Source organism: Myotis nattereri, assembly GCF_964212035.1.
Source record: "Myotis nattereri genome assembly, chromosome: 3".
Classification (NCBI taxonomy): Eukaryota; Metazoa; Chordata; class Mammalia; order Chiroptera; family Vespertilionidae; genus Myotis; species Myotis nattereri.
In genome coordinates, this window is record NC_138077.1 from 70,412,175 (window position 1) to 70,697,774 (window position 285,600).

General features: G+C 40.1%; 3 protein-coding genes across 3 annotated transcripts; 2 read left to right on the plus strand and 1 right to left on the minus strand.

The window, feature by feature from the left end:
- Positions 1 to 14,023: 14,023 nt before the first annotated feature.
- RETNLB (resistin like beta) lies at positions 14,024 to 15,416 on the plus strand (the record flags this gene model as incomplete). The annotated part of the gene is made up of 3 exons (XM_081087596.1): positions 14,024 to 14,150; positions 14,641 to 14,718; positions 15,289 to 15,416. 3 exons carry the CDS (start codon positions 14,024 to 14,026, stop codon positions 15,414 to 15,416), a joined length of 333 nt encoding a protein of 110 aa, XP_080943722.1.
- Positions 15,417 to 50,620: 35,204 nt separating this feature from the next.
- On the minus strand, positions 50,621 to 192,064 carry DZIP3 (DAZ interacting zinc finger protein 3). The gene is made up of 32 exons (XM_081086553.1): positions 191,471 to 192,064; positions 177,792 to 177,895; positions 172,019 to 172,088; positions 164,686 to 164,841; positions 152,370 to 152,486; positions 145,987 to 146,067; positions 143,500 to 143,624; positions 138,283 to 138,397; positions 136,142 to 136,261; positions 134,838 to 134,939; positions 132,975 to 133,067; positions 132,188 to 132,240; positions 119,395 to 119,471; positions 117,142 to 117,759; positions 114,978 to 115,010; positions 114,199 to 114,368; positions 113,348 to 113,392; positions 109,885 to 109,910; positions 106,538 to 106,685; positions 104,257 to 104,352; positions 103,976 to 104,103; positions 95,049 to 95,117; positions 91,996 to 92,092; positions 90,240 to 90,343; positions 85,870 to 85,957; positions 83,785 to 83,886; positions 80,084 to 80,209; positions 77,187 to 77,326; positions 75,861 to 75,981; positions 57,651 to 57,794; positions 57,469 to 57,570; positions 50,621 to 52,332 (listed from the first exon to the last, which is right to left on the minus strand). Exons 2-32 carry the CDS (start codon positions 177,821 to 177,823, stop codon positions 52,222 to 52,224), a joined length of 3,609 nt encoding a protein of 1,202 aa, XP_080942679.1. The 5' UTR covers positions 177,824 to 177,895; positions 191,471 to 192,064; the 3' UTR covers positions 50,621 to 52,221.
- A 158-nt stretch (positions 192,065 to 192,222) lies between these two features.
- On the plus strand, positions 192,223 to 238,412 carry CIP2A (cellular inhibitor of PP2A; the record flags this gene model as incomplete). Its single annotated transcript, XM_081088083.1, has 21 exons — positions 192,223 to 192,324; positions 196,651 to 196,798; positions 199,289 to 199,401; positions 200,229 to 200,323; positions 201,055 to 201,151; positions 201,977 to 202,099; positions 202,253 to 202,398; positions 205,292 to 205,367; positions 213,284 to 213,502; positions 214,551 to 214,710; positions 216,721 to 216,862; positions 217,938 to 218,037; positions 219,573 to 219,691; positions 222,839 to 223,034; positions 223,506 to 223,580; positions 223,675 to 223,785; positions 229,359 to 229,555; positions 234,685 to 234,798; positions 235,019 to 235,101; positions 235,762 to 235,901; positions 236,945 to 238,412. 21 exons carry the CDS (start codon positions 192,223 to 192,225, stop codon positions 237,113 to 237,115), a joined length of 2,727 nt encoding a protein of 908 aa, XP_080944209.1. The 3' UTR covers positions 237,116 to 238,412.
- Positions 238,413 to 285,600: the final 47,188 nt, after the last annotated feature.

Below are 285,600 nucleotides of genomic sequence, written 5' to 3' on the forward strand. Positions count from 1 at the left end.
AGGGAACTAAAGAAGAACTGAGGCTGTGTACACTTGGGGGAAGCTCTGAGAGTTGGGGAGGGAGAAGCTTGGAAGGATTGAGCATGGGCAAAAGAGGACTGAAGAGAGCAGACATGTTTTGAATGAAGAATATGGAGGGGAGAGTGATAATAAAAGATTTTTAAAGGTGCTTGTTTTGCTTTAAAATACACCTTTCTCTCACATGGTCCATTGAGAGACTGACTAAATTATTAACTCTTCTAAATCACTTTTAACTGCCAGAACCAGACAATGTGGGTTCTAGAACTGAATTGATATATACCAGAATGATTTTTAAGTCTCACTTAGGAAGGGATCGCTTCATGCAAATATTGCTCAAGGCTTTTTCACACAAGAATCACAACAAAGAAGAATGGGAAATGACAAAGAACAAACTCTTCCCAAGAATATGATTTGGTGATGGCCTGATTCTTCACCAGTTGGTTTCCCTTTGACTACACCAAACTTCCAAACGCCTTACCACTCCACTCAGTGGTGCCTTCACCTTCTTTTCCTGAAGAGTCTTCCCAGAGAACCTCAGGGAGAGCTAGCTCATCATAAGTAGGCCCTTCATAAACACTTCTTAAAAAATCATTTAATTTAAATTTATATCCATCTGCCTCTTGCTATCACACTCACCCTGTTTATTTTTCTTTTCTTTTATATCAGTTTTTTGGTAAGATTCTTCATGAATATTTTCATCTGTCACCATCGTGATAGAAGCCACACCTGCTAGCTAAATTAGACATGGAGTACCTTAAGCAGAGAAATGTCTGCCCTCCTGCTCATAGTGACAAGCTGTTTCTTAGAAGCCTGTCCAAAACTAATTGTGAAGCAAGGCTTCCTGAGACATTTCCCAAACTTCATTCAAGCTGTACCATTCTCTGGAGCAAGGGCAGGATCTCAGCCTAGCACATGCATAGACAGGTCACTCTGCTCCATTTCCTCAGGGGCAGCTGTGCTAATGGGCCAGCTGGCTCTCAGCCTCATGGGACAGCTCCCAGGAAGTGGGCACGGGAGGATGCACCTCAAACCACACTGGCATATGAAGCAGAGGCTGTCTGTGCCTACGTGCCTGAGTGGCTTGTCTGGATGCCGTGTTATAGTCAGGAGTGGGATAATTTGTGGTTGTGCCTATATTTACCCTCCTCTTGTCATTCTAATCTTGAACCCACTACATTCTCCACTCAGTTGCTTTTAACTTTGCTCTCTGATGCCATTTCCTTCACAGATGGAAAATGATAAAGCACTTCAGGTAATTGTACTATTTTGAGAAGGAAATCATCTCAGTAGAATGGTCCTGCAATGGAGTCAAAGGACTAGCCCCTGAGTGGGCTCTTGCTTTTTCCCAGGTGTACCTCACCTCTGTTAATGAGCCTGGACAGATGAAAGAGAATGGTCTTATTGCTGCCCCTGCCTTAGACTGATAAAGTGGGCTATTCCTTCATTGCCATATTATCTTTTTTAAAAATATATATTTTATTGATTTTTTACAGAGAAGAAGGGAGAGAGATAGAGAATTAGAAACATCGATGAGAGAGAAACATCGATCAGCTGCCTCCTACACACCCCCCACTGGGGATGTGCCTGCAACCAAGGTACATGTCCTTGACTGGAATCGAACCCGGGACCCTTTAGTCCGCAGGCCAACGCTCTATCCACCGAGCCAAACTGGTCAGGACTGCCATATTATGTTTTCTTTCAACAATTATTCTCTGAATACCCACAGCCACCATGTATTTTGCTAAATATTAGGTATACAAAGATGAAAAGGTTACTGTTGCCTTTATAATCTACCAGAAACCAGGCATAAAAATAACCAAATACAATGAAAAAAGCCTAGGAAAAGACATATGTAAGATGTCAGGCTTAATCCTGGTGACAAGAAGACATCACTAAGAAATTGGCATTTAAGAAAGGACTTAAAAATGAATAGATGGAGAAGTCAGGAAACGATTTTCTAAACTAATGAAACTGCATATGTTATAGCAAAGAGGCATCAAAGAGCATGACATCTGAATGCTATAAATATGGCTGCAAATCAATTGGATTAACTACTTTTATTATCATTAGTAAATAATGATAATGTCATTATTTGAATTGTCAGCCTCTGATAGAGGAGTGTCTCCAACTCAAAGTATGGTATTTTTTCTCCCATAAATTATAACATGGAATAGAGGCAGCATCAGAATGTCAGAATTCTATTTCACAAGCACTAGTCCTTGATTTAAACTATAAATCACTCCTTGGGAAAAAAGCTCAGAGGAAAGGGTAGTATGTGTCCCTTGTACTCTATCCAATACTTTGTGAAGCAAATGGGTAATGAAGACCAAAAAATATAAACCTGAAATGACAATTTCCTCTAGGATGTGTTAAGTGGTTGGGTAGAAAGATCCAACCTAGGCTGAAGACCTACAAGGTGCTTTAACAGGAGATGCAAATCTGAATGTGATGGAAACCATCTGAATGTGATATACCCTCTTATTAAATGTGAACATATTTTTTTCCACAAAATACTGTGCCAGCCATTATTTAGCCAAAATTTGCATCCTTTGTATTATTAGGCCTTCTTAGACTTTTCTTTGCTCCCAATCTTGTATTATATGTGTGCTCAACTCCTGGCTTGGGTTCTGACTCCTGCTCTAAATGCCATACATGCCCTTGACCTCAATGAAAAATCTCTCAAAAGCAAGGGTTAGGTTAAGTTAGCAGGTTTTCCAGCTCTTGATCCACATATGGCCCAGATCTCCAATCCAAGCACCAGCCCTCCATGGTCAGACCCCACAAAGAGCAAGTGGACAAAGCTCCATACCTACAAAGACTGATAGCTCCCAAAATATCCTGGGCTCTTGTCAAATGTGCAAAAGCATAACATATCATCTTTCTGGCAAAAGAGTAAGATGAATGAGAGCTCAGAGAACCAACAAAAATTAGGACCTGTCAGGACTAAAGAAAACTTAGACATCATGGAGACTTGTGCCAAAATTGATGCCAATAGGGAATGCTGAGGTCCCACCCCAGATGTCTTAGTTGGCATCAGAAAGCTTCAGAAAGCGCCAGAGATTTAAATTCTTCCAGAATTCTGGGCCGGAAATACTTAATTCTAGGGAGGAAGTACAGCAAGGAGGAGAAGGGGCTCTCACAGCAGGACTAACTCTTAGATTCTGATTTATGGGCACAACTGCCAAGTTTGGGCATGTTGACAGTAGATCATCCTTCTTATATTTGCTAACACAACTTTGAAGCCTCATACCCAGTTCAGGGCTCTTGCCCAGGGCTCAGCATGGAAGACACAAAATAATAATAATGGAGACTGATTGCAGAGGAATCTGTCAGTGAGTGTGACATCTGAGAGGATTATGCTTGGGGCAGATGAACTGTGAAAAATAGAATATTAAAACTAGCAGTTGTCAGAATTCTTTTCCCCAAACTCCACATGCTCCTGTTTAGTTTTATAATAAATATCAATTATCCAGTAGGAGAGGAGAGACTCAACATCCATCACTAGACATCTGGCTTTGGAAAGGCTTTGCTGAGGAGAACACAGCCTGTAAAACTGAATCTGTGCAGCCTCCATTCTCTGGTGGTCTCAGGCAGTCTTGCACCCAGAGAAAAGAATCACTTTGCTATTTTATTTTATGGCTGCATTTACAGTATGGTGTAAAACTTTTTGGCGGCATAACTTTCAGGATTTCCCTCTTCTATAACCAGCAATTCCACTGAAATGTGAAACAAATGTAAAATTAGCGAAGGCCAAGTCTCATCCCATACCTTGGATTTCATTTGGGCTTGGAGAAGTGGGACAACATCGTACAAAGTACAATCCAGAGAAGCAGAGACACCTGGGTGTCCTCCCAGCTCTGTGCCCACAAAGTCGCTCATTTGTGAGCTGAGGTAGGCCATGGCAATTGTCTCAGGCTTAGATTGAATTTTCCTTTCAATGAAGGGGTAGAATTAGATCAAGCGCTAAGGGCCCTGGTAAGCTCTAAGAGTCTGATACTATACTCGGTTGACATCTGAGACACAGTCTCACGGGCCTCATCTTCAAGTTTCTATTCCTATAATGATACATGGATTACTAAAGGGTAGAGTTGTTGGGAAGATAGATACTTCAGAGGAAAAGGTTAGCATAGACCTTTGTGCCATTTCTGTCTAATATTTCTGAGGAATTTCTCATTTCTCTGGACAAGAAATAAATAGTTTAAGGATATCTTCAGCCGAATCCGGTTTGGCTCAGTGGATAGAGCGTCGGCCTGTGGACTGAAAGGTCCCAGGTTCGATTCAGGTCAAGGGCATGTACCTGGGTTGCGGGCATATCCCCAGTAGGAGATGTGCAGGAGGCAGTTGATCGATGTTTCTCTCTCATCGATGTTTCTAACTCTCTATCTCTCTCCCTTCCTCTCTGTAAAAAATCAATAAAATATATTTTTAAAAAAAAAAGGATATCTTCAAAAATACTTTGGAATCCTACCTCTCCTGTAAGGGTAAGCAGCTCTGAAGGGATGAGGGAGTGCAGCCGCACACCCCCTCCCGCTGCACTGGTAGGAAGGAGGATCCAAGAGCTTTGCTGTCACACAGCTGGGGGTACATTCTGAGCCATATGCAGATAGTTTGCATAAATTGTGCTCTTTCAATGAAGAAAGCCACACACACACAAAAACACACTCACTACCTATTTGCTGACCCACTGCAGACCATCCAGTCTCTCCTCACCAGTCATTCTTCCAAAACATAATTAAACCACAACAACCATTATGCTTCCATTTAAACTTCTGAGGTAATATTTTTCGAGCTCCTTTGAAAAATAGATTGACAGCCAGACTATGACTTTCTTTTTTATGTTAATGTTTATGTTGATGTTTTAATTATCTGAGTAACAATTCATTCCCAAACTCAGTGCTTAAAACAACGCTTATTATTTCTCATGATTCTGTGGGTTGATGGAAAGTTTTCTCTGCTGGGCTCCTCCAGGCTCACTCATAATGCTGCATTCAGCTGGAGAGAGCTGGCTGGCCTGGAAGGTCCCTGGTGCCTTTACTGATGTCTGGCAGTGGTCCTGGCTGTTGGCTGGGGGACCTTGGTCCTTCTCTGTGAGGCCTCTTCTCCTCAAGTCGGCTGGACCAGCTTCCTACATGGTAGTTTCAGGGCAACACTTCAAGGAAAAAAGTGAAGGCCACAAGGTTTGTTATGGATGGTCTAACCTCAAAAGTTGTACAACATTACTTTTGCTACATCCATTGGTCAAAGCAAGTCAGATTTAGAAGGTGGGAAAATAGATTCTGTCTCTTGATGGGAAGCACGACAAAGTCAAAGAGGCATGTGTGCAGGAATTGGAGGGCTGGTTGCAAAATTCTTCACCTCTATCTACCACAAAAGCTTTTAAAATAATAAGAAAGTAGAACATCATAATAATAGAAAAAGTAGAATGTATCAATAATTACGAATAAGGAAATAAAAATCCCCCTTCATCCCACTGTCCCAGAAGGACTGTTAATATAATAAGTACATATAATTCCCAGCATTTTTCTGTTCATCTTTATATCAGGTCTAAAAATACATACTGTTTTGTGCCCTCATTTTTATAACTTGAAAGTATGTTCTAAACATATTTTCATGATGTACCTTATAGCTCATGTATTTAATGTGCCATCATTTATTTAAATATTTTTACTACTATAAATAGTAATGTAACAAACTTTTTCATATAAATCTTTGTGCATATCTTTGTGCACGTGATTATTTCTTTACTAGAGGTTCAGTGCATGAAATTTGTGTAGGGGGGGCGTTGTCCCTCAGCTCGGCCTGCACCCTCTCCAATCTGGGACCCCTCAGGGGATGTCCAACTGCGGTTTACGCCCGATCCTGCAGGGGTTGGACATCCCTCTCACAATCTGGGACTGCTGGCTCCTAACCACCTCTGCCTGCCAGCCTGATCGCCCCCAGCTGCCCTCCCCTGCTGGCCTGATCTTCCACAACTACCCTCCCCTGCCGGTCTGATCGCCCCCTAACTTCCCTCCTCTGCTGACCTGATCTTGCCCCTAACTTCTTGCTCCCCTGCTGGCCTGATCAACCCTAACAGCCTCTGCCTCGGTCCCCACCACCGTGACTTTGTCTGGAAGGAATTCAGATGTCTGGAAGATGTCCGGTTGACCTGGTCTAATTAGCATGTTACCCTTTTATTAGTATAGAAGATTATGTTCATAAAGTGAAATTACTGGGTCAAAAAAAAATGTATTCTAAAACTTTGAGATATTTTGCCAAATTATATCCCATAAAAAATTTAAAATAATTTTGCTCCAAGCTAAAGAATATAATAAATCCCTGATTTTCCCTTTTCCTTAACCCTTTTGAATCTGAAAAGTGAAAACTGACATTCTAATCTATCTGAATTTGTATATCATTGTCAATTAATAAAATTGAACATTTTCTCCATTTTCATCAGCCATTTTCATTCTCTCACCAATTCATCAGCCAATTCCATTCTCTCTTACTTCTCCTTCTGGAAATATCAAGGAGAGAAAATAGAGAAGGAGTTGTAATGGAAAGCCCTTGCTTTGTCATTATATTAGTCTCTTTTCCTCTAGACAAGTGGTTAACTATCAATGTGAGTGCATAAAATTGGTAACAAGAATTATAGTTTACTACTTAAAGAGACCAGTTCTGGTAAAGCAGAGGAATAGGAAGGAAGGAAGGAAGGAAGGAAGGAAGGAAGGAAGGAAGGAAGGAAGGAAGGAAGGAAGGAAAGAAGGGAGGGAGGGAGGGAGGGAGGAAGGAAGGAAGGAAGGGAGGGAGGGAGGGAGGGAGGGAGGGAGGGAGGGAGGGAGGAAGGGAGGGAGGGAGGGAGGAAAGAAAGAGAAAAAGAATGAAGATTTTGGTGGAGGGAAAGAGAAAGAAAGGTAAAAAGTTATAGGTTCAAGAAAAGGCAGAGAGGTGGGAAAGAAACGTTAGAATTAATTTAATAAGCAGAGATAGATCAGGGAGGTTTTAAAAATTAATGCTGGCTGGATGTCTATGCTAGATGAGGAAACAGGAGGCCTGAGAAATAGGGAGACTTGTCAACCTGTTACTGCATCTGGAGTATGCCAGGGTTGACCCTGTTCAACCTTTATTTAGTGAATGCCTTTTAAAAAATGACAAAAGCTTTAGAATCCTCATGGTATATTTCAACAGCATGAGAAACTCTATTTTGGCCTTCTAATTGAGGCAGGATAGAACCAGATAAAAAGGTAATATAAATTCTTAGGCCAACATTCATCCATTCATTTATTTACTAATCAACCAAAAACTATTGACACCTGCCATATACCAAACACTTAGTGCTGGAGGTATAGAGAAGAATAAGAAATGATTATTTCCCTAAAGCAACTTAAAGTCTAGTAAGTCATCGGACATTGGGGAAAAGAAATAACTAGGCTAGTGCAGAGACATCTGTTCATGTGTAATTATTCAGGCAATGAATCTATGATGTGTCCACAGTGAGACCCTTGCTTTTGAAGTTATTTGTGGCATTTAGCTTGTCTTACTATTAAGAATAAACAAGTCAGAAAGATGGCTCTCCCCCCCCCCCCCAAAGCATAACTTAAGCTAAGTTCCCCCATCCAGAATCTTCTAGGTGTGTTTGTTCTCAAATCACAACCATTATCAAAGAAGATACCTGGCTCGGCCACCAGCTTTTCCAGAACCAGTCTTAAACTGTGAGCTTCTAATTCCTGGCTCCTTCCTCCTTCATGTGAGTTTTGGATCTTGGTGTCCACAAATGGTAGTAGAATTCAATTAGGATCATCTCAGTCCTCTAACTTTGAGTCTAAAGGATAATCTCAGTCCAAAAAGTCTGATTCTAAACGTAATATTCTAAAGAGTTTAAACTTCAAAGTCAATGTTTTGGAGTCTCTTCCCCTTTCCTCCCAGAAACCTCTTTAACCCCTTTATAAATGTGCCTCCCTTCTCCCAATTATTAGTTCTGCATTTCAGGAAATCTCAAAAGTAGAGGGAATCAAAAAGTAGCCAGATATTCACCAACCATGTTCTATTTCTGGGTACATGAAAATGATTTCAGTTGAATTTAATTCAGTGATTATGATGATAATTAAACATAACCTGGTATCAGGAAATGCTATCAACATGGACCATTATAGGTGACCAAATACATAGAAAGCAAAAATCAAGAACTTGATTAGACTTTGTAGAGCCATACTTATTAATCATGTATGTCAAGCTACTTATAACAATAAAAGCATAATATTAGACTGGGCAGCCAAACAACCTTAAGAATGTTCTTCCGGACAACCTTCCAGACGAATCTGGGACTGCTAAGGCCGAGCCCCTCACATGAAATTCATGCATTGGGCCTCTAGTTTACCATACATACCCAATTACCAGGTAGCACAACAATAGCATTAATATGCATATAAATGAAATTTTTATAGGTTTTATTTGTCTTTCTATATATACAAATAGAGATGATAGAGATATATAGGTATATAGGCCTCCAAGCTTGTCCCTCATCAGTTCAGCTCTCTTTTTACACCTTTAAGAACCAAAGGGTACATGGCTACTAAGCTACTTGAGTTTTTGTGGAGGGATCACCCCGTCCTGATTTAACCACAGACATTCGGAGGTTCTTTCAAAAAAACATTGATTGGAGATTTAAGTGGCTGGTCATTCACTCCTAGGAACACGGCAGAAGCAATATGACCAGAAGGCCTTTCTGTAGCCTACTACCTTTTGTAACCTCTTCTTGGACATGGGACAGTGTCCTCTTTTACAGTTGTTTCTGTCATTCTCCCCTGGGACCCACCCCCTTCCGGAATCAGAACCCTGGAATCCTTAATTGCTTATCTTTAACCAGCACATGGAGACAGAACAACAGGGGAAAAGAGCCCTGAGCTAGGAGAGTTGTCATGGCAGGTGATCCCAGGGTGAATCTGTTGATGTCAGCTTGACCTATGTCACCTTTAAACCACTCCCCTGAAACACTCTACTTTCACAGGCCTGTGGCTCTTCTAACCTCTACCAAGCTCATCCTCATTCTTTACGCTTCCTCTTCTCTATTATCTCCTTCCCTAGCTAGTGGTAGACAAACTCATTAGTCAACAGAGCCAAATATCAACAGCACAACGATTGAAATTTCTTTTGAGAGCCAAATTTTTTAAACTTAAACTATATAGGTAGGTACATTGTTATTAACTTAATTAGGGTACTCCTAAGGCTTAGGAAGAGCCACACTCAAGGGACCAAAGAGCGGCATGTGGCTCACAAGCCGCAGTTTGCCGACCACAGTGGAACCTTTACTTTCATTATCCCCTTCCCAGGGTTCTACCTTGCAATTATTCTTCACCCATAATCGCTGTCTCTTGCTTCTGCTTTTGTCCACACTCAACAGCTTAATCTATTATCCAAGTGTTACCACAACTAACTTTATAATAAATAATACCAAGAACATACTATTGTCTTTATTAGATATTTCCAATATCCAAAGGGACAACATCTTTGGACAAATCAATTTGCTCAGCCATTGGGGGAAACTCCTTCAACTACTGGAGTGCAAATTTTCTTCTTACAGCTAACTTGTGCCTGATTGGAACCTTGATGAGTAAGGAGCCTTAATGGTTTCACAGCTAATTGAAAGCATCAACTTATCAAGTTCTAAATAACCAATTTTTCCCTGCTTAATGATACAGAATTCTGCAGTCTTAATCGGGTACCTATATAACCCTTGAGTGGATTCCAAGATAATTTTTGAGGGACATTTTGCTCTGTCTCCAGGCAAACCCATGATTAATGTCTATACAGGGCAGGTCAGCTTCTCAATTTTTATCTGCATCTCATTTTTTAAATATAGTATCAACCTGACTGATTTCTCATGTACTCTCTAAAGTATATGAATCTGCAAGATAAAATAGCAGTACTTCAGTGGTTCGAGACTTGCCAACTCTAGAGAAAAACAGATCTAGAAACTCGTGTTTGAGACTCTGCCAACTACCTGTGGCTCTTGGTTTTCTTGGTCTTCTATTACTTTTTTCAGATGCACCATGAGTTTTAAAAATTAATTATACATACAAATTCAATTTATAAACTATAAACATGTGCTAACTAATATGTTTATTCTAAAGCATATATAAGACAGAAAATATTAAAGAATAAGAAAAATAAATAAATAAAAATAGAAGCTCTGTTATTTACTTATGACCCAGTGGATCATTTTGTGTACCTTTAGGGTTCTACATTCAACATTGAAGACCCCAACTCCCATATACAAAGAAAGGCAGAGGAAAACAGTGCTGGCCTTAGCTTAACCTGGAACAGACCTTGTCAACCCCAGCCCCATCTTTCAGGCCTTTACTTTCTTTAATTGTCCAGTTACTTTTACCCAGAGGATATTTACGGCCTCTGTCCTATGCTACCAACTCTTCAAACTTTATTTATATAAAATAAAATATGTTAATCAGTGGAGAATTGCTTGGGAGGAGGAGATAAGAAAGATTTAAAATGTACCTTCACATTTGGGTCATTAAGAAAGGAGTGCACTCTTAGGAAGAGAGTAGCTCTAGGGAGAGAGAAATGTTAAGACTTCACTTAGTTTCTCTACACATGTTGGAGGAACAAAAACCTTTCTTCCACCCTCTCTGTATAAGATGATAACCATTTTCCAGGAATGCAGAGGCGATGTCCTCAGAACATAAGCAGTGACCACAAGGGTAAGGGTGCAGGCACAAAGCACTGTGCATTGTCTATAGCAATTTTAAAAGTAATAATAAATTCGTGTAAAACTCAACTCAATTTTTATTATTACCATACACTGGCACTTCTAAATAATGTCGATGGTAAAACACTCTTCCCCCAAAACACTGATCCAAACAATTGCTGTGATTACTGTTGAGTGTTGATAATGATATCTAAACTTCAAATTAGCAAATTTTAATACTTATTTTATTTTATTTTTATATATTTTATTGATTTTTTACAGAGAGGAAGGGAGAGAGATAGAGAGTTAGAAACATCGATGAGAGAGAAACATCGATCAGCTGCCTCCTGCCCACTCCCTACTGGGGATGTGCCCGCAACCCAGGTACATGCCCTTGACCTGAATCGAACCTGGGACCTTTCAGTCCGCAGGCCGACGCTCTATCCAGTGAGCCAAACCGGTTTCGGCAATACTTATTTTAAAGAGTCATATTCTACATGGGAGTTAATTCAGAGAACTCCTCTTATATAGTGAGGCCCCCCATACTCAAGTCTTAGCTATATGCCTTCATTTTTAAGTTAGTTCTTAAAATGTTCAGGTTTACATTTGTGTCACAAAACCCTATGCTACTACATGTTGCTGCAATTAAACAGAAGATTCCAAATAAGCAGTGACAATCAAGTGCTTATAAAGACAAATTAGCAGAACTTGAATTATATCAATTTGGTCATCCAATATTATTATGAGGAGTTTAATTGTGCTTCAAAATATAAATTCAAAGATTGTGCAAACTGAGAGGTATAATATTTTTGTTTGGTGAGTGCAAATTTTAGTTCACACAAAAATATTAGACTAGATGTAAACACTATATTTAAAATTCACATATATTCTTTTAATAGTTATTTTTGTTTTAAAACCAGATAATGAATAGAAAGTAATGATTATTATTGATCATTACATAATAATGACTGGAAATAATTTTGTTATGACAGAGATGTTAGAAGTGGTCCCCTCTGGGTATCCAATGCACTAGGCATGCCACTGACTGCAAGTGTTACCCAGAAGTGCTATTCACTATCCTTGCTGTCCAGGTTCCATTTAATCTAAGAGAACTCTTGTGTAATCCTGTTCTCTTCTCTTTCCCTGCCATTCTCAGCAAACTCACCAGTCAATGCCATTGAATTCATATTTGCAAACCAATGTCCTGGTCATCTACTTCCTAGACTACCACTTTCTTTACCTGAGCCATAGAATTGTTTCTTATCTTCTTTTTTTAGATTATATGTGTTATTATATCAATCTGTGTGTACAGATTAATCTCAGATTTATGTTTTTGACTCTCACCTTTCCCCTGAGCCCCAAACTTGTTTACCAATTGCCTATGTCACAGCTCTGTCTGGATGTCTAACAGGCATATTAAATTTATCATCAGATATGATTCAATATTCTGGTGATATCTACTCTTCTTCCAGGATCCCCCATTTCAGTGAATGGTATCACTTTTCAGCAAGTTGTTCAGAACATAACCTTCATCTTTTGCTGTTCTCTTTCCCCTGTATCCCACATCTAATCCACCAGTGAGCTCTAAAGAGGCTCAGCCTTCTATACCCAACCCAAATACATCCACTTCTCACTCCTTCCCTGACCACCTCTGAGACCTGGAACTCTGCAAACACCTCCTTCCTGGTCTCCTTGTTTACCTGTTTTCCCTCCAGTCTCTTTCCCACAACAGGGGCCTTAGTAAGCTTTACAAAACATACATCATCTTGTGTATTCTCCTCAACAAAACACTCCAGTAATTATCTGTCAAATTTACAGTGAAGTCCAAAGCCCTTGTATTGATTTAACAAGATTTAATGACCTGGCCCCAGTTGTATTTTTTTTTTTTACCTCTTTTCTAACTTTTCTTTCCCATATTCAGTTCACTCACTCTGGCCACAATCTTTGTAGCTTTCCTTCAACTCACCCACCATCTCCCTGCCTTAAGCTCTCTTTTAAAAATATAAAAATATATATTTTTATTGATTTCAGAGAGGAATTACTCAATGATGAAAGAAAATCATCACTCAGCTGCCTCCTGCACAGCCCCCACAGGGGATGAGCCCGCATCCTGGGCTTGTGCCTTGACCGAGAATCCAGCTGTGACCTCCTGGTTCATAGGTCGATGCTCAACCACTGAGCTATGCCCGCTGGGCATCCTGCCTTAAGCTCTTTAGTCCTGTTTGCCTCTTAGCCTGAAGCATTTGCCCCAGCTCTTCCTCTGTCTCACTTTCCAGGTCATTGCTCACAGGTTACCTTTCCTGAGATGTCGTTCCAGAGCACACTGCATTATGAGCACCAGTACAGAAGCACACTCAATTGTCTTGCCTGATTTCTTTTTCTTCAGAGAATGTGTAAATATATGACATATTATATATTCATCTCCCACATTACAATGTAGTCTCAAGAGCACAAGGACTTTGCCTGCTCAGGATCTCTACTGACAATGTGATGATACCTGCCACCTCGTGACCGTGATGAGACAAGACCAAAGAGGAAAAGCCAATAAACTGAGGCTGGTGGAGAAAAGGGAGAAAAGATCAGGTTGGTAATGACCCTGTTGAATCTCCAGAAGAGCCTTGGAATCATGCACCATTCTTCTGGTTAAGTAAACAGTATGCTTCCTTGTTTGTACGGGTCATCAGATTTTCCAACAGCTGGGATTAGCCAGGAACAATAAAATGATGTCTTAACAGGTGATGAGTAGAGCCCTCACTCAGCAGACCATAACATAAGCTTTTCCTGATTTAAAAAAAACAACAAACAAAACAAATGGCCTGTAATCCAGGGCAGTCAACAGAAATTCCATCTGCCAGGTTTATCAGATTGCCAAGAAGAAAAGAGGGAAGAACAGGAAAGCCAGATAATTCCCCTTGGCACTAGAGAAGCAGAACAAAGACAGCCAGTGTTTACCAAGGACAAACTAAAGATCATCACTGTTGTGTGCACTCCCCAATTGGCAGCGTCTCTGAAAATGTACTACAGAATGTGTTTGCATGTGTGTACATGCTTGTGTGTTAAGCGGTACCCAGGCTATAAAACATCCTTGCCTGAAGGATGTTTTGCAGACCTTTGCAGACCTTTTCTGAGCTTTTTGGTGAGTTAATCCTCTCTGCAGCCACCTTCCCTGCTCCTCCAAACTACTTAGAGAGATCCAAACTCCATCCGGACACTGCCATTTCTCCACGTTCTCTTCTCCCTTCCTTCCCAGCACACAGGCTCAGAGATCTCAGCATTTTTCCAATCTTTCCTCCCAGCTCCAGGATACTGCCTTTCCACAAAATGAAGCCTGCCCCTTGCAGCCTTCTCATGCCCATCCTCCTTCTCCTGCTGATGAGCGCAGGGAGGACTCAGCAGTCCTTAGACGCCATTGTGGATGAAAAGATAAAGGATGCTCTCCAAGGTTTGGGTAATTGACTAGAATTGGAGGAAGTGGGACAATAACCCCTGATCATGCCTCCTGCTCCTAAACCCTAGCTTCTCTGCTGTCCCATCCCTGAAACTCAATCTCTAATCACTCCACTCAAGCCCAAGATTCCTGCCCAGGGCTTTCCCACTCCCCCGTCTCCTTTTGGGCTCCTGGCTAAAAGTTCAGGTTGTCCTGATACAATGAGATTGATGGTGATGATGATGAGAGGGAGGAGGAGGAGGAGAGTAATAATTTATGAACACTCATTATGAATGAGGTATGATGAAAAGCTTTACACAGATTACTTCAGTTAATTTTCACTTTCTGAGGTAAGTACAACTATTACTTTCATTTGAAAAATTAGAAAACTAAACATTGAAACTAGTTAGTCGCCTATTCATGGACACAGGGACATATGTGAGGAAGGAGATTAAGGAGGGCATTATGGGAAACAGATCATGGGCAATACCCCTTCTTCTCTCCTACTCAGAGTGCAATCCACCTCCCCCAACAAGGATCTCATGTACCAGTGTCACCAACTCTGGCAAACTGTCCTCCTGCCCTTCAGGTGAGTAATTCCATAAGGAGGGATGGTGGGTAAGATGCCCTGTGCTCTCCCCTGCCCATCCACAGCTGAGTAATGACTCCTGGCTCCCAGAGATCGCTTACCCATTCTCATTTCCCTTAAGGACGCGACTGAAGAATCTTGGGTTTCCGCCTCTTCCCTCCCCACCTTTCTTTCATGACCTGGTATATGAGCCCTTCCTCTTAATTGTCCTGTTATAGTCCTATCACCTACCAATTATTTCCCTTTTTCAATCTATTGCCCTTTTTCAGTGGTTAGAGGCACCAGCACAGAGGTGAATTTATCATGAATGTGAGGGAACAGAAGTGCCTAGGCCCCTCACTTTCACAGATCTCCTCCATGGCCATATACCTAAATGTGTTATTTTATTAAAGAGGACTTTCACAATTGAATTAACTTTAGAACCCACAAAACCTAGATCTATTCCACCCACCCCCGCTTTCCCTCTGAAATTCGTCATATATATTTTTGATGTTACCACTCTGGCTTAGGACTCCTCTAGCCTCTCAAAATCTCAGGGCTCTGACCTCCATGTCTCATGTGCCCATGCAGGGACTTTTGTCACCGGCTGTGCTTGTGGTTATGGCTGTGGTTCCTGGGATATCCGAAGGGAAACCACCTGTCACTGCCAGTGCAGCGTGGTAGACTGGACCACTGCCCGCTGCTGCCAACTGGTCTGAGGAGGAGGATGAAAACCCCATTGTGTGACTGCAATGAAACCAGGACCCCACACAGGAAACATGACTCAAAGTGTCCCTTTCATTTGTTATAACCCTGCTTCTTAGGTAATAAAGGCAATTTTTGCATCTAACTGTGTATGCATATATATTTAAATTTATCTTTATTATTGAAAGTATTGCAGATGTTCCCTTTGTGTTTTTTTCCCCACTGACCCCCTCCACCCTGCACCACCCCTCCCAGGCCTTCAGCACATTATTGTCTGTGTCCATGAGCAATGCATATATGCATATAAATCCCCCAGTTAATCTCTCCCCACCCATCCTCGCCTTCCCTCTGAAATTCATCATATATATTTTGATGTTACCACTTCTGGCTTTGGACTCCTTTAGCCAGAAAATGTTTCTAGCATCCCAATTACTCCATCTTAGCAAGAATTAGGAAAAATATGAGGAAAACGGGGAAAGCTGAGATGGATACTCCAGTTCTTTTATTATTTAACAAAAGGATAATGACTTTGTGCCAGGCATTTGGCTTGGTAGTAGAGGTAAAAAGAAAGAAAGTAATACATGTTCCCTTGTGGCCCTCACCAGCTAACATGGTGGGCTCCAAACTAGGTGCTGGCTGACTTTCCAAGTTGAAGGCTGATAAAGGCAGTTTTACAATAATCAATTTCTACATTTTTTATTTGTATATGTACTGTTTCCTAAATTTTGTGCCAAGATCTCCTTTAATCAAGGTGATAATTTGCCATTGTGTTTCTCCCCCATAACAAAATGAAAACAAGCCCTTACCTGTCACCAAACCTTCCATGATTCATTGCCTTGCGTTATAAAAATCTGTTGAATGTCAAAAAATGATTCAAAATATGGTGCCAATGTTGAGTGATTCAGTGACTGGATGACAAGTCTTTTACAAGTTAGGAAGCTTCCAGGTTTTTACTCAATACTGGAGGAGGACACGATCCAGTTATCAGTGGATAGGCCACCAAAAAATAACTTTTAATAGTAAGTTGCTGTGAGATTTTAAACTAATAATTCAAAAGGAAGTCAAACAAATTGAACAACAATACTATAATAAAATTTCTTCTTCCTACATACTTAATTATGAAGTAGTCTCAAAGCTTATAATTATGAGGGAAGAAAATAAGAATACAAACTTTATTTCTCTCTAGGATTATTTATTCATGGGTATGTAAAATACTTGGGGAAAAGTAGCCTCATCTCTCTCATTTAAGAAATACATTTGCAAAATATGCCATTTATGTTTATCAATTACTTCTCAAATTTTCTTATGTTTTGTTCAACTGTATATTATTAGTCATTGCAATAATTAAAATGTACTCCTATTTATGGCAGCTAGAGTGAGTTTTAATAAATATAAACCAAATTATGTAACTTTCATGTCCAAAGTACACTTCTAATGACTTCTCATTACACAAAGAATAAAATCCCAAGTATTTATCATGACCAAGAAAACCCTACATCTAGCCACTGGTTTTATCTCTGACCTCATTTCTGATCTTTGCTCACTTTGTCCTGTCCACACCTGTGTTCTTTGTGTTTCTGTAAGTTATAACCACCCTCCTACCTCAGGGCCTTTCCACTCTGTGTTCCCCACATAGTTACATGGTTCTCCACATACAAGGTCAAGCCTCAGTATTTTTCAGAGAAACCTTCCCATCATGCTTTATCTCTTGCCCTCCCACCTTTTTAAAATGCTTCTCAGTCCTGATATCATAATATGTATGTACCTGTCAATTCCTCCTTGGGACATGTGATCCATGAAAGATGAGACCTTATTTAATTTGCTTGTCATTGAATATTAAAATAGTGCCTGGCATATGGAGGGGCTGTAATGAATGATGAATGAGTCTACTACTAAGTTCAACTTCAAGTCTGAGTCCACTTTCTCTCTTGCTTCCTATTCTTTTTCCTTTACCTCAACCCTGGTCACTGAAGGACAGACATTGTTTTAACTGGTCCTTAGGCTCCATTCTCGAGGTGCTTATAGGAGAAATAGCTGTACATGAGAGGGCACCTCTTTGAAAGAAATCCAAAGAGAGATGATGGAGCCTAGAGAGGTTGGCAACTGTAGATGCAAAAGTCAGATTTTGTTGCTCTGGCTGAAATAGATCATTGTCCAATCAGTGGCCAATTTTTCCTTTGTCTGTGTTAACAATACCTGATATTAGATTAGGGTGGTCATGTGCCCAGTCCTGAATGCTAAATTACTGTTTAAGCCAATAATCAAGCTCTTGCTCCTCTTGGCCATATATTCTCTGTCCTAGCCACCTTTGTATGGGGTGGAGTTGTGGCATGGGACCAAAATCAGGCCAAGAAGACAGAAAAAACTCTGGACCTCCTGAGAGAGTTTGTTTCTGAATAAAAACCAGAGTTTCAAAGTTATCCATAACCCCTGTTGCTTTGAATGTTGGTTTGAGGATGTGAGTCTGGAGTTGTCACAATGGAGTTAGTTAATCATTTTGTGGCTTTTGAGGAAAAATTATAAAGATTGTGAAGTAGAAAAAGGGGGGAAAGTCTGAAGCTATAATAACATTACTCAGCCACTGAACAAAGTCTGGAGTCATTGAACCTCATTTCTTCAAAAGCCACTAATAAATATTTGTACTCATTCATTTTACAAATATTTATTGAGTTCTGCTGGGTGACAGGCTTTGGGATATAGTAGAAGCTAAAATGTACAAGGATTAGTACATTTAGAAGCCTTTATTGAGCTTCTATTCTAATTTTAATCCTTTAGCAATAGGGATTTTTGTTACTTTCCCTTGGGCAGAATTAGTCAAGGGCAATGTAGTGGTATCTGAGCAGATGACAGCTAGGGCTCTTAGACCACACCTTTTCTACCTCTTCCTGCTGAAGGCATGAACAAAGGGTCTATAATGGGAGATGTGGTGACATCTTGGCAATTCCTGGCAGGGTGGCTGCCAGCTTGTGGGGCTGCCAAGAGAGAGGAGAGGGGAAATGGAGAAAGGTGGAAAGACTTCCCTAAGGCAGAGAACCAGAGCAAAGGGAGCTGGTATCTCTCCAGACACACAACAGAGATTGTTTTAGGCTCTTTCTGAAGGTTTTACCCTCCCCAGATACCTTAGACCTCAAGCACTGCCAGTGTTTGTTGGTGAAGATAAGGGAATGCCCTCGATAGGACACCGGAGCGTAAAACATCCCTGCCCTCCCAATCTCAGAAGCCCTTTCCCAACCCTGGCTGGGTGAGTGTGGTGCATAGCTCTCTTCCCTGGCACCCTGCTTCTTGAGAGTGCTGCAGAGACCCAAGCCGCCTTGGCCCTGCTGCTTCCCTTCCCCTGCTCCCAAGAGCACTTATTTCTACTCCCCCCTTCCCCTCCTCTCCCCTATGGACCAAGGAGTTGTTTTTCATCTTCTGTCCATATTTTCTTTTATCACAGGTTGCTATCTCTCTACAGGATGAAGTCTTCTCATCTTCTCATTGCCCTTCTCAAACTAATGATCTCAGGGGATGCTCAATGCTCCTTAAATTTTGCTATGAATGAAAGCATAAGAACATCTCTCAGTGAACTGGGTGGCTGTATGGGGGGAGGTAGTAGGAAGGGGGGGAAGTGATGCTCAATTCTGCTACTAGACTCCAGTCCATTTGCCACTTCATCTCCAGATGGCAATCTCCAACTGAAAGAGTCATCTCAAAGCCCCTGCCCTCTCCATCCTTCCTGGCGCTTAGAGCTGCTGGTGATGCAGAGGTGAAGACCACATCTAACATTCTTGATCACGTGCTGTATGCTAGGCACTGTTAGGTGTTCTCTTATTATTTTCTTACCTCCTCAGCACAACACTATGAGGTAAGCACTGCTCTTTCCATTTTACAAAAGGGGAAACTGAGGCTTAGGAAAGTTACGTAATTTTGCCAACAGCACATGCTATTAAGTGACTTGATCCTGGACACAGTGACTCCTTCGTATGAGCATAAAAGTGATATGGGATTTGTGAAAAGGGTCTGGACAGTTTAGCCCTCTTTTAGCTTTTTGTCTTGCCCACAGAATGTAAGCCCTCAGGCTCTACAGAACAGCCCTCCTGTATCAGCATCACTAATGAAGTTAATTGGTCATCCTGCCCCTCAGATTAAGTAGTTATATGAGGATAAAGGTGGTTACTCACCCACATCCATTCTCATGCTCCTCGGCTCAAGGTACCATCAGGTTGTCCCCACCTTCAGGACTCTAATGTCATTGGGTTGAGTCACAAATCCAATATCAATAATTTTATTTCCATCCTTTCCTCACAAGTTGCTGCTTAAGAATCTGAGGTTTGTTTCTACTCCCTCCCCACTTCCTAATCTCACCCACCCACCCTTTTCTTTCCTCCAGTTCCTTGCCATGTTATCTACCTCCTACTCCATGTCCTCTGTCTCCCTCTCCCAATCTAATCCCACACTGTTTCTGCCCCATCAGGAGGGAGGAGACAACGGGTAATTAACAGAAGACCTCTCTCAACATATAAGGGCTGTGGTTTTCTGTCCCTACCCCATGTCATGCTGGGATGTTCAGGTGGCTACGCCTTGGCTCCTGGGATGTACAGGCGGAAACCACATGCCATTGCAGTACAGTCGTATAGGATGGACCACTGCCCACTCCTGCCACTGCATTTAAGTAAAGGAGGCCAAGATCTCAGACTGGGGACTCTGGAGGCAATAACACCAGAAAACCTCTACCCGTTCTCATTCAAATCATGACTTCTCAATTCAAGTTCCCTCTGCCTGTGACACCCCTGCTTCCCACATAATAAAGATAATCTTTGCTTATGGCTTTGGTGTTTCTAGCCCCTGGCCCAGGCCTTTTCTCTCTATAGGGTATCTCCCTGCCCCAAGTTCTCCAGTGTGTGCTGAAATGGGGGAGCTATGGAGAGGATCAGAAGAACTGAAATCAACATCCCAGCTCCACCACCCTCATCTCATTCTTCAACAAACATTGAGTCACACTGTTCTAGGCTCTATTCTTGGCATTAGAGATCAAGAAGACATGACCATTGGTTTGACTGGGGAGCTGGACCCAGGCAACTGGAGGCTCCTCACTCCCTCCCCTGTGTTTGGAATATGTTCTGCTAGCCTTTCCTGTGCTGGAAGCTGTTCAAGGATACAACCTTGAGACAGTAATGGGTGATGAAACTAGATACATGACTGAACCCTGTTAGGCTTCCTGTGTACATGACTGTCCCCAGTTAAATCATATATATAAACTTTGAAAATTTGGCATGTGGACACGGAACTCTACTAGTCTTGCAGTCACCTAAGGTAAACCTCATAAGTAAGTTTCCTTGTTTAGTGGCCTGTCAATCTGGAGTGGTCTGCTTTTCTTGGTTTCTCCCTGTCCTCTGAGTTAGGGGGGCTGGGTTCACATTACACCCAGGAAGCTTCTGAGAAGGTTGAAACCCAACCCAACACACACACACACACACACACACACACACACACACACACGGGTGCTCACCATGTAGAAATTTCCTTAGGTATCAATCTCTCTGCTCAGGAGCAACTTTGGTGGTCTAGTGATCACCTTCCTGATTACTACACACTGTTTTAAAATATAGGTTTTATTATTTAGGTAAAGCCAGCAGATCAGGAGATGGCTGCCATTGAAAAGATAGTTTGTTATACTTAGAGATCCAGGAAAAAGGGACATGCCACACTATGGGGTGGGATCGTGGCACACAGGGGAGCCAAGAGGCAGAGTGAGGGGGGGGCAGGCAAGAGTCCCCCTCTATATGGTTTCCATGAGAAGGAATGGGTAAGGCAGGGTAAGAAGGTTTAGGATCAGCTAATTTACACAATTTCAGCAAGCTCTGGGGCATAGGGGCTGTCCTCCTTGTCTGGTATCTGGCCTTGTGGTGATGAGGGCAAGTGGATAGTGGCCCAGAGTGTGAGACCCCAACAAAGGAGGTGAGTAAGGTTATGGGCTCTGGACTAGTTGCTTTGCATCATCACAGTCTAGTTGTTGGATATCCCTAGAAATTAGCTATCCTGGGGAAGGGCAGGCCCTCCGGGGTCAGCAGAGCCCCAAAATGTCAAAGCATCAGAAAGTAAAAGGCATGTTGAATACACTCACTTTTTACAAGTGGTCGGTTGTTGACCCTCCTTCCAGGAAAGGAGCCTGGAACATAATTCCTCATTAGACAACTATGAGGCTCCAGGCTGAGAATTCAGATCCTCAGATCCTTCTAAGTATGCTAGAATCTCTCTGTCACAAGCTCCACAGATCCTGTGAGCAGAACTCAATGCTTAAGTCTGGTTCATTGTCAAGGTTAGACTGTGCTCACTTCACGGTGCAGTTCTCCTTTCATGGTATTCGAGCAATTTGTTCAAGAGTTAGTTACAGACCTGGAACTGGATTCTATGCTGATACCAAAAGATAACCTCTGAGTTGTATTATCTTGTGGTAAAAAACAGAAAAGCCTTTTGTCTTTGGAGAAGCCAAGTCAAAGAGAAAGTAGGAGGTGCCAAAGGCAGGTGGTAATTCTTCCTGTAGCTTTCTGGTGTCTCCAGAGCCAGTCCCTGAGTGCAGGCCCTCTCTCCAGAATTAGAATACAGGAGTCAGACATCAACTGACAATGTTCACAGCTTCCCCAAACCATAGGAAGAAATCTTCATTCTACTGTCTCTGGGATCCAGCACAAACGAACCTGCTTCTGACTCTAACATGAATGACCATTCAGCCCCTACACCTGGATATCTGCAATCATTTGTCCCAGGCTGACCAGTTCCCAATGTCTCCAGTAAGGAAAATAAATCATGTACTGTTATGAAACCATATAGCCTTAGCACCCAGGATTTTTAGACAGTGCTCTTCAATTTTACATCAAGCACTTAATACTAAAGTAAAATACTCTTAGTTTCTGAATATATGAATAAAAAGAAAAAGATAAAAAGTAACCAATGTTCCCATTCTCTTCCTGTGGATCCAATATGGAATACTCTCACAATTCTTAGTATGCTTTCCCTCCAAAGGGGAATGGCTTTCATCATTTACTGTGTAATGTTTCAGATTTTGGTTCCACTGACCAGGCCACCATCTTTTCTGTGCTTTGAAGAACCAAATAAGTATGATTGGTGTTCAGATACTCATTCTAATGGGTGGGTGTTAACACCAATGGAGCCATCTAGTATGGGATCAGGGGTTGGATGTTTATAGTGCTGATCCTTCCTCTGCTCCTTACTTCTACACCCCCTATAACCAGTGCAGCCAAGCTCTTGGTCCTCACAACTTTTTTTTCTCTAAAGTTAGTGTGCCACTCCTTTAGACAAGAGTCAACTTATTCATGCCAAAAACTCCATTAAAAATATACCTTTAATGACAAATATCTGAAATGTTTTAACTACTGGCTTTATCATATAGTTCAACAGAAAACTCTCTTTATTCATGTTTAAGCCAAAACATACATCTTCTTTTCTGAACTTTTGCCTTTGGGAGAGGAAAAAAATGGTAGCAATATTCCACAGAAAAAATTCCCCCAAAGTGGCTGACCACTGCTTTTTTACTACTCAAATTCCTAAGCTACCATGATCACAGAGAGAACAAAACATTTTTCAGAAACTTCTACAATATTCTGTGACCTTTGATAATTTATTATTCATAAAATGAGATTGGGGAGGTGGAACATTCAAGATAGGAAACAGACAAAAGATAATTAGTCAAAACTATGTGATCATGTGTGTATGTACATAGTTCTCCACAATTTTTATTCAAATGCTGACTACCCCCCCACAAAAGCTTCACATGTTGCCCTTTGGATCCAAAGACTAGAATAGCTCATATTCTTTTCATTTAATCAATAAACTCTATTTCTTTATAGAAATTTTGTGTTCATAGCAAAATTAAGCAGAAATTACTGAGCTCTCATATGCCCTTAGTCCCCACATACCCACAGTCCCCATTTACCCTTCTATCAACATCCCTGCATCACAGTTATACATTTGTTATAATCAATTAACCCACACTGACACATTAATATCACTAAAAGTTAATAGTTTACATTAGGGTTCACTCTTGATATTGCACATTCTAAGTTGAAAATGTATAATCAAATGTATTCAGCATTGTAGTATACAGAATAGTTTCATGCTCTAAAAAAAATCTCTGTGCTCTGCCTATTCATTCTTCCTCCACTGATTCTTGGCAACCATTGATCTTTTTACTATTTCCACAGTTTTTCTTTTTCCAGAATATTATATAGTTGGAGTTACACGATATGTAGATTTTTCAGATTGGCTTCTTTCTCTTAGTAATATGTATTTAAGGTTCCTCCATATCTTTTAATGGCTTCATAGCTCATTTATTTTTAGTATTGATTAATATTCCATTGTCTGGATGTACCAGTTTATTTATCCATTTACCTATTGAAGAACATCTTGGTTGCTTCTAAGTTTTGGCAATTTTGAATAAAGTTGCTATAAACATCTGTGAAGCATAATAATCTCTATTTTGTAAAAGTGCTGTTTGAAATTCTTTGCTATTTTTAGATAGCCCCTTATTCTGTGAGTCAACTCTTTTTTTGAGATGGTCCCTTATTCTATAAATTAACTTTGCTTTTTAGCTTGCTTGAATAATGGGGAAGATAAACTTAGCTGTCTGACCTTGTAAGCTAGGGACTGATACTCCCATACTCTCATGCCAAGTGTTTTAGTTATCTGAATAGAACTGTGTCATACTCAAGGTAATAGGCTTCCTGCAAGATATCTACTAAGCATATATAGGGCTCTTTGAAAACTTGCAAAAGGGACCGGAACCCCCATATTTGGCAGACATAAGGCTAGAAAGATATAAAAGGGGGAAAAAAAGCTTCCTCCATGTTTTTGCTCAGAATTTGAGAGACATATTCCTCTGAGCCCCCCAGTGTAATAAAGACTCCTAATTTAAATGGCTCACAAAGGCATCTTCTGTTAAGCTCGCTGATTTACAATATAACATCTGTATGCAGATTTTTGTGTGGATATATGTTTTTCAACTCCTCTAGATAAGTACCAAGGAACACGATTGCTGGATCATATGGTAAAATATATTTAGTTTTATAAGAAACTGCTAAATTGCCTTCCAAAGCAGCTATATCATTTTGCTCCAACAGCAATGAATGGAAGGAAGTTCCTGTTGCTCCACCACCTTGTCAGCATTTGTTACCATGTCTGTTCATGTCTTAGGCTCATTTTTCAATCAGGTTGTTCATCTTCTTATTGTTGAGTTTTAAAAGTTCTTTGTATACTTTGGATAACAGTCCTTTATCAAGGATATCTTTTGTAAATATTTTCTCTCAATCTGTGGCTTGTCTTCTCATTCTCTTGACATTGTCTTGGCAGAGCTGACATTTTTTCCTTAAATGAAAGTTGCTTAACAATTATTTCTTTCATGGATTGTATCTTTGGTGTTGTATCTAAAAAGCCATCATCATATCCAAAATCAACTAATTTTTCTCCTACGTTATCTACTAGAAGTTTATGTCTGTAACCCATTTTGAGTTAATTTTGACAAAGACCATAAGGACTGTATCTAGATTTATTATTTTGCATATAGATGTCCAGTGGTTCCAGCACCATTTATTTGAAAAGTGATTTTTTTCTCCACTTTTTTGCCTTTGTTTCTCTGTCAAAGTTCATTTGACTAAATTTATGTGAGTTTGGGCTCTATATCCTGCTCTATTGTTCTTTTAAAAAATATTTTGTGAAAATAACACTGCCTTGTACTTGTTTACTATAGCTTTAGAGTAAGTCTTGAAGTTGAATAATGGCCATCCTCTGGCTTTGTCTTAACAATTCTGGGTCTTTGGCCTCTCCATAGAAACTTTAGAATTAATGTGATAACATCCACAAAGTAACTTGTTGAAATTTTGATTGTATTGAATCCATAGATCAAGTTAGGACAAACTCTCATCTTGACACTATTGAATCTTCCTATTAGTGAACATGAAATGTCTCTTCATTTATTCAGTTCTACATTGATCTCTTTCATCAGAGTTCTGTAGTTTTCCTGTTATAGATCTTTGTTATAGACTGAATGTGTGTGACCCACCAAAATTCATGTTGAACTCCTACCTCCCAATGTAATGGTATTAGGAAATGAGGCTTTTGAGAAGTAATTAAGATTAGATAAGGTCATGAATGGAATTAGTACTCTTTTAAGAGTCACAGGAAAAGTTGTGTTCTGTCTCTGCTTTTTGTCATGTGAAAATACAAGGAGAATTTGGCAGTCTGCAACCTAAGAGACTGTCCTCACCAGAACCCAATCATGGTGGCGCCCTACCTCAGATTTTCAGCTTAGAGAACTGTGAATACTAAATATCTCTTTTTTGATAAACTGCTTAATCTATGGTAGTTTGTTATAGTAGCCTAAACAGACTGTGAATACCTTATAAATATTTTGTAAGATTTTTACCTAAGTATTTAATTTTTTAGAAGCTAATGTAAATAGTACTGTCTTTTTAAATTTTATTGCTGGTATATGGGAAAGTGATTGACTCTTGTATATTAACCTTGAATTCTGAAACCTTGCTAAAATTACTTTTAAGTTCTAGGAGTATTTTCATCAATTCTGTCAGATTTTCTACATAGAGGATCATGTCTTCTGCAAACAAAAAATCTTGTATTTCTTTTTTCTTAGTCTATATATATATTTCATTTTATTTTATTTTATTTCCCTCTCATTGCATTACCTAGGACTTCCAGTATGATGTTGAAAAGCAGAGGTCATCCAGGTCTTGGTCCTAATCTTTGAAGGAAAGCTTTGAGTTTTTCACCATTAATTGTGATGCTATCTATACATTTTTGGTAGATGCTCCTTATGAAGTCAAAGAAGTTTCCTTCTACTTCTAGTTTTCTAAGAGCTTTTATCATGAAAGGGTGTTGAATTATTTCAAATGCTTTTTTCTGTATCTATTGAGATCATCATGTAATTTTTCTTCTTTAACCTGTTGATATGATAGACTACCTTAGTGAATTTTTTACTGTTAAACCATCTTACCTACCTGAGATAAATGCCAGTTGGTCACAGTATGTAATTTTTTTAATACATTGTTGGATTCAACTTGCTAATATTTTGTTTAATATTTTATTAGTATAATATAATATACTAGAATAGTAGTTCTCAACTAGAGACATTGAAAATGCCTGGAAACCTTTTTGGTTGTTACAGTTGTGGGGATATGATGATAATGGCGTCCAGTGGGTGAGGTCACAGATGCTGGGAAACCTGCTGCAATGCACAGGAGAGACTCCCACAACAGTTATTCTACACAAAATGTCAAGCGCCAAGAGTAAGAAACTATGTGCTAAAATCTGTGCTTCTATTGTCAGTGTATGGCTTTATTTCTCACTCAAAGGGAATGCTGGAGATGGGTCTTAGCAATAGTAAAAATAGTATCCTTCTAGATATCACTATTTTTAAGCTAAAATATATATCTCCATTCCATCATTCCCAAGAGAGCTGCTTGTCACCTAAATCAAGGCATGATAGTAATAGAGAACCCCAGCTTTCCCATTAACTGATGTTAAGAATTCTTCCTCACATACCAGCAATAAGAAGCACATTTCTTACAGGTGTTCAAACTGACCAGGGAATCAGTACCTGGGTGATATTTTGAATGACAGATTTCTAGTCTACAGAAACCATAAAACTAACCTTAAGAGAGGAAGACATTGAAGCTACCAGTGTATCATGTATTATAAATCTATATGCCGGTTACTTTTATTTATGTGTGTGCCTTCTGAATTTCAGAAAACAAAACTTTTTCACATTTGTGCAGCAGAAACATAATGTAGACCATTTGGGAAGACATTGGTTATCTAGTAAGCCATATTTATCTAGCTAAATAAATATTTTCTTACTTAAGTTAGAGGAATTGTTATTTTCCTTTTTGGCAGGTACCATATAGAAGACATGTTACCACATTATCTACAAGGGAAAGAATATGTTAGTGCTCAGACTTGGATCTAAGCCTTTAGTAATGGAATAAAGATAGAAGAGAAGGGCCCTGATTATGAGTAGAAACTCTATTCAGGCCCTACATAGATGAAAAAAACAACAAGATAACAAGTCTATGACTCTACAGTGACAGTGCTTGTCTGAGCAATGAATGACTTATGATATAATGTGAGAGATTCTAAGAAAGCTTCCTTGAAATGTTCTTGTTCTTCCTGCCTCGAATACCATCACCAGATTAATTTGGAGAGTGAAGGTTACCAGAAATCTCTGAGCCTTCTAATTTACACACACACACACACACACACACACACACACACACACACACAAGAGTGGTTCCATTTTGCTTCCCATTATACAATACAGTGTTGTTTGTATAATGGGAAGCAAAATGTAATCTAAGATGGAAAACTAACTAAGCCAAGGTTTGCACTATTTACTCTAAAGTCAGTCATGAAACTCAACCTTGGAGGGGGGAAATAGAAGGAAGAAGAAAAAGAGTTTGTTCTACTAGAAAGATCTACCTGGGAGAGGGCACCATAGCTGGGGAGTAAATGGTAGAAATAGTAGGATATGAGGATATATTTGTGTAGGTGTCAGGAGAGAAAGGCTTAAAAGAAAGGGATGAGAGGTTGATGACTGCCTGAGATGGAAGTGCTTAGATAACAAAGGTTGGTTTCCTCCCACCATAGGCTGAGAGTTGGTTTTCAAGAAAAATTATTGAGTGGGGCTTAGGGGTTTCACTAATTATGTAAAATCTTGAGAGAAGAGATTTATGTAGCCCTAATTGGCATATGGTTGGCAGGATTAGGACAGACAAGCAGCAGAATTCACAAGTGAGAGACACAATGTACCACTTAATAATATGCTTGTCTTCTGTAAGCAACTAGTACCAGAGGTTTATTATAACTAGGATAAGTACAGTTTGTGTAAATCAATCGCCACATCTAGTGGTGAGTAACTCATTAACTGTTATTGCTTGGGTAAAATTTCAGACTTCCAGAGAAAACACATATTAGTAAACAGCCTTGGGTGTGGTTTCCTCTAAATAGACTTATTACCTTTAAGAGTAAGTTCAAGCCCAATAGCTGTTTTAATTATATAAAAAAAAACACACATATAATTTATGAAGACACTTTAAAAATTTACTGATGTAACAGATTTCCTGAGTTATTAAAACTATTTTGCTCTCAGTAATAGCTAGTTCCTAGTTTTCCCATGGTTTCCCCACCCATTGAATAAATGAAGTTGTTTCTTAGATTTGAGTCTGAAAACTGACTTATTTGAATCCTTGGGGAGAACATAAAGTTTAAAATTAAACTTTTGTGAAAGCAAATTTAAACTAAATTCAAAAAATATTTTTTATATAGAAATCCAAAGTTTGGTCCTAGAACTTTACCAAAAGTTGATGTGCCATGTCTCTATTCTGTCACAGAAAAATACACACAGAGATATTATTCTTATAGCGTAGAACATTGTTCTTTAAATGATGTGATTGAGGCATGTGTTGTCTCCTCCTAAACACAGTTTTTATTGCTTAAGTACCTGTCTTTCTTATACTGGGAAGAACTGGAAAGTAGGTTTGGGTCTGAGGGCATCATCCCTGAGGGTTGTCACTGGGGGAAGAGAGTTGTGCGTCATTTCTGGTCTTAGATCTCCCATAGACGTTGTCCCTTCTCCTCTATCTCATCATGTGCCTTCCTGGACATCAGGCCAGTGCCATCTGCCCATAGATCCCTCTCTTCTAGGCTGTTATGTTAGAAGTAAACTTTAACCATCATTGGCTCATTTCCTCCAAAGACTCAAAAGTTTAGGGATATCATTGTTTAAATATTTCATGTCACCCAATAAATCAAAACATTTTTCTGGCTGGGACACAATGACAATACAAAGTCACTTAGAATTCATGATACATGTTTTAGGAGAAACATAATCATGTTTGGAAATTTTAACATTTGCTTCCTTTTTTATGGGGAAAAATTATTAGAACTTTCATCAGAAAGAATTCTCATCAATTATGTGACATCTGACTTACTTTTTCTTCATATTTTGTGTATACATATTAATAATTATAACTGTAAGTTAAAGATGTACGGAGGATTTGAGAAGGCCCCGATAATCTACCAGCCATTGCTGGGTCCTGTCTTCAGTTAACACACATTATTTCTGTTGTAATAAATGTCTTTTGTTATTAAATAATTCTCTTTTATTGAAATGACAGGTAGTTGGAGTTGTTATTTTACCTTTTTCCAAACCCTTAAGAAAAAAATCAAGCCACATGGTCTGTGGGGACAGGATATATATAAATCACTAAAATCAGAACACAATCCCTTAGGATGTAGAGAGGAATTAGAAGTGGGAATTACTGTTTATGATTAGGCTTTTCTCTACTGAGGAAAGACTTCGACAGACACTCCACTTCTCTGAACAAAGATTAGTTCATGACTAGGGGTATAATTTGAGGGATTACGAGAAAATCCTTTCTTTCAATGTTCTTAAGTTTCCTGGCTCAAATTCTTCCACTAGTTTAATTTGGATGGGTCTAGAAATCTCTGAGCTCTCTAATTAAAGGCACACATATACTTCGAGCCTTATCAAGCAGTGTTATATTTATAATGGGAAAGGTAATGGAACTTAAGGTGAAAAAAACATCACAAAGGTAACTTTTATTTGTGTCACTATTTATTCTGTCAACCATGGAGTCAAGCCCTGGAGGGGATATGGGAAAGGAAAGATGTGTACAAGCATGAACTTCCTGAGAGAAGGTACTCCAAGGAGTAGACAATGAAAAATATGAGACAGAAAGGATGTGTTTGGGAGAAAAGGACTGGGTTAGTCAAGGTACAGTTAGTGCTGTGAGATCTGTTTGAGACTGGATGTGCATAATGAAAGTACCTTAGATGAAAAGGGTGGGTTTCCTCAATATACAAGCTGAAGGAAATTATCTGTGGGCAATGCTCTGATGAGTGAGGCTCACATGAGGATATACGAAGAAAAGAAAGTGATCAAAGAAGTCTGTGAAGTCCGTAAGTAGCATTTGGACAGGCGAGAAGTGGCATTCACAGTGAGGAGAGAGACTGATGGAAGCTTAGTCTATGCTCACCTCAAGTAGACATCTACTGACAAAGGTTTAAAGCGATACAAACTGGAAGGTGTGAGAAAATTCAACACTGCAGTAGTCAATATATTACTTAACTAATCATCCAAACAACATTTATGCCTGATAAACTCCCAGTGCAGGTGTAGTGACAATACAGCCTTAGAGCAAAGTGATCATCTCTCAGCTTTGAGTTTCAAAACTGGCCTCTTTGAGTCTGACTGGTTGTACAAAACACTTAGTCACAAAAACCCCCAGGATGGAGGAAGAAATAAACTGCTCTTTAAAATATGAAGTACTTGCCCTAACCGGTTTGACTCAGTAGATAGAGCATCGGCCTGCAGACTAAAGGGTCCCAGGTCGATTCTGGTCAAGGGCATGTATCTTGGTTGCGGGCACATCCCCAGTAGTTGTGCAGGGGGCAGCTGATCAATATTTCTCTCTCATTGATGTTTCTAACTCTCTATCTCTCCCTTCATCTCTGTAAAAAATTAATAAAATATATTTTAAAAAATATAGATAAAAGATGAAGTACTTAACAGGGAAATCATGGGATCCAGCTATAGAATAGCACAATTTTTCACCTATGATGTAGATAATATGAGGGGCATGAAAGTCTGGCCAAAACACCAAGGACATTAGAATCCTCCGAAGGTGAGATGGGATCTTTTTGAAAGAATCTTGCTCTTAACTGCATGGGCACTTTGAGGTGCCTCTTGAACCCTGGACTCAAAGAGGGCTGGTTATTTGGTAGGGTAGATCTTTGAGATCATTTATATTTGGAGGGTACAATTTGAAGATGACTGTGTGATAAGACAGCAGTCTGCTTTAACTTAGTGGATAGAGCATTGGCCTGTGGACTGAAGGGTCACTATTCCATCTTTTTGTATGGCTGAGTAGTATTCCATTGTGTATATATGTACCACATCTCCTTTATGCAGTCCTCTATTGCAGGGCACTTTGGCTGTTTCCATGTCTTGGCCACTGTGAATAATGCTGCAATGAACATAGGGGGCATATATCTTTGTGTATAAATGACTTCGAGTTTTTCGAGCATATACCTAGGAGTGGGGTTGTTGGGTCGTATGGTAGCTCTATTCTTAATTTTTTTGAGGAATCGCCAGACTGCTTTCCATAGTGGTTGTACCAGTCTACAGTCCCACCAGCAGTGAATGAGTGTTCCCTTTTCCCCACGACCTCTCCAACACTTGTTATTATCTGACTTGAGAGCCCAGAATTAACACTGATCATCCACACTGCTGAAGAAGCACCGGCCATTCTCACACAGTCCCAGGTATTTTATCTGGCGACAATCTCTGTGGTGTGATTCAGACAGGAAATTAGAGTGCTACCCACAGGAAATTCTCTGGTCATAGTTTATTATGTTTGCTTTGGGTAGTTTTCAGGGGTGGTATTTTTTCCCCACAGGAAAAGCAATTGTGATTAGCAGGATTGTTTTTAACACCTCATTGGTGGTTTTAGTTTTCTCTTTCCTCCTTCTTAGGGAATGTAACATCCTTTGGAGGTTTAAATGTAGGTCTACAGTGTTAGAAGAAAATTGGATTTGCTTTTTAGTGTTGGTTACAGTAGAAAAAAAATGTTATTTTCCTTTAGATTAAGCTGTCTTGTTAGTGACTAAAAAGGGACAGGGGATTTTAAAAGATCAATTGCCCTCCAAGGAGAAATCTACAGATTTTAAAAAATATATATTTTATTGATTTTCTACAGAGAGGAAGGGAGAGTGATAGAGAGTTAGAAACATCGATGAGCGAGAAACATCGATCAGCTGCCTCCTGCACGCCCCCCACTGGGGATGTGCCTGCAGCCAAGGTGCATGCCCTTGATCACAATCGAACCTGGGACCCTTGAGTCCACAGGCCTACACTCTATCCACTGAGCCAAACAGGTTAGGGCAGAAATCTATAGATTTTAATGTTGAATTTTTTAAATCACCAAATGAAGCTCAGACCAAGTTGAGCACACTCTACATCACCAGTGGCTGTTAAAGAAATGCCTCAGCAGAAGGAAGAAAGCCCATTTCCCTTAAAATTCAAGCTAAACTAATGGCACAAAACAACTTCCTATTGTTCTGATTAAAACAAACGCATAAAAATTCTGAAATACGATAACTGGAAATGTGACTGATTTTTGATATTTTAAAAAGCAACTGGCTAGGAGATGTGTGTGGGGTTTCAGGCTGGAAAGGGTAAGAACTGTGGCAGAGCAGTCAGCATGGACACGCCCTCCTCCAAGCAAGTACTTCCTGAAGGTCGCTGGCCTGGCAATACCACGTTAGGCACCACGGAGTGAAGAACCAACAGAGTATGGCGTGATTCCTTCCTGGAAGTGCTAAACATCTGCCTGCAGAGCTACCACCAACCCAAGCACAGTAATTAAAGTGGAGAATAAAGAGCAAATCGCAAATAAAAGCCATCATTTGGGTTCAGATCTGAGGCGACATAGATTACAGGAGATAATGATAGATTCACAAGAGGGCAAAATACCTGAGTTCTGATCTTGACTCTAATTCGTTTTCACCTTTGAAGAAGTTTCTTGAACTCCCGCGGCTTCTGGTCCCCATAGTAGAGGCATAAAATGTGGAGATAAAACATGAGCACGCCTTAGGAAAGCAAATGTAGTTGTTCTGCCAGCTGTCAGGTGACTCAGCTTCTTTTCAGATATACAGCAAGAGATCCATGGGTGACTCTGTCTGTCTTAGAATCCCAAAGGAAAATGGACTTTCTGAGTCAATGAACAAAGTAAATCTGTTCCTGTCTAAGAGTTTCCTGTCTTATGGAGAAGAATAATTTTGAGTGACTATAGATATTTTTCTTTGTCTGTTTTTGAAATTTTCTACAGTGATCAACTGTGATCAATCATTGACTTCACCACATGAAAGAGTGGTTGTGTTTATGAGAAATAGTTTACATAAGGTGATTGATATGAAGTCTCTCCCATAGCAGGTTCTCAATTAACAGGAGCTCTTATTATTGTCTCATCAACTGGGTAAACTTATGGGCACAGGGGCTCAGGGCTCATGTGATGATTAAAGATAGGGTTTATCCTTCTACTTTCAGTACCTCGATTTCTCTTTTAAAACAGTTTTCAAAGTATTTGTAAAAGATTTTCCAATTATTGATGAAAAGATAAATGGTCCCTGTGACTCTCAAAGGAAATCAGAAATCAGAGCCTTGTGTCTTTCTGACTTTTTTTTTTTCTTTTACTGTGGGGTTATAGGCAAACAAATGAGATGAAGTATCATTTGCCTTAGTGACCTAGAAATAACTATTTTCTTCTCTGTGTTTTTTTTCTTCATGTTTCTTTGCTCAGAATCACTACCAAATACTTCTCTATAGCCAATTAAACAGCAAACCCCTAAGTGTTAGGAAAAAGTGTGGTATTTGAAAGTTATTTTCCCTAGTTAATTTTAGAATTTTAATCAAGAAAGCTAAGAAAACACGTTTCTATGTGATGTGTGAACCACATACTAGAATAAAAAGTTGACGCTAGTGATATTTAACAAGGCCAGTAAGTCATAGGTCACCACCCCTTTGCCTTGAGCTGAACTTATTTAATGATCTAAAGATAAATTAAAAAATCATCACAAGATGGCAGCATAGGTAAACACCTGAAATTGCTGCCTCACACAACCAATTCAAAACTACAACTAAAAGACAAAACGGACATCATCCAGAACCACAGGAAGGCTGGCTGAGTGGAAATTCTACAACTAGAAGGAAAGAGAAAAGCACACTGAGACACAGAGGAGGTGCGGAAATTAAGTGCAGAGGTACGGAGGCGCGCGGAAAGGGCTGGCAACTGAGGACATGATTGTATTTTTCAATGCAGAGGGAGACACAAGCTCCCAACTGCTCTGAACTCCAGTTCCGGGCGAGTCTCTGGGAACCCAGACTCATATAGGCAGAAACTGGACTGTCTGGCATTGGGTGGAACTCCAAGGCAGCTTTCTCTCAGAGGTGCTTGTAGTGATTACCGTGGGACACTGACACCCCGGGCCTCTTAGGGCAGGGCTGAGGATCTGCCATAGCTTTTTGCTCCACCCTGTTGATTCCCTGAGACCCCGCCCGACCCAAGCTGTGTGCAGAGGCTTTGCATATGAATGTCCTGACCCCTTGCAATCTAAAATTACCTACAAACTGTAGCTGGGTCAGAGAGGCCGAGAACATCCAAAAGAAGGCCCAAGGCCCCAAAGCAGCTTGCATTGCTTCACAGCTGGGCCTCATCTGGACACCTCCAAACCCCAAACAAAAAAGAGGAATGTGCAGATCTCTCCGTAGCTCCTGCTGGGTAGCCTCAGGCAGAGGTTAAATTAGCACCTCCTTAGAGATCCAAGAGCCAGTGTACCCAGTGGTCAGAGTGGGACCATCTAGATTACAACTCATCAGAACCATAAGGGACAGACTCAGTGAGCACCAAAGCCCCACTGAAGCAAGTCTTACCCCATAAGGGTGTCTCCAGCACAGATGTTCTTCCACTGTTGACACAGCTAATTCTCACAGCCAATTGGCCTGGAGGTCAATTCCTCCCAGTGATACCTACAACAATCAAGGCTTAACTACAACAAGACTGTGCACAAAGCCCCCAAAGGGGTGTACCAAGAGTGTCCACCTCAGGTAATTGGGGAGGCTGAGCCACTGGGCCCTATAGGATACCTAGCACAGAAAGCCACTCTATCAACACAGGGAAGCAGCCAAAATACGGAGACAAAGAAACATGTCACAAATGACAGAAATAGAGGAAAGCAAACTACAGGGTATAGAGTTCAAAACCACGTTTATAAGGTTTTTCAAGAACTTTCTAGAAAATGCCAATAAATTTGGTGAGACCCTCGATAAATCTAGTGAGACCCTCAAGGATATGAGAAAGGACGAACTAGAAATTAAGCATACACTGACTGAAATAAAGAATAATATACAGAGATCCAACAGCAGACTAGAGAATCGCAAGAATCAAGTCAAAGATTTGAAATACAAAGAAGCAAAAAACACCCAACCTGAAAAGAAAAAAGAATCCAAAAATATAAAGATAGTGTAAGGAGCCTCTGGGACAACTTCAAGTGTACCAACATCCGAATTATGGGGGTGCCAGAAGAAGAGAGAGAGCAAGATATTGAAAACCTATTTGAAGAAATAATGACAGAAAACTTCCCCTACCTGGTGAAAGAAATAGACTTACAAGTCCAGGAAGCGCAGAGAACCCCAAACAAAAGGAATCCAAAGAGGACCACACCAAGACACATCTTAATTAAAATGCCAAGAGCAAAAGACAAAGAGAGAATCTTAAAAGCAGCAAGAGAAAAACAGTTAGTTACCTACAAGGGAGTACCCATACGACTGTCAGCTGATTTCTCAACAGAAACTTTGCAGGCCAGAAGGGAGTGGCAATAAATATCCAAAGTGATGAATACCAAGAACCTACAACCAAGATTACTTTACCCAGCAAAGTTATCATTCAGAATTGAAGGTTAGATAAAGGGCTTCACAGATAAGAAAATGCTAAAGGAGTTCATCACCACCAAACCAGTATTATATGAAATGCTGAAAGATATCCTTTAAGAAGAGGAAGAAGAAGAAAAAGGTAAAGATAAAAATTATGAACAACAAATACACATCTATCAACAAGTAAATCTAAAAATCAAGTGAATAAATAATCTGATGAACAGAATAAACTGGTGTATGTAATAGAATCAGGGGCATAGAAAGTGAGTGGACTGACAATTCTTGGGGAAAAGGGGTGTGGGGGGCGCAGGAAGAGACTGGACAAAAGTCGTACACCTATGGATGAGGACAGTGAGGGGGGCAGAAGGTGGGGTGGTAACCAGGTGGAGGGGAGCTATGGGGGGAAAAAAGAGGAACAACTATAATAATATGAACAATAAAGATTTAATTTAAAAAAATCATCGCTGTATCCATTAAGAATTATTAAGAAGGCTTGACTCTGTCCCTTGATTATTTAAGCTTTCAAATAATTGGATTCTTCCCTACCTCACTGATGCTCTTTCCCTCAATTCATTCTATACCTCCCTTTCTTTCTCCTAACTCCTTTCTATCTTCTCCTAACCTGCCCTATACTTGAGCTTGCTTCTATCTCTGAGATCCACATGAGCAAGGGTCAGATGAGCACTGCTATATGGGTTACTTATTCATCATTCTTCACATTTGGAGCAGACTCAATCCTACTCTGTAGAGTCTAAAAATAGTTTATTACTATTATTATTTTTCTGGGGAAGGTTAATTTTTATTTGTCAACAAAAGAGCTAAATTGTGCTCCAAAATGCCAGGAGCTAAATTATACATCTCCCCTGGGCCCTTTCACACAGAGGTCTGAATCCACCAGTGGCCTTTTAAAAACAAACCACTATTTGCGGGCACTGTTCTAACCTCTGGCCAGGCTTTCACTGATTTACCCACAACCCAAAGGGTAGGAACTATCATTTTTTAAAAATAATTCTTTATTGTTGGAAGTATTACATATGTTCCCTTTCTTCCCCCATTGACCCCCCCTCACCCACCCCCACCCCTTGCCTTCACTACCCTATTGTCTGTGATCATGGGTTATGCATATATGCATACAAGATCTTTGGTTTATTATTCATGTTTTATTTCTATACTAGAGGCCTGGTGCATGAAATTCATGCATGGGGGTGGGGGGTCCCACAGCCCAGCCTGCACCCTCTCGCAATCCGGGACCCCTCAGGGGATGTCTGACTGCCAGACATCCTTCTCACAATCTGGGACTGCTGCCTCCTAACTGCTCACCTGCCTGCCTGCCTAATCTCCCCTAACCACTCACCTACCTGCCTGATCACCCCTAACCACTCGCCTGCCTGCCTGATCATCCCTAGTCACTCACCTGTCTGCCTGATCACCCGTAACTGCCTCTGCCTGCCTGCCTGATCGCCCTTAACCACTCTGCCTGCCTGCCTACCTGATTGCTCCTAACTGCTCGCCTGCCTGCCTAATTGCCCTTAATCACTCGTCTGCCTGCCTGCTTCATCACCTCAACCACTCTGCCTGCCTGATCGCCCTTAACCATTTGCCTGCCTGCCTGATCGCCCTTAACTGTCTAATCTCCCCTAACGGCCTCTGCCTTGCCCCCCTCCCCCCCCCCCAAGGCTTCATCTGGAAGGTCATCCGGAACGACATCTGGAATGACGTCCAGAAAGTCATTTGGCCGTCCAGTCTAATTAGCATATTATGCTTTTATTATTATAGATAAGCAAAACATGTTAAGAAGTACAGTCAAGCAAAAAACAAAGGAAAAAAAATGAAAATCATCTATAAAACTATCAGATTGTTTTTTAATTTATTGCCTTTCACTTAATCATTATACAAATTTTTCCATGTCATTCAAAATTCTATAACATTTTTTCTCATTTCAATTTCACTAACACAACCCCAATGTTACCCACTAGGGACCACAGGTGAACTATACAAAGATAGTTCTGCTTGAAAACACAAAACAAGCACATGTTAGTAAGTGGGCAGACAGCATGTTATAGAAGTAAATACCCAGGAGATTAAACCTTGACCAGAGGTTGGGAAGGGTCTCCTGAGAAGTGACTTTACCTTGTAATAAGAATGCAGGTATTCCAGTGTATAGCTGCACCTGTAGATATTATCAGCTCATATCTGAGGCCTCCTCACCTAGCTAGTACTACCAGGTGTTGATATGTCTTTAAATATTATGCTTTCTATTATCTATCTGTGTATAAATAGGCTTGTTTCTTTGCCTTTGCCAATTAAATGGATATATGCTTATTGACAAGTGACTTCTAGGCCATCAGCCTATGATAAGATAGGTTACACAGGAAAAACAGTAACTGTGTATTTCTCCCTTCTGGCCTTAACTTCCGAGCTGCCTGCTGAATGCATTGCAGGCACCCTGCCTGGGTTCAAACCCCAGCTCTACACAGACATTGGAGAAAGCCTCTTTACTTCTCTCAGCTTCTTTCCTCATCCGTAAAATGGGTAATTATTCCACTTCACAAATATGTCATGGAGATTAAGTTAGAAAATGCATGTAATATCTGGTTTAAGTTTAGTATTATTTCATAATTATTATTATTACCCATCTATTTGGCTGAAAATAGTAGGAATAGAAGACTGGAAGCTTGGGGTCTCATGCAACTTCTCCATATTCCCAAGTGACTGGTGGTTCCAGTCACTGGAATGGTCTCCAGGTTGCTCCTAGCACCCCTGGAATGTGGGTACCACCAACTCCACCTAGAGGTGCCACGCGGTCACTCTCCGGCCAAGCTCCAGACCACCCCACTGCCTGAATCGTTTCCCTCTTCTTGTATGCTCTGGGCCACGGTTGCTTCCGGCTACTGACCCTCTTCTCTTACACAGCCTGAACTCGAAACACTGTCATTTCACTGCACCCAGTGACCTCAGGATAAAACCATCAACATCCATGGCATCAAGGAGACTCCAGAACCCCTTCCCCAAACCAGACCTCTCAGCTCCACATCCTGTTTGCTCCCTACCACTTCTGCCAGAGTGAAGAGGTTTTCTATGATCTTTCTTTTCTATTTCTGACTTGTTTTGTGGAAAATTCTGTTTACATAATGTATTTTATCTGACTAAATTTAGAGGTCAGGTGCTTCTGTTTTTTTTTTCTGTATATGAAATATCCACCTTTATTTAATATTTAGAAAGAAACCATGAAATGAGGAAAACAGAGATTTGAAATATTCAATTCAGAACATTTTGGAAACCAAATTACATAGAAAGTCTCCAAATATTTGTGTCAACAAATCTCTTATCTCTCTAAAAGGGAAAAACTATATTTTCTTACTGTAATTATTGGAGTAACTGTTTTCTTGCTTTGCTAGGGAGATTTGGGGAAGCAGAAGGGTAAGTTGTAAAGGCATTTTCTAAGTTGAAGGGCTTAAAAAGTACAAATTATAAGAATAGTCATGGGGATGTAGAGTACAGCATAGGGAATATAGTCAATTATCTCTGTATATATAAAAGGCTCATATGCTAAGTGTCCGACTGTCCAGTAATGACATCACATAGCAACATCTGGCTTCCTCTCCCTAGCGACTAGCCTCCTTGAAGTTTCTTCAGCCCAGGAACACGACTTACTTTATAGCCAGGTGCAAACATTTCATACTTTAACCAAATGTCTGTGAAGTGTTTTCCCGTGCCTCATCTCATTTGATCCTCACAGGAGTCCTGGATTAGGTAAATAGGAGACTCGATGGAATCCTATTTTCTTTTCATTAGCAGGAAAACAGAGATTTAGAGAGGTTAGAAACTTTTTTTTTTTTTAAATATATTCCATTGACTTTTTACAGAGAGAAGGGAGAGAGATAGAGAGTCAGAAACATCGATGAGAGAGAAACATCAATCAGCTGCCTCCTGCACATCCCCCACTGGGGAAGTGCCCGCAACCCAGGCACATGCCCCTGACCGGAATCGAACCCGGGACCCCTCAGTCCGCAGGCCAACGCTCTATCCACTGAGCCAAACCGGTTCTGGCAGAGAGGTTAGAAACTTGACCCAACTGAAAAAAAGTAAGAAATGGTGGACCTTGAAAATGACTTCAGGTTTTCTCACTGCGCAGAATATAATCAAACACTTCTGCAGTTACTGGTGAATATTTTACTGTTTGTTTTCCCCGTGTGATCTAAAATAATAATCTGCTTCATGTTGATATTTACTGCTGTGTTGCTGACAGATACCTGAAAGAGAAGTTGGGGTGCTTCACTGGGCTGGTAAAAGTTTAGCTACATCAGAAAGCAGGTCTAATTAAGCAAGTTTATTCTATATCTATAAAAGGCTAAGTTAACTTGCACATACGTGCTACATATAAAGCTCTCACTGGTGCCAATCGCACACATGTGTTTTGATTTGTCATTGTCGATGGTGAATTTGGTTGACACTTCTATTATAGATACAGGGAGAATAGCAATATTAAAACATTTCTTCTAATTAATTTCCTTTTAATGTGCATGAATTCGTGCACCGGGCCACTAGTATTGTAATAACTATGTATGGTGTCAGATGGGTACTAGATGTATGAGGGTGATCACTTGGTAAGTTATATGGACGTCTAAACACTATGTTGTATACCTGAAACTAATATAATATCACATGCCAACTATAATTGAAAAATTAAAAATTAAAATAAGAAGGTATTTTCTTGAGCAGTGGGAAGCCTATGAGTTATAGAGTGTGCAAATCTGTCCCCAGGTTACTGGCACTGTGATCATTTCTGAGGGTGGAATCCCAGTTTGTGGATCTCAGAACCTTGATGTCCTCATCTAAAAATGGATCAAATAATAACCTGCCATCATCACAGAAATGTCAGGAGGCTCACATATTTGTGAAAGTGACTTACAAACGTCGAAAGTTTTATAACAGTTATATTTTTAAATAAGGTGAGTCTTTGTTAGGTATAATATCTTAAGAAGTTCATGGAGAAATGTTATAAGTCTCCCACAGATTTCACAAATATTTAGAAAATATATTGCTTTCAATTTTACTTTATTTGTATTTACATAACCAATTATTTCTAGGATGTTTTAAATTTAATTACAATTTTACTTCACACAAGCAGCTAAGAATATTTAACAGATTTGATTTCATCCATCAATGAGAGAGTTTTTGTGAGCTTCATTTTGTTTAACCCTTTGGGCTCTAGCGTTAGCACTGCTGATGTAGCACTCCACAGGTTCAAGGCCGGACACAGAAAGCAGGCGGCGGGTACAACTGCTGAGAGTAGCAGTCTGGTCTCAGCAAAGCTGGCATCACGGTGACATTGTTCACTTCGCTGACCTGCAGGCGCTGCTCCTCTGTGACAACACTGTAGCATAGCAGACGGAACGTGGCCTTCCAGTCACACTACCTGGCTTCAAGTTTTAGATGAGTCTTTTCTCTTTAGCTTTCTATCTTTAAGATGGAGATAATCATTCCTATCCTGCAGCATATTTGAGGACTAAGTAATGTGAAGAATGTTAGGTCACAATATTGAAACTTAGAGATTTTTTTTAAAGCTTCCTTTCTTCCTCCTCCACCTTTAGGCTGATGCTCGGGTGTCTCCAGGTGAGTCCCCAGTCACCTCAAACCCACGCTGGCACCAAGCTCAATTGCTGCATGCCCCCCATTTAGAAGGATCCTGCTGCACAAGACAATTTTCTAGACATGGTGCTAATTGCTTGGCTGTATGCTATGCAGAGAAGTGAATACAAATCAGTGTCTGGATGAATGCCTGCTCATTGAATATGCACCTATTTATCACACAATGGCAATGACAATTTTTCCCGAAAGAAATGTTTCTCATTTACATATATGTGGCTGATGCATGTAGTGGGTTTTATAAATAAATCATTATGACATCACCACCAAAAAATGCCCTCTAGCCATATTAAAAAAGAGCCCATGACAAGGGGCTTATCAAATTGAATAGAAAGGCCATAAAACCATCAGTTCATGTCACATAAAACTGATATATTATGTGATAATGCTTCAAGTAGAACCCAGGACCCCATTCATCACGTAGGCTGCTCCTCTGCTAGATTCTGAGCTGTATGTTAATGAAACCTTCATGCTCCACTCACGATGCAGATTGCAGTCTCCAATCAGCTCTTGGGGACTTACACAGCAGAAAATGTTCCAGTTGAACATATGTTTTGCTCACTAATGAACTTTCCTGGGAAAAGGTTCCATCAGGACAAAGATCACACAGCTTCTTGAGGATACAGTGTCCTCACATGTAAAAAAAGGTCAGACTAAATCCATGGTTCTCAATAAGAAAAGTGCACCAGACTTATTTGATCAATATATAAAAAGCACGGGGTTGGGCCCACATCCCAGAGTAGGACCTGGGAACCCTCAGCTTTAGAAGATCCCTGGGTGATTCAGATACTCACCTGGCTTGAGCCTTTTTACTCAAAGTGTCATCCCAGGACTAACAGCACCAGCATCTGCTAGGAGCTTATTAGAAATGCAGAATCAGGATCTGAATTTTAACAAGATCCCAGGTGATTCAATGCACACTAAGATTTGAGCAGCATTAGGACAGTGTTTCGTAGCCTTGAACCCATATTAACATTTCTTGGGAAGCTTTTAAATATCCCACTGAGCAGTGTGCCACAGACTCAAATCAAAACTTCTTGGAGTACGGTATTATTGACAATATTCCCTATGCTGTACTTTACATCCCCATGAATGTTTTTATAATTGGCAATGTGTGCTTCTTACTGCCTTCAGCTTTTCCACCTGTCCCTGAAATTCCCTCCCTTCTGGCAGTCTCCCTTCTGGCAGCCAACAATCAAACTGTTTTGATTGTTCATTCATTTTGTTCTTTAGATTCCATGTACAAGTGAAATCATATGGTATTTGTCTTCATCTGACTTATTTCACTTAGCATAATACCCTCTAGGTCAGTGATGGCGAACCTTTTGAGCTCGGCGTGTCAGCATTTTGAAAAACCCTAACTTAACTCTGGTGCTGTGTCACATATAGAAATTTTTTGATATTTGCAACCATAGTAAAAAAAAGATTTATATTTTTGATATTTATTTTATATATTTAAATGCTATTTAACAAAGAAAAGTCAACCAAAAAAATGAGTTCGTGTGTAACCTCTGACACGCTTGTCATAGGTTCGCCATCACTGGTGTAGTCCTAGGAGGTAGAAGTCCTCTATTAGTGGAAGTGCTTGAGTAGAGGACAGATAACCTGTGTCAGCTTATCAGATTCTTTACTGCAAGAATTCTATTGTATATTGAGAATCTGGAAATTGGGTGGGCTTGTTAGCAGTAGATGCTTAAGACAGACTAGATAACACCTTGGAAGTGGCAGATATCATTCAAAGACTATACCAGGTAGATCATGTTCCTCAGTTTAAAAGAAATTTTAAGCATGAACAACTACAAATAAAAATATTGCAGTGATTGTTGGATGGACTCTGGGTGATTTATTTTCTTCTTTGTGCCATTCTCATTATGTACTTTTTGCCTTAATTTTTATTAAAATACTAGAGGCCCGGTGCACAAAATTTGTGCATGGGTGGATGGGCGGGGGGGGGGGGGGGGGGTGTCCCTCATCCCAGCCTGCACCCTCTTGCAATTTGGGACTCCTTGGGGGATGTTTGACTGCCAGTTTAGACCTGATCAGTCCTAAACTGGCAGTTGGATATCCCTCTTGCAATCCGGGACTGCTGGCTCCTAACTGCTCGCCTGCCTTTTTGATCACCCCTAACCACTCTGCCTGCCTACCTGATTGCCCCTAACCCAGCCGTGGGCAAACTACGGCCCGTTTGAAATGAATAAAACTAAAAAAAAAAAAAAAAAAAAAGACCATACCCTTTTTTTATGTAATGATGTTTACTTTGAATTTATATTAGTTCACACAAACACTCCATCCATGCTTTTGTTCCGGCCCTCCGGTCCAGTTTAAGAACCCATTGTGGCCCTCGAGTCAAAAAGTTTGCCCACCCCTGCCCTAACCACTCGCCTACCTGCCTAATCACTCCAAACCACTCTGCCTGCCTGATCTCCCCTAAGCCCTCTGCTTGCCTTCCTGATCACCCATAACCACTCACCTGCCTGCCTGATCGCCCCTAATTGCCTCTGCCTCGGCCTTCGCCCACCATGGTGGCCAGCTCTGCTTCGGCCCCCGCTGCTGTGGCTTCATCCAGAAGGTCATCCAGAAGGATGTCCAGAATGACATCTGGAAGGTAATTTGGCTGTCCGGTCTAATTAGCATATTATGCTTGTTTTATTATAGTCTAAAGGCCCGGTGCACGAATTCATGCACCAGTGGGGTTTCTCAGCCTGGCCTGTAGGATCAGGCCGAAACCGGCTTTCTGACATCCTCCAAGGGGTCTCGGATTGCAAAAGGGCGCAGGCCAGGCTGAGGAAACCAACCGGTGCACAATCAGGGCCAGGGAGGGACACAGGAGGTTGGCTAGCCGGGGAGGGACCATAGGAGGGCTCCAGGGCGTGTCTGGCCTGTTTTGCTCAGTACCGATTGGCCAGACCCCAGCAGCAAGCTAACTTACAGTTGGAGAATCTTCCCCCTGGTGGTCACTGCACATCATAGCAACTGGTTGGCTGGTCGACTGTCTGCCTTCTGGTGATCAGTGCATGTCATAGCGAGCAGTTGAGTGGCCTTAGCATATCATTAGCAAATTATGCTTTGAGTGGTTGAAGGGCCGACCGAACGACTGGACACTTAGCATACTAGGCTTTTATTATATAAGATGACATAATCAGTGTAAAATACATACATCTTATGTATACAGTTCTTCAAGATACATATAACATTACATAAATTCCTGACGCCTCAAGCCCATCCTCAAACATGTCCTTTCCATCAGACATTAGTTTACCTTTTTCGAACTTTATTTAAAGGGAATAATATAGTATGTACTCATTTTTTGTATGTATTCCTTCAAAATTACATGATTTATCCATATTGTTGTGGGGAGAAGTAGTCCTTTCTTTTTCATTACTTTGTAGTACTCCATTGTAAGAATCTACAACTATTTACCCATTCTCTTGTTGATAAGGTTATTTCCAGTTCAGAGTTATGAATATTGTTATGAATACTCCTGTGCATGTCTTTGGTATACATGTGTACACAACATATTGTGTCTATTACTAGAATAACGCTGGATTGTAAAGTCAGCCTATTCTTAGCTTTGGTAAGCCTTACAAATCAGTTTTCCGAAGTGATTAGGTCAATTTACATTCTTACAAGCAAACTCAATTTGGTGGTTTTGTAAGATCTTGTCTACTCAGGCCTTGGAAGACACCTGCTTGTCAAGCAGAAGTTGATGAAAAATCTGAGTAAACTGTCAAAACAGTTTTTAAAGAAAGAAGTGTTCATAAACCTTAATAAATTATACCTTGGTTTCATTTTCATTCTTCATCATAATTTTTAGTATTTCTATTTTGGTTCATGGAAACCCTGAAAAATTAAACTAATTTGTTTTGAAAGTCTTATCAACTTTTATCATATGGACTCTAAAACTTTATTTCTAGGGATCCAACCAAGTCCTTTTAGACCAGCAGTTCTCAACCCGTGGGTCGTGACCCCTTTGGTGGTCGAATGACCCTTTCACAGGGGTCGCCTAAGACCATCCTGCATATCAGATATTTACATTATGATTCATAACAGTAGCAACATTACAGTTATGAAGTAGCAACGAAAATAATTTTATGGTTGGGTCACAACATGAGGAACTATATTTAAAGGACCAGAAGGTTGAGAACCACTGTTTTAGACCAATTTTATTATGTGCTCAGGGAAAATTAGCAGACCTAGAAAAAGGCTAACTGGGAATTATTATAATAGTGGCAAGCCCAACCATTTGCACTATCAATGAGATGATTATCCAGGTATTACTGAAATTTCCACATAGAGAATAGAAAGTCATGTACAGACCATGAATAGAAAAACAACTCTTTAAGGCAGGGGTCCTCAAACTTTTTAAACAGGAGGCCAGTTCACTGTCCCTCAGACCGTTGGAGGGTCAGACTATAGTTTAAAAAAGAACTATGAACAAATTCCTATGCACACTGCACATATCTTATTTTGAAGTAAAAAAACAAAACGGGAACAAATACAGTATTTGTATTTGCATGTGGCCCGCGGGCCGTAGTTTGAGGACCCCTGCTCTACGGAGCACATGTTTTTCAAGCCATTGTACTTGCTGAGAATGGCTACTCTGTCCTCTTAAGTTAATTCCATTTGGTTCACAAGGCCCATTTACTCAACAAATACAGGGGTGGGCAAGAGTAAGTACCTACCTACTGTCATTATGTAAAAGATAAATGTAAGTAAGGATACAAAATCTATACTAATAAAAGGGTAATATGCTAATTAGACTGGGTCAACTGGACATCTTCCAGTCGTCCGGTCCTCCTTCCGAACAAAGCCATGGTGGTGGGGGCCGCGACAGAGGTGGTTAGGGGCAATCAGGCCAGCAGGGAAGGGCAATTAGGGGAAATCAGGCAGGCAGGCAGAGGGGTTAGGGGTGATCAGCCAGGCAGCCAGAGTGGTTAGGGGCAATCAGGCAGGCAGGCAGGTGAGTGGTTAGGAGCCAGTGGTACCAGATTGTGAGAGAGATCCCAGATTGGAGAGGATGCAGGCCGGGCTGAGAGACCCCCTCCCCCACACCCATGCATGGATTTCATGCATTGGGCCTCTAGCAATAATAAAAGATAAACAATACAAATGCATAATACAATTAATAAATAATAATACAAGAATAAACTCTGTTTCATGTACTCACAACTGTAAACCTAGTTTTGCCTATATTTATTGAATATCTACTTTGTGCCAGATAGTTTTAGGCAATGGGTAGACAATGGTAAACAGATATACAAGGTGAATTGTAAAAAAAATAATAAATGAATAACAACTGATTTTCTGTTAACAAATGGTATATGTGGTGGGGAAGAGGTCTATTACATTATAGTCAGGAAGAGCTACCCTGAGGTCACATTTAAGCAGAGGACTGAAAAAAGAGAATGAAGCATGTGGTCTAAAAGAATGCTCCAAGGAAAGAGTACCTAAGGTAGGATCTTGATTGTCAGCAAGATCCAGTTCCATTCCTCCAGTTTCAGGCAGAGCAATGATTCCTTAAGCGTGCAATGACCAAATTCTTATAACAGCACTTGCCTGTGTAATTAATTTGGCCCTGAATGTATGTTGCACTATAATGTTAGCTGTCCACTTAAGACTGAGCTCCTTCAGGCTAGGGACCTTTGTCTATGCTACTTGATATACCCAAAGTCCCACGTAGTACTCTCAGGTAACAAGCATTCAGTAAACACAATGATCATTATCTGGTATAATGATTTGTGTTATTGTCATGCCTGCAAGGATCATATCAACTTTATTTTTTCTATCACCATTTATCCCTCTATGCCCTCTTCCACCTTCCCCACCAGACTGTTGTCCATCTCCATGAGTTTTTTTTTTTCTCAATCTCTCCACTTGCTCCAACACCTCTGCCACTAGAGCTGTCTGCCTGCTCTCTCTGAGTCTATTTCTATTTTGCTTGGTAGTTGTTTATTCATTAAATTCCACAAATGAGTGAAACCACATGGTACTTGTCTTTCTCTAACTGGCTTCTTTCACTTACTGTAATGCTCTCCAGGTCCATCCATGCTCTCGCAAAGGGTAAAGATGGGCAGAGGAGTGTGAGAGGTTCTGGCTATTTTAAAAAATAGATCCAATAACTGTATGTATGTTGATTTTGAACTTCTTATTAGGTTTATTTTGTCATGAACTGATTGTTAGAGTCACCAAAGAAGGTATGCACGAGGCCAAAAGTAGTAAAGAATTACATATGTAATAGATCATCTGGAAACCAGATGGGCTGAGCCCACAAGTAGCACCAGCACCCAGGGATAGGGAGTCAGAGATTTTAAAGGACTCTAGGAAGGCCTTTTCAGCAGGGAATTCTCTGAGCTGGTCCAGATTCTGGGCAAGTCCAGAGGGGAAAGTTACTGGTCATAGCAAATGAAATGTGGTCTAAGCAAAAGGGAATGTTGATTAGGAAATGATCTAAAAGTCAGTTTCCCAGCTGATTATTGGATCAGACCTAACACTGAAAAATGCTGTAAATCTGTTCAAAATTTATTAAAATAATTCACTCTTCTTAATTGAAATTACAAATAAAATACTTCACCTTTAATTCTTGAGGAATGACTTTTGCCTCAGGCCTTTAGAATTAAGTCTTACACTAAAAGAATGCAAACTTCATAGCTGCTGTTCGTAATCAGTCTTTCCTTTTGTTGTATAATAGTATTTCAAGAGAGAAGCCAAAGGGCCTTGATACCAGTTTACTACACTGCTGCTATTTTCCCAGAGCTGAGATAGCACACTGAGAGAGGTTTTAAACTGTGGAAGTGTGTTATGTGATACTAATAGTGGTTGTAAAATTTCATAGTTTAAGAAAATGATGTAAACCTGAAGACATGTTCTAAGTGAACACCAATATGATGTTTGTAATTAAAAAGGTGAAACACCTATACTTCGCCTTTTAAAAATATTGATCAAATAACCATCAACCTTAGAATAAGAATACTGTAATTTTGGCTTTGAGTTGAATGATCTCTTCCTGTAATTAGATTACTCTAAACTTCTTTTACTTCCACATTTATCCAAAGAAACAACATGGTGATTTACAAGTAGTCAGTTTTTTCTTTTTTTAAGCAATATGGTGTTATGGAGAGAAAACACTAATTTTGATGTTGGGAATCTCAGAATCATTGCCCTACTACTCAATAGTTGGGTGACCTTGGACAAATTACTTCCTCAGTATTCGTGTCTCTCAAATGGAGATATCATTCCTATACACCTTCAAAACTTTCAGTTTCCTGGATTACTGCCAGTTATTCAACTTTGCTTGGTAGTATTAAGGATTATTAAAGTTCATGTAGTTCAAATAGTTCAATCAAATGTTTTAAGAGTGTGACATTTTATGCAATAAATTTACTACTCAAGATTCTGGGACCATGTGAAACTGGAAGTAGGACGGATGGTTATGATCTCTCCCTTCATCCTACTACAGCAGTTAAAGATAAAAACTTTTAAGAATTTTATCAGAGTAAACTCAAACAGGTCAGATGATTAATGGAAGGCTTGCTATTTTGGAAACAAAGAATAATATATTTGTTTAATAATAATAATTGTGAGGCAAGTAGCTTTTCTCATTTTACAGAAAAGGATTTGGTTGAGAAAAGTTAAGCAATTTGTTTACGACACACCACATATCAGAGATGGATTTCAAAAATTTAAACCTAGGTTTGCGTGAGAAAACCACTTCCTACTGTACCAATGATTTCAAACTTTGGCATACTTCAGAATACATAGGGTGCTAATTCCAAATGCAGATCCCCAGATAGCCTTTGGGAACATGCATATTTATAAATACACCGTGTAAATGTGGCCCAGGATGCCTATTTACAGACAAGAGCCTATTGGCTCTGAAAACTGCCTACTCAAAAAAAATCAGAAATCATTAAAACAAATTAGTATTCATTTGTAACTTGTAAATGATTTGAGAGAAAGAGAGAGAGAGAGAGAGAGAGAGAGAGAGAGAGAGAGGTGAGAGGGAAACATTGATTGTCTGCCTCCCAGGGGACTGTGTATGTGCCCTGACTGGGAATCAAAGCCTCGACCCTTCTGTGCACAGAATGATGCTCCAAACAACTGAGCCACACCAACCAGGGCTCATTTGTTTGCATCTGGCCATAAACCAGAACATTCCTCAGTTACTGCTGTCCTAGAAATCTTACCCAAGGGCTATATGATAAGGCATTTCAGGAGCATTTTATAAATGCTGAGTATTCTTGTTAAATTTGAATCTAATAAAAAATAAGCCTACCTTTCCTGAATTAACCATCTATAATAATATAAGTGTAATATGCTAATTAGACTGGATGTCCTTCTGTATGACCTTCCGGATGAAGCCAGGGCTGTGAGGGAAGCCCAGGTCCTGGCTGCCTAAACTGGCAGTCAGACATCCCTCTCACAATCCAGGACCACTGGCTCCTAACTGCTCACCTGCCTGCCTGCCTGATTGCCCCTAACTGGCCCCCCTGCCAGCCTAATCACCCCCAACTGCCTCTGCTTGTAGACCTGATCGCCCCCAACCGCCCCCCCCCCCCGCTGCCAACCTGGTCAGCCCCAACAGCCCCTCTCTACCAGCCTGGTCGCCCTTCACTGGCCCCCTGCCGGCCTGGTCACCCCCAAATACCGCCCCCCCCACCCCCGCTGGTCTGGTCGCCCCTCACAGCCTTGCTGCCCCCCCCACCCCCCCTGTTGGCCTGGTTGCCGCCAACTGCACCCTCTCTAATCTGGGACCCCTGCCAGTCTGGTCACCCCACACAGCCTGCTGTTTGGTTGCTTGGTCGTCCCTCACTAACCCTGAAAATGAGGATAGACTAGAGGACCATTAAGGACCTACAAGCTCTAACATTCAATATCCAAGACATTCTTGGCATTTTACAAGTCTAGAAGACTTATAAACTGCCTTCTTCTTAGATCTTTTCCTATCTTTTCTCATAACAGAAGAAAAAGTCTAAGCACAATTAAACAGAAATAGACTTTAAAATAGAGCTTTAAAGTAGTTTCAGTATACATTTAAACAGATTCACAAAAATAAAATGTGTTTAAGAAATATTTATTCTTTCTCACGTGAAAATGAAATTGCAATTGTAAACATAAACTAAGAAACATTTGTTTTACAAGATAATTTGCTACATTACCATAACCTTGAAATTTAGACAAGAAAATTATTAAAGGCTCTACAAGTTCTGAATTTTGTAATTCTGATACACTCTTGGCATTTTACATGTCTAGATGACTGCCTTCATTTTTTGGATTTTTCCTTTGCATTTTACAGTCTGTTCTCATTACAGAAGAAAACAGCATATCATTACAGAAAGAAGTTTAAATAGAGATCTGAAGTAACTTCAAGATACACATTTACACTGAAATATTCAAAAGAACACTTGCTGAGTCAGGAACACATGTACAGTCTCTATTTCACTAATTATGGAAAAATATGAATCAAGTGATATTTGTCTTACAAAGTGACTGATTTATTCTAATTTTGTAACTGGAGACATGTAAACATACAGCATTTACACAATATGGTTTTGATTCTAAGAATACAAGCTCTCAGTGACAAGCTTTAGATATGCAACTTAACCCAGTGGGTATCAAGTTTGTCACAAGAAGCAACTATACACAAACAGTGCCCCACACCCCCTGCATCAGAAAGAGAAATTAGATACTTAAGGCAGAAAAACAATATTCCTACAAAGCATAAATGATTAAGGCATAAGACCATATTTACAACAAATGGATATAAGATCTCAATTATTCAACTGAGCAAGTGAGTTAATTCACACATTAACTCCTTTTCTTACTACTTCCTTATTTCTGATTCAGGGCATATTTATGCTGCACCTACTGGGCAAGACACTGGGAACACAAAGGAGGGTCAGACATGGTCCCAATGGCGTACTGTGTTTAACCACCAGCTCTTGAGAGGAGGAGAAGCATGTGATTAGAGCATTTGCCAATTTCTATGGGGTAAACACTCCCACTACAGACAAATTTCAAGTTACCAACAATTTGATGATTGGCTCACAGAATTCCTGAAACTTTAACAATCATCTCTCACAAGCCATTGTAAGACAGTTCCAACACACCACTGTATGGGCCACAAGTAGCTCATAACTTCTTCATGGGTACATATGTTAGAGAATAAAAAAGAATAGGGAAGATAGAGATAAAATTTAAATAATTATATTTTTGTAAGCAGTTTCAAAAATTAAAAGAAACACTAAAATCTGTGCAAATTTCCTACTTCTCCTTTTAATATTCCAGTTTTTCTCTTGCTTAAATTTATTTCAGGAAATTAAAATGAAGTATAATGAGGGAAAGTAAAGTATGAGTGGAATAAGGGAAGAAAAATGACAAGAAAAGACATCCTGAGATATATGCTAAGTAACCATGTTTATGTAGAAGAAAATACCCACTAAGATAAGATCAAATGTAAAATTCCATCGTCTTTAACCGCTTCCATTCAGTTCACAGTCCTGAAGATTTGTCCTGTCCTCTTTGGCTGCAGCTTTGATCAGATTAGTTAGCTTCTTTTGTACAAAACTGAGGAGTGTACTGCTTCACACTGTAAGCTCATAACAAAAGGCAAAACTAAATTGTGGAGTCTAAAAACTCCCTTTGCACAGTCCCTTGTATCAGATCTTAGACAACTGCCGACTGGAGTGACCAGGAAAGTCTTCTCGTAGCAAAACATGGAGCCTGCAGGTTGGGCATGTCCCCTGCTGCATTAACCAAGGTCTAATGCACTACGGAGCAAAAAGATTCATGTTAGTCTCTCAGATTTAGCCTAGCAGAGGCAGCTATCCTATATAATAAAAGCCCAGCAACCCAAATGGCAGAATGACCAGAGACCAGAACAACTGCAGTCCCTTGCCCAGGCTGGCCCCACCCCCCAGCAGGGACTCCCTATCCTGATCGGGGGCATGGCCGGCCTGCAAACCACCTGCGCTCCTTTGCCCTGGCTGGCCCCGCCTCCCAGTGGGGACCCCCACCCCTATTGGAGGGCGTGACCAGCACGCAAACCACCTGCGGCCCTTTGCCCTAGTCAGCCCCGCCCCCCAGCGGGGACCCCCACCCGGATCGGGGCCCTCATCAGGGCAGGCCAGCTGGTCCCCACCTGAGCACCGGGCCTCTGTCCTATATAATAAAGAGTTAATATGCAAATGGTCATCAAGCCCTCATGCCAGGGCCGGGGGACCTGAGGCCGCGCCCCCCCCACCTTGTGGGGCTTGATGGGGGTGGAGCCGGCTGGGGCTGGGTCTTGTGTGATTTCAAGGTGCACACGGGTGGGCAGGGACTTGACTCTGGGTCCCTCAGTGCGCACCAGACTCTGACAGGAGGGAGATTTTCATATACATTTTACTAATTTTCTTTCATCTCTGACACTTCTATTATAGAGAAAGGGCAAATAGCAATATTAAAATATTTCTTCTAAATAATTCCCTTTTAATGTGCATGAATTTCGTGCTCCAGGCCACTAGTAGAAATATAAAACCCTACCCCCGCCACCACTCTAACCCAACCTACCAATGGCTCCTGAAACCACAAAATTAGACCACTGAGTCAGGCTAGCAATTCAAACTGTAAAGCCTCATTCACACGTGAGGAATTCGCACCTTTCTTCTCCCCCTTGGACTCCGAGGCTCAGAGAAGACATGCACGGTATGGAGCTCAAATGAAAGCTCAGAAAAGTCACCCTTTTGGGGTCCCATGGTGCATCCAGGCAGACAAACTAATCACCAAAAGCCAAACACCAGACTCTGTCCCTTCCTCATCCTGCGGCCTTAGCTCCAGACAGGCACTCCCTGTGGCAGGATACAAGGAGAGCACTTTCTCAAATCTTCACAAAGACAGGAATGCTCAGGAGGCCAAGATAATAGAAACCTAAGGACCCAAATGCTGGGGTCTGTGCCGCCAGGGCCTGCTTAGCACAAGGCCAATAGGAGCTCAGACCAAGTTCTGGTTCAATTCCTAACCTGGTCGAGACCTGCCATCCTGGGGAGTGCTGGGGTGTGTAATCACGGGGGGCACTCTGGAGGCAGAGGGCCCACCCCAACCCCTGGGCCCAAGGGGCTCTCCGCCTATGCACCCTTCCCCCAGGCACTCAGCTCAGCTGTGCTAGCAAAGCCCCTTTGCTGGGGGCGGGATCACAGGGGGCAAGTTGGGGGAGGGGTGGCCAGCCCGCGGCCTCCACTGCAGCTATTTGCACATATGTAATTAGCTCTAATTATTCTGGGCTTTCAGTTAGCCAACTATGGGCCTGGGAGCTGTGTCTGGAGTGAACTTGCCCAGGGAGCCACTGCTCCACCGAATGAGCCCTCTCACCAGGCTGGGAAGCTCTATCCCAGCCCACAGCACCCTGTGTCCTGTATCTGTCGCACCCTGTGTCATGTGTCTGTCTCTCCCAGTGCATCACTCTCCCTGTTCCTTGCTCTCTGATCCTGTTTACTCATTCCCCATGTCTGCCTGGGTCCATGTCTGCCTGGGTCTTTTGTCTCTGTCTCTCATCGGATCTCTGCCGTGGAGAACACTCCTGCCACCCCTGTAAAGGAACACACACCAGCAGCATCTGCCTTTTCAATAAAAAACGACAAGCTGGAAACAGAGTGAACTGGAAAGCATTAACTTAAAAACAATCCATGTGTCTGCAAATGCGTTCCAAATGGCAGCACTTTGGCAGAGGTGACAGGGGCGGGGCGGATTTGCCACATGTTCTGGAGTCTCAGACACCTTGCTATGGACCCCTCCCACTAGCCACCTGGGATGGCAGGGTCCGGGGAAGTGACTTAGTCTATACTCACCCTCTCGGACCCCCACCTGACTCCCTAGATCCTTCCCTCTGTTCTGGCATCTGTTGGTCCCTCTAACTCCCCCAGTACCTCCAAACCTTTCTATGCTGACCCCAATTCTCCTTCTGTACCAGCCCTCCCCACCCACACCGATTTCACCCTCTCCCTCCTTCACCCCCAAGTCTGCTACCCCATACTTCTTCCTGCCCTGCCCTCCCCTGCCCCACCACCAATGCCCTCCTGTTCCAGACCACCCAGAAGCCCTGGCTCTAGGAGAAATGGTTAGAACAAAGCTGTCCTTGGCCAGAAGAGACTCTCCAGGGAGCTGCATGCAGAAAGGTGTTCCTAGTCCTGTACCTGCAACTACTCTTTCCTGCCAGATGCCAATCAGAAATTGTGTCTTTGGAGACAGAGGGAAGCAGAAGTAGGTTGCTGCCCTTTGAAGCCCCTCATCAGGAGGAAACTCTCCCCCTCACCCCCAAAAGATCACCCTGCTGCCTCCCTTATCACTTTTAGCAACTCTCCTTTGCCCATTTCCCCGGAAGTGGAAGGACTGAAGCACATCTCTATATATAAAAGAGTAATATACAAATCGACCGAACGGCGGAACAACCAGAATGACTGCTCAACCAGTCACTATGAGGTGCACTGACCACCTCCTGGTCCCTCCCCCAGCCTGGCAGACTCCAGTTCCCCAATGGTGAATGGGGAACTGGTGAAGGGTGGTGGCAGAGGGCAGGGCCAGCTGCCAGCAGCTGGGTATGATGGCCTTGATCACAGGCCAGGCCTAGGGACTGTACCCATACACAAATTTCATGTGCCAGGCCTATAGTCTATAATAATATAAGGGTAATATGCTAATTAGACAAGATGTCATTTCAGATGTCCTTTTGGACTAAGTTGGGGCCGGAGCGAAGCCCGGGTCCTGGGGTCCTGGGTGCCTGCCGGCGTGGCCGGAGGAAAAAAATGCCTACTCTTGCAGGAATTTCGTGCATCGGGCCTCTAGTTAATCTATATATCAGGATTATCAACCAACATGTTTGTCAGTAGGTCTTAAAGCCTTATCTGGTGGATTGCCAAGTCAACTGCTGAAATGATGGCATCTTCTCTATAGTTTGCTGAATAATATAGCTGGTAATAGAACACCTTTCATACAATTTATTCTACTAGGATCCTTCCCCTAACCTCAAATATTCAGGACTAGAGGCCCAGTGCACAAATGTGTGCACGGGTGGGGTCTGGCCCACCCCAATTGGTGTGTGGGGGGCAGATTGGGGGCAGAGCCCACTGGGGGGTGCAGGGGCCTTGGGCGGTTGGCGGGCTGGCTCTGCCCCTGGTCAAACTCTGGTGGAACTCCGGGTTAAGGGGAAAATTTGCATATTACCCTTTAATTATATAGGATGATTAGCAGTTCTTCCTTCCTAACAAAAGAGGGCCCCTGGGAAGGCACATGGGCATTTCTTTAATAAACTGTCAGCTGATACCAAGGTGGTAGGCAGAGTCATGTCCTGGATATGCATTTTGCCAAAAAGGCAGAAGTGTTCTCAGCTTGACCTTCATTTCTGCCCAGGTGCCTGGGAGTGGGTTTTATTATGTAAATCCAGCCAAATACCAGGAATGAATAGGACTCAGGCCCACCCAGAACTGACATTACAAGAATGCAAATAATCTCCTTTGTCTTGACCTTTGGTGAATCTTCCTGGTACTGGGGGTATAAAATAAACACGCTCTTTCAGTGCTGGGTCACTGTCTCTCCATCAGAAGAGGACAGCGGTCCCACCTGGTCTCAGCTTTTTTCTTCCATCTTTGTGTCTGTCTCTTTCTTTCATTTTCTCAATCCCCAGCCGCCCTTACTCAAAGAACTGGACCACTCTCTAGCCGTGCTGGACGTGGAAAAGAGAGACCCCTCCATAGAGGAAAGCTTCTATAGTTTTTCCCTAATTTATTATAGATCGTCCTCATTTATAACCTAGAAAAACGTCATAACTAAACATACAAAAGTCACCAACACCTTGTGTCAAGTGCTTATGGTGTTTTGAAGTTAAAATCCCTAGATGATGGAATACTTTTCAGATTGCTTTTTCTTTGGTGACAATGGTAGTACATTTGGCTTTGAACTATCTGTTAAGTCATTTACTTGAAAATTAATTCTGCAAACATTTTTTTTTACCTGTAATCTGGATGAATTACCTACTTTCTATTCAATGGGTTTTGGCAAAGAATAAAGTATAAAGTAAGAATAAAGAATAAAGAATAAAGAATAAAGTAAGTTTTAAATGAATCTGACTTTTAAAACTTTAGATAGCAAAGTGAGGTGGCTAAGTATCTGTCCTTGAGATCTTTTAGGGTTAGCCATTCTGTGTATATCTCTCCATATCAGAGCAGATGCAAAATATAATTCTATAGCATGTATCACATATCTTTGAAATGATGCTTTACAGATATGGCTTCAATGAGCTGGCTATTGTTCACTTCCCTGAAAAGTCTTTTTATACAAGATTAACTTTTCCATTGTCAAATTACATCTCTGAACCAGAAGACTTGGGTTATAAATTGTCTATCAATAGCATTTGCACAGCAGTAACACCAGAAGTTATCTATATGAATGCCAAGAATCAACAAAAGTTATGCCTGCCTCACATTTTTCTAACATCAAAACTCAAGCTTAAGCATCTTCAAAAACAAATACCGGAGCCTGATCACACTACTAAGGTAAGTCTTATGCATTATAACAGTAGAGGCCATCATTAGTGTGGACAAAGGACACTATGTTATTTATAGCACATCAAGGTGAAGTGGCATGCTGCTAAATTGTCATGGAATTGCCATGCAAATCAACATTCTTTCCAGTTCTATTCAAGTGACTACCTACTCTCTACCATCATGTCACCTTCTCCTGTAAAGTATATGGAGATCTGAGAAAGCACAATGCAATCTGTAGCTGAGGAAACAGGTGTAAGTATTTCTGTGTGGTACCCAAAAGCCCAGCACTATATCCACTCAAGAAATAGCAGTGGATGCATATGATTTCAAATAAGGCAGTATAAATCTCCCTTAGTTGATTAATGGTAAACATCAAAAGGATTAGTTTACCTGAGAGTGAAATTTGTGAGCGCAAGGCAAAACTGAGAGGTTTTCTGGAGAGAGATTCTCATGACAGATCACACAAGGCTCATCTTCCTCTCCCTCATCATCCTAGGGGAAATACACATAAGATATATTCAGCTAAATTCTTTCTCCCAAATTAAATTTATAATCAGCAGTCTCAATCTCACCAAATTATTGGCTCCTTCCCACGTGACAGGACCTTGTGAGCTGAGAGGCCTCCAGGCTGGTTTTGGGGGCTGGGCAGCATTGGACTGTGGTGGAGGATGGCTATGTGAAACACAACTACCACTTGGGACTGATTTTCCTTGACTCTGAAAAGAAAAATATTACACCGATGTTTTTTAGACTTGTTCTAAAACAGGAAGATGAACAGAATAGCACAGAATGTGATATAGTAAGAATTAGCAAAAGGATAAAGGTCAATCAGATTCATGATAAATCTTGAAACAAAATGTTGGCAATATTACTTATATACTGAGAATTAGGTAAAACAAAAATAACTATATGTATTCTTTTAATTTAAATAAATGTTTGCAGAAAATTTTGGGGAAAATGCCTCCATTAGAATCATTCAAATTGACCTAGAGTAAATTTCAAAAAGGTCAGTTTATTCTAGAATGATCTGAAAGTATTTCAAAAAGACTTCCCAGGCCATTTGTCCAGCTGAAATTAAATTTTTTTATTAAGAGAGGATTTAATACAATTACAGATTATTGATTTTTCCAAATATGTTATGGTTTTAATTAAGACAGCTAACTACTAGAGATGAGGGCCTGAGTGGGCTTAAGATGGAAAGTGGATGAGCACAACAAGACACAGTACTGAGAAAAATAGGAGAGATATGGTCCAATTAAGGGGACTGCAGTGTTCTGTGGTCAGGAGGGATCTTAACGGGATAGAACTTTTCTTTGAGGAGTGAGAAATTGAAGTTCCACATCAGGCACCCCAACCCTTAGTACATGAACAGGATAGATGAGCCCCCCAAACAAGCTTTGAAAACCTACAGGGAATATATCTAGGACAACTATAGAATTGCGTAGAAAAGAAATCCTGCTCTTAAAGGCTCATGCACAGACTCACTCAATCTGGAATCCAGGGAAAAACACCAGATGAAAAGGACATTGACCAGTGATTTTCAACTGTTTTCATATCATGGCACACATAAACTAATAGCTGCGGCACAGCTACACAATGGAATACTATGCCGCTATAAAAAAGAAGGAACTTTCACCATTTGCAACAGCATGGATGGAACTGGAGAGCATTATGCTAAGCGAAATAAGCCAGTTGGAGAAAGATAAATATCACATGATCTCACTCATATGCGGGATATAATGATCAACATAATATGATGAACAAGAATAGATCCAGAGAGAAATGGTGGGGGAGGGGGGGTTAGAGAGCCACCATATTAGCATAACCAATGGACACAGACACTGGCGCAGTGGGGGCTTGCCCGGAGTGGGAATGGCTGGCGTGGGGGGGTGGGGGGTCAATTGGGGAAAAAGGAGACATATGTAAAACTTTAGACAATAAAAAAAATTTGAAGCATACCAAAAATATATTTTTCTTAAAAAATCTGAGATAAAAATAGGTATACTTTTGATTCATTCATACCGAATGGCTATTGTTTCCTGATATTTTTTATTTGACAGTCTAAGGGAAAAGAGTTCAGTGCCCTGACTAAATAGGAATGGCAAGTGTTAAAAATTCTTGTGGCACACCAGTTGAAAATTGCTGACATAGACCATAGTTGAAAGGGACGCATTTACTATTATTGAAATGCCTGCCAAAGAAGCAGGAGGCAGCAGGGACTCTCTGAAACACTGGCGGCGGCCATTTCTGCCATCTAATTCTGCTGTGCTGATGCTAGTACTATTAGACACCATTTAAAAATTCTCACTCTAGCCTCGTAACACCAGTGGAACACTCTGATGAAAGCCCACACACCCCTACAGCTCAGTCTTGCTACCTAGCCTGTCCCACCTATACATGCCAGTAGCAATGGTGGCCCATCACAATAGAAGGGTGCACACAACCCAATAGGGGACACCCATGGAGCACCTGGCTCTGGTGGCCAGAGGAGATTACTCTTCTGGGCCCCACGGGACATCACCAACATAAGGTCACTTCATCAATACTGGGAGATATAGATGATCTACCTAATACATAAAAACAAACACAGAGAATTAGGTAAAATGAGAAAACAGAGGAATATGTTCCAAACTAGAGAACAAGATAAAACCTAGTAAAAGAACTAAATGAAATGAATATAAGCAAAGGTCATAAAGATGCTCACAAAACTTGAGAGAAAAATGAATGAATACCATGAGAACTTCAATAAAGAAATAGAAAATGTAAGAAGTGCCAATCAGAGCTAAAGAATACAATAAACTGCAATGAAAAATACACAGGGGAATCAAAAGGGTAGATGACATAAAAGAACAGATCAGCAATCTGGAAAATAAAGTAGTGGAAGTTACCCAAGTTTAATAAGAACAAAAATAAGAAAAAAATTTGTTTTAAATGAGAATAATGTATGGGACCTCAGGGACAACGTCAAGCACACTAACATTTGTATTATAGAGGTCGAAGATGGAGATAAGAGAAAGGGGAAGAAAACTTCTTTGAAGAAATAACAGCTGAAAACTTCCCAAACCTGAGGAAGGAAACAGACATCTAGGTCAAGAAAGCACAAAGTCCCAAACTAGATGAACCCAAAGAGGTCCACAACAAGACATTATAATCACAATGTCAATAATTATAAAGGGAGAATCTGAAAAGCAAGTAGCATTAAATACGGAAATTCCTGTAAGACTATCAGCTAATTTTTAAGCAGAAACTTTGCAAGCCAGAAAGAAAAGACACAATATACTCAAAGTGCTAAACGCAAAAAAACCTACATCCAAGAATACTCTACCTGGCAAGGATAACACTCAAAATTAAAGGAGAGATAAAGAGTTTCCTAAACAAGCAAAAGCTAATATAGTTCATCACCACTAAATCAGCCATACAAGAAATGTTGAAGAGAGACTTCCTTAAGTAGAAAATGAAAAAGCGGTAACTAGACATAAAAAAAATATATGAATGAGAAAGATCCAAGATGGCAGCTAATTAGGGGAAGTTACACTCAGCTTTGACCAGGATCAAACTGGAATTATAATTAAATTATCCTATATAATAGAGTTAATATGCACATTGACCGTCACACCCTCACACAAGATGGCCAACAGGGGAGGGCAGTTGGGGGCGACCAGGCTGGCAGGAGAGGGCAGTTGAGGGTGACCAGGCTGGCAGGGGAGGGCAGTTGGGGGCGATTGGGCTGGCAGGGGAGTGGTTAGGGGCAATGAGGCAGGTGAGTAGTTGGGAGCCAAAGGGTCCCAGATTGGAGAGGGTACAGGCTGGGCTGAGGGACAACCCCCCTAGTGCACTAATTTCATGCACTCGGCCTCTAGTAGAACAATAAATTTGAATAATCAACTGAAGACTAGTTGAACAAAAGTCTTATAACTAAGAACATACAGAAGAAGAGTGGAGATGTGAAAAAAAAATGTACTTAGTGGTTGAGAATCCAAAAAAGCATCTCAGCTGCAAAGGTTCACCTTGAAGAGCAAAGGGTATCAACTCCATGGCAGGCTCCCAGGCTGGAGAACCAGAACAGGAAATAGGAGCCCATATCACATCTGGCTGTGAAAATCAGTGGGGATTCCAACTGCCAGGGACAGACAGGAGTCTGCTAGAAACCCAGGTGCCCTCTTAAAGGGCCAACACACAAAATCACATTTATGGGTACTCACCCTAGATCTAGCAGAGAGATGGCAGCTCTGAGAGAATTTGAGTCATATAAGGAGAGACTGGGTTATGTGACTTCAGGGAGAAGGCTAAAGTTGTAGCTACCATTGTCCCTGTGCTGAAACCCTCTTCCACATTGTCCACAGACACCATTTTCATGGCTAGAGCACTCCCCTCCATATGGCATAGATTGGCCTGGGGAGACCCAATAGTCCCACCCTCCCAATTCCCTGTGGACTCACCCTGCCAAACTGACATACTGTTGAGGAATCAGCCAGCTGCAGGCAGCCTGGGCCTGCTACAGTTTTTCTTGAAAGGCTCTGAAGGAGGTCCAGGAAGTTTCAGGGCATGTCAGAGATGCATGGGAGAGATGAAGTTATATGACTCTGGGGCAAAGTCATTGCCTCCCACCTCCTCCTTCACACACCCCGACTAGCAACAGTGATCCTGTGAAAAGCCTCCTGCCACAAAGCCAAATCCTGTTATTATAGCCTGATGAAATCTGTTGGCCTCACCCTTATGACTCCCTGAGATCATACTGCCCCACAACAAAGATATGCAGGTCCCAGATGGGTGGCAACTGACCTGAACTTGGTGTTCATTGAGAATTTTAGAGTGGCCTAAGACACAGCACTGACATGAAGATTGAATCTGTACCAACCTGGCGAACACCACTTACCCCTACCTAGTGATTCAGACCCTGCCTCATGCAACTCATGTACCGCCAGAGGTGCTTTCAATGGCTGAGCCAAACTGGCAGTGTGCATCCAGGACCAGCAGAGGCAGCTACCAGCTGTGGTTCACCTTACAGCTCCGAACAGGTAGCGCATAAAATCAGTGACTTTTACAAAACATTCAAAGAACTAACACCTGTCCTCTCAAACTATTCCAAACAATTCAGAAGGTGGGAAGACTCCTCAGCTCATTTTATGAGGCCAGCATTATCCTAATTCCAAATGCAAATAAAGACACTATGAAGTAATAAAACTATTAGGCTGATATCCCTGATGAACATCAACGCAAAAATCCTCAAAATATTAGCAAACTGAATTCTGCAATATGTTAAAAAAATCATACACCATAATCAAGTGGGATTTATTCACCTAACAAACTGCAGCTGGATCAGAGAGACCCAGAACATCCAAAAGAAGACCCTAGGCCACAAAGCAGCTTGCACTGGTTCACAGCTGGGCCTCATCTCAACACCTCCAAACCCCAAACAAAGAAGAGGAATCTGAAGATCTCTCTGTAGCTAAATTAGCACCTCCTTAGAGATCCAAAAGCCAGTGTACCCAGTGGTCAGAGTGGGACCATCCAGATTACAACTCCTCAGATCCATAAGTGACACACTCAGAGGGGCAGACTCAGTGAGCACCAAAGCCCCACTGAAGCAAGTCTTGCCCCAGAAGGGTGTCTCCAGCACAGAAGTTCTCCCACTGCAGACACAGCTGATTCTCACAGCCAATTGGCCTGGAGGTCAATTCCTCCCAGTGATACCTACAACAATCAAGGCTTAACTACAACAAGACTGTGCACAAAGCCCCCAAAGGGGTGTACCAAGAGTGTCCACCTCAGGTAATTGGGGAGGCTGAGCCACTAGGCCCTACAGGACACCTAGCTCAGAAAGCCACTCTATCAACTTAGGGAAGCAGCCAAAATGCGGAGACAAAGAAACATGTCACAAATGACAGAAATGGAGAAAAGCAAATTACTGGATATAGAGTTCAAAACCACGGTTATAAGGTTTTTCAAGAATTTTCTAGAAACTGCTGAAAAATTTAGTGAGACCCTTGATAAATCTAGTGAGACCCTCGAGGATATGAAAAAGGACCAACTAGAAATTAAGCATACACTGACTGAAATAAAGAATAATATACAGAGATTCAACAGCAGACAAGAGGATCCCAGGAATCAAGTCAAAGATTTGAAATACGAAGAAGCAAAAAACACCCAACCTGAAAAGAAAAAAGAAAAAAGAATCCAAAAATATAAAGATAGTGTAAGGAACCTCTGGGACAACTTCAAGTGTACCAACATCCAAATTATGGGGGTGCCAGAAGAAGAGAGAGAGCAAGATATTGAAAACCTATTTGAAGAAATAATGACAGAAAACTTCCCCTACCTGGTGAAAGAAATAGACTTACAAGTCCAGGAAGCGCAGAGAACCCCAAACAAAAGGAATCCAAAGAGGACCACACCAAGACACATCATAATTAAAATGCCAAGAGCAAAAGACAAAGAGAGAATCTTAAAAGCAGCAAGAGAAAAACAGTTAGTTACCTACAAGGGAGTACCCATATGATTTTCAGCTGATTTCTCAATAGAAATTATGCAGGCCAGAAGGGAATGGCAAGAAATATTCAAAGTGATGAATAGCAAGAACCTACAACCAAGATTACTTTATCCAGCAAAGCTATCATTCAGAATTGAAGGTCAGATAAAGAACTTCAAAGATAAGAAAAAGCTAAAGGAGTTCATCACCGCCAAACCAGTATTATATGAAATGCTGAAAGATATCCTTTAAGAAGAGTAAGAAGAAAAAGGTAAAGATAAAAATTATGAACAACAAATACATATCTATCAACAAGTGAATCTAAAAATCAAGTGAATAAATAATCTGATAAAGAGAATAAACTAGTGAATATAATAGAATCAGGGGCATAGAAAGTGAGTGGACTAACAACTCTCAAGGGGAAAGGAGTGTGGGGGGTGTGGGAAGAGACTGGAAAAAAAATCGTACACCTATGGATGAGGACTGAGTGGGGGGGAGGTAAGGGAAGAGGGCTGGGGGGAACTATGGGGGGAAAAAAGAGGAACAACTGTAATAATTTGAACAATAAAGATTTAATTTAAAAAATATGTGCAAATGAATTAATGTGATATACCATATTTACAAAATAAAGGATAAAAATATGATTATATAAAATAGATGCAGAAAAAGGATTTGACAAAACCCAGCTCTGGTTTATAATAAAAAATTTGAGCAAACTGGGAATAGAGGGAACATACCTCAACATAAAGGCCATATATCACAAAGCCACAGCTAACATCATACTCAATGGCAAAAACTAAAACCATTTCCCTTAAGATCAAGAACAAGACAGGGATGTTCACTTTGACCACTCTTATTCAACATAGTACTGTAAGTCTTAGTCACAGTAATCAGATAAGAAAAGGAAATAAAATACATCAAAAATAGAAATAGAAGTAAAACTAATTATTGGAAGATAACAGGATACTGTATATAGAGAACTCTAAAGATTCTACCAAAAAACTAGTAGAAATTATAAGTGAATTCAGTATAGTCGTAGGATACAAAATACATTTTCAGAAATTGGTTTCAATTTTATACTCCAATGATGAACTATCAGAAGATGAAATTAAGAAAACAATTCATTTATAATTGCATCAAAAATATAAAGTATCTAAGAATAAATTTAAATATGGAGGTAAAAGACATGTATGTACTTGAAAAATTACAAGACACTGAAGAAAAAAATGAAAAAAGATACAAATAAATGGATGTATATATCATGTTCATAGATAGGAAGAACTAACATCATTAAAATGTTCATTTTACCCAAAGCTATCTATATATTTAACGCAATTCCTATCAAAACACTGATGGCATTTTTTACATAAGTAGAATAAATAATCACAAAATATATGTGGACCCACAAAGACCCTGAATAACCATAGCAATCTTAAGAAAGAAGAACCAGGTTTGAGGTATCACACTGCCTATTATCAAACTATACTATAATACCACAGTAATAAAAACAGCATGGTACTGGCATATAAACACATATAGATCAATGGAACAGAATAGGGAGCCCGGAAATAAACCCACATGTATATGGTCAATTAATATATAACAAAAAAGGCAAGAACATATAATGGAATAAAGATAATTTATTCAATAAAAGGTGTTGGGAAAATTGGACATATGCATACAAAAAAATTTAAACTACACCACTTTTGCATTCCATATATAAGAATAAACTCTAATGTAACACTCAAAACTATAAAACTCCTAGAAGAAAATGTAAATCAACAAACAGGTGTTGGCGAGGATGTGAAGAAAGGGAACCTTCATGTACTGTTGGTGGGAATGCAGACTGGTGTAACTACTATGAAAAACATTATTGAGTTTCTTCAAAAAATTAAAAATGGAATTGCCTTATGACCCAGTGATTCCACTTCTGGGAATTACAATAGTCAAGATATGGAAGAAGCCCAAGTCCCCATAAATAGATGAGTGTATAAAAATAACACGATATATATACACAATAGAATATTACTTGGCCATAAAAAAGAATAAAATCTTACCATTTGTGACAGCATGGGCAAACCTAGAGGGTATTATGCTAAGTGACATAAGTTAGAGAAACACAAATACCATATGATTTCATGTACAAGTGGAATGTAAAGAGCAAAATAAATGAACAAACAAAACAGAAAAAGACTTGTAGATACTGAGATCACACTGATGGTTGCCAGTGGGAAGTGGGTAGGGAAACTGGGTGAAAAAGGTGAAGGGAATAAGAAGTATAAATTGGTAGTCACAAAATAGTCATGGGGATGCAATGTACAGCACAGGGAGTAGTGTCAATAATCTTGTGTGGTGCCAAGTGGATAACTGAAATATAGGGGCACCACTTTGTAAAGTATACGATTATCTATTTGCTATATTGTACACCTGAAACTAATACAAAATAATATTGAATGTAAACTATAATTGAAAAACTTCTAAAAAGAGAAAATATATGAATGAAAAATATATCACTAGTAAAAGCAAATAAACAGTAAAGGTAGTGGATTAATCATGTATAAAGTTAGTATAAAGGCCAAGAGACAAAAGTAGTAAAATAATCTATATCTACAAGAATTACTTAAGAGATAAACGAAATGAAAATACATAAACTATGACAGCAAATGCATATAATGTGGGTGCAGAGGTACAAACATGGTTCTTTTTAAATGCATTCAAACATGAGTTGCCATCAAGTTAAAATACTGCTATATATATGTATATTCTTCTTTATGAACCTCATGGTAACCCAAACCCAAAAGCCTATGATACACAAAAATTAAGAAAAAGGAATCCAAACAGAACATAAAAAAAGTAATCAATCACACAGGAAGAGGCAATAATTACATACTTACCAATAATTATTTTAAATTTAAATGAAAAGTATGCTCCAACTAAAGGCATATGATGATGGATAAAAAGTCAAGACCCATATACATGCCACCTGCAATAGACTTACTTCACATGTAAGTCACACAGACTATAAGTGAAGACATAAAAAAATATATTCCATGCAAATTAAAATAAAAAGAAATCTGGAGCAACAATATTTATATCAGACAAGACATACTTTAAAACAAAGATTGTGACAAGAGACAAAGAACTGAATTTATCTTAAATTATTTTAATAAAACTAAAATTATATAAAGCATCTTTTCTGACTATAAAGGTATGAAACTAGAAATCAATAACAAGAAATATGAAAAACACAAACATGTAGAAGCCAAACAACATACTACTAAACAACCAATGGATCAATGAAGAAGTCAAAGAGAAAATTTTAAAAAACATATTGAAAAAAATAAAAATAAAAACATAATGATCCAAAATGTATGGCTATAGCAAAAACAGTTCAAAGAAGGAGATTTATGGTGTAATATAGGCCTACCATAAGGAACAAGAAAAATCTCAAATAATCTAACTTTACACCTAAAGGGAACCAGAAAAAGAAGAACAATCAAAATGAAATTAGTAGTAAGGAGAAAATAATAAAAATCAGAGTGGAAATAAAATAGAGTCTAAAAAAAACAATAGAAGAGATGATGGAAACTAAGAACTAGTTATTAAACCTTTAATCAGACTCATTCAGAAAAAAGAGGTTCCAAATAAATAAAAGCAGAAATGAAAGAGAAATTACTACTGAAATACAAAGTATCATAAGCTATTACTAAAAACATTATATGCCAACAAATTGAACAACACAGAAGGAATAAATTTCTAAAAACATGCAATCTTCCAAGATTAAATCATGAGGAAATAGAAAATCTAAACAGAATAGTTCCTAATAATCTACAATGATAAAAGCATAATATGCTAATTAGATTGGACATCCTACCAGACAACCTTCTGGACGAAGCAGGGGTTGTGAGGGAAGCCTGGGTCCTAGGTGCCTACTGGTGGCTGAAGGCAAGCCTGGGTCCCGGGTGCCTGCTGGCAGCTAGAGGCAAGCCAGGGTCCTGGGTGCAAGAGGAAAGCTGGTGCTGGCAGCCAAGGGAAGGAAGGCCCACTCTTGCACGAATTTTGTGCACCGGGCCTCTAGTCTATATCATCTACTTATATAAAAACCATGGGTGATGTTCATCACGACCACAACTGCCACGCACAAGCGGAAGGAAGTCAGTCCTGCAGGGGTTGTCTTGGCAATGGCTGCACCCTCCCCCGAGCTATTTCCCAGAGCTGTTTCCTGTAAGGGCGGGTCTGAGGCAGAAACCCACCCTCGAGTGTGGAGGCAGATCTTTCTAAAGTGTGCCCTGAGCTAGCACAGCCAGGGATGAATCTGAGTGGGGGAGGCTGAAAGGCTTAGAAAAGACAGACGAAAGAATGAAAGCTGGGTCTCGCTGGGAAGCTGCTTCTCTGAGAGACAGCAACCACACCCACAGCCATGCCTTTATTTTATAGCAGATGCTACCAGGCAAAGTAAGGGAGTGACCAAGATGTTTACAACATTCTCCTGGGTTTCAATCCTACTCAGCTACATTCACCTGAATTCTATCAAGTCTACATCATTCAGGCACGTGGGTCCATGTGTTCAGACCATAGATCAGGGGTGGGCAAACTTTTTGACTCGAGGGCCACAATGGGTTCTTAAACTGGACCGGAAGGCCGGAACAAAAGCATGGATGGAGTGTTTGTGTGAACTAATATAAATTCAAAGTAAACATCATTACATAAAAGGGTACGGTCTTATTTTTTTTAGCTTTATTCATTTCATTTCAAACAGGCCAGATCTGGCCCACGGTCTGTAGTTTGTCCACGGCTGCCATAGATTCAAGCTTACAACTATAGCTGTTGGCTATAATTGTGCTGGGAGGACCCTGCCCTCCAAGCTGGGACTTGCATGTGGCAATGAGAAGACTGTGCCCTCTCATCAGTCCAAGGCTTGAACCTGTCGAAAACAGTTTTAATTCTGTTTCTTTGTTACTGATGTTGTGGCCCCACCCCATAACAAAGAAACAATTTCTGGAGGATGAGGCCCAGGAATCGGGATTTTAAAAGATTCCCAGGTGATTCTAATGTGCAGCCAAGGTTGAGAACCACTGCAATAGATAATATTAAAAATATATCTAAACGTGCAATTCTTTGTCCAAAAAATGAGCATGTTCAAAAATTAAATGAAGAAAATTTGGATATACTCAAAGATTTCCACACATATTTGAGTGATGATTCCATTGATTCAACAGATGATGCTGAAAAGGAAAATTTTCCCATCGAATTTCTTAATAGTTTAGTATTAATCCTTCGGGAATGCCGTGTCATAAATTAAAATTGAAAGTGGGTGCAATCATCATGCTATTGAGAAATCTCAATAGTAAATGGGGTCTTTGTAATGGTACCAGATTTATTATCAAAAGATTATGACCTATCATTATCGAAGCTGAAGTATTAACAGGACCTGCAGAGGGAGAGGCTGTTCTGATTCCAAGAATTAATTTGTCCCCATCTGACAATGGGCTCCCATTTAAATTGATTCAACGACGGTTTCTCATGATGCCAGCATTTGTGATGACTATTAATAAATCACAAGGACAAACTCTAGACAGGGTAGGCATATTCCTACCTGAACCTGTTTTTGCACATGGTCAGTTATATGTTGCTTTCTCTCGAGTTTGAAGAGCACGTGACATTACAGTTAAAGTTCTAAGTACTTCATCACAAGGGAAATTAGTCAAGCACTCTTAGTGTTTTCACTCTTAATGTGGTGTACAGGAAGATATTATAATATGTTTAATCACTTTATCAGTCATTGTTTGCATCACTGTTGTTTTTATATCATGTTTTTGTTGTTTTCATATCATGTTTTTGTTGTTTTTATATCATGCCTCTGTTGTTATATCCTTTTGTTACTGTTTATTTATTAATAAATTTATATATGATTTTCATATATATTTTACTAATTTCCTTTCATCTCTCACACTTCTATTATAGAGAAAGGGCAAACAGCAATATTAAAATATCTCTGCTAATTAATTCCCTTTTTTCAAAAAAAAATATTTTATTGGTTTTTACAGAGAGGAAGGGAGAGGGATAGAGAGTTAGAAACATCGATGAGAGAGAAACATCGATCAGCTGCCTCCTGCACATTCCCCACTGGGGATGTGCTCTTGACTGAAATCGAACCTGGAACCCTTGAGTCTGCAGGCTGATGCTCTATCCACTGAGCCAAACCAGTTAGGGCAATTAATTCCTTTTTAATGTGCACGAATTTCATGCACCGGGCTACTAATCTATAGAATAAAAGCCTAAGCGACCCTTACAGCAGAACAACTAGAACAACTGGTTGCTATGATGTGCACTGACCACTAGGGGGCAGATGCTCAACGCAGGAGCTGCCCCTGGTGGTCAGTATCCTCCCACAGGGGGAGCGCTGCTCAGCCAAAAACCGGCTCACAGCTGGAGAGCGCAGAGGCAGTGACAGGAATCTCTCCCGCCTCCGTGGCAACACTAAGGAGCAGCAAGCTGAGAGGTAAGGAGCAGCGAGCAGGCAGGCGGTAAGGAGCGAGGGGTCCTGGACTCCAAGAGGGATGTCCACCTGCTGTTTTAGGCCTGCTCCCTGTGGGCCTAAGCTGACAGTCAAGAAGGGGCCTAAGCCAGCAGTTGGACATCACCCGAGGGCTCCTGGACTGTGAGAAGGCTCAGGCTGGGCTGAGGGGTTCCCCCCCTGCGCAGTGCACTAATTTTGTGCACCGGGCTTCTAGTGAATAAATAATGAAAAAAACTCCCAACAAACACAAGTCCAGGATCAAACAACTTCACAGCTGAATTCTAACAAATACGTGAAGAAAAGTTAATAGCTATCCTTCTCAAACTATTCCAAAAATTGGAAGAGAAAGAAACACTTCCAAACTCATTGTTCAAGGCTAGTATTAACAAGACAATGACACTAACAAAAAAATCCATAGACCAATATCCTTGATGAACACAGGTGCAAAAATCCACAATAAAATATTATTAAACCTCATTCAACAATACAACAATTAAAAGGATCATACACCATGAGGATATTCCAGGGATGCAAGGATGGCTCCATATCCACAAATCCATTAATGTGATACACCACATTAACAAAATGATAACTAAATATCACATGATCAACTCAAGAGATGTAGAAAAAGCCTTTGATGAAATTAAACGTTCATTTATGATAAACACTCTTAAAGTGTGTATAGAGTGAATATGCCTCAACATAATAAAGGCCATATATGATAAACATATAGCTAACATCATACTCAACAGTGAAAATATGAAAGTTTTTCCTCTAAAATAAGAAAAGTATGCCCCATCTTCCCACTTTTATTCAGCACAGAACTGGAATTCCTAACCACAGCAATCAGAAAAGAAAAATATATGAAAGGCATCCAATTTGGAAAGAAAAATTAAAATTCACTGTTTGTAGATGATATATTTAGAAAATGGTTCACCACAAACTATTAGAACAGTGGTTTTCAATCTGTGGGTCGTGACCCCTTTGGGGGTCAAACGACCCTTTCACAGGGGTTGCCTAAATACATCCTGCATATCAGATATTTACATTACGATTCATAACAGTAGCAAAATTACAGTTATGAAGTAGCAATGAAAATAATTTTATGGTTGGGGGTCACCACAACATGAGGAACTGTATTAAAGGGTCACGGCATTAGGAAGGTTGAGAACCACTGTATTAGAACTAATAAATTCAGTAACTTTGCAGGACACAAAATTAATATATAGAAATCTGTTGCATTCCTATACACTAAAAACAAACTATCAAAAGAAGAAATTATAAAAACAATTCCACCAAAAAGAATAAAATACCTAGAAATAAATTTAACCAAGGAGTGAAACAACTATATACTCTGAAAACAGTAAGACACTGATAAAAGAAACTGAAGATGACACAAATAAATGGAAAGATATATAATGTTCATGAATTGGAAGATTTAATATTATTACAATGTCCATACTTCCCAAAGCAATCTGCAGTCAATGTAATCCCTATCAAAGTACCAATGGGATTTTTCAAAGAACAAAAACAAATCAGAGAATTCTAGAACAAGTAATCCAAAAATCTGTACAGAGCAGCAAACGACCCCAAATAGTCAAAGCAATCTTGAGAAAGAATAACAAAACTGAAAGTATCACACACCCTGATTTCAAACTATATTCCAAAGCTTCAGTAATCAAAACAGTAGGGTACTGGCAAAAATAGGAACACAGATCAATGGAAGAGAAGAAGAGAGCACCCAGAAATAAACTCATGCTTATATGACAAAGAAGGCAAGAATATACAATGGGAAAAACAGTCTTTTCAATGAATGGTGTTGAAAAAAATGGACAGATACATGCAAAAAAAATGACAGGACCACTTTCTCACACCATATACAAAAATAAACTAAAAATAGATTAAAGGCTAGCATGTAAGAACTGAAGCCATAAAACTCCTAGAGAAAAAAACACAGGTAGTAAACCTTTGACAACGCTCTTAGGAATATTTTTATGGATCTGTCTCTTCAGGTAAGGGCAACAAAAGAATAAACAAATGAGATTACATCAAACTAAAAACTTTTGCAGCACAGTGAACGAAACCATCAACAAAACAAAAAGACAACCTACTGAATGGCAGAGGATATTTGCAAAGAGTGTATTTCACAAGGGGTTAATATCCAAAGTATATAAAGAACCCATATAATACACTATCAAAAAAACAATTCAATTAAAAATAGGGAGAGGGTGCCCTAGCCAGTGTGGCTAAATGTTAGTGTCAGCCCATGGACAAAAGGGTCATAGGTTCAATTCCTGATCAAGAGTATGTGCCTGTATTGTGCGTTTGATCTCTGGCCCCAGTCGTGGTGGGGTGTGTCTAGGAGGCAACCAAGTGATGTGTCTCACATCGATGTTCTTCTCTCTCTCTATCACTATCTTTCTCTCTCCCGTCCACCATCCCTCCTCCTACCCTCTCTCCCTTCCACTCGCTCTTAAAAAAAAAAAAATTAATAGAAAAAAATATCCTTGGGTAACAATAACAGCAGCAATAACAACAACAACAACAAAATAGGCAGGGGACCTAAATAGACATTTTTCAAAAAAAGACATACAAAAGGCCAACAGACATGGAAAGATACTCAATATCACTAATCATCAGGTAAATATAATCAAAACCACAATGAGCTATCACTTCACACCTGTCAAAATGGCTTATAAAAAAGACAACCAATAACAATTGTTGGCAGGGATGCGGAGAAAAGGGAACCCTTGTGAAGTGTTGGTGGAAATGTTAACTGCTGCAACCACTATAGAAAACAATATGGAGGTTTTCTAAAGAATTAAAAATAGAATTACCATCTGATCTCTGATCCAGAAATTCTACTTCTGGGTATTATTGGAAGAAAACAAAAACACTAATTTGAAAAAATTTATGCACCCCTATGTTCACTGCAAAATTATTTACAATAGCCAAGATACAGCAGCAAACTAAATGTCCACTGAATGATAAATGGATAAAGATGTGGTGTATATACATACACACATACATACACATATAATGGGATATTAGTCATGAAGAAGAATGAAATCTTGCCATTTGAGACAACATGGATGTTTTTCTAAGTGAAATAAGTCTGACAGATAAAGACAAATATTTCACTTATATATGGTATCTAAAATGTAATATAAACAAACAAACAAAACAAAACAGATTCATAGATACAAAAGAACAAACTGATGGTTGCTAGAGAAAGTGGGGGAAATGAGCAAATAGGTGAAGGGGATTAGATTTAAGTTATGGTGATATAATATACAGCATATCCTATCTAATAAAAGAGAAACATGGTAATTGGCGTACGACCGCTACCCTTCCCATTGGCTAATCAGGGCGATATGCAAATTAACTGTCAGCCAAGATGGCGGCCGGCAGCCAGGAAGCTTGAAACTAACATGAGGCTTGCTTGCTTCAGTGACGGAGGAAACCAACGTTCCCCTCCTGCCTTGCAGGCCTCTGAGCCTGCATTTGAAACATTTTAACAAATATAGAAGCTAAAAAAAACCCCAGAAACCAGCTTTCAGCGAGCTGGGATCTCAGAACTGGAGTCAGAGCTGGAGTTATACATTGTTTGGAACCGAAACAAACCAGATACCTACTTTCAGCAGCGGAGGCCTAAGAGCTGGAGCCTCAGAGCTAAAGCTGGCCCAGAATTAAAAAGAAAAAAAGAAAAAAAGGAGCGGTTGGGAGCTTCCGTCACCCGCCAGTCTGAAAAAAGCCCTCAGCCCCTCACCCAGACTGGCCAGGCACCCCAGTGGGGACCCCCACCCTGAAGGATGTGTGACCAGCTGCAAACAGCACTCAGCCCCTCACCCAGGCTGGCCAGGCATCCCAGTGGGGACCCCCACCCTGAAGGGTGTGTGACCAGCTGCAAACAGCCATCATCCCCTCACCCAGGCTGGCCAAGCACCCCAGTGGGGACCCCCACCCTGATCCAGGACACCCTTCAGGGCAAACCAGCCAGCCCCACCCATGCACCAGGCCTCTACCCTATATAGTAAAAGGGTAATATGCCTCCCAGCACCGGGATCAGTGGAGCCAAGAGGCCTCCCGGCACCGGGATCAGCGTGACAGGGAGCAGCGCCCAAACCCCCTGATGGCCCTTCAGCTCTGTGTGTGACAGGGGGCGGGGCCACAACCTCCCTATCCGCCCTGCTCTGTTTGTGACAGGGGAAGGCGCCCCAACCTCCTGATCAGCCCTGCTCTGTGCCTGATACGGGGGAGCTCCCCAACCTCTGATCGCCCTGCGGCTCTGTGTGTGACAGGGTGCGGTGCCCCAACCCCTTGATCGGCTCTGCTCTGTGTGTGACAGGGTGCGGCGCCCCAACCCACCCCCCCCCCCTCCACGGGCCCTGCTCTGTGTGTGACAGGGTAGAGCCATAACCTCCCCATCAACAATGCCCTGAGTGTGAGAGTGGCGGCGCCCCAACCCCCTGATCAGCCCTGCTCTGTGGGTGATAGAGGGCAGCACCACAATCCCCGCCCCCCCCCCCGCCCCCCACAGGCCCTGCTCTGTGTGTGATGGGGTAGAGCCATAACCTCCCCATTGGCCCTGCCCTGAGTGTGACAGTGGTGGCGTCCCAATCCCCTGATCCGCCCTGCTCTGTGTGTGACATGGGGCAGCGCCCCAACTCCCCTATCGGCCCTACTCTCTGAGTGACGGGGGGAGCTCCCCAATCCCCTGAACGACCCTGCTCTGTGCATGACAGGGTAAGGAGCCCCAACCCCCCTGATGGGCCCTGCTCTGTGTGCAACAGGGGGTGGCGCCGCAACCTCCCCATCGACCCTGCCTTGAGTGTGACAGGGGGCGGTGCCCCAACCCCCCAATCGGCCCTACCCTGAGCATGACTGGGGGTGGCATTGCAACCTCCTGATCCGCCCTGCTCTGTGCATGACAGGGGGCGGCGCCCCAACACCCCAATCGGCCCTGCTCTGAGCCTGACCAGGGGCTGCACCTAGGGATTGGGCCTGCCCTCTGCCACCCGGGAGCAGGCGTAAGCCAGCAGGGCGTTATCTCCTGAGGGGTCCCAGACTGCGAGAGGGCACAGGCCAGGCTGAGGGAGCCCCCCTTCCCCCCGAGTGCACAAATTTTTGTTTACCGGGCCTCTAGTAAAATATAATCAATAAAATTGCAAATTTTTGTATGGTGACAGATGGTTACTAGACTTAACATGGTGATCATTTTGTAAGATATTTAAATGTACACCTATAACTAATATAATATTGTTAAGTCACCTATTCTTTTAAAACAACAAAAATAAAAAGCCTTTAGTTTAAGATGTAGAGCAGAAGTAAAAACAACTTTGAATTCAAGACTCCCAACCTTCATGTTTTTAACTACATATTAAAGTTACCTTAAACTACATGACAGTAAAGTACCTCCCCCAAAAATGACCTTGATGATATTCAAAGAGACTTATTACATAGAAATGTGCTTTTTCTAATAAACACTGGGAGGGGCAGCAGAGATGCACTATAAAGGGGCATGAGGAAATTATTGTGGATGATAGGTATACTCATTATCTTGATTAAGGAGATGATTTTATGGTAATATGTCAAAATTTATCACACTGTACACTTTAAATATATGCAGTTAGTAAAGTTCCAATTATGCCTCAATAACAATATAAATTTATATATATTTAAAAAACCAGCTAACTACTATAGTAAAGGGCAGAGAGATATGGGGCATTTATATATATATATATATTTTGTTTTTTCCTTTTCTTTCTTTCTTTTTTTTTTTTTTTTTTTTACCTGAGATCTCTTGGGCTCAATAAATTGAGAAATCTTGTAAACAATGTCATCAAATGTCAGACCAGGTAAGGAGTTCCCATGAGCATCTTTCACTTTTCGTAAGAAATCTGTAAGCTCCTTTCTGGAATAAAGGAAAGAGCAATGGTGATTTCCTTACTGCGCTGAGGATGTGCTCCCCAAACAAAATATAAAATCCTAGTGTATGATCTTTGATCTAAAAAGTGATCACAAGTCCATCTACATTTATCTTAAACCATAATGAAAAGCCCTAATGTTTTATTAAGATACTAAATGTGTTAAGACACTAAAAATATATTTTAACTGTTTTTGAAAGGTCACTGTGTGAAATTTGTTATCTACTTATTTATGTACTGAACTCTTTATATCACATCTCTCAAATCTCTCTTGCTGGGACTAAATATTCTTTTTTTAACTATGTAACCATTGGTCTTTCTCTCCTTTATCACTCTGAACAGTTTCACTTTTGTAAAACTCATACACAGTAAATAAATATTAAATGGAATAGGAAAGCAAAGATTAAAACACTAATTTTTTTAATACCCTAGGAATATTTTAACTGATAAGTTCTTTTTCAATTCTTATAGTCTACTGACCCAAAGTCTGCACATACATTTTTGGTACAATAATAACAATTATATTACAATTCTATTATCTATTCATGGTAGTATTTATAAAAACATAATCTACCCTGAAGCATAACAGTATGTACATTAAATAAAAGTAAAAATACTGGTGAAACTAGAATTATTTCCTTGGATATGACAGTAAAGAGAAAAGAAACTTCATTTCTTGAGAGGTGGAATTAATTACCTTTCTACTAAAGTCAGAATTGTGAAAAGAACAGTAAAGTTATGATTTCTTGCATTTAACTCTGTTGCCTAATAAAGAAACTGTAAGGACCCTCAATGAAATTAAGAAAATAGGAAAGCAAAATCTGATCAAGTTTGGGTTTATATGGCATACTATCAACTTAAAATTCACATTGGAAATAGGTTATTAAGATAATTATTGAAGCCGATGGCATTAAAATTGGATAAGTTTACAACTAGTTGCACTTTCAGTAAATGAGCAAAGCTAAATTTAAAAATGCATTCTCTCATGACTTATCACTAATAACTTCAGTGAAGAGGTTTAGCATTTATACCGAACACAATTCCTTCCTGATACATTTCATTTTCCTTACCAAGGCCCTGTAATGTGTGTATGTGTATGTGATATGTTTCTCTGAAATACTTCATTGCTGTAATTATGACTACAGATGGTAAAGTATGATCTGTACTCACTAGGAAATATAAACTAAGGTACCTGCTCTGTTGTGGAAAGGCAGTTTTCAATCTATCTATAATCCTCTCCCAATTCATCATGGGAGGATCACTTCCCAGACCTGCACTAGGAGACACAGCCTCTCCCACAGGCACCGGCACAGTCCAGGTTAGGCCAGACATCTGTAAGGAACACAGAGTTATAAACTATCAGCTTCAATTATTAGGAAGTAATTCCATGCCAACATATTTCTATAGTTCAGAAAATGGATATAATAAAGAAGAGGAATACTGATATGCTTGTACCCTTTTTAGTTTTTTCTTAACAATATTTCTAATTGTTTATATTACCCTTATTTTAAAAATGGGACATAATAGTCTCAGTAATTACAAACATGTACAGAAATACATATAGGGTGTTTATTTCTGTAGGTACAGAAAAAGGTCTGTAAGTTAAAAAACAATTTGTAAATAGTGATTATTTCCTAGGATTCCATTGCAGGGCAATTTTACTTTCTGCTTTGTGTATTTCTTCATCATATACCAGAGGCTCGATGCACAGAATTCGTGCAAGGGGCTCAGCCCTCACAGTCGCGGTGGCTTGCCTTGGCCCTTGCAACCATGGCCGGCAGCTTGCCTCGGCTTCGTCGTCTGGAAAGTCATTTGGCTGTCTGATCTAATTAGCATATTATGCTTTTATTATTATAGATTTTGTATATATTTGTGTATTTCTATATTATTTGCTGTTTTATGATTAGCATTTACTACTTTTATAATTAGAAAAATAATAAAATTGAATTTTCAAACAACTAAGTAAAGATGAGAATACTATTAGAAATGTCTACCCAATGTCTCATGAATGTTACAAAGGTGGTATGAAAATTGTAGTGACATCCCTGAGCCATGAAACCATAGAACAAAATTTTTCCCATATTTTATGGTAGTTCCTTATTAGAACCATTAAGATTCTAATTAATATCAAGTGAATATTTTTGGAGTACTACTCTGATTGCTATGATAATTATAAACATGGCATCTTTTACCTAAAATCCTACAGGTTATTACTCACAAAAACTAACAACTATTAAGAGCCATTTGGCCAAAACCGGTTTGGCTCAGTGGATAGAGCGTCGGCCTGCGGACTGAAAGGTCCCAGGTTCGATTCTGGTCAAGGGCATGTACCTGGGTTGCGGGCATATCCCCAGTGGGAGATGTGCAGGAGGCAGCTGATCGATGTTTCTCTCTCATCGATGTTTCTAACTCTCTATCTCTCTCCCTTCCTCTCTGTAAAAAATCAATAAAATATATTAAAAAAAAAAAAAGAGCCATTAGTATAACTCATACAAAGCCTAGTGAGATGAGAGAAGGAGCAGGATACTGCCCAGAAATTGGAGTTTGCCTCAGTATCAAGCTTTTTCCCAACAATAAGAACGTAATTTTATTAGAAGGTTGAGGTAATTTAATGTTTTTTCAATAAAATTTTATCATAGTTCCTTATAGAATGGTGCAGGAACAAACCACATGAGTAACACTGTGAAATCATGGTGATAAGAAAAATGTGGTACTTAATTAACATATTTGTTTAGAGAGAGGCAGCCTAAACAAAAATAAGCAGAGTCCCTTGGACTATATATTTCAAAGGGAGACTGTTAGCCACATGTAGGTACAAAAAAGCTGACTAGAATATACTTATGGGAAAGTCTAAATTAGAAAATTTTTCATTAATTATATTTAACACTAGAGGCCCGATGCACGAAATTCATGCAAGACTAGGCCTTCCTTCCTCCAGCTGCCAGCACCTACTTCCCTCTGGCACCCGGGACCTGGGCTTCCCTCACAGTCCCGGCTTTGTCCAGAAGGTCATCTGGAAAGACGTCCAGAAGGATGTCCAGTCTAATTAGCATTTTATGCTTTTCTATACTAATAAAAGTCTATGTCATCGTCATGCCCTCATGCCGTCATACCATAACAATCCATCACCAGGAGGCTGCATGTGTAGCGGGTATTGTGCGGTTGAGCGGGGACATGACGTTGCGTGCGCAGCGCTGAGGTGGGTCCCGTGGTGATGCCAGGGGTTCTGCAGCTCATGTGGCAATGCCAGGGGCGGAACCCCCGGCTCTGGCCTACCTCTTTGGGGCAATCCATCGAGCCCCAGATGGGTGGGTGGTGTCTACCACTTTGGGGAGATCAATCGCGGGGCTCTCACACTGTGAGAGGGCACAGGCAAGGCTGGGGAACCTCCCCTGAGTACATGAATTTTGTGCACCGGGCCTCTAGTATTATTATCATCTTCTAGGAAAACATTTTTCTTTTAATAAAAATGTTTACCTTAACCAATATTATAAATAATAACTCTATTCACTTTAAATTTCTCTATTGTGTCTTTACATTAGAATAAGGCTTATCTAGCCATTTATAACTAGAAAAGATTTATAACTTTACAGAATAATACGTTCCAAGGTGATGCTATTTATATTGTCTGTTTGGAGATAAACAGTGTCCTACTGAATATATACATGTGTGTGTTTAAATTTTTTCTTTAGCTTTATAGCATAATTTAGTTTGTTGTGACTTGGCTTCTTTGCTTTTCAACCTACACATCAATCATGCTAAATATAAATTATCTATTAAAATATCAATCTACATGACATTGGTGCCTGCTATTGAAGCAAAGAGTAATTGTAAAGATTCTCTACTATGAAAATATACTTATCTTTGTATCCATAAACAAAGCTAATATCAGTTAATGAAATAAATATGCAATGTCCTTAGCAGTGATCATATTTATTCAATTATCATTCAGTTCTCGCCATCACCACCAGCATCAACATCACCATTTATCACATAAATGAAAAAAGAGAAGATGGACATTCATTCTGGAAGTCCACTGTCATGATAAAGAACTAGTTAATATCTATTCCACCAAGAAGAGCCTTGTACCAGGGGGCGTCTAGGTTGGCCAGGTGCAGAGATGGCTCCATGACAAATGGCAGGCATTTGAGGAACAGTGAATACGGGTCTAAAGAAAGATTCTTTCACAAGGGGTCTTCCCAAGAACTGCTGCATCTAAAATAGAAACAGTAAAAAATAAAAACATCTATTCATATGAGCAATGATCAACATTCAGAGAGCAATGTTTGGGGAAAAGACTGATTTAAAATCTAGTTACAAAGCACAATAGAAATAATGGTATCATAAAATTATTTAAACATATGAATAGGCTATAGCAGAGGGTAGTGAAATATACTAAACAACATTGAGAGAGAGAAGAAAACAGAGTTCTATTCCCACTTCTCTCCATCTAGCTGCATAATTTTGAATGCCAAGTTACTAATTCCTATCTAATAAAGAGGTAACATGCAAATTGACCATCACTCCAACACACAAGATGGGGGCCACCATGTGGTCAAAGATGGCAAGCAGGGGAGGGCAGTTGGGGGCGACCAGGCCTGCAGGGGAGGGTAGTTGGGGGTGACCAGGTCTGCAGGGGAAGGCAGCTGGGGGTGAGGGGGACCCAGGCCAGCAGGGGAGGGCAGTTAGGGGCAATCAGGCTGGCAGGGGAGGGCAGTTGGAGGCAACCAGGCCAGCAGGGGAGGGCAGTTGGGGGCAATCTGGCCAGCAAGGGAGCAGTTAGGCATTGATCAGGCTGGCAGGGGAGTGGTTAGGGGGCGATCAGGCTGACAGGCAGAAGCAGTTAGGGGCAATTAGGCAGGCAGGCAGGCGAGTGGTTGAGAGCCAGCAGGTCCTAGATTGTGAGAGGGACGTCCAACTGCCCATTTAGGCCCAGTAGGATCAGGCCTAAGCGGGCAGTTGGACATCCCTCGAGGGGTCCCAGACTGGAGAGGGTGCAGGCTGGGCGGAGGGACACACCCTCCCGCCGTGCACTAATTTCGTGCATTGGGCCTCTAGTCTATAAAATAAGAGAGTTGGATTAGGTGATCTTTGAGGTCCTCTCCCAAATGGAATATTATAGAACTATTCAAAGGAGCTCCTCCATGAGTACTGTCCTTGTTGATGAGCAATACTGACACTCAAATTCCATGAAAGAATCAAAAGTTGTCTGTAGGTAATATTACTTTTGCTATTCTGTATTGGAGAGACCTTGTAACACCTGATGGAATTCTGACTTTATGTTTAGCTCTATCCAAGAACAGTAGCAAGTTAAACTGGGGTGTGCCTGGAGGATAATGACTTGAAGACATGCTTATGTGTGTCTGCAATGACTTGAAGACATGCTTATGAGTGTTACTGCACTTCCCACAGAGTTGTGGAAAGCAAGCTCTTCTTAGCATCTACCAATAAGATGAATAGATTATTGGCTGGACCACAGAAAAGGACAGATTTACTGAGCATCTATATGTTCCAAGTCTAATACAGGCATAAAGTAGGAGTTCAGCCGAAACCGGTTTGGCTCAGTGGATAGAGCGTCGGCCTGCGGATTGAAAGGTCCCGGGTTCGATTCCGGTCAAGGGCATGTACCTGGGTTGTGGGCATATCCCCAGTCTCTCTCATTGATGTTTCTAACTCTCTATCTCTCTCCCTTCCTCTCTGTAAAAAAATCAATAAAATATATTTAAAAAAAAAAAAGAATTCGTGGAGACACAGATATGTGTTTAAAAAAAAATTTTTTAAAAAAGTAGGAGTTCAACTATTTGTTGAATTAAAAAATTGAGTATCAGTATAGCTCTTAAGTAATTATCCTAAAACCAATAGGTAAAAGGTTAATGAGGAACTTATTGGATTGCTTTTTAAAAATAAGTGTTGTAAAAGTAAGGGTAATTATAACTAAACTGGAAATATTGTCAAGCGAGGTAAGAAAAATAAATTTTGAGACAACTGGGGTAATACAAAATTCAACTGGATATTATCTATAATAATAAAAGCATAATATGCTAATTAGACTGGACATCCTTCCAGACGACCTTCCAGATGAAGCCAGGGCTGTGAGGGAAGCCCGGGTCCTGGGTGCCTGCCGGCGGCCAGAGGCAAGCCCAGGTCCCGGGTGCTTACTGGTGGCTGGAGGGAAGCCCAGATCCCTGGTGCTGGCGGCTGGAAGGAAGCCTGGGTCCAGGGTGCCAGAGGGAAGCCGGTGCCTACAGCTGGGGAAGGATGGCCTACTCTTGCACAAATTTCGTGCATCGGGCCTCTAGTTAAAAATAATTTACAATTCTTAAACAGAAAATGGTGTTATGATAATACCCAATAATATGAGTCCTCAATCTTTTAGGAATACATACTAAATTATATATGGATGATGTTACATGATATTTAAAGGTTTACTTTAAAATATTCCAGTGGGGAGGAAGAAAGAGATGAGATGAAACAAGACTAACAAAATGTTGATAATGTTGAAGTTGGTTCTTGGGTTCACAGAGGCTCATTATATTATTCTATTTTCATACATATTTTATATTTTCATAATATAAAGTTTTTAAATAATGAACGAATGGTGGGTTCTAAGTTAACAGTCCTGCTCTCTTTGAGGACAACTATTACATAACACTACTTTGAGGATTAGATAGCTGAGATACAAACATAAAAATATAATGAAACACATAAAAAAATAATGGGCTAAATTGGAACAGTGCCCAATATGTGTTACTTCCTGTAGAATTACAGTGAATCTTTGGGGTTTCTCTTTAATTTATGTAACACATTCCTTATCAGGGTAGTTGGGTATGATGGTGCTCTAAGCCAAAGATAATAATGTCCATAATATAGTACCCCTATAAAAAGCAGATTGACCAAAATATAAAAGGCAATACTATCATTATAAACAAAATCCAGAGTGTGTGTCATATAATACTTTTAGCTTTGGATTTATTTTTGAAACACAGTGAAAATCCAAATAATTTATGTAATTTTTAAATTCTTTAATTTACTCAACTATTTATTGAAATAACATTTCAAAGCTTTCCTACAAGCACAAGTGCTGACATCAAAAGTGATATGCCCCTAAATTCTCATACCTTTTTTCTTTTCCTATCCCCAGACCTGTTATGATAATAAAAATTATCACCTAATGGTTCTGTTCTAAAAGGTATTTTGGAAAGCTGTACGTGTTTCTTGGGTTATGGCACTATGTTTCCCCAAAGGATAACATATATAGTATAGATATTAGTATATCTGATTAAGACTCACTGATCCTACAACAAGCAGGGAAGGGGCATAAAATGGAAGGTATCCTTCCTATTAAAGGTAGAATAGAAGATAAAATTTAAGGAAAAGAAAGTCCAAAGTAGAAGTGGAGGGGTGAAGTAAGCCTGCTAGGGTATTAGGCTGAAGTGTTTCAGTCATCTAGGGTTAACTTGAAAGCAATGGAAATTCTGAGCATTCATCAGTTTTCTCCCATGATGTAGAGGAGTGACAAGATGAATGAAAATATACTACCTCTTTAGATATCAAATGCACCACCAAAATCCAGTGATACAATATAGGTATGTGACCTCAGGTGAGCCAGGCAACTAGTTTTATCATCTTAAGATGATATAGCAGAAACGGACATAATTACAAATGATATGCACATTATGTGCCTATCCATCTTGAATACACAATAAACAAACTGCATAGTCAGTGTTTTATAGCCCTTACCATTTTATCACGATGAAGATGGGAATTTTTCAAAACATAATATTTCTTACCAGTATCTCAGGACTGGGTGGTGGGGGAGGAAGCTGGATTGGAGGCAAGGTACTCAAGGCAAATCCTTGCTTCACCTGGTTAATTTGTTCATTGTATTGTGTCTAGTAGAAAAAGAGAAACACTATTTTAAAGCAAAGTCAACTTCAAAAAAATAGCATATAAAAATACTTAATGCGTTTTGAATAATACAGCAAAAAAGAGTGATTCTCAATCTATTGTCAAAAATATATAAAAACAATTTCTGACATAAAAACAGTTCTATAGAACATCATCCCTGAATATAAATAGTTGTTTTTAGAAGTTGTTGATTGACAAGATACAAAGACACATAATTCAGAGATTCCTGAGATAATTCTTCCATGTTTCCATAATTTTGAGGCCCAAACTTGGAACCACTTATATAAAATGAATAGAGCCTAAAGATTGGAGAATTATGAATAATACACTGGCTGATAAATATGGGAGGAAAGTATCTGCAACAAAGACTTGGATTACTTGCAAATATTCATTTTAAAACCTAGAGGAAAAATTTAGAGAATATTTATCAAATATTCATATTTGTTTATCTCAAGTTATACTTCTAGCTTTCTCCAGTTCCATAACACCCTTGTTTTATTCTCCTGGATTTGCCAAAAGACTAATCTCTAAAGCTTAACATGCTTTTAACATTTTGTTGGCATTGTCTCTGTTTTGCTTTACATTTTATTTTGTTAACAACCCAAGAGCTGGAAAGAAAGTCTTTTAGAAATCTCCACACAGAAAATACTGGTGTGTGCTTGAAAGAAAACAAGGATACAGAACAAGGAGTACCTCTTTTGAACTAGAACTCTGAATAAACCCAACAGAGATACTGAGCATAGTAAAGACTGAGTACTAAAGAGTCCAGGAAAAAAACAGTCAAGACCACCAACAAAAAAACTAGGTAAATAAGTAATGCTTTGAGGCAGCTTTTCACAATTGAATGTCATTGTTTGTGTTGTGAAGTCACAAAACAATCAACATTATATATAAACTTTTAGAAATACAAAAATACCCAAAACCAAATTAATATTCTGTTGATTATTTCTTTACATTACCTTTATCATAGTCCTAACAGTATTAAATCAATAATTAAGAATTCATTATTTTGCATTTGGAATCCTATATAATAAAAGGCTAACATGCAAATTGACCGAAGGGCAGAATGACTGGTCACTATGACATGCACTGACCACCACGAGGCAGACACTCAACGCAGGAGCTGCCTCCTGGTGGTCAGTGCACTCCTACACAGGAGAGCTCCACTCAGCCATAAACAGGCTTCATGGGTGGTGAGTGCAGCGCCAGTGGTGGGAGCCTCTCCCGCCTCCACAGCAACTCTAAGGATGTCTGACTGACTGACATCTCCAAGGGCTCCTAGACTGTGAGAGGGCACAGGGTGGGCTGGGGGCTCCCACACCCAGTGCATGAATTTCGTGCTCTGGGCCTCTAGTAATTACATAAAAAGTTAACATTGAAAAATAATAGGGGTCTGCTTATCTTCCTTTTTTTAAAAAAGAAAATATTTTTTTATTGGTTTTTATTAGAGGAAGGGAGGGGGAAGGGGAGAGAGATAGAAACATCAATGATAATCATTGATTGGCTGCCTCCTGCACACCCCCCATTGTGGATTGAGCCCGAAACCTGGGCATGTGCCCCCAACCGATATCGAACCGGGACCCTTCAGTCTGCAGGCCAACGCTCTATCCACTGAGCCAAACCAGCCAGTGCATTGATCTTCCTTTTAATTCTGTAAACACACAATTACTAAAATCAAGTTAGGCATTTATTTCTTATTGGAGCAGGGTTAGCTTTGAAATTCTAGAAAAGTTAGGTGTGAGGCAGACTGAGTTTATCATTTACTATACTAAGTTGGTTGCTAGCTACAACCATGTGGAACTAATAGATCTCAAACCTCAAAAAGGCATAAACTTTAGTAACTGAAATGAAATCTATGTTCTTCCTTAACTTTCTCGAGCAATTGTTTTTAATGTTAAATGTTTTCTTTAAGTATATACCACCTACAACATTCAATCAATTTACTCTAAATATATTTTACAACTTACCCTAAGGAATGCAATCTTGTTTCTGACATCTGTCACAATGGCATTCCAACAGTCTACTGCAGCCTTTAACTGAAGTGATTCTGGGTTGCTGTTGTAGAAAGGAGACACAAGAGTAAGTTCTTTCTTTTTATATAAGAATTAGGTTTCCAAAAATTTCCTTTATGTTCTCTAGCATATATGTAAATAATGTAAAACAACAAAGTTATCTCTATCACCAACACTTACCTCAAATGGGCACAAAGTTGTATTAAAAATAAAAACATGGACTAGAGACATAGGTATTTTTTTTTCCCCAAGAGAAAATATAACTTCTTCAGCACAGCCAGGTGTGTTGTTTTTTTGTTTGTCTTCTAGAGTGGCAATATTTTTTAGGACATATTATAAAACTTTTGCACAGGAATTCCTCTGCAAAGTGGGAAGGCAGTAAAAGCCAAAGAAGGAAATTGCCCTAACCATCTGATGTTGAGAATTCTCTCATCTTGAAAGCAGGCTTTGGACTGTCTCCATGTGAACCCTCACATCACAAGGCCATAGTAGGCTTACCAGGCTCTTTTGCAAATTAGAAAAAAATACTCCATATGGGAGGGCAAATGAGAAAGAAGTATCTCTTATGCAAGGATAAATTACATTGTTGCTTCTATGCAGTGCATAATTGCCCAAACACAGCAGCTCTACCAAACATACCCACCATATGACTTAAGTAGGAATAGCATTGTGGTGTTTAGGGTCTGCCATCTACAGAAGAGAGATTTCAAGAGACTGTTAAAATATCCCCAGCCTAGTATCACCCGGTACAACAATTTTAAAAGAACAGAAAAAGGTGCTATTGGGATCATCTCACACACAGAGGCTTGATAATATTATCACTTACAGAGCATTTTTATCCCTCTATCAAGCAGAGACTGATTACTTAAAGCAGTGCTTTCCTGACCTGACTGCACATCAGTATATCCTGGAAATCTTGTTAAGTCTCAGAGATTCTGATTCTTGGAAATAAAGAGTGATGACCATTAAAATATTTCTTTAGGGAGAAACCAAGATGGCAGCATAGGTAAACACTGGAGTTTGCTGCCTCGAACAACCACTTCAAAAATACAACTAAAAGCCGAAACCGGTTTGGCTCAGTGGATAGAGCGTCGGCCTGCGGACTGAAGGGTCCTGGGTTCGATTCCGGTTAAGGGCATGTACCTGGGTTGCGGGCACATCTCCAGTAGGAGATGTGCAGGAGGCAGCTGGTCGATGTTTCTCTCTCATCGATGTTTCTGACTATCTCTCTCCCTTCCTCTCTGTAAAAAATCAATAAAATATATAAAAAAAAAAAAAAATACAACTAAAAGACGGAACGGACATCATCCAGAACCACAGGAAGGCTGGCTGAGTGGAAATTCTACAACTAGAAGGAAAGAGAAAAGCATACCGAGACTCAGAAAAGGCGCAGTATGGAAGTAAAATACAAAGGTGTGGAGGTGCATGCGGAGCGAGCTGGCGGCTGAGGGCGCGGTTGTCGCTTTCAATCGGGAGGGAGTCTCAGGCTCTGAGCTCCAGTTCCGGGCGAGTCTCTAGGGATGCAGACTCATACGAGAGAAGCGGGACTGTCTGGCATCGGTCGGAACTCGAGGGCAGCTTTCTCTCAGAAGGGCTTGCAGCGATTACCGGGACACTGAGAAGCAGAGCCTCTGAGGGCAAGACTGAGAGCAGCCATAGCTGCTAGCCCCGCCCTGTTGATCCCGTGGGACCCTCCCCGCCCAAGCCCTGCAGGGAGGCTTTTGCTGGATACCATCAGGCAAAGACAAGATTAGCACCTCCCTAGAGATCCAGGAGCCAGGAAGCCCAGAGGTCAGAGTGGGACCATCCAGTTTGCAGCTCCGTGGAACCATAAAGGACACACTCAGGGGGCAGACTCAGTGAGCACCAAAGCCCCACTGAAGCAAGTCTTGCCCCAGAGGGGTGTCTCCAGCACAGAAGTTCTCCCACTGCAGACACAGCTGATTCTCACAGCCAATTGGCCTGGAGGTCAACTCCTCCCAGTGATAACTACAACAATCAAGGCTTAACTACAATAAGACTGTGCACAAAGCCCACAAGGGGGTGTACCAAGAGTGTCCTCCTCAGGTAATTGGGGAGGCTGAACCACTGGGACCTAGAAGACACTCAGCACAGAAAACCACTGTATCAACACAGGGAAGCATAAAAAATGTGGAGACAAAGAAAAAGGACACAAATGACAGAAATGGAGGAAAGCAAACTACTGGATATAGAGTTCAAAACCACACTTTTAAGGTCTTTCACTAATTTTCTAGAAACTGCTGATAAACTTAATGAGACCCTCAAGAAATCTAATGAGACCCTCGAGGTTGTGATAAAGGACCAACTAGAAATTAAGCATACACTGACTGAAATAAAGAATATTATACAGACCCCCAACAGCAGACTAGAGGATTGCAAGAATCAAGTCAAAGATTTGAAATACGAAGCAGCAAAAAACACCCAACCAGAAAAGCAAAATGAAAAAAGAATCCAAAAATATGAAGATAGTGTAAGGAGCCTCTGGGACAGCTTCAAGCGTACCAACATCCGAATTACAGGGGTGCCAGAAGATGAGAGAGAGCAAAATATTGAAAACCTATTTGAAGAAATAATGACAGAAAACTTCCCCTACCTGGTGAAAGAAATAGACTTACAAGTCCTGGAAGCGCAGAGAACCCCAAACAAAAGGAATCCAAAGAGGACCACACCAAGACACATTATCATTAAAATGCCAAGAGCAAAAGACAAAGAGAGAATCTTAAAAACAGCAACAGAAAGACTGTCAGTTACCTACAAGGGAGTACCCATAAGACTGTCAGCTGATTTCTCAACAGAAACTTTGCAGGCCAGAAGGGAGTGGCAAGAAATATTCAAAGTGATGAATGCCAAGAACCTACAACCAAGATTACTTTATCCAGCAAAGCTATCATTCAGAATTGAAGGTCAGATAAAGAGCTTCGCAGATTAGGAAAAGCTAAAGGAGTTCATCACCACTAAACCAATATTATATGAAATGCTGAAAGGTATCCTTTAAGAAGAGGAAGAGAAGAAAAGGGTAAAGATACAAATTATCAACAACAAATACACATCTATCAACAAGTGAATCTGAAAATCAAGTGAATAATCAGATGAACAGAATGAACTGGTGATTATAATAGAATCAGGGGCATAGAAAGGGAATGGACTGGCTATTCTTGGGGGGGAATGGGGTGAGGGGGGTGCGGGAAGAGACTGGACAAAAATCGTGCACCTATGGATGAGGACAGTAGATACGTAGTGAGGGCGGAGGGTGGGGTGGGAACTGGGAGGAGGGGAGTTATGGGGGGGAAAAAGGGGAACAAATATAATAATCTGAACAATAAAGATTTAATTAATAATTAAAAAATAATAATAATAATTCTTTAGAAAAATGATGATGTGCCCCGGCTGGATGGTTCAGTTGCTTGGAGCATCATCCCATGTACCAAAAATGTTGTGGGATTGATCCCTGGTCAGGGCACATAAGGCTATCAATCGATGTTTCGATTGATAGCCTTATGCTTCCTCTCTAAAATCAATAAACATTTCCTTGGGTGAGGATTAAAAATAATAATAATGATGCCTTGGTTCCAGAGATTCTAATTCTCTTAAGTTTGAATTTATACCTCATAAAATTATAAATTTAAGGAGAATCTCATACAATCTGCCCAATATTTGAAAATCACTCACATAAAGCACAGCAGGAAATTGCCACGTTAAAGGCAATACCTTTAGGTATTTAAAAATCAAATTGGTATTGAAAAGAAAACAATTAGAAAAATTTTCCACTTAGAATCCACCTTGGTTTGTAAATATCTGATCTTCATGATGTCTGACTGAGATTTTTGATCTATTTGACTGCAGAGGAAGGGAAAAAAATCTGTCAGAAGCTATTATTGCATTTAGTAGACTTCTCAGTACTGTAGCAGAAGCAACAAAGTAAAAACATCCAAGTGACTAGGTGACCTTTGAGGTTTAAAAACCCAAGAGCTTCTTCATTCCAAAGACTCTAATGTCATTTATTTAAAACGAGAGGCCCGGTGCTCTAATTCGTGCACCAGTGGGGTCCCTTGGCCTGGCATGCAGGACTGGGCTGAAACCGACTCTCCGACATCTTCCGAGAGGGCACAGGCCAGGCCGAGGGACACCACAGGTGCATGATCCGGGCCAGAGAGGGACGAGGGAGGTTGGCCAGCTGGGGAGGGACCATGGAGAGCTCCAGGACATGTCCAGCCAGTCTCGCTCAGTCCCGATTGGCTGGACGCTAGCAGCAAGCTAACCTACCAGTTGGAGCGTCTGTGAATTAAGGAAGAGGGAAAAGTTACCTTGCTGCCATCTGAGTCACCCTGGTAAGATGACTGAGGCATTCCTTTTCAGTCTGCTCTAGATGAAGCAAACCAAAATCTCTTCGACACTGTAAGAAATACACCTGCAGATTTTTGAGAGAAAGAAAAAGAAGTTAAAAGTGTCCTTGTAAATGAACACATTCTTTTCTCAATCATTTCATATAAATTTTAAGCTATTTTTCAATCTCTTCCAATAGCACCGAATTTCTTGACCATTGATGCTACATTATAAAAGCTTTTTGATCAATTCTACAATTCTAATTTTTTATTCAATGGTTACTGGGTTTGTAACATTCTAGAAGATTAGTTTCCAAACCTGCACATACACTGGAACCATCTCAAAAGTTTTCAAACCAACTTTAAAAAATGATGGCAGTCCCAGAGATTCTAATTTAATTTATACTAGATGTAGCCTGGGTATTGAGTTAAGAAAACTCAAAATAATCCATGCTGTTTGTTTTCTAACAGATGAAGGGGTAAGAAAATAAACAGACTCTATAGGACCATGCAGTGCAATGGGCCTTGGAGGTAATCTAGTCCAAACCCACAGCAAGAATCCCTTCTGTACCATTATTGAAAATAGCTTATTATTCTCTTGGACAGCATTAAGTGTTTCTAAAATTAATGGAATTAGAAACTTCCTCACTTAAAACAGTGAAAAACAAATGCAAACTTGAGAACTTAAGGTATTCTGAGTTTTTTGTTTTTCATTAAAGCTAGCACTCCAGCACTTTAACTCTTCAGATATCACTCCTCAATTGTTGACCTCTGGATTTCTAAGAACTCTGCTAAAGAATAGAGCTTGAGAGATCTGTAATGATTTTAATGTCAGTGAGCTTTCCAAAACTTGAATCTTATTGTATATCAAGTTTGGTTATCTATAAACAAAAACTATACACATGCAATCTTTTTTTTTTTTTTTTTGAGAGAGAGAACCTAGCTGTGAAGTTTTAAGCCAGTGGTTCTCAACCTTGGCTGCACATTAGAATCACCTGGGAATCTTTTTAAAATCCTGATTTCTAGGCCTCATCCTCCGGAAATTATTTCTTTGTTATGGGGTGAAGCCACAACATTAGTAACAAAGAAACAGACTATCTAAATCAGTGGTTCTCAACCTTGGCTGCACATTAGAATCACCTGGGAATCTTTTTAAATTCACCCCATAATAAAGAAACAGAATTTCCGGAGGATGAGGCCCAGAAATCAGGATTTTAAAAAGATTCCCAGGTGATTCTAATGTGCAGCCAAGGTTGAGAACCACTGTTCTAAGCTAACCTAGAAGAAACTGGGTAACTTTCTCGGTCCAGAATATAAGCTGGTTTTTTACATTGGAGTGTATGATGTGTTATGTGCTTTTGACAAATTTATGTAAGAAGCAAAAAAGGGAGATTATGGCAGCAGTGAAATATTATTCTTCAAAATTTAGCTTGGTGACCTGGCTTCATGAAAATGTTCCCATGATGTCTGCATTTGCTATATATATTGAAGCAAACACATTTCTTGGAGTCATGTGAGAAAAACAACATAAGATCGTAACACTGTAGTAATCACATACAAAATGTCAATGAGTCAAAAAACCCCACAAAGGTTGGAGCTGATTTTTTTCAAGCTGATCCTAAAATGCCTTATTTCTCTTTATTTACGAAACAGTTTTAAAAAAAAGCCACCACATTCTTTACTACATTAGTACACAAGTAAACTTGCTTCCCTGACCCTCCCTCCCTCTCTCTCTCACCTCAGCTGTTAAAGCTCTACTAGTTTCTGCATTCAGTTTGCTTAAATATGTTTTAATTGTGGTTTCCATATTAAGCTTCTCCATTTCCCACTGAGATCTGAAATACGTGATCATTAAAGAGTCAGTAACATTGCAGCAAGAACAGACTTTTCTTATTCAAGAGGAAGAAAGGTAACAAGCTACTCAATGAATAGATAATGATTTCTGAAAAGTATACAGCATATAAAAGCAGGAGAAGACAAAACTTAAGCCTTATTGTTATCCTTTACTAGAAGTCTTAAAGTTGTCAATATAGAGGTAATGATTTAAAACTTGGCTCTCGAGTTAAGCTGTCTGAGGATGAATCTCAGTTCCAGTTTATTAAATGTGAAACCCTGGGCAAGTTACTGACCTTCCTTGTACCTCAGTTTTCTCACATGTAAAAGTGAAGGAAACTGTATTACTTACCTCAAAGAGCTATAGTGAAAGTTAATTCAGATAATATACATAAAGCACTTTGTGTTTGGCACATAGTAAATAATGAATGTCAGGTATTATCATAATTAATAAATTTTACCTAAAGTTTCTTTCTACAAGCCTTTTAATCCAAGTAATAGTAACTGCGGACGTTTTTATTATCCGTGTCATTAAAGCTAGGTCACTGCAACGAAAGTATTTTATTTTTTAAAAAATATATATTTTATTGATTTTTTACAGAAAGGAAGGGAGAGAGATAGAGAGTTAGATACATCGAAACATCGATCAGCTGCCTCCTGCACACTCCCTACTGGGGATGTGCTGCAACCAAGGTACATGCCCTTGACTGGAATCGAACCTGGGACCCTTGAGTCCGCAGGCTGACGCTCTATCCACTGAGCCAAACCGGTTAGGGCACTGAATGAAAGTATTTTAATGTTATTACATTCAACGCCTCAGAATGAAAACAAATCCTACAGCTTAAGAGGAAGGGAGATGATGATAAGACATTATTTATCAAGGACATTATGGAAAATGGCTACCTGTAAGGTTTCTCTTTTTCTTATCTCATTTCACCTTGAGCTCCAGAACTCCAGAGCAATACAAACCACTATCTTAAATGGAAACAATTAATTGGAAATATAACATGGTAAAAGGGAACTTTCACCAAAGCTATCCTCAATGTTTTATTATTATAAACATCTGGATACTTGAGTATCTGACAAACACTGAAGAGAAGCTTGATAAATAAATATATTATTAATACCATTAAGGTGAGAGTGTTTTGCGGGGGGGGTGGTGAGTGGGGGGGGGGGGGGAATCATAAAATGTCCAAGAGAATTATTATACCATTGAATATTATAGAAAATTTGCCTACAAGAATAAGACAAAAAATAGATGAATTGGAATTCATCAAATTAAAAACTTTTGTACTTTAAAGGCCATCATCAAGAAAGTGAAAAGAGCCCTAGCCAATTTGGCTCAGTGGATAGAGCATTGGCCTGCAGACTGAAGGGTCTCGGGTTCAATTCTAATCAAGGGTAGGTACCTTGGTTGCAGGTTCGATCCCCAGGCCCAGTCAGGGTGCATGCAGGAGGCAACAATCAATGTGCCTTTCTCACATGAGGTTTCTCTCTCTCTGTCTTTCTCCCTCCTTTCCACTCTCTAAAAATCAGTGGAAAAATATTCTTGGGTGAGGATTAACAAAAACAAAAACAACAACAAAAGTGAAAAGACAACCAACAGAATGGAGGAAAATATTTGCAAATATCTGATAAGGGTTTTGTATGGAGAACATACAAAGAAAAATTAAAACTCTACAGTAAAAACACAAATAATTGAATTTTAAAAATGGTCAAAGGATATAAATAGACATTTCTCTAATTAGACAAACAAATGGCCAATAAGCACATAAAAAGATGCTCTACAAAATTAACCATTAGGAAAATGCAAATGAAAGGAACAATGGTATACCACTTCACATCCATTGCAATTGGTAAAATAAAGACCGATAATCCAATAAGTATTGGTGAGGATATAGAGAAATCAGAACTATCATCCATTGTTGGTGAGATTGTAAAATGGTGAACTGATCTAGAAAATAGTTTGGCAAGGTCCTCAAAAAGTTAAACAGAGTTAACCACATGTCTTAGCAATTGCATTCTTACATATACTAGTACATCACCAAAAGAGAATTTAAAACATGCCCACATAAAAACTTGTACACAAATGTTCTAACAGAATTATTTATTATAGCCCAAAATGAAAACAAATGAAATTGCCATTACCTGATGAAAAGAAAAACAATTTGGTATATCCATACAATGGCATATTATTTTTCCACAAAAAGAATGAGTACAGATACATGCTCTAACACGAATGAACCTTGAAAAAAATTATGTTAAGTGAAAGAAGTTAATCACAAGAGACCACACATTAAATGGTTCCATTTATATGAAATGTTCAGAATAGGCAAATCCAGGGGCAAAAAATAGACTACTGGTTGCCAGAAGCTTGGGGGAAGAGAGAATGAGGAGTGACTTCTAATGAATCCAGGGTTTCTTTTCAGGGTGATAAAAATGTTCTGGAATTAGATAGTGGTGATGGTTGTACATTTCTGTGAATATATTAAAAACCAATGAATTATATATTTTAACAGTGTAAATTTTATGCAGTATGAATTAGATCTCAAAAAAGCTGTTATAAAAAAATTACCTGCAGGCAAATCTATGAATGAGAAAAAAAGTTAAGTCAGTTTCATAAAGCAGTCACACCCAGTTGCATTGATTAGGGTAAAGAGATAAGAACTCAATAAGCTCTAGTCCCTGACAAAAGCGTGATGTGAGACAATAATTTAGCTGATTTATTCTCTCAGCAGTTTTCTAGGGTCAGAGCTAAAGTGAACATAACCTCCGAATTTGTCTGGGACACTTCTAGTTTATACCTGTTGCCTCAGTTATTATGAATACTGCTCAATTTCAGGCTCATAGTGCCCCAGGTTGGATGATAAATTATATGGGTGTCCTAGCCAGAACATGCTGAGTGAAATACAAAGTTTCAGAGAGGGTGTACTCAACCAAAGCAACGGCTGTTTGTACCTTTTCATGGAAAGTTGCTCTTTAAGGTTCTTGATCTCATTATCTTTAGCATGGTTTTGACGCTGCAATCTAAGCAAAGAAAAAAGTCATAAAATGTTAGAAATTATCTGTCATTATAGATGAGGAAGGATTAAGTATGTCCATTTTGGGCCAAATTGTTGAGTCTGAAAATAACTAAACTCTGATACCAAGACTTTCTGAAATATATCTTATTTCTGATGTCTGATTTACTGACTTCACAAAGCAAGAACTAAGTTTAACTCTTTAGTTTTAACTAAGCTATAAATTAGAAAGCCAGCGACAAGAGTTATTTTATCTTGTATTCCCAGCTCAGTGATTTGGAAAAATGTCTTTAGTTCTTTGTACTTCAGTTTACCCACTAGAAAACAGAGATGGTAACTTCTGATGTCCTAGGCCAGTGGTCGGCAAACTGCGGCTCGCAAGTCACATGCGGCTCTTTGTCCCCTTGAGTGTGGCTCTTCCACAAAATACCAACTTCTGCACATGGGCCACGAAGTTTCAATCGCACTGTACATGCGCGCCCGCACCTGATATTTTGTGGAAGAGCCACACTCAAGGGGCCAAAGAGCCGCATGTGGCTCGCAAGCCGCAGTTTGCCGACCACTGGCCTAGGCCTGTAGTGGGATTGAGAATTTAAAGTTCCTTAAAGAGATTATATCAAGTCATGCAAACTATTAAAGACTTATAGTCTGAAAGAAACCAGACCTTAAATACAGAAGTAATAAAGCTATGTTCAAGTAAGAATTTTAATAAGGACTATGAATTAAAACTAGGAATCACTCATATAAACTAATCATGGGAAATCTGGATAAAAATTTTGTATAAATCAGAAAACATAATCTGTCATAGCTTAAAATTCATATGCAAGAAGCTATTAAGAAAAATGCAAAGTAATACTTTTTGGTTAACATATATTCACATCCTATTTTTTATGTTCCTCCCTTGTGCTGCTGCTGTATTCTCTTCACAACCAAGCTTTTATATTGCCCTGTTAATCTGCTTCAGTATGAAGAGATTTATAGCAAAAACATATTTCTTTTTTAAGTTTCTAATATGCGAGACATTTGAGATACATAGGAGTATTGGTTAATATAAATTATTGTAATAGTAAAACCTTAAAACAATGACTTTAAATGTTGGCTAGAATGCTCACTACTTGATTTCAGAGACTATCCACTCAACTTTACTCAAAGCTTCTTAGAAGGTGTATAGAACTTACAATCAATGTTCTATTGGACTGAAAATGTAATGAAAGAAACCAGATCTCTTTTTATACAAGAGGTCATGTTCTGAAGTAAATAATAAGAAATACAAGTTTTGGCCCTGACCGGTTTGGCTCAGTGGATAGAGCGTCGGCCTGCGAACTGAAGGGTCCCGGGTTCGATTCTGATTAAGGGCATGTACCTTGGTTGCGGGCACATCCCCTGTAGGGGGTGTGCAGGAGGCAGCTGATTGATGTTTCTCTCTCATCAATGTTCCTAACTCTCTATTCCTCTCCCTTTCTCTCTGTAAAAAATCAATAAAATATATATATATATTTTTTTAAAAAAGAAAGGAATATAAGCTTTGTTATTGTAATATATAGGAGAATAGGGAGAGAGTTGGAAAGTAGTAAGATTTCTAAAAGTGGCATCTTCCTTTCCTTTGATACATCCATATTTTACCCAGTTCCAGTTTACAGTGGGTGATAAGGGTTGACAGAGCTGCTAGGGAATACAGAAGACCTGGATTTGTAAGTAATAGAGGGTAAGGTATGCATAGTTCTTATCATAAAGCTTGGATATGAACCAGCTATATATGTTCAGGCAGTCATAACTTTAGTCCTATTTTTCTCATGAATTACATGATAGGGTAGAATTAGATTTTCTTTTCTAAAAGATCTAAAGTTCTCAAGCTTATTCTGGCTGGCTATTAAGTTTATTATATGGACTTTATTGAGAACAGTTTCTTAACATTTATTAAGTGCTTATTGTAATTTGTACAAAATGTCACTTTTCTGTAAAACTGTTAAAATTGCAACCATCATCAATAAATATTTATCAAACATTTACTGTAGTATTGGCATTGATTTAGGACAAAGAAAAAAAGTTTATTTTTTTGCTTCCTACTAAACACCACATCCTAAGATGAAAGAAATCAACACTCTACAATTAAAGATTATTTATATTTTTATCACATACTCTTGAGATATGATCAAAGTTAAAAATAGGCTCAAAAGCTTATACGAGAACACACAGTGCTCATACTTTTTTTTTTTTTTTTGCCTAGATGCACTCTGTCTTTTCTCCCATCTCATCTTACCTAGCCTAGGTTCAATATTATGTCTTCAATGAAGTTCTTTCTTATCGCAACAAAATCCCTATAAAATATTGCTCCATTTGACAGTTATGTGCTTTTTAAAAATTTAAACTCTTTGAGATAATCGTAGATCCACTTTCAGGTGTAAAAAATGATACAGTCAGAACCCAGGTACTCTTTACCCATCTTCCCTGCAATACCCTACAAAATGACAGTACAATAACCAGGATGCTGACCGTGATCCGGTTCAAGATACTGAGTTTTATCACCACACGGATTCCTCATTTTGCCTTTAGAGCCATATCCACTTCCTTTCCACTTCATCTCCTCCTTATAATCTTTAAACCACTTATCTGTTTTCCATTTTTATCATTTTTGAAATTTTGTCACTTAAAAAATGTAATAATAAAAATGGAATCATATAGTATATAAGCTTTGGGGTTTGGGATTTTTCACTCAGCAGAGTTCTCTGATGTCTATAGTGTATGTAGAGATATCACTACTTTGTTCCTGATGGTGGTGTTTGTGTCTTCCCTTTTGGTCAGTTTGTTAGAAGTTTGCCAATTTTACTGATTTTTTCAAAGGAACAGCTTTGTTTCACAGATTTTTCTCTAGATTTTTGTTTGTTTGTTTCTAATCTGTATTATTTCCCACTGCTTATTTTGGTTACTTTTCTTTTTTTTGTGTTCTTGAGGTAGGAGCTTATATTATTCATTTGAGACTTCTTCTCAGAACTGCTTTAGCTGTATCCCAGATTTTGACATATTGTATTTTCATGTTAGATCAGTTCAATGTATTTTATTTCCCTTGGAATAATTAGGTATGTTTAATATAAAGCATAAATAATTATGTAGTTTCTAAGTGTTGGGAAATTTTCCTGTTATCTTAGCATTATTGTTTTCTAGTTTGAGTTCATGTGATCTGAGTGTATGCTTTGCATAATTTCAATTATTTTAAATTTACTGGGGTTTGTTTTATGGTACAGGTTACCATCTATTTTGGTGTACTTCTTGTGGATACTGGAAAGCATAAGGATTCTGCTGTTATCTGGTGAATTGTCCTATAAATACTGATCAGGTCCTTTTGGTTGATGGTATTGTAGAGGTGGTCTATATCCTTGTTGATTCTGTCTAGTAGTTATATATATTGCTGAGTAGGGTGTTGAAGTCACCAACTAAAATTGTACATTTTTCTATTTCTTTCAGTTCTATCAGGCTTTGCTCCATATATTTAAGGCACTGTTTTTGGTACATACAACTTCGTTTTGGTGCCTTCCTGGTGGATTGATCCTTTTATCATCAGTAATGTCCCTCTTTGTCCCCAGGAGTTTACTTTGCTCTGATGCTCATTTTATCATATTAATATATCTTAATACAGACACTTCTGTTTTTTTGATTGTTTACATAATGTATCTTTTACCATCTTTATACTTTCAACCTACCTATGTTGAAACTGAAGTTTCTTGTAAATAGTGATTATTTAATCACATTTTTTGTTATATCTTTGAAATCCACTCTGCCAGTATCTATCTTTAAATTGGTGTATTTAGACCATTTACTGGCATATTTAAGGTAATTATTGATATGTTAGTGATTAGGTCTGCCATTTTGTTATTGGTTTTCTGTTTGTTTCCTCTGTTTCTCTTTTCTTACCTTCTTTTGGGTTATGTGAACATTTTTTAGGATTCCATCTCTGTGTAGCTTTCTTAGTTGTTGTACTAGGTATTATAATATGCACACATGGCTTACTGCTATTGATCTTTTCCTATTTCTAGAAAAGTGTAGAAGGGCCGATTCACACTGCTTTGATAGAGAGAGGCAAGAGCTCTGGCACCAACTAGGGAGACAGGGGTAAAGGAGTGGAGGAGACTAACATGAGTGGTGGAGACTCAGCTTCCCATAGGGAAAGTAGGGATAAAACCTACCATTGACTAGTCCCACCTCAAATCAGTTTGTTAAGTCCACAGATGCTGGGTAGAGGTAGAGGCTTAACTCATAGATGGACCACATTGATGCTATCCTGCGAGAGGAAATGAGCACTACCTGCTCCCTCCTGGTGGAGAATGCAAGATCAACCGCCTTGCTCAGTACTGCTACCCCAGCAGAGGAATCCGATTCCTGCCATCTGCTTTTGTCAAAGCATATTATCTTTTTCCAAGGAGTGGTGTGGGGCTGCTGGTGTTTGGCTGGAGTAGGTGGGTAGTGCCAAGAAGGTTTTTAGTTGTTATATTTTCCTTTACCTGTTCCTTTGGCTAGAGGGAACAGGTTTTCCTTGGAGTTTTCACCCTATGCCTATTGGCAGTTGGCAGTCTCTGCAGCACCTTGTCTAGGATATATGGGAGGCAATAAGGAAAATCACTGCTGTATCATTCCTCAAATCCAAGGTCTCCAGACTGTCTGCTTTCTTCTACCACCTCTCAGAGTCTTCCCCTTTATTTGTTCTTTTAGGACCAGGGTGTTTTAACTGTAAGATGGAGGACTTATAAGTAATGGAGCAACTACATCTTGGTGAAACTGAAAGTCCCTCTGTTATACGTAATTTTAATCCCCTATGTAACCTATACTCTCTACTAGCTAACAGTTAATGTCTAACACGTCTTGGTATCCTCTACATATGTCTTACATAATTCTTCTCACAGTTAGTACTTAAATGTTTGGTGAATGTTTAACACTGAATGCTTATTGAGTGAACATATATATATCCCCTAAAGTGATCTGTCTGTAGTCTCAAGCATACAAGGGTGCCTAGGTCAGCTATCAGAGTTGAGAAGGGATATCCTCAAATTATGAAAGAGAGAGGAAATTCATCTGCATGCATGACATTGCATTACTGATCTCTGGTATTATGTAACACATTTCTGGATTGGTCATTAATGATCTTCCAGGCTAAAAGACAAAGTTTTGAATCCTTCTTAAGTGACTGCAGTGCTTAGTTTGCCCATGCTATCTTAGTTTACTCACCTACTTGTGAACTTGAAGGATCTCTCTAAGTCCAGCAGGGACAGGCCTGAAAGTATTTTCTTTTTTTTTTTTTTTCAGGGCATAAGTTTATTTCTTTTCTTTCTTTTTTTTTTAAATACTTTTTATTTCTTGAAGTATTACAAAGAGTATTACATATGTCTCCGTTTTTCCCCCTCTTGACACTCCCCCGGCCCCCACCACCCAGTGTCTTGTGTCCACCGGTTATTCCTATATGCATGCATATAAGTCCTTCAGTTGATCTCTTAACCCTCCCCCCCCCCCCCCCGCAAACTCTCCCCAGGCTTCCAAATGTAGTTTGACAGTCTGTTCAATGCTGCTCTGCCTCTGCATCTACCCCTGTTAATCAGTCTATACTGGTTCCCATTATCTGTCCCAACCTCACTGGAGCCATTCCAACCTCACCGGGGCCGTCTCGACCTCCCCGGGGCCGTTTCAGCCTCACCGGGGCCGTCCCGACCTCACCGGGGCCATCCCGTCCTCACTGGGGCAGTCTCGACCTCACTGGGGCTGTCTCGACCTTTCTGGGGGCATCCCGACCTCACTGGGGCCGTCCCGGCCTCACTGGGCCATCCCGACCTCACTGGAGCCATCCCAACCTCACGGGGACCGTCTCGACCTCACCGGTGCTGTCTCGACCTCACCGGGGCCATCCCGGCCTCACTGGAGCCGTCCCAACCTCACGGGGACCGTCTCGACCTCACCGGTGCTGTCTCGACCTCACCGGGGCCATTCCGGCCCCAGATGCCGTCTCAACCTCACCGGGGCCATTCCGACCTCACCGGGGCAGTTTTGGCCTCACTGGGGCCGTCTCAACCTCACCGGGGCTGTCCCAACCTCACCTGGGCCGTCCCGACCTCACCAGGCCTTCTCGACCTTTCCGGGGGCATCCCGACCTCACCTGGGCCGTCCCGACCTCACCGGGCCGTCTCGACCTTTCCGGGGGCATCCCGACCTCACTAGGGCCGTCCTGACCTCACTGGGGCTGTATCAGCCTCACTGGGGCTGTCGCAACCTCACCAGGGCCGTCCCAGCCTCACTGGGGAAATATGAAGTTTGGCACTCTGTCCCCTGCTGGGCGGCTCCCCACCAGACAAAAACTCCAGGTGTTCCTGGTGGCTGAACATCCAGCACGCCTGCTCGGACTTCGCCCTCCACCAAGTGCACAGACTGCCCGTCTGCCGTCCCCCAGCGCCCCAAGCGAGACTGGAACCGGTGGGTGTGTTTGTGCGCCTGCTGGTACAGCGGTTCCACATCGCCGGCCTAGCCAGGCCTGGCCCTGGCCTGCCCCAAACCCAACTCCGCCCCCCGAGTGTGTCCCTCCTGGATGCAAGGAGCTGAAATCTGCAGCCTGCTGGGCTGGGCTCTGTACTTGGCGCCTCTGCGCATCCTACTCAGTCTCAATGGTCTTCTTTCTATGTGAGGAGTTGAAATCTGCAGTTTGTTGGGTTGGGCTCTGTACTTGGTGTCTCTGCACATCCTATTCAGTCTTAATGCTCTCCTTTCTTTCCTTCCAGTTGTAGAGCTTACACTGGGCCAGCTTTCCCATGGTTCCGTATGATAGCTGTTTGTCCTATAGTTGGTAGTTTCGATGTTGTTGTGGGAGGCAGCACACACAGGTCTGTACCTTACACTGCCATCTTGGTTCTCCTGGGTCTGCTTCTTGAGTGTGTCTCCCATGGGTGCGAGGAGTTGAAGTCTGCAATTTGTAGGGCTAGGCTGCAAAAGCGCAGGTGGGTCTTTTGTGCACCTGGCACAGCTTGGATGGGGATGTAAATTGATTAGGGCTGGGTCTCAGGGAGTTGCCAGGGCAGAGCAAATAGCAATGGCGTCTCCGAGGCTCCTCGCCTCCCTTGGGCTCTGGGACTTCACGTCCCCCAGTGCCAGCGAGCAGCCGCGCGACAAAGCCTCCCTCGCTTTCTGACGGCTGCAAGGCCCTGCCACCTCTCCCCGTGGGGCCTGGGGCCTCATGATCCCGCCCGAACCAGCTCAGTGGATTCGAGAGTTTGTAAAAGCGCAGGCGTTTTCTCTTGTGCCTCTGGCACAGCTTGATGGGGATGTAAATTGAGTAGGGTGGTGTCTCAGGGAGTCACCATGGCGGAGCAAATAGCAATGGCAGCGTCTCCGCGGCTCCTCGCCTTTTCGGGACACCGGTGCCAGCAAGCAGCTGCGTGCCAGAGCCTCGCTCGCTTTCCGACCACTGTGAGGCTGTGCCGCCTCTCCCAGTGGGGCCTGGGGCCTCAGAGACCCGCCCTGAGCAATCCGATTGAAAAAAAACCATGCATCCAGTTGCAGCCCGCCTGGCGTGCGACTGTGTGCCTCTGTTTTTGGCACCTCTGTAGCTCCTACTCAGTCTCACTGCACTTCCTTCTCTCCTTCCAGTTGTAGAACTTCCACTGGGCCAACTTCCCCATGGTTATGAATGGTGGTTGTTTGTCTTATAGTTGGTAGTTTCAATGATGTTGTGGGAGGCAGCCCGCACAGGTCTACTCCCTACGCCGCCATCTTCGATCTCCTCAAAGTATTTTCAACTGATATTAAGTTGCCAGAGCTATGGCAATCAGTTCTTAAAAACATATTCAGGATGGATGAGATGATATATAGGGAAAAATTTAAGACCTAAATTTCTGCCAAGTATTTCTCTAATTTTAAAATTAGTATTTTGGACTCCTCACTTTAAGATTATTTCCTAGAAATTACCTATTCTCCTTATTAGCAATCTAGGAACTGCGAAAGATTTCAAATTAGATTTCCTAGACTGGCCAGCATGACTCAGTGGTTGAGCAGTGACCTATGAACCAGGAGGTCACAGTTCGATTCCCAGTCAGGGCACATGCCCAGGTTGTGGGCTTGATCCCGGTGTGGGGCATGCAGAAAGCAGCCACTCCATGATTCTCTCTCATCAATGGTATTTCTCTCTCTCTCCCTCTCCCTTCCCCTCTGAAATCAATAAGAATGTATTTAAAAATAAATTAGACTTCCTAGATGACTGGTATCTTGTGGTACTACTGCTCATTAAAATAATTAAATTATATTATTCTTTAAACTAATACTCATCGGAGGCAGTGATTATTAGAATAAAATAAAGACACTTGTTTTTTCCTATTAAGTCAAAATTTTTAGTCTTAGGCATTTAATCCTTAAAGTTATAAGAGAAACGAAATTGGTGCAGTTGTGAAGAGTCTCCAGGTATTTAATCTATTTTAACTCTCTTGGTCTTGGAACACAAACACTCTGAGGGACCAACATAAAAAAACATACAACTGATTCCATGCTGTCTTTGAGGAATATATTTATCATATGTTATAAAGAAAAGGCCAAGCATTGATCACATTTTTATAAACTAAAATCATGATTTGAAAGTTAATTATCTTCCTCATGAAATTCTATTATCTTCACATTTGTTCATCTAATACATGAAAAGCTTGATGTATAGAGTGAGCAGTTGCTTATTTCTCCATTTAGTTGGCAAGGCAAAAATAGAAATGGTTTTTAAGCAAGTGCAGTCTGTGGTTGGCAGTTCCTGATATGCAGTCACATTGCCACCTAGTGGGCACCTATGATTATCTTTTAAAGACTGTTCACTATGGAGCAAACCCAAAATTTTGTATTAAAAGGATTTGTACTTACTTGGAAACCTTATTGATTCCAAAACCCACTTGTTGATTAAGAGATGCGATGATTTTATCTCTCTTTTTAATATGTAGATGGTTTTCTTGCAACCGAAATATCACTTTTTTCAACTGCTTCTCAAAGCCCTGCTCAAAGAAAAATACAATTTCAGTTAATTCTGCTCAAGTCACCAGACATTGAAAGAAAAAAAATTGTGTTCTTTAGAAAAGAAGATATCATTTAGGTGAACATTTGAATTACCTCCGACTTGCCTCAGATCTAATGGCAAAAGTACTTACTTCACACTGAGAGCGCAATTTATAAAGCTGCTGTTGTCGAGCAAGCTTTTCCTTCACAGTTTCTCCATATTCTGCAGATATCTTACTGGCTGAGCCCTATTGAGCAAATGGAATATGCATGCTTTATTTTCCTCTCTTAAAAAAGCATTAATATTTTAGTTATTTAAAGGGGATTTAAAGTTTTCATCTATCACCTATTCATGCTGTATAGGTATCAATGCAAACATCCCTTCTGATCAGTTTAGATAAACACAATCTCTCCCTCATTACAGCATTCACTAAATAATACCAGTTACATATCTACTGATGCTACAATTTGATAAAATTTCCTGGCATGCTTACCACTTTTTAGGCTTTTTTTTGGGGGGGTGGGGGAGGGGGGGTGGGTTGCGGTTAATGCTTTTACTGTCCAAAAAACAAGAACACTTTATGAGGTAGGCAATGGATACTTCCATTTTGTAGATGATAAAATAGAGTAACTTGCCCAAGGTCACACAGACAGGCAGTGGAGGCACCTTAATTACCCAAACACTTAATATTATTACATGACAAACCTTAGTTTAATGTTCAAATTTTCCACTATATTACAAACACTCTAATCATAGGCCCATGTCATAGTATAACTCTTGAGACAAAGCAGATGCTAAGTGATTTTTGAGTAAAAGCATGACTTTATTTTCAAAAGGTGTATGACATTTTATTCTATTTGCAAGTTCTCATAGTTTGCATGGCTATTAAATGAAAACCAAAGGCCCCGCATTTAAATTATAGTGTCACATACAAAGCTGAGAATATTTCATTTCACTGGAAATATACACATCATATAATATTATAATTGGAAAGAAGAAAAAAGGTGTGACAATTATATGAACACTAGAGGCCCCGTGCACAAAATTCTTGCACTCTGGGGGGTGTGGGGCGGGGGGTGTCCCTCAGCCTGACCTGCACCCTCCTGTAGTCCGGGACCCCTTGGAGGATGTCAGCCTGCCAGGGATTGGGCCTAAGCCGGCAGTCAGACAACCCTCTTGCAGCCTGAGGCTCTTGCAGTCCAGGAACCTTCACTCCTTACCACCTGTCTGCAGCAGAGGTGGGAGAGGCTCCCGCCACTGCTGCTGCGCTCATAAGCCGTGAGCCTGGCTTCTGGCTGAGTGGAGCTCCCCCGGTGGGAGCGCAGTGACCACCAGGGGGCAGCTCCTGCGATGAGCGTCTGCCCCCTGGTGGTCAGTGTACATCATAGCAACTGGTCGTTCCACCATTCGGTCAATTTGCATATTAGGGTTTTTATTACCTAGGATTGTACTATCAGCCAGGAAATCATTTGTGCTAACTGTACCCTTAAAGCCGTGGTTGGCAAACTGCGGCTCGCGAGCCACATGTGGCTCTTTGGCCCCTTGAGTGTGGCTCTTCCATAAAATACCACGTGCGGGCGTGCATGTACAGTGCAATTGAAACTTCGTGGCCCATGCACAGTAGTCGGTATTTTGTGGAAGAGCCGGTATTTTGTGGAAGAGCCACACTCAAGGGGCCAAAGAGCCACATGTGGCTCACAAGCCACAGTTTGCCGAGCCGCAGTTTGCCGACCACTGCCTTAGACAATCAATATTGTCAACATATTACATATCATTATATTTAAACCATGGATCAGGTTATCATAAAATTATCTCAGTATAGAATTCTCATGGGCATGTAAATCAAGGCATTTCTTTAAAAAAAACAAACAAAACCTTTCATATGCTTTGTCAGATTAAGTGCTGTGTAAAGTACTTAAATCATATTCATATGCATATTCACATATAGGTATCTCATCCCCAGCAATGAGATTACTATCAGGAAAGGAACCAAAGAAAAGATTGTTATACACTGACATTTCATGGTAACAACAAGGTTTAACTAAAAAAACAATGAAAGTAGCTTTGTTTTGCAAAACTATTTTTCTCATGAAATGTAATCTAATGAGATTATGCCAGTTTCACCCCTTCTTCTGAGGTAGCTGAAACCCCTTTGCAAGAAATACAGTTGTAATCAACTCTGACAATAATTAAAACCAAGAAATGGCCTGAGGGGTAAAATGAAAGTTTCTAGTTCCTAAACTTTTTTCCTTTCTCATCCCTCTGCCCCACCCTTCCTGTTTTGTTTTGTGTTGTGTGTTGTTTTTCTCCTCACAAACACAAGAATAAACCACTAGGCTAACATGCTGTTCAAAGAGTCATGGGGCGAACAAAGTTTACAATTATTTCTGGAAGAAGGAAGGCAGAGCGCTCCTCTCTCCAATCAGGCTTACCTGCTCTATCATGTCCAGAATATGCAATTCATCCAGGCTATAGAACTTTCCTTCAGTTGTGGAATCTTCTTGAATACCACTAATATCTACTGGGTGTAGATTTGCTTGCTCTTTCTTCAAATGCTCTTCCTTTCCTACCATATTTGGTCTACAATAGTGATAAAATCAATGCGATCTTTTAGAATTGTATGGAGTTTTTCATCTAAACCATTGTTTTCTAAATTAATATTGCACTGGTCTCATGAGATGCTCAGCATCAGAAGGGTTTATGGTCTAAATTTTAAACAGTGCTCAGACTGCGTCTTCTTGGAAAATCACAATAAATTTTAGCTTATTTGAAGTAGCACTCATCCCAGTGTTTTCAAGAACTACAAGATCATGAAGTTCGTTTTCTAAATTGTAATTATTAACATCAATTACTTTGGAAAATATTGACAAGCATTTCCACATCTACTATAATATTTTATCACAAAATTTTTGACAGGTAGGTTGGTTTAATCAACTTCAGCACTGAGGTTCAGTATACATTTAAACAGAAGGCTGCAAACAGCAACATAAAGTAGATTTTTAAATGCATGTTTCTTTTATGACAGGACCTTAAAAAACTGTAGTAATACACGGATTTCAGTACTAGGAACCACTGCGAAAAAAATAAAAATATTACATGTACAATGGCAATTAAACCATTATTATACCTACTAGAGGCCCGGTGCATGAATTCGTGCACCAGTGGGGTCCCCTGGCCTGGCCTGTGGGATCGGGCCGAAACTGGCTCTCCGACATCCCCAGAGGGGTCCCGGATTGCGAGAGGGCGCGGGCTAGGCTGAAGGACCCCACCAGTACACAATCTGGGCTGGGGAGGAACGTGGGAGGTTGGCCAGCGAGAGAGGGACCATAGGAGGGCTCCAGGGCATGTCCGACCCATTTCACTCAGTCCTGGACCCCAGCAGCAAGCTAACCTACCAGTCAGAGCATCTGCCCCCTCGTAGTCAGTGCACATCATAGCGAGCGGTTGAGCGGCCTTAGCATATCATTAACATATTACGCTTTGATTGGTTGAACAGAAGACCGGACACTTAGCATATGAGGCTTTTATTATATAGGGTGTCTAAAGGGTCAATGCATATTACTATCCTTTCAGTTGGCTACTATTTAGTAGCTATAAATTTCCTTCCTAATCTCATTGAATGGTAACAAAAAAATAATACTTAAAAAATAGTACTTTTACCATGATATAAATGACTTGATTTTCCCAGTGAATAGGAAAAAGAAAGGTAACTCTGAGATGCATTATTATTTCTTTTAGGCCACTGAGATCTAAGAAAATTGAAACCTAATGCATGTAGAATAACTTGTAAGACACTAGAAAACACTCATTAGGTATCACTTAAGTATTCGAGAATGATTCAAACATTTTGGAAAGTTCAATGAAATCAACTGCTTGTATACCAATGGATCCCAAACAAAACTGATTTTCTAAATTACCTGAAAATTTTTTTTGAATTTACATTGTTCCAGGTACCCCAAAACTGTAAAAATATATACACATTTTATTTTTGAAAAGTCCAGAAGATTATTCCTAAATTTTTAAAGTATGATTAACAGCATTGTGAAAATATAGGAAAATGTTCATAGTACTAAGAGATGCAAACTGAAACACGCAGAGGTAAAATTACATAAACTTAGGGATTGAAAACCCATCAACAAAGAACAAAATGTTAAGGAAAGAATGAAACAAATGTGGAAAATAGTAGTAACTGTTAAATTGAGAAGATAGGTAGATGAACTAATGTAGACATATTAATTTCTTTACTTTTTTGTGTATTTGAACATTTCTATTAAAAAGCTCCCTTGGTGATTTGATGATCATACAGGTTTAGGCCTACACTGTAGGCAAAATAAGCAAAATGACTGATGATATTATTCTATTCTTTAGTAAGTTATTTTCATGACATTTACACACAGCCTGAAAATTAAAGAAAAAAACCCCTATTATTCTATGGCAATAATTTCAGCCTTTTTCATCTCATGGCACACATAAAAATTACTAAAATCTGCAGCACACCAAAAATATATTTTTTGCCAATCTGACAAAAAACTTGGTATAATATTTACTCATTCACACCAATGGTTACTGTTGTGTTGGTTGTTGTTATTTTTTTAATATGACAGTCTAAGGGAAAAGAGGTCAGAGCTCTTGACTAAATAGTCAAATATTGCATATTTTTAAAAATTCTTGCAGCACACTAGTTGAAAATCATTGCTATAAGGGCTTTCTCTATTGTTGATAGAGAAAGTGAAAATCCACCTTGGATGATGAACTATTTAGTTATTAAGTAGATCATATCAATTAACAATGAGAAAATATCAACTACAAGTGATGGCTTGAAAGTTGACAAAATATGTATGTACTTGTTAGCATTTTAAAGATAACATGTTCTCACAATGAGTTCTGCAAAGGTCCCAATTTCAGGGAAGAAACTTTTTGGAGAGTATAATGATCTCTTCATTGGATTGTCTCCCCCACTTCCTTCCTCTGCTACACTGTCATCAGTCTAATGGCTGTACAATATAGCTCACAGTAATATTTAGATACGAAAAGGTTTCTAGTAAAGATTCAAAATTCACTGTTAATAATCAAGATTTAAAAAACACACACCAAACCTAAGGTTAATTAAACAAACTAAATTAAAACAAATAAAAAGAAACTCATGCTAAAATAATCAGTGGGACAAACAATATTCTGTCCTTTAGAGTTAAGTTTTATTTACTAAATAAGTATTATTTAGTAAAGTCTTGGGTTGTGGTTAGCAAATCTAGGCTATATTTTAGAAGATTTTATGCTGGCCCTAACAGGTTTGGCTCAGTGGATAGAGCGTTGGCCTGCAGACTGAAAGGTCCCAGGTTCAATTCCGGTCAAGGGCATGTACCTTGGTTGCGGGCACATCTCCAGTAAGGGGTGTGCAGGAGGCAGCTGGTCGATGTTTCTCTCTCATTGATGTTTCTAACTCTCTATCCCTCTCACTTCCTCTCTGTAAAAAATCAATAAAATATATTTAATAAAAAAAAAAAAAAAGATTTTATGCTGGACCCAAATTAGTTTTCAAGTCAAGCTGTTAGCAATGGATGACTCCTGAGTAGCCTCATAGAAAAATGACAAGAGATTCTATTCTATCAAAGTAAATGATGTTGATTTTTTTCACTTTCTGTAAATGGTGACAACTTATTAAGGAACTGTCCTTTCTTCTCTTACTGAGAACACTTCCCAAGGCAAGCTGTGTCATACTGGCAAAGCACATTTTGAAATTACTAAGAAACATTTAAAAATTAAATAAACTAATACTTACACTTGTTCTTCTTTTGATTCCTTATTCTGAAAAACAGCATCAAGAATTAGTAATTTATATCAACTATTCAATACAGAAGAGTGATCTGGCTACATTTAAGACAGTATTTCTCAAACTTTTTTGACCACAACCATTCTAAGAAATATATTTTACCTAATGATGTAAATGCACTTATTTAAGTGTCTTTACACATAATTAAAAAACAAATATAAGTTCCATGAAGTAAACCTCATCCATATTATGTGTTATGAACTGCATATTTGTATTCCCTCCCCAAATTCATACACTGAAACGCTAACCCCCAATGAGATTGTAACTGGAGGTAGGCCCATTGGGAGGTAATTAGGTTAAAATGATGTTGTGGAGTCCTCATAATGGAATTAGTATACTTATGAAAAGAGATCAGAGAGCTACTCTTTTTTTCTCTCTGCCATGTGTTCACAGAACAAGAAGATAGCTGTCTGCAAACTAAGAAGAGGGCCCTCCCCAGACACCAAATCTGCTGGCACCTTGGTCTTGGACTCCAGCACTGTGAGAAACAAATTTTTAAGCCACCCAGTCTATCAAAGCTTATTATAGCAGTCCAACCTGACTAAAACAACAGATGATGAACTCTGGAAACTTTTTTATTCCTACTTATTCTATTTCCTTTTTAAAAATGGTAGTTGTGACCCACTAAATTGATTTTGTAATCTACTACTAAGTAATGAAACACACATGAAAATCATTGATTCAGATATTGGAAGTTAAGTATTGGGTTTGAGTTTATATCTTGGGAAAGGGTAAACTGAATTCTCATTTAGAAAATTTTATACTAAATACAAGAATTCTTGAAAATCAACATGTAAAAAAAGCAGATTTATATATTAAAAAATCTTGAAAAAAGAAATATTAGGGAAATCACAATTGGGAGGACATGTAAAAAAGCCCTCAATCTTATGTTCATTAAAATAGAACTATGAAAGCAACATACTAAATATGTATTGGTGACACTTAACACATGTTAAATTAAGTATAATTACTCACGTATTACCTTTAAGAGTATTAATTAATCTTACATAAGTTACAGTACTGATTTCTACAACCTCTTGTTTACAAGAAACTTCAGTCTCTTTACCTAGAGATTCCATAATGTACTTACAAATCTGTTTGGTTTTTCTGTCTGTATACCAAGAGGGGTTTTGCATTTCAGTATCTGATCAATGTCCAGTGGCAGTTTGATTCTACAATTAAGAATTATGGGCCCTGGCCGGCATGGCTCAGTGATTAGAACATCAGCCTGCAAACCCAAAGGTCACGGGATCGATTCTGGTCAAGGGCATGTACCTGGATGGCAGGTTCTCTGTCCTCGTTGGGGCACATGTGGGAGGCAATAAATTGATGTGGCTCTTTCACATCAATGTTTCTCTCTCTCCTCTCCCCTCTCTCTAAAATCAATGGAAAAAATATCCTTGGTTGAGGATTAACAAAATAAAACAAAACAACAACAAAAGAATTATGAACACCTTTGGTTCCTGTGTACCTGAATAACTGAGTTGAAAAGACTTTCGGTCATTCATAATGAACATACCTAGTTATAGTGTATTAGCTCTATATAGTATATTAACTTTATTCTAATGCATGTATCAGTGTGTCTTCTTCCCTTCTTTAGATAGGACATTCAATTTGAAAGCCTCAGTTTACTGTATTTCCTGCCATGTTTCTTTTATCTCGAAACTTCATCACAAAGCCTTCTATTCTTCTGCTATCTTCTTTACCTTCCTTTTCTATTCCTAACCCTCAACTCCTCTGGTGGGGGGTGGGAGTAAGAGCAAGAATAAGAGTAATTAATACTCTGCATGGAAGGATAATATATAAGTAAATAACACTCAAATTAAGCCCAAAAAGATATTTACAATTTGAACATATTAAAAACTAAATACTAAATTTCTAACTGAAGAAAAAGAATATAAAAAGTAGCTACAACATCTTTGTACATACTAGTTAGAAGTTATCTATACTGTACCCTCCATTTGCTTCACTTATTTTACTTTGTTATCACATTATTTTTAGGACTTGAACTATCACTAGGTAGAAATGTTGCAAAACAAATAATTAACAAAAGACACTATTTCATGCATAGGGGCTTTGTCATCACTCTGTTAACACAAGCAAATTTCTATATGCTAGAATTTTTCATGAGGAAAACTCATGATTAGAGAATTGGACTGACTTAATTTTTATGAGCGTTTGCTTATACTACAAGTAGACAATTCTTTGCACTTAAAAGTAATTGAGTATATAAATAGGACTTTTATATATCAAATGATGATATGCCAAAATTTCAGCATTTTTAGGTCCTATAAAATTTAGATAAAAGATTTAAGATCTCTCTTCTAATGTCCAAAATGTATCTTAATAAAATTATCTTATGTTCAAAGAATCTCAACTTCTTTTAAAATATATATATATTTATTTTTATCGAGAGAGAAAGGGAGAGGGAGAGAGCAAGAGAAGCATACATCTGAGAGTTCAATATCAATAGGCTGCCTCTTGAATGCCCCCTATTTGAATACAGCCTAAAACCTGGGTATGTGCCCTGACCTGGAATGGAACCAGCAACCTTTTGGTGCCCAGGATTACACCCAACCAATTGAGCCACACCAGCCAGAGCTCAACTTCTTTGGAAAAAAAACTTAGGATGTTAAAAAAAACAACAACAACAAAAAAACCCCACAGGAATTCCTAGATAGATGCTAACATATGTAAAGACATTTAAAATATTACTACAGTATAAATTTTTAAATGGTGTTTACATTTATTTCCAGATGTATTTATTCCCTATTTAATTTTAATTTGAAAATAAAGTATGAATTTTTTTTTAAAAATCCCCCCAAAATGACTCTTGGCTTTCCCTTGTAATTTTACAAGCAATTAAAAAAACTTCTTGCTAAAACTGTGCGATAGTAACCTGTTCTTTTTTCAATTGGCTAAAACAAAGAAAAGGCATGAAAGAAGTTTTATTACATCTGTACCATTTTAGCACATTACTGCATTGTTGGCAGATTACTAAACACAAAAAGAAATCAAGATTTTCTAAGGTTTTAAAAAATGTTTCTGAGCATATCAGTAGAAATATGATGAAAAGCCATTTTTAAAACACTGAGCAGACATTTTAAAAATGAGAGTGGCATGCAGAAATTAAAGGAATTTCTCATTCCTTTAAGTTATATTTAAATGTATATTTAAATGTATAAATTATGATTTAGGGAAGTAAAATAGGCACACTGTAAGTTTAAGTCATTCAGGATCTAACACAGATAAACTTTTTTATAATCATATATTCAATAAGCTACTGACAATTTAAGTCATTTGTACTATATGTCTACTTAGAATAATTATATAAGTTCTAACAGTGAGTTCATATATTACACAAGTTCATAATTTGACATCCCTCTATTATAATGCTAATATAGTCTCTTACCTTTTTACTTTTGGTCTTTTTCTTTTTCATTGGTTTACTCTTAACCTGATAGGTAAGAAATAAATCATTTTTTTAATATGAAATCAAACTGCACAATGAGTTTTTTTGAAAAATAAATTTCCTCTAAATGCTGAAATCTTTTATCTTCTAACATTATAGGTCATGTTTTCTTTCTAGATTCAATGGAAATTTTTCATTTTCACCACAGTTCTCTGCTCTTAAAATAAAAGCACTGATGCATAATCGAACAACAAACAACGTCAGTGAGTAGGCCACTGAATAAAGCTCACAAGTCCTCACTTCCACACATGCATGCATGAGTAATGAAGGAGGAAGGCACTTTTAAGAAGTCAAAAAATTCAGGTCCATAAGATGAAAAATTAAGCGTAAGAAGAATTTAGTGACTATATAAAAACTGTTGCCACTTATCTATAAAGAAATACAGAATTCCAACCTGGATGATTTTAAATCTACCTCTGTGCAAATGGTGTTGAAATATCCCTGTTTTTCCTCCATTCTCTCTCCTTCTATCCCCCATGATGCTTTCCTCTACTCTCTATTAACCTCTCACATCCACTCCCATCAATCAGAATAAAGAAACATGTTCACAAGTCTAGCATAATGCCTGCCACATAATAAATGTCCAATAAATGTTGGTGAAATGAATGGTTAAGGCACGAAATATTATGGAATAAAGTACTAGAGAAAATACCATTACATTTTAAGTTTTGTGCGAACACTATTAAATATAAACTAAGAGTGTCTTGGACTCTTCAAATACAGCACATGCAACAAACTAAAGGCTCTGATTATAAAGTTCTTCTTATTCAAATATTAATAAGAGCTTATACTTCCTGGAGATCTTTAATAGATTCCGTTGAAGATTCACTAGGTATTGATGCACCATCTTTATTCATTTCTGCTAACTGTTTCTCAGGGTTTGATTTCACATTTATATTATACTCCATGAGAAGTGGACTTAGTTCTTCTTCCTCATTTTGTAATTCTTCTATGTCAATATCTAAATATTAAAGACAAAACACTCAATATTTGAATGCATACAATTTTAGCTTCTATCATTATTATAAATATATACCTCCAAAACACCACTCCAGAAGTAGAAATAGAAGACATCTTACTTTGTTGAATTACTAGATGAAAATAAAATGCCTATTTATCAATGACCACATAATAGGTACATATACTAGCCTGAACCCAAATGCAAAGATACTTTATATTAAAAAAAAAAAAGCACGAAAAAATGAAAATTTAAAAATTAGCAACTCACTATTCAGCAAAAAAGATAAAAGCTACATAAGCTGAAAAGTAGCACGTATGAACAAGTAGAGCAAGCAGTTATGCATGTTTGCCTGTTGAAGTGACCTGTGTAACAAAAAGTTAAAATACTATGCTTGGGTAAACCTTGCGGCACTAGCACTAAGACCAAAGCAGAGTAAAAAGGCTCAAACTAGATTCAGCTGACCAGTAGTAATTTGAATACATGATTTTCCAAGGCTATAACAATGACAGTTGGTCATATAGTTTATCTGACCAAGTAAGACCCTTATGATGATCCCTTACTTTCCTAAATTGAAAAATCACTTAAGCATTTTGTTTATAAAACACTTACGTTGACTGCCGGTTATTGACTGTAGAGCAAGTCCTATGATAAAGAAAACATTTAGATGTATAATTGTAAGTGCAACCAAAAAATATATGACTGGGACTAAGAAAAACCAAATTTTTATACTGCACCATGTTATTTTATAACTAACTGTAAAAATAATCAGCTTCACTCATGAATCTATTTTAAAACAAGGCATGACCTTTAGATTATAACATAAAGGTTATAAACCCATGATTAGGAAAAGAAGTAAACAAAATTTTTGACAGTTCTTGATACATAATGCCTAGATTATAAGCACTTTAAACCAAGCAGCAAATTGTTATAATATATAAAGTCTAAGGTCATGAAGTCAAACTTCCATGGAAAGTTTGAGCCTTTTTAGCAATATTAATTATCCTGACCAGCACTCTATTCTCCTTGCACATCCTATATAATAAAACCCTAATATGCAAACCGACCGAAAGGTAGAACAACCAGTCACTATGACATGCACTGAACACCAGGGGCAGACACTCAACACAGGAGCTGTCCCCTAGTGGTCAGTGCGTTCCCACAGGGAGAGCGCCGCTCAGCCATAAGTCAGGCTCAGGGCTGGAGAGTGTAGCAGTGGTGGCAGGAGCCTCTCCGGCCTCCGCTGCAGGCAGGCAGTAAGGAGTGAGAGGTCCCGGACTGCAAGAGGGATCCCGGACTGTGAGAGGGCACAGGCCGGGCTGAGAGACGCCCCCACCCAGCCCCAGTGCACAAAATTTCGTGCACCAGGCCTCTAGTTAATATTATATCAGGCTCTAGATATTGAATAGTACATAAAAAAAAGACACTTTCATAGAAGTTTAGTGTGGGCAAAGGATATTAATCAAATAATCAGATACACAAATGAAAACTGCAACTGTTACTGTAACAACTACTAGGAAAGAGTTATATTAACTAAGATGCTAGGAAAGTCTCTATTAAAGGGACTTGACCAATAAGTTCTTCAGACTACCTGAGAATTCTTGAAATGCCTTGAATTTATTTAGTGCTCAAAGTACTTTCTCAGATATTGCCTTTATTCTCATGAGTTTTTGTTGTTTAAAATCTTAACAGAGTAAATGTATTATTTTAAAAGCCTGTAATTTTTAAGTCAACAGTCCTTGCCTAACTTTCTTAAAAAAAACCTTGGCATTCTCTTCTTTTATGCTCAAAGCAAGCTCTTAAGGTTAAGTAGAAAACACAAGGGTATCCCAGAGCCTTAAAGGAATGGGATTGGGACCTATCAATCTTCTCTGAAACAAATCTGGACCTATTCAACAATTATTAGAAACTTTGGAAGTTGTACATTTAAATAGCATCAGTGTAGTTATCAATTAGTTGCTCACTAGGTAGTATGACTAATAACTTGGGGTCAGGAGAAGTAATGTAGAACAGAACAAGAATTTCAGTGATGCTGACATGCCTTGAACTCCGCTTGTTGAAACTGAGAGGCTATCTTGATGTGTGAGAGAGGTCTGAAGTCTTTTCCATATCAACATAGTGCCTGGGAATGGCCCTACTTACCATCAATACTTGCATAAATGTTATCTTTTTTTAATTACCCATGGCCACTAGGTAGGTGCCAACTACATAAACATCAAGAATTTGCTGAAAAGGAGAAACACACACTCATGACGTCTAAAAGGGTAACTTTGAAACACACAGTACCAGTATTTCATGGTTTTAGGCATCCTTAATTTTGTAGAATAAAACTCTTCTACTTAAAAATCTTCAGCAATTCCTTCTGATAATACAAACCCCTCAACATGGTAAGAGAAATCCTCTTGAATGTATTCTCTCTACGAATGCTCCCCTACTTTAAGACCAAACTTTTAGTTCCCTGCATATGTTTCTATACCTTTGTTCTTGATTCCTTCTGAAACATTCTTCTCCATCTTCTTCACTTGGCTAACATTTACATGTGATGTGGGAATTCCTTAAATATTCTATTCTCCAGAAAGTTCTTTTGAACTCTCTTAAGCAAGATTTTCCAAAGTATTCTGGATCATCTCTAGCACTATAATTTCTATTAGCTTCTTGAAGAGTCTATTCTCTCAAGAGTGTGAGTTCACCGAATCTCCTGCCCTTAGCACTGTGTCTGACACACAGCAGACACTAAATGAAGGTTTACTGGCTGAAGTAAGTAATTATTTTGTACCTTGTTGATAGCAGGATAACATCCTCTGGATGATATCTGGTACTGGTATACCTAGGTAGATGGACAGCTGATGGTAATCAAGGGAGATATTCTCAATGGGATTCTCCTTCACTTTGTCAATATCCTCTTGCTTCATTCCAAGGCGCAGAAGAGTATCAGAAACTTTCTTCCAAATTGAATTGAATTGTGACTCAGTGAGACCATTCATCAAAATCTCACTAAGGAGGAGATCCCTGTATTTGCACAGCCTCAGGATGTCTGCAGACTTAGAGCGATCAGAAGATGGTGGTTCCATATTCCAGCCATTTTTAGGTGCAGGGAATACATGTAAATGTTTTATGAGAGCTAATAGGAGGTATAAGTCAAATTGTTTGGACTGTGGTAGCTTCTTCTTTGGGGGATAAAGCAGATGCCATGCTCCACCCAAAGGGTGATTAGTCCAAAGATGTTTGTAGTAGGGTTCCAGCAGTTTCTTGTGAATAAGGAGCTCTTTTTTCAAAAGAGGGGGTGGCAGAGCCTCATCAAATATTTTCCGGACAATGTCAGTACCAGAAATAATAATTATATGAAGCAGATGATAGAAATAATTATAATCAAGTTTGAAGATAGGCATTTCATCTGAAAATGAATTTTGAGAAGTCAAAACATTCCACATTAATGCTATTTTCCTATGTGGTCTTCTGTATTACATCCTATTAGCTCCTTCCTATAGGACAGAGACTAGCACAAAAGAATGAAGTAAAGTACAGTGCTTTGCCATAGCCAGTACTCAATATGCATGCTGCTATCTGTCTAACTGTCAGAAATTCAAAGAAAAATATTATATCCCCAAGCAAAAGTAATCACAAAAAATGATCACCACAGAAGCCTTTCAACAACTCGGGATTTTGTTCAAGCAAATAAACTTTGGCAACCAAATAGCATAAAAGTATTCTGAAGATTGTCAAGAATGATGACTGCCAGTGTTTAATTATACTTTACTCAGGCAATTATATTTTATCTTAATCAGCACTGCCCAAGAGAACTTATGAAAATGTCTTAGATTTGCACTGTCCACTAGCCACTGAACACTGAAAATGCTGCTTGTCTGACAAAATGATTTTAAAATTTTATCTAATTTTAATTAACTTAAATTCAAATAGCCACATATGGCTACTGGCTCCACAACACAGAACTATATCAAAAGATTTCAAGTGATATAATGCCTTGTTACACGAAGTGTAGACCATGGACCAGCAGCATCAGCATCCATATGGGAGCCTGTTAGTAAAGGAAACTCTTAGGCCGCACACCAGAGCAACTGAACTGGCTACCTAACATTTTAATAAAATCACCAGATGATATAAATAGCTATTAAAGTCTGAGACACTTATGTAATAAATCTCATGTTCTTATGCTCTAAAAAAAGAGTAATGATTAAGTGGGTATTTCATCAATGAAATGGAGTAAGGCATGAGACTGAACTGTTCAGTATTTTTCTGGTTTGGTAGCACTTCCAGTGAAGAAAATTAAACTGAGATGAATTAGAAAGTAGTAAGAATGTTGTAAATGATGGTATATTTGTTGTATTAATGTAAAATTATATTTATCATAAAATGCAGCTTTATTATTTTATCCTGTGTTTCAGAGAATTTTAAATGAATATTCTTGCTTGATATACTTGACATACACTGTGAAGGCAAGCAAGGTTACAAAGCAAATGACCCAGGGAGATTTCTGTGGTTTGCCAAATAAGGCTGGGATCAGGGACAACCATTCCCCCTAGCAAGAAGAAATGCCACCAGACTATTCTTCTATGGGACCAGGACCCTAAGGTTTCCATGTGCTGAGTAGCTGGCATTTCCTAGCACATATTCCTAAACAGGTAGTAACTGAGTTTAGACTACTTGGTCTTGAAGCCAAAATGTTCATTCCTTCCATTTGCTCTGTTAAAAGGGAATGCAACAAGGGAGGATTGGTAGAGAATCTGCTGAAGCCCAATATCATTGTGAAGTCACAGCTATGCAGTAGATTAGCAAAGCTCTCTATAGAATACCAAGGTACTGTGAGACCCATACAACTGCTGACCTTTCTGTCCATAAATTCTAACCTATATCAAGTAATGCTTGCTAGTGTAAATGCTTGCCAATGAATGACAAACACATGGCTGTTAATGGCATGATACACATGGTTGTTAAAGGCATGATACTCTGTACAGAGTAAGTAAAAAATTTTAACACACTTTTCAATAGAAGGCATATAAAAATAAAATACCTTTTGTGCTAAATTTTAAATTGATCTTCGGTCTTATATCAGTATCAGTTCTTTTCAGAGACATCAACTTTTTATAACTGCAAGTGGAAAAATATTGTTACAGTCAGTATCAAAGTAAGACAAGATTTCTGGTACCAGCATGGCTAAGTATCTTCTTCTCTTTCTCCTGGAAATAATTTAAAGGAAAAATGAATGAACAAACAAAACCACCAACAATGAAAACTCAATATTGTCATTTTCATTGGAATTAAGAGGCAAATAGAATTTCTAGATTTCATATCCAAAAAATTAACACAACCAGCTTATTTGCAAAAATGCTGTATAGTAGTGGGAAAAAAGAAATCTTTGCATTGTAAAAAAACAAGCAAAACTAAAACTCCTCCCAGGTCTTCCCAAACCACAGAATCATCTTACCAATAATTATTCTAAGAAAATTCAATTCATTTACTGACAAGTGATTTAAAAAAGAGAGAAAGAAACTGGCATAACAGCAACACAGATAATTAGAAAAAAATTAAGGGAAAAGTAGCAAGATTTGTTAAACAGACTAAACACTAAGCAAATGTTGCCATAACAGAGATAGCAAATCCAGACAAAGATGGTACAAAAAGAAAACTGTGAATCAATTTCTCTTAGGAACATAGAGCAGAAATCCATTAAACATATTAGAAAACTGAATCCAGTGATACGATTCTCTCCTTAACTAAACTCTAGTAAGTCTTCTCTGAGCTCTTTTCCAGGTAGGCCCCATGCTTGTCCATGTCCTCAAGTGCTCAAATTTAACAAGAATCACCTAAGCCAGCAACCTCAACTAATAGCAGAGGACAGTCAACAGCTTACCTGAACACAAAGCTCAGCCTCCAGCCTTGCCAAACTTCAGGGCACAGCTTGCAGTCCTACCTGATCTCAGAGCACAGCCTAAGGATCCATCTGATCATGAAGCCTGGCCTATAGTCCCACCTGAATGTGAAGTCCAGATGGTGGTACCATTCGGTCAGGGAGCACAGCCTCAGGCCCCACCCAACGAGAAGCAATACAGAGCACAGCCTACAGCAGTGATGGCAAACATTTTGAGCTTGGCGTGTCAGCATTTTGAAAAACCCTAAAACTTAACTCTGGTGCATGTCACATATAGAAATTTTTTGATATTTGCAACCATAGTAAAACAAAGACTTATATTTTTGATATTTATTTTACATATTTAAATGTCATTTAACAAAGAAAAATCAACCCAAAATATGAGTTCATGTGTCACCTCTGACACGCGTGTCATAGGTTCGCCATCACTGGCCTACAGCCTGATCCAATCCCACTGGTGGCAATGCTCTGCCAAGGGTCAAAGCCTGTGAACCTGCCTGACCAGAGGTGATTACAGAGCATAGCTAGTGGCCTTACCTAACTGTAGAAAATAGCCACCGGCCCCACCTGACCAGGGAGCCCACCCAGCAGTCCCACTTGAACATGGAGCACAGCTACAAGCCCCACCCAACCATGAAGCCCAGCCAGCAGCACCCCACTCCCAACCTCGAAGCTGCTGTGGCTTCACATAACTAGAGAACACAATAGGAATCTCACTTTCCTTTAGACACTACCAGGTGACTCATTCAGTACCCCACTAAGTTGAGCTGACTCGTGAAGGTCTTTCCCTGCCAAAACAAAGTCTGCAAGAGGAAACCACATACTCAAATGTGAGGATACCTGCACATGGACACAAAGATCATGAAGAATCAGATAATATGACATCGCCAAAAGTAATAAACCTCTAATGAGTGACTGTAAAAAATGGAGATTTGAACTATCTGACAAAGAATTCAGAATAATCCTCTCAAAGAAGTTCAGTGGATTACAAAAGCATACAGAAAACTAAACAAAATTAGGAAAACAATGCACAAACAAAATTAGAAGTTCAGCAGAAAAACAGAAACCATTAAAAAACAACAACAAAACACCCAGAAATCCTAGAGCTGAAGAATCACTGAATGAAATGAAGAACTTAATAGAAAGCTTCAACAACAGACTCAACAAAGAGAAGAACCAGTGAACTCAAAGGCAGATCATTTGAAATTACCTAGTCAGAGAAAAAAGAACAGAGAATGAAAAAGAGTGAAAATAACTTATAGAACTTATGGGACAAAAGATCCAATGTATATGGAAATCCCAAAAGAAGAGAAAGAGACAGGAACAGAACGTCTTTTTTTTCTTTTTAACTAGGTACTTTCGTATATTTTTTAAAAAAAATTATGCATGTATATATTTATTGCTTATGTACAGTTTATTTTTTCAAAATTATCTTTATAGTTGAAAGTATTACAGATGTCCCCTTTTCCCCCCATTGACCCAATCACCCCTCTGCCCCCTCCCCCAGGCTTTCAATGCTATGTCCATGGGTTTTACAAATATGATATAAGTTCTATGGTTAATCTCTCCCTTCACCCTCTTTTCTCCTTCCCCTATTACCTCTGAGATTGTCCCTTTACCAAACTTGGGGTAAGAAATATTCAGATTTATGAGGCTCAAGAGCTTCAAATAGGTTGCAGCCAAAAAGTACTACACTGAGACACATTATAATTAAATTTACAAACATCGAAGATAAAAATAGAACTTTGAAAGAGCAAAAGAAAAGCAACATTGCCTTGACATTGGACTGGCAACAATTTTTTGGATTTGACAACAAAAGCACAAGCAACAAAAGGAAAAACAAACAAGTGGGAACTACATCAAATTTAAAAGCTTCTGTACAGCAAAAGAAACAGTCAACAAAATTAAATGGCAACCTACTTACTGAATGGGAGAAAATATTTGCAAATCATTTATCTGATTAGGGGTTAATATCCAAAATATGTAAAGAACCCATACAGCTCAATAGCAAAAGAACAAATATTGTAATTTTAAAAATCAGTATAGGACTTGAATAAACGTTTTTCCAAATAAGATATAAAATAGCCAGTAAGTCCATGAAAAAGGTGCTTAATATAACCAATCATCAAGAAAATGCAAATAAAACTACAATGATATATTACCTCAAACCTATTAAGAAAAAAGATAATTAGTGCTGGCCAGGATATTGAGAAAAAGGAACTCTGTGCACTGTTGGTGAGAATGAAAAATGGCAGAGCCACTGGATGAAAGAGTATGGAAATTCCTCAAGAAATTAAAACAAAACTGATCCAGCAATGCCACTTCTGGGTATATATTATATAGGCAAAGAAAACAAAATCTCATTTTGAATAACTACATCCCCATGTTCACTGCCATATTATTTACAGTAACCAAAACATGGAAGCAGCCCAAGTATTTATCAATGGACTAATAGATAAAGAAAATGTTGGACACACACGCACCCATGCACACATGCATGCATGCATTTACATATACACTGGAATACTATTCATCCATAAGAAAGAGGGAAATCCTGCTATTTGCAACAACATGGATTAACCCAGAGGGCATTGTGCTAAGTGAAATAAGCTAGATAGATAAATACTGTATGATTTCACTTACATGAGGGTGCTAAAAAAAAAAAAAGTTCACAGAAACATAGAGGAGACTGGTGATTGGTAGAGCAGTGGAGGGCAAAGAGATAAAGGGGTCAAAGGATATAAACTGGGGATCCAATGTACAGCAAGGTGAACATAATTACAATAATGTATTGTATACCTGACAGTGGCTAAGAAAGTAAATATTAAAAGTTCTCACCACAAAAAATGTTAATTTTGTGAGATAATGGAAGTGATAACTAACTTTATTGTGGTAATTGTTTCATAGTAAGTACATATATCAGGTCATTATGTTGTACACCTTAAACTTACACAATGTCATATGTCAGCTATAGCTTAGTAAAGCTAGAAAAAGAAAACAGCAGCAATATGAAGAAAGTAAACAGATCATGACCAACTGTTATGTATCCAGGAATATAAGATTAGTTCAACATTTGAAAATAACATAATTCAGCAAATTAACAAATTAAAGAAGAAAAACATATAATCACAGCAATGCATGCAGAAAAGCATTAATTCAATTCCATTAATAAGAATTTCTTTGGAAAAAACAGGAAGAGAAAAGAATTTCTTCAACTTGAAAAAGGGCATCTATAAAACAATCTACAGCTAACAACATACTAAATGGTGAAAAACTGAAGGGTTCTTCCGAAGATCTGGAAAAGACAAACATGTCTGCTCTTACCACTCATATTTAACACTATACCAGGGGACACAGCTAGAGCAATAAAATATAGTAAGTACATATAGATTGGAAAAAAAAGTTATCTTTATGCACAGATGACATGAACATCTATATAAAACCTAAAACAATCTACATAAGGTTACTGGAACTATTAACTCTCAACTCACAGGATACAAGAAGTTTAATATACACAAATAAATTCCTTATAATACAAAAATAGACATTGAAATTTTAAAAATCATTTGCAAAAGCATAGAAAATCCAATCTACACTAATAAAAAAAAACATGAAAATTGGTGTCACTATGCTACGTCCACCAGCCAATCAGATGAGTATGCAAATTAACCCAACAAAGATGGTGGTTAATTTGCATATACAGGCACAGAGCAAAGACTGAAGGCTCCCGCCAGACTGAAGACTGAAGACTGAAGGTTCCAGCCGGAGTGCAGATTGAAGACTGAAGACTGAAGAGGCTTGGCTTCTCCGCTGCGGCTGCGCTGGGGCCACAGTGGAGAAGCCAAGCCTTGCTGCGGCCAGACCAAATGCTTGGATCCCGGGTGCCGGAGGAAAATTGGTTCCGGCAGCCAGGGGAAGGAAGGCCTATTGCACGAATCTCTTCATGCGACAGGCCTCTAGTATATATATGTAATCTAATAAAATATTACAAGAATATACACAGAAAACTAAATATAATAAGAATATACACACCCATTACTTGGTATTGAGCCCATAACCCAAGTATGTGCCCTGACTAGGAATTGAGCTATGACCTCCTGGTTCATAGCTTAATGCTCAACCACTGAACCATACAGGCCAGGCTAAATGTTTATTATTAAACAGGGAATTTCACTGTATATAAATTATAGCTTGAAAAACCTAATCTATAAAAAACTTCAGTGTTTAAAAATGCATTTATGCCCTAACCAGTTTGGCTCAGTGGATAGAGCGTTGGCCTGAGGGCTGAGGGGTCCCGGGTTCGATTCTGGTCAAGGGCATGTACCTTGGTTGCGGGCACATCCCCAGTGGGAAGTGTGCAAGAAGCAGCTGATTGATCTTTCTCTCTTATTGATGTTTCTAACTCCCTATCGCTCTCTCTTCCTCTCTGTAAAAAATCAATTAAAATATACTTTTTTAAAATGCATTTATAAGGAAATATCCATACTATTCTTTATAAATGTACTAATTATAAATGCATTTTTAAACACTGAAGTTTTTTATAGGTCGGTTTTTTTTTTAAGCTATCCTATACTATATAATAAAAGGCTAATATGCAAATAGACCAAACAGTGGAAAAACTGAATAACCGGGTGCTATGACGTGCACTGACCACCAGGGGGCACGTGCAGAACATGGCGGGTGTCGGCTTCAGGCGGCAGAGCGCGGAACATGGCGGGCATCAGCTGCGGTGGGATGGTGGAGCAGGTGAGCGGGGGCGCGGGACCACAGTGGGGCGCCAGTCGCTGCCATGGGGGTGAGCCTCTGGTGGTTACTGAAAATTCTTTGCTCCTGTGCACTGCAGTCCTACTGATGGTACCCGGCACTGGCCCTGATCGCTCGGCACTGTCAGTGGGTGCGAGTGGCAGCTGCCAGCCCCAATCACCCCTCAGGGCTTCTTCACTTCTCCCTGCACCTGAGGGGCGATCGGGGCCGGTAGCCACCTCTCGCACCTGCTGCCAGTGACGGCCCCACTTGCGCCCGCTGCTGGCACCAGAGCTGCCACTCACACCCACTGCCACCGCCGGCCCCACTTACACCCACAGTTGGTATGTGGCACTGGTCCTGATTGCTTGGCACAGTCAGCAGGTGCAAGCAGCAGCTGCCAGCCCCGATCGCCCCTGAGGGCTTCTCCACCTCCCCCAGGCAATCAGGGCAGCAGCACCACTTGCACCCACTCTCGGCAACAGTAACACTCGCACCCACTGCTGGCACTGGCCCCAATCGCTCCACGCCATCAGAGGGTACAAGCTGGGCTGGCACTGTCAGTGCGTGGGAACGGCAGCCACAGGAGCAGGGCTGCTGGCAGACAGGGGACCAGGGCCCCGGCGGGAGAGACCAGGCGGGGGCGCAGAGGATGGGCCAAGACCTGCCCCTGTGACCACCACAGCCTCGTTGCCCTCAGTTCCTTTTGAAGTGCATGAATTCATGCACTGGGCCCCTAGTAGCTTAAATAAACAAAAGGTGAGGGTAACAGTTACCTAGGAAAAAGAAAAGTTGGGGGAGAATGGTAGGTTGAGTGCTTCTGGAGTGCTGGAAAAATTCTATTTGTTGCCTTGGATGGGGCCATATGCCACAAAAGTGCTTGCTTTATAATTATTTACTAAATTGTGCTTTTATATTTTGTGAGCTTTTCTTTATATTTTAATAACAATAAAGTATTTTAAAGCATAACAAATGACCATTTTGTCATTCATTCATAAAACACTATGTAATAGCTTTTACACTATCTATCTAATAAGGAGGGAATATGCTAATTGACAATCACACCCTCAAAGGTGGTGGCACCCACAGCCACAAAATGACAGCCCCCAATCCCCTCAGCCCCACTGGGGCAGCAGTCGGGCACCTGTCTCTGGAGTTCCTCAGTCCCCTCAGGCCCCCAGCCGCCAGGACCAGCCTGAAGCACAGGCAAGCCTTGAATGGCAGCTGCCCAGCCAATGCCTGAGGCGCAGGTAAGCCTTGAATGGCCGCCCGAGGCTTAGGTAACCAGGGCCAGTCAAGGCTTGCGCTGCTGGCAGTGGCAGAAGCAGAGGTGTGATGGGGGCATCACCTTCCCCTGATCACCAGGTCACCTCCCACCTTGGAGGGCTCCTGTACTATGAGAGGGGGCAGGCTGGGCTGAGGGATCACCCCCTCCAGTGCATGAGTTGTTTTTTTTTAATTAAATCTTTATTGTTCAGATTATTGCAATTGTTCCTCTTTTACCCCCATAGGTCCCCTAGACCTGTTTCCCACCCCACCCTCCGCTCTCACCCCTCCCCCCACTGTCCTCATCCACAGGTGCACGATTTTTGTTCAGTCTCTTCTTGCATCCCCCACACCCCTTTCTCCCCCAAGAATAGTCAGTCTACTCCCTTTCTATGCCCCTTGATTCTATTATAATCACCAGTTTATTCTGTTCATCAGATTATTTATTCACTTGATTTTTAGATTTACTTGTTGATAGGTATGTATTTGTTGTTCAATTTGTATCTTTACCATTTTCTTCATCTTCCTCTTCTTAAAGGATACCTTTCAGCATTTCATATAATACTGGTTTAGTAGTGATGAACTCCTTTAGCTTTTTCTTATCTGTGAAGCTCTCTATCTGACCTTCAATTCTGAGTGATTGCTTTGCTGGATAAAGTACTCTTGATTGTAGGTTCTTGCTATTCATCACTTTGAATATTTCTTGCCACTCCCTTCTGGCCTGCAAAGTTTCTGTTGAGAAATCTGCTGACAGTCGTATGGGTACTCCCTTGTAGATAACTGTCTTTCTGTTGCTGTTTTTAAGATACTCTCTTTGTCTTTTGCTCTTGGCATTTTAATTATGATGTGTCTTGGTGTGGTCCTTTTTGGATTCCTTTTGTTTGGGATTCTCTGTGCTTCCTGGACTTGTAAGTCTATTTCTTTCACCAGGTAGGGGAAGTTTTCTGTCATTATTTCTTCAAATAGGTTTTCAATATCTTGCTCTCTCTCTTCTTCTGGCACCCCTATAATTTGGATGTTGGTACGCTTGAAGCTGTCCCAGAGGCTCCTTACATTATCTTCGTATTTTTGGATTCTTTTTTCATTTTGCTTTTCCAGTTGGGTGTTTTTTACTTCTTCGTATTTCAAATCTTTGACTTGATTCTTGCGATCCTCTAGTCTGCTGTTGGGGGTCTGTATAATATTCTTTATTTCAGTCAGTGTATGCTTAGTTTCTAGTTGGTCCTTTATCACAACCTCAAGGGTCTCATTAGATTTCTTGAAGGTCTCATTAAGTTTATCGGCGGTTTCTAGAAAATTCTTGAAAATCCTTAAAAGTGTGGTTTTGAACTCTATATCCAGTAGTTTGCTTTCCTCCATTTCTGTCATTTGTGTCCTGTTTCTTTGTCTCCGCATATTTTTATGCTTCGCTGTGTCGATAGAGTGGCTTTCTGTACTAGGTGTCTTATAGGGCCCAGTGGTTCAGCCTCCCCAATTAGCTGAGGTAGACGCTCTTGGTGCATACACTTGTGGGCTTTGTGCACAGTCTTGTTTTAGTTAAGCCTTGATTGTTGTAGGTAACACTGGGAGGGATTGACCTCCAGGCCAATTGGCCATGAGAATCAGCTGTGTCTACAGTGGGAGAAATTCTGTGCTGGAGACACCCCTCTGGGGCGTCAATGGGGCTTTGGTGCTCACTGAGTCTGCCCCCTGAGTGTCTCCTTATATATCCGAGGAGCTGCAATCTGGATGGTCCCACTCTGACCACTGGGCACACTGGCTCCTGAAGCTCTAAGGAGGTGCTAATCTAGCCTTTGCCTGAGGCTATCCAGCAGGAGCCAGCTATGACACAATGCAAGTTTACCTGGGGCCTTGGGCCAGCTGCAGTTTGTTAGGTAATTATCAGATTGCAAAGGGCCAGGCCTTTCATATGCAAAAGCCTGTGGCTTGGGCAGGGCAGGGCGGGGTCTCAGGGGATCAACAGGGCGAAGCGAGCAGTCATGGCTGCTCTCAGTCCTGCCCTCAGAGGCCCTGCTTCTCAATGTCCTGGCAATCGCTGCAAGCACCCCCAAGAGAAAGCTGCCCTCGAGTTCCGACCAATGCCAGACAGTCGTTTCTCCCATATGAGTCTGGGTCCCCAGAGACTTGCCCGGAACTGGAGCTCAGAGCCTGAGACTCCCTCCCGATTGATAAGACAACCATGTCCTAAGCCGCCAACCCTCTCCGCATGCACCTCTGTACCTCTGTATTTTACTTCCGCACTGCACCTCCTCTGAGACTCGGTATGCTTTTCTCTTTACTTCTAGTTGTAGAATTTCCACTTAGCCAGCCTTCCTGTGGTTCTGGATGATGTCCGTTCCGTCTTTAGTTGTATTTTTGAAGTGGTTGTACCAGGCAGCAATCTCTGGTGTTTACCTATGCCGCCATCTTGGTTTTCCCCGATTTGCTAGCCAGAGCATGAGTTTTCATGCACTGGGCCTCTAGTTAGTAATACAATCCAGTTATCAGAGGATTCTCCACAGAATACAATTATAAAACCCAGGTAAATTACAAAAAGCTTTTATTGTGGGGCTAAGTAAAACTTTGTGGAAAACAAAGTTCTCCTTGGTCAACGGAACCAGAAAACTTCAGCCACAGAACCATGGCTGCTTAAGAGAGTGGGGAAAAATTTTCCAAAGGGAAAGAGTCAGAGAAGAGATCCCAAATTCTTTCTAGCCACATTTCTGACTGATAATCTCCATCCACATCCTATACTAACAAGAGACAAACATGCAAATTGACTGTACTTTCACTATGCCTCAAGCCATGCCCAAGCCAATCAGAGTGACTATATGCAAATTAACACAACCAAGATGGTTACCAGCAGCCACGGAGTTGGAGCAAGCAGGAGGCTTGCTTGCTCCAGTGATGGAGGAAGCCAAGGTTCCCTGCCTGCCGTGGCCTGGCTCTGAGTTCCACTGAAAACAACAAAGTTTCAATTATAGAAGGTAAATAAACCCCAGATACCTGCTTTCAAGCAGCCACGGCCACGGAGCTAGAGCGAGCAGGAGCCGGCTCTGAGCTCCATTGAAAGCAACAAAGTTTCAATTATAGAAGTTAAACAAACTCTAGATGCCTGCTTTCAGCCAGCCGTGGCCACGGAGCTGGAGTGAGCAGAAGTGGGTTGACCCTGGCGATGGAGGCAGCCAAGCTTTCGCAGGCTTCCGCTAAAGGCAACAAAGTTTCAATTATAGAAGGTAAATAAATCCCAGAATAAAAGAAAAAAAGGAGAGGTTGGGAGCTTACGTCACCAGGGTGCTTGGCCAGCCTGAAAACGGCCCTCAGCCCCTCACCCAGACTGGCCAGGCACCCAAGTGGGGACCCCCCACCCTGAAGGGGGTGTGACCAGCCTATAAACAGCCATCAGCCCCTGACCCAGGCTGGCCAAACCTCCATGGGGTAAGGGTCCCCACTGGGGTGGACATCCTTCGAGAGTTCCCACACTGCAAAAGGGCATAGGCCGGGCTCAGGGACCCCCGAAGGCACAAATTTTTGTGCACCAGGCCTCTAGTGTATAGAATAAACTCAAAGCAGCTCAGCTAAAGTCAAAGATCTGAACTGAGAGTGAATCAGCACCCAAGAAAAAGAGTTCACAATTCATATCCAAACAAGTAAACTGCCTGTTAAAACAAAAATAACATAGCCATTGCAAAATAATGGAATTCAGAATCTCTATATCTGAATATGCTATGTGTACCGGACATTATGCTATGTTTTGGGAATACAGCAGTAAGATAAAGTCCTTGCCTTTGTGGTTACAGTTAAATGAAGAAGACAGGCAAGAAAGTATAATGAAATTAATAAATGTTTTTTTTTAAATATATTTTATTAATTTTTTACAGAGAGGGAGAGAGATAGTCAGAATCATCGATGAGGCCCTAGCCGGCTTTGGCTCAGTGGATAGAGCATCAGCCTGTGGACTGAAGGGTTCAGGTTCGATTCTGGCCAAGGGCACATGCCTGGGTTGCGGGCTCGATCCCCAGTGGAGGGTGTGCAGGAAGCAGCCAATCAATGATTCTCTCTCATCACTGATGTTTCTATCTCTTTCTCCTTATCCCTTCCTCTCTGAAATCAATAATATATATACATACATATATATATATGAAACATGGATGAGAGAGAAACATCGATCAGCTGCCTCCTACACACCTCCCACTGGGGATGTGCCCGCAACCAAGGTACATGCCCTTGACTGGAATCGAACCTGGGACCCTTCAGTTCACAGGCCGATGCTCTATCCACTGAACCAAACCGGTTAGGGCTTAATAAACGTTTTAATAGCAAGACCACATGGAATACAGGACAGGGACACCTCAATCTAATGTACATAAGGCTTTCCAGAAGCTTTCAGCCAAAGGAGTAGAATATTCCAGGCAAGGCTTGGAGATAAAATGGATGGCACAATCAAGAACTAAAAGAAGCCCAGTATAGTTGGTGTATATATGGTAAGAAAAGAATGAAAAGAGATGACACTAATGAGGTCAGCAGGGACCAAAGTGATTGAAGAGACAAGATACAGAGTCTGAACATAATTAAGAGCATTTAGAAACCTCTGAAAGATTTTCAAGCAGGAAAGTGATATATTTCACTTTTCATTTTAGAAAAGTGCTCTTGTGGCTCTGTAAATAGACTGAAGAAAGGAAAGAAATACAAGTTTAGAAGATGTTTTCAGAATTCCAAGTGAGAAATAATACTTCATCTGGTTTAGTGGAAGAACAGAGGCAGAAGTAAGGAGGCATTTACAATATATTTAAAAAGTTGAATTGACTGGAGTTAAAAAATGTTACAGAGCAGTGTTGGGAAGAAAGATTATAAATCCAGTTGTAGTGATGCTGAACTAAAGATCTTTTTGAAACATAAAAGTAGTTATTTTCTTTTTTTATACATTTTATTGATTTTTTACAGAGAGGAAGGGAGAGAGATAGAGAGTTAGAAACATCGATGAGAGAGAAACATCGATCAGCTGCCTCCTGTACATCTCCCACTGGTGATGTGACCGCAACCCAGGTACATGCCCTTGGCCGGAATCGAACCTGGGACCTCTCAGTCCGCAGGCTGACGCTCTATCCACTGAGCCAAACCGGTTTCGGCAAAAGTTGTTATTTCAAGTGTGCAGGTAGATAAACCTACATTTTATGGGTGAGATCTATGCTGGAGATAAAGATTTGGGTTTCATTAGCTCATAAACGATATCAATGCAATGTCCTTGGGAGACTGGAAAATGGAAGACATTAACACTTTACACAGAAAAGAGAAACAATGGGTTAAAAGAATTTTTTATATTGGAATTTCTAATTTCAATGGCAACATTATATAAATTCCCAGTTTACACTAGATAGGCCTCTGTAATATAGTTTTCTCATCTAAGCAACAGGATAATTCTAACTGTCACATCCTCCTGTCTGCCACCCCAGCCCTGATGGGCCCCCATCAGGGGCAGGGCCGGCCGGCCAACCTCCTGCAGCTCATCCCCACCCCCGGCTCCGCCCAGCCCTGCTGGGCTGGCCAGGTTGAGGAACTCCACCTTGCATGAATTCGTGTACCAGGCCTCTAATTGCCACATAAGCTTAGAGGCCTGAATGAGTTTTGAAAGTTAGGAGAAAGTTTTTATAAAACCAAGTAAATAACTGTAAGAAAAATATGTTGGTTTCTGTAAAAGATTATTTTCATATTTAAGGAAAAAGTATTCACATAATGTCTCTTTTCCTGCTTTAAAATTTAAATGTCTACAAAGTAGGGGGAAAAAAGAGGGTCATAAATGTCAGTTAAATATAATTTTTTCACACAATTAATATTACCTTTAAATTTAATGGAGTTCCAACAAGTGACAGAAACACAGAAGAAAGAAGCAACTAAAAAATATATACATGCTCAGAAAAAAACATAAAATATTTTATTTCAAGCTTACCTTGCTCCTAAATTTTCAATGGTTATATATTCATCCTTTCTCACAACTTCAAACTGCAAGTGATGGAAAAAAATAGCCCTAAATAGTTCAATTTTCAAAATCCTTTAATATTACTAGTTAGCCTTAACACTTGAAAAAGGACAATGAGAATGAAGCTATAGCAAATATAAAACAAAACAGAAGTGACAAGATAAGCTATAAACAACTTTAATAAACAATAAACTAGAGTTGATTTTTTAAAAAATTCTACTTTACATCACTACAGGATTTAAATATCAATATGAGATACAAAAAGAGTGTTACTAAAGATAAAGAATAATATCTATTTTTATTTGCAATTTTGGTCTATTTGTAAACTGAAAATTCAAGCATTTCATTTATTTAAAAATAAAATAAGTATCATTTGAGAACATTTTATGTAACACGTACTATATGTGATTTATATAGATATTTTCATAGAAAGATATGAAAGAGGGTCAAAAAGTCTAAAAGTATTTTTAAACTCAGATGGCACAGATCAGATTATCATCACTGGTACATGACAGACTTCTCATTGGTACAGGCATAGCCTGCTTTATATGTGTCTGTTTGTGTGTATCTTTACTTTTTAAATTTTCTTATTTTTAAGGATCACTTAAATACTACTTTGGAGAAATCAAAGCAATAGAAAGGTCAGAAATTAAGTCACCATTAAAGAGAAAATGGCAAAAATACTATTGCTATGAATCCCAAATGTTTTGAAATCCGAATGCCATTCCAATGAAAGAAAAATAAGAAAGATACTTACCAAAATTTTAACAATTCCAGGTTCATCACATTGTAGCATCCTTACCATGTCACCTGTACATCCTTCCTTCAAACATTTTTTCCCACTAAAACTCTAAAGTTATCAATAGAAAAAAACAAATTATCAAAAGAAAAAACATTACAATCAATAAAAAAATTCTGATGTGCAAATCTAATTATTTTTTTAAAAAGTTAGATGTTTCTAGATGATAAAACAAAAGATGTGAAAAAACAGAGTTAGCTGTTCAAAAATAGTCTATCTCATGTATCAGTGGATTTAAAATGCATAATTGAACTTTTCTCTAATAATTTCTACTTCAAAATCTTTAAGTAGCTATATTACAGCCTAAGAAGTAGTACCTAAGCACAGGGAAAGCAACTTGAAGTGACATTTAGGTAAACGTATAAAGAAACACTGAATTTCTATTAGATATATAAGGATTACAGGGAAAAATGAAAGAATTAAAATGTTGAGTATTTCCTCTGATTCTGACCTTAATTTCCTCTTGTTAAGTCACTTGTTTTCTTTTAGTTCTTTTTCTAAAGTTGAGCAATATTGATTGCCCTAACAATCAAAGATTATAAAAAACACATGCTACTTAAACAAATGAATAATGCTAATGCAAGTACATATTTTATCTGTTAATCTTCACAACAACCTTATGAAGATATTACTATCCTCACTATATAGTTTAGAAAAATGAATCTCAGAGCAGTTAAATTAACAGCCTAATGTAAAACAAAACAAACAAACAAACAAAACAAAGAAAACACTATAATGGTTCAATCTGGACTTGAACCCAGATCTCCCAAGTCCATATACAATGCTCTTTCTATGCCATGATTTTTTTAAATTGTTTTATTGCTTAAAGTATTACAAAGGGTATTACATATGTCTCCTTTTTTTTCCTGCCCTGGACAATCCCCTGGCCTCCCCTACCCCCCAGTGTCTTATGTCCATTGGTTATGCTTATATGCATGCATACAAATCCTTCGGTTGATCTCTTACCCCTCCAACCCCCTCCTGCCCCCCAACCCTCCCTGGCCTTCCCGCTGTAGTTTGACAGTCTGTTCGAGGCTGCTCTGCCTCTGTGTCTATTTTTGTTCATAAGTTTATAATGGACTTTATTATCCATAAATGAGTGAGATATCATGTGGTATTTTTCCTTCATTGACTGGCTTATTTCACTTAGCATAATGTACTCCAGTTCCATCCATGCCGTTGCAAATTATGCCACGATTTTTTTATTGGGGTTTTCCGTGTACACAATGTAAACACTCTGACCAAATACCATAAACCCAACTTATGGTAATCAACTCACCAAAGAATAATTAATATAGAATTGGGCTTTATACTTTTACTTTAATTTTAGTGGCAAAGAATTCAATTTAGTTATATGACTTTAGGTAAATATACATAATCTCAAATAGATTTTTGAAGACTATAAAATTTATCATTGTTCTCTATCCTTAAAATAGAAACTATCCTTAAAATTGTATAACTGTCCTTTCTGTTTGTTTATTAAGCAATTCTATTCTTTGATTCTATGACTTTTATGTAAATATATGCGACAATATTTCTATTCTTAAGAGTATAAACTTCCATAGGGAAAGAAATAGATAGGAATCACTAAGCAAAGCAACAAGCAGAGTATCCCCTACGAAGATCTGTTTAATAAATGGTGATAATGAACAAAGAATAGTGAGGAGAAAAGCATCAGAAAAAATAAGGAAAAAAAAACAGAGGTAAAATAGAGGAGGAAGGATATTAACAGGAAGAAATGAAAAAAAAAAAGAGAGAAAAAAAGAGGAAAGGGTAGAGGAAGAAATGTTGTAGTAAAGAGTTTAAGGAAAAATGAAATACCTGATCATTTTCACCTGGATATTTTAAATTCTTGAACTTTTTCCAACAAATTTTATGAAAATAAACACAGCAACTTTTACTGCACATTAATTGAAAAAATCCCTGGAAAAGAATGAAAATAAGTTGTTGATATGGAAATAGAATATCATATATAAATAGAAATATCACTTTAAGTCACTTTTAACTTCACAAGTTTTTTGTCCTTCCCAGTGTGTCCTCCCTGGAACTACAGTTATGCTTCTTTTAAAGAGGCAGATTGCTTGGATGACAAAAATCTAAATTTTGTGGCCAGGACTTCCTGCTGCTACATGCTATGTATGTGATTGGAATGCTATTACCTCCCTGGGAAACCATAACCATATCACCATGTCACCTAACCAAGACTGAACTTGCCCCTCATAAGCACTGTACTTTACCAGGTCTACCTCCCTAATTCCTAACTTACCCTAATGAATAGATCTTGGCTTTCTCCTCCTCCCTACTTACCCCATTTGCTATACACATCATGCCATTCTTTTTTTTCCCCATTATAATAGCCATCTTTATTTTAAAAAAACATAAAATGTATTATTTTGGTCTTTCTGAGTTTTCATTTTTACAAAAACAAAAACACACATTAAAAGCATTCTCAACTGTCATTCTCACAAACAGATGTTTTTTAAGCAGCCCTCCCTGCTACATGCTTCATTCTGGATGCCCATGCCTTTTAACTGAGATTTCCATTATTTTATAGAAGTGGTGTTATATTTGCTCTGATAATCACATCGCATTTTATCCTGTGATTTCCCAGTCTTATTCTGCCATATCTACTGGGAACCAGACTTGAAGTACTTTGATTGTTGAATTTCTTCAAATTAAGGCTGGTTATGATTTTTTCTACCTCAAGGCGCAGAGCAAAAATAATGATCACTTACTTGGTAACATAAATCTTGAGGAGTGACAATCTTTCTCCTTAGTGAAATAAATTTTAGATAAATGAAAATAAAATAACAATTCTAACTATAAAGAATATTTTAGATAATTTCTACTGTATGATAGCAGAAATATTAATTATAACTTCAGAGACATGTGACTATTACAAAACCCTTAGCAAAACCAATTCATTCTTTTATTGACTCACAGGGTATAAATTAATTCCAGGTCATTAAAATTCTAAATTCTTAGAGATACTCAAACAATTTCTCAACTGCATTATCACTGTTATTAAAATAAGTACTCTTTTGAAATACTATTTTGATGCATAATACAATAATTTTTATCTAAGTTTATTTTTTAAATATTCAGTTAACTGATAATTATAGTACCTTATAATTGGTGTTCCTTAAAATGTCAGCTTCACAAGATCGTTCACAATCTAGATAACTGCAAATGGTCTGCTTCATTATATTACTTTCAGTTGTCTTGATAAAATTATTGAGAAGATCCTAGATTTAAAAATAAAAATAATCTCATCAATTAGTAATGACTACATAACATCCAATATTTTACCATACATAATTTTAAGTAATTTAAGTTATATACTTTTTTGAATGTATTTGTATGTATTTTTTTTAAGTAATAGAATATATTTTCCTCATTCAAAGTAAACAATAGATAGGAAGGTGCTAAAATAGAAATACTGAATTTCTTACTGAATATAAACATGGAGAAAGGAAAAAAAGTATGCATAAAATTCACTAAAAATGTTAGGATAATAAAGGAAAATATTTTAAAGGGAAGAGGGAAAAGAAAAATAACCAAGACCAAGTAGGGATTCTTTAGATAAGTACAGAAGTTAATTTTTTTTAATGTATAAAATTATTACTTTATTAGGTCAGATTTAAAAGTCATATAGTTATCCTGACAAATGCAAAAAATTGTCTGCTTATTCTATTGATTACTAAGACAGGTATCTATACTAATAATAGAGGAATATGCAAACTGTCCATGACTACATCACAGTGATGACTGAACAGCAGGCTGCATGTGGCGACCAGGCTGGCAGGGGGGTTATTGAGGGAAAACCAAACAACTGAACAGCAAGCTGCGTGGGGCAACCAGACTGGCAGGGGGGTTACTGAGGGATGACCAAACGACTGAACAGCAGGCTGTGTGGGGTGACCAGGCCAGTGAGGGGGAGGGGGGCAATTAGGGGAGACCAGGCTGGCAGGGGGAGTGGCAGGTGGAGGTGACCAGGCTAGTTGGGGGTAACCAGGCCAGCAGGGGGGGCAATCAGGCAGACAGGCAGGTGAGCAGCTAGGAGCCAGTGGTCCCAGATTGTGAGAGGGATGTCCGACTGATCACTGGGATCGGGCCTAAACCAGCAGTTGGACATCCCCCGAGGGGTCCTGGATTGGAGAGGGTGCAGGCTGGGCTGAGGGGGCCCCAGGCATGAATTTTGTGCACTGGGCCTCTAGTATTAAAATAATCTGTGACTGGGAGTTTTTATTTCTCTTTTCAATTCCATCAGTTTTTGTCCCATCTATTTTGAGGCTATATAGCAATTTTCAGTTGCTATAGCTTCCTGAAAAATTGAATTGTGTGTTTTAATGATACATCTCTTTTTATTTCAAGGAATGCATTTGGACTTTAAGTCAGGTAAAATATAAGGATCCAAAGAGGTTTAAAGTAAAAGTCTGGAAAGAAGTAAGTCATTCAAACACTAACCAAGTGAAACTTGTTGTTAATGTTCTTATTAAACAAATTAAAAAGTGATCAATGTGACTTATCAAATAGGTAAAAATTATCCAAAAAATAAAGACTACCCAGAGGATGTGGAAATATAGAAACTCTCATACTGTGTCTTAAGACTATAACCTGGTATAAACTTTCTGAGAGAAAATATAAAGATATAGCTCAGCAACTTTACAAGTGTGTGGACACTTGCTTCACAATTCCACTTTTAGAAATTTATCCTAAGAAAATGATGTAAAAAATACACAAAGATCACTTTACATATAGTGAAAAAGTAAAATGTTTAGGATAAATTAAATAATAAACAGCAGGATGAGTGTCTGGAAAGATATAAATGAAAATGCTAACAGTGGTTTCTCCATTTAAAGAAATATGAACAATTTTAGTTTTACCTTCAGGCATTTTCACATTTTTCAGTTTCCTGAGGCATTTAGTACTTTCAAAATTAGAATCAACAATAAAATGGTTAAGTACAATTTGAAAAAAAAAGTTAACTATTGCATTTAGTTCTAGCCCTGTGAAGAAATAGATTATTAGAGCTTTTAAAATCTTATTTGAAAATGCTAATAAAGCCTCTTCACTTCTCTCTACTTGTTGAATCATACATTCCGCACTACGTAATGAAATCAAGGTCATTTCTCATATAAAAAACTAATTTCCAATTAAAGAATGTGCTTCTTATAGAATATGACATAGTTAAGATAAACTGCACTTTATCAAAGATGATTCTGATTAGTCAGAAATGAAATGTTATTCTTAAATAATTGCTTACTTTAAAAGTTGTAGGTAAATCTTCATCTTCCGTAGGATCTATGTCAAACCAATGATCATTTGTATCACCTATTTCTTGTAAACTTTTATAAAATTCTAGCAGTCCTCCATTATATCTGCAAGGCATTTTAAATAAGGTTAGTTTGAATGTGACACTGTAACTAAATAGTTTAAAATAAAACGAATAACCCTTTTTTGTGTGTGATAAGTAGGGTAGTGATAACCTCTGGCATGCTATAGAAATACAAATACTAGGACTCTCACCTGTGGTAGATTGGGATGAAAAACAGGTGGAAGGGGAGACAATTGATTATGTAGTAGCTCACTTGAACAGTATAGGGACCATGGTAATTAAAGGGATTGTAGAGTTGATTGGCTTTTGTTTACTGTCTTGGAAGCCTTGAAGAAAGAGAATGACAGGCACAGGTCAGCCAACTATTGACTCAAGACACACTGTGAAAGACAGAGGCCTCTATGGTGGCATTTAAAGAGACCCTAACCTGTAGATATATTGGGTAAATACAATCTATGTTAAAAAAAATCAGTCCCAGATTTAATCACAAGGTGCAGCAAACCATAAAAGAGATGAAATGCATAACCTTGATGGGACTACTATTATCAACTCAGGGTAAAAGGCCTCCATGGTAATACATAAAGAATCCTTACCAACCCTAATTATAAGGACAAACTATGCTGAAAATGAGGCTCAGTATTTAATCACAAGGGTAGAACAACAGCAAAGACCAAAAGCACAGCCTCATGCCCTAACCGGTTTGGCTCAGTGGATAGAGCATCGGCCTGTGGGCTCAAGGGTCCCAGGTTCGATTCTGGCCAAGGGCACCAAAAACAAAGAAACAAACAAAAAAACAAACAAAAAAGCACAGCCTCAACAGTACCATTATGTGAAAATCGGGGCTCTGAGCGGAAACAAGTAGACTCTGAGATCTGGAATGGGGACATTTAGGTGAATATGCTTAGAAACAATGAATTCCTAAATTCTCATGACCCCTCTGACTGGCAAAGACCTACTCCTTGCTAGGAGGGGCAGATTCCCTTTATTTAAGGGCCATACAAAAATATCATTTGGAGTACATGTCTCAAAAGATAATGCCTTCCTTCTCAAGATCCTCCCTCTCCACTCATTGCCTACAGATTAATATATCTAGGATCACATAAAAGCAAAGTCCAAATGGGAACACAGAGTCCCTGCCCAGGAAAAAAAACAACAAACTTAATTCATCATGAGAATTACAGAACTTGACTAGTATGTACTAGAACATGTGTAGCAATGAACCTTAAAAGTGCTGAACTAGTGGACAAATATACAGCTGGATAGGGAAATGTGTATTGACATGGGACAACTTCCATAACTCAAGATTTAATTTCCAAGTAAGGATACCTTAAGCCAGTCCTAACATGCTGCTTAAGAAGGTTATTTGAAGCTTGGACATAACAATGGCCTACAGAAACTGAGGTGGAAATGCTGGAAACTTCGTGGCAGAGTATTAAAAGAAAGTTCAGGGAGGGAAGGATATTAGAAAGGACTTAGTACATAAGACCACAGAGTCCATCCCTAGATAATGTCTCCTGGAATAGTGGTCATCAACCTTTCGGACCTCATGGACCACCAGTGGTCCACGGACCACCGGTTGGCAACCGTTGCCCTGGAAAGACCAAGGTGACACTCCATCCATTAATGCAATAAGAAATATAGAGTCAGAAAGGCAGCTCAGTGGTGGTGGTTCTCTGTAGGTCAGGGATGAAAGTAAATGATATCATATAATGGACTTTCTAGTGTCAACCATCTGGAAAATGGATTCTCTCCAATGCCCATAAGTAAAGAGAATAAAGAGTAGTGTACATATTTGAAAGAAGGACAGCAATATACATTCATTTCTTGTCTCAGAGCTATGTTAATTCTCTCCACAATATAGACTAAAGGGATTTTTATTATTCTAACATTCTGCAAAACATCACACTGTTCATTGGTATTGATGACATCATAATACTAGTGAATACAAAGTGGGGAATCTTCTGGATACCTTAGTAAAAAGCAAGCATGCCAAAGGATAGACGATAAACCAAAGAATCAGGGAACTAACAGGTAGTGATGCTTTTATGGATCACTAGAGGCCTGGTGCAGGAATTCATGCATGGGTGGGATCCCTCGGGGTGGCCTGCAGGGATCAAGCTGACACCCACAGTCCAATGCCTACCTGCTGCTCCCGCTCATCTCAGCCCCACTACGCCTACCCCAGTCTCGCGCCCAATCAGTCCCGATTGGGAGAGGCTCGAGCCACCACAGCGGCTCTTGCCAGCTGTGGGCCCTGCGTCTGGTGCCTTCCTGAGGGGAGTGGCCTGTGGGATCAGGCTGAAACCGGCTCTCCGACACCCCCCGAGGGACCCCACCAGTGCAAGATCGAGGCCGGGAAGGGACAGCAAGAGGGCTCCAGGGCATGTCTGGCCCATCTTGCTCAGTCCCGATCAGCCAGACCCCAGCAGCAAGCTAACCTACCAGTCGAGCGTCTGTCCCCTGGTAGTCAGTGCACATCATAGCAACTGGTCAACCAGCCGACTGTCTGCCTGCTGGTGGTCAGTGCACATCATAGCGAGCAGTTGAGCGGCCTTATCATATCATTAGCATATCATACTTTGATTGGTTGAACAGTCGACAGGTCACCAGAGTACCGGACACTTAGCATATTAGGCTTTTATTATATAGAACTAGATGCCCGGTGCACAAAAATTTGTGCACTCGGGGGGGGGGGGGAGAGGGGGTCCCTCAGCCCGGCCTGTGCCCTCTCGCAGTCTGGGACCCCTCGGGGGATAACGACCTGCTGGCTTAGGCCTGCTCCCAGGTGGCAGAGGGCAGGCCCAATCCCTAGGTGCAGCCCCTGGTCAGGCTCAGAGCAGGGCCGATTGGGGAGTTGGGGCGCTGCCCCCTGTCATGCACAGAGCAGGGCGATTGGGAGGTTGTGATGCCACCCTCAGTCATGCTCAGGGTAGGGCCAATTGGGGGGTTGGGGCACCATCCCGTCACACTCAAGGCAGGGTCGATGGGGAGGTTGCGGCGCCACCCCGTCACGTACAGAGCAGGGCAAATCAGGGGGTTGGGGCACTGCCCCCTGCCACTCACAGAGCAGGGCCCATCAGGGGGGTTGGGGCTCTGTACCCTGTCACGCACAGAGCAGGGCCAATCAGGGGGTTGGGGCGCCGCCACTCTCACATTCAGGGCTGGGCTGATGGGGAGGTTATGGCTCTACCCTGTCACACACAGAGCAGGGCCCGTGGCAGGGGGTGGGGGGTGGGGGGTGTTGGGGCACCGCAACCTGTCACCCACAGAGCAGGGCCGATCGGGGGTTGGGGCGCCGCACCCTGTCACACACAGAGCCGCAGGGCGATCAGGGGGTTGTAGAGCTCCCCACTATCAGGCACAGAGCAGGGCTGATCAGGGGGTTGGGGCGCCTTCCCCTGTCACGAACAGAGCAGGGTGGATAGGGGGGTTGTGGCCCCGCCCCCTGTCACACACAGAGCCGCAGGGCGATCAGGGGGTTTGGGTGCTGCCCCGTCACGCTGATCCCGGTGCTGGGAGGCATATTACCCTTTCACTATATAGGGTAGAGGCCTGGTGCACGGGTGGGGGCTGGCTGGTTTGCCCTGAAGGCTGTCCTGGATCAGGGTGGGGGTCCCCACTGGGGTGCCTGGCCAGCCTGGGTGAGGGGATGATGGCTGTTTGCAGCTGGTCACACACCCTTCAGGGTGGGGGTCCCCACTGGGGTGCCTGGCCAGTCTGGGTGAGGGGCATGAGGACTGTTTTCAGGCTGGGGGTGACTGAAGCTCCCAACCGCTCCTTTTTTTCTTTTTCTTTTTTTTATTCTGGGCCAGCTTTAGCTTTGAGATTGGCTCCAGCTTTTAGGCCTCTGCTGCTAAAAGTAGGTTTCTGGCCTTTGCTTACAATGTTGCGATCCTGCTGGCTGAAGCCAGCGGACTAAAGCAGGTTTCTGGGGTTTTGTTTAGCTTCTATATTTGTTACATAGTTGCTTAGAGTTGCAGCTCAGAGGCCTGCAGTGGCAGGCGGGGAACGCTGGAGTCCTCCGGCACTGAAGCAAGCAAGCCTCACGTTCGCTTTCAGTTGCCTGGCTGCCGGCCGCCATCTTGGCTGGCAGTTAATTTGCATATCACCCTGATTAGCCAATGGGAAGGGTAGCGGTCGTATGCCAATTACCATGTTTCTCTTTTATTAGATAGGATGGCTGGACCAAGCAGTAATCCTTCATATGGATTTGCACAAGTAAACTTTGTGTAATTCATTCTTCAGATCTCAGCTAAACATTATTTCCTCAGAGAGACTTCTGATTCCCAGAACCAGACTGGGGCTCTAGAAGTCTTTTATTGTTCACTTATATTCCTTCATAGCTTTTTTTATAACATTTTATAAAAATTTTGCACAACTTATTATTTGATTAGTATCTATAATAATATCAGTTATATGGAATAGGAACTGTCTATTTTGTAAATAATTGTATCCCCAAATCTAGCACAGTCTCTAGAATATGATAAATGCTTAGCAAATAAAATGAATGATGTTACAAATGGCTAAGGATCTCCAAATAGGAAGTGAACAGACTGCTAGTCCATATAGATTACCCTATACAATTTCACTAAATATATAATACCCAACACTTCCAAAACTCAGCATTTGGACTCTTTCGATGCTTTATTAGTTCTATTATACCTTAAACACCTATTCCAAGTGGTGATAATATTAAAAACTACAACCATCATTTATTTATTAAGATAGCATTTCTGTGTCCTGGGCACTGTGTTAATTACCTGCAACATCTTATGAGGTGGGCACTACTTTTAGTTCCATTTGACAAATAAGAAAAAAGATAAGGCTTAGCCAACATTAAGTTTCCTTAAATCAAAGATTAGGTACGTGGTAGCAAATGTATTTGAACCCAGGTCTGTCAGACTCCAAAGACTATATCCCAATGTTTATGTTATACTGCCTCTTACTGTCACGACCTGTTAAGTTTGACACTTAACATTCTCAAGTACATTAAAGAAATTATTATCTGTAAAAAATAGGTGAAGAAGAAAAAAAATCCACCCATCATGATTATACCTGGTATACTGTGCAAACTTTTATCACCACCCCCATTTCGCAATGCAGAAAGCTGACAGGGAAGATCTACCCATTAGTTAAAATCCTTACCTCTTCTGAGCACATCGAAGTAAACCACGTCCAAAATAAACTAAAGACATAAATTTTTCACAAATTTCATTTTCTTGGATCACCATCTTCATCACTAGAAACTTATTCTCAGCTTCCGTATAATCCTGTAGGAACATAACACTCAGTTTGGCTAATGTAAAAACTTTTTTTTCTTTTACAATAAACAAATATTCCCCAAACTTGAGAAGTTAGGGAAACTTTAATATTGGTCCAGTCTTTTGGTCATTTATTCACATCTCTAATCCTAGCACTGCTGTATGTGGTCACATATGCTTAAAATATGTACAACAACCTAAGGTATTTTTTGACCAACATTTAAAAGTGAACACTAAAATAACAATAGCCCTGGTCTGGTGGTTCAGTTGGTTGGAGCATCATCCCATACTCTAAAAGGTTGTGGGTTCGATTCCCAGTGAGGGCACATACTTAGGCTGTGGGTTTGATCTCTGGTACGAGAGGCAACCAATAAATGTTTCTCTCTCACATTAATGTTTCTCTTTCTCTCTCACTCCCCCTTCTTGTCTCTCTAAAAATCATGCCCTGGCCGGTTTTGCTCAGTGGATAGAGAGTCAGCCTGTGGACTGAAGGGTCCCAGGTTCAATTCTGTTTGGGGCACATGCCCAGGTTGTGGGCTCATGCGGGAGGCAGCCGATCAGTGATTCTCTCTCATTATTGATGTTTCTATCTCTCCCTTTCTCTCTGAAATCAATAAAAATATATTTAAAAAATCAATAAATAAAAATCAATAAAAACAAATCCTCGGGTGAGGATTAAGAAAAACAACAACAAACAACAAGAAAGCCCACTGCGTGGGAAAACATATTTGCCAATGTTATATCTGACAAGGGCCTAATCTCCAAAATCTATAGGGAACTCAAACAACTTAACAAAAGGAAGATAAACAATCCAATCAAAAAATGGGCAAAGGACCTAAATAGGCAAGTTTCAAAAGAGGAAATTCAGAAAGCCAAGAGACATATGAAAACATGCTCAAAGTCACTAATCATCCGAGAGATGCAAATCGAAACAACAATGAGGTACCATCTCACACCTGTCAGACTGGCTCAACAAATCAACAAACGACAAGTGCTGGAGAGGATGTGGAGAAAAAGGAACACTTGTGCACTGCTGGTGGGAATGCAGACTGGTGCAGCCACTATGGAAGACAGTATGGAGCTTCCTCAAAAAACTAAAAATGGAACTTCCATTTGACCCTGTGATCCCACTTCTAGGAATATATCCCAAGAAACCAGAAACACCAATCAGAAAGGATATATGCACCCCTATGTTCATAGCAGCACAATTCACCATAGCTAAGATCTGGAAACAACCTAAGTGCCCATCAGTAGATGAATGGATTAGAAAACTGTGGTACATCTACACGATGGAATGCTATGCTGCTGTAAAAAAGAAGGAACTCTTACCATTTGCAACGGCATGGATGGAACTGGAGAGCATTATGCTTAGTGAAATATGCCAGTCAATGAAGGAAAAATACCACATGATCTCACTCATTCATGGATAATAAAGACCATTATAAACTTATGAACAAAAATAGATACAGAGGCAGAGCTGCCTCAAACAGACTGTCAAACTACAGTGGGAAGGACGGGGAAGGTGCGGGGGGAAGGAGAGGGAGGTGAGAAATCAACCGACGGACTTGTATGCATGCATATAAGCATAACCAATGGACATAAGACACTGGGGGGTAGGGGCGGCCAGGGGATTGTCAAGGGCGGGGGGAAAAAGGAGACATATGTAATACCCTTTGTAAGACTTTAAGCAATAAAACAATTAAAAAAAAAAAGAACAACAACAATTTTTTTTTGTAAAACTGGAAAATATTATTAGCTAATACTTTATAATTCTTACTAATTTTCTTTCTAATTGGAGCACAAATCTCCTTAATTTTTCAAATAACAAGTAAAAAGTATAGATTTCTAGAGACAAAAGTAAAGGAAATATCAAGGTTGCAAAGATAATATGAGAAATCATTAAAAAACATAAAAAGATAATGTTAAATTCGAATAACTCTTAGAAATCACCTAGTTAACTCCCAGATTTTTACTTTTTGCACTTCACCTTATTCAACCAAAAATTTAAAGTATAACTCATATTTTACAAGGGGTAAGATTAGGACCAGCCAGATTAAGCTATACTAGAAAATGGATTAAAATGTATTGTATAAGTGAAAGATGCTAAGCAATTTTGTTTTACACAAATGGTAAGCACTTAAAGGATAAATAAAATAACTAAAGTTGTAAGCTAAAATTATGTTTCCCCTATCAACTTTTATTTCACAAAATAGTCTCTAGAATAACTATACTATATTAAAAATATATAAAAGAAAAGTCACTGCGTGGTTTCAATTTTTAGAGAATTTCAAAAATCAACATTTTAATTTGTTAAAATGAGGTCAGTATATGTAAAAAGATTTATAATAGGCAAATATCAAATGCTACATACCTCTTTCTTTCCTCTTTCAGTGAGTGCTAATCCATACAAGAACAGTAATGTCAAATAATAATCAATATTAATCTGATGTGCCTAAAATGATAAAATATATTTTAATTGATTATTTAGACTAAGCTACTTTAAAATTTAGCAAGATCAATTAAATATCTTAGGTCGGTCTAATAATTATTAAAATAGTGAAATTATCATTATATTATCAATTATCTAATAATAGAGAATTCATTTTAGATGTATTTGATAATTAGACCCAGAATAAGAAGATAGTCAATATCCTGAAATAAAATATGAGAGTTTGATTAAAGAAAATGGAAGCAAATGCCATCAAGATTTGTTATACTAAACCTTTTGCAAAATTCTTTCATTTATATTTCAGGTATCAAAATACTTTAGGTAATAATATAATGAACACTCATGTATCTACCATCCAGCTTAAAAAATACAATGATCTCTTAAATCAAAGTATTTTATTGTCCATGTACGCATTTTGTTCTAACAGTATAAACATAAAGCTTGTCAATTCCTCAGTGAAAAATTAAAACATGAGAATATTTCCTTCATTTAAAATGGTCTATGCCAAATTATAGAGATGGAGAAAAGATTAGTAATTAGGGAGAGCGAGGAGGGCAAGAGGTGCCTGTGACTAACTATAATGGGGTAGAATAAAAGAGATTTCTGTAGTGATGTGAGTTCTTTCATCTTGACTGCAGTAGCGGTTACACTAGCACTGGTAATAAAATGGCAAAGAACTATACACACCACGCATAAAAATCAGCAGAGCTGACTGCTTTCCATAGAAAGGCCTGCTTGCAAGACTGACTCTTTATGGGTGTCTAGGAACCTGGATTTCAGGAGCGTTCCCACTGTTCTCTGGTAAGGGTGACTCACTGTGCCTAAATTGTTTGTGCAAATAAAGTGATTTATGCTGAAAGCCTGGGAGTTTCTTCTGAGAGTCGGGAATTTTTATATAGCCTAGGCAGAGGGTGCCTACATGACCAACCCCTAATAAAAACCTTGGGCACCAAGTATCTACAAGGCTTCCCTGGAGAGAAAAATCAAATTCATACACGTTATTGCATTTTTGTTGCACCTCTTTTAAATTCAACTAGAATTCCTTTAGGGTGGTGTCCACCACCTCCTACAACCCTATTATTCCTGAGGGTCCTAAATAAGAATGATTTTTCTGCGAGTTCATAAGTTATTATGATAATAGAGGCCCAATGCACAAAATTCGTTCAAGGGTCTTGGCCCTCACAGCCACAGCAGCTTGCCTCAGCTCTCGCAGTCCCAGCTTCTTCCAGAAGGTCATCTGGTCTAATTAGCATATTAGGTTTTTATTATTATAGACTAGTGAGCCGGTGCACAAAATTTGTGCACATTGAAAGGGAATTAATTAGAGGATGTGAGCATGAGGCAGTCCGTGTTTCTGAAATTCAATGACATGAATTTTAGCTATTACTTTGCCAAATAAATGGAATTTACAGATATCATTTAAAAGAGTATTCAGCTTAATATTAAAAACTCTGGCTACCAAGTCAGGTCTGTTTTCAACTTTTTGCCAGCGTTGTAAATTGTTTGCAATATCTGTCCATTTGGGGTTGCATGTCACGGTTATGAATAAATCGGGTTTGCCATGCTTCGTTACAATTGCCATAGCATCCTGATATCACTGCTGCATATTTCTGGGACTACCCTCAAAAGATGATGTTAGTATTATCATTTTACCAATCGGCACATTGTCATTTTCAGATCAGATTTGAGATAATCCATCAAACCACAATATTTTTCAACTCTCAACTTAGATTGCTTTGATGAAATTTATCTGATTGGCCTCCATTTTTTAATATGAATCCAGGATAAACTGTTAATTTCCTTGCATTTTTAAACCTGTCATGCACAGTGAGATGAAATCCATAATACTGTATTTGTGTGACTCATGTCCTTACAGTTTGTCTAGTATTATCGTCGATTACACCGTTGTGTCTGAGTCTTAATGCAATATATGTTCCCCAGCCTTTTTCACCATGTGGAAAAAGAATAGGATATGTCATTGCATCTAATGTAGGAAAATGGATATTGATTTGTTTCATTTTAGTGCCATTTGGATTATTGGGATCTGGTTTACAATGAATGAGCAAGTCCCTTTCAAAAGGAGGTTCTCCATCTTCGTTTCTGGATATGACAGCAACCTCAGTTACACGGGGAGAATTATATCTACCTGGGTCACTGTTACGATTGTATTTAATTACCATTGTTACTCCAGTGGGAGCAATACCTTTTGCTGCTGCTTCAGATTGGGCTTCCTTTTCTACCACATGTAGCATCTTGTACGATTTTGTTAATTCATTTATTTTATGCATGAGGTTGATGATGTTGATCATGAGTCTTTCTGAGCAGCCCGGGTTTTCTGGCATTGCTAATTTTTTACTTGTAGCTTCGGCTGTACCCAAAATATAGAGATGAGCAAACTTCTGAGAAACACCATCCAAAGGATGTAAAGTTCCAGCACGGTGATAAACTTGTCCGTGTATTCTAAAGAGTATGGCCCATATCCTGACGGCGATGCAATATTTGCACCCATGGAAGCAAAAGCAAAAGAACTATTTATGGAACGAATATTTTCCATGAAATTTTTACTGTCACAATCTTTGTCTGTCATTAATCTTTTTAAATATGCTGGGTAATCTGGAAAATGTATATCATTTGGACAGACTTTCCCTTTACTACAACATCAAGTAAATTTCTCATCGGGTGGTTTTTCATCAGAGAAATTTAGTGATAGGCAAAATTCATATCGAATAGTAATTCTACCACAACTACGTTCGAGAATTGCATCCTCATGTAGTACATTTTTGCTGAGAAGGCAGTTCCTACCAGAATTGGTAGTACTTGTTGATGACTATTCTCTAGACATATTCTGTCGTTCCCCAACCCCTTCTTTCAACTTCAAAGGCACGTTGGTCTTTAGACATTTTCTGTTGATGACGCTGGTGTTTTTCGGCATCAGAGTGACAGTTTTCCAATAGCTGGTCTTCAGATACATTCTGTCGCAGGCGCCGCCTTCTTTCAAGATCAGATGCATGTTGCTCTTCAGACATTTTCTGTCAATAATGGCGGCATCTTTCAGCTGCAGAGCTACATTGTATAAACAGTTGTTTTTTAGACATAGTCCCACCTCTCTACTGTCACGGTCTGAGATGCAGGTGAATGAGAGTCCTGGCTGTCAGGCCGCTGAGAGCTGTCTGACCAATGGCTGATTCTGGCTGATTCTGTGGGGGTGGGACTTCCTCCTCCCTGTCAGTTTCCACAGCTGTGGTGAGAAAGCTGGGGTGACAGAGGGAGCCACACCCTCCAAGCTGCCCTCTCTCTCGCTCTGCACTATGTCCAGTGGCCTCCTGCTCTGCCAAGTCTTCCAAACCTCCTGCTCTCCTGCTCTGTTCTCTGCTGGTAAAGGTCCTGGGAGCCCGCGGGCGTGCCTGGGCGCTGCCGGCATCACCTCCTGGGGCCAGTGATGGTCCCGGGAGCCCATGGCCACCATTGCCTCCTGGGGCAATTGACACCCGCGTATGCAAAAAACCCTCCATCTTTGTCAGGTTAATTTGCATACTCACTCCTGATTGGCTGGTGGGCATGGCTTTTGGGCATCGCAGTGGGATGGGGAATTTGCATTTCCTCTTTTATTAGTATAGACTAGAGGCCCAGTGCACGAAATCTGTGCAGAGGGGTCCCCTCAGCTCAGCCTGCACCCGCTCCAATCTAGGACCCCAGCAGGGTCTAAACTGGCAGCCGGACATCCCTCTCACAATCCAGGACCACTGGTTCCTAACTGCTCAACAGCCTGCCTACCTGGTCACCCCTAACTGCCCCCCTGCCAGTCTGATCATTCCCTAACCACCTCTGCCTGCTGGCCTGATCGCCCCTAACTTACCTCCCTTCCGACCTGGTCACCCCTAACTGCTCCCCCCTCTGCCAGCCTGGTTGCACCTGCCACCCCTGCCGTCCTGGTCGCCCTTCACTGGCCCTGTGCTAGCCTGGTCACCCCTGACTTCTCCCCCTCTGGTCTTGTTGCCCTTTACTGCCCCCCCGTGCAAGCCTGGTCGCCCACAACTACTCCCCACTCCACCAGCCTGGTTGCCACAACTACCCCGCCTTTTGGCCTGGTCATCCCTAACTACCGCCCCTGCTGGCCTGGTCACCCCCAACTGCCCCCCTCTGCCAGCCTGGTCACCCTTCACTGTCCCCCCTGCCATCCTGGTAACCTCCAACTGCCCCCCCACTTGCCTGGTTGCCCCCAACTGCCCCCCCCCACCAGCTTGGTCGCCCCTCACTGCGCCCGTCGGCTGGTCACCCTATGCAGCCTGCTTGTTCACTCATTTGGTCGTTCCTCACTGCCCCCCCCGCCCATGCCGGCCTCGTCACCCCATGCAGCCTGCTGTTCAGTTGTTTGGTCGTCCCTCATTGCCCCCCCCCCCCCCCACGCTGGCCTGGTTGCCCCACGCAGCCTGCTGTTCGGTCGACCAGTTGTTTTGGTCATCATGGTCACTGTCTTTTATATACATAGATGGAATTTGGTATCTTATACTATCTTGTATGTTTCTGGGTTGTCCTATCTTTAGGATAACTCCAATCCATCATCTGCATGGGTGCAAAACTTAAGTTTACTGATCCAAATTATTCTAAAGAACTGATTTTTCCTTTTACCATCTTGCACTATTGACTCTAATTTTTAATGCAAGTTTATTTTTATATTTTCCTATTTATTTCTAAAGTATCATTTGACCTTGAGCATGTAATTATATCTTATCAATTTTATTTCACATGATTACTCAGTAACTGATAATAGCAGTACCAATTTTTATAAATATAGAAATATCAGAAGAAAAAGGAGCTGATTATTTAGAGAGACAGAAAGTAGTAGATTTTGTAATGACTCTCCATTTCTAATTGGGAGAGCCCATTTTTACTAGTTCAAGTTTCTCTTTATTTAACCCTTTGTACACCTTAAGCATCTATAAATGCAAGCGGTGGACCTTCCCCACACTCCACACACGTCTATAGCTGCAAAACTCGCTTATCAACTCTGGTTGCCCAATTTTAAAATCAGACTTGTTAGTGACATCTCTGGGTTTGTAAAGAAAATTATAGTAACTTAAATTTGTAAATATTCCAGTGCATAATGAAGAAATTCCAGTATTGATATATAGGGCTGCCACTCAGAAGCGTGAGAGATAAACACTGCAACACTTGAGATATTTTTGTTCATTGTGACATGAGATTTGTGTTATCATGAATTTCATGCTTAAAATGGTAAACATGGTGTGCATTCTTTTCTTTTACAAATTTCTTCATTGGAGCATCAACAAAATTTAGTGTTTTCAAGGCTTTTCATGTCGATGGTTTATTTTTATTTCACGCTCGCTTTTGTTGATATTTCCATAGAATTGAAAATTATCATTTTATTATTGAATTTATCGTTGTAATGTATTATATTGTGCAAATAAAATTCAATCCCCATAAATGGCATCAGATGAAAAAATAATCAAACCAAGGAAATCGCAAGAAGAAAATGATGACATCCTTTATTCAATTCCAGAGTGAGATGATTTTTTTAATTAAATTCAAAATATTGTGGTGTGTGGGGATGGTTTCCGTTTTGGACACATGGCAGTTAACTGGTTAAGATGAACAATTTTGTAGCAGGGAAGGGGACTGGAATAAGCTTATTAAAGAGATGCGGTCATAAAGTACAAGACAAAGGAAGGAAATCAATTTACGGTATGTGTACCTTTCTCTAGATTAGTGGTTCCCAATGTGGGGCAACTTGATTTTTAAGTTATTAACAGTGAATTTTTTGCATATCTTATGGTTCTAGGGGCCTCATATACAGTATATAAATACATATTGTGATGTATTTATGCATTTCAGTTCTCTATTATATGTTTTGAAACTTATTTGCTATTTTTCATATTACTTCATATTATTATTATTATTTTAACAATTTCTTAGTGATTTCTTCCTCAGTAATTCAACTATTCTTTCGTTCTTTTTTTTTTTCTCTCTTTCATGGATGCCATGTGCTTTGTAAGCTTGTTTAGACCAAGTTAATGGCCTTTTAAGCTTCCTCCACGTGAATAGGAGTTTACTTTTTTAATAATAAAAATTATATGTCACGGGGCGGGGGGCGAGGGGGCATCAGGATTTTAGAGATGCTTAGGTAGGGCATAGCCAAAAAAAGGTTGGAAACCACTGCTCTAGATAGAGGTAAAAGAGGAAAATAGAAATTGGCCTACACCTTAAAGTTAGCATGCATTAGCCATACTCTCATTGGAAAATGTTGTGAGTCCATTATTTCAAACTTTCAAAAACAAAACACTTACAGTATAATTAGTAGCTTGAATGTTCCTAAGTGATGCTTCCAGTTGTGTTATCAGGAAACGTATAGTCAAAGCAGGAACTATTTCCTCCCCATTCTGGCTGTTAGCTGCAACTTCTCTCTATGCAAAATTATTCAGTTGAAAATGTCCTTAAGTTAGAATAAATATCTACATATTTTTATAAATAATACATTTTCATTGTAAAAAATTTGGAATACAGATATAAAGATTTCTTCTTTAAATCCATACAACCTAGATACAACTGTTTTCATACCTGTTTTTTTTTTTTTTTAAGAACTCTGTCAAATCTTTGTAACTATTTCCTCAAAACACTAAAAAGCATTACTATGTCTGCCAAGGGGTTGGCAACATCCACTCTTACTTCAGAGGAAAGTGGTAATCCCAATTCATTCTCATATCTTCTGTGCCCTAGCATAACTAAAATCTTCCTTCCAACTCTGAGCCTGTGGTAAGCAGGAATGCTGGCTTTAATATCAACACCAAGAAAAGTCATCTGATACTACAATCTGATTGGAACCAAGCTAATATATGATTTATTATGTATGTTAGTTTTATATTTACATGGATGAAATGAATAACTATGTATTATGTTTGTGGTCATTCCCCAATGCCTTATGACCACAACTGCGTGGCTTAAATTACATTATCTGTTTAATGATGCACAGACAGTCCTCGGGTTACAGGTTACGGGTTACGTCGGACTCGACATACGTCATTTCGTGGTAACATCTCCATTTCCCATTTATTTATAAATAAAAAAACTTCCGTCATTTCAACATATGAACATATGTGCTTTATGTTTTTTATTATTTATTTACCACAAGGTCAGGAATTGTTATCTTTCTTTTAAATTTTTTTTACTGTTTCACTTCATTACTGCTATGTGCTCCATGTGAGTGACAAAGGTGGGTTCCGACTTTGGCGAAAATCACATTACGTCGTGCTGTACGAACAGATCTCTGACGTAACCCGTAACCCAAGGACCTATTGTATTATCTGTTTGCAAAGTTTAATCTACATTTTCTTAACTTGGTGTCTAATATACAATACTTTACTGTTTTTCTCCTAGCTAACTAGATGCTTACTTTCAGTCTCCCTAGCACTCAAGTTAATGAACCTCTTCTCCATTGACACACATTCCCTGGATAAATTAATCCACCCATGTTTTTAAACAGTGCATATGCACCAAGATTTTCCAAATTTATATTTCCAGCTCAGAACTATCACCCGAATTCCAGATTCATATATCCAACCAGTTGCTCAACAAATATCTTAATTTTGAAAAGGCATATAAAACATAACACTGAAGTTCCACCTCTGCCAAGCAGTGTAGTTTCAGATCAATCCTCTCAATGACAACTAAAAAACTGAAGAAAATATAAAAACTACTTATTTGAAAGCAATGGAAAACTATCAATGGCCAAAATGCAAGACAGGTGGAAGGACCAGAAATGTGAGACTGTTGGAGTCACTTTTATCTTTAAGGCAACTGTTGTATTTGGTTGTGGCTGAGAGGCTGAAATGCTAGGCACACTTCTTAGCAAACTTGCAAAAGTAGGGGGAAAATTGAGAGTACATCATCTATCAAGAGCAGGCCTAATAAACAACTCATTCTTTTGTTTGGGAACCTGAAGAAATATACCGTAAGAGCATCTGTTTTGATTCCACTTGGAAAAAGACCCTACCATTAGGATTTAAATGTACATAGTTTCTTTGGGATATGCCAAGAACAAAGGTAGGGGAGTGGAGAAAAGATACAGGAAAGCGAAAGCAGGCCTTAAATTAATGGGATGTGTTATTAAACCAGTTACCCACAGTGGATAACTCTAGTTAACATAACAGGGAAACTGAGAAACAGAAAAAATACAAACCTCAGTATTACTCAATACAAAAGGGAACTGAGGTATTTATATAACAACTAGAGGCCCAGTGCACAAAAATTTGTGCACTCGGAGGGGAGAGGGGGTCCCTCAGCCTGGCCTAAGCCGTCTCGCAGTCTGGGACCCCTCGGGAGATAATGCCCTGCTGGCTTAGGCCTACTCCCAGGTGGCAGAGGGCAGGCCCAATCCCTAGGTGCAGCCCCTGGTCAGGCTCAGAGCAGGGCCAATTGGGGAGTTGGGGCGCCGCCCCCTGTCATGCACAGAGCAGGGCAGATCGGGAGGTTGTGATGCTACCCCCAGTCACGCTCAGGGTAGGGCTGATTGGGGGGTTGGGGCGCCGCCCCCTGTCACACTCAAGGCAGGGTCCATAGGGAGGTTGGGGCGCCACCCCCTGTCATGCACAGAGCAGGGTCTATCAGGGGGTTGGGAAGCTCCCCCCTGTCACTCACAGAGTAGGGCTGATAGGGGAGTTGGGGAACCGCCCCCTGTCACAAACAAAGCAGGACGGATCAGGGGGTTGGGGCGCCGCCACTGTCACACTCAAGGCAGGGCCGATGGGGAAGTTGTGGCTCTACCCCATCACACACAGAGCAGGGCCAGTGGGGGGGAGGAGGGGAGGTTGGGGCGCCGCACCTTGTCACACAGAGCAGGGCCGATCAGGGGGGTTTGGTCGCTGCCCCCTGTCACGCTGATCCCGGTGCCGGGAGGCCTCACTGCTCCGCTGATCCCGGTGCTGGGAGGCCTCGCGGCTCTGCTGACCCCAGTGCTGGGAGGCATACTACCCTTTTACTATATAGGATAGAAGCCTGGTGCACGGGTGGGGGACGGCTAGTTTGCCTTGAAGGGTGTCCTGGATCAGGGTGGGGGTCCCCACTGGGGTGCCTGGCCAGCCTGGGTGAGAGGATGATGGCTGTTTGCACCTGGTCACACACCCTTCAGGGTGGGGGTCCCCACTGGGGTGCCTGGCCAGCCTGGGTGAGGGGCTGAGGGCCGTTTTCAGGCTGGCGGGTGACTGAAGCTCCCAACCTGTCCTCTTTTCCTTTTTTTTTCATTCTGGGCCAGCTTTAGCTCTGAGGCTCGGCTCCAGCTATGAGACTTCCGCTGCTGAAAGCAGGTTTCTGGCCTTTGTTTACCCTTCTGTATTTGAAACAATGTTGCGGTCCTGCTGGCTTAGGCCCGGGGTTTTGTTTAGCTTCTATTTTTGTAACATAGTTGCTTAGAGTGCAGCTGAGAGGCCGGCAAGGCAGGAGGGGAAGCTTGGCTTCCTCCGTCACTAAAGCAAGCAAGCCTCATGTTGACTTCCAGCTGCCTGGCTGCAGGCCGCCATCTTGGCTCTCAGTTAATTTGCATATTGCCCTGATTAGCCAATGGGAAGGGTAGCGGTCGTACACTAATTACCATGTTTCTCTTTTATTAGATAGGATCCCAAAGTGTTTTCTAGGGTAAAGGGGAGTATTAACTCCTTGGGACTTCAGAACTGCTGAGGTCAGCCTTATGCAGTTGCAGAAGGAAAAAAAAAAAAGGTCTGAGGCATAGAGATACAGATACTGAAAACTGGAAGTTGTCCAGAGCATTGGTCACCAAGCTTTCAGACCTCACGGACCACCAATGGTCTGTAGACAACCAGTTGGCGACCACTGGTCCAAAGCATACTGAAAAGACAGAAGTCAAGGGATACGGGCAGGGCACTGGCAGTATCTACTGCAAATGGTAAACCATAAATAGACTCTTCCTCAGGGAACAGAAGCTTGAAATGATCTCAGTCCTTAGTTGAATTAAATGACCTGTCAGAAAAGCACAAATAAGCATTACTAAGAAATATTTTGTCCAATTTTTCAAGTTCTTCTGAAAGGAATTGCTCTAAACCAATCTAGGCATCCACTGCAAGTTGCAGAATTCTCTATGATCTTTTAGATCACTATGGAATCTGTATTAATGTCTTCAAATTCACATTAATGATTTGGTTATTTTCTTGTCTTGTTTCTTTTTCTTTGAACATTCTTACTAGGAATTTATCAATATTATTGGTCTTGCCCTGACCGGTTTGTCTCGGTGGATAGAGTGTCGGCCTATGGGTTCGGTTTGGACTTAAGGGTCCCGGGTTCGGTTCCGGTCAAGGGCATGTAACTTGGTTGCGGGCACATCCCCAATGGGGGGTGTGCAGAAGGCAGCTGATCGATGTTTCTCTCTCATTGATATTTCTAACTATCCTTCTCCCTTCCTCTCTATGAAAAATCAATAAAACAGATATTAAAAAAATATTGGTCTTTTGAAAAGAACAAGTTATGGCTTTGCTGACCTTCTTTATTATGTGCTTTATTCTATTTTATTAGATTTAGCTCTTTTTAATACTTCCTTCTTTACAATTAGATTTTAATTGCTGTTCTTCCATTAACCTCTTGAACTTTTTTAGATTATTGGTATTCAACCTTGCTTTTTATTCTAACACTTGAGGCACAGTGCACAAAAATTTGTGCACTGGGGGGAGGGGGAGGGGCGGGGGCCGTCCCTCAGCCCTGCCTGCGCCTAATTGCAGTCCAGGACCCCTTGGGGGATGTCCACCTATAGACTTAGGCCCACTCCCTGGGGGATCAGGCCTAAGCTTGCAGTCAGACATCCTTCTAGCAGCCAGGGAGCCCTCGGGGGATGCCCGACTAAAGGCTTAGACCCCCAAGGGATTGGGCCTAAACTGTTAGTTGGAAATTCTTAGTGCTGCCACGGAGGTGGGAGAGGCTCCGGCCACCACCTCTGCACTGGCCAGCCATGAGCCAGCTTCTGGCTGAGTGGCACTCCCCATATGGAAGTGCACTGACCACCAGGGGGCAGCTCCTGCATTGAGCATCTGCCCCCTGGTGGCCACTGCGCATCATAGGAACCAGCCATTCTGCCAGTCAATTTGGATGTTAGCCTTTTATTACTATTACTAGAGGCCCAGTGCACAAAAATTTGTGCACTCAGAGGGAAAGGGGGGTCCCTCAGCCCCGCCTGTGCCCTCTCGCAGTCTGGGACCCCTCGGGAGATAACGACCTGCTGGCTTAGGCCTATTCCTGGGTGGCAGAGGGCAGGCCTAATACCTAGGTGGAGCCGCTGGTCGGGCTCAGAGCAGGGCCAATTGGGGAGTTGGGGCACTGCCCCCGTCATGCACAGAGCAGGGCAGATCGGGAGGTTGCGATGCCACCCTCAGTCACGCTCAGGGTAGGGCTGATTGGGGGGTTGGGGCACCGCCCCCTGTCACACTCAAGGCAGGGTCGATGGGGAGGTTGCCGCGCCACCCCGTCACACACAGAACAGGGCCCATCTGGGGGGTTGGGGCTCCGTACCCTGTCACGCACAGAGCAGGGTCAATCAGGGAGTTGGGGAGCTCCCCCGTCACAGAGGAGGGCCGATAGGGGAGTTGGCGCACCACCCCGTCACACACAGAGCAGGGCGGAACAGGGGGTTGGGGTGCCACACCCTGTCACACTCAGGGCAGGGCCGATGGGGAGGATATGGCTCTACCCCGTCACACACAGAACAGGGCCTGTGGGGGGCGGTTGGGGCGTCGCCCTCTCTCACCCACAGAGCAGGGCTGATCAGGGGGTTGGGACGCCGACACTGTCACACTCAGGGCAGGGCCGATGGGGATTTTATGGCTCTACCAAGTCACACACAGAGCAGGCCCGTGGGGGGTGGGGGGGGGGTTGGGGTGCCGCACCCTGTCACACACAGAGCAGGGCCAATCAGGGGGTTGGAGCGCTGCACCCTGTCACACACAGAGCAGGGCCGATCAGGGGGTTGTGGCCCGCCCCCTGTCACACACAGAGCCGCAGGGCGATCAAGGGGTTTGGGTGCTGCCGCCTGTCACGCTGATCCTGGTGCCGGGAGGCCTCGCGGCTCCGCTGATCCTGGTGCTGGGAGGCATATTACCCTTTTACAATATAGGATAAAGGCCTGGTGCACGGGTGGGGGCCAGCTGATTTGCCCTGAAGGGTGTCCTGGATCAGGGTAGGCGTCCCCACTAGGGTGCCTGGCCAGCCTGGGTGAGGGGATGATGGCTGTTTGCAGCTGGTCACACAACCTTCAGGGTTGGGGTCCCCACTGGGCTGCCTGGCCAGTCTGGGTGAGGGGCTGAGGGCTTTTTTGAGGCTGGCGGGTGACTGAAGCTCCCAACTACTCCTTTTTTTCTTTTTTTTTGTATTCTGCGTCAGCTTTAGCTTTAAGATCCAACTCTTAGGTCTCCGCTGCAGAAAGCAGGTTTCTGGCCTTTGTTTACCTTCTGTATTTGAAACAATGTTGCGATCCTGCTGGCTGAAGCCCGGCGACTAAAGCAGGTTTCTGGGGTTTTGTTTAGCTTCTATATTTGTAACATAGTTGCTTAGAGTTGCAGCTCAGAGGCTGGCAGCGGCAGGCGGGGAACGTTAGATTCCTCCGTCACTGAATCAAGCAAGCCTCACGTTCGCTTCCAGCTGCCTGGCTGCCGACCGCCACCTTGGCTGGCAGTTATTTGCATATCGCCCTGATTAGCCAATGGGAAAGGTAGCGGTCGTACGCTAATTACCATGTTTCTCTTTTATTAGATAGGACTAGAGGCCCGGTGCACAAAAATTTGTGCACTCGGCGGGGGGCGGGAGGGGGTCCCTCAGCCTGGCATGTGCCCTCTCACAGTCTGGGACCCCTCGGGAGATAACGACTTGCTGGCTTAGGCCTGCTCCCGGATGGCAGAGGGCAGGCCCAATCCCTAGGTGCAGCCCCTGGTCGGGCTCAGAGCAGGGCTGATTGGGGAGTTGGGCCACCACCCCCTGTCATGCACAGAGCAGGACGGATTTGGAGGTTGCGATGCCATCCTCAGTCACGCTCAGGGTAGGGCCGATTGGGGGGTTGGGGCACCGCCCCCTGTCACACTCAAGGCAGGGTCGATGGGGAGGTTGCGGCGCCACCCCGTTACACACAGAGCAGGGCCAATCAGGGGTTGGGGTGCTGCCTCCTGTCACTCACAGAGCAGGGCCCATCTGGGGGATTGGGGGTCCGTACCCTGTCATGCACAGAGCAGGGTCAATCAGGGGGTTGGGGAGCTCCCCCCTGCCAAGCACAGAGCAGGGCCCATCAGGGGGTTGGGGAGTTCCCCCCTATCGGGCACAGAGCAGGGCTGATCAGGGGGTTGGGGCGCCTTCCCATCACGAATAGAGCAGGGTGGATAGGGAGGTTGTGGCCCGCCCCCTGTCACACACAGAGCCGCAGAGTGATCAGGGGGTTTGGGCACTGCCCCGTCACGCTGTTCCTGGAGCCGGGAGGCCTCGCGGCTCCGCTGATCTCGGTGCTGGGAGGCGTATTACCCTCTTACTATATAGGATAGAGGCCTGGTGCACGGGTGGGGGCCGGCTGGTTTGCCCTGAAGGGTGTCCTGGATCAGGGTAGGGGTCCCCACTGGGGTACCTGGCCCGCCTGGGTGAGGGGATGATGGCTGTTTGCAGCTGGTTACACCCCCATCAGTGTGGGGGTCCCCACTGGGGTGCCTGGCCAGTCTAGGTGAGGGGCTGAGGGCTGTTTTCAGGCTGGTCGGTGACTGAAGCTCCCAACCGCTCCTTTTTTCTTTTTCTTTTTTATTCTGGGCCAGGTTTAGCTCTGAGGCATGGCTCCAGCTTGTAGGCCTCGGCTACTGAAAGCAGGTACCTGGTTTGGGTTCTATAATCGAAACACTGTTTCAACTCCAGCTCTGAGATCCCGGCTGGCTGAAAGCAGGTTTCTTGTGTTTGGTTTAGCTTCTATATTTGTAACCATGTTTCAAACTGCAAGCTCAGAGACCGGCAAGGCAGTCGGGGAACGTTGGAGTCGTCCATCACTGAAGCAAGCAAGCCTCATGTTCGCTTCAAGCTGCCTGGCTGCTGGCCGACATCTTGGCTGGCAGTTAATTTGTATATCGCCCTGATTAGCCAATGGGAAGAGTAGCAGAGGTACCTTTTAATCTATACGTGTCTTTATATTTAAAGTGGGTTTTGTTTTTGATTCACTCTCATAATCCATCTTTTAATTGGTATATTTATGCCACTGACTTTCAGAGTGCTTATTGATAGAGTTACTGCCATATCTGGCGGTTCTGGGGCTTCCGGGGCCCGCCAGCAGCCCGGGACCAATGAGGTCCCAGGCAGTAGGCAGGCAGCTCCTGGGGCTTACGGGGCCAGCGTGCCTACAGTCTGGGACCGGATTGGGTCCCAGGCTGCAGGCAGGCAGCTCCTGGGGTTTGCGGGGCCTGTGGCTTCTGGGGTCGCCCATGGGGGCCTGGACGGCGGCTCACTCTGTCCCGCCCTGCCTGCAGTATGCAAATTAGCCACCATCTTTTCTGGCGGTTAATTTGCATATCTCGCTGATTTGCCAATGGGATGCGTAGCAAAGGTACAGTCAATTACCATGTTTGGCTATTATTAGATATATGAATTTCAAGTTATATATATTCCTAGAAGCACACCTTTTACTTAATAACACAGTTTTTATATATATTTTTTATTCAGTTTAAAAATTTATATAATTTTCATTATGATTTCTTCTTTGACCCCTAGGTTACCTAAGTTAGACCTATCTATACATACTTGAGGCCCAATGCATGAAATTCATGCAAGGGGCTTGGCCCTCAGAGTCCCGGCTGCCTTGGCCACCCGGCTTTGTCTGGAAGGTCGTCTGGACAGTTGTTCCACTGTTCAGCTGTTAGGTTGATTTGCATATTATGCTTTTATTATCCTATATAATAAAGAGGTAATATGCAAATTGACCGTCATGCCCTCACACAGGATGGCCGCCCCCATGTAGTCACAAGATAGCCACCACAAGATGGCTGGCAGGGGAGGGCAGTTGTTGGCAATTAGGACAGCAAGGGAGGGCAGTTAGGGGGTACCAGGCCAGCAGGGGAGGGCAATTCGGGGTGGACCAAGCTTGCAGGGGAGGGCAGTTAGGGGGACCAGGCCTGCAGGGGAGGGCAGTTGGCGGCAATCAGGCTGGCAGAGGAGGGCAGTTGGGGGCAATCGGGCTGGCACATGAGCAGTTAGGCATTGGTCAGGCTGGTAGGGGAGTGGTTAGGGGGTGATCAGGCTGGCAGGCAGAAGCGGTTAGGGGCAATCAGGGAGGCGAGTGGTTGGGAGCCAGCAGTCCCAGATTGGGAAAGGGATGTCCGACTGCCCATTTAGGCCCGATCCCTGTGGGCAGTCATACATCCCCCGAGGGGTCCCTGATTGGAAAGGTTGCAGGCTGGGCTGAGGGACACACCCCCTCCCCATGCAGAAATTTCGTGCACCAGGCCTCTAGTTATAGATAAAAACCCAGTGACCAGAATGGCGGAACAACCAGAAGGACCAGTGCTTATGACGCGCACTGCGGCAGCCAACCAGCCTGATCCGGGCACTGATCAGCTCCCCTCCCCGCCACAATTGGGGGTGGGGCCATCTGGCCAACAGCCTGCAGTCTTTTCCCCCAGACAGCCCCACCCCCAATTGGCCCCCAACACTCCAAATCAGGGTTGGGGCTGGCTGGCCAAACACCCATGGACCCTCCCCATGGCTTCCCCCACTTATTGGCCACCAACACCCCGATCAGGGGCAGAGCTGACGGGCCAACCACCTGTGGCCCCTCCCCCCCTGCTGGTCCAGCCTGATAGGCCCCCATCGGGGTGGGCCGGCCGGACCCTACCCATGCACGAATTCATTCACCAGGCCTCAAGTATATTTTAACTTAAGAATATGACTTTCTAGTTTCTCTGTTATTGATTCTAAAATAATTGTACAATAGTTAGAGAACATGCTCTGTATGTTTTAATTCTTTGGATTTGATTAGACTTGCTTTGTGACTTAGCACATGGTCAATTTTTGTAAATGTTCTGTGTGCACTTAAAACGAACATGTATTCTGCCACTGTTAGGTGCAGTGTTTACTACTATATGTAGTGTGTATGTCTGTACATATTATATACACACACACATATATAAACACATACGTCAGTTAGATCAAGTTTGCTTGAGCTCTACTAATTTTGTGTCCATGTTCTATCAGTTATTCAGAGAATTATGTTAAATCACAGTAGGATTGTTGATTTATCTATTTCCCCTTTAGCATTATCAATTTTTGTCACCTTATCATATATAAAAGTTCTATATGTATTTGGGTCTATTTTTGAAATTTATCTTCTATTTTCTAGATTTGTCTGTAGAGTCAAGAGCAAGGAACACAATATTTTAGTTACTAGAGCCCATAATAGGTTTTAACATCTAAGTGGGCAAATTCCAAGCCCTTTTCGACTACACTTTTCTTTCATAATTTTCTTGGCTATTCCTCCTTTTATTTCCCATTGAACTTTAGAATTAGCTTTTAGTAATAACAAAACATCCTTTTATCATTTTTATTGACTTATATGATATTTAAACATTTTAATTTCAGGAAAATTGACAGCTTTATCTATATTATTTTCCGAAATGTACTGCTTTCCATTCAGGTCTTCTTTTTTTTACTTTTAATGGACTTTTAGAGATTTTAATTTATTGTCTTAATGGAGTATTGATTTCTAAACTTAAAGTGAAGAAAATCAGTGTGTGGGGGTACCCTTGCTTGCTAAAATGGACATTTCCAAACTTACCCCCAGAGATTTAGATCCTTTAAGTCTAGTATGGTGTTCAGACAGCCTCACGTAGGTGGCTTAGGAAAATCTTGGAGAAATTCTAATTTATAATCTTATATAGCCCTTAGGTGTTTTCCTAAGTATTTTACCTTTTTTGTTGCCATTATAAATAAGTACTTTCCTTTCATTTTTAACTTTAATTGGCTACTGTTTTCATATATAAAGGCTATTGGGTTCTATTTCTCATTATTATTTTTGGGTGATTTCCAAAAGATAAGAGGAATACAGTGGCATTATTTCATCAATTTCAAACCAGAATGTATACTGTGGAAATTACCTAAGTTAAGGTTATAATTGTAGATAGTCTTTGGATATTTTCAGAGTTTGTTTGATTTTTTAATCATAATAGTATAAATTTGTCTTGTGGAATAATGAATGATACATTTTTTTCACAGAAAAGGCAAGCAAATGTGACCTTTTCAAGACACCTATGGTGTTTTGCTCCTTTCCTGCCAATTAACTGCTACAAAAAGTAGATGATTTTCTTTAACTTTGGAAAACTCCATTAATTTAAAAACTGATACCCATCTTGTGCTGAAAATTTCACATCTTATTATCTAGAAAAATGATTTGCAAGATAGAAATCTACAATATATTCTCTAGAGTATTTATTTTACTCATGTATCTAAAAGTTTTGGACATTACTTTTATTTTAAATTTTTGAAAAAATTGTCAACATTTTAAAAATTAGGAAAACCTAATGCACTCCTCTGTCCCAGAGTGGCATATTATGGTTATTAATAAAATTAGAATAAATACTAGACCTTATAACCAATAGCTTACAAACTACTTAACCAACATTCCTACCATTATTCTTGAAAGGCTACCACCAAACTAACTCTATTTAATTAATAAAAGTCTACAGTCAAGGTTGACATTAAGCCCTTCACAAGCAATAAGATGAACACTTCAAGACTTTACCTATACTGTTGTGATAAAAAAAAAGAGTTATTATTAAAAGATAAGGCGCATATATTGCTCTCTGCCCCAAGTTCCTGCTTATATTTGGTCTTTGAAAGCAGCTAAAATCCTTGGAATTTCTTAAGTGATAGAAGTGTCTTTTGTTTTCTAATGACATGACTTTTGGTAGGCCCCCAGACAGGGGTTACTCACCAGAAAAAAACAAGCCAAGATTAAAAGCTTGGAACTTTCAGCCCCATCGGGAGAGGAACTGAATTTTGAATTAATAATTGATCATGCCTACATAATGAAGCATCCATAAAAATCCTAAAAAGTAAGGCGTTTGGAGAGCTTCCAGTTTGGTGAACATGACCACGTGCCAGGACAAGGGTACACCCAGACTCTACTGGAACAGAAGTTCCTGCACTCAGGACCCTTTCAGACCCTGACCTGGATGTACATTTGTATCCTTTATCATGAACTAAACTGTGTAATAAAACAGTGAACATAAGTATTCCTGTGGACTGTTCTAGCAAGTCATTCCAACCAAGAGGTGTTAGTACCCCAATTTATAGCCAGTTGGTCAGAAGTACTGAGGACAACCTAGGACTGGCGAATGGCATCTGAAGTGGGGGCAACATTGTGGTACTGGGACCTTAACCTGTGGGATCTGATACGAACTCCAGGCAGATGGTATCAGAATTGAAATGACTTGTAAGACACCCAGCTAGCCTTGGAGAATTGATCAGTGTGGGAATAAACCCTCACATCTAGTGTCAGAAGTGCTGTGAGTATGGAGGCATTATGAGAGTAAAGAAACGTGTTTTCCTAGATAGTTACATACAGAGGGCTATACTTCTGCCCCAATGAACAAATTATCTTACCTGCACAGTTTGGAAAGAAAAGTTTTCTTCTACAAACTTCTTAATGTAAGGGACCACACCTTTTGGTAGATTATTAATTGTACACAATAACTTCTTCAACTCTAATAGTAGGTTAACAGGCATAAGATTAGAAGGTATGTCCTTTTCCTGTTTATCCTAGAAGACATTATTAAAAATTTACACAATTATATTTGGCTAATATCAAAAACAGACAATGTATTTTAAAAATGAGCAAATCACTATGACAGACTACAGAAAACCCAAATAAGATTAAGACATTCTTCTGCCCTCAAGGAACTTACAACATTATAGGAAGTTTAAGACCAAAACTCAAGAAGCTTTCATATGAGGAATGTCAATATAAATTCATTTGAAAGTTATAAACAAAATAGAAATTCAAAGAGAAGAATAAATGACACCTTTTTTAAAATAGGGTGATGATATAGGAAACATTAACAATTTTAGACGTAAGTATGAGTTAGTACTTAAAAAATAGTTCTCTTGAGAAATACAAAACATGCACTGAATTGGTAATATCAAGCATAAAAAATGCTGAGTTTAAAGTATTACATAGATTAGTCTACATAATAATATGAAAACTATTTCTAAGAATGGTTTTTACATTAGTTGTGAGGAATGGGTGGGCAATAGAAATGGATAAAGGGCCTGGAACAGATGGATGATGGCCTTCCTTCAAACGTTAACAAGATATAATAGCTTTTATACCCTGCTGAAGCTTTGGGAAAATGAGTATGTTGCTACTGATCTCTGAATATCAGAACAGCTTCTTACTGCAGAGGACATAAATGGCAGAGTCCCTGAAAATGCCCTGGCATGGAGTTACTCTGATTGTAAGTAGGAACCAATAAAGTCCATTCAGAACTATCTGCCTACTCTCCACTTCTGGGTTTGAGTCTTTTTTTTTTTTTTTTTTTAATTGATTTCAGAGAGGAAGGGAAAGGGAGAGATAGAGAGATTCACATCAATGATAAGAGACAATCATTGATTAGCTGCCTCCTGTATGTCCCACACTGGAGATTGAGCACACAATCAGGCATGTGCCCTGACCAGGAATCGAACCGTAACCTCCTGGTTCATAGATTGATGCTCAACCACTGAGTCATGCCAGCTGGGCTGGGGTTGAGTCTTAAATTAAGATTCCTCCATCTCCAACAATGCCCAACAAATACATCTTACCTTTTATAGTACTTCATTACATAAAAATTATATCCAAAAATAGAGGAAAACATCATAAACTTTCTAAAGGGTATATAAGTGTATGTTGTGCTATTCTTACTATTTTTGCAACTTTTCTGTTGGTTTAAAATTTCTCAAAAGGTAAAAAAAAGAACTTCCATAAAATAGATAAGTGATTATAAAGAATGACCACTAGAGGAAACCAAGATGGTGGCATAGGTAAACACCGGAGATTGCTGCCTGGTACAACCACTTCAAAAATACAACTAAAGACGGAACGGACATCATCCAGAACCACAGGAAGGCTGGCTGAGTGGAAAATCTACAACTAGAAGGAAAGAGAAAAGCATACTGCAACTCAGAGGAGGTGCGGAAGTAAAATACAGAGGTACAGAGGCGTATGCGGAGAGGGTTAGCGGCTGAGGAAACGGTTGTCTTTTTCAATCGGGAGGGAGTCTCAAGCTCTGAGCTCCAGTTCCGGGCGAGTCTCTGGGGACCCAGACTCATATTGGAGAAACGACTGTCTGGCATCGGTCGGAACTTGAGGGCAGCTTTCTCTTGAGGGTGCTTGCAGCGATTGCCAGGACATTGAGAAGCAGGGCCTCTGAGGGCAGGACTGAGAGCAGCCATGACTGCTCGCTTCGCCCTGTTGATCCCCTGAGACCCCGCCCTGCCCTGCCCAAGCCACAGGCTTTTGCATATGAAAGGCCTGGCCCTTTGCAATCTGATAATTACCTAACAAACTGCAGCTGGCCCAAGGCCCCAGGTAAACTTGCATTGTGTCATAGCTGGCTCCTGCTGGATAGCCTCAGGCAAAGGCTAGATTAGCACCTCCTTAGAGCTTCAGGAGCCAGTGTGCCCAGTGGTCAGAGTGGGACCATCCAGATTGCAGCTCCTCGGATTCATAAAGGACACTCTCAGGGGGCAGACTCAGTGAGCACCAAAGCCCCATTGAAGCAAGTCTTGCCCCAGAGGGGTGTCTCCAGCACAGAATTTCTCCCACTGCAGACACAGCTGATTCTCACAGCCAATTGGCCTGGAGGTCAATCCCTCCCAGTGTTACCTACAACAATCAAGGCTTAACTAAAACAAGACAGTGCACAAAGCCCACAAAGAGGTGCACCAAGAGCGTCTCCCTCAGCTAATTGGGGAGGCTGAGCCACTGGGCCCTATAGGACACCTAGTATAGAAAGCCACTCTTTCAACACAGCGAAGCATAAAAAAATGTGGAGACAAAGAAACAGGACACAAATAACAGAAATGGAGGAAAGTAAACCACTGGATATAGAGTTCAAAACCACACTTTTAAGGTTTTTCAAGAATTTTCTAGAAACCGCTGATAAACTTAATGAGACCCTCAAGAAATCTAATGAGACCCTTGAGGTTGTGATAAAGGACCAACTAGAAATTAAGCATACACTGACTGAAATAAAGAATATTATACAGACCCCCAACAGCAGACTAGAGGATCGCAAGATTCAAGTCAAAGATTTAAAATATGAAGAAGCAAAAAACACCCAACCGGAAAAGCAAAATGAAAAAAGAATCCAAAAATACGAAGATAGTGTAAGGAGCCTCTGAGACAGTTTCAAGCGTACCCACATCCAAATTATAGGGGTGCCAGAAGAAGAGAGAGCAAGATATTGAAAACCTATTTGAAGAAATAATGACAGAAAACTTCCCCTACCTGGTGAAAGAAATAGACTTACAAGTCCAGGAAGCACAGAGAACCCCAAACAAAAGGAATCCAAAAAGGACCACACCAAGACACATCATAATTAAAATGCCAAGAGCAAAAGTCAAAGAGAGAATCTTAAAAGCAGCAAGAGAAAAAAAGTCAGTTACCTACAAGGGAGTACCCATAGGACTGTTAGCTGATTTCTCAACAGAAACTTTGCAGGCCAGAAGGGAGTGGCAAGAAATATTCTAAGTAATGAATGCCAAGAACCTACAACCAAGATTACTTTATCCAGCCAAGCTATCATTCAGAATTGAAGGTCAGATAAAGAGCTTCACAGATAAGAAAAAGCTAAAGGAGTTCATCACCACTAAACCAGTATTATATGAAATGCTGAAAGGTATCCTTTAAGAAGAGGAAGAAGAAAAAAATGGTAAAGATACAAATTATGAACAACAAATACACATCTATCAACAAGTAAATCTAAAAATCAAGTGAATAAATAATCTGATGAACAGAATGCACTGGTGATTATAATAGAATCAGGGGCATAGAAAGGGAGTGGACTGACTATTCTTGGGGGGGAAAGGGGTGTAGGGGATGCAGGAAGAGACTGAACAAAAATCGTGCACCTATGGATGAGAACAGGGCGGGGGGCGGAGGAGGGTGGGGTGGGAAACAGAGGGGAGCTATGGGGGGAAAAGAGGAACAACTGTAATAATCTGAACAATAAAGATTTAATAAATAAATAAAATAAAAAAAAGAATGACCACTAGTCCTGGCCAGTTTGGCTCGGTGGATTGTACGTCGGCCTGTGGACTGGGGTGGGTCTCAGGTTCGATACCAGTCAAGGGCATGTACCTTGGTTGCGGGTACATCTGGTGTGCAGGAATCAGTTGATCAATTTTCTCTCTCATCAATATTTCTAATTTCAATCCCTCTCCCTTCCTCTCTGTAAAAACTCAATTTAAAAATATATATATTAAAAAAAAAAATGAAACTATCACCCTGGCCAGTGTTGCTCAATGGTTGATGTCTGCCCACATATTGAAGGGTCTTGGATTCGATTCCTGGTCAAGGGCACAACCTGGGTTGCAGGTTCCATCCCTGGCCCCTCGTAGGGACACATACGGGAGGCAGCCAATCACTATGTCTCTCTCACATTAATGTTTCTGTCTCTCTAACTGTTCTATCCTCTCTCTCTTCCTCCATCCCTCCCTTCCACTCTCTCCTAAAATCAATGGGAAAAATATCTGTAAGTGAGGATAAACAACAACAAAAAAATATCACTATCAGTAGTGTATATATTTCAAACTAAAGGTCAATTCTGCCATCAAAAGTCACCACAGAATCATCTAACACTAATTACCAAATTAATACACATAAATTCTTTTTGACAGAAAATAGTATAACCATCACACTTGTTAAATATATCTTATAATAAATACAATTTTAAGTTATTTTTCAAAATATTTGATGTTTAATCCATTTTTGAAAAGTTGATTTGGCATCTAAATCAAATTCAAGTCAGTTTCCACCTCCCTTGCCTCTATATCCCACACCTGGACCTTGAAATGTCTTCTGAATCTAGTTCCCCTGGTTCAAATGTGCATCCCTATGTACATTTGCCTAAGTTGTGTTTACTGTGCAAAATCTGTTATGGTAATAACTTCATACAAGTAAATGCTATAATTATTTTATGTTTATATATACTCTTTCATAGTTACTGAATAACCTTTATAAACGTTTTCTGTTGTTGTCAATCCTTGCCCGAGGATATTTTTCCATTGATTTTTAGAGAGAGAGGCAAAGATAGAGAAAAGTCGATGTGAGAGAAATACATACATTGGTTGCTTTCTGCACAAGCCCCAACCAGTGCTTGGGCCAGGGAGGAACCTGCAACCAAGGTACATGCCCTTGATCGTAATGGAACCCAGGACCCTTTGGTCCACAAGCTGACGCTCTATCTGTGGGGAGCCGATATAGGCTTAAGCCTCGGACTGACCTGTTGGCAAAGTCCCAAACAAGTCCCAGCTTAGAGGGCACAGTCCTCTTAGCATAATTAGGTTTGACCTTATAACACTCCCTAGATCTTATCTGGGAAGCTAATGGGCTCAGGGCAGTGCAGGAAGTGTAACTATGGTCAAACAAGTGAAACTCACAAGAACAGTGTAACTATGGTAACGACTACCTTGTTTACCTCTGACTATAAAATGGTTGGTGTGGCCTGAGCACCAGTGGAAGTCCTTCCCCTTGAGTTGGACTTACCCGCCTGGCCCCCCAATAGTCCCAAATTATCTCTTGTCTTTCTCTTTCATTTGTGTGCAGCTCCTCTTCCAGATCCTGAACCCTGAACCACGCGTGACGTGGAGGGAAACATTTACAACATCTATCCACTAAGCCAAACCAGCTAAGGCAGTGGTGGGTAAACTCATTAGTCAACAGAGCCAAATATCAACAGTATAATGATTGAAATTTCTTTTGAGAGCCAAACTTTATAAACTTAAACTATATAGGTAGGTACAGTGTTATTAACTTAATTAGGGTACTCCTAGGCTGGCCTTTGCTAAAAACGTCCTCAATGTGATTGAGGTACCTTCGCTGAGGTTGACCCCTTCCAACTCTCCCATCCACACTCGTCTTGTATACTTGTTTGAGATAGACGAGTGTGGGTGGGAGATTTGGAAGGGGTGGACCTCAGCGAATGTACCTCAAAACAATGTACCTCCCCCATGCTGCATATCCAGTGGCCCGCCTGCACTGCGTATCCCATTGCCCGACAGACTGACCAACACCCCTCCACTTCTTCTAACGCTACTTCTTCAAAATAGACTCGCCCAGGTCGAAAACTGACTTCTGCGCATGGGCCACGAAGTTTCAATGCACTGTACGTGCATGCCCGCACATGGTATTTTGTGGAAGAGCCATACTCAAGGGGCCAAAGAGCCGCATGTGGTTCGTGAGCCGCTGTTTGCCGACCACTGAGCTAGGGCCTATACAAACTTTTTAAGTGGATACCAACAGTTATATAAAACCTATTCATCCAAACTTCATTGAATATAAACATGTGATATTCATATTTAATCAACCATAAAGTATATTATCATTAACAATAAAAGCCTTATATTAATGTATAATTTATTTTAATTCATTGAGTACTCGACTTTCTAACAGTAAAGATGATAAAAACAGCCCAGCTGGTAATGTTCAATGGTTATGGATCAACCTATGAAACAGGAGGTCACAGTTCCAGGTCAGGGCATATGCCCAGGCTTCAGGCTTGATCCCCAGTAGGGCCCCGTGCAGGAGGCAGCCAATCAATAAGTCTCATCATTGATGTTTCTCTCTCTCTCTCACCCTCTCTCCCTTCTTCTCTGAAATCAATCTATCTATCTATCTACCTATCTATCTATCTATCTATCTATCTATCATCTATCTATCCTATCTAATAAAGAGGTAATATGCAAATTGACCATCATTCCAACACATAAGATGGCCATCCCCATGTGGTCAAAGATGGCCGACCCCATGTGGACACAAGATGGCCAGCAGGGGAGGGCAGTTGTGGGCGATCAGGTCAGCAGGGGAGGGCAGTTGGGAGGGACCAGGACTGAAAGGGAGGGCAGTTGGGGGTGATCAAGCCAGCAGAGAAGAGCAGTTGTGGGGGACCAGCCCTGTAGGGGAGGGCAGTTAGGGGGAACCAGGCCTACAGGAGAGGGCAATTGGGGGCAACCAGGCCAGCAGGGGAGGGCAGTTAGGAGTGACCACGCCGGCAGGGGAGGGCAGTTAGGGGCAATCGGGCCAGCAGGGGAGCAGTTAGTCGTCGATCAGGCTGGCAGAAGAGTGGTTAGGGGGTGATTAGGCTGGCAGGCAGAAGCGGTTAGGGGCAATCAGGCAGGCCAGCAAGTGAGCAGTTGGGAACCAGCAGTCCTGGATTGTGAGAGGGATCCCAGATCGGAGAGGGTGCAGGCTGGGCTGAGGGACACACACACCCGTGCGCGAATTTCGTGCACCGGGCCTCTAGTATGTATATATAAAAACAGGGAAGAGAATTAACTCCAGAAACAACTCAGTGAATTTCTTACTAAATAAAATTTGGTGTGTGTGTGTGATTTCTTTTTATGTATATTGTTTTCATTTTGCTTGAATTTTGTTTTTAAAAGACAAATAAGAGATTTCTTAAAACCAACTATTAGAATGTTTCTGGGGAAGTCAAATCAATTATCTATTAATTTTAAGTTACAGTGAAGATTGGTGCATAGAATAACTTTGAGACACAGGTTATTATCAATTATCAAAACAAGATTTAATTATGTGCATAATCTTACTTATTAAAGTATAAAAGTGAACTTACCCTGAATTTTTAAAATAATTAAATTAATTAGATTTAACGTTACACTACCTACTTTAGTCAATACTAATTAATTAACAGTTAATGAAATTTAAATATTCTCTTACCAGTTGATCAGTTAACTTTTCTACCTTATTCTTAGTTTCTTCCTTAGTCTCCTCCTCCATAGAAAGATCCCTATTTTAAATAAAAAAGAAAGGTGTATTCAGGGTATCTCCTTATAAAGAACATAATTAAATTTAGTAAAAACTCTAAGAAGTGAATTTTTGTCTGAAAGTTTCAGAAGTGTAAAAAATTGTGTTATCAAAGACTGATAAACGGAGGTAGGTGCCCTCTTTAGGGACTCAAAAAAATTATGCCATGTCCTAACTGTATGTGGTAGAGAGAATAGAAAACTGATGTAAAGGAAACTCCATCTTCAAACAGACACATAGTAGACCAAACAAATGAGGGGAAAATTAGCTTATACCACTATTTCAATGTAAATAAAAAAGGTTCTTGAAAAAGTTGATGTTTTGTTTTATGTAAATACATATGTATGTCTTTATGAAGATAATAAAGGTTTAGGAAGGCTCTATTAGATAGATCATTTTATTTTTTATTTCAAGTTCCTAGCCTTACAATTGTCCAGTTTTCCAAAATGATTTTTTAAATTCAGGCAGAATGTAATATTTAGAAAATTGTCAACTATTTTTGTAAAAATTAATAATTTGACAAGTTTTGCTTTTGACATTGGCCTGAAATGTGAACATATGCAGTATTATATACTAAAATGAAAATTTTTTTTATGAAATATCTTTGTCTACAATGATGACACAGGACTCAAAATATAAAAACAATAATACAGGGTCATATATGATTTATATGATCTTAATTTTATATTCTTGCAGAGCTAAAACTGAGGTGAGAAACTTCTATCAACTGATTTACTTAGAATTGTGTTTCATAAATATTACCCCATTTTACTTCACATTTATGTGCTCATTTGACAGAAAATCCTTTATCATCTACATTGTGCAAACTGGTTGGTTTTTTTTAGGGGAATGTGAGACAGATGAAAATACAGCATTATTCACACAATGAAAGTTTCAATAAAATATGATTCTTACACAGAAACAATAATTCTCAGTGCTCTTTAAAATGTCATGAAAAAGAAAAACCTGCCCTAGCTGGTTTGGTTCAGTGGATAGAGCATCAGTCTGTGGACTGAAGGGTCCTGGGTCCGATTCCAGTCAAGGGCACATGCCTGGGTCGTGGGCTCAATCCCCGGTAGGGGACATACAGGAGGCAGCTGATCAATGATTGTCTCTCATCATTAATGTTTCTTTCTCCCTTCCTCTCTGAAATCAATAAAAATATATTTTTAAAAAAAGAAAAACCTATTTACTAATATTTCCAACTATCTACTGTACAGCTTCCATAAGAATATTTTAGCAGCATGTTAAGCTCACTCATTATCTGCCCCATCTTTGCTTCACACACACACACACACACACACACACGTAAAACCTGTCTCTTTTTGAGATCCCCATATTAATTAGTGGTATAATTTCCTCCTGGTCATTAGGGACCTTTGAGCCATCTCTACTTCTTTTACCCCTTTTCTCATATTTAAGCAGTCATAGAATTCTGTTTATTCTAGTTTTATAAATCCCTCCTTTCTTACTATTTCCTATTCCTAGTTTTACAAGCCTCCATCAGCTTCTTCCCAAGCTATTGAAGGTGTTGTATCTTGAAACTCCATTTCTTTCCACTATCAATAGAGGTAGTCTTTCCAAAATATAGCATAAAATTTCATTTATCTTCTTAAAATGTCAATGGCTCTGCACAAAATAAAGCTAAACTCCTTAACAGTAGAGTCAAAATGCTCCCCAAGAATTTGTCTTAAGTACTTTTTCTTAGCCAAATTACGTCCCATCTGCTCTGCTTCTACACCCATCAAAATGCTTCCTAGTCTTTAAAGTTCACTTCAAACAGTACCTTGTGAAAACCCACTCCACCACAGACAGTAATTATTTTTCCATCCTAAATATAGCCTCAGCATCTCTAATATAACATTTATATATGCATTTTGCCTAAGTATAACTTTTTATATACCTTCCGACATTATAATTCTAAGTACACAAATTTTGTTTAGTCTTTATTCTCTAAGAATCAAGAAGGTCAGTAAAATACTTATAAAATAAACATATCACTTTGCTTATTATATAAGACTGGAGGCCCGGTGCAGAAAAATTTGTGCACTTGGGGGGGGGGGGTGTCCCTCAGCCCAGCCTGTGCCCTCTCGCAGTCTGGGACCCCTTGGGGAATGACCACCTGCTGGCTTAGGCCCACTCCCCGGGGGATTGGGCCTAAGCTGGCAATCAGACATCCGTCTGGCAGCCCGGGAGCCCTCAGGGGATGTCCACTTGCCAGCGGGGAGCAGGCCTAAGCTGCAGTTGGACATCCTTAGTGCTGCTGAGGAGGCGGGAGGGGCTCCCATCACGACGACTGTACTGGCAGCCATCAGCCTGGCTTGTGGCTGAGCAGATTTCCACCTGTGGGAGCACAATGACCACCAGGGGGCAGCTCCTGCATTGAGCGTCTGCCCCCGGTGGTCAGTGTGTGTCATAGTGACCAGTCATTCCCAGTTGTTCTGCTGTTAGGGTCAATTTGCATATTACCCTTTTATGATATGGGATAGAGGCCTGGTGCACAGGTGGGGGCCAGTTGGTTTGCCCTGAAGGGTGTCCCGGATCAGGGTGAGGGTCCTGCTGGGGTGCCTGTCCATCCTAGGTGAGGGGCTGATGGCTGTTTGCAGGCTGGTCACACCCCCTTCAGGGTGGGGGTCCCCAATGGGGTGCCTGGCCAGCCTGGGTGAGGGGCTGATGGCTGCTTGCAGGCTGGTCAAGCCCCCGGTAGTGGGGACCCTCACCCCATGGAGGTTTGGCCAGCCTGGCCACACTCCCTTTAGGGTGGGGGTTCCCCACTGGGGTGCCTGGCCAGTCTGGGTGAGGGGCTGAGGGCCATTTTCAGGCTGGCCAAGCTCCCTGGCGATGGAAGCTACCAGCCTCTCCTTTTTTTCTTTTTCTTTTTTTTATTCTGGGATTTATTTACCTTCTATAATTGAAACTTTGTAGCTTTGAGAGGAGCTCAAGACGGCTAAGGCAGGTAGGAGGGAAGTTTGGCTTCCTCCATCATTGGGTCAACCAATCCTCCTGCTTGCTGCAGCTGCATGGCTGCCGGCCGCCATCTTGGCTGGGTTAATTTGCATATAGTCGCTCTGATTGGCAAGTGGGTGTGGCTTAAGGCATAGGAAAGGTATGGTGAATTTGCATGTTTGCCGTTTATTAGTGTAGATAGCCAAAGGTAGGAAGAAGATCTCCTATACTAACCTATTGTTTAGTATTATAAGGGAGAGGTATAGGTAGGCTAACCTAGTCACTGATTGGAGGGACTTTTGGCCTGGCTCCAATTGGCCTGGACTCATATGGATTTATGGCCTGAACCCAATTGAACCATTCAGTAGTCTTCTGTGTTATGCTTAAGTTACCTTCTATAAAATGAGAATAATAACAGCATCCACTTCATAGAGTTGTTATAAGGTTTATATGTTAGCACTAGTAGCCTGGTCTGTGCCCTGTCACAGTGCGGGAGCCCCTCAATCCATTCCCCCAAGAGGTAGGCCCTGCTCACCCATCCAGGGCTCCTCGATGGATTGCCCCAAAGAGGTAGGCCAGAGCCAGAGGAGGCCTACAGACCCCAGGGCTAGGCAGCGGTAGGGCCATAGTAGAGGCCTGCAGACCCCGGCACAGTTGCGTGGAGAGGCCTCCACTGTACCCTGCACCTGTCCCCGACGCGGCAAGTCCCTGTCCACCTGCGCCTGCTGCGCACGCAGCCTGCTGATTGGTCGTTACACATGAGAGTATCCCAACGAATTTGCATATTACCCTATTATTAGTATAGACTAGAAGCCCAACGTGTGATTGTAATCACGTGAGGAGGCACTCCGCCTTCTAACATGTGAGAAGGCACGCTGCAGGCCGCCACAGGAGTCAGGTCTGACCAGCGCCGCAGGCGGCAGGCACTTGCACCTGACTTCTGCCCCAGGCCCCCACTGCCCCCCTACCTGTGTTCATTCTGGGTCTGCCCGAGCCAGCACCGCAGCCCAGCCAGCCCCAGGCCTCCCTGTACCCCGTGCCTGTGTCCCCGCCAGACTGCTGAATCCGCCGCACAGGCTAAGGCAGGCCCCACTGTCTGTCTCCGTCTCTGCACCGTGCCCCACCTGTGCCCGCAACCTCCTCCTGTCTGGTCGTGACCCGTTACGGCATCCTGGACAAATTTTCATATTACCTCTTTTCATGTGTGTGTATATGTGTGTGTATATATATATATACATATATATATATATATATATATATATATATATATATATATTTGCAAAAGCATTTAAAACAATGTCTGTCAAAGAGTAAGTCAATGTAAGTGCTTGTTAAATGATATAATACTAGAGGCCCGGTGCACAAAAATTTGTGCACTTGGGGAGGGGGGTTCCCTCAGCCCGGCCTGTGCCCTCTCGCAGTCTGGGACCCCTCGGGGGATGACCACCTGCTGCCTTAGGCCTGCTCCCCATGGGATTGGGCCTAAGCTAGCAATCAGACATCCCTCTGGCAGCCCGGGAGCCCTCAGGGGATGTCCACTTGCCAGCGGGGAGCAGACCTAAGCTGCAGTTGGACATCCTTAGCGCTGCTGAGGAGGCAGGAGAGGCTCCCACCACCACCACTGTACTGGCAACCATCAGCCTGACTTGTGGCTGAGCAGAGCTCCCCCATGTGGTAGTGCACTGACCACCAGGGGGCAGCTCCTGCATGGAGCGTCTACCCCCTGGTGGTCCGTGTATGTCATAGAGACCAGTCATTCCCAGTCTTTCTGCTGTTCGGGTCAGTTTGCATATTACCCTTTTACTATATAGGATAGAGGCCTGGTGCACGGGTGGGGGCCAGCTGGTTTGCCCTGAAGGGTGTCCTGGATCAGGGTGGGCGTCCCGCTGAGGTGCCTGTCCATCCTGGGTGAGGGGCTGATGGCTGTTTGCAGCTGGTCACACCCCCTTCAGGGTGGGGGTCCCCACTGGGGTGCGTGGCCAGCCTGGATGAGGGGCTGATGGCTGTTTTCAGGCTGGCCTGGGACTGAATCTCTTTTTTCCTTTTTTTTTTTAATTCTAGGATTTATTTACCTTCTATACTTGAAACTCTGTTGCCTTCAATGGCACTCCCAGCTCTGAGGCTGCGGCTGGCTGAAAGCTGGTATTTGGGGTTTGTTTGGTGTCTATTATTGAAACTTTGTTTTCGTCCTGCTCGCTCCAGCTCTGAGGTCTCGGATGGCTGAAAGCAGGTATCTGGGATTTGTTTAGCTTCTATAATTCAAACTTTGTTGCTTTCAGAGCTTAGAGCAGGCCATGGCAGGCAGGGACCCTTGGCTTCCTCCATCACTGGAGCAAGCAAGCCTCCTGCTCGCTTCAGCTGCGTGGCTGCTGGCCGCCATCTTTGTTGGCAGTTAATTTGCATATCTCGCTGATTAGCCAATGGGAAGCGTAGTGGAGGTACGGTTAATTACCCTTTTTGTCTTTTATTAGATAGGATTACTTTATTGAAAATAACCAAATATGACAAGCTATGGTACATTTTTCAATTCTTGGCTCTTCAACCAGGGTGTGGTCCTTAAATAAATTTTCTAAAATTAGATTTTACCCATTTTACTAGTACATCCTCCAAGACTCAAAGTTGCTAAACTCTCCTGAAAAACAAAGGTATCTCATTCATACTAGCTTTCCAAGATTATAGACAAGTGTTGTGTCTTTGGAATATAAAAAATGCACTTGGCTTTTGTCAATCTACACCTTACCTCACAAAAAATTCTTCTGGAAGAGAATCCATGATGCACAATGTTCTTTTGCAAAAGTCCTATTCCAATGCTTGCAGTCTCACTTCTACTACTGCTGTTTAAAGCTGTAAGAAAAGTAGTATTTTTAGTGGAAATGTAGGAGGATTACATTCTTTCTCCCTACTATATAAGTAGTACATAATCATTAAAGAAAATTTTGAAAGTTTTACGAGAACACAAAGGTCACAGTTTCATCATCCAAACGTAAATCACTGTTTACATTTTAAAATACTTAATTGCTTTTCAAACATAGGTATATTTAACCAATTTGTAGTCATATTTAATAGACAATACTCTACACCACCTTGTTCACCACTAAACACAATCTCAAAAGCATTTTTGTTATTTTGTACCTCTGGTAATTATTCTTAATGGTTACACAATTGGTTGACTAGGGTTTCTTTGACCATTTCCTTATAGTTGAACATTTAGATTGCTTCTCATTGTTTTATTATAAGTAGTATTTTGATAAACTCCACTGCCCATAGGCCTTCTCTGTATTTATGGTTATTTCTTTATCGTTTGCAACAGTATGGGTGGACCTGGAAAGCATTCTGCTAAGCAAAATAAGCCAGTTGGAGAAAGTTAAATATCACATGATCTCACTCATTTGTGGAATACAATGAACAATATAAACTGATGAAAAAAATAGATCGAGACATAGAAGCAAGGAAGAGACCATCAAACCTCAGAGAGAAGGCAGGGGAGGGTGGGGAGATGAGGTAAGAGATCAACCAAAGGACTTGTAGCCATGCGTATGAGCATAACCAATGGACACAGACAATAGGGGGGTGGGGGCATGTGCTGAGGGGTGGGAGTGGGTGGAAAGAGGTCAATGGTAGAAAAAGGAGATATATGTAAAACTTTCAACAATAAAGAATTATCAAAAAAATAAAGTGTTAATTCCACTTTCAAAAAAAAATCTCATTAGTAGAATTCTTAGGTGAAAAAAACAAATATTTTAAGCCTCTGTATACTGTTAAATGGCTTCTGAAAAGGTTTATACTTATTTCCCACAAGTATACAAGTTCATGTTTAACACAATCATGATAGCACTAATTGTTTTATTTTTCTTTTAGTCTAAAAACAACAAGTAGCCCCTTTATCCTAAAGTCTTATGATAGTACTGGTGGCCCTATGCATGGTTTCATGCACACTGAAAGGAAAATAATTAGAAGAAATATTGTAATATTGCTATTTGCCCTTTCTCCCTTAGCAGCTGGGAAGCGGGCGGCAGCCCTGCGCCCCACCACCAATGCTGGTTGTGGTCACTGTCTGCGGGGTGATCCGCTTGCACCCACCTTGGCCTGGCACCGCCTGCTCACCTGCTCCACCACTGGGGCTGGCAGTGCCTCCACTGCTGCCCGTGTTGCATCGCTGATGCCTGCCACGTTCCTCCCCACCCCCTGGTGCTCAGCACACGTCATAGTGACCGGTCAAACTCCCAGTCTCCTGGTAGAACTCCCGGTCAACCATCCGCCTGCCCACCCAAGGGGACAATTTGTGTATTAGGCTTTTACTATATAGGATACCTCCATAAGATAAGAAAGGTGATATAAAGAACTCTTGCATACTCTCTGGTTCAAATATCAATGCAAGTTGTAGATGGTTCTTGAAAGAAAGAAAAAAACTCTGAGGCAACACAAATGAAAACAAAAAGTGGGATAATATAGAATAGTATCATTAGCATATATTTTTATTCATATAGCTCTCTATTTAACTATCCCAAGACCAACGCTTCTCTTTTACTGGAAGTTCAAGCCACCAGACTTCATTGTCCTCTGCTAGGCTGACTTGCCTTTCTGACCCCACTGTACATAAGCCCAGGAACTGTTAGAGCAAATATATATAAAACTATTTCTCAGTGCTTTGGGCAAAGTAAAAAATAACGAGGAAAAAAAGAATATGGCAGCAGTAGCACAAAGGAAACAGACCTAGAATGCCTTGGGTTTGCTACCAAGCACAATACTGGGTAAAGTTTCTTATCTGTTACCTCTGGACTGCTTATTTATCTCAGTAATTGGGTGGCTAGTTTCTCTAAAAGTATATTTAATATGCACCCATAAATTAGATCAGTAGAGCTTTTGGAGATCCATTATTAAAAAGCAATTCAGCACAGGTAATTCCCAAATCAAGAAAACATACTCCACAAAATGATTTGTAAGTCACCTATTAAGAATTCAGATTGTATTTACTCAAAGAAATATATTTTATCTGATGTCCAGTCTCTCCAAAAGCCAGAAAAAGACAACACAAAGGCAAGAAGGAACTGTAGGACCTGAACCATCCTAAACCTTGAGATCTGAGTATCCTGTCCCTCATGAGCTTAAAAGGGAGAGGACAACTCAAATTCTTGGTCTAAAGCAGCGGTAGCCAACCTTTTGGACCTCACAGACCACCAGAAGTCTGCAGACCACTGGTTGGAGACCGCTGCTCCACAGGTTTCCTTAAACCAGTGGTCACCAACCTTTCGGACCTCACAGACCACCGGTTGGTGACCAGTGGTCTAAAGGCTAAAAGAAGATCTGAAGGGATCATCTGCAAAGTAAGTATCCCTAATTATAATACTACCTATATTCTGTATTTGACTCACACCAACTCTAAGTTACACAGAAAAGTCTTAAGACAAAGGTAATTTAATGTTAGCTGATACTTCTTAATCAAAACACAAATGCAAAGATTCACACACATGCTGACTTCTATCTAAATGTCCTCACTTAAAACAGCTTTCTAACACCTCTTAGTTTCTTGCCCATCCCTAACAAAACACTTCTTGATGTCAGTATTATAACTTACCTATTCAGAATCTAGTTCTCCTATGTCTTCTTATTTTAAAACCTGAGTAAGCAAGTCACATGCTTATTTAAATTTGCATTATGTTCAAATACCAGTGAAAGATACAACCTAAAGCTAATGATGAAGCAGAGAGAGGTTGGATAAAACTTATTCTTTCACACTAAATCAGATCTGCTTCATCTCTTCAATACAGCTGTATAGAAAAGGACATGACTTTGAGAATTTTAGGACTGTACTCAAACTTGTCTTTCTTTTACGGCTTCTATAACCTCCTTCGATATTCTAATTAAAAGTAACAGGCATTATTTCATACCTGCTATAGAAAACAGCATACAAAATAAGCCTTTTCTAGACAATCCCTTCATTTCCAGAATTTAAATGCTCAGACATGAGCATCTCCCCCCTTTGATAAGCTTCCCTTCAGTCAGTTGCTATTTATACAGACAACAGGAAGACTAAAAAGAAAAGACGCAAATCCTCTGGCAACAAGGTAGAGATGATGGAAGTCTTCTGCTAAACTATTCGGTATTTAGCTTGAAAAATAAAAGGGTGTAAAATTAATCCATCAGAAGACATTTGGATACTGAATTAAGTTTTTAAAAAGGCTAATGGCTTTCTTTCAGCCTGCTTAAAAATACAACCTGAGATGACTATGATGAAAGGTTTTCCAGGAGAGACCGACCATCAGTCTCATCCTTTCCCTGGAGGTGAGGGGAAATGTGTGGCAAACCCTACCAGCAACAGCAGCATTTTATTGCCTCTGTTGGGAAGGAAAGCCTACGTGCCTAGCAACAGAAAGGAAGTAGCCAGCCTAAAACATTACCACTGTTTCTAAAATAATCCAAAGGTTTCTAACAGTCTAGATGCTCAAGGAAACCTTTAACTCAGGGTTAACATGGGTGGAAGGGTAAATCTGTTTTTCCCTGGTATATTAATTTCAATAGACTTTTCCTATCAGCAGGAAACTAAAAACGAAGTCTGCCTTCCTGGAACTGAGGAACTGCTCTTCTGCTGGAACCATTCAGATTTTGGCTGGTGGACCACAGGGCAAGCTAAAGCTCATTGTCAATTTACAGCATATCTTTATCCACCAAACAAAATTATTTTATTTGCAGGCTGTTTGAAAAATAAGGCATTATCATCCATATCTTGATAATAGTAAAATACCTTTTTTACTGCTCTGAGTTTCCAGCTTCCACTTTTCCTCATATCTACTAAAATTATAATAAAGTTGTTTTTTATTGTAAAGGGTTATTTTTTTCTCAACTTTTAAAGCGGTATTATTCATATCAAAGTAGGCATAGGACTTGTTTATAACTTTTAATCATTCATCTAAACATGTACCTTGAGGACTCCTATAACCTCCCTAAATTGTATATAAGCACATTGTTTTTAAATCCCCCGACCAATTTACAGGTTCTGATTGGCCAACAAGTTTATATTTTAATGTGTGGGAAGATGTCCCATGAATTTGTTACCCTTGACTGCTCTGGCACTTACAGATTATACAGTGCCAAGTAAAAGAGTTGATTTTAATGTAAAAAGAAACAAAAATAGGAAAAAACAACAATTTGCTTTTCTCAATGCTATTAGCTTGAAAACAAAATAAGACACTTGCTATTTTGCAGGACAGGAGTTTAGTTATTGAGAACTTTTCTTACGCTCAATAAAATCAGTTTTTCTCTTTCTTGACACTACTGACATTTTGGGCTGGATAAATCTTTGTTATGGGAAGCTGTCCTATACGTATGCATGTTATGTATGTATGTAAAATCCTCACTCAATGGTATTTTTCCACTGATTTTTAGAGAAAGTAGAAAAGAGAGGGAAAGACAGAGAGACATATTGATGTGAGAGAAACACATCGATTGGTTACCTCCTGCATGAGCCCTGACCAGGGCCTGGCCCAGGAAGGAGCCTGCAAAGAAGGTGAAGTGCCCTTAATGCGAATGGAACTTCGGATGCAGGCCGACACTCTATCTGCTGGCTAGGGCGTTTTTATTTATTTTCCAATTGACTTTAGAGAGAGGAAGGGGAAGAGGGGAGAAGGGAGAGAGAGAGAGGAGAGGGAGAGAGAGAGAGAGAGAGAGAGAGAGAGGGGCTATCTCCAGAACTCACCCCAACCGGGATCACTCCCACAACCAGGGCAAGTGCCAGGAATCAAACCCACCACCTTTTGGTGTATGGGACTTACCTCCAACCAGCTGAGCCATGCTGGCAAGGGCTGTCCTACACAGTTTTAGAATGTTGAGCAGCATCCCTGGCCTCTACCCAGTAGATGCCAGTAGCAACTCCCCCACTTCTCAGTCCCATTGTGGCAACCAAAAATGTCTCTAAACATTGCCAAATGTGCCCTGGGGGATAAAACTGCCCCCAGTTGAGAACTACCTAACTAAATAAATGAGTTAAAATGAAAAGGCTAATTAAATGAACATATGTATATATATATATATGTGTGTGTGTATATATATATGTTTATATATAACACATTGTTCTAAGGAAGAAAAATAAGGCCATCCTTATATTACATAGCATATTCAAACAATAAATCACCTGTCTACAAGAAAGATAAATGACATAAAATATCTCATTTACATTCCCATCAATGCCAAAAATAAATTGAGAGGTTGTATAACTTTGGTAGTTACAAGCATAGAAACATTGGAATCAGTCTGAAAGGGTATATAAGCCTGCTTTGACACACAATAGCTGTGCAACCTTCTGTAAATTAACCTCTGTGCCTCAGTTTCCTCATCTGAAACATGGGGATTAACATACTTGTTTCATAGAGTTGTCATGAACAGTAGGTGTTTAAAACATGTAAGAACAGAACCTAGACACAGAACCTAGAGACAGAAGAACTTCGCTGGAGAGAACATGGCAAAAGATCCTGGACAGAAACTGGCCACAGAACCTAGAGACTGAACATGGCAAAAGATCCTGGACAGAAACTGGCAACAGAACCTAGAGACAGAACCTAGCGAGAGAGCCTGGCTGGAGAACCTAGAGACAGAACCTGGCTACAGAACCTGGATAGAACATGGCAAGAGAACCTGACTAGAACCTGGTGACTCAACCTGGCTGAAGAACCTAGAGACAGAACCTGGCTACAGAACCTGGATAGAACATGGCAAGAGAACCTGACTAGAACCTGGTGACAGAACCTGGCTGGAGAACCTAGAGAGGGAACATGGCTACAGAACCTCGCTGGAGAACCTAGTGAGGGAACATGGCTACAGAACCTGGCTGGAGAACCTGGAGAACGTAGCAAGAGAACATAGACACAGAACCTGGCTGGAGAGCCTAACCAGAACTTCGCTGGAGATCCTGACCAGAACTTGGCTAGAGATCCTCGCTAGGCTGCTGATCAACTGAATGCTGTCTCCGTGTCATTCCTTCTTCGCCGACTCCGTCCACACCTTTGGGGACCCCTGGACCTGCTGGGTTTGGACCCCAGCACTAAGAGAAATATATTATGAGGGCTAGTAAATGATAAATAATAATAATAATAATAATAATAATAATAATAAGCTTTTCCTTTATAATATTATTAGAAAATATCCTTTTCCTAGGGAGTCAAATGAGGGTAACTAGAAACACAGTGCCCCACCTTTTGTTAAAAAGTATATCTTTCATCAGGAGTATTTTTCTTTCTTTCAGTGATCAACTTGCTTTACATTTGGGGAAAGAAACAAAGATTTTTTTAAGGATTATATTTCTTTATTTTTTTTTATTTATTACTTTTGGAGAAAGAGGAAGAGAGAAAGAGAAACATCAATTTGTTGTTTCACGTATTTACGCATTCATTGGTTGATTCTTGTATGCGCCCTGACCGGAGATTGAACCCACAACCTTGGCATATCTGAACAATGCTCTTACCAATTGAGCTATCCAGCTAGGGCTTTGAAGGATCATATTTGAGATGACATGACATTCAAGTTCTGTGTATGAGTTAAGTTTTTTTCATTTCCACCCTGCCCAGGTGGCTTAGTTGGTTGGACCCATGTCCAAAAGGTGTGGGTTCGATTCCAGGTCAGGGTACTTAACTAAATTGTGCGTTCAATCCCCAATCAGGGTGTGTATGGGAGGCAGCCATTTGATATTTCTCTCTCACATCAATGTTTCTCTCCCAAAACAATAACCATATCCTCAGGGGAGAATAAAAAAATTATTTCAGTAAAAAACAAACAAACAAACAAAAAAAAAACATGTAAGAGTACAGTTTCTAGCACACAGAAAGCACAACATGTGTTCCTATCCTCACCATCATCATCATTTAACTTTTTAAAGTTTTCAGCAAAATTAGTTCACTTTTCTTCCAATTATCTACATTGGATAAATAGTATTATACAGAAAGGAATGGTAATAATGATACTTAAGAATTAGGACAAAAACAGTTTTTCAAATATATCCCACATGGCACTAATGGCAGCTTAGTTTGCAAGTTTGGCACTTTGTATTTTCCATATCAGCACATATACATAAGCCATATTCTTTAAAATACATGATATGCCATTGTAAAATAAATCATATTTTTTACCATTACTGATAAATACTTAAATTGTCTCCATTTGTGTCTTGTTTTGGTGTGGATTTTGTTTTTGTTTGGCTATTACAAACAATGCAGCAATTAACAACCTTGAACCTACAACTTGCTAAAATTTTGATAGCTATTTTTAAAAGGTGGATTTATTAGGTCAGCATTGAATTAAATATACTCAAGAAGTTCATGGATCTATTAATAAGACAAAATTGGACACCATTAGTGATAGATATTTATGAAAAGAATTCAAAAATCTCCTTAAAGTTGATGTGATGTTTTGATGACATATGAGTAGTAACAACTTCAAGGCTTAAAAAAACACCAAACAAACAAAAAACAAAACAAAACAAATAAGACACTTTCTAGGAATAAGGCAAGGCATTTTGTGATGAGAGTCCCTTAAAACAAATATTTTAACTATTACTGATCAGATTATGTCTGCTAGAAAAGCAGCAACAGCCATTCATTATGGGTAGCTTTTAAAGTGCTAAAGCAGGTGTTCTGTGACTCTAGTACTCTGAAAGTCGTTATTTCTCATATGTTAGATAGGTTCAGATAAACAAAAATGGCTATCATATTAGACTCAAAGAATAACAAGCTGTACCATTATTTTGATATTAGCTGTGTTAAGAATGAACGAAATATATTGATCATTTGATTCTCTAATTTCTAGTTTCTTCCATTTTTGTATTTGTTTAACTTCTTGGCAAGGCTACAAAATGAATGTACCTAGACGAGTGACCAAAACATTATTTTACCCTAAATAAAAAAATATTTAGTTTAATCAAGCAAACTCCAGAATGGGTGAATGATGATCGGAAAATCTTTGCAAAATTATCAGAAACTAAATATATTTTCAAGCCCAAAAGATTAGGATATTCATTGTCCATCTCAGCTCTTGCCATTTAGCAAATATCACTGTTAGCACTACCTGGCAGCTTATTCCAGGAAACAAAAACCTTGCAATGTATACCCACTGCCCCCTCCTTATAAATTTGCCAAAATAGGAAACATCCTTGCCAAAATTAATATCTTGGCAGAAGCAGAGTTTTAATTCTTTTCATATCTATCCAGTCAATTCTTTTTGCAAGTACAAAGGCAAATCCAAAGGGTATATATTAATTTGTTTTGATTATTTGGAATGTACCTACAATTATGATGCATGGGTTAGGATTTACCTGAAAAAAAAATCCAGATATCAAACTGTCCATCAGTTTCAGGTTATGTACAGCTAGCACTGCCAAAACAACACTGTTCAAAAATGTAGCTAGGAACTGTTGAAAGGAGCATCTGTTACCCCAAGCAAATTCTCCAAAAGTGAAATATTTTCAGCAACTTAAAAATATTATGTTGTCATTACAGCTGTTAGACAAAAGGAAATAAGACAGGATGCTGAGACATGATACATGTAGGGATGATAATCAGACAGAGAATGGAGGATACCATATGTACTTAACTCCACCACCACCAATAACAAAGCACACTCTACCCAAATCCAACTTGATCCACCCATGTGAGAAAAGTACTGCCCCTTATTATCAAAGAAAGATGTATATTTGTATGAAGAGTTTAGATGAAAAGGTAGATCAAGTTTTTAGTTATAAAGAGTTTACATTCATATAAAATTAATGGGGAGGGGGGGCAGCCCTAGCCAGTATTGCTAAGTGGTTAGAGCATCAGCCCAGAAACAGAAGAGTTATGGGTTCAAGTCCTGGTCAAGGACATGTACCCAGCCCAGGTCAGGGTGCATGTGGGAGGCAACCAATTGAAGTGTCTCTTTCACATCAATGATTGTTTATTTCTCTCTCTTTTTCTCTCTCTCCCTCCTTCCCTTCCACTTTCTCTTAAAAATTAATGGAAAAAATACCCTCAGCTGATGATTAACCAAAAAATTAACAGGGTTCATTAACTTGATTTCACTGAAAATAAGATTAATTTTCAATAGCTCCTATTTGCTGGGCTCTGGGCTAATTTCTGTGTACATTGAATACACATCTAATCTTCACACAACTCTGAAAGATTAACATTACTGTACTAGAGGACCAATGCATGAAATTCATGCACTCGGGGGTCCCTCAGCCCAGCCTGAACCCTCGCAGTTCAGGATCCCTCAGGGGATGTCCCTCAGCCTGGCCTGCACCCTCTGGCAGCCTCGCCAGCAGGGTAGCCTGGGCCTCCCTTTGCAAGGCGATTGATCATGGTCGGTGATGGGGGGAAGCCTCAACCAATCGCATGGCACCCGCCTTGGCTGGCCTGGCCCCAGTACATGTCATAGCATGGTTGTCCAGACAGTCATTCAGCTGTTCAGCAGTTCAGTCGATTTGCATATTAAGCTTTTATTATTATAGTTTCCATTTTAAAAATTAAGAAACTAAAGCTTAGAAAGTTCAGATAGCTAATAAATCAATAAGACCAAAAATTCATGCCCAAGTTTCACCAACCACAAATTCCATATTCTTTCTACTATGCACCATTAAGTGAAATATTTTACTTTATATACGTTAGTGTACAATTCGGTATTGAACTAGGTAATAATCACTCAGAAATAACATTATTTACATGACTGCACTGGTCAGTAAATGATACTGTAAAGATAATCATGATGCCCAACCAGTATGGATCAGTGGTTGAGCGTTGAGCTATGAACCAGGAGGTCAGGTTTCAATTCCAGGTCAGGGCCTAGGTTGCAGGCTTCATCCCCAGTGTCGGGTGTGCAGGAGGCAGCCTGAGCAAGGATTCTCTCTCATCATTGATGTTTCTATCTCCCTCTCCCTTCCTCTCTAAAATCAATAAAAAAATATATTTTTAAAAAGATAATCATGCATCTTAATATTTCACAGTATACTATTCACATTAGTTTTTGCTAAGAGAATTTGTTCAACAATTCAGAAAATGCCAGATATTATATTTGGTACTGAAATGAATAATACCTGTCTAAATACTCTGTCAAAGCTGGAGATTTGGAAGAAGTCTCCAATTATTTTGATCACATTATCTTTAAAGCAATAAACCTGATAATACACTAAAATATATGGGCAGCAATTCACCTATCAATTATATGCAAGTACAACTATAATAATATAAAGAATGAAATTAAAGTAAGTAAAAATAAAAATTCTAATATTTGTTCCACAGCCCAATACATATTTTCACATATCTCGAGATGTGCACTCTACTTTGGGTACCACAGTCTTAGAAAACAGCTTCACATTTCAATTCAGGAAACAGATATCTACCCATTTCATGAAATTGATAATATCTATTTTCTGAAAGACCCGAAATGTAAAATTGAGACATATAAAGGACCTCTCTCTGCACAAAGTAGACCTTCAATATATATTAGTTATAATTAAAAATGATTACTGTACCTTAACATAAAAGTATGTCACCTTCACATTTACTACTTACAAAATTGGACTCAGAAACAATGGATAGTACTTGTGTTTAAACAAAATGACAACCTTCTGAAATTACATGTAAAAATGGCAGGGAAGCCCTAGCTGGTTTGGCTCAGTGGATAGTGTTGGCCTGTGGACTGAAGAGTCTCAGGCTCCATTCCGGTCAGGGGCACATGCCAGGTTGCAGTTACGGGCTTAATCCCCAGCAGGGGGCATGCAGGAGGCAGCCCATCAATGATTCTCTCTCATTATTGATGTTTCTATCTCTCTTTCCCTCTTCCCTCTTCTCTGAAATTAATAAAAATATATTAAAAAATAATAAAATAAAAATGGTAGGGAAAACATTTACCAAAAATATCCAACTCTTAACCTCGAGTTGATTTCTGTAAAATATATAGGAAAAAAATCAGAAAATTGTTTGAAAGTTAGAAAGATTATTTTATGGTTTGGCAAATCTTTTAGAGATTACCTGACTTTTAATACTTAACAGTTGGGAAAGGAAACAGGAAGAATAATTGTAAAGGAAGAATACGTTTGGTTTATATAGGTTTTCTGGCTTTGTGATGAAGATAAACATTTCTGAAAAATGAGAAGTGGCATTAATTGTACAGATTCTGTTTTCTGGATCAGCATAAAGGATAAAATTAATTTAATATTAGTATTTGATTTGTTTTAGCCATAGTGGGGACATGGTATCCAAATGACCCCACTCTTAGACCTCTTGCCAATTATACCACTGACTTTCTTAGCCTTTAATCTTTAAAACCTGGGCCAATGAGACTTTTGTTCTACCTATTTATGCCTACTGAATAATCTAGTTTTATATTTAGTCTCATGTCCCTGCTAAAATACAAGCCCTACAAAGTCAGGAAAAAACTTTTTTTAATCCCTGTTTTATCCCTAGTGCCTAGAACATCTGGCACAGTTAAACACTCAATATTGATTTAAAGAATGAAGCCTCATATCTTTCTGCACACCGCAAGGCCTCTGAAAGCAGAAGTAAGGGATGAGCTTGTATGTAGATTACTGCTTTCTCTGCCAAGCTCAAGTCCTCCGTTAGAAGTCAAGAGCAGCCTAGATACTACAAGACTGATCCCTGCAGACAACCATTGGGTCAAGATAGGGTCTCTGTTTTTCTCTATGTTATATGAATGGAATTACTAAAAAGTAAAATTTGTGGTTTTGAAAATAAAACAAAACAAGAATAAAGTCAAAGTTGATTATTGAAATACTGAATAAAATAGACGAATGGCTGTAAAGTCCTACTAAGAAAAGAGAGAAATAACATTAGGATGAAAAGGAAATTTAAAACTACAACTAGGTACTGAGAATTATTGGAATACTGATACAAGTTTATATCAATAACTTTTTAATCTAGATAAAGGAGTTGGTATGCTAAAAATTTCCAATTTCCAAAATCAACTCAAGAAAAAATAGAATATTATGAAATCAATAACCCTATTACAAATGCAAATATTTTTCAAAGATCGACCACTAAATAAGCTCTCAAGCTTAATTTTATAGGTCAGTTGTGTACAACTCACAAAGATCAGATGATTCCTATGTGATTCTCATTATTCCACAGCACAGGAAAAAAAATGATCAAAAACTTCCAATTAATTTTTCAAAAATAACATATAACCCAAATTCCAAGAGAGAATAAAGAAAAAATTATTTTTAATTCTCATGAACAGAGACATAAAATCTTGAATAAAATATTTACAGCACAGCAAACAGGTTTATTACTGTGCGATGAAAAATTATGACACCTTTCTCTTAAGTTTCTTCATCTGTTCTATTTTTTCCACTTCAATTTCCTTACTGTGTTTATTATACTATATTGTTTTTCATTTCCCTACCAGATTGTAATGCTTGGATTTTATTTACAGGATTTTTATTTTATTCACCGCATCTACTGCCTGGCATATATGCAGGCTCTATTTATTGAATGAACAGTCTTATGAAACAGGTATTCCTGTTAGCAAGATTTTACCTTATGAAGAGGCTGGAGCCATGAGAATCTGCCTATGGTCACTCAGTACAAGGGAGAGCTAGGATTTGTAAGCAGCGGATGTGACTCTACGCCACGTAACTACCGCAACGGCAAGGTGCCTCTCATTTATGTGGTGAATCACACAGGTACCATTTAGGCCAGCGGTTCTCAACCTGTGGGAAGCGACCCGAGCGACCCTTTCACAGGGGTCGCCTGAGACCATCCTGCACATCAGATATTTACATTACGATTCATCGCAGTAGCAACATGACAGTTATGAAGGAGCAATAAAAATAATTTTATGGTTGGGTCACAACATGAGGAACTGTATTTAAAGGGCCAGAAGGTTGAGAACCACTGATTTAGGCTGTTTCCCACATTGGACAGTTCCTTTCCAGCAGGGGGTACTTCATTACCTTTTCCCCTGACTGGCAATGTCTAGCTCTAGCCCATGTTACACACGCAATAATTATTGGCAAAATAAGTGAACGCATACATACATTGATTACCCAATCATTTTTACACGTATGCCTCAATTGGCTAGATTATTTAAGCTTTCAGAATTTTAAAATTGATTTTTAATATAAAGTTCCTGTCTTTAAACTGTAGTGATGCAAAAAAAAAAAAAATACTTTATTTGAATTGAGAAAAACATGGCTAAGTAGTTTAATTAAAGGATATGTATCCTATGCTACTATTTCCTCCGAAGTGGTTTTTAAAGCTTTATTCAGCGATAGCATCTATTAAGCAAAAAAACTCCAGAAACAGCTATTCGACTCATTTCATGATATACACATGCATAATATTAATGATCTTTGATCACAAACCGCAAACGACTGTGGCATTTCCACAGACACCGGGACTTAGAAAACAATCAATCATGCCAGGTAAAACAGACGGCTGCACTTACAAAAACTGACGCTAAGAACACCCCCGGAGCAACGCCTGGCCCAGGAGCCACTCGCAGGAAGCTTTCCCGAGTAAGTTTGACGACGACCCTAAAGACACGAGTAACTCGCCACAAAATCCCAACGGCCGTAGGTTTACAGTGAGGAACAAACATTCCTGGGCGGAAGGGGTGGGCATGTGAGAGATTTTAAAACGACACCCCTCCCAGGCCGCCTCGAAACCTAGAGCCCGGGTTTCTCGTCCTCAGAACTCCTCACCGTTTCTATTCTAGGGGGACGCGACCATTTCTCGGGCTGAGGCCAGTGCACAAAGGAAAAACGGGTCATCCAGAGCGAAGGCCGAGGAATCGAACGAAACTACGGCGCGCTGACCGACAAGGACCCCTGGCGTCCAACCGCCCCTTCACAGAGAGCCGCAATCGCACTTCTCGCGAGATTTCCAGTCTTAATGGGATCGCGAAGATGAAACCTCGCGGCTTTTCAGATAAAGTGTCCGACGGGACGGCGCCTAACCCACTTCACGGAATCTTCGAGAGCCTTGACCTTGCAGCCCCTATTTCCTGTACCTTCCATCCTCTTCTCTCCCACCCCCTCCCACTTTTCAGTCCTAGGGACTTCCGGAGCTAGACCGGAACCGGAAGTTTCTGGACGCGAGGGGGTGGGGCCGAAAAAAATCAAAAAAAGCGCGGTGAAAACTGGAAACCCAAACTGGCCGGGTGGTGGTGACTCCCTGGCGGTCCCGTGGCGGCTCCTGATGGACTCCACCGCCTGCTTGAAGTCCCTGCTCCTGACCATCAGTCAGTATAAAGCCGTTAAGTCGGAGGCGAACGCGACCCAGCTTTTGCGGCACTTGGAGGTGAGGGGCTCCAGCGGCGAGGGCGAGGTGGGCTTCCGCGTAGTAACATTTAGTGCGCGGTGTAGCCAGGGGGTAGCGGCCCCAGTTTAGGAAGGGAAGGGCTGCCTCTCCCGTCCGCAGCTGTCTGGTGTTGGTAAAGAAGGCGAGGGAGGGTCAGCCTCGAGTCCCACCCTCCGCTGCCCCGCCCCCAGGCCTCCGGGTTCCTTCAGCTGCCTCGGGAGCGAGTAGTGGCTGCGAAAGTCCCAGGACCAAAGGTTGGGGATTTAGGCTGTGTTGGGGGTTGGTGGAGGAGAGAGCTCAAGCCTGTACCTTTTCCCTTTTTAAAAAAACAAATTAAATGTTTGTTGTTGAACGTATTCCATATGTTCCCCTTTTTCTTTTGGTTTTTCCATCGTAACAGTCCTGACAATATCCAGTAATTCTCGGGAGTGACGGTGATGGGGCGTGATGAATAAAACTTGTTTTATCCCTTGTCCCTTAAGCGGTTTACAATCTAAACCTGTTCCTTACTGCTTTTATTTTAACTCATGTTGAACTCGAGCTTGAAAAATATTACTTCAACTTTCCTCTGGATTAAGAAGCAATTTCACTTACTAATAATCTTAATCTTTTTTTCTTTCCCAAAACAGATAGCTCACAATTTTTCAATCCTAAAATACTGAATTGCTTTCATTTTTGTCTATTAGTTCCCACTGATTTGTGTCTAGAGTACTTATTCTATAACTTTCTTTTGCTCTTAATCTGCTGTCATTTATTATGCATTAATGGGATTCCAACTAACATTGACCTCAGTTTTAGTAAAAAATAGTTAAGCTCAATCAAATCTTATTTTAATTCTCTCTGTCACTGCTTCTGTTAACATAAAATTGAACATCATTTTAAAATAGATTCTATTTGTTATATTAACCCTGTGATAAAAGCTTAAATTACCAAAGATTAGCAAACTGACAAAGAGAAGACTATTGTTAATGGTACAGTAACGTCAGGTTTTGGTGCAACGGGAGTGCATTAAATGTGTCTTCATTCCCAAGTTTCATTGGTGCTCTCCTTACTACTTCAGGTGCCCATCTCCTAAGTACATTATTTTTTTCATTCAGTACATCAACAAATTTCTGCAAACCTAATAATGATGAAGGTGTTAGCTGTTAAATGCTAATACGTTACTTCTCAATTAGGATAGAACAGTGTGCTAAGTAGATCCACAAAGCCACAAAATAAGCAGGGTTGTTAGTTTAATTTTAAGATAAAGGAATTAACTATTTTAAATATCCATTGGAAACATTACCTGTCTTTGAGAATAAACAGGTATGCTGTGAATCTAAGCACCATGTTATGGTGAATTGAAGGAGACTTTAAAGAAATATGAGGCTTAAGGACTTGACACTAGACTTTCAAGGGATTTATTGAAAGTCTTGTACTGTTTAGAGAACTAACATATATTTAGTGTATAATGTGCAATAATCTTAACTAAAGAAATAGCTTCATAATTTTTTTAATGTTTTTATTGATTTCAGAGAGGGAGGGAGAGGGAGAGAGTTAGAAACATCAGTGATGAGAGAAAATCATTGATTGGCCACCTCCCGCACTCCCCCCACCTGGGAACAAGCCCACAACCCAGGCAAATGCCCTGACCACAAATTGAACCTCAACCTCCTGGTTCATGGGTCTATACTCAACCATTGAGCCACATTGGCCGAGCCAGAGTTTTGTGTATTTTTTTAATATATGTGTATGCTCAAGTAGCTACCATCTGTATCATAATATCAAATATTTCTAATGTGTTTTTTTTCAATTGTCCCCTCATAAAATTCAGATAACTGAATTTATACAATACATACTTTTGTATCTGACTTCTTTCACTCAGTATAATCTAAAATTCATTAATGTTGCACACTTTACTCTTTTTGATTACTTTATAGAATTCCATTTTGTAAATTCACCAGTTTATTTATATTCTGTTGATGGGCATTTGGGTTGTTCCCAGTTCTGGGTAGAATTTGAAAAATGTGTTGTACTTTCATACTTTCTTTGTTGATATGTGCATTCATATCTTTTATATACCTAGAAGTGGAATTGTTAGGTTTCACAGCTATGTTCCATTTCAGGTGAAATTGCCAAGCAATTTTTCACAGTGTTATGCCATTTTACCCTCGCACCAGCAATATGTGAAAATTGCCATCCTTCATCCAGAGCAATTCTTGGTGTTTTCAGATTTTTAAATTTTGACCATTTTCGTGATATTAAGGGTTACTATCTTTGTGCAGATCTCATGAAAGAAGCACCTGAAGATACAAAGAGAGATTGTTATTCTGTGAAAGGAGATTGACTATTCATTCTGCTGTTCTGCTGCACTTCTGCTAATTTTTCTTTATAGTCCAGGCAGAACCTGAGATTTGAATTATTTTTTGATTGGGAGAGCTGAACTGGTCCCAATCTTTGTGGTTTTTCATAGCACTAATCTTATGTAATGATTATGAGCATTGATTCAGGAACAATGAATCCCAATTAAGCTACTGTAGATTGTGCTTCAGTTTACTCATCTGTAATAATTAGCTGTAAATTGCAGATTATTATGAATATGAAAAGAATTAGCATACACAATGTACCTAGGCCAGAGCAAGTGCTAAAGTATTAGTTATTAAAGTAAATTGTATTTACATAAAATATCCTATGTGTATAAATAAAGAAAATTTATAAAGCATTTTTAAAATTTACCTTGCAATGAATAATTATTACATGTTAGAATACATGTGTTATTTTAACCCAGGTCCAGTCCTGAGGGAAACTATATTTAAAGCAGAAAATGTCTTCATCTTCTAAAGGGCCAGCTTTATAATAGGCAAAAGGACAGTGCTCAGAAGGTTCCTTATCACAAAATATCTTCTATCAGTATCTCACTTCACCTTTGGACCATTTTTCAATCTTACAGACTTTTACTTTAATGTTAAAACATATAACCCACAGGAAAAGATATTCTGAAGCTCCCTTATCAGCAAAGCTTTAGAAGAAAGCTTTGACATCTTGGTGAGGGAATAAAGGGACACAGAAAGATTAGGGGGATGCTTAAACAACCTTCTGAGACTTGATCTTTTATTTATTTTTTTAAATTTAAATCCAAAGTATTACATATGTCACTTTTTCCACCCATTGACCTCTCCCCGGCTGCTCCCACCCACCAGCACATGCCCCCACCCCCTTATTGTCTGTGTCCATTGGTTATGCTTATATGCATGCATACAAGTCCTTTGGTTGATCTCTTACCTCCCACCCTCCCACCGTCCCCTACCTTCCCTCTGAGGTTTGAGGGTCTGTTTGATGCTTCTACATTTCTGGATCTATTTTTGTTCATCAGTTTATGTTAATTTTATTCCACAAATGAGTGAGATTATATGCTATTTATCTTTCTCTGACTAGCTTATTTCACTTAACATGATGCTTTCCAAGTGAGACTTGATCTTTTAAAAATAAAAACATTTAGAACAAATTTACTCTAATTCTAAAGTAACTAATTGTTTTTCCATTTACATAGAAAAGATATGTTTATTAGTGAATAACATTCAAAAAGCATTTTGAAAATACATGTTGTTTGACAACTATTTTGAGCCTTCAATCCCAGCTTTATCTTTTCGAGGGTGTAGGGTGAGATGGTAAGAGAGGAGTAAAAAGTAGAATATCCAAAGATAAAATTTGTCTATGCCTGACCTGGCTACTTAAAAAAATTGTTTTTTTAAATTCCTCTTTGGTAATGAAGGCATCATGGAGTATTCAGTGTAGTAGGGAGGATAAATATTGCTAGGTCATTAAAAGTTTACAAGTTTATGAAATAAAAGTATAATGTACTGTAGGATAGAGTAATAGGCAAGCCTAATGTAGTTGATAGAAGAGGGTTAGAAAAAGTACCTGGAGGAAACGAAGCTGAAACCCAAATGATTACATTAGCCAGTGAGAGAAGGGATAGGTAATTCATCTGCTCAGCAGAGGTATCAGCATGTATGAATTTTCAAAATTGGGGGAGTGGCAGTGGCATTTTGGAAGAACTGAGTTTTTATTTGAAACAGGAAAGAGATGAAAACTGCCAGTTATTAAAATATATTTTTTATTGATTTTTAGAGAGAGAGAGAGAGAGAGAGAGAGAGAGAGGGAGAGAAACATCTATCAGGTGCCGTCTGCACAACCCCTAACCGATTGAGCCCGAAATCTGGGCATGTGCCCTAACTAGGAATATAACCTGCAACCTTTCGGTGCATAGAACAACGTCCAACCAACTGAGCCACACCTGCGAGGGTGCCAGTTTTTAACTAACACATTTTCATTACTATTTTATAGGTAATTTCTGGACAGAAGCTCACACGATTATTTACGTCAAATCAAATATTACCAAGTGAATGCTTGAGTTGCCTTGTAGAGCTACTTGAAGACCCAAACATAAATGCACCACTGATCTTCAGTATCATCAGTTTGTTATCTCAATTAGGTAATTTAATTTCTCTTTTTAAGTTTTTAGAAGATTTTTGAATGTAATAGCTTTTAAAGGGCAGATTTAGTTATAGAATAGTTAGGAGAATGATTCACATTCCAAAAATTTCTTCATTGCAGGACCTTACAGAACTATTTGCTTTGTGGATCTCTTGAAAGGGGACTATTGTATGCAACCTTTCTTAAAATTATTGGAACGAAGAATCTCAAACATATTAGGTTCAGTGGTCTACAGATAAGAACACACTTTCCTAAATGCTGACCTACCTACTTTTGAATTTAAAAAAAAAAAACCCTACATTTACGTAATGCCAGTATTAAATACACAAGTCAGAATAGTTATAGCTAATGATTAAATAAATCATCCTTTTTTTATAGACCACACTGAACTTGGAACTAAGGGTAAAAAAATGTAGGTGTCGCTTTTTCTATTTTTTCCTACCTTAAGCTTTAGTTTTTAAATGTTCACTTATTAGTTACCTTTTTTATTGATTTGTGTTTGGAGGTATAGTGGAGATATTTTTTGTGTGACTATAAAATTAATACATACTATTAAAAAAACAACAACAGTGAACCAGAAGGATCAGCCCTGCCAGCCGGCGTGGCTCAGTGGTTGATCGTCGACCTATGAACCAGGAGATCACAGTTCAATTCCCAGCCAATATTTGCTCAAATATGCCCGGGTTGCAGCCTCAGTCTCCAGTGTGGGGTGTGCAGGAGATAGCCGATCAATGATTCTCATGATTGATGTTTCTGTCTCTCTCTGCCTTCCTCTCTCAAATCAATTAAAAAAGAAAAATAGAACTTTCTTGGTGAAAATGCTCTCTATCTGTTGTCCAGTATAGTACCTGTAAGCCACATAGGACTATTGAGCATTTGAAGTGTGAGTACTAGACTAAGGAACCTAATCTTTTAATTAATGTATATTTAAATAGCCATGTGTGGCTAGTCCCTACCAAATTAGATAGCATAGATCAGTGGTTCTCAATCTTCCTAATGCCGCGACCTTTAATACAGTTCCTCATGTTGTGGTGACCCCCAACCATGAAATTATTTTCGTTGCTACTTCATAACTGTAATTTTGCTACTGTTATGAATCGTAATGTAAATATCTGATATGCAGGATGTATTTTCACTGTTACAAATTAAACATAATTAAAACATAGTGATTAATCACAAAAACAATATGTAATTATGTATGTGTTTTCTGATGGTCTTAGGCGACCACTGTGAAAGGGTCATTCGACCCCAAAGGGGTCACGACCCACAGGTTGAGAACCGCTGGCATAGATATAGAGAGTAAAACAAAATTAGTCTTTATTCTTCACCACCACCTTCCTCATCATTTCCACTTTGGAGAAGATATTGAAGATCTTTCTTAATGGTTTGATATGTGTTTTTCCAGATCTTATTCTATATTATAACAAATGATTATAGATTAAAACATTAACAAATAATTTTATTTATTTTTAACAAAAATGGTGTTGCAGAGTAATGCTTGTTTTCTTTTGTACTTGCTATATTTTAGATGTCTTTCCATAATGCTTTCTTTTTAATAGCTACCTTGTACCACATTGTAGAGTACTATAATTTATTTATTCAACCACTCCACTAAGGATGTGTACTCATGTATGTTCTTTTTTGTGTTTTTTTTTTTGCTGTTAGAATCAATACATTTTTCTGTATTTTTGCTCAAATTTTACTGAGTATTTGTTCAATAAATTCTCAGTAGAATATTCAGACATTGTTCAATTTAACAGTTTTTATTACATTGCTTTCCAAAAAGGCTATGCTAATTCCAACATCTACCAACCATTTATATGAGACTGGCAGTCACTTTCAATGTTTAAATATGTTAAAGAGATGATCTTAATATTTGCTTTTTAAATTTTTATTTATTTTTTAGTTAATAGACTTCATTTTTAGAGCAGTTTTAGATTATAGAAGCATTGAAATAATTTTAACAGCAAAATTTCTACAAGCAGGTGCTTTCCTTGAGATTAATTTAGCTTACGCCCTAGCCGGTTTGGCTCAGTGGATAGAGCATCGGCCTGCCGACTGAAGGGTCCCAGGTTCGATTCCGGCCAAGGGCACATGCCCAGGTTGCGGGCTCGATCCCCAGTCGGGGGCATGCAGGAGGCAGCCAATCAATGATTCTCTCTCATCATTGATGTTTCTATCTCTCTCTCCCTCTTCCTTCCTCCCTGAAATCAATAAAGAAATATATTTAAAAAAAAAAATTTAGCTTACATAGAGAAATCATTTGTTTATTGGCAAAAACGGAAAAGCTAATACTCCCTTCTCATTTCCAGCTCATACAATTTCTGTGACTAAACTTCTGCATTGGAAAGTATTTGTATGTAAAATAGTCATATCATATTTGATGTTTTTATATAATGGTAAATTTGATATAGAAATTAAAATTTTAACTTTCATCTGTGAAGACCATATGTAAAATCGATAATGTTTTGTGCACGTTAATTTACAGCTGCAGACAATGAAACCAGAGACTATCTTCAGAATACATATAACCTGAATAATGTGTTGGCAGGAGTGGTATGTCGGAGCAGCACTTGCCACAGTGATTCGGTGTTTTTGCAGGTATACATACCCACACAGTACTTTTCACTTCGTACTTATTTTTCCTTATTTCCAGGATCAAAATCGATAGTATCTGTTAGTAACTGCTAGCTTATAGAGTATATGCTGGAATGATTAGGCACATTCTTGCCATTAATAAATTTAAGAACTAGTTGATCACACATGTACTACTATTTAAAAGTTGTGGTGAAGGGAAGCTTATTCACATTAGCACTATTCCTAAAAAAAATTTACATTATAACTTATTTGACAGACTTATAAACACAGATGTCAGCATTTAGACCGTTATTTACATTAAAATTATAATTTGAGTTGGCATCTAGTGTCATTGTTGAGGAAACATTCTACAAAAATTGAAGCTATAGATTTGGTCTTATTTAGCATAGACTCAGAGCTCTTATACCCATAATATTTTATTGAACCTAAAATGCAATTGTAAAAAAGAAAAGTGTTGCCAATTAAACGTACATGAAATTCTAAAGATGGCAAATGTGAAAAAAATATATATCAGAATTGATGGAATATGTATGTTTCAACCTACATATACTTTTAAGATGATAAAGTAAACCAAGTTGATGAAAAGATGCTTTGTTTAAAATAGGGTGTATAGGAATGTGTGAATCAGGAGATGAATCCTAAGGTTCTTGGTAGTCTTATTACTTAGTGTTAAAAAAAAGAGAGAGAACCATTTTAAGAAATGGAAACATTCTTGTTCTAAATTCTGCCTCCTAAAATGGTGACATGTTCAGAATATGCACAGAACTCTAGTTTGTGAGCATGCAGTATGTTTTGTGTGTTTATATTCATTACTGTTTTTTAATTCTCAGTGCATTCAACTTCTGCAGAAGTTAACATATAACATCAAAATTTTCCATTCTGGTGCAAATATAGATGACTTAATTATATTCCTGATAGATCATATGTGAGTATGCAACCAAACATGTAACCAAATAATGTACTGGTTTATTTTTAAACTAAAACCATGTATTAGTTCAATTTTTCTTAGATAAATTTTTCTATCGTCTTTAAACTGAGACTGATTTCATATCTACTCCTCTTGGATAATTTTAAGAATCAAATGATATAAAGCAGCTTTAATATTTATAACAAAAACTTATGAAATGACTTTATTTGAAAAGAAAGAAATTATTGACCCTGAAAGTTGTGTTTATATGTAATCTTCTTGATAGGAAAATATACTGATGAGATAGCATATGGTCACTCTGACAATTGTTTTTATATTTCTTTTTTTTATTGTTGTTACTGTTGTTGTTGACTTCCTCCCACCCACCCAACCTTTCCCGCCTTCCCACTGAGATTCCGAACTCTGTTCCATGCTTCCATGTCTCTGGATCCACTCCATTCATCAGTTTATTTTGTTAATGAGATTCCACATATGAGTGAGATCATGTGATACTTGTCTTTCTCTGACTGACTTATTTCACTTTGCATGTTTTCATATTTCTATGCTGCAATTGAATAGGATAGTTTCGTTTCAAAACATGAAATAAGTGGGCAATACTATTCAAAGCTTGATGGTCTTCACATGTTCAGATTTTTCTTTTTGCATACGAAGAGGAATTTATATGTATAAATTTTGAATAATTTAAAATGAATTTAATAATTTTATTTTTTATTTTTCTTAAATAACAGTCAGTCTTCTGAAGATGAGTTAACAATGCCTTGTTTGGGATTATTGGCAAATCTTTGTCGGCACAATCTTTCTGTTCAAACACACATAAAGACTTTGGTAAGAATTTTATAAGATGTTTCTTTCTTGTTTTGTGGTTGGTTCTATGTTTCAAGAAAATTTCATTCATTTTCTCTTGTCCAGCTGATCCATCAGAGTTAATGAAGAATCAAATTGACATATAAATAATTTGAATTATTCCAGCTTTTATATGTGTTGCATTTAAGATATTAAGGGTTAATACAAGTGTTGAATACTAAAAGATTTCCTTCTGGTAGTATTGTTTGTTATATTGACTAACACAAGAAAAGCTAAATTATTTTGGCTGATAGAAGGAAGGCACATCATGAGCAATCCCTTTTACCCCAGTCTTTTTATTTCCACAAAATCAGTGTCAATTCCACCAGAAGATTAATCAGTAAATGCTTCGAATCAACTACCACTACTTGCGATAAGTGAAGGCACACTAATGCATTTAACTGACCCACCATTAGAAATGTATTAAATCTAGGAAGTTTATTGATTCTTTAAGGTGCTTTGTGAACAGTTTCCCTGCTGTGCAATCTATTACCTGTTTAGTTTGAAATTAAATAATATCTCATTTTTTCATGTGTTGGATTATTCTGACCTGATCTTATTTTGAGGTGGGGTTATTAAACTTTTACTCTTAATCCCATATCTAAACAGTGCTCTTCACCAAGATTGTGCCTATTGATACTACTGTACACAATATATAAAATATCCTCTCCTTGAAATGATCTCTTAAGTTGATAAGGATGTTCAATAATAAAAGTTTACCTACCTTGTGGAAGATAAACTTTTTGAACTCAAATATAAAACATAATTTTTATTCTAATTTAATTTTTAAATTTTTTTCTTCCTCAGAATAATGTGAAATCTTTTTATCGAACTCTTATAAGCTTCTTGGCCCATAGTAGTTTAACTGTAGTTGTGTTTGCACTTTCAATATTATCCAGTTTGACATTAAACGAAGAGGTTGGGGAAAAGGTAAATATGATTTCTTATTATTATTTTTTAAATAATTATGAAGTTTTATTCTCTGATACTTTAAAAATCATTGAGCCTCTTTATTAAGTTTTAGGATGATTTCAGCTTAACTTTTCTTTTTTTATAATATGCTTTCCCTAATTTGTTTTTAAGTTGTTCCATGCTCGAAACATTCATCAGACTTTTCAACTAATATTTAATATTCTCATTAATGGTGATGGCACACTAACCAGAAAGTATTCAGTTGACCTACTGATGGATCTCCTTAAGAATCCTAAAATTGCTGATTATCTTACCAGGTATGGCTCTCTGACAAATTTTAAGACTTAAAAAAAAACAGTAAAAAAAATACCAAAACTGCCTTTTTAGATTTGGTAAACTTGAATTCTACTGATTCACAATAAACTAAATAAGGATATTTTGATGTTCTTTATTCCCATTCTTTTTGCTTTCCTGACCTGAAATGTAAAAGTATAACAGGGCGTGTGTGTGTTTCAGTCTTTGCTTTAGATGAATAAAGTTGTATTAGACTCCAAAATGTACACACTATGACTAATCTGTTTCAAAACCAGTTTTAAATCTTAAACATGATGATTTTTTTAAATACTTTTTTTATTATATTCTTTCAGTATGTCTTTTTGTGTTGTTTTTTTTTTTTAAGTAAAAATGGATGTTTCCTTCAGTGGGTGCCTCTAGTGTGTTATAAGGTAAAAATGAGAACACATGTTTATATGTCTATTCTATTTCAATGGCATTTCGTGTGATTATTTATGTTTTGAGTTTGATTAGTAACTGTTTTCCAGAGAGCTCACAGTTTTTGTATCTTGAGTTAAATTTTCCTAGTGTGATCCTAAGTTAGAACATTGTTGAAATTGTTTCAAAAAGTTAAATTAATGAACTATTCAGAAACAAGAAAATGTTTATTGAACTTTACTATGGTCAAGCACGGGGTAGGAGAAGCAGGGATATGAAGACATAGTTCTTAAACCTTAAGGAATATAGAATCTAGAAGTTAAAAAAGAACAAAAGCTAAGCACTAGGGCAAGGTTGACCACTACTCATATGGTTAATGATACTTTGTAATACCAAACAGCATTCACATTGGCATTTTATGTTTTCTTCTCTTAAGCATCAGTAGATAAGAAAACTGTCTTCCAGAGTGCCCTTCCTTTATCTGCCTTCTCTTATCTGTTCTAAGAATCTTCCCAATATATTCTCATGTAATACCCATTCTGACCACTAAATGGTGCTTATTTAACAGCTTTGGAGTAAGCAGAAAAATTATTTTGAGTATACCTCTCTCGGACAGAAAGACAATCTGATTTAACATTACTAAGTGGTTGCTTAATCACTTCTGGATATCTCTCAGTTGCATTATCTATTTTCTTTTCTGTCTAACCTAGAACCCTAGAGTCCCCTCTGGAAAGAAAATTATATTGACCCTATGTATTTGCTGTACCATTTAACAAAATATCCCTGTTTCAAAGTCTAACTTAATTCCTAGATTCCTGATCGAAGCCTGAGAAAAATCATACCGTATAAATTTTTATGCAGCATGCTTATGATCTCGAACTTTATCCAGTTAACACCTCTTACATTTATTCCCAGTCAGCTTTCTTTCATATTTTCTACAGTAGCTCCTTTAAATATTTACTACTATATAATTGCAGTTACCTCAAATATGTTATGGGCAAAGTTACCCGTGTTTATTCCAATTCTTACTGAGTGTCCTGTTTTGTTCATAAACATATCCTATTATTCTGTGCATTAAGTCTTATTCTGTCCTATCTTCAGTTTCTCCTATCTCTCTAGTCACTCGTGCCTACCATTCAGTTGACTTCCTTGATTTATTCATATGCCCAACTTTCATCTTTTTCTTCAGCCATATGTTCCTTTAATATCTGTGATCTGCCATTGTATTCAGGTGAATATTCAAATTCTCAGTATAGCCCTCCAAAATGTGGTGACTGGCAATCTATCAGCCGTATTTCTTCACATTTTCTTTCGTATGTACTTTTGTATAATTACTTCAGACAATAAATAGAACCACCAACTTGTTAGATACGCCGTTTCATGTATCCATGTACCATTTCCTCTGGAGTGTTTCATCTGGATGGCTGAAATACTCCTTCCACTGTATATGTCTGATGCCTTTTTAAAAAAAATATATTTTATTGATCTTTTACAGAGAGGAAGGGAGAGGGATAGAGTTAGAAACATCAACGAGAGAGAAACATCCATCAGCTGCCTCCTGCACAACCACTACTGGGGATGTGCCCACAACCAAGGTACATGCCCTTGACTGGGATCGAACCTGGGACCCTTCAGTCCGCAAGCCAATGCTCTATTCTCTGAGCCAAACCGGTCAGGGCGCCTTTTTGTTCTTTAAGACTCAAGTCCGCAAAGCTTCACCTGATCGGGGCTGTTTCTACTAAATCTGGGTTTGATATCCATCCTATTTCATAGCATTTTATACATTTTCATTATAGCATATTTTACATTCCATTATATTATTTTGTCTTTTTGCCTTCATCCTTAGACTGTGAGTTCTCTGACAGGGCACTCTTCTCCCAAATCTAGGATGTACCACTCACATAGAACGTAATGTGAATGGTACCACTAGTGCCTCTTAGAGTTAACACAGGGTCCTGTTCCTTAACATAGGGTCCTGCTGCTGTATCTGCAGAGCCTAATTTAATGTCTGGAAATTGTAGATGCTTTATAAATAAGTACCTGTCTAATTTATTAGTATATTAGTGTTCCTTGAATTTTACAATCTTAAAAAAAAAGCTATGGAGATACAGAAAGTTTCAGTGATTAATTTATTACCATGTCATTTTTTTTCATTTTATAAATGATAGCCAATTTATGTATATCATAGTGGTAGAATGTATTTTAAGTTTTGAGTAAAAATTTTGTAAAGACTTTTACATTAGAAGCCAAAATAAATACATGAAAGAAAAGACAATTACATTTTATACTTGTGTTGTGCATAAATTATTTTTGATGTATCAGTTTTATAATCTTATTGGATATATTTTTTTAAATTTTGTATTAGTTTCAGGTGTGCAGCATAGTGGTTAGACAACAATATACAGAGTGTTTCCCCCTGATATTTCCAGTACCCACCTAGCATCCTACATAGTTATTACAATGTTATTCATTTAATGTATATTTTTATTTTAAACCTAGGTATGAGCACTTTTCTTCATGTCTTAATCAAGTATTAGGTCTTCTTAATGGAAAGGATCCTGATTCTTCTTCAAAGGTAGGTAAAAACATGACTCTTTGTTTTAAACTTTTAAAAAACTATAATATGAGGAAAAATCTAAGTGCGCAGGTCTCTCAACTTTTACAAACTAAACATAGACATATAATCAGTATATAGATCAGGAAACACAACATTACCAATACTCTAGAACCCTCCTAGAATCTTTATACACTGGCATATGTGTCCCTTTGGAAAACTGTTTCATGGTGCCTACTGAGCATATGTATACCATATGACATAACAATTCCACTCCTAGCTACATAGGCAAGAGAGACATATCCAAAATACATACAGAAAATGTTAAACAAATAGAAAATGAAATATTTAAATAATACCACTTACTAATTTTTTTAAAATGTCAACTGCTTAGGGGATAAGGCCAACAAAACATTACAAAACCTCTACTCTGAAATTATGAAACATTGAGAGAAATAAAAGACTTAAATGACTATGTTCATACCAAGTTCATATAGATAGTAAGAGTTTACAATGTTAGGTTATTCGAAATTATAGCAGGTTTTACAGTGTTTATTGTTGTTGTTGTTTTTATTGATTTCAAAGAGGAAGGGAGAGGGAGAGAGAGATAGAAACATCAATGATGAGAATTTTTGATTGGCTGCTTCCTACATGCCCCACACTGGGGACCAAGCTACTGCAACCCATTTGGAATCAAACCATGACCTTCTGGTTCATAGGTTGACACTCAACCACTGAGCCAAGCCGGTCAGGCTATTTTTGTATTTTTCTCATTTTGGGTGTGTGGAAATTGGGAAGCAGATTATAAAATTTGTATGGTTATGCAAAGGTCCAAAAATAACTGCGGCTATCCTGAAAAAAAAAAAAATGAACCAAGTTGGAGGGCTTATACTACTACCAGATATAAGATTTAATATGAAGCTGCAGTAATTAAAACAGTGAAGTATTGTTATAAGTATAGTTAGCTGGCCCAGTGGAATAGAGCACAGTCCAAAACCAAACCCCTAGTTTATGGATCTTATTGATAACAGTGCAGTATTAAAAGTATGGTCATTTCAATAAATGCCACTGGGTCGATTGAACATTCCATATGGGAAAAAACTGAATTTTGACCACTGCCTCACACCAAATGAGAAAATCAGTTCCAGAAAAATTGTAGATCCAAATGTGCTAGGTAAAACAGTGAACTATGATCTTTCAAAAGAAACACCTAGCAGAATATTTTTACAGCCTTGGAATAGGTGAAGATTTTCTTAGACAAGAAACAAAAACACCAGTTATACAGGAAAAAAGTTGATAAGTAGGATTGCATTAAAATTAAGAGTTTTTGTTCATGAAGAGTCCACCAATAAGAGTGAAAAGACAATTCACAGTGTGGGAAAAGTTCTTTATCATACATATATTTAAAAAAGGACTCTTATCTAAAATATATTATTTAAAAGCTTATACATATATGTCAGAAAAAATATGATCTCCAATAGCAACCTAAAAAAAAAAACTTGAATTGGTCAATAAATATGAAACAGTTATTCAACTTTATTAATATTAAGGGAATGCAAATTTAAATGGCAATGTGATACCACTGCATATCCACCAGATGATTAAATTTAAAAATAGTGATAAGATCAAGCATAAATGAGAATGTAAAAAATTCCTAAGTGTCCCAGTATGCATGGGCTCAAAATTGGTACAACTGCTTATGAAAATTAGTATTTACAGTCAAACCTCTGTTGTGGAACAAAACTTTGGTTCTCAACTCCACAACCCTTTCATACTGATACTGTACTAACATTGGACACATGCATATATCAGGACCCAACCATTTAACACTTAAGTATTTACCCCAAAGAATTGAAAACATGTTCACCACAAGATATATACAGAATATAGCAGTACTGCTCATAATAGCGAAGAATTAGAAACAATTCAAATACCATTAACAGTAGAATGGGCAAATAAACTGTAGTATATACACACTGGAATACAGTCAAGCACTGTTTAACAATGGGGATACATTCTGAGAAATGAATCTTTTGTCTGAACATCATAAATGTACTTATATAAACTTAGGTGGTATAGCTTACTATACACCTAGGCCAGTGGTTGGCAAACTGCAACTCTTGAGCCACATGCGGCTCTTTGGCCCCTTGAGTGTGGCTCTTCCACAAAATACCATGTGCGGGCGCACACGTACAATGCGATTGAACCTTCATGGCCCATGTGCAGAGGTCGGTATTTTGTGAAAGAGCCACACTCAAGGGACCAAAGAGCCACATATGGCTGGCGAGCCGCAGTTGGCTGACCACTGACCTAGGCTATAAGGCAGGGGTCCTCAAACTTTTTAAACAGGGGGCCAGTTCACTGTCCCTCAGACCGTTGGAGGGCTGGACTATAGTTTAAAAAAAAACTATGAACAAATTCCTATGCACACTGCACATATCTTATTTTGAAGTAAAAAAACAAAAGGGGAACAAATACAATATTTGTATTTGCATGTGGCCTGCGGGCCGTAGTTTGAGGACCCCTGCTATAAGGTATAGCCTATTGCTCTTAGGCTACAAATTTGTACAGCATGTTACTGCACTGAATACTGTAGGCAGTTGTAACACAACGGTATTTATGCAGCTAAACAGAAAAGGTACACTAAAAATACAGTATAAAAGATTAAAAAAGTACTTGCTCTGGGTGAGTGATTTGAGTGGTGAGTGTGAAGGCCTAGGACTTTACTGTACCCTGCTGTAGACTTTCTAAACACTGCATGCCTACAGTAAATTGATAAAACGAGATTAAATCAAGCACAAGAGACGATGCAATCAAGAGATACTATAAACACAAGAACTTAGAAGGTGCTACTGGTGTAACAGCATACTGTTTTACAGCAAACTTTTTTTTATAAGTAGAAAGTACATTCTAAAACAGGGGTCCTCAAACTACGGCCCGCAGGCCACATGCAAATACAAATATTGTATTTGTTCCCCTTTTGTTTTTTTATTTCAAAATAAGATATGTGCAGTGTGCATAGGAATTTGTTCATAGTTTTTTTTTTAAACTATAGTCCGGCCCTCCAACAGTCTGAGGGACAGTGAACTGGCCCCCTGTTTAAAAAGTTTGAGGGCCCCTGTTCTAAAATAATGATTAAAAAGAATAGTATAGCCCTAGCTGGTTTGGCTCATTGGATAGAGCATTGGCCCTCGTATTGAAGGGTCTTAGGTTCAAATTCAGTCAAGGGCAAATACCTCAGTTGCAGACTCCATCCCCAGCTCTAGTCAGTGTATGTGAGGGAGGCAACCAATTGGTGTATCTCTCTCACATTGGTGTTTAGCTCTCTCTGACTCTCCCCCTCCCTTCCACTCTCTCTAAAAATCAATGGGAAAATATCCTCAGGTGAGGATTAACAACAACAAAAAAGTATAGTATACTAAATATATAAAGCCATAACATAGTCACTTATTATCATTATCAAGTATTATGCACTGAAAATAATTACGTGGCTATACTTTTATACAACTAGCAGCACAGTAAGTTTGTTTACACCAGCCTTACAAACACTTGAGTAGTTGTGCTCTGACATTAAGATGACACTAAGCAATAGGAATTTTTCAGCTCCATTACACCCTTACAGGACCACCATTGTATATGTGGTCTGTCATTGACTGAAGTGTCATGATATGGAGCATGACTGTATTATACAGCAGTGAACATGTGTGAAATGCAGCTGCATGCAATAATATGGATGAATCTCACTGATCCAATGCTAAGCTAAGGAAGCCAGACAGAACATACGTACTGTAAGATTCTGCTTATATATAGGGTGGGGCAAAAGTAGATTTACAGTTGTGAGTATGCTAAGCAGAGTTTATTCTTGTATTATTATTGTATTATTTTCCATATGAACAACTGTAAACCTACTTTTGCCCAACCCTGTATAACGTTCCATATGATTGTTTAATATAAACTGGTAGGTTGATAAAAAAATTTACATAGAAATACAAAAATCCAGGAATAGCTAAGATAAAATAATCTATATATCAGAAATCTGTTGTGGAGAAGTGGTTCTACATGGCCTTAGGAGGGGACACAAGTGGGTTCTGGAGTTCTGATAGAATTTTCTTTCTTGATCAGATGGCTAGTTACACAGGTGTGTTCACTTTGGGAAAACCATCTAGCTGTGCACACGTGATTGATTTATTTACTTCTCTGTATGTTATTCTTACAGAGTACTTGTACTTGAGAAAGTATTTTCTTGTAAGATAAACAAGAAACTGGTAACATGGCTTGCCCCTAGGGAATGTAGTTACAAGTCAGGCAGGTATGTGCTTTTGATTTTGGAATCAAGAAAATGTACCTTTTCGAAAACAAGTACTACAATTTATATTTAAAAGAGAATAAATCAGATTTATTTGTTTCATAGTAAATGCTATTGGACTGAATTATGTTAAAATTTAGATACTATCAAGTTAATTAAAACACAAATCCCAATTATATGTCAAGAAATAGACAAAGGTAGGAAGTAAGTGACAGGCAAAGAGACACAAAAAATTTTTTTAAAGCTAGGTTGGTGGTATATGAAATGTAGAATTTAACTTAACAGCTAATAAACAAGTTGATGTGGATGTTATGTAATAGGAAAAGGCTCAATTAGCAAAGAAATGCAGAATTTGGGGACCTAAGGGACATAATGCTGACATTATGCAAATATAGTATAGAAATAGCCATTCTTAATGTTTTAAGGCTTTTTGGAACACCACTTTTAAATATCGTAAAGTATGCTTTATGCCAATTCTTGAATCTTAGTATGATAGCAAATGTTAATTATTTTATTTTTAATTTTTTTTTCATTTTAAAAACAAAACTTAAAAAACTTAAGTACTTAGAAGGAATATAAACATTAGTTGAAGTTGCCCTTCCTTCTTTGGCCCTCATAGTCCTGTTAATCATAAGTAAAGTAACCACTACTAATTACTTTGTAATCATGTGGAGACTTTTAACTCATTTTGAAAAATAATACTGAAATGAAAATTGGAAGCTACTCCTAATATTTGTTGTAAAGTATTGCCGGGGATCTTTCCCTGCATCTAGAAAGGGTCAGGAATCTGGAGAAGGGTTGCGAATAAATTAATAAAGAGAATAGACATGAAATATAAATTTGGAAGGCATTTTGGGGGAGCCAGGAAAGCTTAGCTTTAGTAATTAAGTTCTCCGAATCTCCGCAACCAGGGCTTTTTATTTCCACACTAGAGGCCTGGCGCGTGAAATACATGCATGGGTACAGTCCCTAGGCCTGGCGTGATACCAAAGCCATCTTCCCTGGCTGCCGGCAGTCGGCCCCGCCCACCACTGCCACCCACCCCCGGTTCCCCATTCGCCATCAGGCAATCAGAGCCTGCAGGCTGTGGGGAAGGGACCGAGAGGTTGGCTGGCAGGCCCTGATCAGGCAATCGGGGCATGTGGGCTGGGGGCAGCTCCTACATTGTGCATCTGCTCCCTGGTGGTCAGTGCACATGATAATGACCAGTCATTCTGCCGTTCGGTCCATTTGCATATTACCCTTTCATTATATAGGATTTTGCCCTATAGCAAAACAGATACCCATTAAAATACCAACGACATACTTCACAGACCTAGAACGAACTCTCCAAAAATTCATCTGGAATAAAAAAAGACCCCGAATAGCTGCAGCGATCCTGAGAAAGAACAAAGTAGATGGGATCTCAATAACAAATATCAAGCTGTATTACAAAGCCACTATTCTCAAAACTGCCTGGTACTGGCACAAGAACAGACATATAGATCAATGGAATAGACTAGAGAACCCAGAAGTCGACCCGAACCAATATGCTCAATTAATATTTGACAAAGGAGGCAAGAACGTACAATGGAGTCAAGACAGTCTCTTCAATAAATGGTGCTAGGAAAATTGGACAGATACATGCAAAAAAATGAAACTAGACCACCAACTTACACCATACACAAAAATAAACTCAAAATGGATAAAGGACTTAAATGTAAGACGGGAAACCATAAAAATATTGGAGGAATCCAAAGGCAACAAAATCTCAGACATATGCCGAAGCAATATCTTCACTGATACATCTCCTAGGGCATTGGAAACTAAAGAGAAAATAAACAAGTGGGACTACATCAAAATAAAAAGCTTCTGCACAGCAAAAGAAACCATCAACAAAACAATAAGAAAGCCCACTGCATGGGAGAACATATTTGCCAATGATATCACTAATAAGGGTTTAATCTCCAACATTTATAGGGAACTCATACAACTTAACAAAAGGAATATAAACAATCCAATCAAAAAATGGGCAAAGGACCTAAATAGACCCTTCTCAAAAGAGGACATTCAGAAAGCCAAGAGACACATGAAAACATGCTACAAGTCACTAATCATCCGAGAGATGCAAATCAAAACAACAATGAGGTACCATCTCACACCAGTCAGAATGGCTATCATCAACAAATCAAAAAACGACAAGTGCTGGAGAGGATGCGGAGAAAAAGGAACACTCATGCACTGCTGGTGGGAATGCAGACTGGTGCAGCCACTATGGAAGAAGAATGGAGTTCCCTCAAAAAGTTAAAAATGGAACTCTCATTTGACCCATTGATCCCACTGCTAGGAATACATCCCAAGAAACCAGAAACACCAATCAGAAAGGATATATACATCCCTATGTTCATAGCAGCACAATTTACCATAGCTAAGATTTGGAAACAACCTAAGTGCCCATCAACGGATGAATGGATTAGGAAACTGGTACATATACACAATGGAATACTATGCTGCTGTAAAAAAGAAGGAACTCTTGCCTTTTGCAACAGCATGGATGGAACTGGAGAGCATTATGCTAAGTGAAATAAGCCAGTCTGTGAAAGAAAAATACCACATGATCTCATTTATGGATAATAAAGACCATTATAAACTGATGAACAAAAATAGATACAGAGGCAGAGCAGCATTAAACAGATTGTCAAACTTCAGCAGGAAGGCTGGGGAGAGTATGTGTGTGTGGGGGGGGGAGGGCGGGGGGGGGGCGGTAAGAGATCAACCAAAGGACTTGTATGCATGCAAATAAGCATAACCAATGGACATAAGACACTGGGGGGTAGGGGAGGCTGGGGGAAGGTCTAGGAGGGAAAAAGGGGAGACAAATGTACTACTCTTTGTAATATTTTAAGTAATAAAAAAAAGTTAAAATAATAAAGCATATATACAATTTTGACTGCAAAAAAACACACAATAGATACACATATCAAAGGTAAGGTTTGATCAAGTTGGGGGAACTGCCTTCTGCTGTTCAGCTGTTTGGCCAGCAGCAGGTAATAACATGTAGATTTTCAGATTTGGGGAAATGCCCTCAGCTGTCTGACAGCAGGCAATAATATGTATCTTCAGCCCTGCTGAAGCCTCAAGGTTCATCAACATTTTGATGAACTTCTTGCATTTATGACCTGCTGGAATTAGCTCCCAGCAAAGTATTTTCTTTAAAAATGTATGTATAAGCCAGTCAGAGAAAGATAAATACCACATGATCTCACTCATTTGTGGATTATAGAGAACAACATAGACTGATGAAAAAGGACAGACCCAAAGACTGAGAAACAGCGATCAGGCTATCAATCCCTAGAAGGAAAGTAGGGGAGGGCGGGGGTAAGGGGAAGAGATCAACAGAAGGACTTGTATACATGTATATAAGCCAAACCAATGGACATGGACAACGGGGGGATGGGAGCACGAGTTTGTGTGTGGGGGGAGGTTGGGGGTTAAAGGGGGGGATGAGGACACATTTGTAATTCCCTAACTAATAATAAAAAAAAAAAAAGAAAAAAAAAAAATGTATGTCAGGTTCAGTTTTTATGATTGGATTGCTTTGTGCACTAAAGTTTAAGGAATTGACATTTAATGAAGACTTTATATTGCACAGGTTTTAGAATTACTTCTTGCCTTCTGTTCAGTGACTCAGCTGCGCCATGTGCTCACTCAGATGATATTTGAACAATCTCCATCTGGCAACACTGTTCTGGGAAGTCGTTCTAAATGTGCAGAACCTACTGTAGCTCTACTTCGTTGGTCAAGCCAACCCTTGGATGGATCAGAAAACTGTTCTATTTTAGCATTGGAGCTTTTTAAGGAAATATTTGAGGTAATATTTGACAATTTGACTTCCATTTTTATGATTCTCAGTGAACAGTTGTTTTAAAAAATGTTCATAATAAACTTAAGGTTGTTCATATATTTTAGGAAAACTTTTCCATTGCTAGGCTCCCTAACATTCAGCTACTGAATTTCTTTTCTCTGGCAAAATCACAAATATTAGTGTTTTCTCTTTTATATATATACTGAATAGCTTATATATACTCCTTTCAGTGTAATAAGTAAAGGTTTATGGTTTGTATGTTTGACTATTTTTTGAAATAATCACATTCTGTCTGTCTCAGTAGATACTGTCTGCTCTCTTCATTAGCCTTTTGAGTTGATTAACAGAGGAACATTGGATTGAGTCAGTGAAGTAGCGTGGAGCACGCCAGGCATGTCTAGACACTTAGGATACAGACAAAATTCCTTCTGTAGAGTCCATTATATTCTAGCAGATTCTACTACCAGGGTTATTTTGTATTCTCCCCTATTCTCCCTGTTTGTACCCATTCTGCCTACCCTCATTCTCTTCCTAGAATGTTTCCCCTTCCCTTACTAGATCCTATGCACAAACAAATACGTATGAATGATTAAATATATTTGTTAGAAATTATGCACAAGTTGTTTTTTCTGTTTTATATTGGTCTTGCCTGTTTATCAGTTTTAGTATTTAAAGAGCCCTTTGAGATTCTTGATGGGAATTATTTGTGGTTGTAAAGCATTAAAACTAGTGTCTACTTAATTATTGTAATTACATTTAGAAGTTCAGGATATTTGTTTTTAGTACACTTTATAATAATTTTAAATCACAAGTATAATCTATTTAGAAATTGTTTACAGTTGATTAACCCAAAACCTTTTTGTTCCATTTGAAGAAAAGATCATCATAGTCTCGATACTGGATAAAGGGTAGATTTTAAATAGACACAGGTCAATGAACTATTAAGTAACAAATTTAGAGAGAATATTGTAGCTCTGTGATGACTGTTTCTGCATTCTGTATTCCATCTTTTGTTTTGTTTTGTTTTTAATCGGTGGTGGTGGTTATATTCCAGGATGTCATAGATAGTGCTAACAGTTCCTTAGCTGACCGTTTTGTGACCCTTCTGCTGCCTACAGTCCTTGATCAGCTTCAGTTCACAGATCAAAATCTAGATGAGGCCTTAATAAGAAAAAAATGTGAAAGGATGACCAAAGCCACTGAAGTTTTATTAAATATCCTTTACTATTATAAATATGGAAACTAAATAACCACTCACTTTTTTCCCCAGCATTGTATTTACTGCATTTTTGTCTTTGGTTATAATTTTGTGACTTCTCATGCTTGTATCTATTCACAATTATTGAACTGAAGTTTAAATATAGAACTAATTCTCAATGAATAATTTCTATAAAAGTTATTCAGACATTTTTTTCCTTATTTTTGTGCAAAACTTTTAATCTAAAGAACATTTTCAAAAATGATATTTTTATCATAATTTTAGATTAGGATTTATATTCTAAAATAACTGCCCTTTCACTTCTGATGCTAATAGTTGCCTCTGGATGATTTGTGGTGCCATCTTTGGTGGAATGTATCAGAATAAATAAATGGTGATAAAGGTGTCATTGTTTTAGCTCAGTAAATTTTAGCTGTGTTTTAAAAATTAAAGCATAAATGTTTTTAATAAAGGTGACATCACACTTGGTTATAAAAAGACAAATGTTATCAAGACAAATTAATTCATTAAAAAAAAAAAGACCTTGAGTAAAACTAGTATCACTGCTTAACTTCTATATACTGGTTTTCTTAGGTCTTTCTTTGTTAGCTTTTGTTTTTTTTAGATCAGCTGATTCTAACCCTCCAAAAAAGTCCAAATCTCAATTTTTAAAAAATTTAATAATGCTTTTAAAAATATTATCAGCGAGAAACCCCTATATTTGAGCCAAATCTCTTGCATTTGCCTAGTTAGGTTTTTTTTGTATCTCAAAGCAAGAAGACTTTGCTCAACTTTGTCGTGCCCTAGAACCAACACCACATCTCTTTCCACTCCTCTCTGAGCTGCTGCTGCTTAATTCCCTTCTTCCTTTATAGCAACGTCTCTCAATGTGGGCTATTTATTAGAATCAGTAGGAGGACATTTTAAAAATACTGACACCGGAATCTTATTTTCAGAGATTCTAATTTAACGAGTGATGTGAAACCCTAGTGGGGAGGAGTGTTTATGATTATTTGTTTAAACTACTTAGGTGATTCTGACATACAGCCAGAATTGAAAACCATTGCTATAGAGATAAATGATTACTTTGCTTGACCTTACAGATATCCATAATATATTCAGTACTTCTCTTATTGATTGGTACCTATTTATTTATTTGTTTGTTTATTTATGAGAGAGAGAGAAACATCAATTTGTTGTTCCACTTATTTATGCATTCATTGGTTGATTCTTGTATGTGCCCTGACCAGGGATCAAACCCACAACCTTCGCATATCAGGACAGTGCTCTAACCCACTGAGCTACCAGGTCAGAGGAAAACTTGACTCTTTTCAATGATAAATCCTATATAATAGAAGCCTAATATGCTAAGTGTCCAACCGTTTGTTCGACCAGTTGCTCTGATGTGCACTGACCACCAGGGTGCAGACGCTCCGACCGGTAGGTAAGCTTGCTGCTGGGGTCCAGCCAATCGGGCGTGGGCAAGACAGGCCAGACATGCCCTGGAGCCCTCCTGCAGTCCCCCCCCCCCCCCCCCCCCCCCGGCCCTGATCGTGCACTGGTGGAGTCCCTCAGGCTTACCTCTGCCCTCTTGCAATTCGGGACCCCTCTGGTACGTTGGAGAGCCAGTTTTGGCCCAATCCCCTCAGGCCAGGCCGAGGGGCCCCATGCACCGGGCCTCTAGTATTCAAAATAACTTAAAATATAAGAGTATGAGAAAATAACTTCCTTTAGTTCAGTAAGTGTTTATTGAACCATTGTGATGCCTGCTGGCAAAAGACTCCCATCTAGTAGAGGAACATTCTTTTGGTTTCACCTTTGAGTCTGAAACTTTTGGTGTCAGTCTCATCACTTACCTGTCACTTAAATGCTCTGAGCTCTAGTTTTCTCATCTGTCATTGAGCTAATGTAACAATACACCAGATTTCGGTGAGATAATTTGCATGAAATCATCCTCAGTGCTGTAAAGTGCTATACAAATATAAGGCTTTTTGAGAAATTTTTTGTGTGCCTTAACAAAACTTACCTCTGTGTGGAGACGACACTCTAAAAGTGAATGTTGCAAAAATTCTAACTACTGTCAAATGTACCACTCTGATAGAACAACAGTTTACATATGGCAAGATTGATCTGGGGTTTGGAACAAAGGTCGCTGATTCTGAATTGGGGTAAGTATATGAAATTCAAATTGTGAAATGGTACAGCCATACTTAATAAAAATAAAAAGATGTAGTGATTCTCATCCCTTTTGGAAGCATATCGTTGGGGTATGTTCTATTTACTAAAGGTGTAGTGGAGAATTAAAAATTTTCATAATGATTTTTTAGAAAATCTATTTAATCCATAGATTACATGCTTCTGAAGAAGGATATTAACATTTGGTTTATTTCTCATTATTATATTTGTTTCGTCATGCTTTAATTTATTGTGATTATCTAAGGGTTTTTTATACTGCTGAACATTTCTGGAGGTCTTTTTGACATTGCCTCAATAACTGTTTTTATGTCCATTTAGTTCTATATGTTTAAATGCAAAAGCATGACAAAACAGGTGTAGTTTTTATCATGAGCAAATTAGTCACTGCTGTAAGTTTTCTAATAACAAAGACAACTTCTACCTTAGCATGTTAAGATTTCTGGTTAAAAGTGGCATAGTAATGGGATTACTTTATCCCCCTCCTCCCACATGAATTAAGCCCATCTGACAAGTATTGATTGAAGACCAGCTAAGTGTTAGACACTATGATTTGTTCCAATTTTCATAAATATAATTGTCAGAATTGCATTCTTCAATAACAAGGATTATCTTTTTACTTTTTTGTATTCCCGTTTGGACACAGTTTAGTATAATTCATTCAATAAATTTAGGTATTAGACCGTTACCCTCTATTGTTGACATTCCAGTGGCAAAGCTAAGAATTAAATGCGTCATGTTATCAATGCTGCTAGTAATTTGAAGCAGAAAGTTGAGGCATGGTGGTATTTGAGAATAGAAAAATAAATTCCGTCAGGACTATTAATGCTGATTTATTCTCTTTGGGTCTTGAGTTTAAAGGATGTTGGTCTCTATGATATTTTTACTTTTCAGTAATATTTTACTTCTCAAAAGAAACAATACTGTATCTTTTGAGATTTAAAAACAATGGTGTTGGTTTTCATTTTCTTTAAAATTATGTACAGAAATAAACTCTAAGGAAATTTTTAGTTAACTAATTTAAATATGACTTTTTTTTTTTTTTTTAAGCAAACTTGCTGCTGATGTAATTTTGAAAACTCTTGATTTAATGAACAGACTTAAACATTTAGTTCCTGGTATGGAAGTAAGCTTCTACAAAATCCTTCAGGTGAGTTTATATTCTTCAAATAATTGTAGTTATTCATATGTAAATGCTTCCTAATATATGTTTTTGTTTTAAAATTCTTAATTTTTAGATTATTTTCTTAGAATTGACATCAGAATAAAGCTTAAAGTTGTTAATTGTTTTAAGTAGCTATAATATTCTTACTACACAGTTATGTTACATTTTTGCAGAAACTGAATGTAAGTGCTCCTGGTTCTAATGTACAGAATATTCATGATAGCGACAGTTCTTAAGCCTTTTTCTTTTTTGTGTCCTACTTCAGTTTTCTTCATTTATTTTTGTTGACGTTATGGTGATGAGGGGAGTGGTATTTGTTTGAGGGTTTATTTTTACTTTGAGTTGATGAGGTAGGATATTAAGGAGGTAGGGAGACATTTGGAAGAAAAGGACTTGATTATGAATGATAAGATTAGAGAGGCTGTGCAGAAAATAGCTAACTCACAAATGTAAATGATAGTAGCTGAATAAGAGCTCTAGATGTTTACCTTGGTATCCACAAAACCTGCTTTGTAATAGATATTTAACAACAATGTGAGCATTAAGTTACTATAATAAGTTAACAAAGATGGTTCTCATGTCTCTATAGACAGGGTAGAAGCCAAAACTGAAACCTTAGGCAGGGGCCACTTGTACACTGTAAGAGCATAATGCTTAAGAGACAGGGTACTTGTACACTTTAAGAGCATAATGCCTAAGAGACAGGGTTTAGTTATTGACTCCACTACTTATTAGTCACTGCAGACTTGAGCCAGTTATTTTGCCTCTCTGAGCTCCAGGTTCCTGACTACAAAATGCAAATAATGATCCCCCTCCATGAGAGCAATTATGGTAGGTTACCATGGGGATTACAAAGATAAAGTCCAGCTCTTATCCATGGTTCTGTGGCATTAGATTATATTTGAATACCTATAAGACACTCAACATTGTACTAGTAAAATGTTGATCGTTATAAAGGATTTATGTCTAATGTTTTTCTCAAACTGATTTTATGTCAGTTCTTAGGAGATTTTTTTCATATTAGATGATTTGGGGCTTATAGTATTAATATAAAATATTTACTGACATGAAGGACTTATACTTTGACTATAATTGTTTTAGTTACTAAATTAAAAAATTGTATTGAGTTCATTTGAATTTTACTTTAACTTTTAAATTTAATTTGCAAATGATTAGCCAGTTTTTCTTTTAAATGGTAGCTAGAAAAAGAAAATAATTTAAAATATTAATCAGTTGTAGTCAGATGTTAAATTCCTCAAAATACTTAAGACATGATTTTCATAGGCACAGTCAAAAACACTCAAAATCTTTGCCAGATTTTTAAAGCTAATGTTAGTATTGATTGCTAAAACAATTATAACAAGGTAAAAACTAATAAATACATTCAAACATTAGATAGAAACACTTTAGACTTCGCCTAATACTATTTTATGATTTACTCTGTTTATTCACCTTACTCTAAAAGACCTGACATTATTTATTCTTTCTGCCTCTTGTTTTCTGGTTTCTGATTTGCTTAGGATCCACGCCTGATAACTCCCTTGGCTTTTGCTTTAACATCAGATAATAGAGAACAAGTCCAGTCTGGATTGGGAATATTATTGGAAGCTGCTCCACTGCCAGATTTTCCTGCTTTAGTGTGAGTTGTCATCATTTGCAGTATATCTCTTATAGTGCTGGAATATCCTGCTGTTTCCTTAATAGGCCTCAATACAGCCAGGTTAGAAAATTAGTGAACTGAAGACTTCATTGTAACAGTAATTTTTCAAGTAATTAAAATTTGATTCCAACTGAAAAGACCAGGTATATGTATACTCAGGGAAAAGCTAGATCCAGATGGTTAAATATGTTATGCAGCTCCTGTCTCTCACCACTTCTTTTTAATGTAGTAGACTCGGACTAAGCTTACATCCTACCAGTTTAGTTCCTCCCTTCAAAAAGCTTTTCCTTCTCAACTGTTTAAGTAAGTCTAAGCATCACTGTCATTGACCAAATCCGGGTCATTTGCCAAGGAGGGCACCTTGGCAAATGCCAAGGATTTAGATATGAGAACTACATGAACTGGAGGTTGGGAGTTAGGGAATGTGGAAGGTTGGAGGTAGGGGGTGAGAGGATTCCCAAAGAAAAGTTCTGTGCTTTTATCAGAAAGTGGAATCGATAATGGCCAGGCAGAATTATCCACTATACTCATTAATTTCAAACATTAAGAGAATATTTGCAATTAGGTTTGAAAAACAAACAAAATGTCTAGTAGGGTTATACTTTAAAAAGTTGAAGTGCTTTGTATAAATGTATTTGCAAAAGAAGTTTGAATAAACTGAAGCAGTGGTAAGTAGGTTAGATATTTATGCATGCGAGATGTCAGCAAACTAACCAGCAGACAGGAGCCTGTTTTTGTAAATAAAGTGTTACTGGAATAGGGCCATATCCACTCATTTTCATACTGTCTGTATTGTCTGTCTATATTCATGATATGACATCAGGGTTATGAAATTCTAACAAAGACTATATAGACCAGGAGTGAGGAACCTTTTTTCTCCCAAGGGCCATTTGATTTTTATAACATCATTCGAGGGACATACAAAATTATCAACATAAAATTAGCCTGCTACACTTAATTAGCTCACCCCTAATGCCTTTGGGGACCTTATATGGCCTGTAGGCCAGATGTTTCCCACTGCTGGATAGACCCTCAAGCCTGAAATACACTGCCTTGTCCTTTAAGAAAAAGTTTGCTAACCTCTGCTATTTCTAGTAACTGACTTAGCAAACTCAGTTTTCAGAAGTAATTTAAATAGTCATATATTCAGAGATGAAGAGCTATGGAAAACAAGACCTAGAGATTACTTACTCAAAATTCCCTTATTTTTTTTAATCCTCACCCAAGGAATGAAGATATTTTTTCCATTGATTTTTAGAAAGAGTGGAAGGGATGGGGAAGGAGGAGGAGGAGGAGGAGGAGGAGGAGGAGGAGAAGGAGGAGAAGGAGGAGAGAGAGAGAGAGAGAGAGAGAGAGAGAGAGAGAGAGAGAGAGAAATATTGATGTATTAGAGATACATCTATTGGTTACTTTCCGCTCTTGCCCTGACCAGGGCCAGGTATTGAACCTGCAATCCTTCAGTCCATGAGCCAACACTCTAACCATTCAGCAACTGGCCATGGCAGAAGTCCCTTAACTTTAAAAAATATATGTGTGTGTGTGTGTGTGTGTATATATATATATATATATATATATATATATATATATACACACATATATATATAATTTTTTTTTTTATTTCAGGGAGAGGGAGAGAGAGATACATCAGTGATGAGAGAGTTATCAATCTTCCTCCTGCATGCCCCCTAGTGGGAATAGAGTTCGCAACTCGGGCTTCTGACCTGACCTCTCAACCTTTAAACTACACTGGCCAGGCTCCCTTCATTTTATAATAAATATTTTTTAAGAAACAAATGGACAAATAGGGAGCTTCTCAAGTCACAAGATAGAAATGGTGGTAGCCTGCTTACTTCAGCTGTGGTAATCTGATATGAAGCAAAACCCCCACACTTCAGAATGGAAAGTTTCAGCATCACTGCAAATGGGAGTTCATCTTCTGTATCTGTATATCTCGCCTTCCCACCATTTCACTGTCTTGGCTGTCCTTGTCTTACTTGTGTTGTATAATTTTCTCTTTGGAAACTTTCAGGTGTCAATTTATATTTATTTATACCTTTGTTTACATTGCCTTAGACCAGTGATGGCGAACCTTTTGAGCTCGGCGTGTCAGCATTTTGAAAAACCCTAACTTAACTCTGGTGCCGTGTCACATATAGAAATTTTTTTATATTTGCAACCATAGTAAAACAAAGATTTATATTTTTGATATTTATTTTATATATTTAAATGCCATTTAACAAAGAAAAATCAACCAAAAAAATGAGTTCACGTGTCACCTCTGACATGCGTGTCTTAGGTTCGCCATCACTGCCTTAGACAGTTTAATAAGGTGAAATTATATGATAGATGGATGGGTGGGTGGGTGTGTAGGTAGGTCTTTTTGGTGTGTGTTAATTTTATTTAAATATTTAACAGACATCCAGTAAGGGCCAGCTATGTGGCAGGTTCTCTCCTAGGCATTTTGGACATTGCGGTGAATTAGACAGGGGGCCTTCTGTCATGATGTTTACATTCTAGTTGGGAGACAAGAAAGTTTTATAATGTGCAGATCATTATGAGTAGAGGGACCTCTATGAGGAAGAGAATTTAAAATGAGACCTGATGATAAGGAGGAACCAACACTATGCAGATCTGGTGGGACAAGTGTTCTACATAAAGCAGCAGCTTATAAAGGCTCTGAGACAGGAATAAGACAGGATAAATAGAAGGGGTGGAATGTAAGTCAAGTTTGTGAGAACATATACTAAGGGAGAAAGGGAAAGGATGAAGACCATAGGTAAAGGCCAGGTGATGTTACCATACCAATGGTAATGATGTTCTCACCACTATCAATAATGTTGTACTTAATTTTTACAAATAAATTCACACTCACCAACTAGTTCTATTGCCTCCAAACCAGACGTAGAGTAGTTTTATGAAGGGTTGTAAGTAGGAAAGAGTTTCCTCTAGCAAATTTAGATATTTACCAAAATCCCACTTCATCATAGATTCCAAGATTATTTCAAAAATATTTGAAGACATATTCCCAAAAAGACCTATTCTAAAAGATTCCCCAATTCTGTACTAACTCTGTCTTTTGCTCTATTTTTATGTAATTATTTCTTACTCTTTTTGGTTCTCATTCAGACTTGGAGAAAGTATAGCAGCAAACAATGCCTATAGACAACAGGAAACGGAACATATGCCCAGAAGAATGCCTTTGCAATCATTAAATCACAGTTTTCCAACATCAGTAAAATGTTCAACTCCTCCAGTTTTGAAAGATAAAATTCCTGGATTGAACATTGAGGACTTAATAGAGAAACTTCAGTCTGGAGTGGTGGTGAGTGATGAACAGCATTATAAATGGGATTCTGCTTGCTACATATCAATGAATAGCAGCCCCCATTATAACAACTTTAGATGCAGATTTGATTGATGAAACTGTTTAATATAAAAAGTACCAATATTCTGGAAATTTGGGAAATAAGAAAAAATCAGCCATAAGAATCCTATATTTTAACACAGCTGTCATATATCCCTACTGTTTCCCAGCCAGCCCACCCTTCCCACATCCTCAGATTAAGAAATATGTTTTAAATTCCCACAAGCATTCTAAATTTTACCCAGATATTCTTAGACAATAGCCAGGTTAGTGAAATGTTTTGTGAATTGCCTGATATAACATTCTTTTTTTTTCTTTTTACTTGTTACTTATGAAGTTTTAATGATTCCGTTTTTTAGTAGGCATTTTTTTTTATTTTGTCAGATGTTAAAATTTTCTGATTTTTGATTCAATTGTATTAAAATTTAGGTAAAGGATCAGATTAATGATGTGAGACTATCTGACATAATAGATGTATATGAGATGAAACTGTCTACATTAGCTGTGAGTACAATCTTATTTTAACTACGTGTAACAATTAAGCTTTAATGGATGTATTCCAGTAAATGATGAAGATGAATGCCATTTTTTTTTATAGTCCAAAGACAGCAGGCTACAAGATCTCTTGGAAGCAAAAGCCCTAGCCCTTGCACAGGCTGATAGACTGATTGCTCAATATCGCTGTCAAAGAACTCAAGCTGAGACAGAGGTGTGTATAATATAAAGACTCATCAGATGAGTAGAAAAGTAAATGAAATAAAACATGTACAAAATATTAGTTATATCTTTGTTGTTCTGAATGAAATAAATTGTCCTTAGCATTTCACATAACTATTCCGTCTTGAAACCCTTTTACCTTTAATTTTGATTACACCAGTATCTTCTGATTTTCTTTCTAATTAATGGATGTACTTTTAAAAAATCTTCACCCAAGGTTATTTTGCCATTGCTCTTTAGAGAGAATGGGAGAGAGGGACAGGGAGAGAGAGAGGAAATGAAAGAGAGAGAGAAAGAAAACATCAATGTGTGAGAGACATCTTGATTGGTTGCCTCCTGCACATGTGGCCAACCGGGGGCCAGGATCAAACCTGCAACTCAGGTACATACCCTCAACTGGGAATAGAACCTGCAACCCTTCAGTGTGAGGACCAACACTCTAACCACTGAGCCATATAGGCCTAGGCTGGATATTTCTTTTTTTATTATTACTTTTTAATTACAGTTGACATACAATATTATATTAGTTTCAAACGTACAACATAGTAATTAGACATTTATATACCCTACAAGATGGGTAACCTGATGAGTCTAGTACCTATCTAATACCATACGTAGTTATGATATTATTAACTACTAGAGGCCCGGTGCATGAAATTTGTGAACTCGGTGGTCCCTCAGCCCAACCTGCACCCTCTCGCAGTTCAGGAGCCCTCAGGGGATGTCTGACTGTCATGGAGGTGGGAGAGGCTCCTGCCACCACCGCTCCGCTCACCAGCCATGAGCCCAGCTTCTGAAACACTGACTGACCACCAGGGGGCAGCTCCTGCACTGAACATCTGCCCCCTGGTGGTCAGTGTGCATTATAGTGACCCATCATTTTGTATATTAGCCTTTTATTATATAGGATATTACCTATTCTGTACTTTATACACCTGTGACTATTTTTATAGCCGCCAATTTCTAATTAATTCCTTCAACTCCCCTCCCATATGGCAACCATCAGTTCTCTGTATTTTTGAATTTGCTTCTGTTTTGTTTATTTTGTTTTTTCTATATCCTTTGTGAGACCCTAAATGTTGAGTTTTCTAAGCCCTTTGCCCTCCTTTTTTAATTTAGGTATAGTTGGCATACAATGTTATTTTAGTTTCAGGTACACAATACAGTGATTCAATATTTATAAACCTTATGATGTGATCACTACACTAAGTCTAGTAACCATCTGTCACCATGCAAAGTAACACAAATCAAAACCAGAATGAGATACATCAAAAAGTCAACAAATGACAAGTGTTATCAAGAACGTGGAAGAAAGGGAGCACTCATGTACTGTTGGCGGAAGTGTAAATTGGTGCAGCCATTATTCAAAAACAGTTTGGAGCTCTGGCCGGTGTGGCTCATTTGGTTAGAGTATCATCCATACTCCTAAAGGTTTTGGGTTTGATTGCCAGTCAGGGCACATACCTACGTTGCGGGTTCAATCCCCGATTGGGACACTGAATCAATGTCTCTCTCTCTTCTTTTCTCTCTCTCTAAAATCACTAAAAAACATATCTTTGGGCGAGGATAAACAAACATACAATATGGAAATTCTTCAAAAACTTGAAAATAGAACAACCATATGACCCAGCAATTCTATTGTTTGATATTTTCCTTTTCCCCTTTTTAGGTGTTCCATGGTTTCAACATATACCAGAATGCCTATGCCCCAAATGTATATGTAGTGTCCTTTTTCTTTTCTGTTTTTTTTTTTAAATATTTTATTGATTTTTTTACAGAGAGGAAAGGAAAGGATAGAGAGTTAGAAGCATCGATGAGAGAGAAACCTCAATCAGCTGCCTACTGCACACCCCCCACTGGGGATGTGCCCGCAACCAAGGTACATGCCTTTGACCGGAATCGAACATGGGACCCTTCAGTCCGCAGGCTGACGCTCTATCCACTGAGCCAAACCTTTCAGGGCTAGTGTCCTTTTTCTTATGTACTAAATGTCTCCTTGTATTAGCTCCATTTAAATATGTATCAAATACTGCAAACTCAGCATAACCAACACTCAAGTCATCACTCTCCCTTTTTAAAATGTGTTCTTTTGTTCTGGCCAGGAGGCTCAGTCAGAGCATTGTCCTGTATACCAAAAGTTTGTAGGTTTGATTCCCAGTTAGGGCACATTCCTGGTCAACGTGCTATGAGAGGCAATTGGTCGATGTTTCTCTCTGACATAGATATTTCTCTCTCTCTAAAAATGAATTTCTTATATATTCATTCCTCCAGTATTCTTACAGTTTTGCAAACAAGAAAAATGGAAATCACAATTTACCTTCTGGAATTAGTCATTTACTACTTCCAGTTGATAATGCTTAAATATTACTCTTTTCTGTCTTTTGTCTGTGTTCTTCCCACTATTTGCCACGAACCTTTTCATGTTTCATATGAATCACAACAGAGTGTCTAATTAGGCTTCTTACCTTCAGTCTACTGCTCTCTTTTCAGCCATCTACTACTTACAGCAGAATTCATCTTCCTTTTATATTTGATTCTACCATCCATTCTTCCCCCACAGTGATCCCTCAGGGTATAATCTGATTCCATCACTCCTGTGCTGAACATACTATAGTGCAAGCATGTCAAACTCAAAGGCTAACACAGGACAAATAAACAAGGTTTAAGTTTATGTGGGCCGCAAAACAAAAAGCTTCAATTTTCATAGAAACGTAGGTTTATTTCAATAGAGACATGCTGAATACAAAGGGCTGAAATAAATGAGTAATCGTTAACATAAAATAAGAGAACATTTTACAGAGTGGAAGGAAGAGGGATAGAGAATGAGAAACATCAAAGAGAGAGAAACCTCAATCAGCTGCCTCCTGCACACCCCCTACTGGGGATGTGCCCACAACCAAGGTATATGCCCTTGACCGGAATCGAACCTGGGACCCTTCAGTCCGCAGGCTGATGCTCTATCCACTGAGCCAAACCAGTTAGGGCAAAATAAGAGAACATTTTAATAAAAATTACATTTTTCTTGAACATTAACTTACTAGACACTGAATAACTGTACAAATTAGTAAGTGTAACGCAAATAAGCCTATTTTTCTTGTTCTCTGAAAGCAAAGTATTTCCTGTTGCACACACCAAACAAGTCAGTATAATACTAATGATGTTGCAATCAGCTGCTGAAATATTTGTGGCTAGTATTAGTGGAGAAAAATGGTGCACCTGCACATAAAGCACATAAGGGAAATGAATGCAACACTATTATAGTAATCAGTCTTTAGCGAATGTTGTTGTTCATTATTAATAATTATGTATAACAGGATAGTGTAAAAATCACGTTATGAAAATTTTTTTAAGATGTTTCTTACATACTATCATATTGGCTGGTTTGCAAAAATATTCATTGTGGGCCGCGAGTTTGACATGCTTGCTTTAGTGGATTACCTTTGGCTCAGAGAGCATTTAAATCCCTTAGTTTGTCATGTTAGGATTCTAACCACTTCTCACTGCACACCTTGCATTTCTGTGCATTCTCTGCAGTCAGCCATATTAAATTACTTTGCTGTTTCTGGAGCTTGACAGTCTTAGGTTTCCCTGACCTTGCACTTGCTCTTCCATGTCTAGAACACCATTTCCTCTCTAACTCTTAGTAATCCTTCAGATTTTAGTTTAAATATCTCCGTTTCCCAGGAAGCTACTTTGGTCTTCTTCCTACACATGTTTAGTGATCCTTCCTCTATACATCTCACACTACGTGAAAATTATATGACCTCATCGCTACCCTTGATGTCAGAGACTGTTTCTGTATCTAATGGGCCCTACCACAGTACTTGGCACTTAGTAGGTACTGAGGAAGTTTGGCATTGTGTTGTTTATGTACATTGGCCAGATTTTTATGACCGGCCAGATGATTATGACCACCCCATCAATACAATGAAGTGAATTAATTATGCAAATAATAACAATAAAACCTTGAGAGTATTTGCTTAGGAGGTTTTCAATATTCATTATTTTTGGAAGTGTCAATGAAATACTGATGGGGTGGTCATAATAATCTAGCCAGTCATAATAATCTGGCCACTCAGTGTATATGTAAATAATGAATACATTATGGGTGAGAATATAGTGCAATAATATGAAAATCTCAGTAGATAGAAATGAAATTTAGATAATGTAATATCACTTGTAATGAATTATAATAAAGTCTTTGATTTTTGAAAGAGGCATTAAAATCAGTGTCAAGTACCATACCTTTTAAATCTTTTTCAAGTAAAGGTATTCTAAAAAATATAAATAAATATAAGCATATTTTTTATTACTTATCATGGATTTATTTTTCTTGACTGATGATGGTATATTGAGTTTTTTATAAATTCCAATAAAGAAAATTAGTGATATTAAAATCATTTTTTTCTCTCTTCTCATAGCACATTCTTATATCCTGTTTGTTTCACGTGACTTGAATTTATTGGAAAATTTAGTGTTTTTCTTATTTTACTGAAAAGGTTTTTTGTAAAAATAACACTAAGTAATTAAGTATTACTGCTTTACAGACTCTGTCCTGAAAGCAGAGAATGGATTAGGTTTTTATTTGTCACTTCAAAATAAGTAGTATTTTTTTGGACCAAAGAAGGGGGAAAGTATATTTATTATTCTAGTTACTTTTCTGCTTCTTTGATGTTCTTTTTTCTTTAATTTTTTTTGTCACAATTACTTTCACAATGAACCTATGTTGTGCCGCTGATTATGCTAACTTAATTTTTAAATGTTTGCTTAAGCATCTGTAACATGGTTAAGATCATTTTCTCAATTCTTGCCCGAATTGCAAAAACTGAGCTGTGCAAACTTTGTGATTTAGTGTTGTCAACTAGCCGAGGAACTATACCCTTTTCATTGAGTACTATATGTAGAGCTGCCTTCATCCTATATAATAAAAGGGTAACATGCAAATTGATTGAACAGCAGAACGACTGGTCACTATGATGTGCACTGACTACCAGGGGGCAGACACTCACTGCAGGAGCTGCCCCCTGGTGGTCAGTGTGCTCCCACAGAGGAAGTGTCGCTCAGCCACAAGCCAGGCTGATGGCTGGCGAGCGCAGCGGCCCACCCCCGTGGCAGCGCTAAGGATGTCCGACTGCGGCTTAGGCGCACTCCCCACGGGTAGTGGGTCTAAGATTCAGTCGTACACCCCTGAGGGCTCTCAGACTGTGAAAGGGCACAGGCCAGGCTGAGGGCTTCCTTGTCTGTCACACATGACTTGAATTTATTGTGCCCCCCCCCCCCCCCAAGTGCACAAATGTCTTGTACCAGGACTCTAGTATAATTATAATTGTGTTCATTTTCATGAATCTGGTCATACCGAGATTATTTTGTCAGAATTATCTATTAAATAAAAAACTATGGTTGTGTCAGATTTGTTAGAAGTAATTAAATAAAAAGTATATATGACTAATCTGTATATAATCCAATAGATGCTAGCCTATTAGATATTTGGTAAATCTTTTAAATTGTAAAAACAGCATGTTTAAATAATGATAGTGGAAAAGTCTCTATTCCATTTTCTTGAAGGCACGGACACTTGCTGGTATGTTGAGGGAAGTTGAAAGAAAAAATGAAGAGCTTGGTGCATTGCTGAAGTCACAGCAGGCTGAATCAGAAAGAGCCCAGAGTGACATAGAGCATCTCTTTCAACATAATAGGAAGTTACAGTCTGTGGCTGAAGAACATGAAATACTCACAAAATCCTACATGGAACTTCTTCAGAGGTAAATTTATAAATGTTTCTGTTAAAGATTAGAATCTATAATGAACACATAGCACTTCTTTCCTGTGGTCCTAAAATCTGTTTATAAACATTTATATCCTATATAATAAAAGCCTAATATGCTAAATGTCCGGTCATCTGGTGACTGGTCAACTGTTCAACCAATCAAAGCATGATATGCTAATGATATGCTAAGGCCACTCAACCACTCATTATGATGTGCATTGACCACCAGGGGGCAGACAGTCGGCCAGTTGCTATGATGTGCACTGACCAACTGGGAGCAGACGCTCCAACCGGTAGGTTAGCTTGCTGCTGGGGTCCCGCCGATCGGGACCGAGCGATATGGGCCGGACATGCCCTGGAGCTCTCCTGCGGTCCCTCGCTGGCTCTGATTGTGCACCGGTGGGGTCCCTCGGCCTGGCCTGTGCCCTCTCACAATCCGGGACCCCTTGGGGGATGTCAGAGAGCCGGTTTCGGCCCGACCCTGCAGGCCACTTCCCTCAGGAGGGCGCCAAACGCAGGGCTCACTGATGGAGAGTGCTGCTGTGACAGCGTGAGCCTCTCCCGATTGGGACTGATTGGGCGTGAGCCCAGGGCAGGTGCAGTGGGGCCAGGATGAGCAGGAGTGGCAGGTAGGAGCTGCAGGCAGCGTTGGGCTGCAGGTTTTGGCCTGATCCTCACAGGCCATCCTAAGCGACACCACCCATGCACGAATTCATGCACCAGGCCTTTAGTATTCTAATAATACCATGAGGTAAGTAGTTAGCAAGAAACTTAGTGAAATGAAATATTGCTTAATCATACTCGGTTTTAAAGTTGGAAACAATACGGGTCTCTTTATTTCTTTCCAGTTGACTCTACTTCTTTTCATTTGTTCATCAGTCATTTGGGATGTTAGCACTGCAAGGACAAGTTTTGTCTATTTTGTTCACTGAGAGATCCCTAGGGCCTAGAATAGAGCTTGGTACATAGTTAGACACTCTAAGTAATTGTTGAATGACCTAAGTTGTCACAATTTATATTATTTTTAACCATATAAATTGGTCATTTGTACAGTGCAAAAGTGGTTGAATATTAACACTTTCGTGTCATTCAGCCTAATAGAATGGAAATCTGGGTGTTCATGTTTAACTTATCTGTAAATTCTTACTCAGTATTTATGCTTGATGCCATTGAATACAGTTTACTTATATGTCACTATATCTGTATAATACATTCTTAAAGGTGAGTTGCTGGGTTAAAGGGTATGTGTTTTTAAATTTTTGATATATTACCAAGTGTCCCTCCAAGAAGACTATACCAATTTATACACCCACTAACAAACTATAAGATTAATTGTTTTTCCCTCCTTCCCTTGTAAAGCTTTTTTGTCTATTAGGCCAGTCTTAAATCTTTTGAATTATAAGGAAGACCAAGAGCACTATGTATTTTCTACTAAACAATACAAATAAAAACACTGATTAACTTGTTCCTTGTTTTACTATATATTTCAAGATTGGTTAAAATTTGAAAATTTTCTAGTGTTCTGTGCTGCTAATCTATACTAATGAAAGGGTAATATGCTAATTAGATTGGGAGACCTTCTGGACAAAGCCATGGTGGCGGGGCCAAGACAGAGGCAGTTAGGTGCGATCAGGCCAGGAGGGGAGGGCAGTTGGGGGTGAGCAGGCCAGCGGGGGTCCAAGTTGGGGGGCGAGCAGGCCGGCAGGGGGATCAGTTGGGGGTAAGCAGGCCGGTGGGGCGGGGGCAGTTGAGGGCAATCAGGCTGGCAGGCAGAGTGGTTAGGGGCAATCAGGCAGGCAGGCTGGTGAGTGATTAGGAGCCAGCGGTCCCGGATTGCGAGGGATCCCAGATTGGAGAGGGTGCAGGCCGGGCTGAGGGACACCTCCCTCCCCCCCACCAATGCATGAATTTCATGCACCAGGCCACTAGTCTATAATAAAAGCATAATATGCTAATTAGATTGGACATCCTTCTGGATGACCTTCCGGACGTAGCCGGTGCTGTGAGGGAAGCCTGGGTCCCGGGTGCCTGCTGGCAGCCAAAGGAAAGCCCGGTGCCTGCCAGCAGCCTGGGGAAGGAAGGCCTACTCTTGCATGAATTTCTTGCATCGGGCCTCTAGTAAAGAGATAAAGAAAATGGTTAACTTTGGCAAGGCCCATCAATAAAAATGAAGGGTGGGAATGTGTAACATCTGGAAAATGTGTGATGACAAGGTGACTTCTAAACAAAATAATTTCCCCCAATGACAGCTTTTTCCAAAGTCTGATTTAGGCACTGATAAAGTGAACTATTAGTGTTAAGTCAGGTATAAGAGAAAGTAAGCAATTGATCCATGAGAAATAGTGATTTCTAGGACTTGCTGGTATTCCAAATAGTGATTGAGGAGCCAAGAGGTAAAACACCTGCCTTCAGGGTCCAGGTGAGTAATAAGTAAATAAATCTGGCTGAGGAAAACTCATATGTAATATTAGGGAATTAAAATTTAGATTTTTATAAATTCTTTGTAGGGCAGATAAAACACTTCTGCTGGCCAAATTTGGTGAGTGTGTCAGTCAGTTTGTTTATCTTAGTACTTAATAAAGTGAAAAGGACATTTTATGTTTAAGTTAGCCTGAAAGAAAAGACCAGTATTTATTTGAGATCACTGATTCAGACAGAAACCAAAATAGTGTTTGAATTAGGGAGTGAAGGAAAGGGGTCTTTACAAGAAAGAGAAGGAAAATAATTACATAAACAGAAGGAAGGAATTTCTATAGGTGCAAATAAGCTAAATTATTGTTTAGCTATACATGGTGGTGCTACTTCTAAAGAATCTACACTAATAAAAGAGAAAAATGGTAATTGGCGTACGGCGATACCTTTTTCATTGGCTAATCAGGGCTATATGCAAATTAACTGCCAACTAAGATTGGCAGTTAACTGCCAACAAGATGGCGGCTAATTTGCATATGTAGGCACAATGCAGGGAGGCGAAAGGGAAAGCAGGAAGAAGCCCCCTGCCACTGACAGTGATCTGAAACCCAGGGGGGAGCTAAGAGCTGGGGGGCAGGGCAAAGGCGGCCCTGGGGCCGCCTTTGCCCTGCCCCCCAGCCATGATCAGAGAATCAGGCGCCTTTGCCGCCCTGGCCAGTGATAGCAGGAAGTAGGGGTGGAGCCAGCGATGGGAGCTGGGCACGGTCGAAGCTGGCAGTCCCAGGAGCTAGGGGTCCCTTGCCTGGGCCTAAAGCGGAGCCCACGATCGCGGCGCCCCCCACTGCCACTGCAGGTCCCCGCTGCCTGGGCCGGACGCCTAGGCCAGAGGCGTTAGGCCTGGGCAGGGGCGGAGCCTGCAACCGTGGGGAGCTGGGGGTCCCCTGCCCAGCCTGACACCTCTGCCGGAGGCCTCAGGCCTGGTCAAGGGGCCGATCCGGTGATTGGTGATCGGAGGGTGATGAGGGTCAACTCCTCTGGCCGAGGCATCAGGCCTGGGTGGGGGGCGGAGCCGGGGATTGGGGGGATATGATGGTCCCCTTGCCCAGGCCTGAAGCCTGGGTCAGAGGCGTCAGGCTTGGGCAGGGGGTGGAGCAAGCGATCAGAGGGAGATGGGGGTCCCCTGCCCAGGCATGATTCCTGGGCCAGAGGCCTCAGGCCTGGGCGGGGGCCAGAGCCAGTGATCCGGGGGAGATGGGGGTCCCCTGTCCAAGCCTGACACCTCTGGCGGAGGCGTCAGGCCTGGGCAAGGGGCCGATCAGGCGATCGGAGGGTGATGGGGATCAACGCCTGAGGGCTCCCAGTATGTGAGAGGGGGCAGGCTGGGCTGAGGGACACTCTCCTCCCTCCCCACCCAGTGCACGAATTTCGTGCACCGGACCCCTAGTATCTTTATAGTTTGGTAGTCAGAATGTCTCCTTTCTTATTAGCTTTGCACACAGTTTTTTGAAATACAGTGCTCGTTTGACCCAATCCTAACATTATTTTTCCCATTTCAAATATTTCAAAGGTTTGAGGATCAAGACATGCCAGGCAATTCCTCTGGAATGGCTGCCCTAGCTCTATTAAAAATGGTTCCACTTATGTCAGCTTTTCATACTTAAGATAGTTAAGGTGTCAAAGTATCACTTCTCTCTGTGTTTACCTTGCAGGTAAAATAAGCAGGACTATTAGATGCAGAGTTTTATTTATTTATTTTTTTTAAACATCTCTGAATTTCTTTTTTTTTAATATATTGATTTTCTACAGAGAGAAAGGGAGAGGGACAGAGAGTTAGAAACATCAATGAGAGAGAAACATTGATCAGCTGCCTCCTATACACCTCCCATTGGGGATGTGCCCGTAACCAAGGTACATGCCCTTGACCAGAATCGAACCTGGGACCTTTCAGTCTGCAGGCCGACACTCTATCCACTGAGCCAAACCGGTTAGGGCAATGATGGCGAACCTATGACGCACGTGTCAGAGGTGACACGCGAACTCATTTTTTTGGTTGATTTTTCTTTGTTAAATGGCATTTAAATATATAAAATAAATATCAAAAATATAAGTCTTTGTTTTACTATGGTTGCAAATATCAAAAAATTTCTATATGTGACACGGCACTAGAGTTAAGTTAGGGTTTTTCAAAATGCTGACACGCCGAGCTCAAAAGGTTCGCCATCACTGGGTTAGGGCATAGATGCAGAGCTTTAAAGAGACAAGAGAAATTTAGAATCTTCAATTACTTTATTCATTAATTTGGCATTTTTAATTAAACATGTAATATGCCCAACAGGCTAACAGTGATAGACTTTTACAGAAGTTGTTTCACTTTCTGGATATAACTATAAAGATAGCTGTATGAATCTTATAGGATTTTATGTAATGCAGTAACATCTATAAAATAAAGCTCTATATTTATAAATATGAGGTTAATGCCCCACACATTTCCATTTCACAATAATTTTTACCACCTCGGTCAGCCAAAGCACATCTTTACTGTCTTTTACTAGAGTTAATCCAACTCTGTTTATGTCCTGCTTATTCATAACATGCCTCCTCTCACCTGTAGTGTATAGAATTTGGTTAGAAGAAAATATAAACAACTGAGTTTCTTTTCTTTATTATATGTTTTCTTCCATAAAAATATCACTCATCTCATTTTCTTTTCAGGAATGAAACTACTGAAAAGAAGAATAAAGAGTTGCAGATCACATGTGATTCTCTGAAGAAACAAATTGAGACAGTGAAAAAGCTGAATGAGTCACTCAAGCAACAAAATGAAAAGTAAAAATCTTTAGTTCTTCTACTTTGTAATTTTCAAAAACATACACAACATTGTTTTTTGTAGATAAATTAATAGAATCTTAACTTATTTTAGATATAAAACATGTATGGCAGAATTTAAGGGTAATTGCTGTTAGGAATTTTCTCTTAAACTACTTGAGAAAAAGAAATGATAGTGGTTCATTGATGATTTCTTCTATTTTTTTTTTTATAACTTCAGAACTGTTGCCCAATTAATAGAAATAGAAGAACAGAGAAAAGAAGTACAGAACCAACTAGTAGACAGAGAATGTAAACTAGCAAGTAAGTAGCTTTTTATGTAACAAATTGTATGTATGTTAACATTTTTTGTTGGAAGATAATCAAAACATGAGGGGTTTTTATTTTGGTTTTTCATTAGTTTCTACATCCCTCATTTTTCAAAATCTTAAATCACATCCTAAACAGCTCTCCTTTTATTTCCATAATATTTCTTGCAATTTAGTTAAATTGATTTTTAAAACTGGAAATTACAGGAAATAACAGCAGGTGGCAGTGCTTGGTAACTTTTAGTTACTAGTTTCTTAATGATATCTCTGAAGTGATCCACAAAAACAGTTTTATACTAACTCACTTGTCTTAGAGCACAAACATCATCTACCTATATAATTTTTCATAGTTTTCTCTCACCTTTTCTCTTCTAACCCTTAAGCTCTGAGGATTGTCCTTCCCTCATTACTATATTATATTATCTTTAGAACAGAGGAAGAGGTAAAGACATGGAGATTTGGTATTTTTCTGTATAATACTGATACAGAGGAAGAGTTACTTGGTATTTTCTATTTGTCAAATACTGTAAAACTTTATTTCCAGCAAGGTATTTCTTTGTCTTTCTAGTTGCCTTTTTTTGTTGTTCTTATGACATAATAGCTATGAAAGCTTTTCAAGGTAAGTCAGTATAGCTGACTCTTTGTTTGTTTTAAGACTTCCAACAAAAGACAAAAGTACAAGAAGAAAAAATTAAAGTCTTACAAAAAGAAAGGGAAGATAAGGAAGAAACCATTGATATCCTTAGAAAAGAAGTAAGCAGATCAGAACATATAAGAAAAGAATTGAGCATTAAGGTAAGAATCTGTTAAGTTTTCCTTTGCACTAAAATGAAAAAGTCTTAATTTGTGAAAAGTGAATTTAGATAAATTAATATTCTGTTTCTTGAGTATAGTTTTGTTTTGAATATAGTAGTATCTTAAAATGGCTTGACAGTTGTTTATTATGAGAACTCTCTCACAATGTGAAAACGTGTATTTCCTAAAATAATCACACATTTGTTAAATATATACTGTTTGCCAGCACTTACTGCTGTTAAGCAAGCAAGGAATACAGAAAAGGGTTCCCAGTCCTTTACATCACATACGGTAGCTGTGTATAGGAACATAGCCGCCTCTTTCTGCTTATAGAGATGGTAATAATAGCAGTAGTTCACATTTGTTTAGAACATTATAATTTGCAAAAGACTCTTTGAAACATTTGTCTTAATCCTCCTCACTTTCACAAACATTAATATATAAGTTAATAATTACTTTCAACCTATGAATGAAACTGTGTCTTGGGTTAAGTTATAGACTCAAGGACAGTCACATAGCTAATAGTAAACATATATTCTGAATTTAAGTCCATTGCTGTTTCTCCATTATGATTGCTTAGTGTGGTAGCTATGAACAGTGCTTTCTGGTCCATCTATGACTAGGAAGATGAGAACAAACCAGCATTAAAAGACTGTTTGAACAACTAAGAGCATAAGTGACATAAGAGACTTAAGCGTAAGATCCCATGCTACATTTACAGATTTCCTGGTTCTGCTTTAATGTGGTTATTTTAATAGTAATTCTAAATAGTTATATGTACTATTTTCTGCAAACTTTCAGTTGCTAGCATTGACTTAAAAAGACAAATTGAATGTGTCTTCCCAACTTATTTTGTATTGTTTAATGATTACTTACCTTAAAATAACCATATAATTTAGTTGACTAAAATATGTACATATATATAATGTGTCAATTGAAATGGTTGTTTTACAAATGAAAAATAAGAATATCTTAAAATATCTGTGAAGAGAAAAATGCAAAATTGTTTTTCTTTCTCTCCTTCCCACCTCCGAATTTCTTAGGCTTCCTCACTAGAGGTTCAGAAGTCCCAATTAGAAGGTCGTTTGGAAGAGAAAGAGTCACAAGTAAAACTTCAGCAAGAGGAGTTGAACAAACACTCTCATATGATAGCAATGATCCACAGTTTAAGTGGTGGAAAAATAAATCCAGAAACTGTGAATCTCAGTTTATAGACATTATGTATTTATCTCCTGGTGGACATGGGATGGAGGAGATAATTTCTGACTCCACCAAAAAAATAGCACATTATTAGCTAATTATTAATTTAGTAAAGAAACTGAACTGATACATGGTTTTATTTGGTCTTAAAGTTTTACTTCCTGTTTTTCACTTTTATTGCGTAGTTTTCTTTGATTCCTAAATTAGAATATTATTCTTAACCTCCATTATTGTCTTTTCTAAGATTTTTCTCCCTTTGTTGCTTCCCACTCTCTTCTTGTTTAATTTAGTCTTATTTGTGATTATGTAGATTTTAAAAATCAAACTTGCTTGATATAACAATCCTAAAGATTAATAAATTGAAAATGTGATTAGTAAAAAGAGAAAAGGCATGATACAGCCAGAGAACTCTTTCTCTAAAGTAACACAAGAGAAAATATCAGTGAATTTAATATAATTTTATTACTACATTTAAAGTGCACAGATAGCCTTAACTGGTTTGGTTCAGTGGATGGAGCATCAGCATGCAGGTTCGATTTCAGTCAAGAGTACATGTTTGGGTTGTGGGCTTGATCCCCAATAGGGGGCATGCAGGAGGCAGCCGATCAGTGATTCTCATCATTGATGTTTCTATCTCTCCCTCTTCTTTACTACCTGAAATCAATAAAACATATATCTTTAAAAATTAAAAAATAAAGTGCACTAAGATATATGGTATAAGTTCTAAATTTAAAAAAAAATTCAATGAATATAAAAGAAATAATGTATAAAAATTAGAAAGTAGCTGATGTGTAAAAATGACTGTCATTTGTCACATATAAAACTAATACCTTGCAGAATTATTTATGAAATAGCTTCAGTCTTACTCTTTAAAATGTTGTATGTTGGCCCACCCACCCATCTCATTTCAGTCAATTATGAATTTAAGATTTATGTTGTATAACTTAGATTCTATTCTTGCTACATATTCAGAAATTTATTTGTTGTTAGTTCTGATGTGAATTTTAAAGCATAAGTTAAATATTCTTCATGTTTCTCTTTAACACAAGGGAATTTTTCAGTACTCTTCATTTGAATCAAATGTTATGAATAGTGTTTAAGAAGAGACTTTATATCAGTATTTTGGTTGAATTTATTGCTACATTCATAGCTATTAATTTTACTTGCTTTTTTTCACTATTTATGTCTATTTAACTTAGGTAAACTTAATTTACTTTTCTATTTTTCAATTGTAGTATATCTGAATTTATGTTTAGAAAGTAAACATTTTTGTAATTTGTTAATTATATTAAACCAGTATCCCGGTGATGGATTCGTGCACATTGAAAAAGGAAATTAATTAGAAGAAATATTTTAATATCACTATTTGCGTCTTGCTAATGAAAAGAAAATAGGATTCTACCGAGTCTCCTATCTACCTACTCCAGGAATTCTGTGAGGATCAAATGAGATGAGGCATGGGAAAACACTTCACAGACATTTGGTTAAACTGTAAAATGTTTGCACCTGGCTATAAAGCAAGTTAGGTTCCTGGGCTGAAAAAACTCCAAGGATGCTAGTTGCTAGGGTGAGGAAGCCGGGCGTTACTACATCACGTCATTACCTGGCACCCACAGCCACCATTTCTGGGCTAGGGTGGGCCATGGGCTGCATTTTGCGCCATGGGGTCTTGGCAGCATTGGCTGCAATTTGGTGGGGTCTCACTCAGGGTGGTGGCGGGGCCTGTGTCCCACTTGGGGGAAGCCAAGTGTTGGTTTGGTGGCACCAGGTCTGTGGTGCCGTTTATTTTTAAATGGCCTGTCGCTAGGAAGAAGAAGGCAGGCGTTGCTACGTGACGTCATTACCCAGTGCCCACAGTGACCGTTTCCAGGCTGGGTTAGTCTGTGGGCTGCATTTTGCACCATGGGGTCTTGGCAGCATTGGTTGCAATTTGTTGGGGTGTCACTCCAGGGTGGTGGCAGTGCCTGGGTTTCCACCTAGGGGAAGCCAAGTGTTACTTGTTGGCGCCAGGTTCACAGTGCCATTTATTTGTAAATGGCCAGTGCGCGTCACAGCAGCTCCTGCATTGAGTGTCTGCCCCCTGGTGGACAGTGCATGTCATAGCTACTGGTCGGATGGATACTTAGCCTTTTATATCTATACTAGAGGCCTGTTGCACGAAAAGATTTGTGCAATAGGCCTTCCCTTCCCCTGGCTGCCAGCACTAGTTTTCCTCCAGCACCTGGGACCAAGGACTTCGCTCCAGCCGGAGCCGCCTTCAAGCCTTCCCTGCCCCACCCGGCCACCCTGGGTCGGTTTGCACACGGGACACCTGAGCCCCGGGTCGCAAATAGCAGGCCCAGATGGCGGCAGGGAAGGCGGGATGGCGCTGTCCCACCCTGCCTGCAGTATGCAAATTAGCCACCATCTTTGTTGGCAGTTAATTTGCGTATCACGCTGCTTAGCCAATGGGAGGTGTAGCAAAGGTACAGTCAATTACCATGTTTGTCTATTATTAGATAGGACTAGAGGCCTGGCGCACAAAAATTTGTGCACTCGGGGGGTGGGGGTTATCCCTCAGCCTGGCCTGTGCCCTCTCACAGTCTGGGACCCCTCAGGGAATGACCACCTGCTGGCTTAGGCCCACTTCCCGGGGGATTGGGCCTAAGCTGGCAATCAGACATCCCTCTAGCAGCCCAGGAGCCCTCAGGGGATGTCCACTTGCCAGCAGGGAGCAGGCCTAAGCTGCAGTTGGACATCTCTAGTGCTGCTGAGGAGGCGGGAGAGGCTCCCACCACCACTGCTGTACTGGTAGCCGTCAGCCTGGCTTATGGCTGAGCAGAGCTCCCCCTGTGGGAGTGCACTGACCACCAGGGGGCAGCTCCTGCATTGAATGTCTGCCCCCAGTGGTCAGTGTGTATCATAGTAACCAGTCATTCCCAGTCTTTCTGCTGTTAGGGTCAGTTTGCATATTACCCTTTTATTATATAGGATAGAGGCCTGGTGCATGGGTGGAGGCTGGCTCGTTTGCCCTGAAGGGTGTCCTGGATCAGAGTGGGGGTCCCGCTGGGGTGCCTGGCCAGTGTGGGTGAGGAACTGAGGGCCATTTTTAGGCTGGCCAAGCCCCCTGGCGGCGGAAGCTGCCAGCCTCCCCTTTTTTTCTTTTCTTTTTTTATTCTGGGATTTATTTACCTTCTACAATTGAAATTTTGTTGCCTTCAGTGGCGCTCAGAGCCAGCCGTGGCAGGCAGAAAGCTTGGCTTCCTCCATCACTGGAGCAACCAAGCCTCCTGCTCGCTCCAGCTCCGTAGCCACAGCTGGCTGAAAGCAGGTATCTGGGGTTTATTTATCTTCTATAATTGAAACTTTGTTGCCTTCAGTGGAGCTCAGAGCCGGCTGCGGCAGGCGGGAAGCTTGGCTTCCTCCATCACTGGAGTAACCAAGCCTGCTTGTTCCAGCTCTGTGACTGCCAGCCGCCATCTTGGTTGGGTTAATTTGCACTCTGATTGGCTGGTGGGTGTGGCTTAAGGTGTAGTGAAGGTACGATCAATTTGCATGTTTGTATTTTTTTAGATTAGATCTATCTATATATATCTATATATCTATACATATACATATATATCTACACTAATAAAAGAGAAACATGGTAATTGGCGTACGACCGCTACCCTTTTCATTGGCTAATCAGTGAGATATGCAAATTAACTGTCAGCCAAGATGGTGGCCGGCAGCCAGGCAGTTTGAAACTAACATGAGGCTTGCTTGCCTCAGTGACGGAGGATCGGAGGATCGGAGGATCGTTGGAGGAAACCAACGTTCCCCGCCTGCGGCTGCAGGCCTCGGAGCAGGCAGTTTAAGAAACACTGTAACAAATACCGCCGAACTTCAGCCAGCAGATTCGCAACATTGTAAGCAAAGGCCAGAAACCTACTTTCAGCACCGGAGGGAGGCCTAAGAGCTGGAGCCAAGCCTCAAGGTAAAGCTGGCCCAGAATAAAAAAAAAAAGAAAAAAAGGAGCGGTTGGGAACTTCAGTCACCCCCAGCCTGAAAACAGCCCTTAGCCCCTCACCCAGACTGGCCAGGCACCCCAGTGGGGACCCCCACCCTGATCCAGGACACCCTTCAGGGCAAACCAGCCGGCCCCACCCGTGCACCAGGCCTCTACCCTATATAGTAAAAGGGTAATATGCCTCCCGGCACTGGGATCAGTGTGACAGGAGGCAGCACCCAAACCCCCTGATCGCCCTGTGGCTCTGTGTGTGACGGGATGGGGCCCCAACCCCCTGAGCAGCCCTGCTCTGTGTATAACAGGGGGCAGGGCCCCAACCCCCTGAGCAGCCCTGCTCTGTGCCTGATAGGGGGGAGCTCCCCACACCCCCCTCCCCCCCACCCCACGGGCCCTGCTCTGTGTGTGACGGGGTAGAGCCATACCCTCCCCATCGGCCCTGCCCTGAGTGTGAGAGTGGCGGCACCCCAACCCCCTGATGGGCCCTGCTCTGTGCGTGACGGGGTGGCGCCGCAACCTCCCCATCGACCCTGCCTTGAGTGTGACAGGGGACGGTGCCCCAACCCCCCAATTGGCCCTACCCTGAGCGTGACTGAGGGTGGCATCACAACCTCCCAATCTGCCCTGCTCTGTGCATGATGGGGCGGCGCCCCAACTCCCCAATCGGCCCTGCTCTGAGCCTGACCAGGGGCTGCACCTAGGGATTGGGCCTGCCCTCTGCCACCCGGGAGCAGGCCTAAGCCAGCAGGGAGTTATCTCCCCAGGGGTCCCAGACTGTGAGAGGGCACAGGCCGGCCTGAGGGACCCCCCTATCCCCCGAGTGCACAAATTTTTGTTCACCGGGCCTCTAGTATATATATATCCACACACATACATACATATACATACATACACACACTAGAGGCCCAGTGCACGAAATTTGTGCACGGGGGGGCAGAGTGTCCTTCAGTGTGGCCTGTGCCCTCTCACAGTCTGGGAGCCCTGGGGGGATGTCCAACTAACAGCTTAGTGGGCCTAAGCCGTCAGTCGGACATCCCTAGCATTGCCATGGAGGCGGGAGAGGCTCCCACCACTGCTACTGTGCTTGCCAGCTGTGAGCCTGGCTTCTGGCTGAGCGGCTCTCCCCCTGTGGGAGCACACTGACCATAAGAGGGCAGCTCTTGCGTTGAGTGTCTGCCCCCTGGTGGTCAGCGCACAGCATAATGACCGGTCATTCCAGTCATTTACATATTAGCCTTTTATTATATAGGATACACTGTAGATGAGGCCCCTTCGAACCATAAGAAATGCAAAAAATTCACTGTTAATTCATTCTGGAATTGTCCCCATTTAAAATCAAATTGCCCCCTGCCCCCACCCCACCCCCCCATGGGGCGTGTGCTGCACCTTGGGAACCACTGTGCTTGACACTTTTCCTCTCTGAGCTTCATTTCTGCATACGCATATACCATGGGAATTGTAATCTCCGCCTACCTCACTGGGTTGTCATGAGGTTCTGAGCTAATAAACCTAGAAATGTTTCATCAAGTAAGTGATGTCTAAACGGGAAGGGATTGTTATTTTTAAGCCCACAGGTACCCTTGCAGGTAGCAGGTGCTGATTAGGGGAGGAGGGCATGATTGTTTCCTGGGACTGTAGCTATGGAAGCTTTGCAGAGGGTTCCACAGGCCTCGGAGGGGCAGGCTCTGGCCAGCAGCCCTGTAATGGTGGTCATCCCTGGAGGCACTGGCTAGGGGGAGGGGGGAGTGCTAGAGGGGTGGCAAGGCTGAAGGGGGAGTAACTGTCAAATCTCCCCACTTGGCACCACTCTTTAAATTGTACATGGCCTTTTCGCAGCTGTATGTGCTCAGGGCAGGGCTCCAATCTCCTGGAGCAGGGCAGGGGCCGGGCGGGCCAGGGTGGGGCCAGGCGGGCTAGGAGGGCGGGTTTAGCCTCCCCCCCCCACCCCCCAAGGTTCAGTGCACTTCTGCTGCGAAGACAGCGCCACTGCTGTCGCGGAGGGGGTGTTGGGGGGGATGAGTCTAACCCTGAGGGGCCACTTAGGCCTGCCGTCACCCGGGTCTGGAGTTGTAGGGAGGAGAGGCGTGCCTGGCCCCAGCTGAGGGGGCCCAGCAGCGGCAGGCAACGGGCTTCGGGTGCCTCTGGGCGCTGACGGGTTGTCGCAGGCGTACTATTGTTGTGGGCACCCCTGGTGGGGATGACGGGAAGAGATTGGGAGTCAGAGATACGGGCTGCAGCTACCCCCAAGGCTGGGTCTTCTCCCTGTCTGGTCAGCCTCCCCGTCCCCCTGGGGGTGCGGGGGCTGGGGTAGGTTGTCCATGCAGGGGGATTGGAAGAGCTCCCCGTGGCCGCTTCCTCTTCCTTCTTTGCAGTCTGGGCTCCTGTCAGGCACTCTCCTCAGACCCCCGGGAACTTGGCTCCGGCCGTCCTGCCCCTCCATGGCTCCCTGCAGCCCCTGCCCCACTTGGCTCTCCCCGCTGCCCGCCTGTCACGAGGCTGCCAGGATGCCCTGCTGTGGGGCCACCAGGGAGTATGCTCTAAGCCTTAGCTAAGCCCCTGGCTCGCCGAAGGCCCCCCTCTTTGCTCTTCACTCGCCACACCGGCCTTCGCTCGCTGCTCCTTCCCGGGGCCAGCCTGCTTCACTCCGTTGCTTGGCGCCTACGTATGCAAATTAACCGCCATCTTTCTTGGCAGTTAATTTGCATATCGCCCTGATTAGCCAATGGGAAGCGTAGCAAAGGTATGGTCAATTACCCTTTTTGTCTTTTATTAGATAGGATATGGCTAATAAGCTAAGTGTCTGTCCGACTGGTAGCTATGGGCGCCGGGTAATGATGTCACATAGCAATGCCTAGCTTCCTCTCCCTAGAGACTAGCCTCCTTGGAGTTTCTTCAGCCCAGGAACACAACTTGCTTTATAGCCAGGTGCAAACATTTTACACTTTATCCAAATGTCTGTGAAGCATTTTCCCGTGCCTCATCTCATTTGATCCTCACAGGAGTCCTGGATTAGGTAAATAGGAGACTCGATGGAATCCTATTTTCTTTTCATTCACTGGGAAACGGAGATTTAGAAGGAAAATGAAGATTTAGAAAGCTTAGAAACTGGACCCAACTAAAGAGAAGTAAGAAATGGTAGACCTTGAAAATGACTTCAGGTTTTCTCACTGTGCAAAATATAAGTCAAACACTGCTGCAGTTAAATATTTTACCCTCTGTTCTCCCTGAGTGATCTACAATAATAATCTGCTTCATGTTGATATTTACTGCTGTGTTGCTGACAATTACCTGAAAGAGGAGTTGGGGTGCTTCACTGGGCTGGAAAAAGTTTAGCTAAATCAGAAAGCAGGTCTAATTAAGCAAGTATATTCTATATCTATATCTATGACTTACACCTGCATGATACATATAAAGCTCTCGCTGCTGCCAGTCGCACATAGGTATTTCGAACTACTATTGTTGATCGTGAATTTGGTTGTCACTTCTTTATAGAGAAAGGGTGAATAGCGATATTAAAAATATTTCTTCTGATTAATTTCCTTTCAGTGTGCATGAATCCATGCACCAGGCCACTAGTATATAGGTAATATCAAACTATAATGGTTTTTTAATATAGTTGTACGCATTTGTTCAGTTATGCAAATTTTTAAAAAGAGCATTGTGCAAAGTAGCAATTTAAAATTGCTACTTGTTTAGGAGTACATTCTATTTATTTGTGCAACTGCATGCATTTTCAATTTAATATGAAAAATATTTAAATGTATACATATGACTGAAGAACAAAAGGCTCTGTAAAATAAAAAACAAAAAGTTTTATAAAATAGCCCTAACCGGTTTGGCTCAGTGGATAGAGCGTCGGCCTGCAGACTGAAGGGTCCCAGGTTCGATTCTGGTGAAGGGCATGTACCTTGGTTACGGGCACATCCCACTAGGGGGCGTGCAGGAGGCAGGTGATCGATGTTTCTAACTCTCTATCCCTTTCCCTTCCTCTCTGTAAAAAAATCAATAAAATATATTTTAAAAAAAAGTTTTATAAAATAAATAAAGAAAAAGCTCTAAGGAAAACCAAACTAGCTTTATAATTTAGACACTGAGTCTCGCCCAGTGCTGCCCAGCAGAACTCTTTGTGATGATGGGAATGTTCTACTACACTACTTAGAACAGTGATGGTGAACCTATGACATGCGTGTCAGAGGTGACACGCAAACTCATTTTTTTGGTTGATTTTTCTTTGTTAAATGGCATTTAAATATATAAAATAAATATCAAAAATATAAATCTTTGTTTTACTATGGTTGCAAATATCAAAAAAATTCTATATGTTACACGGCACCAGAGTTAAGTTAGGGTTTTTCAAAATGCTGACACACCAAGCTCAAAAGGTTCACCATCACTGACTTAGAATCATAGCCTTTAGACACATGTGACTATTTAGCACTTAAAATGTTGCTAATGTCACCTAAGAATTGAATTTTTGATATTAATGAATTTTCTTTAATTTTTATTGCCATCCTACTAGACAGTGCAGATCTAGTCCATCCATGCAAGTATGCTTTTATTTAAACCACTCAATTTGCCTGTTCTTGAAGACCTACATAAACAGAGCCTCCATATATTTTTAGCAGGATTTTATTAATACAACAATTTGAAGCTGTTATTCCTAATCTCGTCTGTCGGAAGAGGAAAAGTGTACTTCAGTTTTAAAGGTGAGTACTTATCATCATCCTTGTTCACTTTTCCTGTTTTTCCTAGTCTTTCTGTCTCTTGTTGCATCTTTTACATTGTTCCTATTGTTTTTCTTAACTTTAGTAAGTTGGCTACTTTTTTTATTTTTGTCTTTTGGTTCTGTATTTCCCAGATTTAAAACACAAAACACCCAAAGTGTATGCATGTATTTTTTTCTTTAAAATTTTTTTTATTTTAAGCAAGTTTGAGCCACTACCGCAGAGGTTGGCAAATGATTTATCTGTGTGTGTGTGTGTGTGTGTGTGTGTGTGTGTGTACCCATTTCCTAATGGAGAAAACAAAACTAAGTAAATGCACCATTATTAGAATTGTTCAAAGCTCTGAAATTTTGCTGTGAAGAATTTTTATTCAAGTGGACATTAACACGGTTCCTTTTACGATTTATATTTGCTGCTTGAAAAAATGTAAAATATAGACTTGTCAGGTTTGTAACTTAATTCCTTTTTAGGAATCTGAAAACATTTTCTGTATAGGGCCAGGTAGTAAATATTTTAGGCTTTGTGAAACACACTATCGCACCAACTGCTGAGCACTCCCACTTGTAGCGTGAAAGAAGTTATAGACACTACCTACAAAAATGGGCATGGCTGCCTTGGCTTGTGTGGCTCAATTGGTTGAGTGTCGTCTTGTGCACCAAAAAGTCAAAGGTTCAGTTCTCAGGGCACATGCTCAGGTTGCAGGCTTGATCCAAGGCAGCCTATCGATGTCTCTCTTTCTCTCTCTCCTCCCTCTCCCTCAACCTTCCTGTTTCTAAAATCAATGAAAATATATTTTAAAATAAATAAATGGACATGGCCCTCCAGTATCATAGCCTTCTAAAAAAAACTTTCTTTTTACAAAAATAGTTGGAGGTTTGCTTTTGGATGTTATATCTCACTGATTGATTGACTCTTTTATTATTAACAAGTTTGTCTATTTACCTTTGGTATCTTTGGCTTGAGGTCTATTTTATTTGATATTAATATAGCCACTCTGGCCTTTTAATATTTTCTCTTGGCCTGGGATATCTTTTTCTAGCAATTTACTTTAAACCTGTCTTTTTTGTTTTTAATTTTTTTAATTGATTTTTAGGGAGGTGGAGAGAGAGAGAAACATCAGTGATGTGAGAGAATCATTAATTAGCTGCCTCCTTCATGCCCCCTACTGGGGATCGAGCCGCAACCCTTGTGCTCTTGACTGGAATCGAACCCGGGACCCTTCAGTCCTCAGGCTGATGCTCTATCCCAGCGGTTCTCAATCTGTGGGTCGTGACCCTTGAAAATACATCCTGCATATCAGATATTTACATTATGATTCATAACAGTGGCAAAATTACAGTTATGAAGTAGCAACGAAAATAATTTTATGGTTGGGGATCACCACAACATGAGGAACTGTATTAAAGAGTCGCGGCAATCAGCTAGGGCTAATCTGTGTCTTTACGTATAAATTCCATGAATTTGTAGACAAGTTAGGTCTTGCTTTTACATCTGTTTTGACAACTATAATTAACTTTCATAGTCCACTTGGTGTTAATATTGTACTACTTAATATAAAATGTAGATACCTTGCAATTATGTCAATCCATTTATCATCTCTTCATCTTTTATCCTATAATTGACTCATATATCTGTATACATTACTAACCCCCAAACCAATGTTATAATTTTTGCTTTAAACAAGTATATAGAAACACATTGGTTTGCAATATCAAAATGTAGTTATCTGTTTACCTGCAATAATACACGCAAAGTAGTATCTTCAGTGTAACATTACTATTTTTCCCCTTGGAAATAATAAGTAACTTGGGAGATATTGCAAATAACTTGTTTCAACTTTCACCTACTAATTTTAGCATCCGTTGATAATTCTTGCTTGAATCAATTATTACTCTAAAGTTGCCAAATGATTATTTTGTTTTACTTTTTAATGGGAGAAAATTGAATATTTTAGTAATATTATGATATACTTTGAATAGCCATCTAAATTGCATCATTTAGTATGTCATTGATAAAATTAAAATATAGTACTTACAGTTTTATGATTATAATAGAGTATGCACATTTTATATGTACATATTCCTAAGCCAAAATTTTGAGATTTGCTTTCTGTAGCTTAAGAAAATAAGTAATAGGTATGTTAAGCATATTGAATATTTCTTCATACCACAGGTCTCTTTAGATATTGTTTTCCTTTCCAAACTTTCTAATTGGGGAATTGTTCATTTAGATCATAAATTCTATTTGTGTTGGTCACTTGCCTTGGTTCTCTCAATGATCACCAATAAATATTAAATGCCTATTGCCCATAATAAGTCTTTTTAACTAAGAAATTAATTGTATATTTTTAACATTCACTGAGCTTACATTCAAGATATTTTTTAAAATAGTTTAAGCAAAATGAATAAATAAAAAATATAGCCTTTACCTTTAAAAGGGAAGTTATTTATCTCATTTTTATAATGTGAGTAATGAGCCTGATGAGTATTTGAAATTGTCTGCCTCTGTAATCCATAGATTGAAAGGAAACATAAATACTTTTTTAAATCATGGGTTCTTTTGAATCTGCAAATCACCTGGAACCCTTTCACAATATTACTTTGTTCAGCCTGTTTTTTTTTTTATAAATGCTTGTGTTCATCTAACATTTCAAAAATACCCTAGAGAAAACTTATCACATAAATGAGATGCCATACTTCTACTGAACCCAGTTTTTTGTTTGTTTTTTTGCACATTGACCTACAGTATAGCCCTTCATAGTGGTCATTAATGTGAGAAGTATCTTAATTCCCAACTAAATGTACTTGTTTAGTTATCTAATACCCTGAGGACCCAGTGTTTATATGCTCTTTGTATCTCAAAAAAAGGTAGATAATCCTAGGATACACAGCAAAGGGCTTTTTAGGTAAGGTCCAGCCAGTGCTGCAGGGGGAGTGACATTTTCAAAGTCAGTAAAGTAGGTTGGATTACAGTTTCATCATGTTATTAAAAACTAATTTTCCACTAAGTAGCTGAGCATTTGGCAGCGATATAATAGTGAACATGATTCTGTCTCTCCACTACATTATAGGCACTGTTATTCCAATAGTTATATTTCATTTCACTTATCTCAAAGAGCCAAAAGGTACAATGTATTAGAGTAGCCTTATTTTTTTTTTAGCTTCAAATAAAAAGGCTTACGATTACTAGGAAAAGACAATACTGTTCATGTTCAATTAGGCAGTGTTTTTATTTATCCACAAATAAAGACTGGTATCGATTACTACCAATTGATCTGTATAAAACCCACAATTAATTAGAGCATGTTAAAACTGAAAGGATCCTTAAAGAGCAGTGACCCAGGCCCCCCTTATGTTTCAAAAAGATATTTAAACTTTATATTACATTTTCAGGGAAAGAGGCCACATGATTTCACACAGACTGGTATGTGATTTAAAAAAATATATGTTTTATAGGCAATTTCACTTCTAGGGATTTATCTTAAGAAAATACAGATAACCCTGGCTAGTTCAGTGATTCGAGCATCAGCCTGTGGACCTAAGGGTGGCAGGTTTGATTCCTGATCAAGGGCATTTACCTCTGTTGTAGGTCTGGCCCTGGTCAGGGCATGTGCGGGAGACATCCAGTCAATGTATCTTTCTCGCATCATTGTTTCTCTCCTCCCCTCCTTCCTCCCTTTCACTCTCTAAAAAAAAATCAATGGAAGAAATATCCTCAGGTGAGGATTAAAAGAAAAAAAAATACAGATATGTAGTAAGAAATAGTAACAGTAATACTCATTACAACACTTTACTGTGGCACAAATTTAGAAACAATTTATATATACGTTAAGAGAAGATTGGTTAATCAGGGTAAAGTACAGTCATTTAATAGAATAACATACAGCCTTTTTTTTTTTTTAAATATATTTTATTGATTTTTTACAGAGAGGAAGGGAGAGAGATAGAGTCAGAAACATCGATGAGAGAGAAACATCGATCAGCCGCCTCCTGCACATCCCCCACCGGGGATGTGCCCGCAACCCAGGTACATGCCCTTGACCGGAATCGAACCTGGGACCTTTCAGTCCGCAGGCCGACGCTCTATCCACTGAGCCAAACCGGTTTCGGCAACATACAGCCTTTTTGAAAAGATATTGAACTATCTAAGTACATAAGAAAATTCCTGGTGTGTTAAGTGGAAAAGGCAGGAAACCAAACTATTTGTAAGCAATGATTCATATATCTGCTTTTTAAAAAATAGGTATGTATAAATATGTATGTACACACAATAAATGGTAAACAGTGTTTTAACAAAAGAAACATCCAAACCTATAGAGAATTTTTATATGAATTCATTTCAGCCAAACTGAGAATTGCTGGGAAGCTAGATCTCAAATGCTCCAGAGAATGGCAGTGTTGCAGTTTTTTTCATGCATGTGAAATTAAGGAAGAAATGTAAGGAAGATTACAGGAAGGTGGGAGAAAGCAAGGCAGGGATTGGATTATAGGATAGGTGAGGTTATGTGCTCTCTTGAGGATTGTTATTCTTCTGACAGGTCTGAAAAAGAGGCATTTCAAAAGTGTGTTAAACTAGATGCACAAAAAGAACAGACTGGGCTTGCTTAAGGCAAAGATACACTTTTACTACAGTTTTATGCCTGGGGCATGACTTCCTACCATGTTAGGAGTTTATGATTAGATTGCCCTCTGAGGTTACTTTCTGTAGAACCCCAATTTTGTCCATGCCTCTGAACAATGAAATTATGTTGGATTTTGTTGTTTACTTGCATTCTAAATTTTTAAAATAAAAGTTACTTTAAGTTTTTAAAACCATGTTTTAAAACATAAGTTTCTTAACCATGTCTAGCTTTAGTAATTTCTGGCTCTAACCCAATTGTCTGCAAAATGAAGATAATACATATTGTTATATATTTTTAAAATACAAATAAAGCTCTTGTTTTTAGCAGTTTCTCAGTTTCTCTTTTACAAGAAGAATGGAATAGAAACCTTTATTCCTTTGTCCCTGCGGACAGTTGTGGAAAGTAAATTGACAGTAAAGATTCTGCATTTTCAAGAGTAGTGTGAGGTGGTGAGGTTAGCACTAGAGGTTATCTTCAGTTCTAATCTTCAACGTGTTCCTGTCTAGATACCTAGGGTAACAGCTTTTTTGACCAGCTAGTCTAGGTTGCACTTTTACTTAATTTATTTCTGCTAAGTAGCTGTTCTAAGAGTGTTAAGTAAACATTTTTTTTCTCTTTCAAAGAAGCATCTTTCATACTTTAAATCTGCCTGTTCTTGGATGGCATAGCCTTTTCCAAATGATGAATGTGCCTACAAAATTTATTATAAAGTGTTATTTCTTTTAATTTTCTGGAAGAGATTATGAGGAAAAAATCACAGTTGAGAAAAGTTTGCTAAATTTTAAAGCAAAAATATATGTCTAAGACTAAAGAGGGAATAGCAAGGAGGACAGATAAATTGGTGGAACCTAGGTGATTTTTAGGGCAGTGAAACTACCTTGTATGATGTTGTAATGGTAGGTACATGACATTCATTGTTCAAAATCCTGGAGCTCAAAGAATGAATATATCCTATTATATTTCTAACACTTTGGACAGATATATGGACACTAACAGCAAACAAGCTTTAAAGAATACATGGCTGCTTAAGCCACAAATTTGTAAGAAACCCTTTAAGAGAATAATCAAGGTCACCCTGAACCTGAGTTGCATTTCATGCACATACCCTTGAGATTAGACTAATTGAAGCCATGACTCAAATTGCTGCTACCTTTGAGCTACTAATCTGAATAAGAGACTCAGTATTGATGTGGATTGATCCAAGTAGTAAAATGTCTCATTTACTGTGGTGTTTGGGTGGGAATTGGACTTCTGGTTATTTGGCTAATATTTCCTGGGGCTTTGTTTCTTTGTGCAGTTAATTCAGTGACAATTACATATTAATTAAATGTATTTACATCTCTTGGATCTGTTCCATTCTGTGGGCAATCATATTACCTTAATTTTAACAAGGTAATATTATGAGTGTGATTCTTTATTTGGGGAAAGGAACAAGGGTAAGGTATAGATTATATATAAACTGATGCAAAATCCAAAATTTAAGAAAAGCATGGACTTCCACTTTTCACTCCACCATGAGCTTGGAGTTGTTTCTCCCACCCTCACAAAAAAAAAAAAAAAGACTAACAAAACCAAAAATTCAGTGACGTCTCTTAACTCCATCAGAGAATTGAATTCACAGGACTAACCACCGCCTTGAAAACTGTAGAGACAGATGATTCAGAGAATATAGATCGACTTACCTCAAGCACAAGCATGCTGGGAATACTTCAATAAATGGTAACTTTGATGAATTTCTAGAGGCTCTTTTATTGTGTGAATTAGTTGGAGAATTCAGACTCCTGGAGGTCCTCATATTTTCACACTTTCCTGAGTTGTTCTGGATTTCCTATGTGGTTCTGACTGAAGATCAGAGAAACCCCTCGTGTTTGGCCTGGGATAGAGAGAGAGAAACCCTTTTGAAATAAGCTCAGGGAATTCTCCATAACACAGGAAAAAACTCTGGAGACCATTATCTCATGAACCTAGCTACCAAATTCTTCAATAAAAATTAGCAAATTGAATCCAACAATGTGTAAAAATTATAAATCACAACCATGTGTGATGTAAACTGTCACATCCATACAATGGGATATTGTTTAGCAATGAAAGTAAATGAGCAATCAAGCCATGAAAAGAAATGGAAGAAACTTAAATGCATGTTGCTAACGGAAAGAAGCAAGTCTGGAAAACTTGCATACTGAATGATTTTATTTATATGACATTCTTGAAAAGTCAAAACAGAAGCAACTGGTTGCCTTTGGTGGGGAGGGAATGGCAAGGAGGACAGATAAATCAGTGGAGCCTAGGTGACTTTTAGGGCCATGAAACACTTTTATGATATTATAATGGTTGGGTACATGACATTCATTTGTCAAAAATCCATGGAACTCAAAAGAATGAACCTTGATGTAAATTGTGAACTCTGGTTACTATATCAGCATTGGTACGTTAATTGTAATAAATATACCACACAAATGAAGGTGTGAAAGATAGAGGTGCCAGGGGGTAGGATGGATATATGGAACTCTACTTATTTTCTAAATCTAAAACTGTGGTAAAAAAAAAAAGTGTATTAAATTTTTAAGTATAAAAAATAGTACATGGTGATAATTATTCCCTTTTACCCCTCTCTCTTAGCCATCTAGTTTCCCTCCACAGAATCATCGATGTGTTACTGGTTTATGTAGCCTTAAAGAGATGTGCATTACACACAGATGTATGCGCATGTGTGTTCTTGGTGTGTTGCTACAGAAGTAAAATCATTCTATACATATTGTTCTAAATCTTTCCTCTCCCACCAGACAATATCTAGGAAAATATTCCAGGATAGTAGTACACATAGAACTTCTGGAACACTTTGGGCTATTTCCTATTTCACTGATAGATACACCATTGTTTATTCAACTCATTAATGACATTTTCATCTTTTGCTATAATGAAGACTGCAGTTGTCCTTATGCAGATGTCAATGGAGTAGAATTACTTGGTCCAAATACATGCATTTTAAAATATCCCACCAGCAATGTTTGTTTCCGCATATCCTCATCATCTAATCTAATAAAAGAGAAACATGAAATTGACTGCACCTCCACAACACCCCAAGCCACGCCCACCAGCCAATCAGAGTGACTATATGCAAATTAACCCAACCAAGATGGTAACTGGCATCCACGTAGCTGGAGCAAGCAGGAGGCTTGGTTGCCCCGGCAATGGAGGAAGCCAAGCTTCCCGCCTGCCCTGGCCGGCTGTGGCCTCCGCTCAAGGCAACAAAGTTTCAATTATAGAAGCTAAATAAATCCCAGATACCTGCTTCCAGCCAGCCTCCACTGGGAGTTTGGGTAGCTGGGGGCCGTGGCCAGCCTGCAAACAGCCATCAGCCCCTCACCCAGGATGGCCACACCCTCATGGGGTGAGGGTCCCCACTGGGGGGTTTGGCCAGCCTGCAAACAGCCATCAGCCCCTCACCCAGACTGATCTGGGACACCCTTCAGGGCAAACCAGCCAGCCCCCACCCATGCACCAGGCCTCTAGCCTATATAATAAAAGGGCAATATGCAAATTGACCCTGACAGCAGAAAGACTGGGAATGACTGGTCACTATGATACACACTGACCACCAGGGGGCAGACACTCAATGCAGGAGCTGCCCCCTGGTGGTCAGTGCGCTCCCACAGGGGGAGCTCTGCTCAGCCACAAGCCAGGCTGATGGCTACCAGTACAGAGGTGGTGGTGGGAGCTTCTCCTGCCTCCTCAGCAGCACTAAGGATGTCCAACTGCAGCTTAGGCCTGCTCCCTGCTGGCAAGTGGACATTCCCCAAGGGCTCCTGGGATACCAGAGGGATGTCTGACTGCCAGCTTAGGCCCAATCCACTGGGGAGCGGGCCTAAGCCAGCAGGTGGTCATTCCCTGAGGGGTCCCAGACTGTGAGAGGGCACAGGCTGGGCTGAGGGACCCCCCCACCCCCCCACCGAGTGCACAAATTTTTGTGCACTGGGCCTCTAGTCTATACTAATGAAAAGGTAATATGCTAATTAGACTGGACATTTTCTGGACGACCTGGACAAAGCCATGGTGGCAGGGCTGAGGCAGAGGCAGTCAGGGGGGATCAGGCTAGCAGTGAGAGCAGTTAGGGAGATCAGGCTGGCAGGGGAGAGCAGTTAGAAGGATCAGGCCAGCAGGCAGGTGAGTGGTTAGGAACCAGCAGTCCCGAATTGTGAGAGGGATGTCTGACTGCTGGTTTAGGCCCAATCCCTACAGTCCTGGCAGTCAGACATCCCTCGAGGGGTCCCAGATTGGAGAGGGTGCAGGCCAGGCTGAGGGACCCCCGACCCATGCATGAATGTTGTGCACTGGGCCTCTAGTTTTATTATAATCAAACAACCATTATGATGTTAAACTTTTCATGGCTACCATACCTGTAGAAATTAAACTTTTTTGTTTCCTTTTCTGTGAACTGTTTAATCCCTTTCCAATTTTTTCTTGAGTTGTTCATGTTATTGCATTGCAGGCAGTTTTTAGTAAGAAATGCTCTAGTTACCTGTGATAAAAGTTGCATACATTTTTCCCACTTAGTTGACTGACTTTTGACTTTGTGGAGTATTTTTCTTTGCAAAAAGTTTTGGTTTTAATTTATTTTTCTTAATTTTATTGTAGGTTGATGTTTTGATATTTTATAGAACTAATCTCATTTTTTTGAGAATTTTCCTGAATATACTTGTTTATTTATTTTTTCCATAGTTTTTATAGATAATCTTGTCTATTTTTTTTAAAAAAAAGGTTGTCATTTTTGCTTGTATAATGTTAGATTTATAGATTACTTTAGAAATAATTGATATCTCTGTAATGTTAAATCCTTTTTTCGAAATCATGATGTGTCTTTCTGTGGGTTAACGGGTTTTTTTTTTACCCATTATATTTTCTGATTAAATGGAAGCTGTTGATTTCTATAAGCAGTTTTATATTTTGTACCCACAGTGTACTGAATTTACCTGGAAGAATCCAAGAGAAGCACCTAAAAACTACTAGAAATAGTAATAAACTATTTATGTAATCTGTAAGCAAGAAAAAATTTACATCTTCACTTTCTAGTTTTAAGTAATATAGTTATTTCTCTGATTCAGGTCCATTTTTTAAAAATATGTTAATAAAGGACTTCTTTGTTCATTCTTGGCTCTAATGGAAATACTGCTTATATTTTCCTGTTAAGCATTATACTAACTTTTGAGTTAAGATATATATGTTTTAATGTGTTAAATATTTTTATTCAGAATTTTTATCCAGATTAAAATGAATTTATTGTATAAAATGTATATAAATTTTTACCTTTGGCATCTATGAAAAATAACATGATTTTTCTTATTTATTAATATACTAGTGGCCTGGTGCATGGATTCGTGCACATTGAAAGGGAATTAATTAGAAGAAATATTTTAATATCGCTATTTACCCTTTCTCTATAATAGAAGTGTCAACCAAATTCATGATCAACAATGGCATATTGAAACACATGCATGCAATTGGTGCCAGCGAGAGCTTTATATGAATTGCGCATGCGCAAGTCATTGTTTATTTTTAATTGCCAGTTCGCGTTGTATGTACCAGCCGGTCAGTCAGTTGGTTGGATGGACAGTTGATCACTTAGCCTTTTATCTATAGAGATATCAGTCAGTATATGCTAATTTATGCTGGAGTAATCAATAACCTCAAATTCTTCACTTAAAACAACATGGTTTACTTCTTGCTCATGCTGCCTGTCATAGAGGCTCTGTTTTTCTCACAGGCTCAGACTCACAGAGCAGCCATCTGGAGCACTGAAAGTTGCTATAGTGGAGGGAAATGGAGCATGACAAGTCAGCCACTGACTTTTAAACCTTCCACCTGCAAGTGGCACACTTCTCTGGCTCTCACTTTATTGACCAGTGCAAATCACATGGCCATATGGAACTATAAGAAGAGAGGAAAGAAATCATACCAGGTACCCTGGAAAAGAGCTGAAGAAGTTTGGTTAGCCCAACCCGCATGGCTTAGTGGTTGAGCATCAACCTATGAACCAGGAGGCCACGGTTCAATTCCGCATTAGGGCACATGCCAGAGATGCAGGCTCAATCCCCAGCAGGAGGTGTGCAGGAGGCAGCTGATCAGTGATTCTCTTTCATCATTGATGTTTCTATCTCTCCCTTCTTCTCTGAAATCAATAAAAATATATTTTTTTAAAAGTTCAGTTAATGTTTGATAGAATATATTAACGCATTCCTTAATTTTAATGATCCTTAAGTTTCTGAAAAAAATAGGACTTAGTCATGGGAAATTTAAATGTGTTAATGGATTCTGTCTGGTAACATTTTATTTAGAATTTTTGCAGTGAAACATAAGTGAGAGGTTTTAGTTTGTGTGTGCTCATATGTGCATTCTTTGTCAAGTTTTGGTATCCTAGTTTAATAAAAGAAGTAAGGATGTTTTACTTAATTTCTTATGCTCATATATAATTTTAAAAAGGAATAGGAATTTTATGTTTCTCAAAGGATAATAAGCCCAGCCAGCACACCTCAGTGGTTGAGCATTGACCTATGAACCAGGAGGTCACTATTTGATTCCCAATTAGGGAACATACTTGGGTTGTGGGCTTGATCCCCAGCGTGGGGAGTGCAGGAGGCAGCCAATCAATGATTCTTTCTCATCATTGATGTTTCTATCTTCCTCTCCCTTCCTCTCTGAAATCAATAAAAATATATTTTTAGAAAAATAAAATTGACCATCTAGGTATGGTGTACTTTTTTGGAGGGTAAGTGTATTATTTTGGAGAGGAAGTTATTTTTGTATTATTTCTATGTTAATTTGTTCAGATTTATTTCTCTCTATTCTGAGTTTTTTTTTAATAATTTATCTTTAAAAAATAAAAACATATGTTTTAATTCTAGGTCTTAAGTTGTTTTGCATGTATTTAAACAAAGAAATATCCTGGTATGCTTTTAATTTTCTCCACACCTGTAATCATCTTTTCTGATATTGTGTACTTGATCTTTTTGCTTTTTTTTTCTGCTTTAGATCAACCAGAAGTTTATTAACTAGAGGCCTAGTGCACAAAATTCGTGCATTTCAGGGGGGTGTCCCTCAGCCCAGCCTGTGCCCTCTCACAGTCCGTGAGCCCTCGGGGGGTGTCTGACTGACAGCTTAGGCCTGCTCCTTTTGGGGAGCAGGTCTAATCTGTCAGTTGGACATTCTTAGCGCTGCCGCAGAAGTGGGAGAGGTTCCTGCCACCGCCATTGCACTCACCAGCTGTGAGCCCAGCTCAGGGCTTCTGGCTGAGCGGTGTCTCCACTGTGGGAACATACTGACCACCAGAGGGCAGCTCCTGCGTTGAGTATCTGGCCCCTGGTGGTCAGTGTGCACCATAGCGACCGGTCATTCTGCCATTTGGTTGATTTGCATATTAGCCTTTTATTATATAGGATGTATTTCACAGAATCAGCTATTGGATGCATTTATTATTTTTATCATTTTTCTATTTATTAGTATATAATTTATCACTTGATTTTTTAAAATGTTTAATTGTGAAGATACACATATAGAAAAATGCACAAAGTGATGTTATTCCATGATATATATAACAAAGCAAAACACTAGCAAACCCATAACAAAATTGCAAGTTCACATCGTGCTCCATCTCATTTCTATTCTTCCCTCTTCATCAAAAGTAAGTACTGTAATGTTAATGACTACAGTTTACTTTTACCTAGTTTTAAACTTTATATAAGTAGAGTCACCAAATATGTATTCATTTGTATCTTTCTTCTTTCACTCAATCAACTTTTTTAAATTATATTTTCTAAATTTATACCTATTAAAATGTAATTGATTTTTGTATATTAACTTTGCATTCATCCAACTTGCTAAACTCATAATTCATCTATTCTTTTGAATTTTTATATATATTCACTAAAAAGACAGTTTTCTTTCTTTCCAATCCTTATACTTACCATTCATTTTTCACTTTATTGTACCTTGTGTCTTTATTTCTAAGATTTCCAATAAAATGTTGCATTGAATTGACATTTTTATTTCCTTACCAGTCTTGAAGGATATGATGTTAACATTCAGTCTGAGTAATGTAGGGTTTTTTTAGAAATACTCTGAGATTAAATAAGTTTCTATTTTTAGTTTTAAAAGAATTTAAATTTTTATATTAAATGTTTTCTCTGCAAGGGATATACATGATGGGTTCCTTTATTGGATTGATCCAGCACAATTTGAGCTTCCTGTTTCTGCAAACTTAGGCTCTGCTAGATTTGAGTTTCTGGTTCCCAGAGTAAAATTCTTTCACCAAGCGCTACAACAAATGTTCTAGTAAGCTGGAAATTGAGGCTGGCACCTGGCTAATCTGAGTTTTGAATGCCAGTGGACCATAAGGAGGAGTTACTGTACTGACAGACGAATGATCCTCTACAGTATACATGGAAGGGGGCAGGAGAATGCCTAGAATATAGCAGAGCCTTGGGGTTGCCTCATAGTATGCCTGTGATGCCTGTGATAAGTGTTACTAGAAAACTAACTGCTAATGACCCAGGCCTTTAAGGAATGACAGTTTATAACACCCCAGCAGGCAGCAAACTGACCACTGAAGTGTTTATTAAGGGCAAAGGGATATGGAATGGATAGTGCTAGAAGGAAATCGAAATACTAGCAATAACCACATACCCAGTTACAAAAGTAGTAATAGTAATACTCATAACAGTAATGAGTATTTCATCTCAAATTTGAATTGAATCTATGTATTCATTCAATTCCAGTTCTTTTTCTTTGTTTTTCTCCCATCTTCCATTCCTTTGTTATCAAACATAAGATGTGTTAACATTAGTTAATCTTATATCCTAATATTTAGGTTATAGGATATCAGCGGTGTAGTATAATTCAGCCAAAGAGGAATGGACATCATCTGTGACTGAGGTGACATGGAACTGTGCATCCTCTGGAACGAGGGTGAGCGTGTTTGGTTGTACAGGGATAGATGAATCATTTTAGATGGAAGCATGAATTTGCTATTGTCTTTATTTGGAAGTTGAGTATGGCTGAAACCATATTTGCCAGGACCCCTTTTTAAGGTTTAGGATTACAGTTAGTCAAAAGAGAAACTGCGTGACTTGGAAGCAGAGACAAAGCAGCTGTCATTACTTTCTGAGGGTTTCCATGGTTGGTGTGGTGATAGAACGATGCAGAGATCAGGGGGGTTCCAGGTTCTCTCCACTCTCCTGCTCGGGGTGCAGCTCTTCCCACTTGCCAGCACCCCAGCTTGCCTGGAGGCAGGAGCTTTCTACAGAACCACCCTCTGGCAGCTGCCCATGTTCTCTCTCAAGCTCCCAGCTTGCTTCAGTGCTTCAGCAGACTGGCCAGCAGCTTGTCTCTGAACCTCTAGCTTCCCCTTTGGGGAGGACCACCTCACACTGTTTCACTCATTCCTACAACAAATCCCTTATTCCGTGATACTCGGTTCTGATTTCCTGATGGAGCCCTGACTACTCCACTCATACACCTTCCTACTCCAGGAATATGTCTGATTTCTCTCACATTTTTATTCTGTTAGATATTGTTCATTTATTCCCCATAGGTTATAGGTTGCAGGTTGCAGACAAAGGATTCCCTGTGGTTTTACTCTTCGTTAAAGGTTTGGAGGAGTTGCCATACACCCTCTTTTTTCTCTGGGTTATGTTCAATTAAGAACAAATAAAAACACCCAGCCGGAATCTAAGTACGGATTTAGCTTAATGGAAGAGCTTGATTAAATTGGGAAGCCTGCCTTCCTCCTATTGCAATTTAAATTCTCTCAGTTAGTCATCGGGGAGAAAATAGCAAGTTCCCCACTGAGGAGGGCTGTGCACTGTTTACCACAGGGAGAAGGAGCTGAGGAGGGGAAAGAATATGCTTCCTCGAGGGCAACAGGTCCAAGAGAGAGAGGTGGGCCTGCATTGTGTGCTTCTCAAAGTAACCTGCCTCCAGGATGACATTGTCATGGTGTCAGGCTCCCCAGGTTTCACCAAGCAGATAAGTCCCCCTCTCAGGGAGGGCAACTGATGAGATGACTGCTGAGGTGCCCCAAGTGTACATTCTAATAAGGTCCCTTCTTCAGGTATAGAGGAAGGACTTCACTGGGAACTTGGGGACATGGGACTCAGGATCCCACCTTGACACACTTCACTTGCCCTTTTGTCACTGCAGCGGAAAGACCCTTGTAAATGCTTGAGTTATGGCTACCTAAACTGACGTCTCCTATTTATTACTATAGACTGGCCCATCACCCATGTCAACCCCTCCTTGCCTGTATGAGTGCTGCCTCAAACTATAGTGTGGGAAACAAAATACTATACTTGCTTCCCTTAATGCGAGGGGTTGTCCTGAGCCATGGTTCTGACCAGTGAACCATAGAAATATGATAAGTGAGTGCTGTTTCTTGAAAAGCTTGTTTTTCTAATAGAAGGGGAGAGACACAGCTGTCACCAACCCTTTTCCTCCTCCCCCTGTCTTAGACAAGAAAGTGTCTTCTAATTTATTTGTTGAGGCAACAGGAACAACAAAGGGAATGTCACTGTACATATAAAAAAACCCTTACCACCTGGCCAGCTCGACTCACTCACTGGTTAGAGCATTGACCTGAGGACCGAGGGCATGTACCTCAGTTGCAGGTTCCCCAGCCCTGGTAGGGGTGCATGTGTAGGAGGTAACCGATCTATGTGTCTCTCTCACATCAATGTTTTCTCTCTCTCCCCTCTTCCCTCATCTACTCTGGAGCAATCAATGGAAAAAATATCCTCAGGTGAGGATTAAAAAATAAACAAAACACCCTTACCAACTATTTTGAATTGGGAGGGGGAAGGTCTTGGCTAGTGGATACTTATGTTAGATTTAGATGCTTTCTGCCTATCTGTCTTATTAATTATAAGACTATCCTATATAATAAAAACCTAACATGCAAATTGTCCCCTCGACTAGGAGTTCAACCAGGGGGCGGGGCCGGCTGGCCAACTGTGGGAAGGGAGGTCCTAGCTGGTGGCAGGCAGCCACTGAGGGAAGGGAGGTCCCAGCCGGCAGCTGGCAGCCACTAGAAACCCTAAAGATGCACGAATTTTGTGCACTGGGCCTCTACTCTACACTAATAAAAGAGAAACATTCAAATTGGTGTCACTCCGCTATGCCCACCAGCCAATCAGAGCGACTATGCAAGTTAACCCAACAAAGATGGTGGTTAATTTGCATATGCAGGCATGAGTGAGGACTGAAGGCTCCGGCCTGAAGGCTCCAGCTGGAGTGAAGACTGAAGACTGAAGAGGCTTGGCTTCTCCGCTGCAGCCAGACCAAAGGCCTGGGTCCCGGGTGCTGGAGGAAAACTGGTGTAGGCAGCTAGGGGAAGGAAGGCCTATTGCACGAACCTTCGTGCAACAGGCTTCTAGTGTTATAATAAGCCTGAATTGTTATTATTTGTTCTCAATACACTTACCTTAGTTACCAAGAAAATTAGCCCCTTTTTACTAGGCTCTCACATTGTTAGAACCTTTGGTGGTTCTCAAATTTGAGTGTACATAAAAATTCACCTGGAAGGCTTGTTAAACAGCTTGCTGGGGCCTATCGTCAATTTCTGATCCACTAGGTCTTCGGTGGGTCTATGATTTGCATTTCTACTTATTCCCACAAAATGCTAATGTCAAGCACTCACTGGGCACCATGCTTTGAAATGTGCTATTTTACAATAGCAATGCTGTGTTGTCTTCTTCCTCACCTATTTTGAGAAAAGAGACCCCAACTGATGTAGGATGTGATGAGGAGCCATATTATGTTAACTTTTCATAACTTAGGAATGCCTAAGTTACTCAAATGCTAGAAGCACATTGTCAAAAGTCACCTCAAAAATAAAGTGTGAAGTTTTCCTCTCACCTCAGTCAGTGGTTTCTTCTATCCATTGCTTTAAACTTTAGGAACAGTTTGTAAAGAGGAAAAGTTATAATATTTCTTACCACATGACTTTTTGATAAAAATAAGAAAGGAAATTAAGCCAGTTTCCTGTTCAATAGTAATTGCATTCTTCACTTTTTTTGCACATCTGGAAAGCCAACTGATTTTAGCTTTGGATGTCATTGGTTTGATAGAGCTTGTATCAGGCACCCCTTTAAGGATAAACCTCCTGGAAGATAATGTATTCTCAAATAGACTAGTCTGATCTCCTTTTTGCAAGTTAAGTGAATTAATTTGGCTGACATGTTTTATTATGTGCAGTTGGATTTTCTGATGTGCACTTTGATGATCACTATCACTCCGCTTTCTTAAAGGACCCAGGCATCTCATTAGTATTCTGTTACTGGCAGTGCAAGCAATTGTACAACGGCTGGAGAACAATCATATATTTCACAGGACTCCTTGGATTAATGACAAGAAGTGCTCTGGTAGTGACCCATGAATAGAAAGCAGGAATCTTTCAAAAAGCTCTTCAAATGTATGAGCCTATTCTTTTCAGAGTAAGTTTTTTTTTTTTTTTTTATGCTTATAGTAAAAATGTACTTGGATCTCTACCTAGTATCTCTCTTTACCACCAAATCTAGGAGTGCATGGTCTAGGTTCAACATGGAGAGCACACTGCCCTATGGAAGGTCCGACAGCAAGCAGGCAAAACTTCAGGTAGATGTACATTCATTCATTCCCACCCAACAATCGTAGTCAGTCCTACCTTTGATCAGGCGTCTTTTTAAAAAACCCTGCTGGGGGAAACAGGACGGTGGTTTTACCTTGTAGAACTTGCTGATGATCCAACTCTAATCAGATGTCCAAATTCCACTACCTAAGCTTTGCCCTTTAATTAAATCCTACCCTACTACCAAGTCCTAATAAGTGAAATCTTAAACGTGCCACATGTGTTCTGGTTTTCTCTACAGAACCCCAATTCCTCCATGATTATGATCTTGCCTAGTTTCCAGGTCTTCCAAGAAATACAACCTCCCATAGTCTTACTCCCCGCCCTGTGCTGTGAGGATTTCAGTGCATCTACCACTTGGATGGTCATCAAAATCAATATCTGTGTAGGAACTTACCTTTGACCAACCACCCTCTCATCTTTTATACATTTTCTTCCCTATTCATCAGGTGAGCATATTTGGAGAATCTCAGAAGGCTTAGCCAACAAATAATCAACAATGATGTGAGATCAGATCCTCAACGTAAATTCAGTACTGTTCTCGTTTACCCTTCCCATGTGCTGAATGTATTGAAGTTCGAGCAGTTCCATCTGCCTGAACTCCTTCCTGCTTGTTGTTGGACCTTCTCTGGGGCAGTGTGCTCTCCAGGTCAAACTTGGTCTCACCCATTTGACCTATTCTCCTGCTCAGAACTTATGAGAAGGAAAATAATAAAAGCTCTTCAAGATATTTTATTGTTTCACTATATCTGAATTGAAATAAAGTACAATCACAGAATATATAATTTGAGACTACTATAATAATCCACCTTATTAACCGGTACACCTAGTAGGAAGAACAATTCAACCAAAACAAATTGATCTCCTAAATAAGGTTCCCTTCTTTTCTACTGCTCCACTGAAATTGCTCATTCTAAGGTGAGAGAGGAATTCCCTATGGAATCTCAGTTATTCTTCAGCTTTCATCTTCTTGCCTCTATGGCATCCTGAATTCCTCCTCTGTGATGCAGTCCCTTTGTTTCCTTGGCCCTGTCTCAAGTTCACACCCTTGGGGAAAGAGTGGAAGAATGGGAAGAAGGGGGTGGATACTGGGAAACAAAGTGTCTAAGTACAAAGCTTCTTACTTTGGGTAATTATTTAACTTTTCTGGACAGGTGGGGACGGCCAAGGGTACTAGGTCTGGAGAGCAGCCTGACTATCACACTGGAGCAGATCAGGCCCTGGGACATGTCCCAACATCACACCTTCTTTTCAATAAAATGGAGATAATTGCTTCCCTAATATTCTAAGTGAGACTTAAACTTTTTTTGTAAATAAAATGCTCTACAATTGAGAGCATTCATATTATTACTTTGATTTTACAATATCTCACATAGTCCAGGTATTTTGTGCCTGTTATTTTATACTTAGAAATGTGATACTTAGAGAACTTAAGTAATGATCCCAAGGTTGCAAAATTAGAGTAGAAACTGGAACCAAATTGCCTATATTCCTATCCTCACTCTTTCCACCACACAGGTTTATCACACCTTGGCCTTGAATTATAATCACCCCGCACGCAGCCTGGCTCCACCCACTTCCTCCTTTATTTCTATAAGCACCAACTAGAGACCACTTCCACAAAAATACTTGCTTTGGTCCTCTATTCTTTTTACTGTGTCTAACTGTGCCTGGTGCTTCGAGTAGGGGAAGTATCTTGCACTAAATAGATGCTCAAATGGGTCAGAAGTGAAAAATAAATTGGAGAAGAAAGCAAGGCTGGTTGCCTGATGCTCATTGGCTCCATGCTGAATACAATAGCCACGTGTGGCTACTGAGCACTGAAATGCCACTAGTCCAAACTGAGTTGTGTGATCAGGGTAAAATGCACACCAGAGTAATGTGTGTGTCTTTGCATGAAAGAAATATATAAAATTTCTCAATAATTTTGGATCATATATTTTAGATATATTGGTTTAAATTACATGTCATCTGTTTATTTAATTAATAAAATTTATTTTACCTGTTTCTCTTTACGTTTTGTAATGTGGCTCCTAGAAAATTTAAAATTACACATGTGGCTTGCATTCTATTTCTGTTGGGCAGCTCTGCTCTTAGGCATTGACTCATCATGTTCCATTTCTGAATGGGTCGTTTCCTTCTTGGTGTCTTTGCTCATGTAATTTCTTCTACTTAAATCCAAGTCTCTTTCTTCGTAACTTGGCTTGTCACAAAGTTTGACCCCACTCAATTAATCAACTTATACTTAAAACTAAGCACCATTCCAATACTAACTTTCACACAAAATATGAAATATTCTGTTTCTTATTTCTAAAAAGAAGTCCCACTCTTCATGAAATTTCAAAGACAATGCCTTCTGATACATTATTCTAAATCACCCAATAGAAGTATAAGGATCTTTTTCTTTTAAATTTACATTTTGTTACTAAAAGTATAACACTAGGTGCTGTTGGTAACAAAATGTAAATTAAAAAGGGAAAAAAATGCTCTTACTTGTTTCCACTGCTATTCTTTTGAGCCAAAATCTCACTTTCCTGTTGTTTTATTAGTTACCTCCTGCCTGAAATCTTTGTTTCTAGTCCTCCCATCAATTCATTCTAAATCCCTTACCCACTCGTCTTTCTAAAATACCACTATTTTCATGTCAAATTTTGCTGAAAAGTCTTCACTGGCTCCAATAGCCTAGAGTAATAATTCTCAAACTGCTTCACTGAGCCACATGCTTTTGCTCATCTTCAGGTTAACATTCCTTGAACCAGAGCAGCTATTCCATGCTCTCCATTATGTTCAATCTTTTTTTCTGGTTTCTTGAACATAAGGAATATAGTTATAATAGTTCTTTCTTCCATGTCATTTCTAGGTCAGTTTGATTGATTTTTTTCCTTCTCATCTTAAGCTATATTTTCTCTCATCTTTGAATGCCTGCTGATTTTTTTAATTGTGAATTTTAGCTTGTTGGGTGCTGGACATATATGTATTCCTATAAGTAATTTTGAGCTTTGTTCTGGAATGGCCTTCCACAATCTGCCCTCAGTCTTAATTTCAAATATATTTCCCTGTTGTAGGCAGAATGGCTAAATAACAGTTTGCATATTTCCATCTGTTTATTTACAGGTTTCCTGTGTTGTCAACATAACATTGTCTTCCTGGCCACTTTCCTTTTATCTGATCCTCTATTTTGGTCATTCTGATTTTATATAATCATTTTAATTGTGTTTATCTCATCTTACCAACCAGATCATCTGTTCTTTTAGGATGGTAACTATGTCTGATATTTTTATATTTTTCCCAAAAGCATAGTGCAAAGACTGGGCGGTGAGTGGGCATACAGAATGTGTTTGTAATTTTTCTAATGGAATGCTGAATGCCCTGACAGTAGGAGCCTAGAGTTTTATTCCTGCTAGTCTTAATCAGCAGCGCACAAATTGCTACATGACAGAATAAAAATAGGCTATGATGTAGTTTCTGAGAAACATGATATGACATTATAAATGAAGTCAGCTTACTTTTTAAAAATCCAGACAGATGCTGAAACATTTCATGTGATTTATTCTGTGTGCTCTGTATCTAACCCAACCTCTCACTCCCTTTTCTTAGACACCAAGTGTCATAGTGCTAAAATTTTTCACTTTCCCAGGTGTCTCCTCTGTACCTGGTGGGATAGAACATGCCATGTCAATTCTCTATTTTTAATGACACCAACCTCCATGATTCCGATATTTACTACTAGGGGCCCGGTGCACGAAATTCGTGCACTGGGTGGTGGTGGGGGGGAGTGTCCCTCAGCCCAGCCTGCCCCCTCTCACATACTGGGAGCCATCAGGCGTTGACCCCCATCACCCTCCAATCGCAGGATCGGCCCCTTGCCCAGGCCTGACGCCTCTGACAGAGATGTCAGGCCTGGGCAGGGGACCCTCATTTCCCCCCATCACTGGTTCTGCCCCCAGCCAAGGCCTGATGTCTCTGGCCCAGGTGTCAGGCCTGGGCAGGGGACCCCCAGACCCCTCCGATTGCTGGCTCTGCCCCTTGCCCAGGCCTGATGCCTCAGTCAGAGGCGTAGACCCCCATCACCCTCTGATCACCTGATTGGCCCCTTGCCCAGGCCTGACGCCTCCACCAGAGGTGTCAGGCTTGGACAGGGGACCCCCATCTCCCCCCGATCACTGGCTCTGGCCCCTGCCCAGGCCTGAGGCCTCTGGCCCAGGAATCATGCCTGGGCAGGGGACCCCCATCTCCCTCTGATCGCTTGCTCCACCCCCCGCCCAAGCCTGACGCCTCTGACCCAGGCTTCAGGCCTGGGCAAGGGGACCATCATATCCCCCCAATCCCCGGCTCAGCCCCCCGCCCAGGCCTGATGCCTCGGCCAGAGGAGTTGACCCTCATCACCCTCCGATCACCAATCACCGGATCGGCCCCTTGCCCAGGCCTGAGGCCTCCGGCAGAGGTGTCAGGCCTGGGCAGGGGACCCCCAGCTCCCCGCGGTTGCAGGCTCCGCCCCTGCCCAGGCCTAATGCCTCTGGCCTAGGCATCCAGCCTGGGCAGCGGGGACCCGCAGCTGCAGTGGCCCCGCGATCGTGGGCTTCGCTTTAGGCCCAGGCAAGGGACCCCTAGCTCCCGGGACTGCCAGCTTCGACCGTGTCCAGCTCCCATCGCTGGCTCCACCCCTACTTCCTGCTATCACTGGCCAGGGCGGCAAAGGTGCCTGATTCTCCGATCATGGCTGGGGGGCAGGGCAAAGGCGGCCCCAGGGCTGCCTTTGCCCTGCCCCCCATCTCTTAGCTCCCCCCTGGGTTTCCGATCACTGTCAGTGGCAGGGGGCTTCTTCCTGCTTTCCCTTTCGCCTCCCTGCATTGTGCCTACATATGCAAATTAGCCGCCATCTTGTTGGCAATTAACTGCCAATCTTAGTTGGCAGTTAACTGCCAATCATAGTTGGCAGTTAATTTGCATATAGCCCTGATTAGCCAATGAAAAGGGTATCGTCGTACGCCAATTACCATTTTTCTCTTTTATTAGTGTAGATGAGTAGTTGTCTATGGGACCAACCCAGAGGCAAGAGCCAGAAAGGTTAAGAGCAGGGTCTGGCGTGACAGATTGCCTGACTTTGAGTACTGGTTCTGCCAGATCTTAGCACTGTGACCTTATATAGTCATTTCTCCTCCCCAAGCCTCAATTCCTCAGCTGTAAACAGGAGACACAAACTGTACCTAGCACACAGACTTCTGTAGGGATTTATATCTTCTTACCACATTCAGTGGGACTTTAACACTTTTGATTTGACTGAGATATACCTCTTACTCCTAAATTTGTTCATTGTTTATTACGAACATAATTCCTTACCATAATGCTTGAAACCGATGGCAGTGAGTAAGTGCAGAAGGACATAGCCATTATCCTCAATTTCCAGGTATCTGTGAATTCAACATGTTTCACCAAGAATACTATTACAAGAAGTTTAATATTCAAACAAATTTATTGTACTTTATGCCTGCCTATTAGTCTTGACAGAAGATAACTATTCTTAATTAGAAACTAAATAAATTCTACTCATATGTGCCTCAATATAATTACAGTTCTTTTATTATAATAACTAGGGGCCCAGTGCACCTCTTCAATCTGGGAGCCCTCAGGGGATGTCCTACTGACGGCTTAGGCCTGCTCCCCGTGGTTCTCTGCTCTCTGCAGACCTGCCTGCTTGATGCCACCGCAGGCCCTGGTGTCTGCTCTCTGTGAGGATTTGCTTGCCCTTCGCTGCTGGGGCCAGGGGAAAGCAAGGCCCTGCTGTCTGCTCTCTGGCTCACTGCTGAAGGGGCAAGCAGGGCCCTGCTGTCTGCTCTCTGTGGGGCCCTGTGGGGAACTGCTTGCCCCTCTCAGCCACAGCCAGGGGCTAGCAGGGCCTTGCTGTCTGCTCCCTTGCTGTGGGGGACTGCTTGCCCCTTGCCACCACGGCAAGGGGCAAACAGTCCCCTGCAGTCTGCTGTCTGCTCACTTGCTGCGGGGGACGATCCTGGCCCTAGTTGCTTTCATGCGTGCGCGAAGGCTCAGAGCATCTGGGTCCCAGGGATGTTCCCGCCCTCCCCCTGGCCACTCCGCACCTGCGCACATAGGCCTGGAGTGGCCGGGGTGTTCCAGGACTCCAGCCGCTCTGGGCCTACGCACAGGCCTACAGGCTCAGAGCAGCCTGGGTCCCGAGGACGCCCATCTCCAAGACCCAGGTTGCTTGGCGCCAGCGCGCATGCAAGCAGCTGCCTGACCCCGACAGCTCAGTGCCTGCACATGCAAATTAACCTGCCATCTTTGTTGGGTTAATTTGCATACTCACTCCCTATTGGCTGGTGGGCATTGGGAAGTGATAGTCAATTTGCATCTTTCTCTTTTATTAGTGTAGATTATTTTATTTAGAATGAAAACCTTATAATAGAAGCATAATATGGATGAGAAAACAGGCACAGAAAGAAGAAAGAGCTTCCTCAGTGTCACCTGGCTAGATGAGAGCAGGGTGGGAATTCACGCTCAGACAGACTTCAGAGCCCACCGCTTCACTCTGCGCTCCTCTGATAAGCCAAGATAAAATTTTATGTGGGGTGACATATTTGTGTGACTCCACATAGGCCTGACTAGTGTAGATACTGGCAAGTTCTGAGGCATCCTCAACACAAGACAGGAGTCATGGAAATGCATTCCAGATAATACTTGAAGGTGGGATGGGTGACGATTTAGGTGGGATGAGGCTACTTTTTTAGGGATGGCTGGGTGGGCAAGTCTAAAAGGGTATACAGCCCCTAGTGGCGGAACAGAATTCCCCCACTTGCTTATTACTGTAGGAAATTCATTTAGTCTAGCACAGTGAGATCCCCATTCCAGCAACATCAGTATCAACTGGGAACTGGTTACAAATGCCAACGTTCAGGCCCCACCCCAGACTGCTGAATGAGGAATTTGGGGTGGCACACAGCAATGTGTTTTAAGAAACCCTTTAGATCATTCTGATAGACACTACATTTTAAGAACCTGCTAGCAGGGCACTTTTTAAATTCCACAATTAGAAATGAGAGTATTAAAATGTGAGAGCATAGCTGAGAGCTCTTTAAGATGAATTAGTTACTGATAAATGTAAGCGAATTTTGACCCACTGCATGTGATCTGTTTTCAAGTTCTTTTGACTGAAATAAGATAAATCCAGTCGTTACCTCTTTCCTCTGCCACATACATGACTAATGTTCCTAAAATTAAGGTTTATGGCTTGTGGCATGGACCAGATGGGCTGTAGTTTATGGCCAGGTGTCAGCTAGGCCCTTTCACTGGAGAAAACATGTGAATGCAAATATATGTGTTAATGTATGGATATTTTAAAATCTGTTCTAATTTTAAAAAGCTGTTAGAATATGCTTGAGGGTGGAGGGAGGAAAAGAGAGTCTTAAACAAATATCACTGGGAAACATTAACATTACTGTTTTATAATTACTGTTCTGTTTCAAATGATTGGCAATGAGTCTCAACACAGGGCTGAGTTCTTCTCTAGTGTGTGAGCTCCCAGAGGGCAAGGACCTGCCTTATTCACCCCATTGCCTGGTATAGAGCCCGGTGCCCTGCTGCCCAACAAACATACCCTGAGCTGAACTGACTGGAAATGAATAAAAAGGCCACCTCACATGTAAGAGAACAGAGATAGGAAAAGGGAGCAGAACAGGGAAAACATATTTCAGACTTGACAATTTTACTGTCTTCAGTTTAGTGAGGACAAATCAAAGTTCAACATAGAAGTCTGTGCGTCACAGCTGCAAAATCAGGTAGTTCTGATTTGCATGATTTATAATTTTAACATACCTGGTGGTGACATGAATTGATTAATAAAGTGCTGCTGGAGAGTTTGTTTATCAAAGCATCACTGCATAAGAGTCTAACTTCACTGGCCCATTTCATGCATTGAGATCAGGGTCAATCCTGAGGGAAGAAGCCATCCTGCTGAATGACAGACCCAGGTGTTTTCAGAAGCAGTGGATTGTAAATGAGCAGCTCAGCACCAGATATTTCTTTCTTCTTCCTCTCCTCCTCCTTTTTATTAATATTAGACATAACCAAAGAATAAAATGAAAAGACACATGTCTGCATATTATGTAGCCCTCATCCTAACTTCTGACCATTTCTTTAATAATGCAGATATTTTCTTTTAAAACTAGAGACCAGATTTGCTCAGAAAGTTTGCTTTATTCATAACATACAGCAAGCATTAGTGAAATGTATTTTGAAATTCATCTCTTAGGTTCAAAAGGCAGCCAGATAACAAACACACATTATAAACCATGGCATGTGCTTTGCATCTATCTTTACTTCTTGAAGATAAATTTTATTACATTCATTTGCAATGTGTAATCTTATTAAAAATGAGGGGCCCGGTGCATGAAATTCGTGCACAGGGGGGTGTCCCTCAGCCTGACCTGTACCCTCTCCAATCTGGGAGCCCTCAGGGAGCCCTCTCCAATCCGGGAGTTTCTGTCTGTCTTTGAAATCATGTGAGTGAATTGTCTGAGACCCCAACCCAGTTTGGTTTGGTGCTCACTGAATAATAGAGGTCTTCTTTTTTTTTTTTTCTTTGCTCCATTAGTAAGATTTCCTAGAAATTGCAGGATATCTTCCTTTTAATTTTTCCTCGACACTCTGACTACTTATGTCTCTCATCTTTGCTTTCCCTCAATCCCCCCACCCACAACAGTAACTTGCTCCAGGCTCGCTTTACTCTAGTGTCTAGGATAGTGATGGCGAACCTTTTGAGCTTGGCGTGTCAGCATTTTGAAAAACCCTAACTTAATTCTAGTGCCGTGTCACATATAGAAATTTTTTGATATTTGCAACCATAGTAAAACACTTATATTTTTGATATTTATTTTATATATTTAAATGCCATTTAACAAAGGAAAATCAACCAAAAAATGAGTTCGCGTGTCACCTCTGACACGCGTGTCATAGGTTCGCCATCACTGGTCTAGGAGATCCCACAACAGGTCTGCCACCAGAACTATGGTTCCCAGCATTCCTGGTGCTCCCCACTGCTCTGGGCTTCCACTTCCTGTCCAGGGGCTGAAGAAACCAAAATGATTGGGAACTCCAGCCGCCCCCAGGCCTGGCTGACAGGACCAGACATGCCAATGGCATCCCCAGGACCCTGGCCCCTCAACGCTGGCTCGCACGCGCGTGCTGACCACAGTCTCGGAGTGGGCGGGGTCCTGGAGATGCCCGCCATGTTTCCCCAGCTACACGGAGGGCGGGCAGGTGTCCCACTCCATTCCTGGATGCTCAGCACCTCCACGTGTGCGCGCTGCCCACAGGCCCACCATCTTTGTTGGGTTAATTTGCATACTCACTCCTGATTGGCTGTGGAATTGCGGAGGGATGGTCAATTTACATATTTGCCTATTATTAGTATAGACTAGGGGCCCGGTGCACGAAATTCGTGCACAGGGGTGGGTGAGTCCCTCAGTCCGACCTGCACCCTCTCCAATTTGGGAGCCCTCAGGGGATGTCCTACTGACAGTTTAGGCCTCCTCCCCATGTTCTCTGGTCTCAGTGGACCTGCCTGCTTGATGCCACTGCAGGCCCTGGTGTCTGCTCTCTGTGGGGGCCCTGTGGAGGACTGCTTTCCCCTCACTGCCATGGCCAGGGGCAAGCAGGGCCCTGCTGTCTGCTGTCTGCTCGCTTGCTGTGGGGGACATTCCCTCCCCGCCCCCAGCCACTTGCATGCGCTCCAGCTTGAAGCGCCTGGGTCTAGGGGATGTTCCCACCCCACCCCCTGCTGCTCAGTGCTTGCACATGTAGGCCCGGAGTCGCAGAGGGTGTTCCGGGAACCCGTGTGCTCTGGGCCTACATGCGAGCCTACAGGCTCAGAGTGGCCTGGCTCCCAAGGTCACCCGTCCCCAGGACGCAGGCTGCTTGGTGCCAGCATGCATGCAAGCGGCCACCCCACCCCTGGCCGCTCAGAGCCTGCATATGCAAATTAACCTGCCATCTTTGTTGGGTTAATTTGCATACTCACTCCTGATTGGCTGTGGGGCGTCACAAAGGTATGGCCAATTTGCATCTTTCTTTTATTAGTGTAGATGGGCTAGCTGGGAGAGCATTATTCTAAACAGCGGTTACTTCTTTGAATCTAGCCACTCATTAAAAAACCACACCAGCATTAACCCTCTAACTGAAAAATGTTTTTTTTCCCAGTAGATTTTTTTTTATCCTTTTGCTAGGCTCAAGAAGGAAGTTTCCAGATTGTTGAGAGCATCAGGCAAATGGCATAAGCAATTGATGAACCTGAGCCATGGATTGGAAAGATAGCCTCTTCTTTATATAGTGGTATTGGGTCACTTCCGGTTGATAGTAATTTTCCAAATTAGTGGGCATCATCTGCTAAAATATCTGTGCCCACCTGGCTGGAGAAGAAAATGATGGTCAGGGAATGGACATTTTGGAAGAGCAAGATTAGGGATAGTAAATGAGTTCTGGAAAAATATTAGAAGTGAACTCATTAGTTCATTTATTCATTCCTCATTTATTTCTATACCTGCTTACTTAGAGTAATATAACATTCATCAAAGGTTTATTTTCCCGCTAAAATCACTAGACTCAGTATCTTAGCAAATTCTTGTTTTGAAACTCTTGTGGTGAGCTTTTACCCATCTTCCAATGTATTGGAATCCCCAATTTTTAGCCAAGCACAAGGCCACCTAGAAGATGAAAGTTTTATGGTTTCTCTTTACTAATTGACAGGGGACTACAAACATCTTTTGCAACTAAGTGTCATTATGTTCTTGTTAATACGATGGTAATGTGGTATAAATGGAAATTGGACAATTTCTGGGGAAAATCTCTAGAATGCATGGCCCTTCTTTTTTCCTTCCTCTTTCTTTTCAACTTGAAATGGACAAATGGCTGGATTTGTAACAGAATTTTGAATCATGGGTTCACCTGGGGAATGGTCATCAAGAAAGAAGAAACCAATCCCTAACATTTAGGTACACATACAAGCCCTGGATTAACTCCTAGACTTCAAGATGGAAATACATTTCTATCTTATTTAAATCATAGTTATTTTAGAGGTTTTTTCCCCTAACTTATTCATTTGCAAAGGGCAATTTTGTTATTGCTGTTCCCCTTGGCAACCAATATGGGGACTACCGAGAAATACTGACTAAATATGTAATCCTCCAAAGCTAGACAAAAATTAGTTACAAAGAGGAAACTATAGATATATTTATCTATATCAAAATATAAGACAAATATTACTATAAACAAATCTAGGGGAAAATTGATATGGAAAATTTAACAATAAAGATGATACAAATCCTAATCAAAATTATTTTTACTAATTTAGTTGGATATTTAATTTTGTTTAGATAATAAAGAAGTCTAAATATACTTAATAAATTCAAGCAATATACCGCTTGACCAAGAAATTGGAGTTTTAAAATGTTTACTAGTATATGGGGATAGACCAGGGGAGTATGAGTATGTTTATGTATTACTAAAAGACTTGGATATTGCTGGAGTCATGTATTACCAGAAATTACATGACTGAATATCTGGTTACAGTACTTGGTTTAGTGAATATCAGTGTATTAGAAGTTTGTTTGACAAATAGAGGGATGTTTAAATCATACTGGCTATAATTTGACTTCTTGGATTGAGAATGTAGCTTGATATCATCCAGTGCTTCAGTGTTGTCATTATGAGCAATTACTATCCTAATATATAAAAACCCAGAGTCTGTAACATCCAAAACGACTGAAGGCTCGACTGACTGGAAGTCAGTCCTGCATTCAGTGCTGGGACTGCCACCAGTGTGGGCACAGCTATCCAGCACTGACTGCTGAGGGGGCTGCGGATCAGGCTCTGAGAGAGGCCTGAAGAGAGAAGCAGGGCCTGATCCATAGCCTCCGTGGCAGCTGTCGATCAGCCCTTGCCTCTCTCTTTCTCTCTGGGCCTGGCCAGCAGCCGCATCTCTCTCTCTGGGCCTCCATGGGGGCTGCTAATCAGCCCCACCTCTCTGATCAGGCCCGGAGATAGGTCCGGAGATGCTGACTGGCATAGAAACTGATCAATCAGAACCAAATCTGGGTGAAATGTGAGGAGCCAATGACTACCTAGGAGGCGGAGCTTTTGACGCTGACTGGCATAGAAACCAACCAATCAAAACCAAATCTGGGTGAACTATGAGGGTAAGGCTGAGGAGGGGTTTTAAGGGCAACAGCTGCTTGGTGTAAGGTGTAAGAAAGTGGTTCAATTTTTTAATGACTGGTTTGGCAGTATAGTGCATATGGCTGGCTATCAGTCCAGATATAGGGATTACATATTTTTGTCTGCCAAGAGCATCTCCTCCTACTAAAAAAGGCTTCCCCCCCCACCCCATTTAAGCAATCCTATCCTATATAATTTATCTATACTAATAAAAGGGTAATATGCTAATTAGACCAGGTCGACTGGCCATCTTCTGAATGTCCAACTTCCTTCCAGAAAAAGCCATGGTGGTGGGGGCTGAGGTACAGGCAGTTAGGGGTGATCAGGCCGGCAGGGGAGGGCAGTTAGGGGCAAGATCAGGCTGGCAGGGGAGGACAGTTGGGGGCAAGATCAGGCTGGCAGGGGAGGGCAGTTAGGGGCGATCAGGCAGGCAGGCAGAGGAAGTCAGGGGTGATCAGGCAGGCAGGCAGAGGAAGTCAGGGGTGATCAGGCAGGCAGGCAGAGGGGTTAGGGGCAATCAGGCAGGAAGGCAGAGGCAGTTAGGGGTGATCAGGCAGGCAGGCAGGTGAGGTTAGGAGCCAGTGGTCCCAGATTGCTAGAGGGATGTCTGGCAGTCGGACATCCCCCAAGGGGTCCCCAATTGGAGAGGGTGCAGGCTGGGCTGAGGGAACACTCTCCCATGCATGAATTTCATGCACCGGGCCACTAGTTATATATATAACTAGTGGCCCGGTGCACAAAAATTTGTGCACTCAGGGGGAGAGGAGGGGTCCCTCAGCCCGGCCTGTGCCCTCTCACAGTCTGGAACCCCTCGGGAGATAATGACCTGCTGGCTTAGGCCTGCTCCCAGGTGGCAGAGGGCTGGCCCAATCCCTAGGTGCAGCCCCTGGTCGGGCTCAGAGCAGGACCGATTGGGGAGTTGGGGCGCTACACCCTGTCATGCACAGAGCAGGGTGGATCAGGAGGTTGTGATGCCACCCTCAGTCACGCTCAGGGTAGGGCCAATTGGGGGGTTGGGGCACCACCCCCTGGCACAATCAAGGCAGCGTCCATGGGGATGTTGCGGCACCACCCCCTGTCATGCACAGAGCAGGGCCAATCAGGGGGTTGGGGCACTGCCTCCTGTCACTCACAGAGCAGGGCCCATCAGGGGGTTGGGGCTCCGTACCCTGTCACGCACAGAGCAGGGTCAATCCGGGGGTTGGGGAGCTCCCCGCTGTCATGCACAGAGCAGGGCCCATCAGGGGGTTGGGAGCTCCCCCCTGTTACAAACAGAATAGGGCCATTAGGGGAGGTGGGGCACTGCCCCCTGTCACACACAGAGCAGGGCCTGTGAGGGGGGGTTGGGGTGCCGCACCCTGTCACACACAGAGCAGGGCCGATCAGGGTGTTGGGGAGCTCCCCCCTATCAGGCACAGAGCAGGGCTGATCAGGGGGTTGGGGCGTCTTCCCCTGTCATGAACAGAGCAGGGCGGATAGGGAGATTGTGACCCTGCCCCCTGTCACACACAGAGCCGCAGGGCGATCAGGGGTTTTGGGCGCTACCCCCTGTCACGCTGATCCTGGTGCTGGGAGGCATATTACCCTTTTACTATATAGGATAGAGGCCTGGTGCATGGGTGGGAGCCAGCTGGTTTGCCCTAAAGGGTGTCCTGGATCAGGGTGGGGGTCCCGCTTGGGTGCCTGGCCAGTCTGGGTGAGGGGCTGAGGGCTGTTTTCAGACTGGCGGGTGACTGAAGCTCCCAACCGCTCCATTTTTTCTTTTCTTTTTTATTCTGGGCCAGCTTTAGCTCTGAGGCTTGGCTCCAGCTCTGAGGCCTCGGCTGTTGAAAGCAGGTATCTGGTTTGTTTGGGTTCTATAATTGAAACACTGTTTCAACTCCAGCTCTGAGATCCCGGCTGGCTGAAAGCAGGTTTCTAGGGTTTTGTTTAGCTTCTATATTTGTAACAATGTTTCAGACTGCAAGCTCAGAGGCCGGCAAGGCAGGTGGGAAACATTGTCTTCCTCCGTCACTGAAGCAAACAAGCCTCCTGTTCGCTTCAAGCTGCCTGGCTGCCGGCTGCCATCTTGGCTGGCAGTTAATTTGCATATCGCCCTGATTAGCCAATGGGAAGGGTAGCGGAGGTACAGCTAATTACCATGTTTCTCTTTTATTATATAGGATATGGATATATATATATATATATATATATATATATATATATATGGCACTTTAGACATAGTAGGGCTGTCTGGCATTCTCTGGATGTTGCTTTTCGAAAAAATGAATTCCTCATGTCAGCTTAAAAAATCAAAATTGCAAAATGGGAAAAAAAACAAATACTCCATAAAGTAGGCAAAGTAAGCAGCAGAACAAAAAACTCCCTAAAGAATTAATTTAAATTGCTTATGCATTTAAAAGATACTCAAAGTTTTTAATAGGGAAATCAAAGTTACAATGAGATATTATTTATACTTATTAGATTTTTTAAAATTAAAATGAATGAGAATGCCAATTATTTTTAGTAATGCAGGAAAAAGAAAACTTTTATTTTATTTTATTTTTATTTTTTTAAAAATATATTTTATTGATTTTTTACAGAGAGGAAGGGAGAGAGATAGAGAGTTAGAAACATCGATGAGAGAGAAACATCGATCAGCTGCCTCCTGCACATCTCCTACTGGGGATATGCCCGCAACCCAGGTACATGCCCTTGACCGGAATCGAACCTGGGACCTTTCAGTCCGCAGGCCGACTCTCTATTCACTGAGCCAAACCGGTTTTGGCAAGAAAACTTTTAATACATGGCTGGCTGTAGTCACTTCAGCAGCATATATACTAAAATATACATGGCTGGTGAAATTGTTAAGTGCTACTGCCTTTTTGGAAAGCAATCTGGCAATATCTATTAAAATTTCAAAAGCATTTTCTCTAACTTAACATTCCCACTCCTGGGACACTTTCCCAAAGAAATAAAACTATGAGTAATGACACATGTAGTAAGACGACAATTACCTTTTTCATAATGGTAAAAAACAAAACAAAAAAAAAACAAACAAAAAAAGCTAGAAACTTCAGTAGGGGAATTGCTGAATAAATTATGGCACATCTACAGTTTGGAATATCATACAGACATTACAATAATAATTAGAGTTCTAGCAGTTGGTTTGGCAGGTGTTCAATTGTGTGAGAAAGGCAAGACATGGAGACCTATGTATATTGATCCACTTTTGTTAACCAAGAACAGCCCAGCCAGGGTGGCTCAGCGGTTGAGTGTCAACCCATGAACAAAGAGATCTCCAGTTCAATTTCAAGTCAGGGCACATGCCAGGGTTGCAAGCTGGATCCTCAATGGGGGGCGTGCAGGAGGCAGCCATTTCATGTTTCTCTCTCATTGATGTTTCTATCTCTCCCCCTCTCTAAAATCAATAAAAACATGTGTTTTAAAAAACAACCAATAACAACGTGAGATATATTTGCATGTCTACATGAGAATATAAGCATGGAGAAAAATATAAAAGGATGAATTCTAAATTGTTAACCCCATCATATGCGAGGTGGGTGAAAGCAAGACAGGTGATGTGAGTGGAAGGATAAGAAGATGCAAGATCTGATATGGGTTACACAAGAGGACAAAAGCAAGCCAAAAAAGTTTTATAACATGTTTGAGTTCTTTATTTGTTAAATTAATTACAAATATGTGCATATTCTAAATAATAAAAGGCTAATATGCAAATCGACTGAACGGCTGAACAATCAGTTGCTATGATGTGCACTGACCACCAGAGAGCAGACGCTCAAAGCAGGAGCTGCCCCCTGGTGGTCAGTGGGCTTCCACAGGGGGACTGCCGCTCAGCCAGAAGCTGGGCTCAGGGCTGGACAGCACTGTGACAGTGGCGGGAGCCTCTCCAGCCTCTGAGGACATCCCCCAAGGGCTCCTGAACTGTGAGAGCCTTGGACATCCCCCAAGGGCTCCTGAACTGTGAGAAGGCACAGGCTGGGCTGAGGGACCCCCACCCAAGTGCATGAATTTCGTGCATTGGGCCTCTAGTATATGTATAGGTATGTAATATACAGGTATAGATACATTTATATTTCATATACCGAATTCTAATCCTTACACCCAGAAATACTGGGCATCTTATTTTAAGAACTTTTATTACACAAAAATGCCTGTTTATTATAGGAAAATTAGAAAATACAGTGATCAAAATACTTTTAAAGAACCCATAATTCCACTACCCAGAGATAACCATTTTGGGGCTATTTTTAACTACATATATGTTTAAATATACTGTTTTACAATTCATTCTTACTTAAATACTACAATAAACTTCTTTAATAATTCTTTTTCTCATAAGTTGATGATCTTATTTTTAAAATATATTATTATTGATTTCAGAGAGGAGATGGAGAGAGAGATAGGAACATCAATGATGAGAGAGAATCATTGATCAGCTGTCTCCTGCACTTCCCTACTGGGAATCCAGCTGTAACCTGGCTGCCTGAAATCGAACTGTGACATCCTGATTCAGAGGTTGACACTCAACCACTGAGCCATGCTGGCTGGGCTATGATCTTATTTTCTAACATAAAACCATCACTTTATATCCACACATCAAGTCCTTTCACAAATGTGCTCATCCTTAAATTACACAGTTAGTCTTGAGAAAGGAAGAAGATGGATATCCTGGAAATGAGAGAATTTGGAAGTTTTTTCTTTGTAAGTATGAAAGACCCTGTCTTTTCCTCCCTCCATCCTCTAATACATCCTAACATCTTTTATGACATTGACCCTTCTATCCAACTCTATCCAGGTTGGATAAATTCTTATAAATTGTTTCAATGCAACATTTTGTGAATTAGTTGGCTCTCAAATAGATTAACAACAGTGTAGTCAATGTCGCAAACCATTTCAACTTCAGCAATTAATATTGTAAAACTTTGGGCTCTGTGTATTAAAGTACTTCACCGACTACATTTTAATTAGATGATTTATGGTCCTAAAAACATAGCATATCTTTAAAGTAGTTTCTACATTGGAAATGATTAATTTTATTGCCAGTTATCCATAGGATTTGATCATTTGAATTTGGCAACTGTTGAGAGAGGTTAGCTCTTACTTTATTTTTGTTAGGACACCACTTACTTTACATTAAGGCCCATTTTTATAGCCCCTTTCTCTTTTGAGCTGGGAAAACAAGTACCCCTGCCTCACGCTCAGCAAGTCCTCAGATCATGTCCTTTCATCCAATGCCATTTTGTTATAATGTTGATGAGATGTTGTCATAGGAACTTAATTCTTGTTTAAATTGGTTTTGTTGAAAGTCTATCAATAATGTTAAGTGAGGACTCATTGTACTGGGTTTTTATGTAAGACATCATGAGCCAAATTTGAATCTCTAGGGCTGCCTATCTACCCTGTAGATTTGTCAACAGCCACGTCAGCAACTCTCTAATCCTGCTCTTTCTTTGGGGTTTTTTAAAAAATAGAGCCACAACACCCACCTCTCCCCACCACATAAACTTCCCCTTTCTCCCCACCACCTGCCCTCAGAGTTTGCTCATACATGCTCTCCTCCTGACCATTCAAAATGCAAAGAGGTTTATTACTTCTAACAGCTGTCTCTTATTCATTCCAAATTAGACCCCTCTGAAAACCCAATCTGGTTAGTTTTCTCTGTATTTTGGACACTTCAAATCCTCAGAGCTCCTTGAAATGCAAATTAAACCGTTTTGTCAGCTTTGTCTGATTGATTCTTTTTTCAAAGTTCCAATACAGCAACACACTCCTTTGCTCAAGCGCTAAGCACACATGAAAAATGTCCTCCAGTCTCCCAAAGGCCAAATGGACAGCTTTAATGTCCATTTCCTACAAACTGAAAGCCAGCCAGGGTGAGATTTCTCTTGCTTCATTTCATGTTGCCTGGGATTCTGTGAGGTTACTGCTGACTGTCAGTTTACCCATTCTAATTAAATTGCATTCCTGTATGAAGCAACAAGGATCATCTCAATTAGACTGCCATATTGGCTCATTTTAGCATAACTGATTAGGTATAATTATGCAGCACTTGCTTCAGCATTCATTACTAGCCTATTTCTGCCCACAACATTACTTTAACAGGCTGCAGTATAGGTGGCTCTCTACTCTCCTCTTTTTCCCTCCTTGGGAAATGGTGGATTAATTGGGAGAAGAGTTATGTAGAACTGGCCCATCGGTACAGAAAACTGATCATGTGAGCTGTTTCCTACAACCCAAAAGAATTCCACTTTTTATATCATTTCCCAAGTTACTTTAAACATAGTTTGAAGACTCCTTTGCTCCAGGGAAACATTTTCAGGTTTTGCTAATGCTTTCAAGTCCTGGAAAAATGACTCAAAGCCAAAGGCTTGGACTGGATGTTTCCCCCTTTATAGTAATTGGTTAGCTATTTGCTTCACCTGGACTGCAGGGGAAGAAAATTTCCTAGCTGTTGGAGGAAGCAAATAGCAATAAGTTTCCTTAGATAGAAAGAACTCTTTTTAAAGTTACACTTTTGGAGGAAGAAATGAAAGAATATTATCAGAATTATGAGCTAATAATTGTTTATTGTAATGATTACAAGATTAGATTTTGAGACCTGACAATCTAGGGCCAAATCTCGTCTCCAAAAAATTCTAGCTTATCATCTCTGCCTCTGTTTCCTCATTTGTAAAATGGGAATAATAAAAGTACTATTTTATAGGGTTGCTATGAGGCTCAAATGAATTCAACTATGCAAAGTGCTTAGAACAGTGCTTGGAACATAGTAAAACCTTTAATATGTGTTGTTTTTTAGTATTCCTAGAGTGGTCTAAGTAAATAGTAGATAATTATTATTAACTATTTTCTTGGCAATGTTGAAAATATAACCCTTAAGCTTAATTGTTCAAAGTCATTGGGAGAGAGCAATAGATCCCAAAACCCCAACATTGATGCCACGAGATGTGTGTTACTGCTTCTCTTATTAATATTGTCTAATCGTATTATGCAGCAAGCGTTTAGAGAATGAGTTAAATTAGTCTTTGGATTTGGGTTATAGAAATGGAATCGTTTTCTGGCAAATCACACCCTTACCTCAGAGACATTTTAGGTGCGAAATCTAGATCCATGAATTCAGTTTCTTAAAAAACAGTAAACAAATTTAAAAACAATGGCAATGTTGACTGAGGTTGTCATTGACCTTGACAGAAGTATATAAAGTCTTGATTCAGCACTGGTCTGCTCATTTTGTTTGCTCTTTCCAAGGTAAGTATTTCTTTCTCTTTCCCTTTTCCACCAGTATGTGGAATGATGAGTATGAAAGACAATTTGGGGTTTTTTTTTAAATTACTTTTTCCCTTGGAGGTTATCCATTATATAAAATAAAATATTTTAAGAAAAAAATTACAGTGTATTTGTAGAATGGAATCGTCTGAGTTAAGAATTTTAATAATTTATTTTATTTTATAACTAGAGGCTTGATGCATGAAATTCGTGCAAGAGTAGGCTTTCCTTCCCCTGGCTGCTGGCACCAGCTTCCCTCTGGCACCCAGGACTTGGGCTTCCCTTGCAGAGGGAGGCCCTACCCACCCACTGCAGCCCCCTGGTCAGTGGCCTGGGCCTCTCTCTTTGGGGCAATCATGGAACCCCACAATTGATAGCCTCACCGGCCGGTGGCCTGGACCTCCCTCTGTGGGGTGATCATGGGGTGAGGGTCGGACCCCCGACCAATTGCATTGCACCCACCTTGGCTGGCCTGGCACCATAACATGGTCATCCAAAAGGTCGTCTGGAAGGTCGTTTGGTCTAATTAGCATATTATGCTTTTATTATTATAGATGTCTTAGAGAATGTATGTCAATTATTGCACTTACTTTACTGAAAAGGATTTGTTGACAAGTCTTGTCTTCTACTAGTCTCAAATCTTGAGAGTAGAAGTCATGTGCTGTAAATAAATTTAGTGATTCTAAAAGGTAATGTATAATATAAAACCAAGGCAGTATTTGTATTATTCTTATTGTTTGTATTTTTCTGATTAACATGATCTTAACCCAGGATAATTATGAGTTTTAATTGTAATTATGAATTTTAATCTTAATTTTCTTCAGTTACTCTTCTGAGATCTATCATAAGTATTTTTTTCTATACTGCTCAAAACTGTCCATACTTTCATCCTGACTCCACTGTCATTGTCTGGTGAACTTGGGCTAGTCATTTGTTTTGCTGGTCCTTTTCATGCTCGCCTATAAATTATGGCGCACTGAGATAGCTGTTATTAAAGAACTTTTAGTTCTTAAATTCCACAGATTCAAAAATCTTGAGATAATACAATTTATATTTCTTAACCAATATTTTTATTTAAAAAATAATCTGCTTATTTAAATTTTCCCTCCAAGATCAGTTCTCTTAGTATAATCAACCAGTTGATTTTTATCATCATCATTCTCCTTTTGAACCATACACCTAGATTTTCATTTCTCATCCAACTTAGAAAATGAAGTGATGCTTTCTTAACCAAGAACATATTATCTGTAAGGACACGTTGCATCTTGGTTAGAACCTTTTCTAACCAAGAACATGATATTCCGCCCCCGACACCCACTCCCGAGCTGGAGCTCAGCATGAACATAGGAGGCAGCCTGATGGGTCTTATATGTTGATTCATTCTCTACCCTGTGCAAAGGACCAGAGTCTGCTTTGAATGTAGCAGACCTAGTGCCTGCCCTAAGATTGCTTTTGTTTATGCTTAGTAGGAAGATAGACAATTAAACAAATAATAATAAAGACATAGAAAAAAGATTACCATGATGCAAGTAGTAAAGGGATCTAAGAATGCATGCAAGAGAGACACAACCTAGAGAACACCTTCCCATAGAAATGTCACTGAATGTAGACCGGAAGCATGATTGGTAATTAGCCAGGGGGCAGGACTGGGCTGAATGTCCAGGCAGAGGTCAATCATGTGTGAACACCCAGAGGTTAGAGAGTGCTCCTGGTGCCCACTAACAGCACACTAGCCAGGTCATGCCTAGGTATGGAGAGTAAGAGAGATGGGATGGGGACTTCAGGCAGGTCAGAGAGTGAAGAGTTCTCTAGGCCCTGTTAACATGCTGGACTTTGCCTTAAGTAAAATGTGGGAAGGTTTTCAATAAAATGGTAATATGATTCTCCCTCTATATTGTGCCTCATTCTGGACTGTCTGCTGTTGAGAAACTAATTGAGGGAGTAAAGCAATAAGCCAGGAGAGAAATGGTGATGGCCTTGATTGGGGTGCTGGCAGAAGATTGGAAAGGACTGGATGATTCTGTGTGATATTTAGAGAAAAAAAGTCAACAGAGCTTGGCATGCGACTGACTATGAAGATGAAGGGAGAAGTAGGAATGAAAAATGACTTTCACATATTTGGAATACAAATGAGATACCATTTCCTACCTCTCCAAGTTTCAGTGTCTTTGTGCGATGTGGGTTATTATATGTATCCCTCATAAGCTGCTGTGGGGTTAAAAGAGTTATTATATGTAAAGGACTGGTGTACAATAACCCCTCAGAAATGGCAACTATTATTTGCTCTTATAAAATAGTGTTGGTATTGACTCTAAAGGTGTCATTTCAGGAACCTTTGAGATTCCATTCTTTGGGTTACAAAAATAATATTTAAAAAATGTAATTATAGTTGTGCAGGTCATGCCTCCATAACCTGTATCCTCCTGCCCATGGCTCTCTCTCAGCATTTCTCATTATCCATTGTAGGAGCTGACACACATCCCGCAGCCCAGCCCACACTAGAGCAGGAACTTCTTGAGGTCTTATTGCTCTTTTCACCCACAGAGCCCAAGAGGGCATACTCTAAAGTGAACACATAATAGAATTTATTCGAGCGTTTTTCTCTGGGTAATAGCTAGTAGCCAAGTGCCGAGCTGGAATTTTAATCAGAGACTGGGACAGAATAGAACAGGTAATCCTGGACAGCATAGAAGGCCCATGGGAAACTGAGAGAGGGGAACCAGTGGAAGGAAAAGTTGAGGAGGGGTGGGGGACAGAATCCAGGAGTGTGAACTGGATTGCCTCTAGACCTGTAGTTGTCATCATAATCACCCTTTGAAGTGAGTGCTTCAATAATCAATAATTTGTGCAACACATTGATTTGCAATTCAATTCAATTAGACATTTTAACATTTCTTTTTAAGGAGATAAACCTGCTTAAAGTCCCTGCCTTTATAGAAAGCTAAAGTGCATGTAAACAAGTAAAATGCAGACTTGTAGCTGGTGAAGGGGTGGTAGATTTATGCACAAAGACTAAGCTCTTAGCAATT

Coding starts and splice junctions, on each gene's coding strand:
- DZIP3 (XM_081086553.1), bottom strand. CDS start 177,823: ATGGATTCTCTTCCAGAAGAATTTTTTGTGAG. Junction 152,487..164,685: donor TTTCTTTCCAAACTGTGCAG/GTAAGATAATTT, acceptor AATTTTGCATAG/AGAGAAGTTGCAGCTAACAG. Junction 146,068..152,369: donor TTCAAGCTACTAATTATACT/GTAAGTGTTTTG, acceptor TTATCATTTTAG/GCACATCAGATTAATATTGA.